This window comes from Theropithecus gelada, chromosome 13 (assembly GCF_003255815.1).
Source record: "Theropithecus gelada isolate Dixy chromosome 13, Tgel_1.0, whole genome shotgun sequence".
Lineage (NCBI taxonomy): Eukaryota > Metazoa > Chordata > Mammalia > Primates > Cercopithecidae > Theropithecus > Theropithecus gelada.
In genome coordinates, this window is record NC_037681.1 from 48817740 (window position 1) to 49093652 (window position 275913).

The 275913-nt window shown below is 47.2% G+C and overlaps 1 protein-coding gene and 1 pseudogene across 2 annotated transcripts; one reads left to right on the top strand and one right to left on the bottom strand.

Moving 5' to 3' along the window:
* Positions 1-22998: 22998 nt before the first annotated feature.
* LOC112605360 lies at positions 22999-23219 on the bottom strand (annotated as a pseudogene).
* Positions 23220-61758: 38539 nt separating this feature from the next.
* PLB1 (phospholipase B1) lies at positions 61759-212013 on the top strand. Of its 2 annotated transcripts, XM_025353882.1 has the most exons (58): positions 61759-61851; positions 83229-83290; positions 84822-84888; positions 86051-86109; positions 91555-91595; positions 92190-92233; positions 95603-95695; positions 96025-96074; positions 98672-98758; positions 105061-105123; positions 105841-105920; positions 107196-107271; positions 108471-108575; positions 110010-110066; positions 115594-115665; positions 116739-116813; positions 119655-119718; positions 130118-130176; positions 132500-132573; positions 134041-134084; positions 140156-140264; positions 145422-145473; positions 146946-147026; positions 149446-149511; positions 149776-149876; positions 153439-153520; positions 157751-157855; positions 157976-158071; positions 158307-158378; positions 159408-159446; positions 159972-160032; positions 160962-161020; positions 162307-162380; positions 166294-166337; positions 166950-167058; positions 169083-169134; positions 169526-169606; positions 170158-170223; positions 171063-171163; positions 172172-172253; positions 172847-172951; positions 174029-174124; positions 174673-174744; positions 182168-182233; positions 186182-186242; positions 186803-186861; positions 188730-188797; positions 189060-189103; positions 189329-189428; positions 193479-193530; positions 194844-194924; positions 196949-197014; positions 197475-197566; positions 198921-198999; positions 200349-200453; positions 201238-201333; positions 209172-209246; positions 211102-212013. In XM_025353882.1, exons 1-58 carry the CDS (start codon positions 61797-61799, stop codon positions 211303-211305), a joined length of 4380 nt encoding a protein of 1459 aa, XP_025209667.1. In that variant the 5' UTR covers positions 61759-61796; the 3' UTR covers positions 211306-212013. The 2 variants fall into 2 exon arrangements, with proteins under 2 accessions (XP_025209667.1, XP_025209668.1); XM_025353883.1 differs by lacking the exon at positions 149446-149511 and having other exon boundaries at positions 105028-105123.
* Positions 212014-275913: the final 63900 nt, after the last annotated feature.

Consider the following 275913-nt stretch of genomic DNA (forward strand, 5'->3'; position numbering starts at 1 on the left):
GTGGCCCGCCATCACTCCCTGCCCAGCCTTTAATTTAGACAGAGGTGAATTCTAATCCCCTAATTAGAATGGACTTTAATGAGAGGAGCAATGGAGGGATTGGGAGTCGGGGAACCCAGCCTAATGACAGTGGAGGAGTTCTGAAGTGAGAGGATCTCTTTTAACCCAACCCCCTCATTGAACAGATGAGGCCCCAGGAGTGGGCAGAGGCCAGGCTGGCTGGTTCCCCTGGAGTCTCCTGTCTGCCAGGGCTCTCCCCTGCGGCCTGCTGCTTCTCGTGGGTTCTCTGTGCAGACTCCCGGGCTTCAAGCCTGTGGTCGTGGCTCTAGCCTGGCTCTCTGGACGAGCCGTGTCCCGTGACCGGGTGGGGATGGCCGCGGCCCTCGCCCTCCTGGAATCATGGGAGCAGGAAGGGCAGGAGCCTCCACAAATAGCAGCGTGTCGCCACCTGCCCATCCCCAATCCGGTTCATCCTGACTTAGCAGAAGCACTCATGAGATGTCCTCCCAGGCGGGGATGGGCCAGGCAGCCTGTGCTTCCTCATGCCACACGGTGCCCCGAGGGTGGCAGTGCTGCAAACAAAGGGCATCCTGCCAAAGGGCCTTGGAGCAGGCAGGCAGTGCGGCAGCCCCTGAGGAGGAAGGAGAGCGAGGTCTGGGTTTTCTGGGGGTGGGTGGTGTGAGCTGAGGTGGGTGGCAGGCAGCTTGTCTCAGGCAGGGCACATGCCCACCCCGAGGGGGCAGCACGGATCCCGGGATGGGGGTGGGGGGAGGCGGGCAGCCGCGCAGGCCGGCAGGGGCCTCTGCCCAGGTGTGGGGAAGGTGCTGGGCTATGCCCGGCAGCCTCCTCTCTCTCCATCTCCATCTGCTCTGTCCTCTCTGCCTGGGCTCCCAGCTGTAAAGCAGGAGCAAGCCTCATCGCTTACCTGCCTGAGGGGACATTGAGCAGGCGTGAGATGATGCCTGCTGCAGCTCAGCCTTCCACTGAACGAGGCAGTCTCTGGGCCAAGTCTATTTTTACTGCCTAGAGCTCAGCCGGCTCCCTCTGGGGGCCCCTTGCTGCTCCCTGGCCCCTTCTGCAGGACCCACAGGCCCAACCTTGGCTTGGCTGAGGGAGGATCCTGAGGGCCAGCGCCCAGCTCTCGGGCCCGAGGCCTGGGCTTAGATTCATTCTTTCATGGCCCATTGTTCAGAGTTTAAGGAGCCGCCCGCCTGCCCTCCCCTGGCATTCTGGTTAAACCAGGAGTCTGGGCGGCCAGGCGTGGCCCGGGCCTAATGAGCAGGGTGTGCCCGGAGGAGTTGTTAGGAGAAGGGCGACAGCTGTGGGCAGGTCCCTACCCACCGGGTGGGCGGGTAGCTTGCACAACAGCCCCTTGTGCGCTGGCGTGCCGCACGGCATTCTTGCCATGTGTTTATTTTTTGAAAACAAATGCTCAACGTTGGTGGGAGTGGTGAAGATATTTCTAAATATTTCAAAGACATTGTGTTAACACGTTTTAAACCCCGAAGTCTATTGTCTTAGGAAAGCTGGTGCGAGTCTGTAGGATTTCCACCAGTTACAAAGAAGGCAGAATGCCAAAATCATAACAGGTAACCCCTTCTCCATGATTTTCAAAAGGAGGAACCTTCCAGAATCACTTGGGGATGACGGGCAGGTGGCCCCACCAGGGCCATCCTCCATGCCTGGTCTGTGGAGGAGGAGCTCCCTGTTCTCAGGGCAAACACAAGTGTATCCCAGCCGCTGGTTTCCTCTCCTGGGCTTTTTGACAGGAGGGTAGAACTCCAGGCCTGCTTGGTTTTTATGCATGGGGCTGTTAACTAGGACCTCTGGCAGCTCGAGGAGTTTTGGACCAAGTCAGTCCTCCAAGTAATGACCAGGTGAACTCAAGGCACTGTCTGTGTGTCACTATGTATCTGGGGCAGCCTTTGCTGTATTTGAGAGAAGCTGGTCTTCTGCCTTGTAGCAGAGCGTAGTTTGGTTGGTAGTTGGGGTGGGTGGTCCCGTTGTTGAAGTACCTCTTTGTGCCCCTGGAGCCTTGCATTCTGGGTCCTGCTGTTAGTTGGGAGGTTTCCAGCTTAGAAACATTGTGGTCCTCAGAGGCCTTAATGGGAAAGCTGTGGAGAGGACAAGGGCAGGTGGGCCTGAGAAGAAAAGAGATTGGAAGGATGTGTTCTCGCATTCCGAATGGATGCCGCATGGGTCTAACAGCACAGAGGGAGAATCTGGAAACACCAGACTTCAGAGTCGGGTGGGACCCAGCGTGGAAGATGTTCCTCTAGTATCTCTGTCCAGTATCATAATCACCCAGGCCGCAGTGAGAGCATGGGCTAAAATTCATGCAGTCATTTCCTTCATGAGACAGCTTTGCAGATCACTGTGGTTGACTCGCGGGATGCAGAAAGGTCAAGCCATTCTTGAAAGATCTCTTGTCAACACAACGTCCCTTCTAGCTCGAGTTCAGATCTCTCATCTGAGCCCCTGATGCTGTGGACCTGCCCCCTGCCATCACTCATCCAGCCTTCACAGGGCAGCAGGTGGCCACCATCTCCTCTGCTGAAAACGCCCGGGAATGAAATGTGCACCTCTTCAGTGCCCCCAACCCCTCCCTCCCTCGCTGCTCCCATCCACGCCACTTGCTGTGCTCCAGACAAAACGGCCTCCTGCAGGCCCTTGGGCATGCTATGCTAAGCCTGACTTAAGGGGCATGGTGCAAGAATGCTTTCCAGAAAAGGGAAGGTAGGGTTTTAAATTTTTCTGAAACAAACAGGAAAAATAGGGATAAGAATAGCAATGACAGTGTATTGCAGAGGCAGACAGAAGGGAAGACTCTGAAGTCTGGCAGCTGGAAGGAGCTGGAAGTTATATTGTTAGGGAGGGGACAGCCATGAGTTGGGAGGTCAGAATAGAAAATCTAAGAGTATTTTCAGTCTTGCAAGTAAGACAACTACCTATTGTGGTGAAAAGACTGATGTCACTTAGTGTGAGACCTTGGGCAAGTTCACCCCCCCTTTCTCAGCCACGACTTCCTCATCTACAAAATGGGAACCATGAATCCCACCTCTCAGGGCCTTGTGAGGACCCACTGATGTGACCCTCATGAAAGCTTTGAACCTGGACCTGACACGTGGGAGACGCATCATGAACATCAGCCCTCCCTCCCCATCCCACAGGCCAGGAGCATCTGTCAGTGCCCCAGTGCTGACTCTCCAGGGCACTCCTCGGACTGAGGAGGAGGCAGAGGCCTCATCAGCGGGGGCAGGGGGACCAGGAGGACTGGGTGTTAACAAATTGCCCAGCACCGGTGGCCGTCAATGTTTGTCTCTCAATTAGGCCGAGTTAATGAATGTCGTGGCTCGTGATTCACTGCTTTGGAGGATACATCCCTTTCTGTTTGCCTTCCTCCCACCTGGCCCCAACAGCTGCCACCCCCACGCCACCACCCTCCACACTCCTCTGCCACACAGCAGGCCTTGGAGTCAGCCCACCTGCCAGCGGGAGGGCGGCCATCCTCAGTCTTGGGCTCCCAGCCCTGCTCCATTGGGGTTCCTGGACTGACAGAGCCAGAGGGGACATTGGAGAGTCCCCGTCAGTGCTGAGGAACTCAGCGTAGAACGCCCTGAGACAGGCCCTCCCCTGAGCCCCACTTTACTTTCACAGGTGGCAGGGCTGGCAACGGCCACACGGGTGTTAGCAACAGAGTCCAGGCCAGCGGGCTGAGGCCACGGGCAGATGTCAGGAGCCAGACTCATGACGCTTCCCCCACCTGCCCCCTTCCCTCTGCCGCCTACAGACAACACACGCCTGAAGCAGGACTGAGCCCTGGGCACAGTGGGCAGGGCCTCTCCTTCTCGTCCGTCCGTACAAACCTCTAGGGGATTTGCTGCGCTTGTGTGGGGCCTGGTTCTCAGAAAATGGGCTCATGGGTGAGGTCTCCTGAAACTTCTAGCTTCTTCTGGGAGACCAGGGAGAGAAGAGACTTTAAAGTTTAAAAGGGTCCACATGTTCCTCAGTCTGAGAGCCAGGCAGTCCCACAGAGAGGCCACGGCTCAGCACTCATTCGCTTCTTCAATGCCACCTTCCATACCCACTGTTTAATAAGTCACCACCTCGGGCCTGAGCTGGGGATGCTGTAGAGTACAGCAGGGGCAAGCTGAGGGGGACAGAGGTCTAGCGGCAATTCTGGTCGACAGTAAGCTCAACCTCTGGACAATCCAAAGACATTTCCTCCATGTCCCTTCCTCCAATGCCACTTTTTATTTTCTGAATTGTCTGCAAGGAGAGTGAGATGTTGGGCACTGCAGCCAGAAAGACCTTGTCCTCTGCCTGGGACAGAGGGGAGGATGGACCAGACCCAACATCCTTGCCAGGGAGACTCAGGGCAAGCGGGACGGAACAGCTTCAGGGTTCAAAATGCCCACCGGCTGGCCCCTCCGCCGAGCAGGTTTGCAGGATGACAGCACGACGCAAGAGGAACACGGTCACCTTGAAAGGCCCCTGTTGACTCTCTAAGGTGCCTGGGCTCAGGGTGTGGGGTGGGGGAGGGCAAAAGTAAAAACGATCCAACGTGGAGACGCAAGAAACCAGGCTCCTCGGGAAGAAATTCATCAGGAAGTAGTTCTGGAACTTCTTTCTCCCAGTAAGCAGCACAAGCCATGCAGGCATTTGGAGGGAGAACTTCTGCCCTCCAGAACCCATGATGGTGCCATATGGAAAGTGACGATGCCGCTGGAAGATACCAGCTGCCACTGGACAGGACACCATGGTGTCCTGAGAGCAAGAGCACCAGCCTGTTTTTTATTTTATTTTATTTATTTTACTCTGGTTAACTATACATAGATTTATCTTGCCTGTTTTATTTTAATAAACTAGATAAATATTGTATTAAGAAATCAAGTTGTTGGCTGGGAGCAGTGGCTCACATCTGTAATCCCAACGCTTTGGGAGGCGGAGGCAGGCGGATCACCTGAGGTCAGGAGTTTGAGACCAGCCTGGCCAACGTGGTGAAACCCTGTCTCTACTAAAAGTACAAAAATCAGCTGGGTGTGGTGGTGTGCACTTGTAATCCCAGTTACTCGGTAGGCTGAGGTGAGGCGGAGGTTGCAGTGAGCCGAGATTGTGCCTCTGCACTCTAGCCTGGGCAACAGAGACAAACTCCATCTCAAGAAAGAAAGAAAAGAAAGAAAGAAAGAAAAGAAAGAAAGAAAGAAGGAAAGAAGGAAAGAGAGAGAGAGAGAGAGTTGTTTGTGTTTAAATACTCATGAGTAAGGTTTGTTAGGTTTTATGTAGTAGCATTTTAAAAATTTTTTTATTTTTAAAATGTAGTAAAATACACATAACATAAAGTGTACCATCTCTTCCATCTTAAGAGTACAGTTCAGTCATATTAAGTATATCCACATTGTGTGCAACCAATCGCTTTTTCATCTTAGGAAACTGAAACTCTGTACCCATTAAACAAAAACTCCCCATTTTTCCCTCTCTTCTGCCCCTGGCAACTGTTTTTGTGTTTGTTTGTTTGTTTGTTTGTTTGTTTTGAGGTGTACTCTAGATACAGTGAGATGCATCGATCTTAAGCGTAAAACTCACTGAGTTTTGACAGATGTGTACATCCATGCAATCACAATTCCAATCAAGATCGAGCATATTTGCTTCACTCCACTAGGTTGCCTTTTTATCCTCTTGCATAAATCTCCAACCCCACCCCAAGGCAACCAACCTTCTGATTTCTATCATCACAGATCATTTTTGGAATCATCTCATATGCACTCTTCTGTGTTGACTTCTTTCTTCCGCACAATGTTGAGATTTAGCCATGTTGCATTGATCAATTGTTTGTTAATTTTTATTGCTCAGTAGTGTTCCATTGTATGAAGAAACCACCATGTATTTATCTATTTATCTACCTGTTCATGGTCATTTGCGTAATTTCCAATTTTTGCTAATAAAGGAATAAAACTGCTATGGACATTTTGGACAAGTTGTTTTTTTGGTGAAAATCTGTTTTTATTTCTCTAGGGGCAATACTTGGTTGTGGAATTGGTGAATCATAGGGTTGGTGTATGTTTAACTTTCTAAGAATCTGCCACACCGTTTTCCAAAATGGTTGTACCATTTTGTGCCCTCACCAGTGTGTATTACAGCTGCCTCCCGTCCTCACCAGCATTTGGTATTGTTGGTCTTTTTCAGCTTAGCCATTCGAGTGGATGTGAAATGTTATGAAATGTTACTGCTGTGGTTTTAATTTGCATCTCCTGATTAAGCACAATGAGGTTGAGCAATTTTCATTTGTTTACTAGCCCTTTGTAATGTCCTTTTGTGACATGTCTGTTCATGTCCTTTGCTCCCTTTTATTTATTAGGCTTTAAAAAATAATTTTATTCTTGATTTGTGAGTATTTATATATTCTAGATACCATAACTTTGTCAGATATATGTTTTGTGTGAATATTTTTTTCACAGACTGACTTGCCTATTTTCTTAACAATGTCTTTCCAAGAAAAAGAAAACAAAAATGGCCAGGTGTGGTGGCTCACACCTGTAATCCCAACACTGGGATACTGAGGTGGGAAGATGGCTTGAGGCCAGGAGTTAGTTCCAGGCCAGCCTGAGAAACACAGGGAGACCCTATCTCTACAAAAAAATCAAATAAAAACCAACAAAAGAGTTTAAAACAACAAAAAATTGATGACGTCGAATCTACAAATTATTTTATTTTTTAATAATTTGTGATTGTTTTTCTTTGTGTGTGACCTGTTTAAGAAAGATTTGCCTTCCAAAAAGTCATGAAAATTCTCTCCTCTGTTCTCTTGTAGAAGCTTTATAATTTTAGATTTTTTGTTTAGGTCTATAATCCATCTCATTTTTTTTTTTTCAGACAGGGTCTGGCTCTGTTACCCAGGCTGGAGCGCAATGGTGCATTCTGGGCTCACTGCAATCTCTGCCTCACTGCAATCTCTACCTTCTGGGCTCAAGCCATCCTCCCACCTCAGCCTCCCAAGTAGCTGGGACTACAGGTGCATGCCACCACGCCCAGTTAATTTTTTGTATTTTCTGTGTAGACAGGGTCTCGCCATGTTGGCCAGGCTGGTCTGAAACTCCTGATCTCAAGCGGTCTGCCTTCCTTGGCCTCCCCAAATGCTGGGATTACAGGCATGAACCACTGTGCCTGGTGCAAAATAATTTTTGAGTATGATGTGAGGTAAGGGTCAATGCTCGTTTTTTAACATCCAGATGTTCTAGCATCATTTAAAATTAAAAAGACTTTCCTCTCCCCCATTGAATCACATTGGCGCCTTTGTTGGGAATCAGTTGAGCACATACACAGGGTCTTACTCCTAGCCTTTCCACTCTGTTTCCTTGATCTCCTTGTCTGTTTGACACCAGTACCTTACTGTCTTGATTACAATCACTTTACAGCAAGTTCTGACTCAGGTAGTGAAGATGCTCCATGGAGTAGTGCATATACTTACTTTGTTCTTGTTGTTTTGTTTTGTTTTGTTCTGTTTGGTTTTTGAGACAGGGTCCCACTCTGTTGCCCAGGCTGGAGTGCAGTGGGGTGATCATAGCTCACTACAGCCTTGACCTCCAAGGCTCCAACGATCCTTCTGCCTCAGCCCCCCAGATAGCTGGAACTACAGATGCACACCACCACAGATGGCTAATTTTTGTATTTTTTGTAGAGATGAGGTTTCGCCATGTCGCCAGGCTGGTCTTGAACTTCCGCGCTCTAGCAATGCACCCGCTTTGGCCTCCCAAAGTGCTGGGATTACAGGTATGAGCCACTGTGCCCAGCCTGTGCAGCATGTTTTTGAAATATCAGCCCATTCCTCCCAGTATTTATTCTTTGCCCTTTTCAGCACCAGTTCTGTGCTGATCACCAAGGAGGAAGTGGACATAATAGGATACAAGGCAGAAAAAAGGGGTGCCTTTCCGGCTTTGGTTTCAAAGTCCAAGTCCTAAGAGGAACAGAGTCACAAAGTTTGGAGAAAACAGATGACAGAGAGCACCTCCCACTCCTGCTTCCAGTCAACCACCCTTCTAAGACTAGAGAAAAATCCCCTAGGTGGGGAGGAGAGAGAATAGGAGGGAATTAGAGAGCAGCTATGCACCCCTATATCTTGGGTTAGGGTCTCAGGATTCAGCCAGATCTCACAGAGGGGACAGAGAAAGCTTGTAGAGCCTCCCCTGGCTCTGATCAGTGTGGGAGCAGCAGCACGAATTCTAGACCCTTAGCATGACCCAGAGAGAGGGGCACCCTGATGGATCCGTAAGATCAGAACGGCAGCCATCCCAGCAGAGGCCTGCATAAGGGAATGTCTCCCCAATTCCTTAGCTCTCGGTGAACCTCCTAGAAAATCACTCGCAACACTAAGAAGAGTGAGCAGGAAACCCTGCCGTGACTGGGTAATTTTCTGCCACTCCGGTGGTGAGATATCCCAGCTGAGTTATAGGAAGGGAAAGAAGGTAATATTTTTTGAACACCTAAGTTAGTTACTTAAGGTTTATTCCAGCTTTATGTGGAACTTCTAACGCCCTACATTTTAAGTTCTAAGCCTAATGTTAATACAGAGTGGTGATGAGGAGGGAACCACCCATTCCGCTGGGAGAGGAGCTGGTGGGGAGGAATTAGGAGAGCCTGGGCCAGTAGGCTTCCCTGCCTCACTTAATCTTAGCCCTGTGTTTGGGATATCACAGTGCCATCAAGCAATTCAGCCTCATAATGGGTTCCCCTGAGTTCTATTCCTCTGTCCTGCAATGCTTTAAGCAAGTCCTGCCTCTTAATGTGTCACTTTCATCTTGAGCAATTCAGTGGACATACAGTGGGTCCCAGGCAACAGTCCTCAAGATCTGCATGGAGCAGAGTTTGAGGGTGAGCCCCATCCCCCACATGGCAGTGACTATTTGGGAAGCTAAGGCTCCAAGTGAGGACACCGTCTTGTGCCAGGTGCAGAGGACATTGAGGTGGGGCTGCCTCATGCTTCACAGTCCTGGCGTTATTTTCCATGCCATCTGTGTTCTGACTACACCCACTTTAGGTACGGGGAAACTGATGCTCCAGCCCTATTTATTGCATGCCAGGAAAGTCTAGTTTGCATGTTGTTTTGCTTATGTTAGCATGTTCAGCTTGCACCATAACTCCAAGAATGTAAAAAAGACACTTGAAAATGCATTGAATAAATACATTCCTTTGCCGTGATCCCATGTCCACCAAATGTTCTGAAATGAGACACATGGAAAATGGAAAACAGACCGAAAATATTTGCTTGACTGACACTGTGGATTAGGGTGTCCATGAGAGTATAAACACACACACCCACTACACACACGCACCCTGCAGGGTGGGCCCCAGGATTAGGGCCCTTCCACAGCAACCAAGGCTGGCTGCCAATTTCAGAGCTGCCCCTGGGCCTGGCTCTGCTGGAGTGAGGCCAGGGGCGCCTGGGTCGGAGGAATGCACTCACCTGGAGCTCAGGAGGAGCCCCTGCACCCTCTACCTGAGCAGCCCAGAAAGGTGTTGGGGCTGTCACTCCACACTGAGAGGGCCATCACCACTCAGGGGCTTGGAAGAAGGGGGAATGGGTCAGGACTTTTAGTTCATTGCTAAATGAAGCCTAGCTCCCCTCTGGGGTCCTGTGGCCTGGACTCCTGGTGCGGGTCCGAGGTGGCCTTGCTCAAGGGAGCACTGAACTCCTTCACCCTCCCAGCAGTCAAACCATGACGCGCAAGAGCCTCTTACTCATCCCAAAGTCATCAGTCATGTTTCCAAGAGTGTGAGTCATTCAGAGATGGAGGGAGAGAGGGCTCCAGCTGCGGGTAGGATGATGCTGAAGAGGTGATGTGGCCCAGAAGGAGCCCTAATTCCTCTTACTCCAAAGCTGGAAATGCGATTCTTTTCGAGATGAGATGCCTCCTTCATCTGCTCCCAAATGGTGTGTGTGTGTCTGTGTGTATGTGTGATGTGTATAGAATGCTGGCAGCTTAAAGAAACTGGAAACCAAAGCAACAAGGACTTCTCCCTTCATTCCTAGGAGCTGAGAAGGTGTGCTGGCTCAGAGGACACAGGCCAAATGGGCACTTTTTAAACTTATTAATAAAATATGCATTCAGGCAGGGCACAGGAGCTCAAGCCTGTAATCCCAGCACTTAGGGAGGCTGAAGCAGAAGGATCATTTGAGCCCAGGAGTTTGAGACCAGCCTGGGCAACATAGTGAGACCCTGGCCCTAAAATATTTGAAAAATTAGCTGGGGGTGGGGGCGCACAACTGTGGTCCCAGCTACTCGGGAGGCCGAGGGAGGAAGATTGCTTGAGCCCAGTTGGTCACGGCTGCAGTGAGCCGTGATGATGCCACTGCACTCCAGCCTGGGTGACACAGTGAGACTGTCTCATACACAATGCAATACAATAAATTATGTACTCATATTTGTCCAGCACTTTATTCCATTTTGAGTCTTTGAGGGGAGCAGGTCAGGGATTGTTATCTCCATTTTACAGCCAAGGAACTGAAGCTCAGGGCAGTCACGTAAGCTGCTAGTGTCCTATCACAGGCAACTATTGGAGCTGGGATTTGGACCCAAGTCCCTTAATAACTAGTTCAGTCCCTGCTGCACCCCTGGACTGTGAAGGAGTCCTCTTAACAGAGGGCTCTATCAGCCTTTGGACTTGTTTTCTCTCCAAGATCATCTTTCGGCAATTGGGCTCAGCCTGGACCCAACAGTTGTCCCTGCCTTCCTAGACCATCCTCTCACAGAGGTCCTGGCTGTGGGTACTCCTGGGGGATGCTCAGTTCCAGGTCACTTTCCCCTCCTCCTAGCCTGGGACTTGACCCAGGAGAGCTGGCTGCCTTCAGAGGAGAACCTTTTCCAAGGCAGTCACAGGGGAGAGAGCCAGGGGAACCCCAGTAGGATGGAGAGTCAGTTGGTGGGTCTGCCCAGACAGTGGGAGTCGACCAAGCATCAACTCCCAAGAGGCCCAAGCCTAAGGAGTTAAGTATTAGTGTTCAGGCATTTTGGCTATGGATTGGCCGAGGGACCTGACCTCTAACCCTGTGTCTTCCTTTCTTGCGTTTCCCAGTCCACTTCTTCCCACAGAGCCATGAGAAGGCATCCTTGGTTCACTGGAGGAGGAAACCCTGCAGGAAACATACCTGGGAAAACAACTGCCATTTCGAGGCAGAAATGATTATTCTCAGTATACTGATGAGGAAACTGAGGCTTCGGAGGTTACATATCTCAGGCTATACCACCCAGCTAGGGAAGGGGGCGGAACGAGAATCCAGATCTGACAGCGTGGTGGGCGTTTCACCAAATCATCCTGCCTTAGAAAACCTGCAACAGCCCAGAACAGGCACCTCGACCACCTCACCGCAGACGCTAACCTCAGATGGTGACCAAAGAGAAAGACCTGGCATGGGAAAATGACTTCTTGAGATCAGAGGCTACAATGAGCTGTACTGTGCGCCTGACCCCTCCAAATGTATATGTTGAAGTCCTAACCCCCCAGAACCTCAGAAGGCAACTGTATTTAGAGATAGGGTCTTTAAAGAGGTAATTAAGTTAATGTGATATCATTGGGGGGGACTAAGTTAAATGTAACTGGTGTCCTTACAAGAAGTGATTAGAACCAAACAGACGCAGGGAGAGACCATGGGCAGACACAGCAAGAGGGCGGCCATCTCCAAGCCAAAGACAGAGGACTCAAAAGAAATCACCCCTGCTGGCACCTCTGTCTTCCAGCCTCCAGAATTGTGAAAGTAGAAATTTCTGTTGTTGAAGCCACCTGGTGTATGGTATTCTCTTCTGACAGCCTCAGCAAACTCATTCAGAGCCCCTTAAAAAATCATCTCTGTCCCCAGTTCCTGCACACAGTAGGCACCCAAGCCACATTTGTTAACTGGCTGAAGGAAGTGCCATGAACGCTGGGCTCTCCAATAGGCGGAGAAGATTCAAATTTTGATTTTTGCAACCAGCCTCCTTCCTCTTGTTGAAACTTCCTGTTTCTGAGGAATAGAGATTTTACAGATCCCAGAGGGCATCCAGTAAACCCAGCAGTTATTACCAAATAATTCTGGTTTTGATGATCTCAGTGGGTATGAATCAGAAGCAAGCAGACTTGCGTTTCTTTTGAAATATACCCAAGGTTAAACGTTAGAGGAAGAAGCAAAAATATATTGGAAAATGTATTGCTAGCAAGGAAGTATTCGTGTTGTTGGTGCCCAAGGCCTGAGGAGACGGGCTTTCCTTCCTTCTGCGTGGAGCAGAACCTGGTGAGGGCCTGAGTGACCAACGCTGCTGCTGCTCGGGGCAAAGCAAACTCTTCACGTCCAAGTGCCCGTTCTCACGGTTCTCACCTGAATCTCTTATTTGAAAAAGAGAATTCCAGGGTTGAGGGTGCCTCCTGGAGCCCTCATCATCCAGGTGACTGTTGTGGCCTGGAGGAGGTCCTGGTCCTTGTAGAAGGCCACCCTGGTGGGATAGGAAGGTTTGGGATAGGAAGAGAGTATGGGGTCCACACAACTAGAAGCCAGAGTCCTGCAATGGGATCACACAGGGCATGGGTGAAAGGATTGAGGCTGGGACGGTGTCAGGTCACCATGAAGCTGGGCTGTTTTTAGGGGCATCGCCTATAACAGGCAGCATTCGGGCAGGAGCTGTAAAACGCTTTGGAAAGTGGAGTTCGAGCGGGACGTCCTAGGGAGGCCTTGAGGTGCAAGGGAGGGCTTGGAAGTAAGGGGGAAGAGCTGACACAGCCCCGGCTTCTGATTCTGGCTCCGCCACCTGCTGGCCGAGAGGCCTGGCGAGCTCTGGCCTCTAGAGAACCTCAATCTCTCCATTGTCAGGGGACATCAGGTCACCTTCGAGGATCGATGGGGTTCTAGGGGAAAGGAGTGGCATGGGATGATATGTGACAAAACCTCCAACCCAGGCAGGACCCTGGTAAGGGCTGGAGCCAGGCCTGGGTCTGTCAGGGTGGGACTTGGCCATCGCACGCTTAGGGGATCCTCTCCTAAGAAAGGGGAATGTGGCCAGGAGCCCCAGGGTTGGTGCCTTCAGGATCCTCAGGACCTGAAAGGCAGCAGCTCAGATTCTTTAGGAAGTGGCTGCCCCTCCCTCTTCAAACCCATTTCTCTCCTTTCACCGCCTAAGGAACTTCTTGCACTTCCCCAAACCTCCCCGAGCCCCCACCTCCATGCCTTCCTGCACAATGCTTTTCCCCCGGCCTGAAACTCCCTTCCCCTCCCATGTCTGGCTTCTGCCTACTCCTCCCACACGATTATCTCAGATATCTCTCCCCACCCCGCGTCTTCTCCCAGGGAGTCTTTCCTGACCACTCCCTCTGCATGGAGCCTGGCTGTCTGTCCGTCCGTCTGTCCATCCATCTGTCAGCTATGCCCCTGGCCTCCTGCCACGCACCCCTCTTCCCATGCCCCCTCACACCCTGCAGTGGAACTCTATTTCCCCTCTGGACCATGAGCTCCCGGGCCCTGGCCCTGATCTTCCCTCTCAGGGGCCTAGTCCAGGGTCTGAAACATAATAACAGCTTAATAAATGAGTGTCAACAATTACTGGCTTACTCAATGAATGACTTCTGAATACAGGGCCCACTTCTACAAATGAGTCACACGTCTGAGCCACAGTGCCCTGCCCCCACCCACTGACCCCAGTGAAACCCTCCCCATGATGACATCATCATTACCTTGAATTCTCAGAATCACTGGTGCCTCCTATCTTCTCCTTTTACTCTATCTGCTTCTCACCCTCCTCCTCCTCCTTCTTTCCCCCTTCTCTGGGGGCAGCACATCTAAATAAGGTAGTGTTCCTTCCGGGCTGTGAATGATCGGGATTTTCATCTAGTGACTCGGGAAATTGTGAGACAGAATCAGGAAGTCGATCCCCCAGTGCTGGACAAGGAGATGCGATGTCCGTTGGCCCCTGGTGCTCTCGAGTTAACTGAGTGGGAGACTGGGAGGACCTAGGTAGGGAAGGAGAGGGCCTGAGCCGAGGAGAATGGGTATGGGGTGTGGGAGACTGGTGGGACTGGGCCCCTTTCAGACTGCACAGGCCAAGGCATCCCTGGTCTGGCATGAAGGGAGAGGCCACTGCCCTGTCCCATACACTTGGCTGCCTAAGGTCCTTTGTGGGGGGCAACCATCCTCCCCCTATCCAACTCAGATGATCAGGAAGGAGCCCACCTGGGGAACATCACTGCCTCTCGTCTCATCTTCTCTCCTGTGACTCCTCCTGTCTTTTCCCCTAAATGTCATGGAGGTGTTTCTGGCACAAGCAGTGAGGTGCTGGACATCCGGAGCATGCCCCGGGGTCACTGCCATTTTCATGTCATGCCCTTTTCCGTGAAGAAATAAATTAGGACCCTGCTTCTGGAAAATTGATGTTTGTGACATCATGAAGGCAACAGATGGGATATTTGAGATTCTTGAAAAAGGACCACAAATATCTCAATAAAAGGCAACTTCTGAGGCCAGAGGAAAACATAAGGAATAAAAGGACCGCTGCTTCCCGTATCAGGTGGGAAAAACATGACATGAGTTAACCCCAAAAAGGTGTTTCGTAAATAAGTAAAAATAAATAAACCTAAGAAGGGCAGGTAAGCCAAAGGTTGTTTCTTGACAGGTTTGTCGAGGGATACAGGGGTCCCGTGGCAGCATGTCCAGCTCTACCTTCTCACACTGCCTTGCAATTGCCTCCTTGTCTCTGGAGCCCTAGGGGGCAGGGCCATGTATGTTCTCTCTCTCTCAATCCTATCCTGCGACCTGACACATAGTAGGTGCTCAGTAGGCAGAGTAACCGTATAATTTATCATCCAAACCGGGACACTTCAAGGTGAAAGGAGGCTATTAATAATTACATCTGGACAACAGTTGTAATATGGGACTGTCTTGACAAAGAGGTGTCTGTTGAATAAGTGAATGAATGAATGAATGATTCTTTAACAGGCTGAGGCTGCTGGCACTGAGGCATTCATGGCTTCCTACATCTGTTGGTGCCACCGTCTAACAGAAAATTCACCCGTGTGTACCATGTATACCGTGCTGGGATTGAAAGTCCATCTCCATTCTTATCTTGCAGACTGGGACTCTACTGCAGAGAGAAAGTGGGCTGAGCCGGAAGGGCCCTGCAGGTGCTGCTCAGAGCATCTTCCTGCTGGCTTGGACACCAGGAATTCGGCTCTGTGTTTTCTGTTCTTTGTAGCATTTAATCCTCACACCAGCCTTGTGAAGTCGATGTTCTTATTAACTTTTACAGGTGAATCAACCCAGGCTTAGAGAAGTGAAGTATTGTGCCTGAGGTGCTAATATCAGAGCTACAATCTATACCCGAGTCTGTGGGACACCAAAGTACGTGCCTCTAAGACGTCACCACCTTGCCTTTTGTGTGGCCTTCTCTCAAGGAGAAGACTTAGAGGCTTGGGGCGTCCAGTTTCTGGAGGCAGGCAGGGCCTCCTGTGGCCTGATCCATTGGCTGGAGAGGAGTCAGCAGAGGCTGGGGTCATGGCATTGTCGCAGTAGTAATGGAAAGTTTGCCTCCTGGACGTGCCCCCAACCCCACATCTGATTGCAGGCAGAGTCTTGGACGGGGCAGTGGCACATTCAGAACCTCCAGCCAGGCTAGGACCGTGAGAAGTTAGCTTTTCATAGGTTACAAGGCCTATGGCCACGGGAGCAGGTGGGGCAGGGGCCCTGGTCAGCCTGCTTCACAGGCCCGGATGCTGCCACCTGAGCCTTGTAACTGAGCCCTCGTGACTCCTGAGGGTGAGTTAAGGAGGAGAAGGCATCCAGAACTGGAACTCCTAACCAAGGCCTCTATCAGTCCTTCCACCTCCTGCTTCCAGCCCTCCCCACCCCTACGGCCTGCTTCCTTGATGCACGGCCTGCTGTTTTTCCAGAACTTGGTTCATTTGCAGTCCCAGTCCATCGAGAGAGCAGCCTGGGAGTCTGAGGGCTCTAGCCCAGGAGAGAGGCTTGCCGGGGCCTGGCGGGGCTGAAGTGGTGGAGAGGGGAGAGGCCAGGCCCAGAACCTCTTTTTCCCTCTGGTGTTCCCAGGCCAGTCAGGCTCCTTCTGCTGGGCGACTTGGGGAGGTGAGAGGATGTGGGCTGGGTCTGGGCAAGGGCTCAGTGAGGGAGCAGGGTTAGGCACTCTCCCCAGCTCCTCCCCACCCACCTCCCACCTCCCACCTCCACTCTCTGCAGATAGCCCTTGCCCCAAGGCTGCAGCCCAGCTGACAACCCTGAGCCTGGGCCAAGCTGACATCCCTGAGCCTGGGCCTCCAAGCACAGCTCCCTGGCGCCCTCTAGTGTCTGCCCCTCTCAGGTACAGGGTGCCTTAACACACAGCTCCCTGAGCCTGGCGCAGGGCCAATCTCTGAACCTAGAATTGACCTTCCAAATCGGGCCATTTCTAAGCATGAGGGGGACTCTGTTGACAATGATGCTGGACAGCAGACGCAAAAAGAGACTGGTCCAGCTGTCTTTTCATCCCACTCAGGTCAGAAGTGCCCCCTCCCCACTCCACTGTGGCCCCCAGAACCATCTCTGGGAACCACCCCATTTGTAAATGAGATAATGCATGTGACATGCTTAGCAAGGGGCTGGGAGAGCAGAGAACCAGTGACTATGTGGTCCATAAACAGCTATTAGCTCTCCTTCTCCCCACCCGTCCCCTTTGCCACAGCTTTAGGGATGACCTCTGCCCTGCTGGGCGCCCTTGATGACTAACACAGCAAGTGTATGGACCGCCACCTGTGCTGGCCTCACCCCCCTTCACCCTCCATTTCCTCGTGACTGCCCCCGTGGCTTCTGGGTGGAAGGCCCCAGACAGGTTTGCTAAACGACTGACTCCCCAGGGCTCCCTGACAGGGCCTGATGCAGGGTGGCCAGAGGTTGTGACCCCTAGACCAGGTGGGGCCCAGCACAGGGACCTGAGCCTCACCCTCAGGGAGCTGGCGGCTACACAGGGAACAGTCACCTGTACAGATAAATCTAGTGGAAAGCCCCCGTGGGTAGAACCAGGGTGGAGGGCTGGGGGCAGGCGCTGGAGTGTAGAAGAGGGAAGGCGCCCTCGGACCAGACAGCAGAGAGAAGAGCCTGCAGGATGGGTGTGAAGGATTGCTTCCTTCACAGAGGCGGGCCAGGGCTCAGCTCAGAGGCTCCCAGGGGAAGGAGCCTGGGGTGGCCAGGGTACCGTGTGTGCGTGTGTGTGTGTGCACGCGTGTATGTGCGTGAGTATAGATATGATTCAGGGAGACATAAGGGACTTTGGCAAAGTCAGGGGGATGTGGGGGCTAAGCAAACACCTCTTTGAAGACTTCTCTTTGGCATGGGGTGACAAGCCAGGTCTGGTGCCTTGTTCAGGAAAGGGAGAAAACCCTGAGTTGGTTTTTGTGTTCTTCAAACCAGTTTGCCCACATCCTTGGCATCATCAGTGCCCTGTGAAGGGCCTGCTTGGAGCCATGCATGTCTGGGCCTGAGGGTGGTGGTGCCTACGTGAGGCCCTGCGGTCTCTCCAGGAGCTCCCCCAGAGGGGCACTTGGCCACTGTTGGAGCTGACAGGGGCCTGGCCCAGCTCGCCCGCTTCTCCTGCTCCTCACCCAGCCCCTGCTGCCGAGAGCTCTGGCAGCCTCCGTGTGCGCAGCAGGCCTGGGCTCAGTCACGGGCAGCTCTTCTGCCTGCTCCACAGTGGCTCTCCTCAGGGCCTTGGCTCTCATGCGAGGCTTCCAGCTGCTGCTCACACGCAGAGCTTTGCATGACCAGCAACACACAGACAGACATGAGCATTGGGTCTAGGGCGGGAAAATCGTGGGTTCAAGATCAGGCTCTGCCATTTACCAGCTATGTGGCCTCAGGCAGGTTGAACTCTTTGAGCCTCAGTTATCTCATCTGTAAATTGGGGATAATAACACTTAATGGTACTTATCTCATGGGGTTGTCATGAGGATCAAATGAGATGATGTGTGTGCAAACACCTTACATAGGGCTCCGCTAATGGAAGGCATTATTATTGCTGTTTTCATACCACGCGACATTTACCCAAGAACGGAAGCTCATGTTCTGAGTGCCAATGACGTGCCTGGCATTCCTCCTGTGCTCATTTCATAACTATTCGTTGAGCCTCCTTGGTGCCAGGCACTGTTCTAGACATTTGGGCCATAAAAATCAATAAAACACAAGATCCCTGCCTCCTTAGGGCTGACCTTCTAGGGGAGAGGCCTTCACATACCCCAATCTACTTAGCACACATTCCAGTCTCTCTCTGGCATCTGCAAACTCAACTCCGCAAGGTTAAGCAACATCCTAAGCTGCTAGCAACTCTCTTCATAAGTACTCTCCACTCATCCAGATTGCCTGGTGATATGGACAGGAGACAGGGAAACACTGTAGAAGAGGGTGGTTCCCTGGCAAAGGCCCCACCCTCAAGCCTGAAGACCCATGGCCCTAAATGAGGACAGGCATTCCTGTTCTCGAGCCGAAGAAGTTGCCTTTTGGCCTGCCACGTCCCCTATCCTGCACCCATATAAACCCTGAACCCCAGGCTTCTGAAACAGACGAGCAAGCTAGCAGACCAGCAGACGGACGGTGGGGACGTTGGAACGATGTAGTAGAGAAAGAGAGAGGAGGAGGAACATCTGACCGCAGAGAGGAGTTTGACTGGGGATGGTCGGAGAGGAGTCTGACTCCTGGGCACCTGACTCCAGGGGAAGATCAACTTCCCACTGCCTACCCCTCTTCTGGCTCCTCATCCATCCCACTGAAAGCTACCTCCACCATTCAATGAAACCTCGCATTCATCCTTCAAGCCCATGTGTGACCCATGTTTTCCGGGACGCTGGACAAGAGCTTTCGATACAGAAAGCTGTCACACTGGCTCTCTGCCCTTGCAAAAAGGCAGAGGGTCCATTGAGCTGGTTAACACACACTGTCTGCGGACAGCAAAGCTGAAAGAGCTTTGTAACACTGAGGTTGCAGGCACCCACCCCTACACACTACAGTAGGGCCGGAGCCCAAAGGCCTTGCCCTGGCCTCTGTACCTGCCCGTCTGCAGGCTCCCCATCCCAAGAGGGGTTTGAGCAGCAGAGGTGACCCGACAGGCAAGCAGCACATCCTGTGAGGGGGATCGGGGACCTTTCACTGTAGAAGTCCTTTCATGGGAAACAAGGTCATTTTGAGACAACACTCAGAGCATCGTCGTGAAAAGGGAGCACAATCATTAAGACTAGTTGCCCATTTTACAGATGAGGAAATTGGGGCCCAGAAAAGTTTAACCACCTTGCCCTAGGTTACGCTGCTGGTCAGTAACAAAATAACTTATTCAGTCAACAAATATTTGCTGAACTCCTATTTTGTGCCACCCACTGCTTTGGGCACTAAGGCACAGTCAGTGCGTTAGTGGAGCTTGCATTCTCTAAAGGGGTGACTTAAAAGAAATATGTAAACAGGTGAGCTCATTTCAGACATGATGAGTACTAGGCGGAAAATCATACAAGATAATGAGAGGGAGAGCGACTTAGGGATGGGGTAGCTGGGGAAGGCCTCCTGGGGAGGTGACACTGAGGCCGAGGAACCAAGCAGAGGACACTTCCGGTGGAAGTTATCCTAAATGGTGACCCAGATAAGAGACTCAAAGGATTCCTTACAGCTCACTTAAAAGGCAAAGGAGAAAATGGGGCTGTGGGTCCTCCCAGGGAGAGCAGGCTTTCTGAGCTGTGGCCTGAGGAGCCAGGTGGCCCTCCTTGTAAAACAGAGCTCAGGGCATCTGGGGATCTTTTTGTTTTGTTTTCACAGCAAATTTGTTTTATGTTCATAGCAAATTTGAGCACAAAGTATAGAGAGTCCCCACATACCCCTGCCCCCACATAAGTAGTACATTCATTAAATCGAGAACCCACATGGATGCATCATCACCCAAAGTCTATATTTACATTGGGGTTCACTCTTGGTGTTGTATGTCCCGTGAGTTCTAACCAAATTATGATGACTTTATCCACTGTCATAGCATCTTAGAGTAGTTTCACGGCCCTCAAAATCCTCTGTGCTCCACCTGTTCATCCCTCCCTCCCCCATCCCCTGGCGCCCACTGGTCTTTTTGCTATCTCCATAGTCTTGCCTTTCCCAGAGTGTCATATAGTTGGAATCATACAGTATGTACCCTTTTCACACCGGCTTTTCCACTTAGTAATGTACATTGAAGTTTTCTCCATGGCTTTTCATGGCTTGGCAGCACATTTGTTTTTAGCTTTTAATGAAATTTGCATTTTCTGGATGTAGGGGCTTGATATGGTTTGGCTCTGTGTCCCCACCCAAATCTCATCTTGAATGATACTCATGTAATTCCTGCGTGTTGCGTGAGGGATCAGGTGGGAGATCACTGAATCACGGGGGCGCTTTCTCTCATACTTTTCTCATGGTAGTGAGTAAGTCTCATGAGATCTGAGGTTTTTTTTTTAATAAGGAATTTCTACTTTCGCTTCTGCCTCATTTTTCTCTTGCTGCCGCCATGTAAGTAGTACCTTTCGCTTTCCGCCGTGATTGTGAGGCCTCCCCAGCCACGCGGAACTGTGAGTCCAATCAGCCTCTTTCTTCTGTAAATTGCCCGGTCTCGGGTATGTCTTTATCAGCAGCGTGAAAACGGACTAATACAGGCTGCTTTCTTGTTTTGTTTGTTTGATATTTCGCTTTTTCCTAGCTTTCCTGCAGTGGTTTCAGCCTGCAAGCCCTTTCATCTCCCAAAGATGGGGTGGGGCACGGCCATGCTGTTGCTGGGGTGCTGTACTCTCCAGGCTGGGAAAGGCAAGGCCATTCTGGGCCCTGAGGCTATGCCACCTCCGGTGCCCAACAGGCAGCCACACCACCCTGTTCTGCTTTAAACAGGTCATGACTGCGAAGGGGCATAGGGTTACTGGGGCATTGTGAGCAGTACCAAGATGGAAATGGGGGCAGCTCCCCCCAGGCCTCTTCTCCCTGGCGCTCCCTTGGGCCAGGTGGGCAGCTCACTTGCATTTCCTGGTTTTGTAAGGGGTAAGACCTGGGGCATTTTGCTATTTGCTCTCCTAACCCTCACTCAGTATTGTCTCCTGGAAGACTGGAAAGTTCCAGGAAATCTGGTCCTCATCATAGAATCTGATCTCAGGTAGGTGGCTCCCGGCGCAAAGGTTCCATCTGCCTGGAGAGAGCATCGTGGGGTGAGGAGAAAGGATGCTGGTATGTTTTGCCCTTGGGGCTGGCAGCCTAAAGGGAAAAGCATTTCTGGTGAAGGAGCCTGCTGCCGTTTGTCATCGGATTGAACCCTAGCAACAGAGGGATGGGTAAACAAAATGTGTTCTAGCCATACAATGGCGATGATTCAACCTGAAGAAGTAAGGAAATTCTGACACCTGCTATAGCATGGATGAGCCTTGAGGACATCTGTTAAGTAAAATCAGCCAGTCACAAAATGGCGAATTCTACTGATATGAGTAGTCAAATTCATAGAGACAGGAAGTAGAATGGTGATTGCCAGGAGCCTGAGGGAGGGAGAAATGGGGAATCAGTGTCCAACAGTGGCAGGTTTCAGTTTGGGATGATAAAACGAGTTCTGCCTTTGCAGCAACTTGGATAGAGGCGGAGATCATTGTCCTAAGCAAACTGAGGCAGGAACAGAAAACCAAATACCGTGTGTTCTCACTTATAAGGGGTAGCTAAATAATGAGAACACATGGACACAGAGAGGGGAACAACACACACTGGGACCTCTCAGAGGGTGGAGGGTGGGAGGAGGGAGAGGATCAGGAAAAATAACGAATGGGTACTAGGCTTAATACTTGGTTGATAACATAATCTGTACAACCCCCCATGACACATGTTGATCTAAGTAACAAACCTGCACATGTACTGTAATTAAAATTAAAGTTAAAAAAAAAAAGAGTTCTGGAAATGGATTATGGTGTTAGTTGCACAACATTGTGCTGTAGTTAACACCACTGAACTGTACACTTAAAAATGGTTAAAATGGTAAATTTTATGTTATGGCTATGTCAATTTAAAGAAAGAAATGGAGCCAAAATTAATATAAAGAGTTTATTTGGGCCAAGGTTAAGGACTATAGCTCAGGACCCATCTCCAAGTTGCCTTGGGAGTGCTCTGTTTGGCCTCTGTTACAAGCAGGTTATTTTGGGTTTTTTGTTTTTTGAGACAGAGTCTCACTCTGTCGCCCAGGCTGGAGTACAGTGGCACGATTTCAGTTCACTGCAACCCCTGCCTCCCGGGTTCAAGCGATTCTCCTGCCTCAGCCTCCCGAGTAGCTGGGACTACAGGTGTGTGCCACCACACCCAGCTAATTTTTGTGTTTTTAGTAGAGATGGGGTTTCATGGTGCTGACTAGGCTGGTCTTGAACTCCTGACTTCAGGTGATCCACCCGCCTTGGCTTTCTAAAGTGCTGGGATTACAGGGGTGAGCCACTGCGCCTGGCCACAAGCAGATTTTTAAAAGTTAAAGGGGGCGGGTGCTCAGGAGCCTGAGGCAGCTTGAGCCCAGGAGTTTGAGTCTAGCCTGGGTGACATAGCAAGACCTTGTCTCTTAAAAAACTTTTTTAATTACTTAAAATTTGTAGTTAAAAAGGCAAAAGGAGACAATGAGTGGGCTGATACAAAGTTGTTTGTCAGAAATTCTCATTGGTTTAAAGGAAATAACATTGATTAGTAATTGGCTATACATTGTTGAACTACAGGGTAAGAGTTATGGCGTCCAGAGTGTGTGGCATTTTATAGCTACTTGGTGTCAGTTAGTCTTAAAGCCCATATAGCAAGGGGCTGTAAGACGTAATTATTTAGCCCAAGATGGTGGAGAGGATGAGATGTGGCATGCTGTCACTTTTCTGATTTTTTTGACTATTACAAAAGTTTATTTAACAAAAAGTCTAATATGAAAATGTTCATGACCTAATTTTTACATCATAGTTAAATGGGCCCTTTGGAGAGGGGACGTGAACGTCTGTTGTTGAACAAGCCACTATTTATACTTGTTCCAAGGCTTCTAACATGATGATACTATTCCCTCATGTTACCACCATTCCAATATTGTTCTGTTGCTCGCTAGTTGCCATCTCCACACATTCATCTATCACAAGATTCATAAAGGGATAAATCCTCGCAGTATTCCTTGGACATGTCTGCCACTGTTTAATTTCAATGATAGCTTCTTGTCCATAATGTTTTTCAGCTCGTGAGGGTGAACTTTGCTACCTGTTCATCAGTCTCACAGATGCCTTGAAATGGAATGTGACGTTACTTTTCAAAGCCTCTCTGGGCCTGATAACTGAAAAGCTCGTAGATAAAAATGTTCTCTTCTTTCTCATATATTTTACTACAATAAAAAAAAATTTAGGCCAAGGCTTATGCCTGTAATCCTAGCACTTTGGGAGGCTAAGGCAGGTGGATCGCCTAAGGTCAGGAGTTCGAGACCAGCCTGGCCAACATGGTGAAACCCCGTCTCTACAAAAATACAAAAATTAGTTAGGTGTGGTGGCGCATGTCTGTAATTTCAGCTACTTGGGAGGCTGAGGCAGGAGAATTGTTGAACCCGGGGGGTGGAGGTTGCAGTGAGCAGAGATTGCTCCACTGCACTCCAGCCTGGGTAAAAGAGTGAGACTCCATCTCAAAAAAAAATAATAATAATAATAATAATAAAAATAAAAAAATAAAAAGAAATTAGCCAGGTGTGATGGAGTACGCCTGTGGTCCTAGCTACTTGGGGGTTGAGGTGTGAGGATTACTTGAACCTGGGAGGTCAAGGCTGCAGGGAGCTCCTCCTGCCTATATATTATGCCTTGTAAACAAGATCATGCCACTGTACTACAGCCTGGGTCACAAATTGAGACCCTGCCTCAAAAAAAACCAAAAAAAAAAAATTAAAAAGACTGAACCAGGATCATGAAGCGCAGCGAGCCTATGCCATCATTTTACCACTGCTCACATGACCTTCTCTACAACAGTCTGACTCCTTCACAGATGGAGATCTCGCTACCTGGAGAGCTTTGAATCTCAAGTGGGAAGACCTGTGTTGGCACCTGGATGCTGAGGCGTAGCTGCCTCACACCTCGAGTGGGGGAAGCAGCACTTGCCCCGTCCTGCCTCCCAGACCCGCCGTGAGGATCAATGAGGTAATATGCGGGAAAGGACTTTTAAACCCTGAAGTGTTCTGAACAGATAAGGGATTATTAGCATTGTTATAATTGCCCACCTAGGTCATTGGCTCCATTAGCGGATCGTTCTGATTGTTGGGAAGTTCTGGCAGCGTTGTGAAGTAGCAAAGGTTGTTCTTACTATTTCCTCACCTCTTACTGTGTATATCTTGGTATGTCTCTCTTCTTTTAGCAATTGCATGCTTCCATCCCAACCCTTGTTATCTGGAGCAGTGCCTATATCTTATCCTCCTGCTTAGATCTTATTGCCTTGGGAACTAAAATGCTACCTCCTCCATAAAGCCTTCCCAGATACTCCCTCCCTCTCCCCTCACCTGAGTCAGATGAAGTCTTGCGACCTGTGTGATGCAGTGAATATGTAATGAGATCATACAAACATAGGTTTGAATTGTGCTACCGTTGTTTACTGTTCATGTGACCTTGGTAAAACACAACCTTCTTGGGCCTCAACATCTCTCTGTAAAGTGATGGCAGTAAACTACCTAACAGAATGGTAATGAAGATTAAATAATGTAACATAATCAACGGGGCTAGAATGCGGAGGATGCTTAATACATAATAGTTTCTTTCCTTTGAACTCTCATAACCCGTTATCTGAACTTTCAATCTTACATTATAGATAATAGTATCATTCATTCATTCATTGATTCAACAATTGTTTAATTGAATATGAAGGCAGTAAGTGTTAAGAAGAAAAACAGAGCAAGATAGGGAATGTGGGCTCTATTGCTATTTTATTTTGAGTGGCTAGGAAACATTTCATTGATGAGGCACCATTTGAGCAGAGAACTGAGGGAGTGAGCCCTGTAGTTACCAGAGAAGACATCAGGACAAATGTAAAGTCCCTGAGGCAGGTACATGGTGTCTTTGAGGAACAGCCAGGAAGCCAGGGTGGCCAGATCACAGCAAGAGAGGGAGGTAGTGTATAAAGAGGGGAAGATCAGAGAAGTATCTGGGTCCACATCACCCGGGGCCTTTGTAGACTGTGGTAAGGACTCGCTTCCTTTCCTTGATGAGGTAGAAGGCCAATGGAGAGTGTTGAGCAAAGAGTGTAAAACTGGCACAGGTGTTAAAAGGTTTCCTTGACTGCCATGTGGAAAATCACCTGTACAATACCAGGAGTAGAAATAGGAGATCACGGTTGAGTGTGGCAGCTCATACCTGTAATCCCAGCACTTTGGGAGGGCGAGTCAGGAGGACTGCTTGAGATCAGGAGTTTGAGACCAGCCTGGACAACATACTGAGAGCCCCCCGCCTCTACAAAATAAAATAATAAAATAAACTAAATAAATAGGGGATCAATGAATAGGCTATTGCAGCAATCCAGGTATATTCAAAACTCTTCTAGAAATAAGAAAAAACAAAAACAAAAAAACCAGTGGCTTGGACCAAGAAGACAGAGAGGCAGAAACAATGTTCAGATTCTGAATACATTTTAATTTGAAGATAGAAAGAAGAATCCTTGCTGGGGTGTGAGAGAAAGAATGAATTGCCATGGTTTTTGCCTGGGGAACCATTAAGCCAGTGTTCCCATCACGAAGACAGGCAAATCTGTGGGAGAAAGCGGATTTAGGTGGGGCAGAGTGGGAATCAGGATTTTTGTATTGACCTAGCTTTTTACGGTTTCCCACACTGTTCCTTTGTTTCTAATGATCCACATTTCTCTTCTGTATTGTTTTCTTTCAGCCTGAGAACTTTCTTTAGCATTTCTTATAGTGAAGATGCTAATGATGAATTCTTTTAGTTTTCTTTTTTTAGGGGTGGGAGGAGGGAAATATCTTTGTTTTACCTTCATTTTTGAAGGATATTTCATAACTCGAGAATTTGGAGTTGAAAAACTGGTTTCTGCCCTCCATGGTTTCTGATGAGAAGTCACCAGTGATTTGATTTTTTTCCACCCCGTGTGTAGCATATCTTTTTTCTTGGGCTGTTTCAAGATTTCATCTTCATCTTTGATTTTTAGCAGTTGGACTATGATGTGCCTAAGGGAGATTTTCTTTGTATTTATCCTACTTCAGGTATACTGGGTTTCTTGAGTCTGTAAATGCATGTCTTTCACCAAATAAGGGGAAATTTTAGCCATTGTTTCTTCAAATATTTTTTGTTCTTTTATCCTGTAGTCGTTCTTTTTTCCTTCTGGGGTTTCATTTCACATGTTAAACATTTTGATATTGTTTTTACAGGCCTTTAAGGCTCTGTGTTTTTGTTGCTATTTGTTTTCAATCTTTGTTCTCTTTGTTGTGATTGGATACTTTTTGTACTGATCTAATTTCAAGGACATTGACTCCTTTATTATCTGAACACTGTTGTGAAGCTAAACTGGTGAATCTTTTATTTCAAACGTTATCTTTACCAGTTCTAGAATTTCCATTTAGTTTTCCTCTAAATCAAGTTTATTTCTCTGCTAAGGTTTCCAATCTTTTTATTTGTTGCACATGTATCATCCTCACCTTGCAAAGCATAGTTATAATAGCTACTTGAGAATTTTGATTTTGCTAATTCCAATATCTAGGTCATCTCAGGGTCAGTCTCTGTTGATTGTCTTGTCTCTTAAAAATGGATCACGTTTTCCGTGTTCTTCATATATGAAATAATTTGAATATTCTGAACATTATGATTGTTAAGTTGTGGAGACTCTGGATTCTGTTATTTCCCCTAAGTGCTGATTTTTTTTTTTTTCTTTTTTTTTGCAACAGTGTCTTACTTTGTCACTCAGGCTGGAGTGTGATGGCACAATCATAGCTCACTGCAGTCTCAAACTTCTGGGCTCAAGTGATCGTCCCACTTCAAGCCTCCCAAGTAGCCAGGACTACAGGCACATGCCACCATGCCTGGCTAATTTTTTTTTTAATTTTTATTTTTTGTAGAGAGGTGTCTGGCTATGTTGACTAGTCTGGTCTCACACTCCTGGCTTCAAGTGCTCCTCTGGCCCCAGCCTCCCAAAGCACTGGGATTAAGGGACTGAGCCACTACGTCTGGCCAAATGCTGATTTTTAAAATTTGTTTTGTTTTAAGCAAGCTATTAGCTTGGTTGGATCAAGCTGTAAACCATCTCTTGAGCACCAGTTTAAATCTCAGTTTAGTTTGTGCATTCTTATCTGGGCTGCTTGAGCCTGCCTCATGCATGCATGGACTAGGAATTGGCCAGAGATTTGGACAGTTTATACACAGAATTTGTGGTTCTTCTCTGCGTCTCTCTATTTATGGATTCTCCCTCTGACTTTCCAATGGCTGTGGTTGCCTCCAACTCTATCCTTTGATTCTTTAGGCCAGAAGGACTGCAGATTTTCTATCATTATTTTATCTGCCCTGTGTGTCTCTACCATGGCCTGCCTTTCGGATAAAAGCCATAAAAACCGTGAAACTCATCCCAGATGCATTTTCATTTTCCAATACCTCTCCAGAAACTGCCTGCTTTTGTTCACACTCCAGGGCCTTCAGGTCATTGTTTTTCCTATTTTGTTCAGACGTTATGGTAGTTACCTGTAGGGGTTTATACAGTAGGAGCTCACTATGCTACCCTGGAAATAGAACTGCCGGAGGTTTTGTTTTGGACACATTAAGTTTCAGATGGTCACAAGATATGCAAGTGAGGATGTGCACTAGCCAGTTGCATATATGTACCTGGAGCTCTGGAGAGAAATCATTTAACATTTGACAGGGCATAGAAGGTATGAAAAGTCACGCATGTGGGTAAAATCACCTAGGGTGTGAATGTAGATGCATAAGAGAAACAGGTCCAGAACCCAGGTCAGTGCACTCCAGTGTTTACACATCAGCATGACGAGGAAGAATTAAGAATGCAGATGAGAAAGAGTGGGCAGTGTCAAAAGAGGAAAACCACAAGAGTGTTGTCTTGAAGTCAAAATGAAGAAAGTATTTAAAAAAAAGACGGAGTGACCAACCGTATCAAATGCTGCTAATGGCGTAAGATAAAGATGAGAAGTTCACTACTGGGTTTAGCAACATGAAGGTCCTTGGTGGACTGACAGCTGTTTTGTTCCAGTGGAAGACTCAGAACTCACTGAAATGAAGAATTGAATCCATGAGTATGGAGAAAGCTTTCCAGAAATTTTAACAGCCAAGAGAACAGAAAAATAGGATTGAAGCTGGAGGGGGCTATGAGGTCAAGAGAAGTTTTCTTTTGAGTTTTGACATTGGGAAAAATTACATCCTGTTGGTATGCCAGAGGGTGTAATTGAGAGGGAATCATTGATGTGTCAGGAAAGTGAGAGTTGGGCTGGGTGTGGAGGCTCACACCTGTGATCCCAGCATTTTGGGAGGCCAAGGTGGGAGGATCACTTGAGCTCAGGAGTTCAAGACCAGCCTGGGCAACATAGAGAGACCCCCTTCTCTAATATAAAGGAAAAAAAAAGAAAGTGAGAGTACAGAATTCTGTGCTCCAGTGGAGAGCCAGCCTTAGATAAATGGTAGGCAGCTCATTCATAGCAACTGTCAAAAGCCACACCATCGTTTTTTGTCAGTTCCTTCAGTCCGCAGATGATACTAAAGAAACCTATTCAACAAGTTAAGCAGTTCAGGAATATGGAGAGAGGGAATACAGACTATGCCACTAATTCATTGCCATACCCTGGGCAATCTTATGGGAGAGGCACTAAGGGGTTGAGATGGAGGGATGGAGGGAACAGGTCTGGCCATGGGGTGGACTCCAAAGACGTGATGCATGCAGAAGCTCCTCCACACTCCTGGAGGTGTGTGGCCAATATGCAAATGTCAGGATGGTGGTGGTCGCGGTGGGGAGGTATGTCTGTGAATGGTGGGACACACAGACCTCATTTGAGAAGATGGATAGCAGCCTCCCAAGGAAAGTCTGGAATCTGCCTGTGCACTCTGCTGTGGCCTTCTCGACTCAGGAATGAAGCCCATCAGAGCCTGGTCCCAGGCCTGGTTGTCACCTTGCTCCGGTCAGATTGCATTTGGTTGCCATCTTGCTCCACCCCTAGCCAGATACATTTAATCTGAGACAGGATTTGGCTCACAGAGCAGGGTTGCCCCCACTCTGTCTCTGACCTAGTGGCTTTCAAACTCTTTTTCACCAATTTTACATCATAATTGGGTGCACACACATAAATGATATATAGACTTACATAGTATTGAAACAAAACTTTAATGAAACAATTGATCATTTAATCACTTGTGATGCACTCTGGTATTTTCCATTTTTTTAATGCTAGTTACAACCAATGAAACTGATTTCATAACTCATTAATGGGCTCTAACTTGTAGTTGGGAAAATACCACTGTAACCACATAGATGATTTTGCTCTGGTCTGTCTCGTTCTTTCAGGGTGATGAGCAGCATAAAGATTCCAAGAAGCCTCAAACCGAGTTGATTATCTTGGTGTATCTGTCTATTCCCATAGATTAACAAACACAAACTTTAGAACACATTTATGTAAATGTACCATTGGTTTCCCTTGACCTGACCTCAAACCTGACTTACTTTTCTGCACACTGAGAGCTACAGTGCTGAGCTCACCACTTCATTCCTTTGTTCTCTCCTTATCTCATCCACTGCACCTCACATTCCATCTTTCTCCACTCAGTCCCCCTGGGAGCCCTTGAAGTTAAACTGTTTGAATCATAGAATATCACAGGTGAAAGAGACCTTAAGAAGTGTTTGATACAGTCATCCCTTTGGTGTATTTCAGTCATCTCCAGTCTCTGCTTGCATTTCTCCAGAGACAGAGGGCTCACTACTTAGCAAGGTAGTTTCTTTCTTCTCTTTCTTTCTTTCTTTCTCTTTCTTTCTTCTTTTTCTTTCTTTTTTTCTTTTTTCTTCTTTCTCTCTCTCCTTCCTTCCTTCCTTTTCTTTTTTTTTTTTTACCAATTTCCCTAGGAGCTGGAATCTTTGAACAATAATGATTTGGCAAAATCTGTATTCCTGTGGCTTTCATTTATTAGGTTTTGTATCAAAATTCAAAATTAGTAAGTCATTGTATGTGCTTGGAACATTGCCAGGTATAGTAAGCACTAGATAAGTACTTGCTGCCAGCATTATTATGACTATATTAGTGCTATTAACAGTAGTAACTAATCCTTTTCTCACATGATTGCCCTTCATATGTTTAATGGGAGGAATCATGTTGCCTGGGTCTTCTCTTTTCCACACCAAACATCCCCCGTCTGCCAATCCTTCCTCAGGCAGTGTGGTTTCCTATGTCCTCACGTCCAGCTCTCTGTTCTGACATGGGTGGGTTTCTAACTGGTTGTTGTTTCTCTGAAAATGTTGGCCTTCACAATTGGACACCAGGCTTCCCATACAGGGGACCAGGGCAGATAACAGAGACTCTCTCCTCCCATGACCAAGCTCAGCGGCTAATAATACTCCCCAAGGTTATTAGTGGCCCACATCAGAGCAGAGAGAGACATGCAAGGACAAATGATGGAAACGTGGGAGGGCTTCCATCCCTCCCTGCAGAGTGCACTCCCTGCAGGTGTGTTCACAAACTGGGATTCTTGTGAATTGTCAAGCCGGAAGGGATCAGGCCTAAACAGCCAATGGCTGCTCCAGGGAGTCTCAGACTCAAATAGCTGCAGGGGCCTGGCAAGGTGATAATCTGGAAAGGGATCCTCAGCCTGTCTGTAAGGAAGACAAGAGGGAGTGGTGGGAACTGTAATGAGCTTGGGCAAGTACACGCCCCATCTCAATGAAGGAGCATTCACCCTGCTCAAGAGAGTTACTGCCAGCGTGGAAATGTGCGTTCCTTCCGATGTTTCTAGTCCATCCACATTTTCTTTTTAATATAGATGAGGTCTCACTATGTTGCCCAGGCTGGTCTTGAACTCCCGAGCTCAAGTGATCTTCCCACCTCAGGCTCCCAAACTGCACCTGACCCACATTGTTTTTTACTTTTTTGATTGATTTATTTATTTTTAGAGACAGGGTTTAACTCTGTTACTCAGACTGGAGTACAGTGGCACGATCAAGGCTCATTGCAGCCTCAACCTCCTGGGCTCAAATGATCTTCCTACTTCAGCCTCCCAAGTAGCTGTGACTACTGGCACGTGACACCATGCTGGGCTAATTCTTTTCTTTTTTTTTTCTCCTCTCCTCTCCTCTCCTCTCCCTTCCTCTCCTCTCCTCTCCTCCCCTCCCCTCCCCCCCCCCTCTCTCTCTTTCTCTCTCCTTCTCTCTTTCTCTCTTTCTTTCTGGAGGATCAGGGCCTTGCTTTGTTACCCAGGCTGATCTTGANCCCCCCCCCCCCTCCCCCTCCCCCCCCCCCCCCCCCCCCCCCCTCTCTCTCTTTCTCTCTCCTTCTCTCTTTCTCTCTTTCTTTCTGGAGGATCAGGGCCTTGCTTTGTTACCCAGGCTGATCTTGAACTCCTAGACTCCAGCAATCCTCCTGTCTCTGCCCACCAGAATGCTGGGGTGACAGGCGCGACCCCCGGCACCCAGCTTCATATTTTCAAAATACTCCAGAAAGCTGCATTTTAAAATATGAAATCATCCCATTAAAAAATGTCAACTAATTCAAAATCTTTCGAAAATTTTTCATGAGCTGACAGCCCAGGCTCACTGAAGACACTGTGACACTCACATCTCCCTTCAGAGCCCAGTTCTGCACCCGCGTTGCTGGGAGGCTGAGTCTGAGCAGAACCTGGTAACTTACCCACCCAGCTTTACCCAAGTCTCTCCAGACAGTTCTGAAGTCACTGCTGTAGCCAGGGCCAAATTCAGGAAAACAACCACATTATCTGAAGAGCCAGAGGAAGCTGACCAGAGTCTCGCACTAGTGGGTTTTGTTTGTTTGTTTGTTTGTTTGTTTGTTTTTGGCAAGTGGAGAAAGCAAATGAACCTGGAATACTGTGTCAAGGAAGGCTTTGGATGAAATCCAGTCCCCTACCCTGGCCAGGGCACTTACCTACTTGCTTCAGTCTTTCCTTAGCCTCTAGCTTCCTAAGTAACTTCCAACTTTCCCTTCTAATGACTCTGTTTGCTTATCTATTTGCAAAGTAGTGAACATAAAAATCTTTTTGTGTACTTTCAGATATAAAACATGCAATGACAGGGTAAAAATGTAGTTGCTTATCACAAAATTTTAAAAGTATCATGGGATCCACAGAATTATAGACTTTTGGTGCAAGAATGGGCCTTTCAGCCAACTAGCTGGCCAAATGAGGTAAACGAATGCAGGGAGTAATTCTCCTAAAGTCTTGATGCTGGGCCAGGTGTGGTGGCTCACACCTATAATCCCAGCACTTTGGGAGGCCAAGGCAGGTGGATCACTTGAGCCCAGGAGTTCGAGACCAGCCTGGGCAACATGGCGAAACCCTGCCTCTACAAAAAAAAAATGAACCAAGTGTGGTAGTGGTCCCAGCTGCACAGGAAGCTGAAGCAAGATGATAGATCACTTGAGCCCAGGAGGTCAAGGCTGTAGTGAGCCATGATCGTGCCACTGCACTCTAGTCTGAGTGACAGAGCAAGACCCTGTCTCAAAAAAAAAAAAAAAGAAAAAAAGAAAGAAAATACAGATACAGCAAGGTGAGGCATATGAAGGGCAAACCTCCCAGCAAGTCAGGACCAAAGCTGAGGTGACATCAGGCTCCTGCCCTCAGCCCCTGAGCTCTTTCTTCTACAGTAGGGCTGGGAAAGAAACATGTGAACCTGGGGTGGGAGCAGTGGACACTTGGAAGGTGTGGGGTCGTAGGGGACCCAGAGGGTCTTGTGCACACTGAGAGGAGAGTGTGAATACACCTACATGTGCCATGTGCCATAGCACACGTTCTCTGGAGAAGGCACAAGAGATTCACCAAGTCCCACAGGGATATAGGGAGCTATGTAATAATGTGAAACCCTCCTTGGAAATTAAGCCATTCATCAATTCACTCAGCCATTTTGCTAATCTATGAAATGCTGACTTTGGGCCATACCCTGCACCTCTCCTTTGGGAGAGGCAAAGGAGCAGAAGCCAGGCTGGCTGCCTTTTTGTCGCTTTCAGCCCTGGGTAGGGAGAAGAATCAGGCCCACATCTAATTAGGAACCAAAGCAGGACCAATCAAGTGGCAGGTGAAGAGCTCGGGCAGCAAGGGCTTGGGGGTTCAGACACCAGGGTGGTTAGAAAGAGCTTCATGGAGGCGAAGGACAAGGAGAGGATAGAGTCAGATGGTGGAGGCCTGGGGCCTGGCCAACAGGCAGAACAGACTCTCAGATGTAGTTTGGGATGTCAGGAGAAGGAGCCTTCATCTTACTCCTTCCTTGCACCAATGGGAGAAGTTTAAATTCTAGGTCTTCTTAGATTTTTTAAATTTTAAACTTTTTTTGAGACAAGGTCTTTCTCTGTCACCCAGGCTGGAGTGCAGTGGCAGGATCACGGCTCACTGCGGCCTCTACCTCCCAGGCTCAAGGGACCCTTCCACTTCACCTCCTAAGTAGATGGGACCACAGGCACACAGTCCGACTTTTTTTTTTTTTTTTTTTTTTTTTGTAGAGATGGGGTCTTGCCATAGTGCCCAGGCTGGTCTTGGACTCCTGGTCTCAAGCAATTCTGTTGCTTCAGCCTCCCAAAATATTGGGATTCTAACCATGAGCCACCTCTCCTGACCTCTAGGTCTTAATCTACATTCTAATTCATGACTTTATTCATTCCGACACATTTTTATTGAGCAGTTACTCAGTGTTGTGCTGGTATGTGCTGGCAACTGGGGCTATAGAAAGGCAAAGCTCTCAAGGACTCCTGTATCTATACAAAGACAGACCTACGATCCACAAAAGACTGAGGGGTCAGGGCTATTCCGGGGGCACAGGGTGCCAGTGGGTCTGGCCAGAGGAGGGACACCTAGGAGGTTAGGGGAAATGGCAGGGTGGTCTTCCAGGGACACAGTTTGAAGTAAGAGTTATCCAGGCAGGGGAGGAGGGAGGGAAGGGGGTGTTCTCTGCTGAGAAAATACTGTGTGCAAAGGCTCGGAAATGATGAGTGCTGGTTGCATTTGGTCTAACTGGAGTGTGAGGCATGGGGGCATGGTTGGGTAGAGGGCAGGAAAGGGGGCTGGGAGGTGAGCTCCAGAAATGCCCTTTCCATTTTTCTGGGGGCTCTGGGAGGCTGCTGGACTGCTGATTAACTCTTTCCCCAATAAGCCTTCAAGTGAGGCCCAATCCCCTTGGACAAGAGCTGCCCTTGTCTCTGTGTGTGGATGGCACCTCTGATTTGCCTAGTCATTTAGTTCTTCTCTTCGGGAGAAGGCTGGAAAGGAGAGACCCTGCTCACCACCCTGAGTAGGTTCTCTTTGCTTTGAGTTGTGTGGACTTCTTGAGTAGACACCTACTGTCCTGGGGGAAGGACAGGCATGATGGGACAGTTTGGGCCCCGTTCTCACACGTTCTTTTGCAGGTGGAGGTGGAAGGCTGCTGGGAAGGAGGTGTCAGCTGTGCAGTAGCCCTGAGCAGCCTCAGGAGTCTGCCTCCTGCTTTGCTGGGGACCATGATTTCTCACATCTCTAAGAGATGAAGGCAGATCCTCTGAGGTCAGCTGGTGGGAGAGAACCCTGGGACCTTAGGAAGGAAACTGTCTGAGCCTGGGAGATGCTGATCCAGTGCCCCTGGCCTAGCCAATCAGGGCCACTCTGAGTGTGCTGGAAAGAGAGGCTTCTCTTCTCTCCCCATCCTTGGAGGGATTTTGGCTGGATTCTGGCTGGCGGGCATTGCCTTAGTCATAGTGATGGCAGGGGACCGGGACAGCCCTGGCTGTGTGATTTCCACAGCTACCCCCACAGGGCCTCAATTCTTCAGTTTTCTATCCCAAGGGGACTAGCTGGAAGATCGCTGACCCCTTAAACTCAGTAAGTCCCTGGGGGAAGCTGGATTTATGGAAGAGCAAATTCCTGAAAAGAGAGAGCCTGGGCTAAAGCCATGTATTTATTTACTTACTTATTCATTCAACATTTTGTTTTTTCTTTACTTGTTTTCAAAAAGCACTTCACCTCTTTGAAAAAACAGAAATAATACAGAAATCAACAAAGCCAGAGAAATGTTCTCCCTTTCTGAGAAGGTGGGCTACACACCCTGCTCACAAATAGAATGGAAAATGTGATTTCCTGAAAAATGGAGCTAAAGCAGGAAAATCAAAGAAGAAGAAGAAAAAGAAGAAGAAGGAGGAGGAGGAGGAGGAAGGGGAAGGGGGATGGGGAGGAGGGGGAGAAACAGGAGGAGGAGGGGGAGGAGGGAGAGAGGAGGGAGAGGGGGAGGAGGGAGAGGGAGAGAAGGAGGGGGAGAAGAAAGAGGAAGAGAGGAGGAGGAGGAGGAAGTGAGAGGATATCCTTTCAAAGTTTTTGTTCTGTGCATACAAAAATACGAACGCCTTAGGCCTCTTCCCGTGCCAGTAGTGTAACTCCACCTGGCCGTCTTTGGGCACCATTCATTCTGTTTGCACAGCACGAGAAGAAGGTCTGTGAGGAGCAGCCTGGCTAGTGGGCGGGATCTGTCAGTTGCATGAGCATAGCTGCTTCTTTGGCCGTTACTGGGGGTCATCGCTGCTCAGCCAGGCCTTTCCCTGTCCAAGGTCACTGTACTGGAGGCACAGGAGGAATCGGAAAAAGGCCAAAGTGGTCGACCACACAGGGGTGAGGTGTGAGGTGAGGTGCTGGGCTGGCCTCGGGGTCGGAAGGCAGGTGCTGGCAGGGAGGTCTTTGTTGGCTTTGGGCACTTCCAGCCACAGGAAGTGTTTGTTCTTTTCAGGACAGGAGAATCCTTATTTCCATTCAACAAAAACATTTTGTATAAGACCAAAAGGGGTGCAAAGAAGAGTTCTAATTGAGAGGAGTTTGCCACCTCTAAAGAACGTCCAATTTGGGCGCTGTCAGAGAGACTCAGAATGTTCTGGAGCTCCACAATTGGTGAGAGGGGACCAGAAACATACCCCAGTGGCAAGCACTCCTCCTGAGGACAGACCAGGAGCCGGTGCCGCGCTGAGCACTCCATATGCCTGATTCATTCCATTCTCACCTCTGAGCTAGGAATCGTCCCCTTGTCTCATGAACTGGGAAAGTTTATTCTTCATTGAACAGACTCAAAAGGATGTGGAGTGACTTGCCTAGGGCCACACAGCTGGAAAGCGGCCAAGCAGGAATTAAGGGCCGAAGTCTCTAACTCCAAAGTGCACCCTCATGTGCATTTTGCTCTGAGACAGGTGGGGTTCGAGGTGAATCTGAAGGGTGGGAAGGGACTTGTCAGGTGAAGGCAGGAGGAAGGCCTTCTAGGCTGAAGGTATAGCTGGAACGAAGACACAGAGGCAGCGTGGCCCTCAAACTGTGTGGTGGGCTCTGAGGGAGTCTTTCAGGGTAAGGCCAGAGGGAGGGCCTGGGCTCAGGATGGAGGGCCCTGAGGGTCTGGGAGAGGGGCGTGCGGCCTTTCCAGAAGGCCACAGGCATCATGGATGCAGGGAAGAGGCCCAAGCTGACAGCACTGAGGAGAAGCCCGGTGATGAGGGGAGGAAGGGAAGAAGCCAGTGAAGACGCTGCAGGAAGAGGAGCATGCTGGGATGTGGGCGGGAGCCAGGGCAGGGGAGGATCCGCCTCCCTCATGTGCCACCACAGTGTTCTCAGGGATGAGCTGCCCAGAAAGGCTTGTCCTAGGCTGAAGGTCCAGCTGGCAGAGCCCAGGGAGAAGCCCAGCGGCACCCACCATGCTAGCGAGGAGAGTGAGAGGCCGGCTGTGAGGGTGATGGGAAGAGGGAGAAAGGAGTTGTGAATGGTTCAGGTAGGAGATGACCCTTTATCAATTTGGTTGCAGGGATGGAGAAGGGTGGGGTGTGATAAGAACTGCGGTGCAATGCTTGGATCCTTCCCATAGCCCTGGCCCTGGCCAGGATGTGCTGTGTGTCTGTGTATCCAGGCATCCTAGTCAGGGCTGCAGGGACCCTCCTCGGGGAGCATGTTCCTACAGAATGACATCTGTCCCCTGTGGCTTTGGACCTGTGGTGCTGGCTGGTCCTGGGCCTAGGTCTGTGGGCCTGGATGGAATGAAGCAGCCACAACTGTGTCACCCCACCTCTGGGAAGCCCCACCTCATCTGGTCAGACCTGCCAGGCCAACCCCATACCCATCTTGTCACACCTGAGCTCCATGCCGCTGCCCCAGGTCCTCCAGCAAGGGCACATCACCCCTTCAAGGCCTCCTCCAATTTCCCCTCCCCAGGCAGCTGCCCCCAGAGCCCCATTTGCATGTGACGCCTCTGTGTACATTGCATGCGCTTTCCTCTTATGTTTCTAGACTTCATTATTTTTCGAGTATGTTCATCTTATCTCCCCAGAGATGATGAGATCCTTGAGGGTAGGGACCACATCTTACCTCTTTTTTGTCTCCACATAACACCTAAAATGAGTTTGGCCCACCGAAGGCCCAACACTCACAGAATGTTGAATGAATAGGAATTTCCTTCCACCCACATGTTGGCCCTGTGGCTTTGGGGGTGTGACTCCAAAACATGCCCAGAGGATGTGGTGAGATATAAGTGAAGACGGGCCCAGGGAGGACCTGGGCAGGGAGGATATAAGTGAAGACAGGGGCAGGGATGTCTCCTCCATGATGGTTCTCTGGAATGATGCTCAGCAGGGGAGAGACCTTGGTGATGATTTTTTCCTCTTCACTGATGGACAAATAGAAGTTCCAGAGTGGTGACTGGGCACATGGGCTCATGCCTGTAATCTCAGCACTTTGGGAGGCCAAGGTGGGGGGGTCACTTGAGATGAGGAGTTCAAGACCAACTTGAGAAAAACATAGCAAGACCCCACCTCTAAAAAAAATTTTTTTTTTTTTAATTAGCCAGGCATGGTGGTGTGTGCCTGTAGTACCAGCTACTCTGGAGGCTGAGGCGGGAGGATCACTTGAGCCCAGGCTCAAGGCTGCAGTGCAGTGATGGTGCCACTGCACTCCAGCCTGGATGACAGAGTGAGACCCTGTCTCTTAAAAAAAAAAAAATTCCAGATTGGAAATAGGTGCCCAGGGACACTGAGCTAAGGCTCTGAGGGATCCCACTAAGGTCAGCAATTTTTTATTTTTATTTTTATTTACTGAGAAAACCCAATTTTCCAGGCCTCAGATCCTTGACTTCTCAGCAGTATTCTCTATTTAAAAAACATACTTCTCTTCCTGACACAAACCTTCTACTTCTCCAATCAGTTTTTCCTCTGTCTGCACTGCAGGATTTTTTCTTATCTGCCCAGCCATTAAATATCAAGAGTTCCCCAGTCTCTTCCCTTCCCCCTTGTTCTCTCTCCCTAGCAGGCTCTGCTAGGGCTTGAGTGGCTGCATCTGACCCTGAGCCGCTCTGGCCCAGAGTTCTCTTCTGAGTTTCTGATCCATGTGTCTACCTGCCCCTCCAGCATCACACGTATGCTGCTTGTGTCCATATCTGCATTGAGGATTTCCCTCTGCATTCTTCCAAAATTCTCATGCCCAGTGATCCCTATACAGGGAATGAAGTTCATCCATGCCAGTGCAAAGACCAGAGATCTTTCCTTACTCACACACATCATCCATCAGTTTCACTTCCTGAATATCTCCTTACCCACTGTGTCCGGAGTTGGTTCCTGCTGGTGGGTTCGTGGTCTCGCTGACTTGAAGAACGAAGCTGTGGACCTTCGCGGTGAGTGTTACAACTCTTAAACATGTCATGGACCCCAAGAGTGAGCGGTAGCAAGGTTTATTGTGAAGAGCGAAAGAACAAAGCGTCCACAGCATGGAAGGGGACCCGAGCAGGTTGCCGCTGCTGGCTGGAGTGGCCAGCTTTTATTCCCTTATTGTCCCTTCCTATGTTCCGTTTCTGTCCTATCAGAGTGCCCTTTTTTCAATCCTCCCCATGATTGGCTACTTTTAGAATCCTTTCCCTTATTGGCCCTGAACTGGTTCTTTAGCTGCGAAGTGCTGATTGGTGCGTTTTATAGAGTGCTGATTGGTGCATTTTACGGAGTGATGATTGGTGTGTTTTACAGTCCTCTTGTAAGACAGGAAAGTTCCCCAACTCCCCACTCAACCCAGGAAGTCCAGCTGGCCTCACCTCCCACCACCTTCCTCTGTCTCCACCACCATGAGCCTCCTCCAGCTCTGGCTTGAAGGGCAACAGCCTCCTGACTGGGCTCCCGGCTCTGTCCTTGTCTCCCTGCCTTCCCTTCTCCATGCAGCCATCCGTCAGCTTTTGAAAACATGAAACAGGTCCTGTCACTTTCCCATTTACAACCCTTTACCAGCCTTTTGTTCCTCTTAGAATAAAGGCCCAGATGTTACCAAGGCCTAGGGGGCTCCTGCCAACCTCTCTTGCTTCAACCTCCCTTCACTCTGCATTACAGCCACCTGGCCTTTCCTGGAATTCCACAAGATCCTACTCATCACAGAGCTGTGCAAAGAGCCTAGGAGAGGCCCCTGCTGGTACGTTTTCATATTATCGTTTTATGTTGATTTGTGAAATTCTTTGACGAATGCCTCTCTACCGTGCTTAGAATATAGAAACTTTCCCTTGCCCCATTTTAAGATTTGAGAATGCATGTGTCGTGAAAGCTTCTCATCAGAGGCCCAGATCCTTCAGGTACCAGACCCCATGTATCCAGGTGGATCGCACCTAGGAGACCAGGCAGCCCAAGGGCTTCCGAAATAGCAACACCTGGCCGGGCACTGTGGCTCACACCTGTAATCCCAGCACTTTGGGAGGCCGAGGTGGGTGGATCACCTGAGGTCAGGAGTTCAAGACCAGCCTGACCAACGTGGTGAAACCCCGTCTCTACTAAAAATACAAAAAAAAAAAAATTAGCCAGGCGTGGTGGCGGGCACCTATAATCCCAGCTACTTGGGAGGCTGAGGCAGGAGAATTGCTCCAACCCAGGAGGTAGAGGTTGCAGTGAGCCGAGATCACACCATTGCACTCCAGCCTGGGGGACAAGAGCGAGACTTCATCTCGAAACAACAACAAACAAACAAAACAAACAGAAATAGCAACAACTGATAGCATGTCCCTTGGAGGCTCAGAGACCCTGCCCCAGAGGTCAGTGGCCATGCCTGGCATATGGAATACAAGTTCCATGAGGTCAGTGGCCACACCTGGCATGTGGAAGTGGCACAGTAAACAGTGTTGGCCTCAGGCTTCTCTCAGGGAGGATGCCTCTGGGTTCAGGTCACCGAGTTTTGCAGGGGAGGTGCACATTGTCTTTGAGTGCTGGGTAAGGTATAGGCACCTGGGGCACCAGGTGTCTGTCAGTGAGAGGGAGGTGAGAGGGCCTGGAACACAAGGCTCCAGGGAGGTGATGGCCACAGGGGAAGGGAAGAAATGCTGACTGAGGACTGGGCCTTGACTTGGGGAAGGAATTGTTTTATTTGCCACCCTTATGAGAAAGGAGGAGGGTAGAGGCCTGCAGGAAAGGAGAGTCCCCCTTGAGCATTTATTGCAAGGTGAGTGGCCCTTATGTTCTCTGTAAATCACTACTACACACTTGGGACTGAGGCACATCGTTTTTAAGACACCTGCTGACTTGGACAATTATAGGGAGCCTTGAAGTCTTTTAGCAGGTGGGGTCTTACTGGTAGAAGCAGCTGAGAGAGGCTCAAGGAGAGAAGGCTTCTCCTCTGGGCTGTTCCTGGCATGACTGGGACAGGGTCCCTGAATCCCCAACAGACATGCTATCAGGTGTTGCTATTTCAGAAGCCCTTGGGCTGCCTGGGCTCCTAAGTGGGATCCTCCTGGATACATGGGGTCTGGTACCTGGAGGATCCAGGCCTATGATGAGAAGCTTTCATGACACATGCATTCTCAAATCTTAAAATGGGGCAAGGGAACGTTTCAGATCAGACAAGCTGGGCCAGACACAGTGGCTCATGCCTGTAATCCCAGCACTTTGGGAGGCTAGGGCAGGAGGATTGTTTGAGCCCAGGAATTTGAAACCAGCCTGGACTTGAATATAGTGAGACTCTGTCTCCATAAAAAATAAAAAAATAAGAATTAGCTTAGTATAGTGGTTGTCACACATGTCCGTGTGAGGAGACCACCAAACAGGCTTTGTGTGAGCAACAAGGCTGTTTATTTCACCTGGGTGCAGGAGGGCTGAGTCCAAAAAGAGAGTCAGCAAAGGGTGGTGGGACTATCATTAGTTCTTATAGGTTTTGGGATAGGCGGTGGAGTTAGGAGCAATGTTTTATGGGCAGGGGGTGGATCTCACAAAGTACATTCTCAAGGGTGGGGAGAATTATAAAGAACTTTCTTAAAGGTGGGGGAGATTACAAAGAACCTTCTTAAGGGTGGGGGAGATTACAAAGTACATTGATCAGTTAGGGTGGGGCAGAAACAAATCCCAATGGTGGAATGTCATCAGTTAAGGCTATTTTCACTTCTTTTGTGGATCTTCAGTTGCTTCAGGCCATCTGGATGTATACGTGCAGATCACTGGGGATATGATGGCTTAGTTTGGGCTCAGAGGCCTGACATTCCTGTCTTCTTATATTAATAAGAAAAACAAAACAAAATGGTGGTGAAGTGTTGAGGCAGCGAAAATTTTTGGGGGTGATATGGAGAGATAATGGGCGATGTTTCTCAGGGCTGCTTTGAGCAGGATTAGGGGCGGTGTGGGAACCTAAAGTGGGAGAGATTAAACTGAAGAAAGATTTTGGGGTAAGGGATGATATTGTGGGGTTGTTAGAAGGAGCGTTTGTTGTATAGAATGATTGGTGATGGCCTGGATACAGTTCTGTACGAATTGAGAAACTAAACAGAAGACACAAGGTCCGAATAAAAGAAGGAGAAAAATAGATATTAAAGGACTAAGAATTGGGAGTACCCAGGACATCCAATTAGAGAGTGTCCAAGGGGGTTCAGCATAATTATTTGCTTGGCTGGCGAGTTTTTGGGCTCTATTCTTGACAGAGTCCTTTTTGTTAAGTTGGAGGCTGAGCTTGGTGAGGTGTGTTTTTAAAAGACCATTAGTCTGTTCTACCTTTCCTGAAGATTGAGGATGGTAAGGGGTATGAAGGTTTCACTGAACACCAAGAGCCTGAGAAACTGCTTGGGTGATTTGACTAGTAAAGGCCAGTCCGTTATCAGACTGTATAGAGGTGGGAAGGCCAAACTGAGGAATTATGTCTGATCGAAGGGAAGAAATGACCATGGTGGACTTCTCAGACCCTGTGGGAAAGGCCTCTACCCATCCAGTGAAAGTGTCTACCTAGACCAAGAGGTATTTTAGTTTCCTAACTCGGGGCATGTGAGTAAAGTCAATTCGCCAGTCCTGGGCAAGGGCAAATCCCCAAGCTGGATGTGTAAGGAAGGGAGGGGGCCTGAACAATCCCTGAGGAGTAGTAGAATAGCAGATGGAACACTGAGAAGTGATTTCCTTAAGGATAGATTTTCACGATGGAAAGGAAATGAGAGGTTCTAAAAGGCAGGTTAGCGGCTTGTAACCTACATGGAAGAGGCTATGAAATGACGATAGAATAGAATGGGCCTGTGAGGCTGGAAGGAGATACTTTCCTTGGTCCAAGAACCATTTGCCTGGTGTGGGAAAAGATTGATAGGTGGAAGTTTCAGTGGGAAAGTAGGTGGGAGTGACCGATGAGAAGGGGAAAAACTGGCCATGAGGGACAGAAGTTGGAATGCTAGCTGCTTCTTTAGCTACCTTATTGGCATAAGCGTTGCCCTGAGTGATAGGATCTGATGCCTTTTGGTGGCCCTTGCAGTGTATGAGTCCAGCTTCCTTTGGAAGTAAGGCAGCCTTGAAAAGAGTTTTTATTAAAGAGGCATTAACGATGGAGGACCCTTGCGTAGTGAGGAAACTTCTTTCAGCCCATATAACAGCATGGTGGTGCAGGATATGGAAGGCATATTTAGAGTCAGTATAAATATTGACGTGTAATTCGTTTGCAAGAGTGAGGGCTTGAGTTAAGGCAATGGGTTCAGCTGGGGGAGGGGGGGGGGGGGGGGGGGGGGGGGGGGGGCAGAGTGGTAGCCTCAATGATAGATGTGGAAGATACTATAGCATAGCCCGCCTTTGCTGGTGTGTGGCGATTAAGCCTGGTGGAACTGCCATTAATAAACCAGGTGTGATCAGGGTGAGGAACAGGAAAGAAGGAAATATGGGGAAATGGAGTGGATGCCAGGTGTATCAGAGAGATACAGTCATGGGGGTCAGGTGTGGTAACAGGAATAATGTGGGAGGCCGGATTGAAGTCCAGGCCAGGAATAATGGTAATTGTGGGAGACTCAACAAAGAGTGAGTACAGCTGAAGGAGTTGGGGGGGTGCAGAAAGTATATGTGTCAGGTATGAGGAAGAAAATAGATTTTGGAAGTTGTGAGAACTGTAGAGAGTGAGCTGAGCATAGTTTATGATTTTGAGGGCCTCTAAAAGTATTATGGTGGCGGTGGCTGCTGCATGGAGACATGATGGCCAGCCTAATACAGTAAGGTCAAGTTGTTTGGACAGAAAGGCTACAGGGTGCAGTCCCGATCCTTGTGTAAGAATTCCGACTGCACAACCCTGCACTTTGGCTGTGTGTAATGAAAAGGGTTGGGATGAGTCAGGGAGAGCTAGTGTGGGGGCAGTCTCTAAAGCTGTCTTCAAGGAACATAAAGAGGAGTGGGGAAAGGATTTAGGATCTATGGGCTCAGCTAGGTTTCCTTTGGTGAGTTTATATAATGGTTTTGTTAGGATGGCAAAACCAGGTATCCAAAGGTGAAAGTATCCAACCATGCCCAGGAAGGAAAGGAGTTGTTGTTTTGTAGAAGGAGTTGGGGTTTGAGAGATCAGTCAGACATGATTGGCAGGGAGAGCACATGTGTTTTTATGTGTTTTTATGAGAATTATGCTGAGGTAGGTAACGGATGGAGAAGAAATTTGAGTTTTAGAGGGGGATACCTGATATCCCTTGGAGAATAAATGTTGAAGGAGCAGGAGGGTGTCTTGTTGAGAAGATTCAAAGGAGGGGCTACAAAGTAGAAGGTCATCAATATATTGAATAAGGTGAGAAGCAGAGGGGTGGAAAGTAAATCATGAGAAAGAACTTGGCTGAAGTAATGAGGGCTGTCTCTGAAGCCTTGCAGCAGCACAGCCCAGGTAAGCTGCTGGGACTGATGGGTGTCAAGGTCAGTCCAAGTAAAAGCAAAGAGAGGCTGGGACGAGGGGTGCAGGGGAATAGTGAAAAAAGCCTCTTTAAGATCAAGAACGGAATAGTGAGTTGTGGAGGAAGGTATTAAGGACAAAAGAGTGTACGGGTTGGGCTCCACAGGGTGAATAGACAAAACAATTTGGTTGATAAGGCACAAATCCTGAACTAACCTGTAAGACTTGTCCAGTTTTTGAACAGGTAAAATGGTAGAATTGTAAGGAGAGTTTATAGGTTTTAGAAGCTCATGCTGTAGCAGGCGAGTGATAACAGGCTTTCATCCCCTTAAAGCCTGTTGTGGGATGAGATACTGGTGTTTAGGGTGATTAGGTTTTAATGGGATAGTAATGGGCGTGTGATCGGTTGCCAGGGAGAGAGTGGAGGTGTCCCATACTTGTGGGTTAAGGTGGGGGGAATACGAGAGGAAGACGTGAAGGAGGCTTTGGGTTGGGAAGAAGGGTGGCAATGAGATGTGGCTGTAGCCCAGGAATAATCAGGGAAGCAGATAATTTGGTTAAAATGTCTCAGCCTAATAAGGGAACTGGACAGGTGGGGATAACTAAAAAAGTGCATAAAAGAATGTTGTCCAAGTTGGCACCAGAGTGGGGGAGTTTTAAGGGGTTTTGAAGCTTGGCCATCGATACCCACAAGAGTTATGGGGGCAAGGGAAACAGGCCCTTGAAAAGAAGGTAATGTGGAGTGGGTAGCCCCCATATCGATTAAACAGGGGACGGACTTACCCTCCACTGTAAGAGTTACCTGAAGCTCGGCGTCCGTGATGGTCCAGGGGGTTTTCTGAGGTGATTGGGCAGCGTCAGTCTTCAGCTGCTAAGCCGAGGAGATCTGGGAAGGAGTCGGCCAAGGAACACTGGGCTTGGGCTCCACGGGCTTTAGGAGCAGCAGCGATGTGAGTCGGACAGTCCGACCTCCAGTGGGGGCCCGCACAGACAGGGCACAGCTTAGAAGGAATCCTGGGCTGTGGGCATCCTGAGGTCCAGAGGCCAGGCTTTTGGCATTTGAAGCAAGGTCCATGAGGATGTTTTGAAGGAGCGCCTGGGAGCCTTGGCTTGGATGTTCTGAGTTCTTGTATGCTGGAGACGTGGTTGTGGGTTGTCTTACTGCGGAGGCAAGTAGCTGTAACTCAGAAATGCGTTGCTGTCTGGCTGCCTCCTCTTTATTATTGTACACCTTGAAGGCGAGGTTGATTAATTCCTGTTGTGGGGTTTGAGGGCCAGATTCTAATTTTTGAAGCTTTTTTCTAATGTCAGGAGCTCACTGGGTGATAAAATGCATATTAAGAATAGGGCGGCCTTCTGGTCCCCCTGGGTCTAGGGTGGTAAAGCATCTAAGGGTTGCTGCTAAGCGAACCATGAACTGGGCTGGGTTTTTGTCTTTACCTTGGGTAGTTTCTTTAAGTTTATCGTAATTAACAGCTTTGTAAGCTGCCTTGTTAAGCCCTTCAACTAGGCAGGAAACCATGTAATCTCGCCTAGCTATACCTGGGGAATCTGCCTGATAGTTCCGTTGGGATCTTCTCGGGGAACTGCTCTCATGCCTTCCTGGACGTCTGGCTCGTGAAGCTGGCGGTTATCAGCGTGAGACTGGGCTAGAGAAGAAACTTTCCCGTTCATCTGGGGAGAGGGTAGAAGTTGGGATGACATTTAGGTCACTCCAGGTTAAATTGTAGGACAGAGTTAGATATGGGAATTCCTGTATATATTTAGCGGGTTCAGATGAGAAAGAGCCTAAACGCTGGCTGATTTGGGAAAGGTCTGGTAGAGAAAAAGGCACATGTACCCTGACTGTGCCTCCAGCTCCAGCCACCTCTCTAAGAGGAAATTGTTGGGCAGGTCGGGGAGAGCTAGAACGAAACTGTAAACCAGACTGGGTGTGGGGAGGGGAGGTAATAGAAAGATTACAGGGGTTGGGGAGCAGAGGCTGAGGAAGAATTGGGACCTGGCTCGGCCTGGCGAGGAGCAGCCTGGGGAGAAGGGGAGAGGTCAGATGAGTTCATAGAAAAGAAGGATTCAAAGGACTCAGAGTTTGGGGTGGAGACTGAAGGAACAGACAGGAGAGAAAGAAGAAAGATTTGGATGAGTCTCATTGGGAGCAGAGACTAGGGAGGGACCAATGTGTAAAAGAATGCCTGGATGTCAGGCACTTCAGACCATTTGCCCATTTTTCGACAAAAATTCTTGTAGGATAGACAAATCGAAAGTGCCATTCTCTGGCCACTTGGAACTACTGTCGAGTTTGCATTGGGGCCAAGCGGTATTGGCAGAAGAAAATAAGATATTTAAGTTTTAGGTCAGGTGTGAGTTGAAGAGGTTTTAAGTTCTTGAGAACACAGGCTAAGGGAGAAGAAGGGGGAATGGAGGGTGGAAGGTTGCCCGTAGTGAAGGAGGCAAGTTTAAAGAGAAGGGTAGAGACACGGAGAAGGGGCAGGGAGCAGCCCTGGGCTGCAATGTGGGTGAGCAGCCAAAGCAAGCATCCCCGCAGTTGACTTACCACCAAGGGAACGTGGGTGAATGACCAAGGCAGGCATCCCTGCGGTGATCAGACACCAGTGAAATGTGGGTGAATAATCAGGCAGGCATCCCTGCAGTAATTAAACACCAAGAGAAGACTGTCTTCCTGAGTCCGTGACCAGCGCCGGAGTTTTGGGTCCATGGATGAAATGTGTCTTCTTTATCTCTACTAGAGATGAAAAAGACTGGAGTTGGAAGGAAAGGGAGATTGAAGGGTAGTGAGAGAGGCTGGAGAAGAGTGAAAAGACTGCTTAACCGATTTGAAATTGGTGAAATGTTCCTTGGGCTGGTTAGTCTGAGGACCCGAGGTCATTAGGTGGATCTCCTCATGGAGTGAGTGCGAGGACAGGGGACTGGTCTCCCGAAAGAGTCCTCCTGTCCCAGGTCTGCGGCACCAAATGTCATGCGCGTCCGTGTGAGGAGACCACCAAACAGGCTTTGTGTGAGCAACAAGGCTGTTTATTTCACCTGGGTGCAGGAGGGCTGAGTCCAAAAAGAGAGTCAGCAAAGGGTGGTGGGATTATCATTAGTTCTTATAGGTTTTGGGATAGGCGGTGGAGTTAGGAGCAATGTTTTGTGGGCAGGGGGTGGATCTCACAAAGTACATTCTCAAGGGTGGGGAGAATTACAAAGAACCTTCTTAAGGGTAGGGGAGATTACAAAGTACATTGATCAGTTAGGGTGGGGCAGAAACAAATCCCAATGGTGGAATGTCATCAGTTAAGGCTATTTTCACTTCTTTCGTGGATCCTCAGTTGCTTCAGGCCATCTGGGTGTATAGTGCAGGTCACAAGGGATATGATGGCTTAGCTTGGGCTCAGAGGCCTGACAGTGGTGTGTGCTTGTATTCCCAGCTACTTGGATGGTTGAGGTAGGAGGATCGCTTGAGCCTGAGAAGTCAAGGCTGCAGTGAGCAGTGATTGTACCACTGCACTTCAGCCTAGGCAACACAGCAATACCCTGTTAAAAATAAAGATTAAAAAAAGATTCATTCATATTGTAGCATATGTCAGAATTTCCTTCCTTTTAAAGGCTGAATAATATTCAGTTGCATGTCTATACCACATTTTGCTTATCTAGTCATCGATCAGTGGACTCTTGGATTGCTTCCATGTTTTAGTTATCGTGAATAACACTGCTATGAATGTAGGTGTGCACACGTCTCTTTAACACCATGCTTTCAATTCCTTTGGATAAATACATAGAGCTAGAATTGCTGGTTGACATGATAATTCTATTTTTAACTTTTTGAGGAACCACCATACTATTTTCCACAGTAGCTGTGCCATTTTATGTGCCTATCAACAGTGTACAAAGGTTCCAAATTCTCCACACCTTCACCAACATCTATTTTCTGCTTTTTAAAAAATAGTAGCCATAAACTGGGTGTGAGATAGTATCTCATTGTAGTTTTGATGTGCATTTTTCTAATGGTAAGTGGTGTTAAGCATCTTTTCATGTGCTTATTGACCATTTGCATATCTTCTTTGGAGAAATGTTTATCCAAGTCCTTAGCCCATTATTGAGTTGCGTTGTTTTGTCATTGTTGAGTCTTAAGAATTCTGTGAATTGGAAAAAACTGCTTTAAAGTTCATATGGAACCAAAAAAGACCCCGCATTGCCAAGACAATCCTAAGCCAAAAGAACAAAGCTGGAGGCGTCACGCTACCTGACTTCAAACTATACTACAAGGCTACAGTAACCAAAACAGCATGGTACTGGTACCAAAACAGAGATATAGACCAATGGAACAGAACAGAGCCCTCAGAAATAATACCACACATCTACAGCCATCTGATCTTTGACAAATCTGACAAAAACAAGAAGTGGGGAAAGGATTCCCTATTTAATAAATGGTGCTGGGAAAATTGGCTAGCCATAAGTAGAAAGCTGAAACTGGATCCTTTCCTTACTCCTTATACGAGAATTAATTCAAGATGGATTAGCGACTTAAATGTTAAACCTAAAACCATGAAAACCCTAGAAGAAAACCTGGGTAATACCATTCAGGACATAGGCATGGGCAAGGACTTTATGTCTAAAACACCAAAAGCAACAGCAAAAAAAGGCAAAATTGACAAATGGGATCTAATTAAACCAAAGAGCTTCTGCACAGCAAAAGAAACTACCATCAGAGTGAACAGGCAACCTACAGAATGGGAGAAAATTTTTGCAATCTACTCATCTGACAAAGGGCTAATATCCAGAATCTACAAAGAACTCAAACAAATTTACAAGAAAAAAAACAAACAACCCCATCAAAAAGTGGGCAAAGGGTATGAACAGACACTTCTCAAAAGAACACATTCATACAGCCAACAGACACATGAAAAAACGCTCATCATCACTTGCCGTCAGAGAAATGCAAATCAAAACCACATTGAGATACCATCTCACACCAGTTAGAATGGCAATCATTAGGCTGGGCGCGGTGGCTCAAGCCTGTAATCCCAGCACTTTGGGAGGCCGAGATGGGCGGGTCACGAGGTCAGGAGATCGAGACCATCCTGGTTAACATGGTGAAACCCCATCTCTACTAAAAAATACAAAAAACTAGCCGGGCGAGGTGGCGGACGCCTGTAGTCCCAGCTGCTCAGGAGGCTGAGGCGGGAGAATGGCATGAACCCGGGAGGCGGAGCTTGCAGTGAGCTGAGATCCGGCCACTGCACTCCAGCCTGGGTGACAGAGTGAGACTCCGCCTCAAAAAAAAAAAAAAAAAAAAGAATGGCAATCATTAAAAAATCGGGAAACAACAGGTGCTGGAGAGGATGTGGAGAAATAGGAACACTTTTACACTGTTGGTGGGACTGTAAACTAGTTCAACCATTGTGGAAAACAGTGTGGCGATTCCTGAAGGATCTAGAACTAGAAATACCATTTGACCCAGCCATCCCACTACTGGGTATATACCCAAAGGATTATAAATCATTCTGCTATAAAGGCACATGTACACGTATGTTTATTGCGGCACTATTCACAATAGCAAAGACTTGGAATCAACCCAAATGTCCATCAGTGACAGACTGGATTAAGAAAATGTGGCACGTATACACCATGGAATACTATGCAGCCATAACAAAGGATGAGTTCATGTCCTTTGTAGGGACATGGATGCAGCTGGAAACCATCATTCTCAGCAAATTATCACAAGAACAGAAAACCAAACACTGCATGTTCTCACTCATAGGTGGGAATTGAACAATGAGATCACTCGGACATAGGAAGGGGAACATCACACACTGGGGCCTATTGTGGGGGGGGGGGGGGGAGGGATAGCATTAGGAGATATACCTAATGTAAATGACGAGTTAATGGGTGCAGCACACCAACTTGGCACATGTATACATATGTAACAAACCTGCATGTTGTGCACATGTACCCTAGAACTTAAAGTATAGTGATAATTAAAAAAAAAAAAGAAGAAGAAGAAGAAGAAAATTCTATGAATATTTTGGATATCAATCCCTTATCAGGTATATGATTTGCAAATATTTTCTCCCATTGTGTAGATTGCCTTTTCATTCTATTGATAGTGTCCTTTGATGCACAAAATTTTTAAATTTTCATGGAGTCCAATTTGTCTATTTTTTCTTTATTTCCTGTGCTGTGTCATATTCAAGAAATCACTGCCAAATCCAATTTAATAAAACTTTTGCCCTATGCTTTCTCCTAAAAGTTTTAGAGTTTTAGGTCTTACATTTAGGTCTTTGATCCATTTTGGGTTCATTTTTGTATATGGCATTCAGTAAGGACGTAGCTTCATTCTTTTGCATGAGATATTGAGTTTTCCCAGCATCATTTGTTGAAAAGACTGTCCTTTCCTCCACTGAATGGCCTTGTGCCCTTGCTGAAAACCATTTAACTATATATGAGAGGGTTTGTTTCTGGACTGTATATCCTATTCTATTGGTCTATATGTCTGTCTTTATTACCAGTACCACAGTGTTCTGATTACTATAGCTTTGTAGTAAGTTTTGAAATCAGTAAGTGTGAGTTCTCCAGCTTTGTTCTTCATTTCCAACATTGTTTTGGTTATTCGGGGTCATCAAATAAGATGTAATCTTTAGGCAAGACCAGCCTGGCCAACAAGGTGAAACCCTGCCTCTACCTAAAATACAAAATTAGCCAGGCATAGTGGTGTGCACCCGTTATCTCAGCTACTTGGGAGGCTGAGGCAGGAGAGTCACTTGAACCCAGGAAATGGAGGTTTCAGTGAGTGGAGACTGCACCACTGCACTGCAGCCTGGGTGACAGAATGAGTGAGACTCCGTCTCAATAAATAAATAAATAAATAAATAAATAAATAAAGCTGTGCTTCTTGGGCCAGGGGAATTCTATTCTTTTTGTTTTAAGGCACCTCTCAAACGAGCAGTTGGAATGAAATTAAATGTTCCCCCAAAGTGTGCATTGAATGCCAAAGCATCCTTGGTGAAATTCTGCCATTTAGAGAGATAGAAGTTATGGTGGTCATGTGGATACCTATAGGAAGTGGAATTTTTCACAGAGGGGGAGGTTAGAGTGAGAAGACTCCTGGTTACTGCAGTTGAAAGTTACAGCCAGCTGAAGGTGCTTAGACAGCTTAGTGTCTTGACCCCTGACCTAATGATCAGCCCCTCAGAATTTAGACCCAACAGTCTTGAGTCCCTAGCAGGTGAAATGTATCATAGAGAATCCAAACAAGGCTCTCAGAACAAATAGCCAAGATGGGAAAATACTCTCATCAGGTGTTATTGGTCACCCACAGCAAAGTTTGTTCTTAGAGGATGTTGGTCTGGAGAGAACTGCAAACTTTCCAGTCTGTAAGGCTATCTCAAACGGCCAAATTACAGGAACTATGCTTGCGTTTTACTCTAAATTCTTCCTTCTCATAATTAAATAACACTTAGGGGCCGGGCGCGGTGGCTCACACCTGTAATCCTAGCACTTCTGGAGGCCGAGGCGGGTGGATCACCTGAGGTCGGAAGTTCAAGACCAGTCTGGTCAACATTGTGAAATCCCATCTCTACTAAAAATGCAAAAACTTAGTCAGACATGGTAGCAGGAGGCTGTAATCCCAGCTACTCGGGAGGCAGGAGAATTGCTTGAACCCAGGAGGTGGAGGCTGCAGTGAGGTGAGATCACACCATTGCACTCCAGCTTAGGCAAGAGCGAGACTCTGTCTCAAAAACAATTTTTTAAAATAAATAAACAACACTTAAGGACACAGGAAAAGAAACAAGGGACAGGTGGAAGCAAATCACCAAGCATACAGTTCCAAAGGGAAACATTAACCAAACATAAATAACTGAATTTGACATGTAAATAAAACAGCCACGGAACTCAGCACAAAGAGAGTAGAGTTGGCCAGGCACAGTGGCTCATACCTGCAATCCCAGCACTTCGGGAGGCTGAGGCGGGCAGATAGCTTGAGCCTAGGAGTTCAAGACTAGCCTGGGCAACATGGTGGAAACCTGTCTCTACCAAAAAACAAAACAAAACAAAACAAAAAACCAGGTATGGTGGCATGTGCCTATAGTCCCAGCTACTAGGGAGGCTGAGGTGGGAGGATCACTTGAGCCTGGGAGGTGAAGGCTGCAGTGAGCCATGATTGTGCCACTGCACGCCAGCCTGGGTGACAGAGCAAGGCCCTGTCTCAAAAAAATAAATAAAAAATAAGAAACAGAGAGAGAGAGAGAATGGAGCTGAGGCCCAGGGCAAGTTTACTTGTCAGTGTGTGGTTCAAGGGGTCTTGGTGGGCTCCCACCTGGAAAAAGCCAAGGTACACAGCAATGAGCAGGTCAGGTGGGATCTGAGTCATGGCACCAAGATTATAGTCAAAAATAAAACTAAACCCAAGTTAAAATTAGCAAAGACTACTTATTTATAAACTTGCATCCACGAAGAAACATCTGTAGTCGTTTTGGTTTCAGCACGGGTTCAAAGGTATCTGAAAGAAGAGTAAGTTTCCTAGAGAAAAAAGAGGGAATATTGAGGCAGTCTCTGATTGGCAGGTGTTCTACTGGGGTAGAGTTTTGAAAGTGAGGGGACCCTAATTGACCTTTCAAAACATTTGGCAGTCTTTGATTGGTTCACTAGCCTTATTTACATGACTGGGAAAATTTCAGATTTTCTTGGTTTTTAGGAGGACTGTTTAAAGAGATTTATTTATTCTGTCGGATGGGAGGTAAGAATGAGGGGCAGAATTCTGGCCATGGAGAGGCCAAGTAGGTCTCCCTTTGTCCAGCAATACATTGTTCTTAGTCCCAAGAGTGCAGTTTTTGGGACACAGTTTTCTACCATGTGCAAAGCCACCATACTGGGGGCTGTGCAGGCAGTTAGAGATGAATAAAACATGGGCTATACCCATTCCAGCAGGGGATGCAGCCCCAGTTGGCTAATTTTTTGATCCCCAACAAGGTGAAGTAAGTTATGTAATGAAGCTATAAGCAAACTACCAGAGAGAGCAGGAGTTAAGCCACTGTGACGCAAAACTTCATTCAGTTCATCAGGGCCCTGGGGGAGTGACTGAAGCGGGTCTGGATTTTATTCATCTATGCAGCAATTATTGAGCACTTACAGATACCAGGCTCTGTGCTAAGTGCTGGGGACACAGCAGTGAACTGCATGGTCCTTGCCCTCCTGGAGTTTACCATCAGACAGACAGGATAGACTATTTATTTTTATTTCTTTATGCTTTTAAAAGATGGGGTCTTGCTCTGTCCCAGGCTGGAGTGAAGCGACACGATCATAGCTCACTGTAGCCCTGAACTCCTGGGCTCAAGCAATCCTCCTGCCTCAGCCTCCTGAGTAGCTGCGACCTCAGGCACACAACACCATGCCTGGCTAATTTTTGTATTTTTTGTAGAGATGGGGTCTTGCTATGTTGCCTGGGCTGATCTTGAACTCATGGGCTCAAGTGATCCTCCCACTGTGGCCTCCCAAAGTGCTGGGATTGCAGGTGTGAGCCACCACACCTGGCAGGATAGACTTTGTAAACAAGCAATTACAAGCTCACTGAGCTTATAATTTTTTGGATTATAAGACAGAGTCTTATCATCTTTTTTTTTGTGGATTATAAGACAGAGTCTGTTTCAGAAAGATTGCACTATGAAAATATGCAGGAATTAGAATGGAGAAGATGTGGAATTTGAAAATTCTGCCTCCTCAAGTTTTCTCTTCAGGTGCTGACCTTGCAGTTACGAACAAAGCCCTTACCGAATCCATGAAGGAAGAGAACAGGGCACGGCGGCTTATGCCTGTAATCCTAACACTTTGGGAGGCTAAGGTGGGTGGATGGTTTGAGCACAGAAGTTCGAGATCAGCCTGGGCAACAAGGTGAAACCCCATCTCTACAAAAAAATACAAAAATTAGCCTGGCATGGTAGCACACACCTGTGGTCCCAGCTACTTGGGAGGTTGAGGTGGGAGGATGGATTGAGGTGGGAGGAGGCAGAGGTTGCAGTGAGCCAAGTGAGCCAAGATCGAGCCATTGCACTCTAGCCTGGGTGACAGAGTGAGACCCTGTCTCAAAAAGAAAAAGAAGGAGAAGGGGGGGAGGGGGAAGGGGGAGGGGAGGAGAGGGGGAGGAGGGGAAGGAACAGGAGGCTGCAGTGTCAGCTAGTGGTGCCCAGAGGCAGAGGTGGTAGGCAGTCCCTCAGGATGGAGTCAGCTGAGATGGTAAACTCCTCAGGGCTGTGCCCAGTCCAGCTCGATGTCCCCATGGCTGGAGGTCAGCACAGATCTCTCTGCCTAGCCAGGCCTAGTGGCCAGTCTGCATCAGGGCCCTGGGGACAGAGGCCAGTCCCAGTCTCACCTCACCCTCTCCTGCCTACTCTCACCACCACCCTCTCCCCAGGGAGGACCATCAAGGTAAACAGTGGGACTGCGTAGCTAGGAGAGCAAGCAAGCTTGCACATTATTGCCAAAGCTATAAACACCCACGTGCCAGTGTCTAATGATGTTGACAGCTCAGCCCCAACAAGCTGATGACACCAAGCCATGCCATCCCATGCCACGCCACCTCAACCCCCTGCTACACAGCCAAAGGCTCAGAGGCCCATTCCAGAGTGACTGCAGAGAGGATAAAGAGATTTCCCCAGCTGGTAAGTTGCCATGGCTGGGGCTAGAAAGGCTCTCTTTCCTCCTTGGACCCCGTGTCCAGGGGAAGCTTTTCTGGGCAGATGATCTCCTCTGAACACAGGCCAGGGGGATATACGGGGTCAGTGTCCGATGCTTGGGGCTGTTGGAGGCAGGAGCCTCCCACTGTGGTCTGGAGCACATGAGATTCCCAAGGAAAGACTGGGAGCCTTTGGTTATTTCTTTTGGATTTGAAGGACAGATTATAGCTCCTATGGACAGAATGCAAAGGGAATTAAGTGAGGGAAAGATTAGCCCCATAGCAGGTGGTCCTACAGGATCTGCCTGGTGGGCAGAGCATCAAATTTCACACCACTTCTCTCCCCAGAGCCGTCTCCTGGCCCTGCCACATGGGACCAGGACACGGGATTTCAGCTCGAGAAGATCCAGGGAAGTCTCTCCCATGTGCCAGGGCCCAGCAGCCATACTAGCCTGTCTCCATGGGACCCCCCTCCCCACAGTGGAGATGGGGTGGACACGGGTTTTATGTGGTATCTGCTAGCACAGGGTCTGTATTGAGTCTGCTTGGCTTGAACTTGGCCACTCCTTGGCTGTGGTAGAGAGGAAAGGGCTCTGGCCTCTGCCTTAATTGCGGAGCAGCCTTAGGCAACTTACTAATCCTCTTGGGGTTGTCTTATCAGCAAAACTGGACTAGAAATACCACTGCTGCTCACGGCCATGGTGATCCAGTCTTATGTCATGAGTGGGAAAGAACAATGGGCTTGGATCAGGGAACCCAAAACCCAGTTCAGGCCCTTGCCTGCCTCTTTCTTTGCCTCAGTGTCCTCCTCTGTATGATGGGAAGAGGACGGGACTAGGTGGCTGTTAAGGTCCAGGTGCTCACTGACCAGTTCTGACCTAGTCCCTGTGGCTTTCCTGCCACTGGGTGGGATTCTCCCCAAGAAGGGGAGAAAGAAGGGGCACACTTGGGCGTCCACAAGCTCAGATGGGTGGGAGAATCCCATTTGGGTCTCTGGTCCTTCTGAGATGGTACTAAGGGGGACACTCTTCGGGTGCCTTCTGCCAGGACAAGTGGTGCTTCCTCCACAGGGTAGTGGGGGCCCTGGGGCTCAGGCTGTATGATGATCGGGGTGGATGCTCAGCTCAGACTAGGTCCAGGAGAGAAGGGCCTATTGCCAGACTCTCCTAAAAAGTGTGTGCATGAGCTGAGGGCTGCTCCCTGCTGGCTGAGAATCAAGAGCCTTCCCAGCTTCATGCTGGGGATGTTTAGGACATTTCACAGGCACAGCTCGCAGTCACACTGGGGACACGCTGATGGAGCACGTAGAAGACTTGAATCAGAGCCTCCTTTTAAACCTACTGGTTGGGTGATCTTAGTTTAGACTCCTGCCCTGAGGAATGTAGCTGGTATTAAATGAGACAACATTTATAAATTCGAATAACAAGGTGCCTGGCACCTACTAGGTGCTCAACAAATGCTATTTAAATCTGGACCTGGATTGTAGGAGCTCTCGTGGGTTACAGATGGGCAAAGATGTTGATCTTCCTAGCCCTTCAGGACTGCCAGGAGGGCCATGGGGCTGTTTAGGACCCCTAACTGATCATCTCAGGCCAAAGACTGCCTTCTCTGGTTTCCTTCTGTGCTGTACAAAGATCACCATCTTCCGTGTGCTGGGAGGAGTACAGGTTGGGAAGCAAAGCACTAATAAAGTTCCCAGTCATTGCTAAAAGGGCTCTGGGAGTCTAGGAGACCCTGAGTCTGACATGGCAAGAGGAAAAGGAGGGAGAGAGGGACCAAAAGGCAAAGTAGCCATGTGGCTTGGAGGATGCCTGGGCTTCCCATCACATTGCCACTGCCACCATGGGGAAGGGATGAGATGAGCTTACACCGCATGCAAAAGAATGGAATCCATGCTGCCGGTCTTACAGCTGAGGAAACAGAGGCACAAGGAAGAGGAAATGACTACGGGTGATCATAGGCATCACAGTGGATCTGGGACTCCAGCCCACGCATCCTGGTGCTCAGTGATGGGCCTTCCTCAGGCACCAGAAACCAGCCCTTTCCCGCCTACTCCCTGACCTCTGGGAGAGAAGTCCCAGCACCTTACCCAGTGTCTCTTTCCTGGGTTTCCCATCTGGAGAGGCTGCCAGGCCAGCCAGATTTTGTCAGCGCTGAGTAGCCTGTCCTGGCATCCTGCCATGTCTGGTGAACCTCTTCCTTGTCCGAGGCAGCAGAGATGGAGCCCTCTTGTCCCTCAGTGCTGGGCACTAGGCAGGTCCCCGAGAGCTCTGGCTCTGCTGGAGCAGCAGTTCTAGCCCTGGCTGCACATCAGAATCTATTGATGAACTTCAAAAAGGATCAATGACCATGTCCCACCCTGGACCAGTTAAATCAGAATCTCTGAGAGTGAAGCCTGGGCACGAGTATTCTTTTAAAAAGTTCCTCAGGTGGTTCCAGTGTGCAGACTGGATTGAGAACCACTATGTGGAAGAAGGATGCTGTGTGTGGCCTTGGGGAAGAGCTTGACCACTGAATCCCCATGTTACTTCTCCATTGTGCCCATCATGCTTCATGGTATTGGGCAATGTACCTCTCTTCTTCCTCAGCTTTCTATCCTAAAATATGCTTTTATTCCCTTTTACATCCTACTCTGCTGATCTGATCTTTTTATAGTGTCTTGATCTCTTTTCTTTTATTCTGAGTTTCATTTATTTATTTATTCATCCAACATCCAACAAATGCCTGCTAGGGCAGGCAGTATGCTAGGTGCTGGGAACATAGTAAAGAACGAGACAGGCCAGGTCCCTTCCCTCATGGAGTGTGCTTACTCTCTGCTTACAGTCATTAAAAAGCTTGACCTGAAGCTGGGTGTGGTGGCGTGTGCCTGTAATCCCAGCTACTCAGGAAGCTGAGGCAGGAGGATTGCTTGAGGCCAGGAGTTTAAGGCTATAGCGTGCAATGATAATGCATGTGAGTAACTACTGCAGTCCAGCCTGGACAACAGAACAAGACCCTGTCTCCAAAAAAAAAAAAAAAAAAACCTTGACTTGAATCTACCCGTCTTCCTAAGACTCAGGGCCATTCGTAGACATTGCTTCTAGCTCCTAACACAAGGGAATTGGGTCTAGCTACATCTTTAACCAGAAGGAAAAACAAACCTGTTTTATTTTTCTCAAAGTCTAGGGATTTCTTTGTGGATTTATTACTCTCTAAAGTTGTGGTGGTTTTCAATTTTTTTTTTTTTGACTGTGACCTACATTAAGAAAAATATATTGCATCACTACATGTAGCTGAAACAAAAGTTTTCCCGATACGTTACTTACCCTTGTTATATTGCAATGTCCTCAGATATTTTACATTCTGTTTCATTTTTTTAAATGGGCTGATCATTAACCAAATCAAATTGATGGGATAATAATGGGTTGTAAATCCCCAGTTTGGAGAAATACTTGTGGAAGGCCTGTACTGCTTTAATCCACATGGGCTCTGTGCCAGGAGCTTAGTCTAGCACCTCCCTGTGGATTCTTAGACAGCAGCGAATGCTCATTTTTTGAGATGGAGTCTCGCTCTGTTACCCAGGCTGGAGTGCAGTGGCATGATCTTGGCTCACTGCAAGCTCTGCCTCCTGGGTTCACGCCATTCTCATGCCTCAGCCTCTAGAGTAGCGGGGACTACAGGCACCCACCACCACACCTGGCTAATTTTTTGTATTTTTAGTAGAGACGGGGTTTCACTGTGTTGGCCAGGATGGTCTTGATGTCCTGACCTTGTGATCCACCCGCCTCGGCCTTCCAAAGTGCTGGGATTACAGGCGTGAGCCACCGCACCTGGCCTGAATGCTCAGCTTTTTCAGTGGCCAAGAAACCTCTGAGCAAGGTATGTGCTACCGTCCCTGAAAGATGCAAATTCAGGGGCTTGTGCCTTCCCAAAAGGAGCACCTGGTGATTATTGCTAAAATCTGAAATGGAGAATATTTCTTATCCCTCTTTATAGGACATGTCCTCTTAGGACATTTTCTAGCAAAAGTCAGAGAACAAAAGTTTCTGGACAAGTGGTGGAGCCTTTGACTTCAGACAATGACTTTCCCCTTGTTTTCATAGCTGCTACTAGACCACGTAGATAGCAGGTACCAGTTAAGCTGCCATACTTGTAAGGGTTCCAAGAGGCTGGGCAAGGTGGCTCATGCCTGTAAATGCAGCACTTTGGGAGGCCAAGGTGGGAGGACTGATTGAGCCCAGGAGATCAAGACCAGCCTGGGCAGTATAGTGAGACCTCATCTCTATTTTTCAAAAAAATTTTTAAAAAGAGTGCCCAAGAACTATTCACAATAGCAAAGACTTGGAACCAACCCAAATGTCCATCAATGATAGACTGGATGAAGAAAATGTGGCACAGATACACCATGGACTACTATGCAGCCATAAAAAAGGATGAATTCATGTCCTTTGTAGGGACACAGATGAGGCTGGAAACCATCATTCTCAGCAAACTATCACAAGGACAGAAAACCAAACACCGCATGTTCTCACTCATAGGTGGGAATTGAACAATGAGATCGCTTGGACACAGGGTGGGCAACATCACAGACCAGGGCCTGTCATGGGGTGGGGGGAGAGGGGAGGGATGGCATTAGGAGATATACCTAATGTAAATGACCCGTTAACAGGTGCAGCACACCAACATGGCACATGGACACGTATGTAACAAACCTGCACATTGTGCACATGTACCCAGAACTTAAAGTATTTAAAAAAAAAAAAAAAGGAGTGCCTGAGAAATGTTGCTTCCCCCACAGCTTCACAGTTGGTGAGGATTCCTTGATGCATGGATGGGACTCCGAGATTTATTCTACCTAAAAGGACATCCAGTCTCTCCTGTACCAAATGCCTTCCCAAAAATCTAAATGTTTTTAAGGCATTTCTCAATTTTTCTAAATGTGAAAGAGGTTAGAGGAAGGATGGTAACCCAGTTGGGCTGTGGTAGTCCTGGAGAGAAGCAGTTAGAGATGGAGCGAGTACCTGGAGCGTGGAACCAACTCACTTCTGCCCATGTGCCATGTCCTTCCCACCCCACCGCTAGCTGGCCTACACATGAGTGGGGACCTTGGCCTATTCAGCCCAGACAAGTTCAGTGATGCTCCTCAAAGCTGCGGGTGGTGTGGAGCTGGGTGAACTCCTGACATCCTTAGTAGTGGGACAGCAGCTCTGGCTTCTCATTGAACTTGGGGGCAGTTTAGTGAAGTTGACAAGTGTCTACATGTCCAGGGGCATCTGTGCTCACTTGGCCCCCACAGACCTTGGCCTCGGGTGTATTTTCTTCTTCCTTTTCTGTGTGTCTGCATGTGCTTCCCTCTTCCAGGCTCTGGAACTAGCTGATGGCCAGCTGGACTAAGTGTATCAGTGTCCACACACTTCTGGCATGTCCCAATACCTCCCTACAGTACTGAGGCTTAGGTTAAGCCTTTGGCATTGGCTAAATCAGTGGTGACCCACAAGTCACACATTTTCTGAGCAGTTGAGAAAGGGAGACAATATCCTAAAACCAGAGATTCAGGAACAAAGGGCCACCCACTTCGTCTTCACTTTCTACTCAAGACAATAGAGGTTATAACTGTAATTTTTTAATTTTTTATTTAATTGAGATGGAATCTTGCTCTTGTCCAGGCTGGAGTGCAGTGGTGCAATCATAGCTCGCTGCAACCTTGAACTCTCGGACTCTCGCCTCAGCCTCCCAAGTAGCTGGGACTACAGGTGCATGCCACCATGCCTAGCTAATTTATGTTTAGTTTTTATAGAGACATGGTTGCCCAGGCTGGTATTGAAACTGCTGGGTTCAAGTGATCCTCCTCCTTTAGCCTCCCAAAGTGCTGGGATCACAGGTGTGAGCCACTGTGCCTGGCTGTGACTTTTAAATATGAGAAAAGTGGGTCAGCCAGGAGATCAGGATCTGAGGTTAGGTCATGGGAACCAGCCCCAGAGTCTTAGCTAGACCTCCGAAGTCAGGATCCCAGCCTCACGCCCACAAGTGTGGCCAGAAAGTAAGGATAATTTAAATATATTTGTTCCTGTCAACCAAGGCAATTGTTTATTGATATTTGTGTAAAAAATTTAAATTCTACTCTCAAGGGTATTTGTCACTCAGGCTTTAAATGCCAGCCCTGTCTGCCCAGTTGGGACCCAGCCCAGCATTCCTGACTTAGTTTGCCCAAAGGAAACAGCTGATTTCATCAAACTTGGTTCCCTCTCTGGCTTGTACCTCTGAATTCAATAAGCAGACAACAAATCTACGGTGTGCACATCCGCCCAACACTACTGGCCACCCATGGGTTTGGAAATGGGGGGACCAGAAACAAACCTCTCTGTGTCATGCAAACCAGGGAACCTAGCAGAGCGGCTGAGACACGGGGGGAGCACGTTTCACGTTTGAAGGTAGCTTTATGGTTTACAGTTGTTACAAGGTGCTTTTGGTCTCCTGGCTTACAGCTGAGAAAGCTGAGGCCACGTTAAGGGATACACCCAAGTTCCCACAGCTGTGGCTGATTTGGAATTCCGACCAGCACCTGGGATTCCCAGGCCTGCGTTCTTCCCAGCAGACCCTAACACTGGCAATTTCCGGGCAGCCGCCATCATGGAAGGCTGTATGGAGGCAGCTATGCAGCCCTGGTCTGTCAGTGTCTACGACTAGAACATGTTACCCATCTTTGACTCATCTGCCTTAAGAACTCTTTCATCTAAATGTTAATATTTATCATTTACAGCCCGCCACTGCCCCCTTTCAAAGGTGAACACAGTAAAATTTATGACAGGTGCATTATCAGAACACAGAGGAGCATAAAAGCAGGAGGAGGTGTGATAGCCCATCCATCTGCTGGAGCAGCTCTTCCAGAGGCCTGAGTCACCTGGAGCATTCTGGCATGGGGCTGCGGCCAGGCGTTTTCCTCTTGGAGCTGCTGCTGCTTCTGGGACAAGGTAAGCATGCCTTTTGCTCAGAGGACAACCCATGGTTTAGCCCCGCTGGTGTCCCATGTTGCTTAGGCAAGGGACGTGCGAAAGGAGTGTGTGCTTTTGGTGAGATAAAGCACAAAGCGTACAGTTCAAGAATAAGAAGGCTGGTTTGCCTCCTGTGGAATGGGATGCAGAGGATGACTGCTCAGGGTTACACGTCCGAAAGGCTGCCGGGACAGAGGCAGATCTTGGGATAGGAGAGAAGTGCAGTCGGGCAGCAGCCCCATGGTACGAGAAAAAAAACCTGGATTCTATTTGTGCTGTGTGGCTTTGGGCAAGTTCTTCCACCTCTCTGGACCTTGATTTTTTTTCATCCTTAGAAAGGAAATATTACTGCTACTACTACTACTAGGCACATTTTGATACTATGTAATGCACATTTAATACTGTTACTATTTATGACCTTTTTTTTTTTTTTTTTTTTTTTTTTTTGCTGAAGGACAAAGGAAGACAGATTTCCGGAAGATAAATTCTAAAAGATTGCCTACATTCTTTAGTGCTACGAAACAGAGTGCTGAACTTTCCCTTTGCTCTCCCTTTGCATAGGAAGGCAGACTCCTTTAAACTGAAAAGGGCCTTAAAGATGATCTTTCATCTTCTCCAGATGAGAGGATGGGGTCTAGGAGTGAGAAGGCACTTGCCCTTAACTCCCCAGAGAGAGAGGAGGAGCACAGGACAGAGTCCTGGGCCTGCCTAGGGTCTGAATCCAGGCTTGAGGCTCCTCTGGGGCAAGTCAGTGACTGCTCTGAGCCATGGGGGAGAATGGCGATGCTTGCTATGCCTTCAGAACAGGATGATTGTATTTCCTTGATTACTAATGAGGCCAAGGAGGGTTTTCATATTGATTGTTTGAGTTTCTCTTTTGTGACATGCCTGTTCAAGTCTTTTGCTTATTGATTTTTTTAGGAGTTTCCATATGTGCCGTACACTAGCTCTTTGGTGGTTACATCTATGACAAATATCTTCTGCCACTCTGAAGCTTGTCCTACTCTATGGGGACTTTTGATAAGCAAAATTCTTAATTTTGTGTAAATAAATGAAGACCACCCAAATGAGGACAAACAGAGGCTGTTTATTCAGAGCTTGCTGTAGCAAGACATAACTTATGTTTGGCCAAGATTCAAAGGCAGGCAGGGGAGTGGGAAAGCTTCACAGTGGAAAAAAAGGGAAATCTTCAGATCTGATCTGGTTGGAGGTTGTTGGTTTCAGGGAGCTGGGGACCAGCTGAGTAGAGGCAGGGCATCTGAAGTTATCCAGTTGGGAGTTTATCTGGCTTTCTCTGAGTGGTCCTGAGTTGGAAGCAGAGCAAAAAATGGAGAAGATGGCAGTCATTAACCAAACCTGACCATTCTGGGCTGATTGCTGCAGAGGCTGCAGTTCGGTTGTCTGGGCTGGCCGATTGCCGACTGTGGCTCAGAGTTCTGTTATCATATGTAGTCCCACCATTTCCATTTGTATATTCTCTATTATTATTATTATTTTTTTTTGAGACAGAGTCTGGCTCTGTCACCCAGGCTGAAGTGCAGTGGCTTGGTTTTGGCTTACTGCAACCTCTGCCCCCCAGGTTCAAGCGATTCTCCTGCCTCAGCCTCCGGAGTAGCTGGGATTATAGGTGCCTGCCACAATGCCTGGCTAATTTTTGTATTTTTAGTAGAGACGGGGTTTCACCATGTTGGCCAGGCTGGTCTCAAACTCCTGATCTTAAGTGATCCGCCTGCCTCGGCCTCCCAAAGTGCTGGGATTCCAGGCATGAGCCACCGTGCCCAGGCTTTATTCTTAAGTATATGTATTTTAAATCTTCCTTTATGGTTTGTGCTCTTTGTATCTTAAAGAACTCCTTTCCTATCTCAAGGTCATGAAGATACCCTATAATTCCTTCTAGAAGCTTTATAAATTTACTTTTCTCATTTAAGTCAATCCCCCTACATTTGGGATTGACTTTTATGAATAGTATATGAGAGGAACCCAATGTTGTCATTATTATTTCTTTTTGAGATAGAGTCTCACTCTGTCGCCTAGGCTGGAAGGCAGTGGTGCAGTTATGGCTCATTGTAGCCTCAACCTCCCAGGCTCAAGTAATCCTCCCACCTCAGCCTCCCAAGTAGCTGGGACCACACACCCACTCAGGTTATATCATCAAAATATTGTGTTTAGGCACATGCCACCACGCCTGGCTGATTTTAGTATTTTTTGTAGAGAAGGAGTTTCACCATGTTGCCCAAGCTAGTCTCGAACTTCTGGGCTCAAGCAATCCTCCTGTCTTGGACTCCCAAAGCATTGGGATTACAGGTATGAGTCACCACGTCCAGCACCTCATTTTTTTTAAATGCAGATACCCAATTGTCTCAGTACCATTTATTGAAAAATCAGTTGTTTCCCTACCACTGTGAAGGGCTGCCTCTGTACATTAAAGATTCGTGCAGTCTGTCAGTACTCTTTTTTGCTCTATTAGTCCATTTATCTGTCTCAGGGCCAATAACACATTGTCTTAATTTTGTAGCTTTATATTAACTTCTGTTTTTGAGAAAAGAAGTCTTCCTATTTTTTCTTCTTCAGAAATGCCTTGGCTTTGAATTTCCATGTAGATGGTACTATCAGCTTGGCAATTTCCACTGGAGAAAACCTGTTGGGATTTTGATAGAGATTGCTTTGAATTCTATGAATCAAGTTGGGGAAAATACACATCTTTACAATATTGAGTCTTTCAAGCCATGACTATGTATTTAGATCTTTAACGCCTCTCAGGGTTTTCTCTGTTGCAGGCATGGACGTATTTTGTTAAATTTATTCACAGGTTTAGATATTTTTATTGTGTGGCAAGTGGGTTTTTAAATTTTAGTTTGAAAATGTTTGTTATTGTAAATTTTTATTTTGAAAATGTTTGTTATTGATATGTAGAAATAAAATGAATTTTTGTGTTGATTTTGAACTCAACTAAACTTATAAATTGTAATAATGTATCTGTATATTCTTCTGGGTTTTCTATTAGGTTGATGCAAAAGTGATTGCTGTTTTGCCATTACTTGTAATGCTACTTAATGCTCCCACCAGAAGAGCTAATGCACATAGCATTGTTCCAATTGACTTTTTAAAAAATAAAATAGAGAATCCAGGCCCAAGTCTGGATTAGCGCTCTATTACTTTGTAACAAAGCAACGGCAAAATAGCAGTCACTTTTGCACCAACCTAACACACATAATCCTGCCAATAATGACGGTGTTGTTACTTCTTCTTCAATCCGTATACCTTTTATTTCTTTTTCTTACCCTACTGTGCTGGCTGGTACCTGCACATTTATTTTTTTCAAAGAGGTGATGATTGGAGGTATTCTTATCTTATTCCCAAGTTCAAAAGGAAAATGTTAGGCTGGGCATGGTGGCTCACGCCTGTAATCCTAGCACTTTGGGAGGCTGAGGTGGGTGCATCACTTGAGGTCAGGAGTTCAAGACCAGCCTGGCCAACATGGTGAAACCCTATCTCTACAAAAATACAAAAATTAGCCAGATGTGATGGTGGTTGCCTGTAATCCCAGCTGTTCGGGAGGTTGAGGCAGGAGAATTGCTTGAATCTGGGAAGTGGAGGTAGCAGTAAGCCGAGATTGCACCACCGTACTCCAGCCTGTGTGACAAAGCCAGACTCTGTCTCAAAAAAAAAGAGGAAAATGTTTAACTTCTCATCAGTAATTGTGTTGTTTGCTGAAGGCTTTTTTTGTAGATATGCTCTGAGATTAAGAAACCTTTATTCCAAATTTGCTAAGAGATTTTTTAAAATTAGAAGTGGATATTGAAATTCATCTAATGCTTTTTCTGTACTTACTGGGATGATTGCGTGGCTTACTCCTTTCATCTGCTAATGTTGTGAATTAAATAAATTGACTTTTTATTATTTTGTTCATTTCTTCAGTCATTGCTTATTAGATTTATCAAAGACTACACGTTGCATTTATTTGTCCTGTCTCTTTAATCTCTTTTCATCAAGAATAGTTCTCTCTGCCGGGCGCAGTGGCTCAAGCCTGTAATCCCAGCACTTTGGGAGGCCGAGACGGGTGGATCACGAGGTCAGGAGATTGAGACCATCCTGGCTAACACGGTGAAACCCCGTCTCTACTAAAAAATACAAAAAACTAGCTGGACGAGGTGGCGGGTGCCTGTAGTCCCAGCTACTCGGGAGGCTGAGGCAGGAGAATGGCCTGAACCCGGGAGGCGGAGCTTGCTGTGAGCTGAGATCCGGCCACTGAACTCCAGCCTGGGCGACAGAGCGAGACTCCGTCTCAAACAAAAACAAACAAACAAACAAAAAAAAAAAAAAGAATAGTTCTCTCAGCTTTTTGTTTATTTTGTGTCGATGAACGTCTTCAGCTGGTTTTTGTGTGTGAACAACAAACAGTGATGTTCTTGAATCCCCCAGTTGGTGATGCCAAATTTGATACTTTGGTGAAGGTGGCGGCTGCCTGACCTTTTTCCCTTGTGAAGGTACCTTCCCCATGTGGTTTATAAATCATCCATAGGGAGATACTGGGAGACTGTGTGACTACCCTTTTTCCCAGGGATTTTTTAGCATCCATTGATATTTCTTGCCTAAATTTTTACCATGGTGATTGTAAGACAGTGATTTTTCTATCATTCCTTCTTCCTTCTGCTATTGTTAGTTGGGTTTCCTCCATAAAAAAGAGATTCCCTCTTTTCCCCCACTTAAAAAATATTTAACTGAACTCCCCACTCCTTTTTGTCTTGTCGTTTTCATATGAAATTCATCTATGGGAGGCTAAGCAGGGAGGATAGCTTGAACCCAGGAGTTGGAGACCAGCTTGGGCAATATAGTGAGACCCTGTCTCAAAAAGAAAAGAAAAGAAAAGAAATTCATTTATGGACTCTTATTAACCTGTGTATTGTAATCCAGGCCTGTAATTTTTCATTTTGATGTCCAAGTTATTACAGATTTGGCCAGTGAGAGCCTCTTCAAGGTGACTTCTGTGTCCCTATCAATTTTTAAGCACTTTTAAACTTCATGGTACAAGATTTTCCCAGCTAACCTCGTATTTCCTCTATCCCAAACCTGGAATCAGCTGTTTCCTCAAGGCTTCCATTGATAGGGGAGTGTTATTTGGAAACCAAGGTCCAGGTGCTGGGAATGTTTGCTGCTGCTGAAGTGTTATTGTCTAGGCCTGCTCAGTGACAAAACTAAGAAATATAGTTTTCTTTTTTAAAAACACGCAATAAATTTATAAAGATATCTTTCATTTAGGTAGAATTACACTTTTTCATCTCCCTCTTTCATTCCATGTTTGTATTGTCCTTCGCCCACAACACAAATCTGGGTTACAAACACATCAGTGAATTTACTCACTTGCTGAATCCTACAATACCTACAACACAGTACTGGAATTGCTGTGACAACACCACTAACAACAAATGAAGTTCAAAATTCCTTTGCCCTTCTTCCGTCCTTTAGAATATATCCCACTCAGGGTGTATCATCAAAATATTGTGTTCAAAATCGCTTGAATTATTTTTTTGTTCTCTCTGCGTAATTATACAACCTAGTTGGCATACAGTTAAGTGTGTCTGTTTGTATTTAATTTTGTTTCTTCCATTCTTGCTTTTTACTGTGTTTTTTCAATGTATAAAACATTAACATGGTTCGAAAGTCAAAACTGTATGAAAAGATGTACTCAGAGAGGTCCCATCCCCTTCCCCTACCCTTTCTATCCCATTTCTATCATTCCTGTAGGTAACCAATTTTATTAGTTTAATATCTTTTGTTTCTTTTTGAGAAAATACATTATTACTTTCCCTTATTCTTACACAAGATGACTTGCTATACGTGTTTTTTGCATTTTGATTTTTTCACTTAATTGTATGTCCTGAAAATAATATTATATCAGTTCAGAGATCTTTATTTTTTTCCAACTGCAGAATATTCCAATATGTATTGTATATTCTACCAGCCTCCCAACATGGCCATTAGGTTGTTTCCAATATTTTGCTATTACAAATAATACTGTCACGAACAGTCATATGCATGTATCTTTTTCAAGTTCAACTTATGCTAGGCTATACATCTGACTTAGGATAAATTCCTAGAACTGGGGTTTCTAGGTCAGAGGGTGAACACACATATAGATTTGTTAGATAGTAACAAATTTCCTTCTGTAATGATTGTACCAGTTCGCATTCCTACCAACAATATATACGAAATTGCTTATTTTTCCATAGCTTGACAATAAAGCTATATTGACAATAAAACATGCAGTCAAGACTTAGAATTTTTGCAAATGTTACAGGTAAGAAATATTTTAATTTATCTCATTACAATGTAATTTGATTATGTTTTCATATTTTTAAGGACCATGTGGTCTTAAGGTTACAAAAAGCAATGGGAAATGAATATTTTCCTATTCAGTTAGATGATGGCCTTTGGGCATCATACGTACATACATAACATATATATATGTGTGTGTTCATATTAAGGAAATAACCATAAATTTCTACCTCCTTGAGTTTTAATTAATCAGAAATTCATATTAAATTTTGTTAAAGGCCTTTTCAGCGTCTATAGAAATAATCATATAATTATTTACTCTTAGATCTATTATGTTGAGTTATATTAATAGACTTGCTAATACTGAATGATCCGTGCATTGCTGGCATAAAATCTAGTTGATCATGGTGTATTTTTTTCCTTATATTGCTAAGCTTAGTTTGCTAACAGTTGTTTCAGGTTATTTTTCTTATATGTTCATGAATGAGATTGAGTTGTAAGTTTCTTTTTTCTCTCTGCCCTTGCTGGATTTGGGTACCAATATTTTACAGTCTCATAAAATGAATTTGGGAGTGCTCCTATTTTTCTGTTTTCTGGAATAGTGTGTAATAATAATGGATTTTTTTCCTTTTAATGTTTGGTGGAACTTGCCAATGAAGCCATCTGGGCCTGGAATATTATTTTTCTGTAGATTTGTGACTACTGCTTCAATTTCTTTAGCAGTTATAGAATTAGTCATATTTTCTTTTTCTTAAATTCACTTCGGAAGGTTTTTTTTCTAGGAATGTGTCCATTTCGAGTAAATTTGCAAGTGGTTTGGCATAAAATTTGTGTATGGCTTTCTGTTATCCCTTCAATACCTGCAGCTTCTGTAGTCATGTCTTTCTTTTTGTTTCTGGTACTGATTATTTATGATTTATCTTACTAGAAGTTTGTCCACTTTATTATTTTTTCAAACCAATTTATGTATGTATGTATGTATGTATTTATTTTTTGAGAAAGGTCTCGCTCTGCTGTCCAGGCTGGAGTGCAGTGGCATGATCACAGCTTACTGCTGCCTCGACCTCTGGGCCTCAAGAGATCCTGTCTCTTCAGGCTCCCAAGTAGCTGGGACCACAGGTGCATACTACCACACCTGTTAATTTAAAAAAATTTTTTTTGTAGGGATGGGGTCTCACTATGTTGGCCAGGCTGGTCTTGAATGCCCGGGCTCAAGCTGTCTTCCAACCTCAGCCTCTCAAAGAGTTGGGATTACAGGAATGAGCCACCATGCCTGGCTTTTATTGATCTTCTGTGTCACCATTCTCTATTGAGGCATAGCAAAATACCCCAAATCTCAGTGACTTACAGTAGCAACCATTTTATTTACTCACAGTTCTGTGAACCTGCAGCTGGGGAAGACTTCAGCAGAAACATCTCATCCCTGTTCCACATAGTATCATCTGGGATTGACTTGGTGGGCCCCAAATGAGATGTCTGGGGACTTGGTACTGGGAACTGGGTGTCTTCGTGTTCCCCCACTTGGCCTTTGTTTCTGTATGCGCAGTCTGGACTTCTTTACATGGGGACCCAAAGTCCCAAAAGAGCACAAATAGAAGCCACAAAGCCTTCTAATGTCCGGGCACCAAAGTCACTTCTGCTGCTTCTATGGGTCAATGCAAGTTTCTGTAGTAGCCTAGATTCAAAGTGAAGGAAATAGACGCCACCTCTTGATGGGAAGAATGGCAAAAATCACATTGCAAAAGGGCATACAGGATGAGATAAAATGCTGTGGCCATCTTTGGAAAAATATACCATTGTCTATATTGTATGTTTGTTTTCTAGTTCATTGATTTATGTAAATTTATCTTGCTTGGCATTTTTAGCGTGTCCTGAATCTGTGGCTTGATTACTTTCATCAGTTTTGAAAATTCTCAACCAGTATCTCTTGAAGTGTTGCCTCTACTCGATCATTTCTGCCTTTTCCTTCTGGAATGCCAGCACGGCGTTTGGCCTGCTCACTCCATGTACCATGTCTCTTAACCTCTCTCCCAACTTTACCATCTTTTTGTCTTTCTATACTGCATTCTAAGTAATTTATTATGATACATCTTCAGTTTATTCAATCTCCTTCAATTGTGTCTAATTTTCTGTTAACTCTGATCATTGAAGATTTTGGAAACTGGTTTTTTTATTTTTCAAACCTAACCTACATTTAGTTTCTTTTTTTTTTTTTTTTTTTTTGAGACGGAGTCTTGCTCTTTCGCCCAGGCTGGAGTACAGTGGCCGGATCTCAGCTCACAGCAAGCTCCGCCTCCCGGGTTCACGCCATTCTCCTGCCTCAGCCTCCTGAGTAGCTGGGACGACAGGCACCCGCCACCTCGCCCGGCTAGTTATTTTTTGGTATTTTTTTAGTAGAGACGGGGTTTCACCGTGTTAGCCAGGATGGTCTCGATTACCTGACCTCGTGATCCGCCCGTCTCGGCCTCCCAAAGTGCTGGGATTACAGGCTTGAGCCACCACGCCTGGCCCTTACATTTAGTTTCTTACCAAATTGGTAATTAAATAACTTTGGATCCCCATAAAAACTTCAAGTTTGTCTTATTTTTAAAAAACATAGTCATTTTAAGGGCCAGGCACAGTGGCTTACGTCTGTAATCCCAGCACTTTGGGAGGCTGAGGCAGGCAGATCACTTGAGGTCAAGAGTTTTAGACCAGCCTGGCCAACATGGTGAAACCCCCTCTCTATTTAAAATACAAAAATTAGCTGGGTATGGTGGTGTGTGCCTCTAGTCCCAGTACTCAGGAGGCTGAGGCGGGAGAATTGCTTGAACCTGGGAGGCAGAGGTTGCAGTGAGCTGAGATTGCACCACTACATTCCAGTCTGGGCAACAGAGCGAGACTTGGTCTCAAAAAACGAACAAACAACAACAACAAAAATTCATTTTATAATTTTACAGTTTTGATGATTTTAGTATCCAAAGTCTTTGTGATCTGTTTCTTTTGTTTTCCTGCTGATTCTTACTCATATGTATCTAATTTCTTTATGTACTGTACCTGGTTATTTTTGATTGCATGCTGCTCAGACTCCTTGAAAATGTGCTTATGAGATTCTTTGAGGCCTAGGATGAAGGTGAGTGTCTTCAGAGAAGATATAAGTTCATTCTGTTGGGCATTGGGGATGTTATCATTTGAGGATCACTTAAAACTAAATTCATGGTGTGAGCCTCCCTAGTAAAACCAAGCTCTATGATAAGCACAGTTCATGTATAATAGCCTTCCTTTAAGATGGCCTGTGCTATTTTTCCCATTTTACAGATGAGAAAACTGAGAAGCTAGGTAACTTGTCCAAAATCATCGAGCTAATTAGTACAGCAAGCTGAGGTCAGTCCTGAGCTTGGATCCAGGGCCAGCACTTTTCGCTACCTTACAATGTAATAGAGCTCAAGGGAAGAACCAAAATTAGACTTTTATTTAAACTTTTAAATGGACTCAACAAGCAGTACATATGAAAACAGATTCCTGCTTTGAATGTCTTAGCTTATAAAACTGAAATATCATTAGCTTAAAACTGCAGTTGGCAAAAGCAGGTTGGCAAGAAATCATTGTATCTAATAAAATACCATTTTTGCTAGAATTTTATTTTCCTCGAATGGGTCAGAAGTTCCCAGAAGATTGCCATGCCCGTGGGAAAAACACTTGTTGCCTTGGTAACATACCCATGACAGGCCTGTCAATGCAAAACCAACGGTGGGAGCTGGGTGAACTCACTGAATGAGAAAAGGATACCTTTTCATTACTAAAACAAGCTAGGTAACATTGGTTTTGCAACAGCCCAGGGTTCTTCCTGAAGGTTGGTTTTCCTTGCCTTCCTGCAGGAAGTTTTCCCAAGCCTTCTAGAAATACTGACTTTCTAAATAAGAGTAGAAAGGGATATTTGAGAACCTTTGGTGGCCTGAGTCCTTCAAATTATTGATGCAACATCGGGGAGAACCTGCTTGGGTCACATACCTAGTTGGTGGCATAGCCATCCCCGAATCTCTGGAGTTAGACTCTACATCCCAATGCCTCCATCCCCATCCCCACCCCCTCACTTCAGCTCACACACTTGTCTCCAAATGTCTGCTTTGGACACTGAGCACAGGTATGGGGTTTTCTCTAGAGGCTCAAAAGTTCCTTTCCTGGGATGTCATCTGTACCTTGTAGATTTTTAGGACTTTATTGTCAATCACCATTTTCATCAAGTTGCACTTTTGCTACTGTCAATTAACTGTCTGAGCACCCTTCTAAAAACCCAAGTTGGGCTGTGCCTGGCTGGTAGTTACTAAATCAAATGTTAAGGAACCCTCTGGGGAGAGAAAACGGATCCGCATAAAATCACTGGAGAAGAATTAAGCACCAAAATAGGTGCAAGCAGCTGTAATAAAAGCAATAGGATTCAGAGAGCTGAGAGATGAATGTAGGCTGGAGGAATCTCATGTGGGAGGTGAAACTCAATTGCTCACGGAAGGGTGAGTGGGACTGAGAGAAACACCAAGGAGGAGAGAGGGCAGGCGAGTGGAGGGCATGGCATGATGGGTTTGAGGAGCAGGAGCAGGCTGGCTGAACTGGAGTGTGGGGTTGGTGTGGAGCAAAATGAGGAGTTAAGGTAGGACAATTAAACCCCAGTGCAAGGAGAGTGGAGGTTTTTCAGAGTGCCTTTTAGCTTAAAGAGACTTCTAAAATGATTGAAACCAAATCTTTTATTTTACATTTACAAAAACTAACCTGATGGAGTGACTGGCCTAAGATCATGCAGCAAGCCTGGAATTTTAATTTGCTGTAGTGGGAAATGGGGAGCTATAGAAGGTTCTCTAGCAGGGGAGTGGCATGATGCAAGTGGTATTTTGGGCAAGATGAGTCCTCCAGCTCCAGACATAAAAGGTCATGAGTCAAAAGAGGCACCACCTTGGTGAACAGAGCCCTGGATCATAGGAAGGGGCCCAGCAGGGATACTGCTGGGCTCTGGGAAAGGTGAGTGCTTTTCTTCATGCCTTAGGCCACCATATCCTCTTGCACTGTTGCATCTCTGAGAATGAGGGGTCCTAAGCCTCCCTTCCTTCACACCACTACTTCCCAGTTGTCTCTGGGTGGAGACCTTCCTGATGGTCTCCCTTCCTGAGACTCCCTTCCTCTTGGGGTTCACTGATTAACACACCTGCCGCCATCCAACTTTGAGGAATCCCTGGTCCTGTTTAAAGTTCTGGCCAATGGTGGCTGAGGCGAAGCTAGAGCTGCTGCTGATTGTGGAAGGCATCATTATAGGAGGAGTCAGGGCTCTGGAACCTGCCATCGTTAAGGTCTGCTTGTTCATCTTCACTATGGGACTATCTTCTACAGGTTGCTCCTTCCTGGCTCTGGGTTGGCCTCAGCTGTCCCTGTCTTAGTCTGTAGTGTGCTGCTATAATGCCACAGACTGGGCCATTTATAATGAACAGAAATTTATAGTCTCATGGTTCTGGAGGCTGAAAAGTCCAAGATTGAGGGGCTGGCATCTGGTGAGGGCCTTCTTGCTGTGCCATCCCATGGCAGAAGGCAAAAGGGCAAATGAGGGAAAGAGAGAGAGACAAAAGGGGCCAAACTCATCCTTTTATAACAAATCTACTCCCACAATAATGACATTAATCCATCTGTAAGGGCAGAACCTAGTCACATGTTATAGGTCACACCTCCTACCACCGCTACATTGGGGATCAAGTTTCCAACATGTGAACTTTGGAGTACACATCCAACCACAGCAATCCCATGAGGAAGTTGAAGAAAATGTGATCTAAAAGTAAGGCATCCCCTTGTGTGAGGCCAAGGGCAAAACTACAAGTAAACTTTGAATATGTTATTTCCTGTTGGGACTGCTTCCCTCTCTTGGGGCACAGGGTGTATAATATTGGATATCTGTGGGCATCAGGGGATGGAGACAGGAGGGTGCACTGGTCTCTGCCTGGAATGAGGTCTGTGATTGGTGGTGAGGTCTCTCTGGGGCCATCAGCACAGGACAGAGTATTTAATTGTGATTTGAGACTTTTGAAGCCATCTCGAATGTTTTTGTAATCAGACTAGGGGTTGTGTCTACCCAAAGGTTGTGACATTGTTGATCCTAAATCATTCTTTGGCCAGTATTCTGATGATAAATCTAGAATGACTAATGGTAATAAAGACAGCTGGAAATACTGATCTACAGACAGGGCAAAACAATAGATTTCTTCTGGAAATTCAGGATAGAAGACAACACATGTAATAAGTCTTTCTATACTTTCTAAAAGACTTTGGTCTCAGGGAAAGCGTACTTGACTAGATTAAGGAGAATCCAGTTCTACACATGACTCTGTTAGTACCTTGCTGAATAGCCTTTGGCAGGTTTTCTAGCCTCTCTGGATCTAGTAAACAAGATGATCTTGAAGGTCTGCTCACCTCATCTACTCTAGAATTCTGAGACATATATTCAGAGGTCAACCCAGCTACCTCAGAAGGGTTCTCTGTTCCTCATTCTCACCTTCCACTGGTGGCAGCATGTGACTAGCCAAGCACCACACTGACAGGACGCTGTGCTAACATCCTGTACGCCTCAGAGCACCTGGAATTTTAATGGAGCAGCCAGCGAGGCATGACTCATGGTTTTCTGACTCAGCATCCACAGCTAGTCACATGCAGCACCTGCTCACAGGTCCATGCAGCATCCTACAGTCCCTGTAGGTCACATAGGGTGATAGCTTACAGCTACCCTGTGCAGTGCAGCACATAGTCACCCACAGGATCTGCTTATCATTCAAAACCATGCAGGGGATGACACTGGCTGACTTGGGCCCTCCCCTTCCAAGCTCACCAGCACAGCTCAGTGCTTAGTGGAAAGCAGTGTTGTCCACACCCTTGCTAGTATAGTCTGCATGCACTTATGGCCCTCTGAGCCTGTAAAAATGCCAAAAAGGTCATAAACCCTGCCCCTAAGATCACAGTGAGAGTATTACAACTTTTCAAAGAGCCCAGGATTTTAATGTGCACTGAAGAGTGACCTCAGTGCCACATAAGTTGGCCTTGAAAGTCTTCCCTGATGCCTAGGAGATGCTTCTTCCTTTCATCCAGGAAGGCAAGTCACCTCTCCCTTGTGTATGGTCCTCTCTCACTTATACAGCCCTTTCTAGTTCTTTGATTCTCATGACAACCCCATGAAGAAGACAGGGAAGCTAGTCCTCTTCACATTTTATAGATGAGGAAGTCAGTGTTCAGATAGATTCGATGTTTAATCAAGGTCGTGAAATGGCTGTATTCCCTCAAGGAAGGGACAGGGGCTAGAAAATCGCACTCCAGACACATCGTAAGTATACAAACATCAAGGAAATCTGTAAATTAAGAGAGCATGCTCTGCTTTAATTTTGCTTTTGAAATCACCCCACCCATATGTGGTCAGCTGTTGGACTAACACAAGTTGGGTTTCCTTGTAGAGTCAGGCTGTTAACCTTGGAAGCACATGAACATTACTGGAGGGGCTTTAAAAAACTCTCATGCCCAGCATACCCATGCCCCACCAAGCCAGTCAAATCTGAGTCTCTGCATTTGGAGGCTAGGCAGCAGGTGATGGGCTGAGAGCCACTGCTTTAGAAGGTGCCCCGCTAAGGGAGAAGCACATGTGGTTTTACTTTGCTAAGACCTGATGTTTCCATGGCGCTTTGTTGGTTCCGGACCTCAGTGGTCACACCTCTGTCCAACTTGGATGACTGATCTCAGCCAAACCTGTTTCTCAGAGCATGCACAAGTGTTTTTCTCTTGCTTTCCCATCAGGATGGAAAAGTACTTGTTTTTTTCCCCTGACTGCCCTGACTCAGGTGGGAATTTTTCAAAGAGCTCAAAGCCCTTCATACATCCATGAGCTTGATGTTAAAACAACCTTTCAAAAAGGGAAAGGTTCCCTTGGGATTCCATGATTGGGGTTTGATGATGCCACAGAGATTCAATAATTTCTTCCACAGTGCCTTGGGGTATTGTGGGAACACGCACTGTAGCTGGTGAAAGCAGAGAACTAGAGTGAGGGCTCATGCCGCTCCAAGAGTTAGTGGGGCAGAACCAAGAGGCACCAGGTTTCCCTTTGGATCTTCAGGTCTGGATGCTTAACATTTAGATCCCAGGAACAGCTTTATTGTGACACCCCAGAGCAGCTGTCATGGATGACTCACATCATCAAGGTAAAAACATGAACTCCTGAGCATTTAGTTATGTGAAGAAATTCCAGAATATTGAGGCTGAAAGGATCTAAAAGATGGTGTATGCCAACCACCTCTCAGATGCTGAAATTATAAGTATAACTAGCAATTACTGAGTTCTTTCCGTGAGTCAGACACTGTGCTGGATGTTTACATGCATTTAATCCTCACGCAACTCCATGGGGCAGGCATTATCAACCTCACCTTACAGGTGAGGAAAGTAAGGCTTGGAGAAGTTGATCAGACCAAGGATTTCCAAGCTCTTAACCTCTGCCTGGTGTATGTGCCACATGTTCACGATCCCCACTTTCTACTTGGACCAGTGCCCTGGCAGCCCATTCTTGTTTGGGTAGCTCCAGCTATTCCACCAAGGGGCAACTTGCTTCCACTGGTCTAGTCCTGGTTTGAGGGCCACATGGAACAAGGCCAGCCCACTTGGCATCTGACCTATCAGATCCTGAAGGAAGTTCTCATACACCCTCCTCAGCTTCTGTTTCAATATAATATCTATGTTTCAATGCACCTGTTTTGTGTTCTTTACTGCTAATTTTTTTCTTTTTTCTTTTCCTTTTTTTTTTTTTCTTTTATTTTGAGATGGAGTCTCACTTTGTCACCCAGGCTGGAGTGCAGTGATGTGATCATGGCTCACTGAAACCTCAAACTCCTGGGCTCAAGTGATCCTCCTGAGTAGCTGGGACTACAGACATGTACCACCACACTCAGATAATTTTGTGTGTGTCTGTGTGTTTGTGTGTGTGTGTTTTGTAGAGACAGGGTTTCACCATGTTGCTTAGGCTGGTCTCGAATTCCTGGGCTGAAGTAATCCTTCCACCTCAATCTCCCAAAGCATTGAGATTACCAGCATGAGCCATTGTGCCTGGCCTTCCCCTGATATCTTGCCTCCTTTAGGATTAAGTATTTTTATTGTTTAGGTTTCACTACCCCATCCTGCCCAACACTAACTTGTGGATTATACAATTTTCATCATTATTTTGGTGTTTAAAGTGATAACATGCACCCTTGACTTATTAAAGTCTAATATAAATCAGTACTTTTACCACTTCCCAGATAACGGGAAAATCTTATAACAGTTTAACTCCATTTATTCCATCCAAATCTGCCCACAAAGCAATTTGTTTCATGTCTTTTAAACTCTAAAATATATTAAATTATTATTTATATTAGGGTTGGCAAACTTTTTCTGAGAAGGGCAAGGTTGTAAATATTTGAGATTTTGTGAGTCACATATATTTTATATCATATTCTTTGTGTTTTTTCTAATAACCCTTTAAAAATTTAAGAATGATTCTTATCTATAAGGTCATATAAAAATAGGCTGTGGGCAGATTTGACTATGGGCCATAGTTTGCTGGTCTACAGTTTGTACAGTAAATATTATTTTAGGTTTACCTACATATTTATTCTTCTGTACTTCATTCCTTTTTACATCACCAACGTCCCAACTGGGATCATTTTCCTTTTGGAATTTTGCCTGTCATTCTACTGCCTTTTGGCTTCCATTGTTTCTGATGAGAAGTCAGTCTGATCTTAAGATTGGTCTCCTGTACTTGAAGAATTTTACTCCAGCTGCTTTCAACATTTTTTCTTTGGTTTTAGAACTACACCTAGATACATAGACTATTATAGTTGATGTGTGTAAGTAAGAGTCTCTGTGCTTATCCTACTTAACGTTCTTTCAGCTTGTTTAATCTGTGGTTTAATATTTTTCATTAAATGTGGGAGGTTTGGGAAATTTTCAGCCATTTTATCTTTTTTTTTTTTTTTTTTTTGAGATGGAGTTTCACTCTGTTGCTCAGGCTGGAGTGCAATGGTGTGATCTTGGCTCACTGCAATCTCTGCCTCCTCGGTTCAAGTAATTCTCCTGCTTCAGCCTCCCAAGTAACTGACATTACAGGCACCTACCATCATGCCTGGCTAACTTTTTTAAAAAAATTTTTTTAGTGGAGATGAGGTTTCACCATGTTGGCCAGGCTGGTGTCGAACTCCTTACCTCAGGTGATCCATCCACCTCAGCCTAGCCATTTTATCTTTAAATCATTTCCTGCCTTCCCCCGCCCCACCCCATCTCTGTCTTTCTTTTTCTTCTGGGGCTCATATTACATGTATGTTTGTATGTTTGACGCTGTCCACAGATCTGAGGTTCTGTTTTTCTTCAATCATTTTTCCTCTGTATTTTTTAGAAATATACTTACTATCTTTAAGTTTACTGATCTTTTATTCTGTCTTCTCAAGCCTGCTGCTGAACCCACCTCGTGAATCTTTCTTTTCAGTTAGTGTACTTCTCAACTCCAGAATTTCCATTTTATATCACTTCTATTTGTTGTCATTGTCTTCGTGGCTTTATTTAATTCTTCAAATACATATAATAGCTGCTTTGAAGACTTTGCCTGTGAAATCTAACATCTGTGTCAACTCAGTTTCCATTGATTGCTTTTTTTCTTCTTCTGGGACTGTTGTTTCAATATCAAGGCATGCCTAGTAACTTTTGTTTGAAGACTAGACATGTTTGATCAAACATAGCGATTCTGGATTCTGTTTTATTTTTCTGAAGGTCATTAGTTTGTTTTTTAATAACTTGCCTGGACTTAAACTGTGAAATCTGTCTCTCTCATTGTGTGCAGCTAACCACTGATGTCTTTGCTCAGTTTTTTTTTTCTTTCTTTCTTTTTTTCTTTCTCTCTCTCTCTCTCTCCTATTTTTGTTTTGTTTTGTTTTGTTTCGTTGTTTGGCCTGGCATCCTAGGAGTCCCTGAGTCTGCATAGTTTAGTGATCAGTCAATGATTTGGACAGAGGTTATGTTCAAACACCTTGAGACCATAAGGTTCTGTTGCTTGCTGTGTGTGTAGGTTAGAGAATGAGCACAAAGTTATAGCCAATTCTTAAGTCTCTCTTGGTTTTAGATTTACATGTGGCTCTTTCAGTCTTTCTGGCACATACATCAATTTCCAGTTACTCAGAGATATGTGAGGAGCATATCTCAGTACTTCTTATTTCCTAGATTGCCCCATTGTCCAAATTTCTGATTTGACCACCTCTTGTTGTAACTGGGTACGAAACATTGAGCTGGAAAGATTGCGGATTTCCTTCATTTATTTCCATATTAGTCCACTGCTTTTCACTAATCTGTTGTCTGTTGTTTTTAGATTTTCTCTTGGCTTTGGTTTATTTAATGTTGTCTCCTGGAAATTTTTTAATGCAAAGCCAGGCATTGTATATAAAAAATTAGATAATTTTCATGCTCTGGCTGGTAGTATTTTCATCCATAAAGGTTTTCCTCTTGCTTTTGGCAGGCAGTTAGGGAGGAACAGATCACTTCTATCTAATCAGGAATCAAACTGATTCAAGTCTGGTCTTTAGGCTTTTTACAGATCAGCCCATTTCTAGTTTATCCCTACTCCAAAGGTCTGTTTTAGGTTCCACTTGAAAGCCTGCAATATTCATCAGGGTCCCTCCTCCTCGATGTGTGCTGAACTCAGTGTTTTCCCCCAGTTCCATTAAACTGCCTGAAGCTCTGCGCAGTATCTTAGCCTCTCAGCTGCTGATTTCTGTTACTCATGATTTGACAAATGCTTCAAGGATAAAACTGGTATCAAATGCTGAGCCCACTCTCTGTACTTACTTTTTCTTTGGGGTCCTGACTTCTCGAATTCTTGCTGCTTTTATAATTTTCAACAGACACACATAAGCACGCGCCTGCACACACACACACACACACACACACACACACACAAACACCACACAGAGTGTGGGAGTGCAGAACAGAATGCGGGAGTGCAGCAGAAAAAAATAAAAGACCTAGAAGATTCCATAACAGTTTCAGGAAAAAAATGTGGGGATACACCTGTTGTCTTCAGAAACATCCTCTTTTGAGCCTCATTAAAACCTTTGAATTCCGGAGTGAGCAGTAAACTCTGGACCCAGACCCAACCCTCTAAACAACATTTAAAACTTTTGCTGCTTTAAAATTATACTAATAATGCTGGATTGTTTTGATAATCAAATGAGAGCATCTTTCATCATAATTAACATATTTCGACATATACTTTGTACAGGCACTGGGTTAGATCTTCTGCTTATTTCATTTTTAAAAACTTTATAATAGAGTGCTGAGTATATTAGCTGTCATAAAATTTGTTTTAGAATACTACTATTTAAAGAAGGGGTCCAAAAGCTTTTGAGGAGTGATTTTCTTTTAATTAAAAAATTGTTGTTCCAGCACCATTTGTTGAAAAGACTGTCTCCTCTCTGTAATATTGCCTTTGCTCCTTAGTCAAAGCTCTGTTGACTCTATTTATGTGGGTTTATTTCTGGGCTCTGTATTCTGTCTTGTTGATCTAGTTGTTTATTCTTTTGCCAGTCACACTGTCTTGATCACAGTAGCTGTATCGTCAATCCTGGAGTCAGATAGTATCAGTCTTCCAACTTTGTTCTTCAATATCGTGTTGGCTCTTCTAGGTCATTTGCCTCTTCATATAAATTTTAGAATCAGTTTCTTGATATCCACAAAGGTTGCTACATTTTTTAATGGTTCCAAAAAATAAAAAGAATATTTCGTGACACATGAAAATTATATGGAATTCAAACTACAGTCACCATGAATAAATTTAATTTGTTTACATGTTGTTCGTGGCTGCTTTCACACTACAGCAGCAGACTTGAGTAGTTTCAGTAGAGACCATATGGTGAGTAAAATCTAAAATATTGACTATCTGGCCCTATACAGAAAAAGTCTGCTGGCCCTGGTCTAGACCTTGGGCATGTGGCTTACACTTAGCTTTTTGGTTACAAGCGTGGCTCATGGAGTCAGATGAGCCAGACTCCCTGTTTTCAAACCCCACCATCACCATTTGCTAGCAATGTCATATTTTTTAATTTTTATATATATATATATGTATTTTTTTTTTTAGAGATGGATTCTCATTATGTTGCCCAGGCTGGTCTCAAATTCCTGAGATCAAGTAATCATTCCATCTCCGCTTCCCAAAGTGCTGGGATTACAGGCATGAGCCACCATCTCTTGCCACCTTTAAAAGGCCATTTAACCTTTTGGGGCCTCAGTTTTCTGTCTGTAAACTGGAGATGATGGCATTTATCTCATAAAGTTGTCATGAGGATTAAACGAATTAGTTCACATAAGTGTTTAGAACAGTGCCTGGCACATAGAAACTGTATTTGTGTTGACTACCATTTACATTTTTATCCTGGCTTAGAAAGAAAATTACCAAAATAGTCTGAAATCTCTGCCCTGCTAACTCCTCCATCCCACTCCCCCTGGAGTGATGATTACCTTAAAATCATCTTTTCAGAGACTGGTCACAGCTTCCTGTTGCTCATGGACTAGCCTGGCATTTGTGGCTCCCCAGCCCAGCTACCATCTGTCTGTGCAGCCTCATCCCCCCTGCCCACCACTTCCCTGGCCTCCAGTTACCCCTATGCCAGCCTTTTCCAGCATTTTGTGCTTGTCCATACCTCTATGCCTTCCCGTCATATGGCCCTTTCTGCCCAGAAAGCTTGCTTCTGGGAATTTCAAAGGAATCGCTGAGATCTGGAGGCAGATTCCAGTCATCATTCCTTGTGCAAGCTCTAACGTGGAAATCAGTGCCTGATCTCACAGGGAGCATAGAATGGAAATATACTGTTGCTCCTCATGAAACTCTAGATAAATTATTTTCAGGGTCAAAAAAGTAAAGCTGCAGAAGAAGGCTGTGGTGGAAAAGAAATCAAGCCCTCTTGCCCAAGTCAGAATTCCTTTTGGCATTGCTAATGTTGTTTGGGGGTTTTTGTATCGCATGTCCTTATAAGGAGTATGTACCCTGGGCAGGCATTGGGTGGGGAGAAGTCAGAGGAAGTAAAGTACACTGACCTCTGATTAAATCTCATTATCATTGATGTATCACGTAGCTATTAAAATAAGCATCACAATTATATAACAACATTAAAAATGCTCATGATACGTCAAAGGAAGTTTGCAGGATACAAATTTGCATGCACACAAATTATAACTGAATACAACATGTGCCTGATTATGGTCATGAAAAAAATGAACAAACAAAATCACTTTTGATTGTAAGAGTAGTAGCATTGTGGGTGTTTTCTTCCCCTTTTTAAATTTAGGGTGCTGTTCATTTAAAACTACTATAGTTTGTGTAGTTAAAAAACATGGAAAAACTTATCTACGTGTACACTTAAAATGAATTTAATTTATTGTAAGTCAATTATACTTTTAAAAAGTAAAAAATAGTAAATGTTTTTAAAGACTGGCCAAAAGCAAGCTGGGAGAAGGTCAGTATCTTTGCCATCTCCCTACCTGCCTTTTCTTCCCCTCATTCCTCACGTTCAGCAAGACCCCTCAATACAGCCCCTATCCAGGTACTTAGTACAGTCATGGCTGCTAGGAGTCCTGTGATTAGCTCTTCTCCTAAGATCACATTACCCTTCAAACTCTTTTATAACATCCTTTACCTTCCCTGCTTTGTCTTGAATCTGCAACAACAATAACTATTTGTCTGACATTACTTTCTTTGCGGGTTCTACTCTTTGCTAAGGAGCCCAAAAAGCAATCTGTGATAATGTGCTTGGGCATGGTGTAATGTTATTGCCGACCCCTCCCAGGTAACACTTTTGCTTTTTAACCTGGGGATTCTGCCCTAAATGGTTGTGTTAATGGAAGCACGGTGTCCCACCCAATGGAGGGGATAGCTGGACAAATAGAATCTGGGTTTCCCTAACACAAGGGCCATTACTGAGCTGGGCACATAGATATGGCTGGGAGGAAAGGCATGAAAGCTACAAATTTGGGTGGGAGTTAATTCCAGCTAAATAACTTGAACTATTTCTACCTTCTTTCAGGGACCCCTCAGGTCCATACCTCTCTTGGAAGGAATACACTGGAAGGGCAGCTATGGCCAGAGGTAAGGGCTTTGCCTGGTGGGAGGTATGTGTATGTGGAGGGGAGAGGGGGGATTTTCCTTATAGTGGGTAAACCCAAGTTTTGGTGCAAGTTGGCAGGCCCCTTCCTGAGGCCTTGAGGGAATGGGCTGGATGAACCGCTTCCCCCATGGACAGCCGGGGTGTCCAGCAGAGTGTGTGTGTCCTGGAATTTGGAGCTTATCATCCCTGCAGACTGAATGGGCGGTTCCCAGAAGTGTCCAGAAGGAGTTATAAATGGGCTTGTTATCTCCGTGAACCTTGAAGCAGATGTTGGGAGTTATCTGAAGGAATCTGGGTGAGGTCTTCCCAGAACATCCATAAGATAAGGGCTGAGAGTAAATGCTGTGGTTTCTTACTGTAATCAGTACTTCAAGAGAAACTGTGTCTTCTTGTGATGTCAGATGTCCTCAGTCACCTCATTTACTGCATGTTTTCCCTGTTGGAGTATTTCCCCCCTTCCACTCTCAATTTTTTGGGGAAAAGACACAATCTCCCTTCCCAGAGCCTTCCATGGTATTCACAAAAGCAGAAGCTGCCCCAGACTCAGTACCAGCAGCTGAAGAGGTCCAGGTGGTCTTGAGGACCTGAGCCCTGGTCACCAAGTCCTTCCTCCAGGCTCAGGACACTGGTAGGGACGTGAGAGTCTCTCAGTTTCAAATGTACCCAGTTTTTGGCAACAAATAAACATAATGCCTCATATATTTACTTTTGTATAAGTTATCAAATTAAAAGATGAAAAGTAGATAAATGTAGCATGGAATATAAAATATAGCATGGGATTGATGTTTTTTCTTGTTTTAGTCAAGGTATCCTAAGTCTTTTCTTAATTACTTCTTTTCACTGGTAAAATATACACAAAAGTTATCATTTTAACCATGTTTGAGCGCACAATTCAGTAGCATTAAGTACTTTACATTACTGTGCCACCATCACCACCATCCGTTTCTAGAATGTTCTTTTTTTTTTTTTTTTTTTTGAGACAGAGACTTGCTCTGTTTGTTGCCCAGGCTAGAGGGCAGTGGCATGATCTCAGCTCATGGCAACCTTCGCCTCCCGGGGTCAAGCGATTCTTGTGCCTCAGCCTTCCAAGTAACTGGGATTATAGGCACACACCACCACTAATTTTTGTATTTTGTATTTTTAGTAGAGACAAGATTTCACCATGTTAGCCAGGCTGGTCTCAAACTCCTGATCTCAAGTGATCCTCCTGCCTCAGCCTCTGTGCCCAGCCCCATTTCCAGAACTTTCTCATTCTTCTTCATCATCTTTCTTCTACTCCAGTGTTCTGAGACATTCTTGCCACCTGTTAAAGTCATTGTCAATAGAGTTATGTCCCCTTTTACCAGATGAACTGGGTATGGGGTTAGGAGAAAATGACTATGGGCAATTGTTGTTTCTAGATTTTGAGCCTAGATAGAATGAGCACATGATCATTTCTATACCAAGTTTTCAGGATCTGCAATATTTCTATACAAGGCAGTTGATGTTTCTGATGTTTGTTTTCAGTTGCAGACCCTGAAGAATTCTCCATTCCCATGCAACCCAAATAAATTAGGAGTGAATATGCCTTCTGAATCAGGTATGTGACCCTTGGCCATAAGCAGGACAAGCCTGGCATCTTCTCTCTGAAGTGGCCAGCAGAGGCTCTAACCGTATTCCTCTTGTACCTGTTGGCCCTTCAAGTCCCCCTCTTCCTTATCCTCAATCCCTGTGTGACAGATGAGTTCCCAGTCATCTGTCATAATTCCACGGTGGCTTGCTTGGATGAGGGTAATCTCCAGGATCTTGCCTTCCCGTGGGTGGATGGTGTTGTGGGAACTCTGAGTTACAGCTTGGCCACTCATGTGGCTTCTCTATTCTTGTAATGTAGCCCAGTGGCAGCTCTGGACCTTTTTCCCCGCAATGGGCTGCTTTGTCTAATGACCCGGATGCTATGAATTCTCTTGAGTGGGCCTTCTTCCCTGGCTTTATCACATTGAGAGGCTGCATTACAGACCATATTTAATAGATTTATGTTTGTACTATTCTGCCTTTACTGGGGTTTCCATTTAAACATGCTATTCTTACTGTTATATAAGGACTTCAGGTTGAAAAAGAAATTGATGCACTTTTAAGGAAATGTCATCTTTAGGTGGCTTACATGTAAATGATCGATAACATGACCAGGGATTATGATCAGTGATTTCTGATCAGGAAGACTTAATTGCTAAAAATGCCAGTGACTCAAGTGGGTCCAGGAGACTTCCTTGTATGGCATTTGCATACAGCTTGCATCTGGTGTGGATATGTGTTCATAGGCTTTGAATGCTATTCTCTGGTAATCTTCAAGCTAAAGTGATCCTTTTGGTAACCAGGTGGTTTTAATCTTAATGTCTTGTCCTCTCATTCATGGTGACCCAGAAATGCAGGGCTATGGCACAGAAGGAAGTGAGAGATAGAATGCGGTCCAGGTGAGGGGAAAATGAGGACCATGAGTGACTTTCCATGGGTCACCTGTTTGGACAGCTCAAGTCCAGTTAACAGTGTGGTTCCCAGAGAGGAGCAAGTGTCTTTCTGGCAGGATTCCTAGGGTTCCCAGGCACTGCATGGTCTTTGGCATTCCACTTCCATGGCCAACAGACTGGACCTCCGCAGCTGTCCAGGGGCTGGGGGATGTGAGTCGCCTCTCCCATATGGTATCCTTGGCCGACATCATGGGGAACGTAGATCTGACCTTCCTATATGGGTTCTTGTCTCCACAGTTCACTCTCTGAAGCCTTCTGATATTAAATTTGTGGCAGCCATTGGCAATCTGGAGATTGTGAGTATTTGAAGTAGCTTGGGGCAGGAGACAGAGTTTGGTACTGATGATCCTCTGAATGGGCTCCTGGTAACTGGGCAGAATGTTTCATTTTGGAAGAGTACATGTGAACTGGATAAATCCGGGAGGTTGAATCTTTATTTTTAACTTTATTTTATTCTATTTTATTTTTTATTATTTTTTTTGAGACAGAGTCTCACTCTGTCGCCCAGGCTGGAGTGTAATGGCGCAACTTTGGCTGACCGCAACCTCTGTCTACCGGGTTCAAGTGATTCTCCTGCCTCAGCCTCCCAAGTAGCTGGGATTACAGGCATGCGCCACCACGCCCAGCTAATTTTGTATTTTTAGTAGAGATGGCATTTCTCCATGTTGGTCAGGCTGGTCTTGAACTCCCAACCTCAAGTAATCTGCCCACCTTCGCCTCCCAAAGTGCTGGGATTACAGGCGTGAGCCACCGCGCCCAGCAGAATCTTTTTATTTTTTTACAATCAAAGGAATGCCTCTCTTTACATCAAGGTGAGGAAACTTTTGGAGTTTCCCATTAATAAATTAAATCCATTAATACATTAAATCAAAGATCACACAGAATTTTAAAAGTAATCTTTTAAATTTTTAAAGAAATTTTCTTACCTGCTTTGTAAATTTTTAAAAATACACTGATCTTTGTAAATAACTTTTTAAATTTTGTTTGCAATTGTGGTAAATACATAGAACACAAAATTTACTATCTGTAAGTGTATAGTTCACTAGTGTTAAATATATTCACGTTATTGTACAACTGATCCCCAGAACTTTTTCATTTTGTGAAAGTGAAACACTCTACCCATGAAATAACATCTCATTCTCCTCTTCTCAGAGCCCCTGGCAACTACTATTCTACTTTCCTTCTCTGTTTTGGCAGCTCTAGGTACCTCATATAAGTGAAATTGGCCAGGTGTGGTGGCTCATACGTGTAATCCCAGAACTTTGGGAGGCTGAAGTGGGCAAATCACTTGAGGTCAGGAGTTTGGAACCAGCCTGGTCAACATGGTGAAACCCCATCTTTACTAAAAATACAAAAAAAGTAGCCAGGCATGGTGGTGGGCACCTGTAATCCCAGCTACTTGGGAGGCTGAGCCAGGAGAATTACTTAAATCCAGGAGGCAGAGGTTGCAGCGAGCTGAGATCACGCCATTGCACTCCAGCCTGGGCAACAAGAGCAAAACTCCATCTAAAAAAAAAAAAAAAAAAAATGAAATCATATACTTATGTTTCATAAAAGTGAAATCATACAGTATTTGTCTTTTTGTCACTGGCTTCACTTAGCATAATGTCCTCAGGGTTCATCCATATGCCAGATTTCCCTTCCTTTCTTAAGGATGAATGATGTTTCCGTGTACATCTGTATCGGATTTCGTTTATTCATTCATCTGTCAGTGGACCCTTGGGTTGCTTCCGCCTCTTGGCTATTGCAAACAGTGCTGCTGTGAACTTGCGTGTACAAATATCTGTGCGAGTCCCTGCTTTCACTTCTTTTGGATATATACATCCAGACGTGGGATTGCTGGACCATACAGTAATTCTATTTTTTAAACTTTTTGAGAAATCACCACACTATTTTCCATAGTGACTGCACTATTTTGCATTCCCAGCAACTGTGCACAAGGGTTCTCATTTCTCCACATCCTCACCAATGCCTATTTGCTGGGGTTAGTTGGTTGTGGTTGGTTGGTTTTTAATAGTAGGCATCCTAATGGGTATGAGGTGATGTCTCATGGTGGTTTGGATTTGCATTTCCCCTATGATTAGTATGTTGAACATCTTTTCATATGTTTGTTGTTAATAAATTCTAAGTGGTATATTTTATATGGTCAAATAAGGGAGAAAGAAAGAAAAAGAAATAGACAAAAAGAGAAAGGGACGAACAGAGAAAGAGGGATCTGGAGAGAAGAAGGTTGGAGAGCAGAGGAGAATGTCAACATTGCCCCACAGCCCCTCTCCTGGTCTTAGCAAAGCTCCACAGCCTTACTGCCCTCAATCTCGGCAGCCCCAGCTGGACAGAGCACTTCCTTATCAGTCTCCACCCTGCCCAGAGCCCTACTGCACCTCCCACGTCTGAACCAGGATACTCTCCTTGCTCCCCCAGAGTCCCCTTCCTCACTCCCCCTCCCATGATTCCTTCCCAGTGTACTCCACTATCCCTGCAGCAGCCTGCACTCCCTGCAACCTCAGCCCCTTCCCCTTGTAGCTGCAAACCCCAGCCCACCACTCCATGCACAATGCCGATCCACTCAATGTTCCCAGAGACCCTGGACCTGTCTTCCACCTTCCCTTCTTCTCAAATAACCAGTTGCTATCTCTCTGGAACTTGCCTTGGACTCCCCGCCTAGACAGTGCTGGCCTCACCACATTCATCGATGCCACCTCTGCTTGAGCACTGGATAAAGCTGGCCAGACCCAGAACCTTTCCCTGATCACAGTTGTAAATGGGGGGAATGGGCATAGCAGGAAGAAGGGTGAGGAGATGGTGGTGTGTAGAGGTATAGTCTGAACCTTAGGAAACCAACCATGGGCCCACAGGAAGCAGGCAGAGCTCCCCACCCGCATTCTTTTTTATCGATGCTGGTGGTTTTTAAATTGCACTTGTGACTGTGGTGTTGGTCAGGGTGAGGGTGTGGAGGGTTACCCTTGATAAGAGAGGTGAAATCAGCCATGGAAATAAGTGAGAAAAGAGGTTCCGTGTACTAGATAGCAGGCTGACTTTGCTACACCTGTGTGTCTGCACACACTGATATTTACATCCCAGAGCCCCGGATATGGAACACACTTGCCACAGGACTCTCGGGTCCTTGTGCCCGGGGCAGGGAAATCTCCACCCAGCCCCGGTCTCTAACTTTAAGCCCATCAGCCCTTGCACCCCTTGGTCTCATCTCAGAAAGAGCTCTTTGTCCATGAATTATTCAGGGCTGGCAGTTCCTGCTGTCACTCGGCTCCCACTTCTCGGGAGCACGGCTCCATCAGGATGATCTCCCAGCCCCAGGATCATTGTGCACTGACGGGTGCCTCCACCTTCAGGATAAAACCTGAAAGCACAGTTCCTTGCAAGCCTTCTTCCTCTGTCTGTCCTGAGGGAGAGATGGCCATTGCGAACTTACCTGGGATGTGTATTTTAAAAGCTAAACCAGGGCAAAATAATGGAAGACAGTGAATTTAAAAAGAAAAAAATCCATAGTGCTGACACCTCTGCTTTGAGTACCTGGAGCGTTCTGTAACCAAGGTATAAGCCCTTCTTTGGGACTATGACTAGCACTTGCTTAATTGCTATAGACCCCCTTTTCCTTGTAGAACTTCAAAAATCAGTTACGTAAATGTTTGTAGAAGTTCTGCAATAACACTTGTGACACATGTTCAATATAAGAAAAAACAAAACAGATGTACGCACAGTAGAAGACCCTGTTCACATCTTTAATTCCTCTGCCTCAAACACACACTTGTGCACACGCATATATACATTCTCGTTCATTCTCCAACGTACAGCAATACGTAGGGAAACAGGGTATATATAAAACCTAAATTGGATCATACTGCAATATCCTATCTTGCCAAGGAGGTTTACAATTCACTCTATCAAATTCCTTGAGGGTGGAACCTGTGTCTCACTTAGCTTTGCAGCCCGAGGGTCACAGTAACTGCCATAAGGCAGGCATTCAGCAAACAAACAGTGTGAAGGGGAGGTGCTGGGAGTGGGCACAATGGGGACGTGCAGTTTGCTGGGTTAGCCACAGCCTCACCTCTCTGGCTGCCCTCTGAGCCTTTCCCCCAACCCCCTCTCCTGGCCTCTTTCCTCTTATTCTCTCCTCTTTCCTCCCAACATCTCTCTTTACCACCCTCTCCTCCAATCAAGTTCATCTAGGGGGGAGGGGTGATCTATCAATTAATTACCAGAAACAAATTGATGGTCCTAAGTGATGCTTTGTCTTTAATTGAATCAGCTGCCAACATTGAAATCAGACTTCGAATAAATATTCACATTTCCAGCTCCTCTTGAAAAATGACTCTTGTTGGGGGGTGCCCCCTTTGCTTGGGCTCAGGCTGTCCAGTTTGCCACAGCCCCAGGAGGCCTGCTCCCCTCATTACCTAACCTGTCGGGTGTCTTTTTTAATAATGCCTGACTTCCATCTTAGTGTGATTTTTGTTTGTCTCCTTGGGAGATTTAGCTTCTCTGTCTTAATGAGGAGCAAAGGACGCTGTCTCCAATTGGTGAGATTTCCCTGTCAGCCTGCCCTGCCTGGAGAGCTGCAGAGACCTGACCCAGGTCTATAGGCGGGTGCTCGGTGTGGCTGGTGGTCAGGACAGATGGACCATTTAGAGGGAAGTGGTGCAGGCTGGAGTAGGTGATGTGGTGTAGCTGTCTGCCTGTCACCACCACACCCAGAGATACTGTCTTCTAGGAATTTTGAGAGAGAAAAGTCACATCAGAAACTGAAAGTAATACAACCAAGGAGAGCTAAGATTTGTGAGTGTTTTATGTGTCCTGGGCACGATTCCAAGCTTTCTGGGAGCTTGCGAAAGGCCTTGATTCCCAGGCGAGTTACCACGGTCTCAAATCTCCTCCTAGACTTAGGAACTTCAGCAGAGGGCTCAAGTCCTGTGTTGCCCAGCATTTTACCAAGGGGGAAATCAGAAACTTATCTTGTTCATTCCAAACATATGGATTCAACATATATTTGTTGAATACTTACAACATGCCCAGGCACTGTTCTAGGTCCAAGCATCATAGTCAAGTACAAAATGGACACATTCCTGCCTTCACGGCTCTTATGTCCAGTGGGGGGAGAGTTAAATAAACTCTAGATTTTGGAGGATCATAATAAAACAATCCTTTGTTTCTATGGAGACAGTTAATGACTTTAGGGGGCATTGAAATCTAAGCGGAGGAAAACCTTTCACACCTTCTACCGCTCCAAGGTCTGACAAACATGCTGCAGAGGGAGCCAAGCATTTTTCCTCCCTGCAGAAGGAGCTTCATCTTTCTCTGTAGGTTCTCTCTCTCGTTTTTTTTTTTTTTTTTTTTTTTTTTTTTTTGAGACAGGGTCTCATTCTATGGCCCAGGCTGGAGTGCAATGGCGCCATCTTGGTTCACTGCAAACTCTGCCTCCCGAGTTCAAGCGATTCAGCCTCCCGAGTAGCTGGGATTACAGGCGCATGCCACCACACCTGGCTAATTTTTGTATTTTTTAGTAGAGATGGGGTTTTGTCGTATTGGCCAGGCTGGTCTTGAACTCCTGACCTCAAGTGATCCACCTGCCCAAAGTGTTGGGATTACAGGCGTGAGCCATGGAGCCTGGGCTTGTAGGTTCCCTCTTATTGGTAGGAGGGGGAGTTCTGACCGGCAGCTTGGGGTCTAACTAGAAGAGGCTCTGCCACCTCCCTTGGCTGGGTGTTAACACTGGGTATCTTTTCCAGCCTCCAGACCCAGGGACGGGTGATCTGGAGAAGCAAGAATGGTAACTATCCTGAAAACACAGAACAGAAAGGAGCCCCAGAAAGGGAGATGCTCCCATCTAATCTTGCCTTATTGATGGGAAAGATTGAGGGCCAGGGAGGCTCAGTGCCTTGCTCAAGGCTGCCCTCTGAGAAGGTGGCAGAGAAGCTCCCAGAAGCCAGCATCCTGCCCCCTGGTCCAACCCTTCCTCTGCCTGAGAACCCCAGTGGCTCCTTGGGGTGAATGAGGAGAAGTGGGAAAGGCTAATAGAGGGAGTTCTTGTTTCTCCCCACCAGCGCTCTCTGCTCTGTGCTTGGGGAACCATGCAGGATTGGGGCCAGGCTCAGTCTCATTCTACCCTGGGGCCTACTTCCCCTTCCAGCTTCAGGCCAGATGAGAGCAGGTTGGAGGAGCAGAGGAGGGTCCAGAGAGCTATTTTCCCCATTTTGGCTACTCCATGGCCACTTGAGGTGTGCCTTTAACCCCCGGGAGGATAATCCCAAAACCAGAGCAAGACTAGGCCGAAGACTGCTATGAAATAGACCACACCAAGGGGAAGGGCTGTTGGCAGGTGACAAACACAGCCTGACACTCACATGTCTGCTTCGACCTGCAGGACTGAAGAAAGGCCACAGCAGGTGTGCATGGAAGTGATGACAGGTGAGTTCTGGTTTTCATGGCCAGATTTCAGAGTGCCTCTCTCCCTCCCAACAAGCAGCATCCTCTCTAATAAAGAGAATGGACTCCACCAGCCACTTTATCACTGGAGCCCAGGAGAAAGGAGAGGGTGTTCTGAGAGGACAGATAAGGTAGCCAGGATATGAAAAGTCACATACCCTGAATGGGGGGTGTGAGAAATGTATCCAGGGTCTCTGGGCAAACAGAAGCCAGTGGGTATTGGGTTAAGATTGGGGAACCTAGGAGAGGGATTAGGGGCCAGCTGGAATGGGTATGTGGGCCAGAATCCTGAGGTTCCTGCCCACCCAGACCCAGGGCTAGACTTCATCCAGGGAAAATGCCCGTGGTTCACTCCTCCCACCCAAGGAGAGGACCCAGCCGAATTTTCAGTCTATTTTATCCTGTAATATTTCCCTTGCTTGTAAAATACAAGACTTCAGTTGGGTTCAGGCAAGCGAAATGAAAAAATAAAAGTCAACTAGAATCCCCTATCTAGAGATAATTATCGTTAGCATTTTGGCCTTTTGATTGACATATGTGCTTGTGAATATACTATCATAATTTAGTTTTTAAAAAATGTAATATCAGAGATTCCTTATGATTCTATTAAGTCATCCTGAAGCTCAGTTCTTTAGTGGCAGCTGGGTCAGCCTAGTGGGATGTTAGTCTCCTATGCTTGGTGCTCATAAATCAAGAATAAGGGGAACCACTTTGCCGTCTATATTAGAGCGAGAAGACATAGATTACAATGCAAGCGCTCTGCTGAGCTGATGCTCCCGGAGAGTAATGAACAAGTGAGGCAGCTAGTGCCCTGTCAGTTCAGCCAGTGAATTGAAAGGAGGGGGCTATGAATTGTTAGGTTCCCTGGGAAGCACAGGGATGAACAGGATGCTGGCCCTACCTTCAGAACTCGTGGTCCAGCAGGGAAGGTTGGGCTTGGCGGTTCAGCCCTCCTGGATCTGATTGACAGGTGAGAGGATGTTGGTGGCCAAAGCAGTAGGCAGGAGGATCCCCTTGGAGAGAATCAAAGGGTTCTGAAAGAGGAGGCCCACTACCAACTCCATGACTATCACGGCTGTGCCTAGGCTTGGCCCTGTTTGTCTTGAAGTGGTAGGAAAAAAGAAGCAGCATGTTTTGGGGGGTGTCTGGGAAGATGGGATATAGTTTAGACCCTCAAGCCACAAATGCAGATGCTGCTTTGCCTACTTTCTCAATTCGTCTCAAGTTTTCCTCCCAATTTGCCCTGCAATAAGTCTGAGTGCTCCTCTCTAAGCAGAGCGGCCAGGAGTCCCAGCTGGTCAGAGGTCCTGCAGAAAGCAGGTGTGAGGGCAGATCTCGCTTCTGAAGCCCTCCAAGGCAGGCCTTACTCCAGCATACTCAATGGGGAAGGAGGAAGGAGTGGAGACCACAGCTGCAAGCTCAGCTGGGTGGCTGAGCCAACAGGAGGAGCAGGTCTTCCCAGAAGAAAGTGCTCTAGGGACATCCAGGCCTGTGCTGTGCAGCGTGGGTTGGGGCTGGCTCAGACTCAGCCCACCTGACCATCAATCTCAGAACTTTAGAGGCCTCCTGACCTTTGAGATCTCCAAACGTAGCTATGCCCTCGCCCACCATGGCCATTTTGCAGGTAGGAAAGCCAAGTGTCAGGGAGGTAAATGGACTTTCCTGAGGCTATGTGCTCAGTAAGTGGCACGGTCCCTGTGAACCCCAGTGGTCCAACCCCATGGGCTGTGCCCCTTGTTCTCACCCTAGTGCTGCCAGGGAACTCGGAGGCAGCAAGGACAGACCAAGTACAGCAGACTTAAAACAAAATGAGCAACAAATTTACAGATGCAAAGTCATGTTTGATCACAGAGCACTGACACAGGTACCTTTCTTTCAGAAAGCAATCTCTTTCAGACCTACCACCAAATATTTGTGTTTTGTCATTGATCCTTACAGACTATCTTCAGATGAGGGAGCAAGAGTACCCCTCACCCATGTACATGTTCATGCTGTCCCGATAAACCTGCACCCAGCTCAGAACTTTTCCCGCTTTCCCACCACAGGCGGAAATGGGTTTCTTTGAAAGCCAATCCGGGGTTAGAGAATGAAGTTCATTATTTTGGGTTAAGGATGGGGAAAACGGAATCACACACGAGTTAGGAGGCTGCCGAAGGTTGCAAAGCTGAGTGACCAGTCCCCTGACTTCCAGGCCAGTTCTCCCACCCCCACCCTGCCTGCTGCCTGCACAGTGTCAGCCTCCTTCACAGGGAGCCCCTTTAATGCCACCTTCTGGATCCTGCTCCCATGAAGCCCTGAGGCGCTTCTGGATGGGGCGAAAAGAAAGGGGAGTCGGGTGGAGGAGTGGAGGCCTCTCCCTCCCATGACACTCTCTCCCTGCTCTGCCCTCTTCCCTCTCAGGAGCAAGACACAACTTAACTGCTCCTGACAGCACTATTTTTAGCGGTCCTCTGGCTGTCAGCTCTGGGACGTGTTCTCTGCATGTTCCCTGGAGCTTTCCCACCCTGCTGTCACTCTCAGGAGGAGGGAGGGGGGCTGGAAGGCAGCCTGAGTCCCTGTCCCAGCATCACTTGCTCTAATGAGGCAGTGGCACATGACAGTGAAAAGCCTCGGTGTCCCAGAAGTCTGGTTCAAACCCCAGCAACCTCGGTTAGCTGTGAGACCCTGGCCAGCTCGCTTGATTTTTCTGTCTCAGTTTCCCTTTCTCTAACTTGGAGATCACATTGCCATGTGTTTGTTACGAGGATTAAGTGAGATAACGCATGTAAGGTGCTTAGCACTGGGCCTGGCCTAGCACTTCACAGATGTTCATTTTTAGCTCCTTCACTTCCAGAGGGCTGCTCCAGAGGTACAGATAGCCTCACAGAGGCTACAGGGGTGGCCTCACAGCCCCAGGCAGGGTGTGAGGAAGGACCATGCCTTGGAATAGGGGTGGCAACCCTGGCAGCTCACTCTAGAGGAAGGGGGTCAGTCTTTTTTTTTTTTTTAATTATTATTTTTGAAATGGGGTCTTGCTCTGTTGCCCAGGCTACAGTGCAGTGGCACAAACACAGCTCACTGCAGTCTTGACCTCCTGGACTCAAGCAATCCTCCTGTCTCAGCTACCCAAGTGGCTATGACCACAGGTGAACACCACCACACCCGGCTAATTTCTGTTTTCATAGAGACAGCGTTTTGCTATGTTGCCCTGACTGGTCTCAAACTACTGGGCTCAAGTGATCCTCCTGCCTCAGCCTCCCAAGGTACTGAGATTATAGGCATGAGCCACCACTCCCAACAGGAGGTAGGTCAGTCTTTAGAGGTGACCTTCAGCTGGTGAAGGCCAGGGCCTCAAACCAGTTCTCTCTTTAGTCCTTTCAGACATCATCAGACGTTTCAATCCTTCTGTTCCAATGCCCGTGTGCCACACTGGAAAGACAGTGGTACCCCACGATGGTGCCGATGGTGCTGAGTAAGTTCCCTTTCCGTCTCTCTCTGGGGTATGTATTCCTGCTGGTCTCAACATATAGGCGGGAAGATTTGGGGGCCTGGCAAAGTCAAAGAGGCTTAAAAATAGAAGTATTGAAGTCAAAGCCCAAATGCCCCCTCAAGCTGATTTCAGTCTGCCTGATGAACCTCATTTTGAAAAGCAGGTCAGTGCCCACTCTTCAGAAGCCAGGGGTGAGTTAAGCTCAGAGACTAGCACCTGAGCTATGGCAAGGGGCAAGCTTCCAGCCCTTGACAAAATAACATTTAGCTGATTTTCCTCTCTGTTTCCCTTCCTCTGCACAGAGACTTGTGGATTCAGGCTCAAGAACTGGTGAGAAACATGAAAGAGAACCTGGTAAGCATCCATCCAACTCTGGCATGGCTGGGCTGCCTGGGTTTGCTGCAAGACGGGCAGATCAAAGTGATAATGGCCCTGGTACCATTTTACCATGAACTCAGCAACTAGCGTGGCCTGGATTCTTTAAAAAATGTCTTTGCCGGCCGGGCGCGGTGGCTCAAGCCTGTAATCCCAGCACTTTGGGAGGCCAAGACGGGCGGATCACGAGGTCAGGAGATCGAGACCATCCTTGCTAACCCGGTGAAACCCCGTCTTTACTAAAAAATACAAAAAAAAACTAGCCGGGCGAGGTGGTGGGCGCCTGTAGTCCCAGCTGCTCAGGAGGCTGAGGCAGGAGAATGGCGTGAACCCAGGAGGCGGAGCTTGCAGTGAGCTGAGATCGGGCCACCGCACTCCAGCCTGGGCGACAGAGCAAGACTCCGTCTCAAAAAAAAAAAAGTCTTTGCCATTCTCTGGTGGTCATTAAAGGAAAGGACCAATTCTTTTTCGTTGTTAATTTTTATTCATCTATTTATTTATTTATTTTGAGACCAGTTATGAGACTGGCTAATTTTTATGGTTTTGGTAGAGACGGAGTTTTGCCATATTGCCGAGGCTGATCTCAAACTCCTGGGCTCAAGCAATCTGCCTACCTCGGCCTCCTAAAGTGCTGAGATTACAGGGTGAGTCATAATGCTCAGCCAAAAGGACCAATCCTGTTCAGAATGGTTTTCCGTGTGGTCCTGCTGAAAGTCAACAGATGGACTAAACGACTTCTCCCAAAGGGAGGTGGTGGCTAGCTTCAGTTCCAGGTGAGACTGGTTTGAGTTTGAGTCTTGAATTCTCTGCCTATTAACTGTATGATGTTGGGTAAGGCACTTACCTCCGTAAACCTCAGTTTTCCTGTTTATGAAATGGGATGATAAAAGAGCTGCAGTGTAGGGTTTTGGGAGCATTAAATGAGATATTGGATGTGCCTGGCACAGACTCAATACATAATATAAAAGCCTGTAGCTTGCATTGTTATTGTAGTGGTGATTGCTGTTATTAATAATTACCATATTAATTTTAGTTCTTAGGGTGGAGGCCTCTGTCACATACATACTGGGAGCCTTGGTACCACTCTCCTAACAGTTCTTAAACTATTTACTCAATAACCTATGTAAGTTTGTAATAAGCATCCTTTGATCTTTTGCACTGCCCTTATGGGCAAGTATCAAACCAAGGCAAGCCTTGCTAGCAAACTGTATCTAAGCACTGAGCCTGGACTGCTGGAACCAAGGGAAGCTGCTGTTTCAGCCAGTCATGCATACATTAAAGAGTTCAGGAAGTGAAGTGAAGGTCATTCCAAGGCATATGAAGACAGGGACTAGAGCAGGAGCTACACCATAAAGTTTGTTTTCCCAAACAGGAGAATTCCAGAATTTCTGAAATAATCATTATTCTGTAAAATAGAGAAGAGATCCTGCATCTAACCCTGTAATTTTCCAGATGTGGAAACTGAAGTTCCCAGAAGTAATATGACCTGTGCAAGTTCACACAGCTAGTTAGAGCCAAAACCTAAAGTGCCTGCTTCATAGTCCAGTGTTCCTCAACTACACCGTGCTGCCTCTTAAAAAACCAGTTTGTTTCCTGGTTACACAAGAAATGCATGTTCATTACTGAAAAAATCAGAAAACACAGATAAGCAAAAAGTAAAACCATCCTTAATCCTAATAACCCAAAGATAATTATGGTTAATAACTTGGTGTATATTACCTTCCATATTTTTTCCTAGCATATATATCTTTATGTATTTTATAAAACAGGGATGTTACTGGATAAAGATGCCTTTTTTTTTTTTTTTTTTTTTAAACAAGATGGAGTTTTGCTCTTGTTGTCCAGGCTGGAGTGCAATGGTGCGATCTCGGCTCACCGCAACTTCCACTTCCCAGGTTCAAGCGATTGTCCTGCCTCAGCCTCCCAAGTAGCTGGGATTACAGGCATGTGCTACCATGCCCGGCTAATTTTATATTTTTAGTAGAGACAGGGTTTCTCCATGTTGGTCAGGCTGGTCTCAAACTCCCAACCTCAGGTGATCCACCCACCTCGGCCTCCCAAAGTGCTGGGATTACAGGCGTGAACCACTGCACCCAGCCAAAGATACTTTTTATAACCTACTTTTCTCAATAGATTAGTTCCCATGATAATTACATTTTTCAGCAGCATTTTAAAAGCTACATAGTGTTTCATCTCATGAGTATTCCACAGTTTACACAGCAATCCCCTGTTTGGGACATTTGTGTTGTTTCCAGTTTTTCCTTCTTATGCATAAGGCTTCATCATTGTAGCTGAATCATTCACGTATCCTTGTTTCCTTAAACTATCTTTGGGGAAATGAAATAATTAGATCAAAAGGTGTGTCTTTTAATTTAAAAAAAGTTTTGGATATATTTTATCAACCTAGAGCAGTTATACCACTATAAACTCCTGCCATATACTACTATCGAAAAAAAATTCATAGATGGGTTTTTCAGGGATGGGTGTATGAAATGGAAAGACATGAAAACAAAGACATTATTTTGGTTCAAGGTCTTGCCACAATCTCCTTTTCATGCTGTTGCCCTTTTCTTTAGCAACTTGATTTTCAGCTTGACTGGAAGCTCATCAATGTGTTCTTCAGTAATGCAAGCCAGTGTTACCTGTGCCCCTCTGCTCAACAGGTAAATGGCAGCCTTGGGGACTGAGGGATTGCAGATGCTGGGGATGGAGAGGGAGTGAACCAAACCTGCCTGATTACCTGATCCCCAGCTATCAGGGTGGGGCTAATGCCACCTATTTTAGAACATGGATGGATGGATGGATGGGCAGACAGACAGTCAGATACTCAAAGAAACATGCTTGAACAGGCGTTTTGTGAGTTTTATTGCTTCAATTTTTTTATTGTGATAAAATACACATAAAGTTGACCATCTTAATCATTTTAAGTGTACAGTTTAGTGACATTAGATAATTCATAATGTACATATGACATGTGTTCATAACTGTCACAAGGAACAGGTGTTTTTTACTTACCATCTCTCATATGAGGAAAAGGAAGTAGAGACATAGATAAGTTGAATCAACAGTCATTCCGCAACTGAGAAAATTAGCGTTCTAGTTGGTTAAAAACTATCTTGCCTCTTAATTCTGATTTCATGTAAGTTCTGAATTTAAGAAATAAAGCAGGGTGCATACCATCCTCACTCCTTGGCCCATGAATTCTATTTGTAGTGGGAAGGCTGCTGTTTATTGAAGTAGACTGTATCTTCCGAGTGCCTTGGCTTTTCTGGAAACAGGGCATGAAACATGTGGTCTCATTTATTATTTATGTAGGTGAATATCTATGACTTAAGTCTTTACTGAAGATCATTCAGATTAGGATCGGTTGAAAGTGTAAGGGGTGGTTTAGAAATCTAAGCCATGGTAAAATAAATGGCACCTGGACTCTTCTTCAGGATCCTGAAGGCTGGCTGCTAGCATGCTGGCCCTGCCACTTATGGGATCAGCTTGTCCTCTTCGCCACCCTCCAGGCCAGGGCACAGGCATGGTGGAGCTTCTGGGGTGGTGTTTTCTTTTCTGTGCCTCTCTCCTACAATAGATACTCTTGCCTTCCTTCAAGTGCCCCACACTCCCACTGACTCCTGGCTCACCATCAGAACTCCCCTTCCTTTAGTAATGTCAAGCCTTGGGAGAATGTTGATGGAAATCCACCTTCCTGACTAGCTCTCATTGGCCAATATTCCTGCAGCCTTTCTGGGTTTCCAGCATATAGATAATGAAGATTTATTGTTCTAGTTTACCCTCTGTTTTCTACAGTGCCAAGTGAAATTTACATGCCTCGTTTGTTCTCTGCACAGCCCCCCTTTTTGATCATTATGCATTACTTCATGAATGTATGCATTCATGCATTGACATGTTCAAGCATTTAGACATTGGTGCATTCTTCTGTATACTCATTAATTCAGGACATTAACTCATGCATTTACGCAGTCATGCACTGAAATGTTCAAACACTTAGACATTGCTGCATTCTTCCATGTATTCACTAATGGAATCATTCATCCATAAGTTATATTCATGTATAAATTCATTTTCTCATCTTACACACAGACACATGCTATTGTATTTGTGATTAGTTTGTTCATGCTAGCATTTTTTTAATGTATGAACCCATTTATGAATACTTAGACTCATTGATGATTTTCCATATACTTTGTCTTGTATTTAAACATTCCTACATAAATTCTTGCATGCTTTCATGTATTTATACCTTCAAGCATTCTCAAATACATGTTGGATTCTTGTGCACATGTATTCATCTACACATTTATTTGTATTTTTAGTTATGCAAGCAGTACACAAATATTTTCCTTCTAGAAACTAAAACATCAGTTAAAGCTAAAATACATATCCTTTTGGCCACCTCCCTAATCCTCTCTCTCTTTTTCTTTGCAAACCTCTTACATATCTATAAATCTAAGCATTATTTTGCATGCATGTATGTATGAGAGAGATTTAATATAGTGTTATATTGTGTGTACTACTGAAAACAATTTTTTTCACTAACCAAGTATTGTTGAAATCTAGTCATGTTGATACATATGGAATGAGTTTCTCTCTCTTACATGAGTATTTTGTTGTGTAATGTTACTACATTTTATTTCACCGTTTTCCTATACTGATGGCAATGTAGGTATTTCTAGTTTTTCACTATTATGAACAATGCTGCAATAAACAGTCTTGCTCATTTACTTGACTATGTGGAAGAGTTTTCCTAGATACAGTGATTTTTGTGGACTGAAGTACATTAGTGAGTCAAAAAATCAGTTTAAAGGATTGCAACCAACATTGTAAAAAAAAAAAAAGAATAAAATATTTGAGTTCATTGCATGTAGTGAGGTAAGTATTGGTTCATGAGATTTTTGCATCATTTCTATATGGATACTTGTACTGGATTGGGATGTGAAACGCATCTCACACTGTGGGTCAAGATAAAAACAATCTCAAGAGCCAGGCGCGGTGGTTCATGCCCGTAATCCCAGCACTTTGGGAAGCCGAGGCGGGTGGATCACAAGGTTAGGAGTTTAAGACCAGCCTGGCCAATATGGTGGAACCCTGTCTCTACTAAAAATACAAAAATTAGCCAGCCATGGTGGTGGGCACCTGTAATCCCAGCTACTTGGGAGGCTGAGGCAGGAGAATTGCTTGAACCCGGGAGGCAGAGGTGGCAGTGAGCCAAGATTGTGCCACTTGTACTCGAACCTGCGTGACAGAGACTCCATCTCAAAAAAAAAAAAAAAAAAAAAACCACAAAAAAAAAACAAGAAAAAAACAGTCTCAAGAAAAGCACCTGGAATAGATTCCTATGCCAGTCTTTAGGTGCACACATTCTGGATTTTAATAGGCTCTGCCTAATTGCCCTCCAAAGTGGCTGAACTCTCATATTTCCACTAATGGCAGTGAGCGCCTATTCTCTACAACCTTCCCAATGCTTGTTCTCAGACTTCATGATTTTTGTCAACATGAGAAATTCCTGCAAGATCTAGTCATATTGATTACATATGAATTGAGTTTATTTACACTTAGAAGCTAGCACTTTTTTTCCTTTTTTTTTTTTTTTTGAGATGGAGTTTACTCTGTCACCAGACTGGAGTGCAGTGGTGCAATCTCTGCTCACTGCAATCTCCACCTGCCAGGTTCACGGCATTCTTCTGCCTCAGCCTCCCGAGTAGCTGGGACTACAGGTGCCCGCCACCATGCCCGGCTAGTTTTTTTGTATTTTTTGGTAGAGATGGGGTTTCACCGTGTTAGCCAGAATGGTCCCGATCTCCTGACCTTGTGATCCGCCCACCTCGGCTTCCCAAACTGTTGGGATTACAGGCGTGAGCCACTGCGCCCGGCCAGCTCACACTTTTAATTGGTTCAAAACATGTGACAAAAGTAATCATGCCTCCTCATTTTTAAACAGCTGTAAACCAATAATTTGATGTCCATAAATTTAGCTAATTATAGCAACACCTGCCAGCATCAACTCATATTCCCTCTTTATTCTATTTCTTTTTCCATCTTGATTTTTCCTGTCGCACAAAAACCACCAAGGCTTTGATGCCTGGAATAAATCTCACCTCCACTTCCACTTCCCCCAGAGGCCCTATGGCTCCTAGGCCTGGCTCCTTTGGCCTCCTGGCCAGGCCCACTGGTGCTGCCCTTCTCACAGCCCAGACCCACACTCACCTCCTAGTGGTACCTCTGGCCACACCTCCCTGTTTAAGCTAATCCTATGGTATAGCTCAGCATCTTTGTTTGAGAAGTTCTTACGTGGCATTTTTATTTTTCTCAAAGCACATCTTAGGTATAAGCTCTCCCTTGGTGATTGTGAAAATGTGCTCTGTAGATGGCCGGGCATGGTGGCTCATGCCTGTAATCTCAGAACTTTGGGAGGCCAAGGCAGGTGGATCACTTGAGGTTAGGAGTTCGAGACCAGCCTGGCCAACGTGGTGAAACCCTGTCTCTACCAAAAATACAAAAATTAGCTGGGTGTGGTGGCGCATGCCTGTAGTCCCAGCTACTAGGGAGGCTGAGACAGGAGAATCACTTGAACCCAGGAAGTGGAGGCTGCAGTGAGCTGAGATCATGCCACTGCACTCCAGCCTGAGCAACAGAGTGAGGCTCTGTCTTAAAAAAAAAAAAAAAGAATGCTCTGTAGAGACCCAGGGGCCACTGGAGATCCTTCCGTGGGCAAATGCTGAGAAAGTGGGCACTGGCTGCCACCTGACCTTACAGAGCAGGTGTCAAGGTTTTCCTAAAAGTTCCCACAAGAAAAACATGTTTTACCATTAAGAGGAAATGTTGAGCTACTGTCCTGCCCCAACTTAGGACCTGGAATTCTCTTCCCCTGTAGAGACCTTTGGGCTCCTTTAATGGGAAATAAATAAGGGCCTGTGTCCAGTTGTTCTTTAGGAGTTTCTTATGACCAAAGTCAGAGCGTCGAGTCAGGAATTATCCATTAGGTGTGACAATGGCTCTGAAGGCAGGTGCTTCGGAGGTGAATGATAACCTGGCTCACAGCAGTGACCTGAGGATGCTTTTTGTGTCTGGACACTTGCTTTCTGCTCTCTAGTTAAATTTAGCTTTATTCATGAGTAAGATTTTAAAAATCAGAGGAAAATGGAAAAAGAGCTGATGACAAGAAAGCAGACACATTTATCAGCCTTTCGGAGGGTACACTGCTGTGTGAGTCAAGAAACCTAAACGTGTTTCTAGTTTTTGACTGAATAATCCCATTCCTTGGTATAAACCCCGAGAAAATAATTTATTAGAGTTAAGTTGGGTCTCAGGCATATGTTTGATAATAGACGTTCTTCCAAACCAGGGGGCAAATGATACAAATGGAAATGTACCAGTTCATTTGAAGAAATCAGCTTTTTCCTGACTTCGGGTTCCAGGAATTTATTATGTGTGACCTTATAGAGAAGGGACATCTTATAGGAGCATAATATGTTCTACTGAGAAACGGGGACAGCTGGTGTCCCAAGCGACAACCATGCAGTGCCTGGAATGACTGGGTGGGCCCCAATTCCCTCTGCAGCTGCGAGCAAACACCTTGACCAGGGGTTTCTACAGCAAGAGTCACACTCTAGGGAGGGCCACGCAGGGTCCCCCGCCTCTCCAGGGACAGTGGATATGGTACAGATGGGCAGCGAGGGTGCCTCTAGACACAGTTCCCCCCGGGGTTTTCAGGAAAGCGAGGGTGATGTTTGATGTCACGGTCAGGGAGTGGCTCACTTAGGAGAAAACTAGACAGAAGGCATTATGGTAACAGACCTGCTGAACCGGCCTCCCGGAAGCCAGCCTCACACCGAAACAGAGACAGCTGGGGAAGGGGCAGAGAGACAGGGACACTGCACTTCCTCCTGTGCGGTGCTAGCCCGGGTGATTGACAGCTGTCTCCAGAGTCACTGCCTGTGTCCCCTCCGGGAAACAGAACAGCTCCTTGGCCTTCCTTGTCTTCCTGTCTGAGCCAAGTTGCCTTAAGGGACAGCCAGTCTGCAGGCAGCTAGGAGTTTGTCTTGTGATTTTTATTATTTTTCACATTGAAAAGGTAAAGCAGGTGTGAGCCACTGTACCCAGCCTGTAATCCCAGCGCTTTGGGAGGCTGAGGTAGATGAATCGTTTGAGATCAGAAGTTTGAGACCAGCCTGGCCAATGTGGTGAAACCCTGTCTCTACTAAAAATACAAAAATTAGCTGGGCATGGTGGTGGGCACCTGTAATCCCAGCTACTCAGGAGGTGGAGGTTGCACTGAGCCGAGATCACACCACTGCACTCCAACCTGGGCAAAAGAGCGAGACTCCATCTCAAAAAAAAAAAAAAAATGGTAAAGCAGGTCCATTTTTGAGGTCCTTCATTTGCTGATTTTCATTACCTGCAGGAAGGGGAGTGGTGTGTGTGTTGAGTGGGTGGGAGATGTCTTTAACTCTTTCTCTAGGAACCCTTATCTTAGAGCAAGCACGGCAAGAGAAAGGCTGATAAAATAGGATCACGTAAAGGTTCCGAGGCCCCTCTGGGGCCTTAAATACAGGGTTAATTGTATTTCCCTGTTGGACCTGATTTTCTTCGGGAAAAAGCGATTCCTCAAGTATTTGGGAGTAAGTCTCCCGTCCCTCAGTGTGAGCTTCAGAATCACACCAGGTATTTCTGATCTTGCTCTGACTTTGAGTCTGCCCTTTCCTGGTGGAACTTGTCAGCTAGGGGGAGTTCGGTTTTCCATGGTGGATGATGGGTTGGGGAGAAAACGGATGACAAAAGGAAGACAAAACTAGGAAGCTCTGGGAACTCTATCTTTGTTTGTGGAATGCCAGGTCTAGATGGGACCTTTGCCCGTGGTCTTGCCTGGCAGGGATGGGCCTGTCGTGAGTCTGGGTGGCCTCACCTCGTGGTCCTCCTGCAGGCACCCTCACTCAGCACGGTTCTCCTCTCACAGAATGGGCTTGCGGCGGGCGGCATGGACGAGCTGATGGGGGTGCTGGACTACCTGCAGCAGGAGGTGAGGCTGTGGGCCCAGGGCTCCCCTGAGGGCGGTGGGGCCCGTTTACCCTCATATGGCCTCCAACAGGGTGGGGAAAAGGACCCCTGTGAGGGAGACTGGGACCCTTGGAAAAGGGGAAACTTTAGAGGACCCCATCTTCTCATCCTTTCAAATGAGAACATAGGCCAGGAGAGTGCACTCCGCTCCTGCAAAGGAAACTTCTGAGAGAAACTCGACTCTTCCTTGAGTCCTTGGTGGCCCTGCTCTGCCCTAAGGCCACTCTCTAGCTGAGTCTGGGGCAAGGACGAGATGGAGGGGCCTGAGGACCTTCAAGACCTTTCTGCTCAGTGACTGTGACGCTGCTGCAGGGTCTGAGAATCGGCTGCGGGTTGCTGTGGCTCTGCCTTCTGCTTTGCTCCCCTGGAGGGCAGCTTTCCGCTGGAGGAGGCTGCAGGCCCATAGCCCCAGTGGTCTCGCTGCCCCGTGGACACTGGTGGGAGACTCCCCACCCACCGTGAGGGACAGAGAGTACTGTTTCTGGATGGCACAGATGCAGGGCTGGCAGCGCGGACTGACCCCGACCAAACATCTCCCAAAGGATCATGCCAAGTTAATCAAGGGGAGGCCCATCACACTCAGCCACACCCCAGACAGGGCCCAAGCAGGAGTTCCAGAAAGCCCAGCAGTCACGGCGACTTGGCAAATACTCACATTCCTCTCTCTGTGTCCTCCTAGGTCCCCAGAGCGTTTGTAAACCTGGTGGACCTCTCTGAGGTTGCAGAGGTCTCTCGTCGGTATCAGGGCACTTGGCTCAGGTAAAAGGGGAAGGGGAATGAGACGTGCATCTGTGACACGGCTGTCACGTGTGTGTCCTGTGGGGGCCCTTCATGTGCCTTAATCTATGAGGGACCCTAAAGAACAGAGGCCAAGGGAAGCTGAGAAACACATGCAAGCTGACACCCAAGCGAGTGGCAGAGTCGGGGTGGGGCGGGCCCCCTGCCAAGCATTGTTTTGGGGACTGAGTCAAAGAATAAAATACTCGGTCTGGTTGATGTCGTGCCAGAGGCTCTCCTCCGTGCCAGAGTGATTTGAGAGTTCGCCTTGGCAAAACATTCATAAGCTAAGAAGTGTTACTTCTGGAAATTGGATAGAAAAACGTAGCCTAAATGTAGTTTAACTTCACAGAACTTGATTCCTGTATATTTCTGAAAATGTTCATAGACTTTAAACTTTTTGGAGCCAAATCCTAAAAATTTTGGCTCTGGACCTAGAAAAGAAGTTCGTGTAGAAAAAGTCAGGGCAAGGGTGGTGGAGAAAATGGTGCTGGAAAGGAGAGAAGGGGGTACCGAGGGGAAGGAGGGCTCTGAAGAGGACGCAAGACAGAGAAGGTACAGGGGAGGGAAAGGAGAATGGGATGTGGGTGTCTGGTGTGAAGAGCAATGAAGGGGGAGGAGGGAGACTGAGAGATGAAGAGGGAGAAAAAGCTTCCCTCTATCCCATACTTATCCACTAGGAAGAGCTTTTCTCCATCCCATATCCACCCCCCAGGAAAAGCTTCCCTCTATCCCATAGCCACCTCCCAGGGAGAGCTTCCCTGTATCCCATACCCACCCCCAAATCCATACCCACCCCCCAGGGAGAGCTTCCCTCCATTCCATACCCACCCCCCAGAGAGAGCTTCCCTCTATCCCATACCCACCCAAAAATCCATACCCACCCCCCAGGGAGATTCCCTCCATCCCATACCCACCCCCTAACCCATACCCACCCCCCAGGGAGAGCTTCCCTCCATCCCATACCCACCCCCAACCCATACCCACCCCCCAGGGAGATTCCCTCCATCCCATAGCCACCCCCTAACCCATACCCACCCCCCAGGGAGAGCTTCCCTCCATCCCATACCCACCCCCCAGGAAGGGACCACCCACCCTCTGTTCTTCCCAACATTTGTGTCCTCTAAGACTTAAGCTTCTTCGTCCCTACTCCTTAAGCAACTCCTAGGCCCCTTCTTCCATAACAGGCAGCCTGGATGCACCCCCTTCCCCCACACTGCCTCCCCTCTCTCATTCCTGGTGTGTTTCAACCTGCAGCCCTGCGCCAGAGCCCTGCAACTGCTCAGAGGAGACCTCCAGGCTGGCCAAGGTGGTGATGCAGTGGTCTTATCAGGTGAGCCCACCCTGGGAGCCCGGGCTGCTGGCTCACAGGGGTGGGGTGGTCGCCAAGGAGAACGGGACAATTAGTTGAGTTTGCTCATGTTAGGACGTCTCCAGCTGAATTCAGGACTAAGGAGCAAAGAGCTGCTCGTGCTTCACGTTGTGGTGGTGATTTCGGGATTCCTGCATGTAAAACGGGGGCTACAGTACTGCTAGGGGTGCGAGTAGGGGGACAGTGGGGGCACTTTAGGCAAAAGGTAGTGAGGAACTTCAAAGATTCATTCTGGAATGCTTTTGGTCATCAGTGCCACTTGTAGTACCACATCTGGAGCGGGTGAACTGGTTCTGCCCAGTGTGCCTGTCCCCAGCCTACAGCCCAAAGGCAAACCAGGGCTCCTGAAGATGCACATTCCAGTTCACAGAAGAGACCTCAAGAGAGGGTGAAGGGGTTGGGCGTGGTGGCTCACACCTGTAATCCCAGCACTGTGGGAGGCTGAGGCGGGCAGATCACTTGAGGTCAGGAGTTCAAGACCAGCCTGGGCAACATGGTGAACCCTCATCTCTACTAAAAATACAAACATTAGCTAGGCATGGTAGCATGCGCCTATAGTCTCAGCTACTCGGGAGGCTGAGGCAAGAGAAGTCACTTGAGCTTGGGAGGTGGAGGTTGCGGTGAGCCGAGATCGCACCACTGCACTGCAGCCTGGGCAAGAGAGCGAGACTCTGTCAAATAAATAAATAAGGGTGAAGGGCTTAATGAAGGCCATCATCCCTCTTAGCAAACAGCACAAAGCATAGTTTCTGTTAGCATGTGTTAACATGATGAATTTTTATTTGAAGTTGCATGGCACCTCTCTCGCTCTGGAAATGACAACATGTTTTGAGTGGTTAAGGCCCCTGCCTCTACCAAACTTAGCTCTTGAAGAGAGCAGGGGGCCCCACCATACGCTGGGCTGTCTTGTCATTCCTAAGCTTCCAGAGAATATATTTTAGGTCTGTCTCTGGTATTACCTAATGCTGGCACTTCAGAGACAAATGAAAACTCAGCTTAGCTATCAAAGAGCCCTGAAGGGTGAGACAAGAGGGAGCTTCAGAATAGCACTTGAGAACAACGAGAGGGCAGATTCTGTCCCAGGTCTGCTGAGAATGATCTGGGGCTGGCTCTGCTTTGCTCATGTTCCTGGATGGTCACCTCTCTGTTCCCTTCTCCAGGAAGCCTGGAACAGCCTCCTGGCCTCCAGCAGGTACAGTGAGCAGGAGTCCTTCACGGTGGTTTTCCAGCCTTTCTTCTATGAAACCACCCTGTCTCTACCCTCGGTAAGTGGGGGCTGCATGGCGTATCAAGAGGGTGGTTGGGGCCAGGCGTGGTGGCTCACTCCTGTAATCCCAGCACTTTGGGAGGCCGAGGTGGGTGGATCACCTGAGGTCGGGAGTTCGAGAGCAACCTGGCCAAAGTGGTGAAACCCTGTCTCTACTAAAAATACAAAAATTAGCCAGGCATGATGGTGAGCGCCTGTAATCCCAGCTACTCGGGAGGCTGAGGCATGAGAATCGCTTGAACTCAGGAAGTGGAGGCTGCAGTGAGCTGAGATTCTGCCACTGCACTCCAGCCTGGGCAACAGAACGAGACTCAGTCTAAAAAAAAAAAAAAACTGTGAAGAGTGTGGTGGGGAGAAGGCCTGGGCCATACATCTGTTCCTGCCCCCTCTCCCACCCTTACCCAACAAGCCTCAGCCCAGTTCAGCTCTCCTGAACCCAGGATGCATAGTCTTAGGGGAAATACCCCCATATTCTCTTATACTTTCCTGTACAATTTCCTCACAGGGTTGAACAGCCCACATGAGACGGGCTGTTAGAGGCAGGGCAGCCCAGGGTAGCCCAGGGTGAATGGCCTAGCTTCCCCTCCTGGCTCTGGGGTGGCCGGCTGTGTGACCTTAGACAAGGTGTTGAACTCTGTTCTGTAAAATCAGGGCCGTTTAGTAACATGTCCTCCCTCTCAGTGGCCATCAGGGCCACATGAGTTAATACTTGGGGGGACGCAGAGTGGCGTCTGGTGCTGGGGAAGCACTCGTACCTCTTGGCCATCGTGGTTATTCCAAAGAGAATCTCCAAGGATGCCAGCTCTTGTCCCTCTTGCTGCACGCTCCTCTCCATCCATCTCTGGAAGGGAGGGGAATCTGAGTTGCCCTTACCCCCTCCCCCAGATCACTGGGCAAGGGGCCACCCAGACCATGTGGCACGTGGTCCACACTTGCTGACCGAGGTCTCTGCAGCCTCTGGGGCCTCAGTCCTGTGTCTGGGGATAGTCCCTTCCTCCAGGCTTCTGGCTCCTGCCTGTTGGAATCCTTGTGCCATCTCCATGCCATAAACAGTGTTTAAAGTGATAGTTTAAGAGGATGAGGAGAAATACTAGCTCACATTCCCTTTCTTCATCCTCCTACTCAGATCACACCTGAATCATTTGCCTGCCACCCCCTCCTTCCACTGTTTGGTTCAGTGACAGAGAACCCCATGATGACATGGAGCTGCCTGACGTGCCACCTGCTCCTGCAGGCCCTGACCTCAGAGCCCTGACCCCCGTCAGTGGTCCCATAAGTGCCCCTGTTATTGATGAGAGGAGGGGCTGAGAGAAAGGGCCTGGACAGATCAGGCCACCCCAACTCTACACCAGAGAGGGCTTCAAAGTGTGCAGCAGGTCCGCTGCATTCCTGGGGAGACACAAGGTCCCGCTGTCAATTGGTTCTCTTTCAGGAGGACTCCCCACTCCAGGATTCTACCACACTGGCCTGGCATCTCTGGAATAGGATGGTGAGTAGATGGGCCTGGGGTGGGACCCACAGAGGAGGGGCAGGGTCTCCACCACCACTGAGCCCACCGTGCTGAGGAGGGGCCCCAGGGCGCCCCAGGATCCCAGGACAATGGTTCTGGGCCACCAGGGATGCTTCTGTCTCCTGGTGACGCCCTCTCTGACTGACTGAGAGTTTGCCTCGCCACACACACTGGGCTGCAGCCAGGCCAGGGAGCAGCAGGGGTCTCACCGGAGCCTCAGCCCTGCTTTCCCAGAGGCGGGGCCGTTTCTCAGGGTCTGTGTGGAAGACCTGCTTGAGTCTAACACTGGGGAGTGTGCTCCCCTCACCATTGCTGTTCAGCCTGCCCTCGCACTTAGGCAGTGTTGTGCGGTTGTCAAGGCCCAGGGTGGTGCCTGAGACAAGCATGGACTTCAGTGTGATGAAGGCTGGGTTGGAATGCTAAGCCCACCACTCGCAAGCTCTGTGAACTCAGGTCTCAATGCTCGTTCTGCAAAATCCAGGTCAGTCCCTGGCCCAACATGTCTAGCGCGCAGCTCGCTCCTGGCCTGTAGTAAGCACTCCACATGGGTTGGTCTTTTTACTGTAACTGTAACAGGATTTCCCCAGATTCCAAAGGCCCCCTCCAGGGATATCTGGGATTAGTCAGGGGATGGAATGTGACGTCAAGGCTTTGAACCTTTTCAGGGCATCAGACGGAGGCCTGATTTTGCCATTTATTTTCTTCTCACCCAAGCTGCCTCATTTTTAGAATTCTAGTGACAGAAATTCATTGTTCTTTTTTTGTGGATCCATCTCTACAACTGACATAGTGTGTTGAGTACCAGGGACAGCTGCATTTCAGCACACGTGAGCCAGTGTGAAACAGAGTGCAGGGAGGGAAGGGGCACAGCCTCCAACAGTCCCAGACACTGGAAACATACTGTCCTTTGAAGAAGGCATTTGAGTTCTCTGAACAGGGACGTTTGTCAGTGTGCCTGGCACTTGCAGGGAATATGTCCCCAGAAATCCACTTTGCTGCTGATCTCCCATGATGGGCAGAGAAGAGGAATCTGGCCCCTCCAGCAGGGACTGCTCTCCCAAGCCCTCTCTCAGGGAGAGCAGGGCTGATGATTCCACCTCAGCCAAACCTCTCCCCTCCTGCCATCTTTCTCCCAACCAACAAAAGGACACCTGTGACATGGCCTGCCCTTGGAGGTGCCATACCACCTTGTACCCTGCCCTTGTACCCTCCATGGTTCCAAGAAGGACACAAGAGACCCACCAAATGTGGCTTCTGTCCTCACCAGGCTTCAGGTGTAGCTGGGAAGGGCCCGACAGCCCAGAGGAACAAGAGTCAACAGGGACTTAGCCAGCAGTGATGTGCTGGGCCATGCACCAGGAAGCAATGTGAAGGATGAGGCCAGGAGAGCCCATGAAGAGGCAATTTGAATGGGCTTTGTGAAATGTGTTGGAGGAGGTCAGGGAGGGCGTTCCCAGGCAAAGGGACCTTTGTGAGCAAAGGGCATGGAGAGAAGAATGCGTCAGATGCAGCAGCAAGGGCAGGAAGAGGCCTGTCTGATAAGAGAAGAGATACGGAGATAATAAGGCTCCGAGCATGAACGGAGCCCTTGAGCACCAGACAGAGAAGCTGGAGAGGGCAGGTCCAGGGAGGGGCTGGATTCCTATCGCTTTCTCCCTTCATCATGCTATTTGTCCTTGATGTTGGTGGCAATAGCAATCATAACCACCTTTACAGAGCTGCTGGGTGATGGTCCCGTGCATACAAATAAGGTACACCCCACGTACGGTCTCTTAAAACTACTTGAGGGTCAGGATGAGCACGTACACAGGAATGGAAGGTCTCACCCTCAAGGCCAAAGGCCTGTGACACAGAGAGTGTCACAAAGGCTTAGAAGAGGAGGAGGATGTGGCTTTCCTGGGTAAGCAGTGACCTCCCTCTCTCCACACCCATACGACAAGTCCAGTTTCCCAGTGCAAACCAGAGGTTCCTACGGCCTCAGCCAGCAGGGACATGGGGAGCGGGGAGAGACAGGATAAGAGGGGGTTCCCCCAAGCATCCCCAGTCCCTAGTTTCCTCACAAACAAAATGCCAGACCATCCCACAGTTCCCAGGTCCAGCACAGCTGCTGGAACACATTAGAAGCTCCTGCAGACCCAAATTCAGCCATGAGAAGCAACGAGTGTCACAGGTTAGGGCAAAGGGCACTGGACGGGAGCCAGAAAACCTGGGCTCTGGTTTCAGTCTCACTTTCGGTGGTTTCTTGAGGCAAGTCACATGGTCTTTCGGGGTGTCCATTTTCTCTACCTGCCAAAAAGATCTAAACACCCTTAGCCAGCATCTGAGGGCTTCTGAAGATACAGGAGGGCCCTGGGCTCCTCCTACCCTTGGTTTCACTAATTGCAACCTCCAGGTGCAGGGAGGGCAGGAGTCTCTGCCACCACATCTATGATTCTTTGCTGGGCTGGACTGGGACACCGAGGTGGAAAGCAGGTGTGCCTGTTCTGTGTCCACCCTCGCAGACACACACAGTCCAGGTGAGGGCTGCCCTCTGTGTGGGGAGCAGAAAGGGACCTGCAGAATCCCATGATCACAGGGAGTCCAGGTCCACCACTCTGTCCTCAACCACCCCTGGACACAACTGTGGGGAAGGAGAGGAGCTCTCAGCTCTGCAGCCTACAAAGCCACATCAGCACGTCAGCATCCTCCCTCCCTCCCTCATCCTCCAAGCCCTAGCATAGGTGAGCTTTGAGGACCAGCAAAGGAAAAGTTCCACACACCAGCATGGGAGGTGGCAGCAGCCCCATCTAAACGTGCCTGGAACGTCCTGGCTGAGTGAGGCCTCCAGGCTGAAGCTTGTACCGATGCCAAGCCGAGGAGGATTTTGTGTCTGGGACACGGTTCGTTCCCTAGGCCCTTTCTGCTGCTGCCTCAATAATTTCTGGTAATTCTTGTACATTGGTCGTTTTGAAGGGACCCACCTTTAGGGAACTGATGTCTCTGGCCCTTTCCACAGTCACTGACCCCACCTTATGCCAAGTCAACACCAGGGGCCCAAGCCATGGGCAGAATAAGGAACTTGGGGATCGCTCACAGCCCAGGGAGGATTCTGCTGCTCGGAGGGGATTTTCAAGGTCATTGCCCTCACCCCTCCCACACTGCAGTTCATTCCTCGGTGGCAGGGAAGCCATGCTGGCGAGGTGTGCAGAGTGGAGTGGAAGCCCAGACCGGCCCCGGTTGTCCCTGGAGTAGATAGCAGCGCACGTGCGTTTATGGGCCTCACAGCGTGGCAGGAGAAAGAGGCACATACAAGAAATTATTTGAAGTAACTGTCGTTTCCATCCTCTCTGGGGATGCAGGAGAAGAAAGGGTCAGAGTCAGTGTAAAGGGAATGAATGGAAGCAAGGAGGATGGAGGAGACTCCTAAAGAGAGATTTAGGACAAAGTTCTCAACAGAAATGGGCTTCTTGGGAAAACTTATAAATTTTCCTTCTTTGAGGCCCTTTAAAAAAAATAGTCTCTGCTGTATCCACTTTATCAGAATCATTTAGATACGGCTCTTTCAAGGTTTCTTTCCAGATTCCATTATGGATTAAATTCTTGGAAGATGGGGGAAAGGTGGGCGTGGTGGCTCATGCTTGTAGTCCCAGCACTTTGGGAGTCCGAGGCAGGAGGAATGTTTAAGCCCAGGAGTTTGAGACCAGCCTGTGCAATGTGACAAAACCCTGCCTCTACTACAATATGAGAAATTAGCTGGGCATGGTGGCACACGCCTATAGTCCCAGCTATTCAGGAAGCTGAGGTGGGAGAATCACCAGAACCCGGGAAGTCGAGGCTGCAGTGAACTGTGATCACACCACTGCACTCCAGTCTGAGCAATGAGAGTGAGACCCTGTCTCAAAAAAGAAAGAAAAAAAATGGGGAAGAGAAGGTGGCAAGACAGATCAACACCTGGCCCTCACCCAGGCCTGCTCAGTACTTCCTTTGACAGCCGCCTTGAATGTTCGAGGTGGGACTTTGTTTCTAGGAGCGACCACCATCAGAATGAAACAGAAAGGAGCATGGAGTCTATTTCCTCCCCTAGGCCGTGAGTTAGAGAGTTGCCACTCCTTTTCCAAATGTTCAGCTAATTATACCTTCTTATCTGATTCTCCTTCAGTCTGGCTGAAGAGCCAATTCCACTAAGGGTAAAATTATTTTCTTGTTTCTTGTTTACTGGGGCACAGATGCTGGGGTAAGATACCGCTGCGGAATCTGAAATCCTCAACCGAGCCAGACAGGCTGCCCCATCCAGTAGCTTCCCACGTCCCTTGGCAGAGTCATTGGAAGGGGAAGTGAGGGCCAGAGGTACCAGCAGAGCCCAGCAGCTGTGGGCAGCCAGAGGACAGGAAAACAGGTTCTCAAACAGTAGGAAATAGCACGTGCAGAAGAAAATCGGCAATCCCTCCAAGCCATTGCATTTTTCTTTTTAAGTGTTTATATATGTATAATGAACATTTTAAAATAACAAAAAAAAAACTTTAAAAAAAAAATCCCTCCCTCCTCTAATTCTTCAACGGCCTTCACTTCCCTATGTCTAATGCTTTTACTAAGTTGATAATCTGCTTGTTTCTCCTGCTGTTATACCATAAATATTTTATCTGTGTTATTAGATGTCATTGGATGGCCTTTGTGGTTGTCATTTAAGTAGCTGCCTATTTCAGAGCGGATACCACACCACCCGCTCCTGGCTCACTAGATACTCTAGCGGTTTGTGAGCGCTGGCTGTGCTGTGTTCCACGTCACTGTATTTGTGACCCCGTGAAAGACATGAGACTTGACCCAGGCCCCATAACTTGCTTCACTCAGAGCTGTGGAAGCAGTTCTCAGGGAACGGAGGGTTTCCATTCTCTACTGTGCACAGATTTACCTACGTTTGGGTTGTGGACACAGGCTGCGGGCAGGACTTGGGAAAGAAGACATGCTTTATGCAAAAGCGATGCATTTGCCCTTCCTTCCCATACCGGCTCTCCTCTCTAAGGGAACTTGAATCCGTGAGCCAGAAAGTAGCTGGGCAGCAAGGAGGGGACAAGAACCCAAGCTGGATAACCGGCCCCCACGTGATCAGAAAGCTGCGTGACCCATCGCGAGATGTTTGGATGGATTCAGGATACCAGTGTTGGAGTCCCAGCTCTGCCCTGGCTGGCTGGGACCCACCTCAACCTCTGTTGTGCAGCTTCTCCTTCTAGGAGAGGTAGACTAGGAAGTCCCTTCAATATATATATATATAAAACAAAAGCTTCCTCTCATTCTGTGGTTCTCAAACTCGGGTGTGCATCAGAATCACCTGGAGAGCTGCCCCAGGGACAGACTGCTGCCCCAGCCCCGGAGTCTCAGACTCAGTCGGTTGGGGCTGGGGGCTGGACACGTGCATTTCTAATGCGTTCCCTGGTGCTGCTGCTGGACTAATAAGTCTTTCTCACTGGTGGCTTGGCAGGCTGCTACCTGCACAAAACTTCCCTGTTCTAAAGCCCACGTTCCTTTCTAGATGGAGCCAGCAGGAGAGAAAGATGAGCCACTGAGTGCAAAACACAGGAGGCCAATGAAGTGTCCCTCTCAGGTAGGAGGGACTGGGCAGGGGAGGGACTCATTGAATTGAGGGTGCAGGGTGTGTGGCCAAGTGGGCTTTGCTGTGACGTGGGTCTTACCTGAGATAAGAGTCCTGGCTCTGCTCTTCTGGGGCCTGCAGACAGTTTTGCACACATAGCAGGCCTGATGTTTACAGCTGTGGGCCACGAGAGCTGTTTCAGCAAAACAGCAGCCCCCTCCATGCCTGTGGAAGGCATAGGAACAAGGCCACAGCTCACCTGGCCCCAAATGCTGCCCCCACGTATCTCCTCTGGGTCCTGGCCCTCTGCCTCAGATGCCGTTTCCAGACCTTCCTCTACCTCAGAGTGGCAAAGAAGGGAGGGATGGTGAGTATCTAGGTGCCTGAAAGGCAGATCATTTTGACTACATCTTAAATATGTGTCTAGTATGTAGTAGGCTTATAATTAATGTTTCCAAATAAGTGGATGACCAAATAACTGGACATAAATGAATGAGATTCTTTTTTTTTTTTTTGAGATGGAGTCTCGCCCTGTTGCCAGGCTGGAGTGCAGTGGCACAATCTCGGCTCACTGCAACCTCCGCCTCCCGGGTTCAAGCGATTCTCCTGCCTCAGCCTCCCAAATAGCTGGGACTACAGGCACATGCCACCACGCCCGGCTAATTTTTTTGTATTTTTAGTCTATCATTTAATGCTAGTCAGGTATTTGGCTTTCTTGATGAATTGGTAAGTTTTTTGTTACTATGCAATAAGAAGTATACCATTCACTTTGTTTCCCTTTTTGCTTTGGCTGCCAAGAAGCTTAAAATTAGATTCCCTTCTCATCAAAATATATGTACTTAGCCTGGTAGCATGAACCCCCAGGGTAAAGAGCAAGAGAGACTGGCTGTCACAAATGGGAAATGTCAGCGCATTCATGAGTCCTTCAGGGACCAGAGAGAAGAGCCAGAGAATGGTTTGGTCCTCATTGGAAACATGATGTCAATGTTCCCAGTTGGCCAAAAGCATCACTGGATGCTCAAGCCTGATAATTAAGGGATACAGACTTCTGGGTCGCAATTCCAATATGTCACCTTTCCCTGCAGGAGAGCCCCTATCTGTTCAGCTACAGGAATAGCAACTACCTGACCAGACTGCAGAAACCCCGAGACAAGCTTGAGGTAAGGAAACGGTTTTTGTAATTGACAAACATGCAAATGAATCAGGGGCTGCACTCCTTGCTGAATCTTTGGAACCTTCCACGTGGTTCTTTTTTTTCTCTCTCTTTTGAGATGGAGTCCTGCTCTGTTGCCCAGGCTGGGGTTCAGTGGCGCCATCTCGGCTCAATGCAACCTCCACCTCCTGGGTTCAAGCAGTTCTCTTGCCTCAGTCTCCTGAGTAGCTGGGGCTACAGGTGCGCACCACCACGCCTGGCTAATTTTTGTATTTTTTTAGTAGAGACGGGGTTTCGCCGTGTTAGCCAGGCTGATCTTGAAATCCTGACCTCAAGCAATCTGCCTGCCTCAGCCTCCCAAAGTGCTGAGATTACAGATGCGAGCACTGCACCCGGCCTGGATTTTTTTAAAGCAGGTCAACTGGCCAGATTTGCAACCTCAATACAATTTTTTTTTTTTTTTTTGGCGGGTAGGAGGGGACAGAGTCTCGCTGTGTCACCCAGGCTGGAGTGCAATGGTGTGATCTCAGCTCACTGCAACCTTAGCCTCCTGGGTTCAGTCGATTCTCCTGCCTCAGCCTCCTGAGTAGCTGGGATTATAGGCGCGTGCCACCACACCTGGCTAATTTTTTGTATTTTTAGCAGAGATGGGGTTTCACCATGTTGGCCAGGCTGGTCTCCAACTCCTGACCTCATGATCCACCCACCTCAGCCTCCCAAAGTGCTGAGATTACAGATGTGAGCCACTGTACCCAGCCATTCCATGTGGTTCTTAACGTCGGGAAACTCCCGCTGCCTCTAGGCATATGGAGGGCTGCCGTAGACCGCTGATGTTCAGTCAGGACAGGTTGGAGGAGGGAGAAGGATCCAGCATGTGGCCGTCCCCTGGGTGCCTAGAAGCAGGTCTCCCCCACAGTTTATCTTCAGAGCTGCCTCCGCAACCAGCATAGGGGTTTTACAGAGAGTGTGTACTGCCCAGCACCTCCTGTTCCCAATCTGTTGTGATGTAAGACAGATTCTTCTGACCCTTCCCAAATCGCTGAAAAATTCTTCTAAAATCATCTGAGAACTTCATCTGAAGAGAAAATTAAGAAAGAGCAGAGATACGTGGTGAGGTCTGAACCCAGACAGTGTGGAACTCCAAAGCCCTTGAGTGGGTCCACATTGGTAGGGGGCCCCTGACAGGCACTCATGCCTTGATCACTGCTTTTCTCAGGAGTCTCCCCGTGAGACTTCCCGTGGAGATTAGGCAGGGCACCCTGCACTCCTCTGGGAAAGCAAGGAACACTCAAGGGTTGATGTCTTCTTTCCCAGAGAAGGGGGGACTGAGGTGGGCTGAGACAAATTTGGTCCTAGTGACATCTTTCCCTCCCTATTTTATGGAAAAGGGTGAGATTTACTCCAAATAGTGGAGGCAGAGTTGATGGCCTGGGCTTCCACCCTGAGGGACACAGTGTGAGAGACTCGATTTACCAACTTGACTCACACTAACCAGTATAGCAATGAGGGTAAACCTGAGACGCAGCATGGCACAACGAGGTAAAGTAACCAGCTCTCGGTTCAAATCCAGACTCTTCCACTTATGGGCTCTGTGTCAATGAGCAAGATACTTAACCTCTCTGTGCCTTAGTTTTTTAACCTGGAAAATAATGACAGTAATAGCCCTACCTTGTGGAATTATTAATAAATTGTCATAAGTCAGTAAGTATAAAGCACTTATAATAGAATCTAACATACATGAGTTCTATGTAAGTATTGCTATCATTATCATTGGATAAAAGCAGTGATACAATTCTTCAGGACACATTTATTAACTATCTGCTATATACCACTAGAATGCAAGCTCAGTGAGGCAGGAACTCAGGGTAGGCACCAATAACTATTTGTTGAATGAAAAAATGGATGGATAGGTGGATGGATGGATACCAGGTATGAGAGATTAAAATGTAAATAAAAAATAGGACTTGTCCCAAGGAACTCAGTCTGGTACAGAAATGGACAAGTCAACAGGCAATTATAGCACAATGGTACTATAATAGGTATGGTAATGCGTGTTTTCATGGGGTATTCTGGGAACACAGAGGAAGAGAAACTAACCTAGACAGGAGAAAGTTGAAGAAGGCTTTCCAAAGGATGCCCATGACCTCAGTCTTGAAGGGTGACTAAGGCTGAGGCAGATCGATGGGAGGGTGAGCAAATAGAAGGAAGGAAAGAGAAAGGGGAGAGGGTAACTACTTGGGCAAAGGCATGGATGCAGGGAAATATGGAGACTTAGGTCAAGGGCTGGTGGTTTAGAATGTTTAGTGGCCTCTTAGGCCATGCTAGGGAGATTGGACTTTTTGCTGAAGTTAATACAGAGTAGTAGTGTATTTGTTCAACTAACAAATATTTGTTGAGCATCCACTATGCCAGGCACTGTTCTAGGCTCTGGGGACACAATAATCAACAACACAGATAAAAATCCCTGCCTTCACCGAGAACTTGGGCAGAGGAGTGACACATCATATCACATTGAGAACAACCACTCTGGATAGATTCAGAGGGTGAGGAGCAAGTCTGTGGGACAGATGGCCATGATACTGGTGAATCATTGCAATATCCTGGCAAGAAATAACAAAGGCCTGAACTTAGGTGGAGGCAGAGGCACTGGAGCAGAGGGAACAGATTTGGGAGCACTTGGAAAAGATGTGGACAATTGGATATGAGTGTTGAAGGAGAGGGAGAAATCTTAAAAGACATCAAAGTTTTACTTTATCTTAAATGATGTTTTCCAAAATAGAGGCCCCACTTACCCATTTCCAATTTAGCAAAATCCATTTTCCTTATTTCCCTGTGTGTCTCATTTCAGGTAAGAGAAGGAACAGAAATCAGATGTCCTGACAAGGACCCGTCCGATACGGTTCCCACCTCAGGTACACAGCTTGCACCCAGGGATTTTTAAATTCATTCGAGGCCTGAAATCATCCAAGTAAGGGCTTTCTACATAACCTGAAATACTCCCGAGTGGTTTCTCAGGGGCAATGGAAATAACTCTATGTGTATTTGTAAGGCCATGCCTGTGTCTGATTATTCTTTAACTAAAATGTGATATCATTATCAGAAAGCATTTACTGAGCAGTAACCCTGTACCAGGCCATGTTCTGCAAAGAACCCAATGTTAGTTGTGTGAGTTGTCATGGTCCCTGCCTTGAAGCCTTGATGGGTGAATTTGTTCTCCAAAAGAGCAAAACTACCTTTAAGCAGAAAGCAAAAGTAGCCAGTCCATAGTCCCTGTCTGAGTCGCCTGCAGATTCACTCACACACAGAATGCACTCAAACACCACGCAGAGCAGGAAAGCACATCATCTTATGAACGTGCCATCTTCACTGCCTCTCAGTAGTTCTAAAATGTCTGTTGCTGGGTCATAAAATGGGATGTTCTAGGCAGTCATCAGCAACCTTCCCAAAGACGGTCTGCCTGAGGGCTGTACCTTTGCCTCCAGGCAAGGCAGCCTGGGGGTGATAGCTATGGGCCTGTAACCTTGGGAAGTCACAGCCATCTGGTGACCTGAGTGACTCAAAACATCAGCCTAGGAGCATCTGTAGCAGTGTTATAGATTCCCATGCTTGGTCCTAAAGGGGGACTCACATGTCCATTTATTTGTTCGTTTATTTACTCATTTGTGTGTTAGAGGATTGTTGAGTGCCTCCTTCCCTTCAGGAGTTTACATTCTAATTGATCTATTGCCTCTCATGGCCTCAGAATTGTAAAAAGACAGAAAATGAAGTTTGGGGATGTCATAGTGCCTAGCAAGAATCTTCCGGGGATGCAAATCTTTGTAGTCAGATTGTCTCCTTGTGCTGAGCATCAGGAGAGCAAATAAATGCTTGGCTGCCCTTCACACATGCCGTAGCTCTCCACGCTCCAACTAAGCCACATGGCTGGCAGGGAAGTTAAAAATATTCTAACCAAAACCTTGGTATATAACTGACACTTGTTTTAAGTTGCAGAAGAATGGAATAGGGGATATAGATCTTACATATATACATTTAGTCTTTATTTCCCCCCATACATGGTGCCAACTCATTCCTATTAGTTTACTAGCAGGATTTTATTAGCAGAAATAAATTATCAGCTTCATATGTAGACCCTCCTATGGTAAACACCCTTACTCAAAAATAGATAGATTAGGTATAGATACAGATAGATGTGTGTTTATATAGATAGATGTGTGTATATATAGGTGTATGTCTATAGATATATATATAGAGAGAGAGAAGTTTTTTATTTTTTTTTTTGAGATAGAGTCTCACTCTGTTGCCCAGGCTGGAGTACAGTGGCATGACTGTGACTCACTGCAGCCTCGACCTCCTGGGCTCAAGTGATCCTCCTGCCTCAGCCTCCAAGTAGCTGGGACTATAGGCATGCATCACCATACCTGCCTTTTTATTTTTTTATTTTTTTATTTTTTTTTATTTTAAGAGATGGGGTCTTACTGTTGCCCAGGCTGGTCTTGAACTCCCAGGCTCAGGAGATCCTCCAGCGCTGGGATTACAGGCATAAACCAGCTCACCTGGTCTAGAGAGAACATCTGAATGTTTTAATAGCCACACACATTTACAGCAAAGTAATATCCATTCCCTTTTTAATCTTATTCTGAAAGAATGCTCTCTAAAGCATTTTGTAATCTGTCTAGATAATGTTTCTGTCATGACAGTGATAATCAGCCAATCTCATTAGAGCATATCTCAACACCTAAAAGCTGGGTAAAATGTAAACCTCTTCCTTATTCCCTGACCCTGAAGATTAGTGTGTTTATCAGCACTTGAAGATTGAAGATCAATAAATCTCAAGGCCTTAAAATCTGAGATCCTGTGGTGACAGGAGCTATTTTTTTTTTTTTTTTTTTGAGGTGGAGTCTCGCTCTGTCGCCCAGGCTGGAGTGCAGTGGCCGGATCTCAGCTCACGGCAAGCTCCACCTCCCGGGTTTACGCCATTCTCCTGCCTCAGCCTCCCGAGTAGCTGGGACTACAGGCGCCCGCCACCTCGCCCGGCTAGTTTTTTGTATTTTTTAGTAGAGACGGGGTTTCACCGTGTTAGCCAGGATGGTCTCGACCTCCTGACCTCGTGATCCGCTCGTCTCGGCCTCCCAAAGTGCTGGGATTTCAGGCTTGAGCCACCGCACCCGGCCAGGAGCCATTTATATAATAACAAGATGGGTAGATTTAGGCTCCCCAATCTGACCAAGGTGAGCATGGGACCCACTCACTCACTCTCCACCTGGAATTAGCACTCACAGATGAGTGTTGGGCCAGCACTTCTGAGTCGCACCTGCAAAGTGTCATTCAGAAAAACGGTCACAGTTAACTGGCCAATAATGAAAAATACGTTTCATTATTGTGCCAGTGATTTTCTTTCTTTTCTTTTTTTTTTTTTTTTTTGAGACAGAGTTTCGCTCGATCACCTAAGCTGGAGTGAAGTGGCGTGATTTCCGCTCACTGCAACCTCCACCCCCGGGGTTCAAGCAATTCTCCTGCCTCAGCCTCCCAAGTAGCTGGGATTATAGGTGCCTGTCACCACGCCTGGCTAATTTTTGTATTTTTAGTAGAGACGGGGTTTTGCCATGTTGGCCAGGCTGGTCTTGAACTCCTGACCTCAGGTAATAACACCCGCCTTGGCCTCCCAAAGCTGGGATGACAGACATGAGTTACTGCACCCAGCCATGTGCCAGTGATTTTGATTGCGCATTCTAACCATCCTTGTGACTGATGGGGTGGGTAAACAGACAGCACAGGCACATATTATTATTTTCCTTTGGTATTAATCATGTATTTCAGGTGAGGTCATGCACTCTTCTGGAGACCATGTTTGTAATTTCTAATCAAAATTACCTGAGATATGTCTTATACGAGGAGATCACCTTATCTTTATACCTCCAATGACTCAAGCCCATGGTAGGAGCCCAATAAATGTTTGCTGAACTAATCTGAATGAGCATTTCTAAATCATCAGATCAACAATCCCTAGGATTGAAAAAAGATATTCAAAAAAAATCAACTACACCAAAATGCCTTTCATTAAAACAATTTTTCACTAAGAATATCTTTTACAATAACTGTTTTGCTTTTTGCCTTCAAAGTTACTTTCCTTTTTTTTTTTTTTTTTTTTTTCTTTTTTGAGATGGTCTCAGTCTGTCGCCCAGGCTGGAGTGTAGTGGTGCAGTCTCACCTCACTGCAGCCTTAGACCTCCATGGCTCAAGAGATCCTCCCACTTTAGCCTCCCAAGTAGCTGGGACTATAGGCCCATGCCATCATGTCCAGCTAATTTTATTTTTTGTACAGACAAGGTCTCACTAAGTTGCCCAGGCTGGCCTCGAACTCCTGGGCTCAAATGATCCTCCTACCTCAGCCTCCCAAAGTGCTGGGATCATAGGCATAAGCTACCATGCTGGTCCAAAGTTATTTTCAAAAATCTTTATAGTCTCATTTTCTAGTGCTTCTCCAAACTGACCACAGATACATGCATCTAAACATCATTAAAAGTGATGTTTCAAAATGAGATGCTACCTGTCTTCAACAGGCTGTGGCCCTGGCAACTTGGATGCCTCATTCTGAGTACACTTCAGAGCTCATGAGTGATGTGCTTTATCCAATGACCTACAGGGCCCTGGGATGAGACACATAGAGTTAATGTAAGTGATTTTTTTTTTTTTTTAATAACCAATTGGTATTGAGTAACCAGTAAAAACTAAAAACTTGCAACTTTTTCCTCCTAGTCAGCACATAGATGCAATTTACTAAGTGCTCTCTCCTATGGACTTTACAACTTTGTAAACACTCACATCATGCTCCATTGCTAGATGGCCCTGTCCCTAACATAGTTAGCATAACCAAGAAAAACATATTGGGCCTACTAGTTGGCTTAGGATTTTCCCAGCGAGAAAAGGAGTCACTTTTTGCAAATAAAAGAGTGACAATGAGGAGTCACAGGGGACATGGCTTATTAACTTTCTGATGAAGGTGACTATCTTGATGGCTAATGCCACACAGTGGGAAAAATTCAGAGCTTTTGCAAATAAGGATCCACAAAGCTAATTACGTGCTGCTGTCACCAATAGTATAAACCAGAACAGTTCATTCATTTATTTTAAGCCATCAATTCCTTGCTAAGTCCCTGAGGTCATTGATTTGACCCATTTGGCTAAAATTAGCTCTTCAGAAGTCAATATGAAAAATGACCAGGTTACAGCACTGGATGGTCATTCACTAGGGGCATCATCTCTTGTGAGCCAGCAGTGCAATGTTCCGTGTAGCTCATGAGGCTGTTTCTGTGGTCACCACCTACTCAGGGGTCCTGTGACTTGACCTACCGTGTCATCAGGAAGGAATGATGCCCTGTGGGAAATAACAGCCTGCTTGTCCCTGGGCACAACCAGCCTACTGAGTGAGTTCAAACTCCCCCAACACGTAGAGGAGTAAGTGTTTCCCTGCCCTATGGTTTTCATCATCTAAAACTTTGAGATCTGTAAAGTCCCTGTCACAGAGTCACTTAGCCTTTAATTCCAGTTAACACGTTTCTTGAGCTCCCCTGTGGAAGGTACACATTGGTTCATGGAAACTCACACCGATGATTCCAAAGGCAAAACATGGTTCCAATCTTGAGGCAGCTGCTTACTGCCATTGTGGAAATCTTAACATAAGTCCCTAAAATCAGACAGCAAATGGGTTGGGCAATGCTTGGTGACAATTGAGAGAAAGCACGTTTTTCAGATTAGGGCCCCATGTGGTTTAAGTTGCTGGGTTACACAAGACAAAGCCCCAGCAAGCCAAGCCTTTCTCCTGGGTGTGACCTTCCGTGTACAGTGGGCAGTGTCCCCACTCTACAGTCTAGTGTGCAATTTCCTTGCTATTTGTGATACTTCATCATGACTTGGATGGCCTTCTGATAAGAGGCCCCCTCTGTAGAAATCATGATGAGTTAATGATGTGTTTATCAGCTTCTCTCAAGGTGGTGGACAGTTTGTACCAGATAATGTTTAGCTAATCAGCCCACACAAATTTAATCTTATCACTAAATAGTTCTTTTTCCAGGGAGAGCAACTGCTAAAGTGCTTTACTGTATTTCTAAGCTATGTTTGTCATTAATGATGACATTAACAAACCTCAAATCAAGGTCTACGGAAATTAGGCCAATGAAATGCGATGTGCTCTATCTTAACAATAAAATCCCAGATTAAGTCAACTCCTCCCACCCAGGTTTGCTTCATCTGGTTTATTACTGTATCTCTTCCTGAGACTCCTTCAGAATGGCCAACTGGAGAACCACCCCCACCACAATCAACCAATCTATCAGATGAGATCGGGCATGTTCAGGGTGGTATAGCTGTAGATCAATCAGTCTATCTATACATGTGTATGTACACATAGACATAAACATAGGTATGTGTGTGTGTCTCTGTGTGTGTGTGTGTGTGTGTGTGCTGCCTGCTACAAATTTAGGAGACAGGAATGGTAGGTTTCAGCTGCCTCTTTAGCAAACTGTAGTGATAATACTTTTGAATCAAATTTATCTATCTCTTCCATATTTTTCCAGCCCCAAAGATTTCCGCTAACCTTTGCACACTAGCTAGTATTCACAGGATTCAGTGTATGATGCATTATGGCAGTAAGAATATAGTGTTTGACTGTTATCACCAGGAGCTAAAATAAACCACTCTAGAGTTGAAGGGAGAAGGTCTTATTTTTTTTGTTTTGTTGCCTTTTTAACCCCATCACCTGATTTATTTGAGAAGAGGTCGTTTTAAAGTTCTCCTGCTCAGCCTAGTGGACATGCGCTAATGTGTGCAGCTGGCTTTGTGATTTGATATTGTTCTTCTAACCACATGGTATAGCTGTGGATGGCTGGGAAGAGCCAAGTAGGCTATAATCATATGGAAGGCTGAGTGTGTGCATGGGATGTGTGTGTGTGTGTGTGTGTGTGTGTGTGTGTGTGTGTGTGTGTGTGAGGGTGGATTCAAGGCATGGTGAGGGGGAGGAGAAAGAACACTGAAGAAAGATACTCAGTACCTCTTGAATCTAAGAGACAGAGCTGTCATCAGTCTGTGCAATGGCAGCTACAGTTGTGAGGGCCACAAGACAATGTACACATATACATGGGAGAAACAACTCTAGTCTTTTTTTCTTTTTTAGTGAAGGGGTCTCATTATATTGCCCAGGCTGGTCTCAAACTTCTGGGCTCAAGTGATCCTCCCAACTTGGCCTCCCTAAGTGCTGGGATTATAGGTGTGAGCCATTACACGCAGCCAAATCTTTACTTATGTATTTTTTTTTAGAGACGGGCTCACTTTGTTGCCCAGGCTAGAGTGCAGTGGTGCAATCATAGCTCACTGCAGCCTCTGCCTCCTGGGCTTGATTCCAGGCTTTTTAGGTCCAAGCGCAGTACTTGACTGCAGTCAATGGCTTTGATAGAGACCAAGTGTCTCTATCAGTGATTCTCAAAATGTGGTACCCACACTGGACTGGCAGCATCAACATTATCTGGAAACTTGTTGCAAATGCAAATCCTTGGGCCCAACCCCAGACCTATTGAGTCAAAAATTCTGAAGGCGGTGCCCAGCCATCTGTGTTTTCACAGGCTCTCCAGGTGATTCTGATGCAGGCTCCAGTTGGAGGACTGCTGCTCTATATATTTTGCACGCATATATTTACAACTAGGTATGTGTGAGTTTGTATCCTTTCATAGGAAGAGGCAAGAACTTTTACTTTTCCAGTGAGAGCAAATCCTCATTGGGAGCGGCTGTCCCCACCGGCAGACAGCATGAAAGAAAGTAGGCAAGATGTCTCCATGGAAGGAGATGAGACCTGGAAGTCCCTGAGTATGTTTTCCACTCAGTGTTAATCTGGCTTCCTGCACAGGTATCATTCCACAGCCACGATCTGGATGTTGACGGGTTCTGTGGGTTATATGTAGTCCAGCTGTGTCAAAATCATCTCATCCTGTGTTTCACTGTAGGCCTGCAACCTTTTTTTTTTTTTTTTTTTTTTTTTGAGACGGAGTCTCCCTCTGTCTCCCAGGCTGGCTTGCAGTGGCGCGATCTCGGCTCACTGCAACCTCCTCCTCCCAGGTTTACGCCATTCTCCTGCCTCAGCCTCCCAAGTAGCTGGGACTACAGGCGCCCGCCTCCACGCCTGGCTAATCTTTGTATTTTTAGTAGAGACGGGGTTTCGTCATTTCATCATTTTGGACAGGCTGGTCTCAGACTCCTGACCTCAGGTGATGTGCCCGTCTCGGCCTCCCAAAGTGCTGGGGTTGTAATCTGGTCACGCTACAGGCTTTATAAGCTGTCTTTTGCAAAGAAGGCTGTTGAGAAAGCCTCCTGCAGACAACTTTCAGTTTATCCCTCTTAAGCAATGGCCCACTGATATGTACCAGGGTGGGCCACTCCCTGGTACAAACTCTGTGCTAGGCTTCTTCCAAGCCACAAGAACTATTTCAGCAGTTTAGTGCAGCGTTGCACCACTAGACAACAGAAGCACATCAGCAAAGGTGGAGCTGTAGCCAAGTCAGGGTGACCTTGGGGGTGAGGTAATTGGGGGAGTGGGAGGTAAGCTTGTGACCTGAGAGACCAAGCTATATATAGCTTAAGGAATTCTAGGTGTGGTCCCGCAAATACACTAGGATTCACATTCTTATGTGTATGAGGTAAGGGGGTAGGTAGATATAATATCTGTGTGTGTATGTGAGTAATTACATATATAGCAATATCTATGTTAAACTCCTAACTTGCTTGCCAGGCATAAAAGCCTCTAATCCCAGTGACTCAGGAGGCTGAGATGGGAGGATCACTTGAGCCCAGGAGGTCGAGGCCACAGTGAGCCACGATCACACGCCACTGCACTCCAGCCTAGGTGACAGAGTGAGACCTTGCCTCAAAAAATAAAAATAAAATGAATATATTGATAGATGCTATAATATAATTGAATCTTGAAAACATTATGCAAAGTAGAAGAAGCCAGACAAAGTCATATATTATATTATTCTATTTATATGAAATATCCATAGAAGCAGAAAGCAGATTATTGATTACCAGATATTGGTTAGGCCCTGTGGCCCTAACCTACCTTTCCAAGGTGGTTTTCTCTTTGCTGTCTCATATATGCTTCATGGAAGCAAACTGTGTGACTAACTGGGCTTTCAAGACATCCAAGCTTGACCCTACCACATCCATCCATCAGGCTTTTCCCTCCATTACCCGATCTCGCGCTCCCTCATCCTCCTCTTATTCCTGAGGCTTAATTCAAATGCGACCTTCTCCATGAAGCCTGCTGTGACCTTCTCCTCAGGCCCCCCCAGAGGGAGATCATCCCTCCAGCTCTATAACCTTACATCACTTCACACCTCTGTTAGTGTTTATCAGTCTTACACCATAGTAACTATGGCTATTTCTCATTTTCTCCTTAGCTTGTGAGCTTTTTGAGGGCATTCTCTGTATCTGATCACTGTGTGGTCTCCAAAGCACCCAGCCACTGCTTGGTGTTCAATATGTTTGTCCTGTGAGTTAATAGCTGCCACATCACACAGAATGCTTAAACTCAAAAGATAAAAATTGTATATAGTCAAGCTGTGGAAAAGAGCTTGATGCTTCCTCAAAAAGATAAGCATAGGATTACCATATAACCCACCAATTCCACTCTCAGGTGTATACCAAAATAGTTGAAAACGGGCATTCAGACAAACACTTGTACACAGATATTTATAGCAATACTAGTCACAATAGCCCAAAAGTGGAAACAACCCAAATGCCTGTCAATGGATGAATGGATAAACAAAAGTATGGTACATCCATACAATGGAATATCATTCAACAATAAAAAAGAATGAAGTGGCTGGGCTCCGTAGCTCATGCCTGTAATCCCAGCACTTTGGGAGGCTGAGGTGGGAGGATCACTTGAGGCCAGGAGTTCGAGACCAGCCTGGGCAACATAGGGAGACTCTCTCTCTCTACAAAAAATAAAAAAATTGGCTGGGCATGGTGGTATACACTTATAATCCCAGCTACTCAGGAGGCTGAGGTGGGAGGATCACTTGAGCCCAAGAGGTCGAGGCTGCAGTAAGCCATGATCACAAGCGACTGCACTCCAACCTAGGTGACAGAGTAAGACTTTGTCTCAAAACATAAAAATAAAACGAATGTATTAATACATGTTATAACATAATTGAACCTTGAAGACATTATGCAAAATAGAAGAAGCCAAATATAAAAAGTCACATATTATATGATTCTATGTACATGAAATATCCAGAATAGATAAATCCATAGAGGTAGAAAGCAGGGTATTGGTTACCAGGGACTGGGAGGAGGGAGAAATGGAGGTGACCACTTAATGGGTATAGGGTCTCCTTTTGGGGTAATGAAAATGTTTCAAAGCTAGATAGAGGTGATAGTTGCACAACATTGTGGACGTACTAAATGCCACTGAACTGTTCACTTTTTAAATGGTTAATTTTAGTTTTGTGAATTTCATCTCAATTAAAAAACAGTCAGCTGGGTGCATTGGCTCTTGCCTGTAATCCCAGCACTTTGGGAGGCTGAGCCGAGTGGATCACAAGGTCAGGAGATTGAGACCATCCTGGTCAACACGGTGAAACCCCGTCTCTACTAAAAATACAAAAATTAGCCAGGTGTGGTGATGCATGCCTATAGTCCCAGCTACTCAGGAGGCTGAGGCAGGAGAACAGCTTGAACCTGGCAGGTGGAGGTTGCAGTAAGCCAAGATCGCACCACTGCACTCCAGCCTGGGCGACAAAGCGAGACTGCGTCTCAAAAAAAAAAAAAAAAAAAAAAAAGTCAGTGGCATAAAAGTATTTCCTTTTCACTTTAGAGAAACTGAACTGATTTTGATAGGATGATGTAATATTTTATCCCAAATATCATCAGATCCTAGAATAGATTAAGTATTGGTTGCATTTCCATGGCAATTCCTTCCCTTCTCCCAAATCACCTTGCCAAGGGCCTGCCACCACTCGCCTTGTAGCATCTGGTCTCACCAAATGTGAACACAGCTCCCCACTTAAAGCAGGATCCACCTTTAAGCTTGCTGTTCCGGTGTCCAGGTGCCCCAGAGAGGAAGCCAGCAGTCAGACTCCACGGCTGGCACTGCAGAGCCCATTGACAAGCATGGGTTTTTCCTGTCTTTTATCCGAGGTGTCTTGGTGGTAAAAACTGACTTTTTCTTCATTATCCTAGAAGTTATTCCTTTGTTTCAGAGTCGATGGGTCCAGTGCTTTCCTGGAAGCCCCATTTTCCACTCACTCCTGCTTATATTCTTAGTTCATAGGCTGAAGCCGGCTGACATCAACGTAATTGGAGCCCTGGGTGACTCTCTCACGGTAAGTGACCCTGATGCCAAAGGGGCAGGAGGGGAAAAGATTTTGACTAATATGAGAACCTGAAGAGGAAAATGGAGAGAGAAGGTCTCACTCCTGGCTTTTAGATGCTGCCATCTCGGGTCCTGATCTCCATCTCTCCATTGTCTGACCCACCCTGGTATTCAACAGCATTCCCTTCCCATCATGGTTTCCCACCTCCCTTCTGGTCTCATCTTCCTCCCCAATGCTGAGATGAAGGAAAGAGCAGGAAGTGGAAGGACCCCAGAGGGAGTGTGGGTGACAGGAGTGACCCACCCCAAGTCACACAGCTGGTCAGCAGTGGGGCAGGATGGATAAGATCTCCAGACCATGCTGTAGAACTAACTCCTCCAAGGATCCAGTGCTTGGTTTTGTCCATGTAGAAAAGCTAAGGGAAGGTACCAGGATGAGGGGTGAAGAGATGATGAGACAGGAGCAAGTGCTAATGGGGGCAGGGAGGTTGGGGAGGGTGGGAAGACGGGAGTCTGTGGAAGAGGCAGATAGGCCAGAGATGTTCCAAACCCACCTCTGCATCTGCCCCAGGGTGACATCTCAGATCCTGCAAAGCACTATCCATGAAAAGCAGAATCAGGCCTTTTGAGAGCCTGGGGGCTGGGGATCCCAGAGGTTCCTAGACACAGCTTCCATTCAACAGCCTCTCATCAGAGTCCAGCTGCTATTCCCTGGGCCAGTAGAATAGAGGGTCTCCAGCTGAATCCTCCCCAAGAACAAGCTGACACCTCTCATGTCTATGGTCTATCACAGTGATATCGTCCCACTCAGTGGGATGTATCTTCATGACAAAATCCTGTGAGGTATGACTTTCTTTAAATTCGACCAATAAAGTCTGGGCCCAGTGGCTCACATCTATAATCCCAGGACTTTAGGAGGCCAGGGTGGGAGGATCACTTGAGGCCAAGAGGTCAACACCAGCCTGGGCAACATAGCAAGACTCCATCTCTACAAAAATGAAAAAAAAAAAAATAGCTAGGCATAGTGGCTTACATCTGTAATCCCAGCACTTTAGGAGGCCAGGGCAAAAGGATCACTTGAGGCCAGGGGGTCAAGATGAGCCTAGGCAACATAGCAAGACCCAATTTCTACCAAAAAAGAAAAAAAATTAAGCCTAGTGATGCATGCCTATAGTCCCAGCTACTTGAATGGCTGGGGCTAGAAGATCACTTCAGCTCAGGATTTCGAGGCTGCAATGAGCCATGATGGTGCAAACTGCACTCCAGGCTGGACAACAGAGCAAGGCCGTGTCTCTAAATCAGTAAGAAGGTGAATGAAGCTGGGCAAGGTGAAGTGCCTCAGGCCACACAGCTTGTAAGTGCTTGAGTCAGGATCAGAACTCAGGGATCCTGACCCTAAGTCCAGGGCCCTATCCCTGTGCTGTGACAGCCTCCTCCATGGCCCCTCAGCCACTCTTCACCCCAAAGGCCTGACTGCTCATAACCTCCCAGGAAGGACGGGCAGACTGGGCCTTAGCGGCTTCATGTACTGCTTATCCCAACCTCTTCCTGCCTGGCAGGGCCTGGCATCACCTCCTCCCAATTCCCTGGTCTCCTCGAAGATACTCTCAGGACAGGGGGTCATCACATCTCAGCACAGCTGTTCAGGGGTTCCTAGGGAGGCAGCACTTTGGGTGTGAACCTGCCTGGCAAGTAGCAAAGGAACTGGGCACCAGAGAGCAGGGATCACACCTGGGGGCCTCTTGTGGAGACCAGACTTCACCCCCAACTGCCTAGGAGGCCTGTCTCGGCATGCTCTTCCAAATGCTCAGAAACAACGTGCTTTAGGCAAGGGACATGCACCTGAAGAGGGTCCACATTGTGCTTTCTTCAGCTGATGATGGCTACGTGGGATTTCATTTTATTACTACATTTTAAACTGTGCATAGGTGAGAGATATTGGTATAAAAGGATAATGATATATTTCCTTTTATGATATACTTCACAGCTTTTAAAAAATGAGAAAAACAACACCCTGAAATGTATCCTTTTGAAAAGATACAGTCTAATTTCAAGAGCACTTTTGCTAGACAAGTTTCACTTGGTCTTGCCCTAGGCAGGGTTTCTTAGAATGAAGCAGAGCTGTGAACAGCACCAGGCCTTCCCAGTGGGCGCTCTCACTCACCTCTGAAAAGGCAGGATGCATATGGAGATATGGTGCCATCTAGACCCTAGATCCCAGAGAGTGCCCAGGCGGTCCTGGCCAGCATAAGAACATAGACCTTTTGGCAGGCAGGCAGAGATGGGCCACTGGGGAAAGCAAAGAAACTCACCCCCTCGTCGTTCTCTCTTAGGCAGGCAATGGGGCTGGGTCCACACCTGGAAACATCTTGGACGTCTTGACTCAGTACCGAGGCCTGTCCTGGAGGTGAGTGAGGGAGTGGCAAGGCCCCAAGGACCCCTTCATTGCAGAGCAAGGGAAACCCCCTGAGCATTCTAGAAAACAACACCTTAAGCAGGGGGTGGGCTGCTTTGTTCTTTTCTATGACCAACTTCTAGGTTTAATTTGAAAAAGGTGTTCACCAGCCTTCTCAAACCACTACATTGCCCAGAACAGTAGCTGAGCCTTGAGCCAAGTCTAGGAGACAAACTACATAAATGTTTGGGTTGGAAATGCTTCTCTGGCTTCCATTTCTCCCTCTGCGATATAATCTCAGAAGGAGGCAGTGGCCTGAGTGATGCACAGATCATTGCCTTTGGAACCAGAGTTGTAACTGAGCCCTAGCTACCCAGCTGGATGTAACCTTGGGCAAGTTCCCTAACCTCTCTGAGCCTCTCTCCTCATCTCTGATGCAGAAACAATGCTACTACCTGAGCACTGTCTGAGGACTAGAAAGAATTTAAGTGTCCAGCACACTGCTTGACACAAAGTAAGTATCTGGTAGTTAGCATTGTTGTTATAGGGCGTTTATTTTACAGATGAGGAAACAAGGCTCAGAGAGGGCAAGTAACCTGACCAAGATCACAGAGCCAGAAGGTAAAAGATCACGAAGCAGAGCAGATACTTGCTGGCCCCTACCAGTGCATTCCCTTCTCATGTATCACTTTGGGCAGGCTTACTTCTGCTCTGCATGCGATCAAACCTCTGCTGCAAGCCCGGGAAGGCTTGGTGTTTCCTCACCTGGAATCTGGCATCTCCATCTGACACCTGCTTTAACCTCAGTGCCGACTCTCTGGCATCCTTCCTCACGTTGCTGCACAGTTAAAACCCAAACATTTGGAGAACCTTTTAGATGCTCCTAGACACGCGTGGCACAGAATGGGGTGGGGGGTGTGGAAAAGCAGGGAATCCAGTCCACTCTGGAATGCTGCATATTTGCATGCCTAGAAATGCTTCTCACTTTGATCACCTTGGAATTTTAGTATTGGCTTGGAAGATGGCTGAGTTTCTAGAAGACACCTTTTAGAAACAGCTTTTACAAGCCAAGCAGGAAGAGAAAAGAGAAAAAATAGGGCCAGCGTTTTTAAGACTACGTTTACACCAATAATATTAATGCACGGTGCAGTGGCTAGTTGGAAAGGGGCTGGCAGACGAGGGACTACTTCCCCTTTGAAAGCGGGGGTGCAAGGAACCCACCTGCCTCCCCTGCCCCAGCGCCAGCGGAAATCAGCCGCCGGTTTAAAGCTGGCTTGTTGTTTGATGTGCTGGCCTATGGGGAGGGGAGTCATATTCTGGTTTGCTTTTTCCATTTTTCTACTGAAGTGATGGGAAAGGGCAAGCTCCAAGCCCCACGGCTGTTTCTCGGGAGATGGGCGTTTCTGGCTAGTGTCTGAAGGGTCTCGGCGTGGCTGGCATTTTTAACCCTTCATTTTCTTTCTTGGACCCACAATACAGCGTCGGCGGAGATGAGAGCGTCAGCACCGTTACCACCCTGGCGAGTGAGTACTAGGCGGCGGCCGGGCTGTTTGGTTTGGGGCGGCCCCTGCATGCTTCCCGCTCCCCCGGCAGGTGGCGCCGGCCTCGGGAGGAACGCCGGCTGCAGGAGCCCACTAAATTCACCAGGGGGCGCTGCCTCCCGAGACTCCCAGCTCCGCTTCCGATAGTGACGGAAGCCTTGGAGTTGGGGGCGGAGCGGGGTTCGAGGCTTGGAGGCCGGGGGCGGGGAGGTGTCAAAAAGAAATTGTCTTTGACCAAGGAAGGAAGAAAGTAAAGCGGGGAAAAAAAGAGCTCAGATCACGTCTTAGTGCAAGTCATTAAAAAGTGATTCAATAATCTGGCATGAGGTTAGAGAGAATAAAGAAAAGTGATTCAAGAAAGAAGAAAAGGAAACCAGGGTGTGCGGCACCTGCCTTTCCGAGCAGATAAACCCCCTGCGAGAGCCATCGATCCAGGCACCTGGAGCGCAGGCACAGCTGCGCACAGACATTGAATTGCGGAGTTGCTGTAGGAACTGCTGCTGCTCTTGCCGCAGGAGGATATGAAGTTACCTTGTCCAGGATGTGCAGACACAGCCATCTTTGGGACTCAACACTTTTCTTAATTTACTTCCCACCAACCTGCTCGGAATGATTTTTTTCTTTATTTTTTTTTTTTTTTGAGACGGAGTCTTGCTCTATTGCCAGGCTAGAGTGCAGTGACGCCATCTCGGCTCACTGCAACCTCCACCTCCCTGGCTCACGCCATTCTCCTGCCTCAGCCTCCCGAGTAGCTGGGACTACAGGCGTCCGCCACCATGCCCGGCTAATTTTTGTATTTTTAGTAGAGACAGGGTTTCACTATGTTGGCCAGGATGGTCTCAATTTCCTGACTTAGTGATCCACCCGCCTTGGCCTCCCAAAGTGCTGGGATTACAGGCGGAATGACTGACTATATTCTCTGAAGGGTCTGGTCTTATCATCTTTTTAAAATTCTCCCCAGTGCATACACATCTCCGTGCTTGTTCTTAAGTATGCAAGCCATACATGTTTAAATTGAATTCTTTTCCTGGAATCTTCTGGCTGATAATTTTGTCTGGGAGGAATTTAATTGGTCCCATTCTCATTTACTTCCCTGGTACATATCCCTTTGTAATATATCTTTAGAAGCTAACAACTTGAACTTGAAGCCACCAAGACTTGGATGAGGGGGACATCATAGCTTAATCTCCACATAGGCAGAGCAGAGCTGAGCAGACTTCACATTACCTGTTTTGGTTATTTGTAAATCCTGTTGAATTTAGGTAGACAGGGTTCTGTGCCACAAGCACTCCTTGCCTTCTTTATATCTAGGTCTACATATGTGAGCTATAAATCAGTTCCTCTATTGCTAGGAGATGGTTCAGGGTGCTTTTGTGAGTGTGATGAACTTGGCTGTGGGATGGCCCACTGCATACAACAGCTTTCTGGGCTCTCTACTTCTATGCTCGTATAATGGACAAGATAATTGGATATTATTTGGCTTCACGTCTTTCCCCAAAGTAATTTACAAAGGATTGAGACAATGTCACCCCTCAGGTGGATGACTCCCCTGGCACACTTAGCCCAGAAATGGATTACCAGCTATTTAGACTCTTCTTGCTAGAGATGTGAAGACTATTTGATTGTAGGGGATAGATAATCCATGAGGAAATAACTATACGGAAATGTGTTAGAAAACTCATAAGAATGTAAGGGCAGAACAAAATCCCCATTCAACCCCCTGTTCAATTTAATCCAGCAAATATTCCAGTGCTGGAGTGCTTGGAAAATAGGAGAACAGTGCCCCAATGACATCACCAAAGTCTCTTTGGCAGCATGTCTTCCTAAAGACAGACACATGACTAATATTTATAGATGTGTACAAAGCTTAGGGGAAAATAAACATAGAGGCTATTAACCCTGTCTTCTGAAAAGGAGCTTCAAGAATGAGAATTCGTCAGGTAAGGAAAGGGGAGAGAATGTTCCTGGCAGAGATAACTGCCTGCACCAGCAACAAGGTGTGGTTCCTCCCTATGACATTCTTCCTAAGTAGCTGGGTAGGCTGTGCTGAGTTCCTTCTACCTCCTAGGGAACCTACCACTTCCTAGGACAAACCATTCCACTTTCAAATCGCTCAGGTGATTTCACAGTCCTTTCTTCTCTTGAGTAGAAATCGGAGCAATTTCCATTTATTAGTGTAATGTCCCCCAACCTCAAGGAATGAGTCCAATCCATCTGTGCTGAGTAAACCTGCAGCAGTACTGGGTTCTAGCAAGCACTCTACTGGAAGAGGCCCTAAAGTCCTGGCTGCTGCCCACCCAGTTTCTTTCTCACATCCTAGCAGATTGTGAGACAGCGGGGGCAAGTGCCCTTGTATTGGAGCTGAGAGACCAGCCATTCTCAGCAGCTACATGACTTTGAGCAAGTCTCCAAGCTTGTCTGAACTTTTCTTTATTTCTAATTCAGTCCATAAACGTGTTGAGCATTATATGAGGCCCTGGGGTATATAGACTCTGCTCTCAGGAGGGCTCGCCAAGTTGGAAAGATGAAAAAGTGAAAAGTGTGATCCATATTAGTAAAGGCAATTAGAATGCATGAGATTGCAAAGTTCAACAAAACTGACAAAACTTTAACTAGACTGGCAAAAGGGAGGGGGACTCAAAATCAAGAATGAAAGAGGAGATACTACCAACCTTACAGAAATAAAAAGGGTTATTAGAGAACACCATGAACAGTTGTATGCCAATAAATCAGATAACTTGGATGAAATGGACAAATTCCTAGAAAGGCACAAACTACTGAAATTGACTCCATAAAAAGTAGAAAATCTGAATAGATTTATAACAAGCAAAGAGATTGAATTAATAATTTTAAAACTTCCTACCCAAAAAAGCCCAGGCTGTCTCTGGCTTCGCTGGTGAATTCTATCGAACATTAGTATCAATCACCAGTTCTTCACAAACTCCTCCCAAAAACAGAAGAGGAAGGAATGCTTCACACCTCATTCTATGAGTTTTACCCTGATAGCAAAATAAGACAAAGACATCACAAGGGAAGCAAAGTATGACCAGTAAGTATTATGAATGTAGACCCAGAAATCCTACAGAAAATACTAGCAAACAAAATCCAGCAATAAAAAAAAAAATATATATATATATATACACCTCATGACTAAGTGGAATTAGCCCAGGAATATGAGGTTAGTTTTCAACCTCAAAATCAATTAATGTAATATTCTATGTCAATAGGATAAAAGACAAAAACCACACATCATGATCATCTCAATGGATCAGAAAAAGCATTTAACAAAAATCTAACACCACTTCACGATAGAAACACTCAACAAAGGCTGGGTGCAGTGGCTCATGCCTGTACTACCAGCACTTCAGGAGGCCTAGGCAGGTGGATCACTTGAGGTCAGGAGTTAGAGACTAGCCTGGCCAACACCGTGAAACCCTGTCTCCACTAAAAACACAAAAGTTAGTCGGGTGTGGTAGCAGGTGCCTGTAATCCCAGCTACTTGGGAGGCTGAGGCACAAGAATCGCTTGAGCCTGGGAGGCAGAGGTTGCAGTGAGTTGAGATTGCGCCACTTCACTCCAGCCTGGGTGACAGAGTAAAACTGTCTCAAAATAAATAAATAAAGTAAAAAAACAACAAATTAGAAATAGAAGGAAAATTCCTCACTCTGATAAAGGGTATCTTTTAAGAGCCCACAGCTGACATCACAGGCAATGGTGAAAGATGGAATGCTGCCCCCTCTCTCTGATATCAGGAGTGAGACAAGGATGCATGCTCTTGCCACTTTTATTCAACATCACACTGGCCATGGCAGTTAGGCAAGAAAATGGAAGAACAAGTAATAGGATTGGAAATAAAGAAATAAAACCACTTCTATTTAAAGATGACATGATACTATATAGAGACTATCCCAAGAAATCCACTAAAAATTATTAGAGCTAATAAGTGAGTTCAGTGATTGCAAGGTACAAATCAATATACAAAAATGTGATTCTTTATACTAGCAATTAATATGAAAATGAAATTCCATTTACAATAGCATCAAAAATAATAAAATACTTAGGAATAAATTTAACCAGAAAAGAGCATCGCTTTTACTCTTAAGATCACAAAACATTGCTGAAAGAAATTAAAGACCTAAGTAAGTAGAAAAACATCTGACATTCATGGATTAGAAGATTTAATATTCTTAAAATGATAATACTCCCCAAATCTATGGATTCAGTGTGATCCCTATCAAAATTCCAGGTAGCTCCTTGGCAGAGATTTGCAAGCTGACCCTAAAATTCATGTGGGAATTCAGGGGACTCAGAATATCCCAAGAAATCTAGAAAAGAACAAATTCAGAGGATTTATACTTACCAATTTCAAAACTTACTATAAAGCTATAGTAATCAAGACACGTGGTACTAGCATAAAGATAGACATATCAAACAATGGACTAAGATTGAGAGTCAGAAATTAAACTCTCATATTGATGGTTAACTCATTTTCAGCAAGGATGCCAAAACCAATGGGGGAAAGAATAGGCTTTTCAATAAATTGTGCTGAAACAACTAGATACACACCAAAAAAATGAAGTTGAACTCCTACCTCACACCTTATACAAAAATTTACTTAAAATGAATCATAGACCTAAACGTAAGAGCTACAACTAATTCTAGGAAGAAAATATAGAAGCAGATCTTTATGATCTTGAGCTAAACAAAGTCTTCTTCGAAATACCACTAAGAGCACAAGTGACAAAAGAAAAATCGATATTTTGCGCTTCAAAGGATAACATATCATAAAGAAAGTAAAGACAACCCAAAGAGTGGAAGTAAACACTTGCCAATCCTATATCTAATAAGAAACTCGTATCTAGAAATTATAAAGAACTGTTACAACTCAATAATAAGATGATAACCCAGTTAAAATTGAGCAAAGGATCTGAATAAACATTTCTACAAGTGGCTAGTAAGCACATGAAAATATGCTCAACATCAGTAGCCATCAGTGCAAATCAAAACCACCATGAGATATCAATTCACATCCACTAGCATGGTTGTAATAGAAAGATAATAAGTGTTGACGGGGATATGGAAATATTGAAGCCCTCAGAAACTGCTGGTGGGAATGTAAAAATGGTATAGCTCCTTTGAGGAAAGTCCTGGCAGTTCCTTAAAAGGTTAAACAGGGTTAGGGCTAGGGTTAAACAGATACATACATTAAAAGATACATACATTAAAAGATATGTATATCTTTTCTACTCTTAGATACATATCCAAGAGAAATCCACACAAAAACTTGTACACAAATGTTCATAGCAGCATTTTTCATAATACCCAATATGTGGAAATAACCCCAAAGCCCCATCAACTGAAGAATGGATAAATAAAATGTGGTATATCCATACTATGGAATATTATTCAACAATAAAAAGGAATGCAGTACAGATGTATGCTACAACATAGGTGAATGTTGAAAATAGTACGCTAAGTGAAAGAGGCCAGTCACAAAAGGTATGTTGGGCTATATGATTTCATTCACATGAAATGGCCTGAATAAGCAAGACTACAGAGACAGAGTAGATCCACAATTGCCACGAGGTTGCAGGGAATGGGCAGTGACTGCTAGTGGGTACTGGGTTTCTTTCTGGGGTGATGAAAATGTTCTAAAGTTGATTACATGGTGATGATTGTACAACTATGTGAATATGCTAAAAGTTATTGAACTGTATACTTTAAATTGGTAAATTTTGTGGTAAGTGAATTATGTTTCAATAAAGCTACTATATATGTAGTAAAAAAGAAAACTACATGAGAAAAGCATGTAACCCAGACTCACATTTCCTCAGCAATAATTGATGAAACATCTGTTGTGTGCTGCCCTGTTGTTAAGTGTTGTTAAGCTAGTGCCTGCTGAACGTTTTCTTCCCATGCTGAACGAAGGTTGGGGTAAGAGTAGGGGCTGTGGAGTGGGGACTCTGCTCCCTAACACCCACTGGTGCTTATCAAAGGAATTTGAAGATTGCTTTGCAGTAGTCACTAAGCATGTCTTTTCCTTGTATTTGCAGACATCCTCCGGGAATTCAACCCTTCCCTGAAGGGCTTCTCTGTTGGCACTGGGAAAGAAACCAGTTCTAATGCCTTCTTAAACCAGGCTGTGGCAGGAGGCCGAGCTAAGTGAGCTGGGGTGACGGGGGCGGTGAACAGCACGGGTCCTCTGGGGACCAGAGAGGGGCTTGGCCTAAACTGGGTTTATGGCTGAAGGTTGAAGGGCTTTGTCAGGGGAAGGGGTTTGAGGGCCAAAGGCTGAACGGGGCTGTCTTGGAGGTGTTACAGAAATCTGTGAGCCTACCCTAACACCCACCCCCAGAAACTAGTCACAGTGCACTCTGATGCCAGGCATATGCTCTGAGCAGATTACTTTGCCTGCCTGTAAATCTCACGTAAGACATAGGTTATAAGCGGGCTCACTCTGCATCCCAATTGTCACTGCTATGTCACTGCTGTTTCAGAGTCCTGCTCTCCCTCCCTTCCTCAGCTGTGCCTTTCGGGCTCTAAACTCTGCATCCTTCCAGTGTCCCGGGAAGAGCACCAGCCCTGGGAGGGGAGGCCCTGAGTGCAAGCTCAGTTTCCTCCCTGGCCTCTCTAAGCCTCAGACTCTAAGAGGTGGGGCTGGTTAGGAACCTCTCCCACAGGGCGGTCATGAAGCTCAGATGTCGTGTTGGATATGAAGGTTCTGGTGAGCTGTAAATAGTGGACACATGACACGCATTGGTCAAAATGGTGGTCCTGGCAGTAATGCAGCAAGTGGCAGGCCCACCTCGGGGGTAACATCAGTGAGCACAGCCGTGACTGTGTCGTGGCCCCTGGGCCCACCTCGGGGGAAACATCAGTGAGCACAGCCATGACTGTCATGGTCCCTGGGCATGGCCAGGCCGGTCCTCAAGAGTGGGCAGGTCAGCGTTCCTAGGTCCCATCCCTCCACTGCACTCCAAGATTCCAGGGCCTTGAGTGCTGCTTGGGTTTGCTGCCTGGTCAGAGAGCAAGTGAATGCCATACCTAATCAAGGAAACATAAATTGGAAGATCCTTTTTTATACTATTTATATTTATTTTTAATTTTTATTTCAACACTTTTTGGGGTACAGGTAGTTTTTGGTTACATGAGTAAGTTCTTTAGTGGTGATTTCTGAGATTTGGGTGTACCTGTCACCTGAGCAGTGTCCACTCTACCCAGTATGTAATCTTTAATCCCTCACCTCTCCCACCCTTCCTCTCTGAGTCCCCAAAGTCCATTATATCATTCTTTTTTTTTTTTTTTTTGAGACAGGGTCTTGCTCTGTTGCCCAGGCTGGAGTATAGTAGTGCAATCTCAGCTCACAGCAACCTCCACTCCCAGGTTCAAGTGATTCTCCCACCTCAGCCTCCCAAGTAGCTGGGATCACAGGCACACATCACCATTCTCGGCTAAATTTTGTTTGTATTTTTCAGTAGAGACGGGGTTTCACCATGTTGGCCAGGCTGGTCTTGAACTCCTGACCTCAAGTGATATGCCGGCTAGGCCTCCCAAAGTGCTGGGATTACAGGCGTGAGCCACCATGCCTGGCCCATTATATCAGTCTTATGCCTTTGCATCCTCATAGCTTTGCTCTCCCACTTGTAAGTGAGAACATACAATATTTAGTTTTCCATTCCTGAGTTACTTCACTTAGAATAATGGCTTCCAGCTCCATCCAAGTTGCTGCAAAGCACATTATTTTATTCCTTTTTATGGCTGAGTAGTATTCCATGGTGTATATAGACCACATTTTTTTTTATCCACTTGTTGGTTGATGAGCACTTAGGTTGGTTCTATATCTTTGCAATTGCAAATTGTGCTGCAATAAACATGCATGTGCATGTGTCTTTTTCATATAACGACTGATATTCCTTTGGGTAGATACCCAGAAGTGGGATGGCTGGATCGAATGGTGGTTCTGCTTTCAGTTCTTTAGGGAATCTCCACACTGTTTTTCATGGTTGTTGTAGTAGTTTACACTCCCACCAGCAGTGTAAAAGTGTTCCCTTTCACCATATCCAGGCCACCATCTATTATTTTTTGACCTTTTAATTATGACCGTTCTTGCAGGAGTAAAGTGGTATCTTATTGTTTTAATTTGCATTTCCCTGATATTTGGTTATGTTGAGCATTTTTTCATGTTTGTTGTATATCTTCTTTTGAGAATTGACCATTCATGACCTTTGCCCACTTTTTGATGGGATGATTTGGTTTTTTTAGATCCTATGTTTAATCACAATTATCACACTACATTGTGGTTCCTAGGAATCATGTGGTTTGGTTCCTAGATTTCCTGACATCCTTCCAGCTCTCAGCACCATCCTGAGACCATGAGCCACCTAAGTAGCTTTCTTATTCATCACCAGTAGGAAAGGTGACACAGTATCCAAAGTAATGAGTAACACAAACTCCAATAGGTTTAGTTTGTTTGTCTGAGACAGAGTCTCACTCTGTTGCCCAGGCTGGAGTGCAGTGGCACGATCTCGGCTCCCTGCAACCTCTGCCTCCCAGGTTCAAGTGATTCTCCTGCCTCACCCTCCTGAGTAGCTGGGACTATGAGCACATTTTTTGTATGTTTAGTAGAGACGGTTTCACCGTGTTAGCCAGGATGGTCTCGATTTCCTGACCTCATGATCTGCCCGCCTTGGCCTCCCAAAGTGCTGGGATTACAGGTGTGAGCCACAGCATCCAGAAGGCCCAATAGGTTTTATGATGAATTCTGGGGCTTTCTTTTCCTTTTGATGGTGATAGAGTTAAAAGGCTACAGGTTTACTGCTTTAATAGTACCATCATCTTGCTTTTTCCAAGCATATGTGGGCTGGTAGTATAAGAGGAAAGACAGTTGTAAGCATGATTAGGTCAGGGAGGCATCCAAGAATGAAACCTTAGAGTCAAGAGCGTAAAAGTAACCAGAATGAATGTGATTCATTTGGCCCTGGGTTTCTGTCCTTGCTTTGCCAGAGGACTTGGGGCTCTCCTGCAAGCAATCCAAGCACATCCTGGGTGGCAGGGAAAAGTTGGGGGTTATGATTCCTGTATTACAATAGAAGAAACTATAGCACAGAGAGGCCACATGGCCTGAACAAATGCATCGACTTGACCACATAGTCTGGCCTTGTGCCCTGCAGGCTTTATTCCAGGTCTGACAATAGCTATCATGCGGATACAGCAGTGCACCATTTACAAGGCACCCTCACATTTATCATCCCTGTAGTCTGCACAATAACCATGAGATGAACAGAGCAAAACCTCAGACTCCCATGTTTTACCAATGATAAACTTGAGCTTCGGCCAGGCACAGTGGCTCACGCATATAATCCCAGCATTTTGGGAGGCCGAGGTGGGCAGATTACTTGAGGTCAGGAGTTCGAGATCAGCCTGGCCAACATAGTGAAATCCCGTCTCTACGAAAAATACAAAAATTAGCCGAGTGTGGTGGCGGGTGCCTGTAATTCCAGTTACTTGGGAGGCTGAGGCATGAGAATCGCTTGAACCTGGGAGGTGGAGGTTGCAGTGAACTGAGATCACGCCATTGCACTACAACCTGGGTGATAGCGCAAGACTCAGTCTCAAAAAAAAAGAGTTTCAGAGTGGTTGAGTAATCATCCTCAAACTCTGTTCCATCAACAGAGCAGCTGCTCTGATAACTTCAGATTTACAGATGAGGAAATCAAGGCTCAAAAAGGTTAAGTGACTTACGTGAAGTCCCCATCCAGGTAACCAAATACCTAGTGTACTTTGACTCACATCAGGCCAGGAGGGCAAATAGATAAGAGGGGAAGAGGATGACCACTAATGTTTCCTGCTAAGTCCTGTGCCAGGGACTTTGTCAATGATGATGGTGGGAATGATGGCAGAAATAACTCAGTGGTTGCATACTATGTGTCAAGCACTGTCGTAAGTTCTTTATATGGTACCTCATTTAATTTCCCCAACAGCTCTGAGAGGAAGGTATGTTACCATCCCCGTTTCCCAAAGGGAAAAACTGAGGGTTTGCAGGATCAAGTAGTCGGCCAAGGTCTCAGAGCTGGTCATTTGTGGAACCAGGATTCAAACCCTGGCAGTCTGGCACCAGCAGTGGCTCCCATCTGCTGCTCCCAATGACCGTCCAAGATCAGTGAGCTTGTCTCCATTTTGCGGTCTTTTTGAACTGAGAATTAGAGTCACTTTCACACAGTTAGCAAGAGGCACTTAAGTGTCCAACCCAGGTGCATCTGACTAGACTACATCATCTTAAGGGTAGGAGGGCTTAGACCATGGCACCTGCCAAAATGGGGGGTGCCATGACATGTACATGATGTGAAATATTCACAGGCAAACCTTCTGTTTGCCCTGAACAAGCCTGGCTTGGAAGGAAAAGAAAAGTACACCATACCAAATATGCCAATCAGAAAATAGTCACACTGGTCGGGCGCGGCGGCTCACGCCTGGAATCGCAGCACTTTGGGAGGCCAAGGCGATGGATCGTGAGGTCAGGAGTTTGGGATCAGCCTGGCCAACATGGTGAAACCCCGTCTCCGGCCGGGCGCGGTGGCTCAAGCCTGTAATCCCAGCACTTTGGGAGGCCGAGACGGGCGGATCACAAGGTCAGGAGATCAAGACCATCCTGGCTAACACGGTGAAACCCCGTCTCTACTAAAAAAAAAAAAATACAAAAAACTAGCCGGGCGAGGTGGCGGGCGTCTGTAGTCCCAGCTACTCGGGAGGCTGAGGCAGGAGAATGGCGTGAACCCGGGAGGCGGAGCTTGCAGTGAGCTGAGATCCGGCCACAGAACTCCAGCCTGGGCTACAGAGCGAGACTCCGTCTCAAAAAAAAAAAAAAAAAGGAAACCCCGTCTCCACTAAAAATACAAAAATTAGCTGGGCATGGTGACACATGGCTGTAATCTCAGCTACTTGGGAGGCTGAATCAGGAGAATTGCTTGAACCCAGGAGGCAGATGTTGCTGTGAGCTGAGATTGTGCCACTGCACTCCAGCCTGGGCGACAGAGCGAGACTTCATTTCGGGGGGGGAGGGGAAGAAAAAGAAATAGTCACACTGAGAGTCACCCCCTCCTATGTGCAGTGCTCTGGCCTTCCCAAGCACAGTCACCACCCAACACCCCCACAGTGAAGCACGACTGGGGAAGGAGCTTTGTGACATGGCCTTCAGTCCATTTTCCCGCAGGAGGCCCACCCTGGGCCTTCCTCCACTGTGCATTTGATTGCTGTTCTCTCTGCTAAGAGCCCCTGCCAGTCCCCACTCCTCACAGCACTTCCTCTGGTATGTGTCCGCAGGGATTTACCTGTCCAGGCCAGGAGGCTGGTGGACCTGATGAAGAATGACACGGTGAGTCCCTGGGATGGGAAGTAGACAAGAGAAATCCGTGGACACAGAAAAGATCAGCTGTGGATTGAGGGGTGGTTGGGAGCCTGGCGTGGGTTTCTAGCAGACACATCTGAAGCCTAAAACGCTGCTCCTCTGGAAAGGTGATTCCTGTTTGTTCAGTCAGTCGGCTGTTGAAATTAAACATCTATTGTGAGTCAGGCATCAGCCTGGGGCTGAAGATACATGAAAGAATACAACACAGTCCCGTCCTCAAGGAGCTTGGAAGAGGAGACCAATGTGAAGAATCAAATTATAGAACAGTTGCCACGTGCTGCATCAAAAGGGTTTTGTGTAAGACAGGGTGGGGCGCAGAAGGGACCGGCCCCTCTGCTTAGGATGGTCAGGGAAGGCTTGAGAAGGAGATTTTGGCTGTTATTCTGGGCACATGGCCTATGGGAGAGCCCTGGTCTGCAAGGAGCAGTACCAGAAAATAAAAGTAGAGGAGATGTTTGACCAGGGTTCTGAGAGATGAATATGAGGCTCTCCCTCAAAGGAAAGCATGGGTCTCAATTCAGAGGCTGTTTGCAGGGGTTTCTAGGTGGGTAAAATAAAAAGGAAGATTAGGATGAATTATGTTATATATAATTTAATGTACAACAAAGTCTATTACTGGGATATTTTCAGGGTATTTCTACCCTTAATGTCAAACTTTTCTGGATCTTGTTCTCACCTTCCTCCTTCCACCCTCTTTTGGAAGTGCAGATCAGAGAAGTAAAGCTATGTAGGCCTGGGGCAATATAAGAGGCTTGAAGGGCCGTGGTTGCCCTGGGGCCATAGTTTATGGAATGTGTATGGCTGTACCCTCTCCACACAGCCCTGTGACTTCACGTACTTCTCCAGGTCCTCCTTGGAGGAGACAGATACCAGAGGTGGCAAAATCTTTTCAGAGCTTGTGCTTAGAGCTGCCACCTTACTCTACCCATCCTCTCTGGCTTGACTAGTTCATAGGCAGAGCTAGTCACCAGTGTGAGTACTCCAAATTTGGAGAGCTCCCTCTTAATGAAAGGTGGTCCTTTCTCTGTTAAGGCAAAATTAGAATTCAGGATTTCTAGAAGATTCTGGAACAAACGTTCCTGTCCCATGGCCAAGACCAGCTTCCTTATCCCCTCCCCACTTCCTTGCTATGCTGGAGATGGAGGAACAGAGCTCAGAGGACATCTGTATCCACTCCCACCAGGACACGTGGAAACTGTGACGTGTGTGCTTTTGTGTGTGGGCAGAGCCACATGGAAGTTCAGTGATTCCACCTAAAATAATGAACCATTAGCACCTATGATCTCAGGAGCCCAAAACCAAGGAACAGAACATTCGAAAGTCCATGAGACTCTAGTGTGTGAGGACCCATCTTTTCTAGTGTCAAGCACTAGAAAAGTGTTTTCCTTGGCTTGACTGTGGGACAAGGTGCTTGATTGTGTGTTTCTTCTTCATTTCAGAGGATACACTTTCAGGAAGACTGGAAGATAATAACCCTGTTTATAGGCGGCAATGACCTCTGTGATTTCTGCAGTGATCCGGTAGGTCTGCAGGCCCTTTACTCAGGACTCACCCCCAGAGAAGGATTTTCACAGCCCGGTCACTTGCTCTGCCCGGGAGCAGTACAGCTAAGTTGGGACTCAGGCTCGTGGTTTGTCTTGGATCCAGCCTGGGATGAACCCTGAGACTGAGAAGGCATTCACCTCCAGGGAGCCGTTCAGCTGGACAAGCAGGATTGGTTATAAGATTGATCCTGATTAAGTTTCCTATCAAGGGAGCTTGATCATATCATTCTAGAAACCAAGAAAACACCCATTGACTAGAAAAATCTTTCCTGTGTTCACAGAGAGTCACAGGTTAGCTCCTTTCCCCAGTCTCCAGCGGCCTTGCCCTCTCCACCTTTGTGCTGTTGCTTGTATGGAAAGGTCGAGTTCCTGCAGGCATTTGGGTGAGCTTCAGAGCCACGTCATTCTGGGTCGGTGGGAAACCCAAGATCAAGGCTGCTGCTCCATGGATGCTGCATGTCCTCCTGGAACCTCAGTCTCTGAGCTGATAGAAGCCTGACAGGGCATACCCACTAGTCTCCCACCCACGCCTATGCCAGGAGCAAAGCAGTGGCAAAGGAAACACAGGCCCTGTCCTCAGGAACTCGCACTGCCAGCGGAGAGAGACATGGGCAATTCATCCTGCACAAGGCAGACATCAGGATGTGGTTGTAGGGTTGCACACAGAAGGGAGGTCTAAAAGCAAAGTTGGCTGGCGTGGTGGCTCACACCTGTAATCCCAGCACTTTGGGAGGCCGAGGCAGACAGATTACCTGAGGTCAGGAGTTCGAGACCAGCCTGGCCAACATGGTGAAACCCCATCTCTACAAAAATACAAAAATTAGCCAGTCATAATGGCGAGTGCCTGTAGTCCCAGTTACTTGGGAGGGTGAGGCAGAAGAATCGCTTGAACCCAGGTGGCAGAGGTTGCAGTGAGCTGAGATCACGCCACTGCACTCCAGCCTGGGTGACAAAGTGAGACTCCATCTCAAAAAACAAAGCAAAGTTGCTGTGGGACCCTGGTGTGTGGAGAAGCGGGGGTTGTCGGAGACTGGTGTGTGGGGAAGCGGGGGTTGTCGGAGACTGGTGTGTGGGGAAGCGGGGGTTGTTGGAGAGATTTACACAGAGCAGGAGACTTTCCAGCTGGAGCTTGAAGATGAGGAGGTTTGTCAGGCAGATAGGGGACCAGCAGAGTCAGGTTTAGGAAGTAGTGGTCTTGCTGTGGCCCGTAAGCACCTACCTGGAGGGACGCCCCGGCCCCCAGGCCCCTCACAACCCACTTTCCTGGCATCAAAGTCACCAGGAGTCAGAGGAGTTTTCAAGCTGTGATCTTAAAGGCCCAGAGGGGAGCCTTGGGGCTGCTGGTGGCCCATGGGGAGGTGGGACGCTGGGCCCCTCCCCTGCTCACGTGAAGTGACACAGCTTTGGTATGTTCCATACAGCAGGGCTTTTGTTTAGATTTCAATCAGAGAAAGAGTTCCACTGTGAGAAAGCTTTAAAACTGCAAATATCGAGATCAGGAGAAACAGTTAAAATGTGTTGAGGCTTGGTGTGGTGGGTGTTTCACAGGACCCTCTTCCCCTCTTCCCCTCCCGTTATTGCTTTGATTTGTGTAGGGTGTGCTTTCATACATGTAGGGTGCGCTCAGTAGCCCCAGACACTGAGGATCCAAGCAAAAGAGATCGGGCCATAGGACAGAGGCTGCTCAGGTTGCAGGAGATCTTAGAGGTCATCTGCTCTGACATCCCTGTGTTAGAGGGGCCCAGAGATGTGATGCTCTGGCTCTACAGCTAGTGGATATGGAGTAGGTCCAGAGCTCCACGCAAAAAAACAAACAAAACAAAACAAAAAGAAAAATGACATTTCCCTGAGGGCCACAGCCATGGCAAACCTGAGGCTGGTGTCGAGGCTGGGGCCCCAAATCGTGGGGCTGGTGTCGAGGCTGGGGCCCCAAAGACAAACACTGCATTTCAATATTGCCCACTGTGACTGAATACAGAAAGAAGAGGACTCTGGCCAGGTGCAGTGGCTCACACCTGTAATCCCAGCACTTTGGGAGACCGAGATGGATGGATCACTTGAGCCCAGGACCAGCCTGGGCAACATGGTGAAACCCCATCTCTACCAAAAAACAAAAAAAACAAAAAAACAAAAATTAGCCAAGTGTGATGTCATGTATCCGTGGTCCCAGCTACTTGGGAGGCTGAGGTGGGAGGATTGCTTGAGCCCAGGAGGTGAAGATTGCAGTGAGCTGTGATCATGCCACTGCACTCCAGCCCAGAAGGCAGAGTGAGACCATGTCTCAAAAACAGAAAGAAAGAAAAAAAAAAAAGAAGGACCCAAGAGAGAAAGTAGCCCGGTTCTGTAGAGAGATTTGGTGACAAATGGTGTTCAATGGACAATTCTCTTCCTGCAGGTCCACTATTCTCCCCAGAACTTCACAGACAACATTGGGAAGGCCCTGGACATCCTCCACGCCGAGGTATGGAGGCTAGGCGGTGAGACCTAGCCTAGAGGAAGCTCTGGCGTCCTGCTGAGACCTCCCAGGCAGGTCACCTTTGTTGTGGATCCCAGCCCAGATGCATAGATGGGGAGCAGGGACAGTTGGAGGAAGTGGATGGGGGCAGATGGAAGTCCCTAGACCTGAAACTTCAGCAGGAAGGGCAGGTCCCAAACCCAGGTGAGAGCCTGGAGCTGCCCAGCCTCATCCTCTTCCTCTTGGTGACTGATTTTTGCCTTTTCTCAGGTTCCTCGGGCATTTGTGAACCTGGTGACGGTGCTTGAGATCGTCAACCTGAGAGAGCTGTACCAGGAGAAGAAAGTCTACTGCCCAAGGATGATCCTTAGGTCAGACACTTCTCCCCAATTCTGCTAAGAATCCTCACTGCTGAGGGCAGTGGCACCCTTAGCAAATTCCTTAGAAAACCCAAAGGCCAGGCCGGGCGCAGTGGCTCAAGCCTGTAATCCCAGCACTTTGGCTGAGACGGGTGGATCACGAGGTCAGGAGATCGAGACCATCCTGGCTAACACGGTGAAACCCCATCTCTACTAAAAAATACAAAAAACTAGCCGGGCGTGGTGGCGGCCGCCTGTAGTCCCAGCTACTCGGGAGGCTGAGGCAGGAGAATGGCGTGAACCAGGGAGGCGGTGAGCTGAGATCCAGCCACTGCACTCCAGCCCGGGTGACAGAGTCAGACTCCGTCTCAAAAAAAAAAAAAAGAAAACCCAAGGGCCGAAGTGTGAAAGGGCTATGACCACCCCATCTTCTAACCTGGAAAGGCCTAAGGGGAGGATATCCCAGGATTTTTCCACCCTGGTATAGGCCTCAGCCCACCTCAGGGTGTGCATGGGGAACTACCCCTGCACCCCGCCTCTGTTGCCATGGCAGCCACAAGGCACCCTTCAGGCCTCCAGAGGGAAGAGTAAACGCTAGGAATGGAGTCAAGCTGTGTGGGCGAGGCCTGGGGACCGCCCAGGCCACTGCTGGTACCTGCTTCCAAGTGTGTCCAGAGCTGACCTGTCCCCTCCTAGAGGCCCATCTCTAGGACAGGGGTGCCTCTGGTTGGTATGGGTGTTCCACGTAAAGCATTCACAGATACAGTGCCACTGTCACTAGCCAGAGAAGGAGGTCAAACCAGAATCAGCAGGGTCCAGAGGATAGAGTCCTCCCCAGAGAGTAGAAAGCACTGGTCCTGAGAAGCTGCCTGAGAGGACGTCTTCACCCCTCAGCCTCCAGAGCCAGACAGAGCTGGCTTCCCCATCTAATACAGGCTGAGCATCCCTCATCTGAAAATCTGAAATCTGAAATGCTGCAAAATCCAAAACTTTTTTTTTTTTTTTTGAAACAAGGTCTCACTCTGTCACCCAGGCTGGAGTACAGTGGTGCGATCTCAGCCCACTGCAGCCTCCACCTCCCAGGTTCAAGCAATTCTCCCACCTCAGCCTCCTGAGTAGCTGGGATTACAGGTGTACCACCACGCCCAGCTAATTTTTGTATTTTTAGTAGAGACGGGTTTTACCATGTTGGCCAAGCTGGTCCCAAACTCCTGATCTCAGGTGATCCACCCTCCTCGGCCTCCCAGAGTGCTGGGATTACAGGCATGAGCCACCACGCCCGACCCAAAATCTAAAACTTTTAAAATGCTAACATGACACCACAAGGGGAAAATTCCACACCTGACCTCGTGTGACAGGTTGTAGTCAAAACACAGGTGCACAGCACGCAGTTTACTCAGCAGCCCCGAAAAGCCCCCTTCAGCTGCGATGCACTATCTTTTCTGGGCATGCCCAGATCCTGTGGCTCAAGCATGCCCACAAAGGGTAGCAAAATGGCCCATGTGCAGGCTGGATACTCCAACAGCAGGTTCCCCACGAGGGCTCATGTGGGGCTAAGACCTGCATGCATTACGCACCTAGTTTTTGCTCATTCTCTGTGTTGTAAAGATGTCACTGAAAACGATAGCCATAGGGTAATGCAAATATTCCAAAATCCAAAAAAAAAAAAATTCTGAGATGCTTCTGGCTTAAAGCATTTCAGATAAGGGAGACCCAGCCTGTATCACACATCTCCAGGACGGTCAGGAATAAGACGTTTCTCTAAGTGAAGCATGAACGTTTCCCACAGCCTTCCTTCCTGCAAGTTCTCCTCTGGACTGTTAGCCGAGGTCACTAAGGCTGTGCTCCCCTACCCTGCCCCCCAGCTGTGTTACTCAGTACAGGTCCCCATCCCAGCCCTGAGCACATCACATGGTAATTCTTCATATGCCTCTCTCCCCCACAGCCTGTGAACTCAGTCTGAGTCACTGCTAGCACGGTGTAGGGGCTCAGCTGCTGTTTGCTGGATGACTGAATAATTCACATGGGCCAGACTTGGTCTTGGAAGTTAAGGGGTACCTTTCCTGCTCCTCTGCAGATCCACGCCATGCCTCACCTGGGGGACCCAAACTGCACAGGTCCCCTGGAGAAGGCCTCACGGTGCTGTGAGCAGAGACAGGATGGCTGCTGGGTGACACGTGCCTATGAACACAGCTGTGTCAGGCATGCTATTTCCAACTGCTGACTCATCCCCTGGCTCCCACTTTCTCCAGTCACTGGGCCAAACAGGGGATCGGTGTCTTCACTCCACTTCAGAGCAGCTTACCAGAAGGCCTCCTGCTACCCATCCCGGCAGGGTTTTTTAAACCTTTCAAACTAAAGGTTCAGAATAGGCATTTGCCAGGTCCATTCACAGATCTGAGATGGCCAAGTCACTGAATGTCAAGGTTGGATAGACTCAGGTCACCTTCTCCTGCCGCCTCTGCAGTGCCCTGCACTCCCCACCTCTCCACTGTTTCATCAGGTGGCTGTGCTTTCCTCTGCAGTGCTGAGTCTACAGGGAGCCATCCCTGCTGTTATCACCTCATCCCCCTGGACCAAAAGCCCAGATGTGCCAGATAGCTGGCCAGGTCAGAGATGCAGACTGGATGGAAGCAGTTTAATATAGAGATTTAATATAGAGATTAAGAGCTCAGGTTCAGAGCCAGGCAGACTTGAGTTCAAATCCTAGCTCCCACACTCAGCACCCATGCAACCTTGAGAAAGTTACTCAACCACTCTGAGCCTCGGTTTCCTCATCTCTAAAACAGGGATAATGAGAATACCACTTCTAGAATGGCTGGGAGGACTAAACAAGTTAATAACCATAAAGTTATTATTGCAGTGCTTGGTATACCTTTCAATGTTAATTATTCAATAATAATTACTAAAATACATTCAAATCAATGTATCTCAGCAATTATTATTGTTGTCACTGAAGCATGCCTCATCCACACAGCACTTTCCTCAGACAGCCCCAAGGTGAGTTGGCTCCATGAAAGTCACTTCTACAGATAGCAGAAGAAGTCTATTTCATTTTCAAGAGCAAATCCAGGTCTAGGAATTTTTCTTTTTTCTTTTTTTTCTTTCAAGAGAGAGTCTTGCTCTGTCGCCCAGGCTGGAGTGCAGTGGCACAATCTCGGCTCACTGTAACCTCCGCCTCCCAGGTTCAAGCGATTCTCATGCCTCAGCCTGCTGAGTAGCTGGGACCACAGGCATGCAGCACCATGCCCGGCTAATATTTTGTATTTTTAGTAGAGACGGGGTTTTGCCATGTCAGCCAGCCTGGTCTCGAACTCCTGACCTCAAGGGATCCGCCCACCTCGCCCACCAAAGTGCTGGGATTATAGGTGTGAGCCACCGCTCCTGGCCTGGAAATTTTCTTTAGCTTCGTTTGGTGTGGTCAGCAGGTCAGCCAGCCAGGCTCCTCATTAGCACAGATTTCTGAACTCCAAGTTAAAAGAAATATATTGAGTCTCAAGCCAACGTTTCTGCATCCCTTATTCAGGATGGTGATCTTGATGCAGTGAGGGTTTCTCTTTGGTTTGGTCTGCAGGTCTCTGTGTCCCTGTGTCCTGAAGTTTGATGATAACTCAACAGAACTTGCCACCCTCATCGAATTCAACAAGAAGTTTCAGGTAAGCCGGGAAGGGTTCTAAGACTTCCCAGAACTGCTGTGTGATTTGATTCCTCTGTCTAGAGAACAAGTCAATGCTTCAGTAATTTTGACCCTGTGTGGGCGATGACCACTGACTAGTTTGCTGATTTTAAAACACCCTGAGACACAGCAGGGGCTGCTATTTGGTTTGTTTGAATTGCACCACAGAACCAAGTCCCTGAACACGAGCCACTGAATCTCAGTTCCTGGTCATTACATGAAACGAACATTTCCACTTGTCCATGGCAAATATGGATCATGGAAAGAAGTTTCAGAGTGGATCTATCCAGATCCGAACCTCAACTCTGCTCACTGGTTGTGGAACGTTAGACACTTGGGCAATGAAACTTCTCTGAACTTCCAGCTCCTGGGTGGGAAACGGAGGCTGAAAGACTTCCCTGCCTTGAGGGTCTCCAGGGTTCAGTGAGATAAGGTGCATTCCCTCTGCCCTCCACTCCGATAGAATGGATGTTCTTGGGGAGCACAAGGAGAAAGAAAGTCAGGAGATGATCTCCATATGGTTTTTTTTTTTTTTTTTTTTTTGTGAGACGGAGTCTCGCTCTGTCGCCGAGGCTGGAGTGCAGTGGCCGGATCTCGGCTCACTGCAAGCTCCGCCTCCCGGGTTTACGCCATTCTCCTGCCTCAGCCTCCCGAGTAGCTGGGACTACAGGCGCCCGCCACCTCGCCCGGCTAGTTTTTTTTTTGTATTTTTAGTAGAGACGGGTTTCACCAGGTTAGCCAGGATGGTCTCGATCTCCTGACCTCGTGATCCGCCCGTCTCGGCCTCCCAAAGTGCTGGGATTACAGGCTTGAGCCACTGCGCCCGGCCAGGAGATGATCTCCATATTGTGAGTTGTTCGTTTTAGTCCTTTCTCTAGCACATCTTTGACCAGAACAGCTGACTCCCTTAACGATCGAGTTTCTCCCCAACAAAAAATTTATCCAGTCACTCAAAGAGGACAATAGTAGGCCTTTCTTCTAGACTAGGCTGCAAACAGCTGCCAGAGTGGATCCATCCTTCCAGGAGTCCATGGACTCCTTGGGGACAGCACCATTTCCCTGCAGACCATTTTGGGGGCAGCTATACCTGCCAGGTGTATCAGGGCTCAGGGAAATGAACCTGTATTTATTATCCTTTGTGCCTACTACCTAGCACTCGGGATGACTCCCCAGCTGGACTTCCTTTATTTTATTTTGTTTTATTATTTATTTATTTATTTATTTATTTATTTATAATGAGACAGGGTCTCACTTGGTCACCCAGCCCAGAGTGCAGTGGCACAATCTTGGCTCACTGCAGCCTTGACCTCCAAGCCTCAAGTGATCCTCCCGCCTCAGTCCTCCAAGTAGCTGGGACTACAGGTGTGTGCCACCACACCCAGCTACTTTTTGTATTTTTAGTAGAGATTGGGTTTCACTATGTTGCCCAGGCTGGTCTTGGACTCCTGCACACAAGCAATCCACCTGCCTCAGCCTCCCAAAGTGCTGGGATTGCAGGCATGAGCCACCCTGCCAAGCCATACTTTGTTCTACTGTGAGCAGGCACCTGGGACTCTGGGGAGGAAGTCCCTGGCCCACATCAGAAGAGGGAAAACAGCTGAGGTTATGGCCATGAGAGCAACCCTGTTTCAATTGGGGTTATTGGGTGCATGCAACTAAAGTTCATGCCGTTTCTGGCTAATTTAAGCAGATTCAATATTTACACAGAATCTCTGACAGAGCTAGAGAGCTAGGGTCAGGAGCTAAGCCATCAGGAATCATGGAATCCTGGAATTCTAGGGGCCAAGCCATAAGGATCAAAATCAGGGCTGGATGCGGTGATTCACGCCTATAATCCCAGCACTTTGGGAGACGGAGGCGGGTGGATCACCTGAGGTTAGGAGTTCAAGACCAGCCTGGCCAACATAGTGAAACCCTGCAAAAAACACCAAAATTAGCTGGACGTGGTGGCACATGCCTGTAGTCTCAGCTACTTGGGAGGCTGAGGTGGGAGGATCACTTGAGCCCAGGAGGCGGAGGTTGCAGTGAGCCGAGATTGCACCATTGCACTCCAACCTGGGTGACACAGACTGTTTTTTAAAAAAAAAAAAAAAAAAGAATCAAAATCAGGGCCGGGCGTGGTGGCTCACGCCTATAATCCCAGCACTTTGGGAGGCCGAGGCGGGCGGATCAGGAGGTCAGGAGATAGAGACCATCCTGGCTAACACAGTGAAACCCCATCTCTACTAAAATTACAAAAAATTAGCCGGGCGTGGTGGCAGGCGCCTGTAGTCCCAGCTACTTGGGAGGCTGAGGCAGGAGAATGGTGTGAACCCGGACAGAGCAAGACTCCGTCTCAAAAAAAAAAAAAAAAAAAAAAAGAATCAGGCCACAGACCTGGTCCAGGGAAGACATCACAGACTCCACTGTCACTGCTGCTTCTAGGAACTGGATGCAGCTGCCACCTTCAGCAGAATGGATGTTTTGCCATCCCTGACACAGGCAATGATTGGTGAAGTCTCAGTCACGTACCTACGCCCTGGCTGCACGAGGGGTTGGGAAAGCAGGCATTCTCATCTTTTTTAGCTTCCACAGTGGGAGGCAGGCTGCTCTTTATGCAGTGGGGTCTTCAAACTTGGAAGTGGGTTCAGATGCTGAGCAGCCGAAAAGCAGGAGAAAGATTCACCAACATCGCGCTGCCGGCCTCTGCAGACAGGCCAGCTGTTCCCAGGCTGATCCTGGTCGCCACTGAGGCCCTGGTCTAGTGTTTTGGAGATGCCCACGTGTCAGCCGTGTGTGGCCATCACGCCCTCTCTCAGAATCATCTCACACCCTACTTCCCACAATAGCTGCGGCTCTCATCACTCTCCCTGGAGATGATCATTCCTATTAATAACCACAGTCACTCACTTGCCACTTGCCATGTGCCAGGGACTCTCCACACTATTTCTTTCCACTGCCAAAAGGCGTGTGGTTCCACCGTGAGCCCATCTGGCTATCCCCAGAGTAACCAGTAGCATCGGAAAGGACTTCAGAGATGGCCCAGGACTCAGCCAGCATCCTCCATTTACAAGGGGAAGCAAAGAAAAGGGAAGCAGCGGGCTGGAAGTCACCCTGCTAGTTCACAGCACCTCACTTCCTTCCCCTGTTCTGAGAGATGACCTTCTCTCCTTCCCTCGTGCCTTACTCAAGGCAGACACTGGCTTGGGAGGTCAGACATGAGACATTCCTGGCCTAGGAATTGACCCTGGGAAAACACAGTGTGTGGTATTTTCTGAAGTGACACCATTCACATTCCCAGGTATGTAACCCTGACTTCCCTCTCCAGCCAGAGTAATCCCGAGGTGGCAGAAACCCTGGTTAGCAGTGGAACGGCTGAGTCAGGCTAGAGTGGGAGCCGGAACTGGGGTAACAGGTTTTCCTAGAAGTGACCCCAAGCAGAAGCTGTGAGAACTACACAGATCTGAGAGCCTCAAAGAAGTGCACACACACCATGCACGGGCAATATAAATATACATTAAATTTTGATTCACCTTTGATTTTTCTGAACAACTGTAGGACAGAAATAAATTCTTAGGATTATTCAGAATGTCATTTAACCAAAAACCACCCCTCAAGTCCTTAATCAGAATAGCTTTAAAAGGAGTCAAGCTGGCCAGGCACGGTGGCTCACACCTGTAATCCCAGCACTTTGGGAGGCCAAGGCAGGCGGATCACGAGGTCAGGAGTTTGAGTCCAGCCTGGCCAACATAGTGAAACCCCGTCTCTATTAAAAATACAAAAAGTTAGCCGGGCGTGGTAGCTGGCACTGTAATCCCAGCTACTCCGGAGGCTGAGGGGAATCACTTGAAGCCGGGAGGTGGAGGTTGCAGTGAGCCGAGATGGCGCCATTTCACTCCAGCCTGGGCGACAGAGTGAGACTCTGTCTCAAATAAATAAATAAATAAATAAATAAATAAAGTCCAGCTGATAGACTTTTCTTACCTTTCCCTTTTCACAGACTGGCTCAAATATATGCAGTCGCAGCAGAGTTTGGGGCCAGGGGCTGAGATAAAGGCTGATCTAAAATGTAAATGATCTAAAATGTAAAATCTCAGTTGAGATTTTGCGGCAGGCTGATTTCACTCAACAGTCAGATTCTGTTTAATTCTGTGTTGGAGAAAGAGATCGATCAAGGACCGAGCAGTTGCAGAGAGGACCGCCTGACCTCTGTCCCCTTTTCCTCCTGCAGGAGAAGACCCACCAACTGATTGAGAGTGGGCGATATGACACAAGGGAAGATTTTACGGTGGTCGTGCAGCCGTTCTTTGAAAACGTGGACTTGCCAAAGACCTCGGTAAAGAAAGCAAGCATCGTGCATAAAGAGAATCCACAGATAGTGTGTGGCTGTTTCTGAGTGTCATTTACATGATCCAGCGTGTCTATAGCTGCCTCTCTTTTTCTACCTGGTGACCAGGAAGGATTGCCTGACAACTCTTTCTTTGCGCCTGACTGTTTCCACTTCAGCAGCAAGTCTCACTCCCGTGCAGCCAGCGCCCTCTGGAACAATATGGTAAGGTGGCTGCAGTAGGAAAATGCATCCTCCCTCTGGTAAGAAAAAGACTCCACAAAGCCTTTGGAGGACCTTGGAGGCCCATCGTGCAGGCCGTGTGATTCTGTGCACAGCAATGATAAACAAACCCCATCTCCTTCGTCCCTCCCTACCTCCCGCGCCCCTGACCTGCGTCCTGAGCTTTCCATTCTGACCGCCTCTTCCTCACTCCCCATCTCCCTGCCTCTTTGTTTAGCTGGAGCCTGTTGGCCAGAAGACGACACGTCATAAGTTTGAAAACGAGATCAATATCACATGTCCGAACCAGGTAGAATGGAAAGCACGTCCTTCTAGGCTCCGGCTCCATTGGGCTTCTTGGTTCATTTCATCCTAGGCCCTCACCCTCACCCCAGCTCTGCCTGCCCACCCACCCCAAACGCCCCATCTGGTTGTGCTGAGAGGGATGACCACCCCCAGTGACCCAGAGGCCCGGGAGCGCTTGGTCTCTGCATGGCTGGGAGCCCTCACACATGTCTAGGCTGGAGACAACTCTTTGAGGCAGGCAAGATGGGCATGGCAGCCACATCTACCTGTCATTCTGAAAGCTGAGGGCAGCGGAGAACTTCAAGGGCAGATGGGGCGGAAGGATCCCTTGTCTTCATATAGCCCCTGCCTCCATGACAATATGGGTAGAGCGAGGAACCAAGATCTAGATCTCTAATTGGGTGGGGGTAGGGGAGTAAATTGGAAGCTGGAGCTAGGGAAGGAAAAGCAGGACAAGCCCCCCATTTTTACTCACAAGTTCTCAGAAAGATTCTTGGAGCTCTGCAGCAGCTGCCCTCACCCCCAAGAATCCCTCTGTATACCCAGAGGGCTCCTAGGCTGACACTGGGAACCAGTGCACAGGGCTTATGTGAGGCAGGACCAAAATCATCTGACTTTTCTTACCTGGGCAGGAAGGGGCCATAGTCACTGCAGGGTGGGGTAGGCATGGAGTGGCAAGGGAGCCTGGGGAGTGGAGACAAGGGCTTTTTCCAGCAGAAAGAGGTGCATGGTTGCAAGAGGGGAGGGTGGAGAAAGGGAGGCAGCACAGCCATCCTCAGCCAACCGCGCGGGAGGTGGAAGGAAGACAGGCGCGTTCCGGTGAAGCATGAATTGATGCTCATTCTTTGTGCTGGGTTCAGGTTGCAGAGATGGCCCCCTGCATCTTGGGAGGGAGTCAGCCTGGTAGAGGCCGGGCTTGGGACACAGGGCAGGGAGGCTGCAGCTGTTTGTGCCAGGCCGACACTTATTGAGTGCTGGCAAGCAGAGAAGCGAGCAGAATTTGCTGCCGTTGCTCATCCCCGTCTCCTCACAGGTCCAGCCGTTTCTGAGGACCTACAAGAACAGCGTGCAGGTACCTGCCTCTTGCCTCCCCTTAACTCACCAGGCAATGGGATGGGCAACCCCTGGGCTGGGTCAGGCCCAACAGGACAGGGTGGGAAAGTGGGCAAGAATTCTAGATGGGCATAAAGGCCACACCTGACCTTCAGATGGGGTAGTGGGCAGCGTAAATGCTGTGGATAACAGCTGGAAGGCCTCCAGCCAACCCAGTCCCAGCTTCAGTGAGACGTAAGTGAAGAGAAATCCCCTCCTTGTAGAGCTGGTGCAGGAGCAGTAGCTGCTGTGGGGTGGGGTCATTTGTGGCTGCCTTGATTCTTGCATTGGACGGGGGAAGGGTCTGAACTAGATGAGTGGACCTCGACCTGTGGCCAATACTCAAAATCACCTAGGGTGCCTTCTTCAAAAGCCCCTTTGAGGCCCCTCCCCGGGAGTAGGACCCAGGAATCTGTATTTTTCAAAGCTCTTGGGATATATCTGATAGCCAGTTTTTCTGGTCCCTTTCAACCCTGAGATTCTGGGATTTGTTCTGTGCCCTTAGGGTCATGGGACCTGGCTGCCATGCAGGGACAGAGCCCCTTCTGCCTCGCCCCCTAACTCAGGTAAGCCCCCTATGGCACAGCAGGACCCAGGGCCCCTCCACAGGGGCTTCTATGCCAGTGAGTCATCTGAACTGACTTTCACACTCACTAAACGGCAGAGCGATGGCCAGTGCTTGCTGTCTGCCTGGGCGATCACCTGGGATGAGTCCCTGTTTTGCACCACTCTGGCTGGTGGTGACAGTATGCCCAGCAGGCACCAAGGCACCTAGGACCAGGAGCTGTCTCCTGCCCACCTGCACCTCTTAGAGGGAGCACAAGCGGGGGAGCCCTGTGAGCACACCCTTGGTGCCTCAGCACAGAGGTGGGCCTGAGTCCCAAGAGGAAGGTGGCTCTGTGGCCCCAGGCTCTGCAATCACTGCTGCCTGCAGTAGGGCCTGGAAGATTCCCTGGGCTCTTCAGAAGAGATGTGGGGGCAGAAAAAGGCCCAACATGACTATTCTCAGACTCTCGGTGGAAATTCAGAACCCACCTCCAAACGGGCTGCACGTCAGGTCCTGCACCTCGTCATGTGTGGTTTGATGCCCGTCTAGTTGTGCACTCAGGCCATGACTGGCATCTCCCACGACCACTGGCACTAAAATGGGCTCCTACTCTGCCCTGACCTCCCTCCCACCTTTCTCTTCTTTCTTCCCTCCTTCCTTTTCCCTTTGCCTCTCCTCCCTTTCCCCAGTTTTCTTCTTCTCCCTCCTTCTCCCTCTCTGCACCTCTCTTTCCCTCTCTGCACCTTGCACACAAGGTCCAGGATCAGTTGTGTCTTATGGGAAAACTGTCCTCACATAACTTTGCCTCCATGGCACTCTGCACGTCCAGCCCAGCATGGCCCTGTGCTCGTGCAGATTGTGTTTCAGATCTTGCTTGAAGCCAGAGGCACTAGAGTTTGACTGCAGCTTCCCTCCTACAGCCCTAAGTGTGTCCGCTTGTCTTTCCAGTGCATGCTCTGAGACCTGCAGACATCCAAGTTGTGGCTGCTCTGGGGGATTCTCTGACCGTAAGGACTCTTGGGCCCTGGGTGGTTTGGGAATAACTAGGTCAGCTCCAGATCCCAGTCCCCTTAACTTAAGGGCCTGCATGCCTGTCCTCTGCCTTGTCTTGCCCCTCTACCTGGCTCTGTCAATCCAAGAGCGTGCCAATGATTCGATTTGCGGCCGCTTTCTCAAACAGATAAAAGATGCAGAGGACATCTTTTTCCAGAGTGAACTGAATTGTCTCAGAGGGCAGAGATTTTGAACACCCAATAACACTTTTTTTAATGTATGTAAAAATATGTCATTTTGACTCAAAATTCTCCTAAACCTCCCTGTGCGGGTGCTCTTTTTCCTTTGGATTATGCTTTATAATCAGCTGAGACCCTCACATCTGTTTCTTCTTTGCATCTGCACGGAAAGCAGCAAGGACTCCTTAGTTGTGGATAAAGCTCTGCTCCTAACTTCCAAGAAATGAGGCTATTTTACTATCCCAGATCATCACTTTCCAGCAGCATGTCCAAAGCCTTGAGGATACCTTACAGAATGCCCCAGAGGGAAAGAGAAGAAACATGAGACCTAGGAGAAATCTGTCCACTGCAGTCCCTTAAGCCAATGAGCTCTCTCTTCATGCTCATAAAGAACTTAGGGGCGGCCGGGCGTGGTGGCTCACGCCTGTAATCCCAGGACTTTGGGAGGCCGAGGTGGGTGGATCAAGAGGTCAGGAGATCGAGACCATCCTGGCTAACACAATGAAACCCCCATCTCTACTAAAAACACAAAAAATTAGCCGGGCGTGGTGGTGGGCGCCTGTAGTCCCAGCTACTCTGGAGGCTGAGGCAGGAGAATGGCGTGAACCCGGGAGGCGGAGCTTGCAGTGAGCCGAGATTGCGCCACTGCACTCCAGCCTGGGTGACAGGGCAAGACTCCGTCTCAAAAAACAAAAACCAACCAAAAAAAAAACGTACGGGCATAACGCTGGGAACGATGTTATTAACACTCTCACATTTGTAAAGCACTTGAGAGTTTTCAAAGCAGTTTTTACAACTGTAATCCAGTTTGATCCCCAAAACACTCCCTGTGAGATGAGCAGGGTATGTCCTCAGCTCAGCAAGGAGGCAGCTGAGAGTTGGAGAAGGCACACAGCTGGAGAGGGAGGATGGCAGACTTAGAGCCGGGGGCTCCTGGTCCCGTGTCTGCTCCTGCCACCACGAGTGCATTGGGAACCCTCTCTTTGGAAGCCCTGCACATTCATGGCCTCCCTGTTCTCTGACTTGCTAATTTTCCTGTGGACTCTGGTATATTTTCAAAGGCTGGCAATGGAATTGGCTCCAAACCAGACGACCTCCCCGATGTCACCACACAGTATCGGGGACTGTCATACAGGTAATGTTAACCTTTGGCCTCTCCTGGGGCTCCCCCCACAGCAGAGATTGGGTGTGGCTTTGTCTCCTGTAAATATGTAAATCCCAGAGGTCGAAGACTTGGTCTGGAAGGGGCTTTCAGAAAGAAAAAGCTATATATTTCTGCAAAATGTGAACATTTGGTGAGTGGAGAGGATATTTTACTGTTGATAATCTTTTTTTTTTTTTTTTTTTTTTTTTTTTTTTTGATTGTGCAGAGAAAGTAAACCAGGGTTCTTATCAGACTCCTGGGTCAGCAAATCCAACAGGAAATGCACCAGAAAAGCACTAAATCCCTGAATCTTCACCTCCCTGCTTGCATGTATACGTGTACACGTGGTGTTCCTGCGTCTTTGTTTACTGTCTTTGTGTGTTTATTCATGTTGTCTTGTAGTTACACGACTGCCTTTACATATATATACACATCTACACAGAAAACCTCTGAAACCCACTGCACACTTCGAGAGGGCATGAGCAAGACACAATCACTATCAGCCATATCTTGAAAGATTAGCAATTCGACAAGAAGAAAGGGTGAGAAAGGGCATCCCGAACACAGAAGTGGAGAACCTCAGGGTGTGTCAGGCGAGCGGTTGCGTGTAGATATTCTCAAGTTTCTTTCTTTCCTAATAAAGTTCTCGTTCCTGTAGGCTTCAAAGTGGCGAGTAGCTCAGAATTTACCTGGGAAAACAACTAGAACTTAGCTGGCCACAAGGGGGCAACGTGCTCTTGAGTGGCGGAGCCAGGAGAACACCTTTGCTGCCACCTCCCTTTTCTTCTGAGTCAATTTGCTTCCTGGGGAAGTGACAGGGAGCAGGGAGGGGGTGATCAGGACTGTGATGGTTCTCTGGCCAGACCTGACCAGAGTCCCAGAGAGGATGGGTTTCCAGGGCGGGAGGGAGGCGCCATCACTCAGCCTGTACCACCCGCAATGAGGACTTAGCTTGAGGATATCAACCCCTCAAGAACAGAGGTCAGTGCCTTCCTGCGCCAAGGTCTCTGTGTTTCCACAAGTCCTTGGTCAGGTACCTGGTCCTAACAGGCTGCCACGGAACAAATCAGAGCCTCACTGACTCACCACTCTGCTCCTAATGAGGCTACGAGAGAAAAAAAAAAATAGAGGAGAGAAAGCAGAGCTTATTACAATCAAGAAAGAGCATGAGGTTGTGGCAGGCTGCCCTTGGTCTCAGCTAAAGAAGGCAATGACCTCATACGATAGCATGGGGAAAAAGAAAAATCAAGTAGACAAATCACATTGCAGGTGATAGACATGCGACGTGCACCTGGTGGGGCAACCTGGGTAAGTGAGGTGATGTGTCCAACTTTACAAACAGATCGACCAGCCGGGCTCGTGCGATTCACATATGAACCAGCAATCCTCTACTAAAAGTTTCTCTCTGCAGCAATGGGAAAATTCAGCCATTGCTCTGTTTCTTCCTGCAAGTGAAGTCCATTACAGCCTAATGTCTCAGTCTTCTAGTTCTAGCTCTAAGGCCTCAGGTTCAATGGCGGCTGTCCCTTTAAACCTTCATTTGTCCTAAATATTTCAAATAGCTTCCCCCAAATGCATGTATGTTAAAGATGGAAACTCTAGGTCAGGGTCTAAGACACAACTTGACACTTGATAGAATACGTAGACTACTGTGTCTCAAAGTGTGTTGCATGGAACATTAACTCCAGACTTGTTCCTGGAGAAGAGAAAATCCTTCATATTTGAGGGGGAAACATTACTATAGCCTTCCTCTGGGGAATTCATGTGTGTATTAGCATATTAAAGGCTCTGATAAGGCCAGCAATGCAGAAATCTATTTAAGTTTTATCTGTTTAGCTCAATGTTTCTCTTAATTCTGGAACATTTTCTTTGTTCATAGCACCTGTTAACATCTCCTGAAAGTGTTCATGTAGTAGACTTACCTGAGAAAAGCAATTTTTGAGCCACTAAAGCTTCTAGATTGGAAAAACTAGGCAATTAATGATACTACATCAATTAAGAATGCAATTTGAGCCTCTTCCCCCTAGGAAACAAAGTGAAAAGACTGGATCTCATGGAGTTAGGGGAGAAGTAGACCCAGAATTCATGGGGGGTGGGTGGCTGTGAACAGGACCTGCAGAAGAGGCTTGGCTATGAATATTTCCAAGGCCCCTTGACCTGTGAGATTCTATAGTGCACGGTTCCAGCTTTGGCCAGCTTAACAGTGTGGCAGACCTAGAGGTCTTGAGAGCATTGCCTTTTCTTCCACTGAAATAAGTTTGCTTGTTTGGGATCATTCAAAGGACCAAAATAAAATTTACCCCAAAAAATGCCTTTGTTTTATTAACTAGGGGTTCAATCTCACATGACTGAAACTCCTTCAACAAATGTTATTGAGCATCTACTCTATTTTTCTGTACACGTTAGGTGACGACAGATGACCAGAGCCCAGCCGTTGAGCTCGTAGTGTAACATAAATGATATTCATCTGAAGGGTCTAAGGTGGACTAGCTGTTTGATATGGGTCTGTTTCCTTTCACGTTTCACACAGTTCTGATCAAAATGAGAGTTTGAATATTTTTGCGCTTTTGTGTTTATTTATCACAATCCTTTTCTTCTCCTGGAAGTTTTCACTTTAAAATGAAGTCAGGGAGAGATTTTCATAGACTGTTAGTCTTGATCAGCCACCATACTTGTTTTGAAACGAGGATACCTTTAAACAAGAAATTACAGTGGGAAGTACTTGATACGTTTGTGTTTGCATGTCTATATCTTTATTGGAGGAAAAAAGGAGGCAGAATTAGAACACAGTGATTGGCGGAGGTATATAGACTTATAATTTCTTTTCAAATGCAAAATATTCTGATTGGGTGCCTTTAATCCAGAGAAAGAAGGATCAGAAAGCAACAGCTTCATGCAGAGCTGGAAAAGAATCAGATGCGCAAACAAATGCCCATCCACTGAGCAAGTTAGGCTCAGACATCTAATGGAAAGGTGGGGAGCAAGAACTGAGTGAAGGAGAAGGGCAAGATTTATGGCATCTGCCTTCTCTCTACCACCTGAATTGCTCGCAGAGCCTCTGACTTAAGTCCTTGACCACTCTGGCATGCAACAGTCCACTTCATTCCAAGCATTCCATGAATGAAGAACAACTATGACTCATGGCCTGTCCCTTAGAAGTCTCTGCTGGTAGGCTGGAAGCTAAGGCCATGTTCTTAAAATCCATTGGCCTGGAATAACATGCTGGGATTCGAAAAAGAGACAAGAAAAAGAACAGTAAATACCATATATATGAACATCAGATTTTGTTAAAATAGAAGTACTACGTCTGTGTGTCATACTCAATTTATTCATAAATGCATAAAAGGAAATAGGGTGTACCTTGAAGTTAGATTAAATGAAAATTAGATGGGGCATTGAAAGGTAGTGAGCGGCCACTCTTCTGAACCTTCCATTGGAATTTACCTGACTACTGGGCAGAGAAGAGCTTTATCTATTTTGCAAAGGCTTCCAGCTCAAGTTGGGTTTCAGTGACCTTTAGCAAGTTAACCCGTGTGCACCTTATTTTCTTACTGTGTAAAATGGACATAGTCACATCTACATCATTGGCTTGTTGGGAGATGTGAAATAACAGAATCTAGTGCATGTCTGGGCACGTAGTATATACTCAGCTAAGCATTCTCCCCCTGGATTTGGTAAGGAAACAGCTCTCTCATCTTCAAATCCTGAGTTCGGTAGGGAACCAATATATTAGGGAATTCAAAATTTTCTTAGAATTCCTCAAACACAAAGAGATGGGTCTGGCCCGTCTCAAAGGTGCTGATGGGCACTAAGAAGGGTGGGGGCTGCGCTTTTGTCAAGTTTCTACATTGATTCAACCAATCTGTCTCTCCCTTTCATTCACTGGCTTGCTCACACCCTACAGTTCGGGAGGGGACGGCTTCCTGGAGAATGTGACCACCTTACCTAGTAAGTAGCCATTTGGGGCTTGAATCTGTCTACTGTTCCATCTGTCTGGCCCCTTGGTTTCCCGAGAGTGCCTCCCAGCTAAGGAACAAATGACATCGGCCTCATGGCCCACTATTTAAGTAGGAGACAGGAGGCTATGAAAAAGCAGCCGAGGTGGGTAGAATAAACACTGGATTTAGAGCCTGGAGATCTGGGTTCAATCCCTGGCTCTCCAATGTGCTTGTCAGGTGACCTAGGACAAGTTACCCACTATTCTTAGCCTCGGGTTTTTCCAAGAGGCCCAGGAGGTGCTGAGACAAATTAGGTAGTGACCCTTCAATGCACTGTGAATTGTATTAAAAATGTATTTTTAATGTAATTTAATTGTATTAATACAATTTAATACAAGAGTGAGAGGCTCTTGCCACCCAGGCCCACATAGTCATCAGGTCATTTCAACTTAGGGTGGCTCCAGCTTATGTCCAGGACACACACTGCCTCCCTGCCTCTCCCCAGGAAGCATGAGGATGATAACACGGCCCACTTTGGGGTCCTAGGTCCCACGGTACCAGAGAAGCTATCCTGCTTTCTGTTCTGAGCCGTCTGCGTTCTGTTCGCCCTCTCCTCTTCCAGATATCCTTCGGGAGTTTAACAGAAACCTCACAGGCTACGCCGTGGGCACGGGTGACGCCAGTGACATGAATGCATTCCTCAATCAAGCTGTTCCTGGAGCAAAGGCTGAGTACGGCATTTGGGGAGGGAGGGAGCCTGCAGGGTAGGGAGTGGAATGCGAATAGTACCCTTTAAGATCATAGTGCTGGCCTCTACGTGCAAAGGGGCACTGAGCCACTTGTGAGGCTCAGGCCGCCCTCTTCCCTGCTGCCCTGTGACGAAGGTTGTAACAGGCTAGAGAGGCTGTGGCCTTGGAGAGATGTGATGCCCCTACAGGTTCAACTCCTGACCTTGCCTTCATGTGCAGCATGTTCTCATAACTGGACGAATCGACTAACCTTATCCAAGGCATAACAGTGCTAGAGAGATCCACTCCCCCCAGAACCTCACAAGTGGCAGTTCCCCAAAAAGATCAGAGAGGGCCAACCAAATGGATGGGGCAAGCCTTCTGGCCCTAGAGGCGTCTGGAGTAATGAGTCATGTCCCCTCCTTAGCCCCATGATGGAGCTAACAAGAAATGCAATGGAGAAGCCCAGAGGCACCCAAAGAAGAGCAACCGCCAGCCTCCTAGGATGGTCTCCAAGGGGGCCCCTACCCTGCTCCTAGAGACCCCAGCAGCCCAGGTCTTCTTGCTCTGTGCAGCTCCTGGCTCAGCCATCTGAGCCTCTGTCACATGTCATCTTCTTGCTCAACCTTCTGGTTGAGGGGTGTGGCCCCCAGACTTACTCCCTCAGCCTGGGAGGACTCTTGGTAATAGAAACAGCTGGGGACAGATGGTCCCACCGCCATGTCCTGGGAGTTCACCTTGCTATGGATCCATCCCACCCAGGTCTATAACAGGGCCCTGAACAAGTGGAAGTGGGGAGCTCAGGTGCCTGAAATCTATTCCTTCCACAAACTGTAATTTTTTTTTTTTTGAGATAGAGTCTCATTCCGTCAGCCAGGCTGGAGTGCAGTGGCACAATCTCTGCTCACTGTAACCTCCACCTTCCGGGAGTGATTCTCCTGCCTCAGCCTCCTCAGTAGCTGGGATTACAGCCTTCTACCATCACGGCCAGCTAATTTTTGTATTTTTAGTAGAGACAGGGTTTCACCATGTTGGCCAGGCTGGTCTCAAACTCCTGACCTCAAGTGATCCGCACGCCTAGATTCCCAAAGTACTTGGATTACAGGCATGAGCCACTGTACCCGGCCTACATTTTTTTTTTCCAAAGATGGGATTTCACTCTGTCACCTAGGCTGAGTGCCCTGGCATGATCTCAGTTTACTGCAACCTTCACTTCCCAGGCTCAAGCAATCATTCCACCTCAGCCTCCCTAGTAGCTGGGACTACAGGCATGTACCACTATACCTGGCTAAGTTTTTTGTAATGTTTGTAGAGACAGGGTTTTACCCTGTTGCCCAGGGTGGTCTCAACCTCCTGGGCTCAAGCAATCCTCCCACCTCAGCCTCCCAAAGTGCTGGGATTACAGGCATGAGCCACCAGGCCTGCCACCTTCCATAAATTATAAACCCAGTCATGTGTAGAGCACATGTGATTCCCTACCTCTTTCTGAAAGAAGCATTTAGATAAGTTTACAAAATACATATATATATATGTACGAGAAAAATCACAGCCATTGGAGGAAATAAAGAAGTAACTGTGTCGATATGAACATTTTTATGGTTATTATGTTTGAGCATCAAACTTAGCTTCCTGGCAGCTAGAGTGAAAAGAGGAAGCATGCTAAAAGTTTCATAGGTCTAATTTTAGGATCTAAACTAGTCTTCCAAAAGAGATGAATGGTTTCTTCACATGGAATCCTAAAAACCCTTTTGCATGTGGAGTCCCAGAAAGGAGACCATGAGTAACCAATATAATTGGCAGTACCTTTGACTACGGCTGCAGGACAAACACATCATTGGCTTTTCAAATGATTATCTGTTGTAATAACTTTCCAGAAGAGGCAAGTCGCTCCTGGTCTCTGAGCCTCGGGATCTCTGCCAGCTCACGCAGTGGGGATGATACTGTAGAAGCCTCTGGTTCAGTCCCCCGAGGAGGAAAACTATGGGTACTATTCCTCCACAGAAGAATGGGTTTTCTCTCTTTCTTAGGGATCTTATGAGCCAAGTCCAAACTCTGATGCAGAAGATGAAAGATGACCATGTGAGTCAGATTTATGGTTATTTCTAAATATTAATTTTCTAACTCACTAAAGTTGTCTTCAAATGAAGTGGTCTGCCATGAAAAGCAGTGAGCCCCATATTATTAGAGACATTCAAGCAGTGGTCGGACAGCTCCCTGACAGAGGTCCTGTGGAGGAGATTATGTCAGTGGGGAGAGCTTTGTTGCTGGGCACAGTGACACTGAAAACCCATCCTGATGCTAAGATTCTGTGGTCTATAAATAAACCTCTAAAATTCCTTCAGTTCAGAGATGCCGATTCCATTATTTCAAGTGGGCAAGGATGTTATAGAGGGTTGACTGGATTTCCTAGGGCAGGGATATTTTTGTTTCCTTGTTGGAAATTACCAAGCATTTTCCTCCTTCCATATAGAGAGTAAATTTCCGTGAAGATTGGAAGGTCATCACAGTGCTGATTGGAGGCAGAGATTTATGTGACTACTGCACGGATTCGGTAATGGGGGCCAGGTCCAGGCCTACGTGTTGTTCCTAACTTTGCCCAGTAGGCATTGGAGATCTTCCCTGAGAACAGTTCCTAAAACCAATCCTAGGATTATCCAGCTACACCCATGTCTGCACATATACACATACAACACACACACACACACACTTCTTACCCCACCACCCTCCAGGTTCTTGGCACCATCTCCGTGTCCTAGGTGGTGAGGTAGCAGGTGGCAGATATATGGTATTTCTACTCCTCTCTCTTATAACTCCTGAGAATTCAGAAAGAGGAAACTGTAGCAAGCAATTGGTAGGAGAAGTCTCCACTTTCTACTCCTGAACCAAAGCTCTAGCTAAAGTTTCTAGTCTTCCCACTGGCCCATCTTTGACAACATCAAGTAGTCAACTGTTCATCTCAGATTTTAACGTGGTGAGCTGGCCACAGCTGGAGGCTAGAGGGGGAACAACTCCTTAGGGCTGGAGCCAGAAGGGAAGTTGAGAACTGCCTCCACTGCCCTCTCACCCTAATCAATTTCTCCTCTTCCTCCTTCCTGTCTCTAGAATCTGTATTCTGCAGCCAACTTCGTTGACCATCTCCGCGATGCCTTGGATGTCCTACATAGAGAGGTGGGTAGGGGGCTTCCACAAGCTGGTAACAGCTCAAGCATGGTGAGGGTGAAGGTGGATGGGGGGGAAAGAATGGGAGAAGAACCCCCTTCTCTCAAGGAGACAGCCAGGGGCATGGGTTCCTTCCGTTTTCAGAACCCCAAGGAAAGCTTATTCTATATGGAATCAGCCCAGAAGGGTCTCAGGTCTGAAGAAGGGAAGGCTGTTCCCCCACCACTACCTGGGACACTCGGTGGAATTGTCTAATGTCTCCCCACTACTATCTGGGACATTTTTTTGGTGGTAGCAGCCAGGTGGGCCCCAGGCTGGGCACTGCATTCTGAGCCACAGGGTGGGTCGAGAGCAGGCCCCTGTCTAGTCCTGCACCCAGCAGCACTTTCCCCCTCCACCACCACCATCCTCTGGCAAGGACAAGCTGCCCTGGCTGCCTGACACAGGGCACTCTGACCACCAGATGCTCCCCTGGCGGGCTGAGCCCGCGTGCCTACTCAGCAGAGTTAGGCCAGGTTGGGCTGGAGGGAACAGGTCGCCTATCTCACCGAAGGTCATTCTAATGTATCTGGGCTCACTACATGATGGCCAAACAGAGATGATCTCTTAGCCTTTATTGTCCCACTCCAGGAGGTGCCATTGCTGCTGCAGCCCCTTTGGGTGGCACCCATGGAGTTGTGTGATGTACGGCCTGTAAGACCCTAGGAGGTAGCCCTGTATAGACTCCTCAGAACTCAACTCCAGAAAGACCAAGCTGGATTGCTAAAGGAACCCATTCCTCAGGGCCCTGAGACAGCCCCAGGAAGAAGCCCCCGGAGCCCCCCTCTCATCCACAGCTTTTCCGTTAGGTGCCCAGAGCCCTGGTCAACCTCGTGGACTTCTTGAACCCCAGTGTCATGCGGCAGGTGTTCCTGGGAAACCCGGACAAGTGCCCAGTGCAGCAGGCCAGGTAGGCAGGTCCTGACTGTCCCCACACTGGAGATGCCCTCACCTCCTGGTCTGGCCCGCAGGCAGTGGTGATGCCTCAGGGTCTTTGTGACTTGGTCTATCCATGTGTCCAAGTCTGTAAAGGAGGATTCCTGGCAGAACGATCCCCTTCCGGAAGGCTGGAGCCATGACTCCCGTTACCTAACCTCAAGGTGCCTGGCAGGAACTTCTGTGATACCAGGCAGCCACACAGGGGAGGGATCAAAGTTGGGACAGAGGCTGGTGTCTGAGAGACAGGATAGCCCAGACTGTGAACGTGGGCAGTGGTTAGGGATGTAGACATGTGTGGTCAAACTGTAACAGAAAGCAAGGAAAAGGTATGAGCAACTCAGTTACCTTTAGGGGAAGAAGAGAATTAGGAGGGACACAGGGAGTTTCAAACTGGGAATGTTTTGTTTCTTAAACTGGACCATAAGTACATGGGTGTGTGTTTTATTGTTCTTTGTATCTTACACATCTATTTACTTAGCAAATCTTACAGAACTTCCTGTGTACTGGGCATTGTTTCAAGTGCTTTAGAAATCTCTCTTTTAAGTAGATGTGATGGGTGTGAAAAGGGCACTTATGTGAATGAAGGAGAGGTCTAGGGCATAGCATCAGAGGCCCAAAAATGCCAGCTCCAATACCAGAGGATGCATTTTCTTTTTAAACACTAAATTTTCACTGCCCAAATTCATTTGCTCAGCTGAGTAATCGGTTGCAGGCCCAGCACCTGCAGTCCAACTCTTGTGCTCTGTTGGTTTGAGAGGGTCCTCATTCCCACACCGGCTCCCTCCCTTGGGCTTTCTCCAATGCCCCTGTGAGGCCTGAAGCCTGCCCCTGAGCATGTGCACCAGAGCTCAAGACTTCAGTGCTCCTAAACCAGGGTGGGAGGGAGCCTCTCCACCCCTCCCCTGAACCTGGGCAATCAGAACCAGCACCTGATGGAAGCCTAGGCTCTGGGGCCTCCTGCCTCCCCATCTTTGTGCAGCATTTTGTGTAACTGCGTTCTGACCCTGCGGGAGAACTCCCAAGAGCTGGCCAGGCTGGAGTCCTTCAGCCGAGCCTACCAGGTAAGACCAAGAAGGGACCATCCTGTGTCCTCTCCCCTACGCTCACTCTAACACACAGCCCAGAGCCCCCAGGGAAGGAAGGGCTGGTCAGGGCTTGCGGGGAGACGGGGAGCACCCTGGTTCCCTTCCTCTGTCTCACGTCACTGTGCTGTCTCAGGCCCCCTGGTTGGAATCATCCCAGTAGGATCCAGGTGGGAAAGCCCCCATGGGCCAGCTGCCCTTGAAGGCTTAACCCCAACTCCTGGCCCGGAGCCCTGGATGCCTCATGAGACCCCCTTTCCCTCCCCCACACTCCCACTCCAAAGGCAGGAGCCGAGCCCCTGGCGGGTCTTCCCAGGTTTTTATCCCTTTTGGGACTTCCTGCCTAGCCCTTCAGAGAGAGTAGTCTACTTACAATCAATACTAAAAGGTGACCCAACCTGTTTCCAAATTCTCGAAAGGGACTTGCCATCAGGTGCGTTTGTGTTCTCAAGGGAAAGGCTGAGTCGGCCCCTTCACCCAGGGAGATGGGCTGCCCATCACCCCTGCTCTTGCCTCACTGGGCCCTGGGCCCACCAGGGCCTGTGCTGAAGACCCTGTGCGTGTGTCCCCAGAGCAGCATGCGTGAGCTGGTGGAGTCAGGCCGCTATGACACACGGGAGGACTTTTCGGTGGTGCTGCAGCCCTTCTTCCAGAACGTCCAGCTCCCTGTCCTGGCGGTATGTCCCCTGCCCTCACCCATGGTGCTCTTTTAGAGGAAGAAATTCAAGGCAGAAATGCCAGTTGCTTCCATGAGCATGTGCATAAAATGGGAAAGACACAGCTTTCCAGGGGCTGTGCTGGCAGGTGCGGGCTCCCTGAATACCTGAGCCGTATCCGTATGTGTGAGGCTCCCATGACCCCTGTAACAGCCTCCATTGTGTTGAGCACCTACTAGTGCCAGGCACTGTGCTTTCCGTAAATAAAATTGTCACATCTGTGTTTGGAAATGAATGTGATCAACCGCATGGAACACAGGTGTAGAGATCATTTAGGAAATAAGGGACAGGGAGGCCGACACGAACACAGCCAGCTCCGGATGACTAGCTTTCTGCCACACACGTGGTCTCTCTCGTGTGCAGCACTGTGGTTACAAGGGAGCATTCTGGGGGTTCTCTGTTTCCACCCGGGCCATGCCCTTTGCCTGGCACTTCCACTCTGAACGGAAGAGATCTGTGAGTGGACCCGGTGAGGACTGAGGTCTGTTCCCCTGGGTTGCCACCCCAAGAGGCTCACCTAACTGGAGGGAAGTGGGAAGGAGAGCAGCTCTATGCCCCCCCAGCACCTCCAGACGAAAAGGCTGGTGTCAGGGGACCCAGCTACGCAGGCCTTCCCCAAAGCTTTGTTCCATTCTCCCCACCAGTACCACCAGGACCAGCAGACCAAAAGCTGGGAAGTCGCTTTTCCCATCTGGCTGGCCAAGACTCTCTGCAGGACCAGGATCTCACTCCTTCATCCATGGCATGGCCTCAGGCATTACATGAATGTGCCCCAAAATAAATATGACACTTTTCTAATTAAACAAGGGGCACTTATAGGGTCAAAAAGGAAGGTTGGGGTTGGGGTCACCCGAAACTATTATTTGTGGGATCGCCCGCATCTCTCTCTTCAGGTGAGAGGGCCCTGTAGGGGCTGGTGACCTGGAGCACTCCCAGGGGAAGGAAGGTGTTGAGTGGTCAGTCCCAGGGGCCAGGCCCGCTGGTGGTGGCTCGCTCTGAAGCAATAGGATCTTGAGGGGGTATATTGGTCTCTTTCAGGATGGGCTCCCAGATACGTCCTTCTTCGCCCCAGACTGCATCCACCCAAGTCAGAAATTCCACTCCCAGCTCGCCAGAGCCCTTTGGGCCAATATGGTAAAATAAGTGGGGTGTCCCTTGTTCCCTGGGGTTCTAGTCTAGGGCAGAGCACCAGCCCCTACAGAATGGAGCCTTGCAAGTGAGGCTGAGGGGGCAGTGGCTGGCACATCTGTAGACGTCTATGCGGTTGGAAATGTGCAGTCCCTAAGAGCCTGCTCGGCCTGAGCTCGGCTGCACCCTCTCCTCAGAGCTTTGAACTCTGAGGAGGGACCTCTCTACAGAAACGAAAGCCAAAAACCCCACATTCATTCAACTTTGCCTGTGTGCCAGCCACCATGTCAGGCAGTTTAAGCCATGTTATCTCATTTACGGCTCTCCACATCCCTGCTAGAGAAGCATGACGAGTCCCCGAGGAAGCTACTCCCAGAGAAGCAAAGCAACTGGCCCAAAACCCCACGACTGGCAACTGGCAGAGCCAGAAGCGGGAGCCAAGCCCCCCTGAAATTGAGTTCTGAGCTTTCCCCACTGCAGGATGCTGCCAGGGAATGTTCACTTCCATGGAAACAAACTACTACACCCGTGTCTCCCTTTTCTTCCCTGATCAGCTTGAACCACTTGGAAGCAAAACAGAGACCCTGGACCTGAGAGCAGAGATCCCCATCACCTGCCCCACTCAGGTAAGAGGGGAGGACCTGCCTGGCTCCTCTCCACAAACCAGGACACACAGTTCGCCCTACCCACTTCATCTTCCACCCCAGCTTCCTCAGCACCCATCTCGCCCCCTTACTGAGGCCTGAGAGATTTGGAGGATGGAGGGGAGTCCATGAGAATGGACAGGGGAGGCGAGAGGGGAGACGAGAGTGCAGCCGCCATTGGGAATAGGAGACACAGCAGGGAGAGGAGGACCAGGCCCCAGCAGAAGGAGGGGATCCTGGTGAGAAAAGTGGGCTCTTGAGAGAGGCCATCGGGATGCCAGGAAAATGGCTGGAAGGCTTCTTTTAGCAGCGGTGTTTGGGGCAGATGAAAAAGTCTGACTACAGGCTAGAGGGCCCAGGCAGGACCCCGGCAGGCTCAGGAGCTGTGGCTGGAGACAGGAGAGCCTGGATTAGGGAGATTCCACAAGGAAAGGATCACAGAGGAGAGCAGCAAAGGGCAGAGCCCAGAGCTGTATGGAGGAGGGACGAGGATGGACCTACAAGGACACGGCAGCTACAGGCTCCTTTTAAGGAGGAATCTGTAAGTGGTTGTTCAGCTTGACTTCAGGCCTGGGGTGGGGCAGGTTCTCAGCCACATTGTCTTCAGCTCCTGTTTCTAGGCCCTGTCTTATGGCTTTTTAACCAAATAAGGCCAAGACCAGAGAGCCCTCAGCAGCAATAAAAGCAGAAAGCCTGACCCAATCTGGGAAGCTGGGTTTCCCTCCTAGGTCGGCCACACTACCCTCTCCCACCCTCCCTGCTGGGGAATGGACCTGCAGCTCCCCCGTGTGTCTGCTGGGAATCCTGAGAGAGTGGGCACCCCTGTTCACTGCCTGCTCCCTGTCTGCTGCCTGCCCTACCCTAGTCTTGGGCTCAGGCTCAGTCTCGTGTGCCATCAGGAGCGCAAGCATGGCAGGAAGAAGGGATGGGAAGTGAAGATAGTCGTAGCAGAGGGCTCAGTTGCTGGGTCTTGTACTTGGAGCTAAGGAGATTGTCAGATTGTGCAACAACTAGTGCAACACAGATGCCTCTAGTCCAGGTGGTCAGATGCTGGCCAAAGGCCTGGAGCAAAACCTTAGAGGCCCCTACTGTGCCAGGTGTAAACTCTTTAACTGTTTTCCTAAGAATGCCTGGGGGCTCTAGGGGAGAAGCCAGGGAACATGGGTAGTGGGGGCATTTGGGGACTCAGAAATAGCCACAATAAGCCATACTGTAGGTATTTCAATATTTTACCAACCCTGTAGCCATACTGAATATCAGCCATGGAGCGCCCTTTCCAAACTGTCCACTCCCCTTCCATTACATAACAAAAGCAGCCATCATTTGCTCTTTCTTTCAACAAATGTGTATTGAGCACTGAGTTGGAGCCTAAGCCCTGGGTCAGGGAGAGCCCTGTCACTGTGGGCTTCAAGGCAACCGCTTCCAGGCTCTGCCCCAGATCAGGCAGAGACCCCCAAAAGGAGGCTGCTCCACCCAGCAGCATCTTAAGCACAGTGGGCTCAGCGCCTCCCTTCTAGACAGAGCCTGATGGAGCCACTGCACTGATTTGCAGAGGTGAGCCTCGTGGAACCAGTAGAAGCCCAGCCCGGGTGAAGGTGTTGCTAAGCAACCTTGGAGCTCGTTCTGAAAGGGTCCATCTGTTGGCCAGCCCAACTTCACTGCATTCTGAGCATTCTGCATTCCTCGGGTCCCATCTGCTCCCTCCCATGTGCCTTGGAGTGATATAAAAGTCCACCAGCATCTCAGTGTGAGCTGACAGGGGCCAGGCAGCACATATTTTTGTCCTAGATGTGTCTAAACATAGAGGCAACAGGCGACAGGCAGGACGCAGTGGGGGGCGGGAGGCAGGAGGCCGAGATGGCTGTGAGCATGAGCTTTCTCAGCCTCCTCCCATCCTCAGTCTAACTGCTCATACATTCTGCGAGCCAGGTAGGGGGACTTAACAGCATACCGTGGATTTCTGTTGTACTTTCAAGTTGGACAGTCCTTTTACAGCCAACTTTTGACTAGCCATTCTGTGGACTGAGCCTATACTCTGCCTTAATGGGCTTTCTGCCCAGTCCTTTCCTAACCCCAGGGCAGCTGGCTGAATGCCTGGTCCTTTTTTTAGCTTTCATTCTTCTTGACCTCTCTGAAGCCCTTGTCAAAGGTCACCACCTCCCCCTTGAAATTCACTCCTTCCTGGGTTTGTGGACACTAAATCGACTTTATTTTTCTGGTCTTCTGGTTGCTGCCTTTAATGACCCTCCTCATCCCTTTCCCCAGTCTTGAAAATGTAGATATTCTCCAATTTTCATGTCTCCATTCTGTTTTCTTTCCTTTTTCACTCGCTTTTTGAAACAGGGTCTTGCTCAGTCTCCCAGGCTGGAAGTGAGTGGAGCAATCACAGCTCACTGCAGCCTTGAACTCCTGGGCTCAAGCCATCCTCCCACTTCAGTCTCCTGAGTAGCTGGTACTGCAGGCATGCACCACCATGCCCAGCTAATTTTGGTTTGTTTGTTTGTTTGTTTTGGTAGAGGTGGGGTCTTGCCGTGTTGCTCAGGCTGGTTTTGAACTCTGGACTCAAGTGATCCACCAGCCTCAGCCTTCCAAAGAGCTGGGATTACGGGTGTGAGCTGCTGCGCCTGGCCTCTGTTTTCTTTTCTCTGTCTCCACATCCTCTCACTCTGAGACTTATCCATTTCCAGGATTTCCTGTGAAATTTCTTTGTGCTGGATTCGTCAGTCTCTCAATCTGTGTCTTCATTTCTTCTTTCCCGAACTCCAATCCTCTATTTCCGACCTTTAAAATACATTTCTCCTTGGATGCTCTATATGGTATAAGGCTACCCAAAAGGCAGATTAATGTATGATCAAGCAGGAGGGGGGCTGAAATAAGTTCATGTATTACACCCTGTCTTTTCTCGTAAGAAAAAGCAGAAGTCTGTCAAATTCCCTTAGTTTTCTGTCTAGCAGTGTTTTTATATTGAATTACATAGGTGACATCGTTATCTTTTTGATGCTCAGAGCTTCTAAATCTAATCCTGCCATGACCCCACCACCATCTCAAGCTTCACATTCATTCAAAAAATAATTTTCTGAGCAAGGAGTGTCTAAATGGGAACTAATTCTTTGTCTTCCCAAACTCTCTGCTTCTTAGGAGTTCTCTATTTCTGTCAGTGTCATTGGAGTTTTCAAGTTCTGCCGGCATGAAATGTCAGGGACCCTATCTAATAGGATTCCTACCAGTCCTCCAGAATCTAATAGAATTCTTCCCACCTGTCCCTCTTCCCATTCCCACTGCCACTGCAGGGGCTCAGATCCTTATCACTTTGTACGTTAAAGGCTACCTAGTCCCACCTTCCCACCATGAAACCATAGACTTACGTAATCTTAGGTTCTCAGTGGGGAGGGCCTTAGACTTCTGTGGATGCAATCTCTCAGAGAATAATGGAATTCTTCTACCACATCCCTCCCAAGACACCCTATGGCCTCTGCTTAAATGTTCACAGTTTTTTAAAAATTTATTTTAAATTCCAGGATACATGTGCAGAAGGTGCAGGTTTGTTACAGAGGTATACATGTGCCATGGTGGTTTGCTGTACATATCAACCTGTCATCTAGATTTTAAGCTGTGCATGCATTAAGTATTTGTCCTAATGTTCTCCATCCCCAAATGTTCACACTTTCTTAAGGTGAGCTTTCAAACCACCTGAAATCAGTGTAGGTAGGAACCAGCACTTTTTTTTTTTTTTTTAATTAATAGTGATGGGGTCTCATTCTATTGCCCAGGCTGGTCTCAAACTCCTGAGCTCAAGCAATCTTCCCACATTGGCCTCCCAAAGTGCTGGGATTACAGGTGTGAACCACCACACCCGGTGCTAGCACTTTTTGAATGGAATGCGATAGAAAACCTCATAGGACATCCCATGAAATACCATTATGTCCTCCTACCTCTGACTGCCACCACCCAGCTGAGAGTCTTCTCAGTTCCAACCACTCATTGCACACATGGCTGCCAACCCCTGCCTCATATGGGTATTTCTCCTTGGGATGTGGCCCCCTGTAAGGTGGCGACTGTACGTCTGGTTTCATCCAACCAGCACAGAAGAGAAGAAAATCACGCCTCCTTCCCTGTGGAATGTTACACCTAGTAATGCAGCCAGGATGTTAATGGCCTTGTCCCGCAGCCACTGACTCACGTTGCTGACTCACATCAGGAGGCTGTCTGGGCTCTGCCTCCCCAGGCAGCCCACACCATCTTTGCATGGCTGGAACTACTAGACCGGTTCCTTGCGCTACCATTCAGTTGGCCCCCCTTTTACTCACGGGGGCTCCAAACCTAGCCTTCAAGAGCCAGTCAGGCTCCATCGAACCTGTCTTTCACGTCATCTGCTTGGCTCCAGGCCTTTAAACCACTCTGACTCATGCATGTACCAAGTGGTCAATGGTCAATAAACTCAACTAAAAACAAGCCCAATAAAACCCAATAAAAACCCATTAGACAGAGACATAGGAGTTGGGAAAAAAAGAAAAGAAGGGGAGTGGGAGAAAGCCCTGAGGCACCCGCCACAACCCTGGGCTGTTTCTGTCCTTGCCACGGCCTCAGTCTGTAACACATTCCAGTGTCTCCTTGACCTCTGGCCCTCTAGCTCTGCCTCCTTTTCCCCAACCTGTACATCTTGTGATCAAACAGATTCAGTGAAACACGTTCTGCAGTTGCACTCGCGGCACTTCCAAAAAGGTCAGCTTTGTCTTTCCCTCAGTGCCTCCCATGCTGGTTACGGTAGGACTGGCTCCAGCCGCTGGACTCTCTAAGCCCAGTCTGGGCTCCTTTGAAGTGCAGGGAGAATGCCACTGAGTCTTGTCTCCGAGGACCCTACATCTCCAGATCTTGCCCCAGTTCCTCAGCAGGTGCTGCCCTGACTGGCCACGCCGTTCTCTGATGCTTCACTGCCTCAGCTTCTCAAGTCTGTCTCCCCACCTGAGCCAGTTGTCTCTTTCTCTCCTCCCCTCGTCCTGGCACCTAGAAACGCTCTAACGCTTCGGCTGCTCAACCAGCGTGGGTCAGTTAGTTATAGAATGCTCCCAGATCACCCTCTCTGTTGGCGAATGCTGAGGGAATGCTTACTGTTAACCCGAGACAAGCCCAAGTAGCTACATGGACCTGCCACCATAAGCCCCCTTCTGTCTTATGCTGTTGTAGATGGTCCAGGGCTCACTTCTCCCACTTGGCCCTGAGTACCTCTCCTTGAAAGGATGTCAGGGGCCGGGCACGGTGGCTCATGTCTGTAATTCCAGCACTTTGGGAGGCTGAGGCAGGTGGATCACGAGGTCAGGAGATCGAGACCATCCTGGCTAACACGGTGAAACCCCTGTCTCTACTAAAAATACAAAAAATAAAAAAAAATAATAATAATAGCCGGGTGTGGTGGCAGGCGCCTATAGTCCCAGCTACTCGGGAGGCTGAGGCAGGAGAATGGTGTGAACCCAGGACGCAGAGATCGCGCCACTGCACTCCAGCCTGGGAGACAGAGCAAGACTCTGTCTCAAAAAAAAAAAAAGAAAAAAGAAAGAAAGGATATCCGTTACCAGCCCCTGTTTCAGACAGGAATGCTGAGACCAGAGGAAAGGGAAGACTTGTCGGGTGCCTCAGGGAACCAGGATCTGAGCTGGGGCCTGAGAGGTCTGTGTGGGTGGACTCTGTCCTCCCAGTCTCTTCCTTTCCTGCTGTCTGACCAACAGGGTTTTTGTTGACCTGACCTCCAGTGTGAGGAATGGAACCAGACAAGAGGCCGGTCCGGTCAGCTCTGGCCCCAGTTGGGCATTCATCACTTGTTCCCTAACCTGGAAGCAGTCCCGTCCTCACTCAGGCTCAGCTTCTGCTCATCTGTAAAGTGGGGCATTTGGGGGGTGCAAAGTCAGTCACCTACAATGCCAGGCAAGAACATGGTTGTGTACATGTGGTCAGGTATGAGACAAGATCACTTTTCCAACATTCTGGTTTTCCCTTTCCTTTTTTTTGAAACAGAGTCTTGCTCTGTCACCCAGGCTGGAGTGCACTGGTACGATATCAGCTTACTGCAACCCCTGCCTCCCAGGTTCAAATAATTCTCGTGCCTCAACCTCTCAAGTAGCTGGGATTACAGGTGTGTACCACCACACCTAGCTAATTTTTTTTTTTTTTTGTATTTTTAGTAGAGACAGGGTCCATGTTGTCTAGCCTGGTCTCGAACTCCTGGCCTCATGTGATCAACCCCCCTCCACTGGCCTCCCAAAGTGCTGGGGCTACAGGTGTGAGCCACTGCACCCAGTCTAAATTTTTTTTTTTTAAATTGAAACAGAATCTCACTCTGTTGCCCAGGCTGGAGTACACCGGCACAATTATAGCTCACTGTAACCACAAACTCCTGGGTTCAAGCAATCCTTCTGCCTCAGCCTCTTGAGTAGTTAGGACTACAGGCACATGCCACCATGTTGAGCTAATTTATTTTTGTAATTTGTTGTAGAGATGGGGTCTTGCTGTGTTTCCCAAGCTGGTATTAAACTCTTGGCCCTAAGCAATCCTCCTACCCTGGCCTCCCAAAACGCTGGGAATACAGGCATGAGCCACTGCGTCAGCCTGGTTTTTTCTGCTTGTTCCCATTTTATTCCCAAATTTTCAGACCATGGGCTTACTACTCCACTGAGCACATTTTGTGGGAGTACACAGCCTGGGCCCAGTTGGTGTTTCCTGATCTCAGTCTTATCAACTTGATCTTGCTTCCCTGTCATTTTTACGTTTTCTCATTAGCTTTCTCCCCATTTCTCCTTTGTCTGCTTCCTTCTTCCTTCTTTAATTAACCCCTTACCTGCAACTGGGTGGACTTGGGTTCTTGACTGGGCTTGTGTGAAAACTGATTGTGAAACAGATAGGTAAGTAGAGAATGAGGAGGATGTTTTACAAGAAAAAAAAATGACTAAGATACAGGAACCCAACCTAAAGAGGATAAGACATATAGTTCAAAGGAGGCAGAAAGAAAAAACATAACAGATATTCAAATATATTGATAATCATAATACTTTCTGGAAGAGAAAAAAAAATGCTGAAACATGAATCCCTTGCTAGAGAAATGACAACGCCAAGAAAATAGAGAGGTCTGAGGATTAGGGAGCTGTTCAGTTGCTAGGAGGGGCACAGAAGTGCAGACCCCAGACTGCAATGGGTATGAAACCCTCTGCGGGCCTTGTGTTGTCCATCCCTTGCCAGAGCTGTTATGTAAAACCCTCTGGAAAATGAATGAAATTATGTTTATATAGTTCTTTCTATATAAGTGCAGAAGAATCATGTTAAATAAATCTACAGGGCAGGATTGTTAGTTTTTCTCCTTCGCAAGCAAACTTCAGTGCTGTCAGATAACCTCTCCATGTGGTTTCTTTTCTCTTAGAATGAGCCCTTCCTGAGGACCCCTCGGAACAGTAACTACACATACCCCACCAAGCCAGCCACTGAGGTAACCCCTGACTCACCTCTGCGTCTCTCAGACAAACCATTTCCACCTGCCAGGGGCTCGGGTGTGGTGCAGGCTTCAGAGTGTTCACTGAAGCAGAAATGTGCTTCGTACGTACTGGGGATTGGAATGTACAGAAAAGGTTCCCGAACCACGAAGCCCCAGGATTGCCCTAACATGTTCTCAAGTTGCTTACCTGACGTCAGCCCCCAAGCAGAAGAAGTGCCTGTGGATTGATTTTCTTTGACCTTGGCAATCCTGGGCTCACAGACATGGTGACTGCTTAAGCAGCTCAGCCTCTCAAGAGGGAGAGGCTGCGGGTGTGATGTGGCGTTGACTTCTCAGAAGGTGGAAGCTGAGTGGGAGGGAACTGCAATTTCAGGGGTGGGGCCCAAAAGGAAGTGGAGGCATGTTCATGTTCATGTTCCTGTGGGCCCCTAGGCCTTGTTTGGTTCAAGTCAGTCATTCTAGTGCTAAGGATTCAGAGCCCATGGTTAATTCCATTGGATGGACCGTGTCTGTGAGCCTAGGACGGCCACCGCAAAGATGGCCTGGAGGACCCTGGACTACACCATGACTGGCAGTCAGGCCTGGTCCAGATCAGGTCTGTTGGTCATCAGGATGGGGTTCGACCAGCAGTTTCGGTTTCACACCTATATTATATCCAGTCTCATGCTGGGGGCTAGAAGGCATGCAGAGAAGTATCGAACATGGTCCAGACCAGGAGAAGTGAGAGCCCAGTAGAGTTTCACAATTATTGAGCACATACTATGTGCTAGACACTATTCCAGGAAGACAGAAGTGTCAACAAGACAGGTGGATCCCGGCCCTCACGTAACTTACAATCTACAGAGAAAGGCATCTTATATACATGGCTAGGCATGGTCATTTCAGATAGTGATGACAGCTCTGAGGAGGGTGATGGGGCTGGGGCAAGGGAGGCACATTCAGGTGCACCGTGCAGGCCTGGCCTCTCTGAGGGGAGATTTAAACTGAGACGTGCATAATGAAGAGATACTTGCTACACAGAGAGCCAGAAACACAGTCCCAGGCAGAAGGACCATGGACCACACAGGCTTAGAAGTGGGACTGTGTTGGGTGTATTTGGGGAAGAGAGAGGTGGTCAGAGTGACTGGGGGCATGAGAATGAGGTGGAGAGTGGGGAAAATGAGATCAGGAGTGCCAAGGAGCCAGATCACACAAAGCCTGAATTCCTGAGTAAAAACGTTGGATTTCAAGTGAAGAAAGGTGGGAAGCCATTGGCGGTCTCAGGAGAGAGTGGCATGATCTGGTTCATGTCTTTCAAAGATCTCCCTGACTGTATCTGTAGAATGGATTGGGCATCCGCAGGAGTGATTGGGGAAAGACATTTTATAAGCCAGCTGAAGAAACTAACCTATATGAAATGGTTAAGAACTGTTGGATGCTAAGCTCTGCGGTACAAGCAATACCAGATTGCTGGCTGCAGGTTATGCTGTGTCCAGCCTCTCTGAATTTTCTCAGGCTCACGTTAGCCTAGTGGAGGCTTGTCCTCATTGAACCAGTGACCAAATTCCATGAGAATTGAAATGTCAGCTGCATCTTGTGAATCAGGCATTTCTTCATTGATTCAACATTTACCTGTTGGATGCCTACGTGGAGTGGGCACTATGCTAAATGCTGGGTAGACAATGGTGAGCTGAATGGGTCTGGATCTGCCCTCTTGGTTCGTCAGTCTCATGTGTCTTTGCTTTTGCTGCTGGAAAAGCTAAAAATCCCAGAGCCAGAAGGGCGTGTGTTAACAGCTTTCTACTCAAAGCAGCCACAGAAACAAAATTCTGTCATCTGAGGTAATATGGGTGAGCCTAGAGGATATAACGTTCAGTGAAATAAGTCAGGCACAGAAAGACAAATACTACATGTTCTCACCATATGCAGAAGCTAAAGAAGTTGACTTCACAGAAGTAGAGTATAAATAGCGGTTATTAGAGGCTGGGAAGGGTGGATGGTGGTTGCAGAGTAGGGACAGCAGAAATTGATTAACAGAAAATTATAGCTAGATAGGAAGGATAATTTCTAGTGTTCTATGGCACAGTAGGGTGACTATAGTTAACAGTTTACCATATATTTTCTTTTTTTTTTTTTTTTTTTTTTTTTTTTTGAGATGGATTCTGGCTCTGCCGCCCAGTCTGGAGTGCAGAGGCCGGATCTCAGCTCACTGCAAGCTCCGCCTCCCAGGTTTACGCCATTCTCCTGCCTCAGCCTCCCGAGTAGCTGGAACTACAGGCACCCACCACCTCGCCCGGCTAGTTTTTTGTATTTTTTAGTAGAGACGGGGTTTCACCGTGTTAGCCAGGATGGTCTCGATTTCCTGACCTCATGATCCGCCCGTCTCGGCCTCCCAAAGTGCTGGGATTACAGGCTTGAGCCACCGCGCCCGGCCTACCATATATTTTCAAATAGCTAAAACAGCAGATTTTGAATGTTCCCAACACAAAGAAACGATAAATATTTGAAGTGAGGGATATGCTAATAACCCTGATTTGATCACTGCACATTGTAGAGATGTATCAAAATATCATACTATGCCTCATAAATATGTCCACTTATATGTCAATTAAAAATAATAAAAGCAAAACTGATAAAGTAGGCACAAAGAGGCTTTACCTGATAGCTTGTTAGAAATGCAGAGTCCTGCGTACCACCCCAGACCTGCTGAATCAGAATCTGCAGCTTAAGATCTTCAGGGGATTTGGATGCACTGATTTTGGATGTGGTTCATGGTTCTTCCCTTGTGACAGACGAGCACGTTTAAATTCCAGCCAGGGTCTGTTCATCTACACGGAATACGCTTATCTCTGGTTCACCAACTATCTGAGCTATATCTCATGTGCTGATGGCTGAATAACTGTTTACGTTGCATTTTCTCTGAGTATTTGTCATCTGCACACAAGCATGTTCTTGATTTCATTAAACCTTTCAACAGAAGAAATCCATCAGTATGATGAATTGAGCAGTCCCTTGGAAAAAACTAAATTCCATTGGACTAAGCAAATAATATTTAAAAGTTCCATTTTTGCTCCCTCATGATAGGAATATTTCAACAAGGCTTGTCTTCATCATCTGATTGAAGAGATGGATAAGCTTTCATAGTGTCTGACAGTCAGACTCCTGGACAATCAGTCAACCTGGTCAAGCCCTACTCCGCACTCAGCATGCATATATTTGGGACTTTGGGAAGATATTCAATTTGCCCCCAGATTTTTGGTACTAATCATTTCTGTGCCCTCTGCTTCCCTTCCCACTCCTTCCCCCAGCACCTGGAAAATATGCTCTGTGTTAGAGATAAAGAAAATTTACTAAAAGCATCCAGGGTTGCTTGCATTAATTAACAAACATAAAAGGAATAAGGCTGTTAAGTTAAATATGTAAAAAGACATACAGGTATCCAGAAAAGATAGGCAGAAACTAGGAGCCTTACAATTGTAAAATATTTTGTGTTACTATTCTAAAAATCTTTTAATTATTGTTTAGGTTCTAGCATTATAATTAGTGTCAATTAGCTTAATTTTATAAAACACACATACCTGTAATCTCATGTTAGGCATCCAAATGCTGTGTTCCTTTGGGAGACTCACCTGTATATGACTTCATGGTTTTCTTCCCTGCTTTGGGGCAGCCACTGGCTCCATTCAAAGCGTAGACATATTGGCATACGAAAGGTTGTGTGTGGGTGCACATGTGGGGACATGCACTATGGGTTGTGCATAGGGGTAGCTAGACACACCCATTTCTTCCCCTAATTTCCCTGCTAGCCCATCTATAGCTCACAGTTCTTTCCCTTACATGATCCTGTATGGTGACTCGTTTCTAGCCTGCATCAAAAATCCCTTAGCTGGTTCTTCTTGGGCTGAAGTTTATCTCCCTGCACAATGAGTGTCGGGCACTGAATCTTTTCTCCTGTTGATTTAGAACTGGGGCAGTGACTTCGTGTGTACAGAGTGGAAGGCTTCCAATAGTGTTCCAACCTCTGGTGAGTGAAAATATCATCATCCCCTTCAATTAAGGGCCTTGCCAAACACCAGGTTGGGGGAGACCTTACAAATATACCCTGGAGCTTTAAGCAGGACTTGCTAATTCCCATGCAGTGCAGACCTAGATCCCGCCCTGCAGCCTCTGCAGCCACAGCTGGGCTTCCAGTTGGAGGTGCACAGACCTCTCCACTGAATGCTACTTCTTGTCTCCTTATAGTCCCAGTGGCAGTCCCTTAGGCCTCCCTGCCCAGTGAGGCAGATAGAGTCAGGGATTGGGGTTCAACCTGCCTGTGCTACATGACCCCACAGCTGGAACTTTCCTGGACCACCCCAGTGTGAATCAGGCTCTTCTGAGGATGGACAATAGCCATGAAGCCCATTCCCTTCAGTGCCTTGGTTGCTCTGAATGAATGGAAGGGGCAAAACTGCTAAAGCCTTAAGCTGAAAATAAGTACAATGGGGAGCAGTGGGACAGAGTTATAGACTTCTGGTAAAATGTGCACTTTAAAAGGTAGACACCCCCAGCCCCCACAACCACCTCTCTGCTTGTCTCCCCTAGTCCACCAGCTCCAACCAGCAGACATCAAAGTGGTGGCCGCCCTGGGTGACTCTCTGACTGTGAGTAGTGAGCCGTGAACCAGGATGGGCAGCTCAGAGTCCAGCCAGGCCTCGTGCAAAATCTGTTCTTCCCCAGCATTGGCTCCACATTCAGTGCTGAGCCCCTGTTACTGAGGGCCTACCTGTGTCAGACACTGAAACACAGCCAGGCGATATAGAATGCCCTGTCTCGCCACCTTCCCAGTTCTGCTCAAAGCCCCCTCCTCCACGAGGCCTCCTCTCAATTCCCAGGGAGAAGCAATCCCAGCCTTCCCCGCTGTTCGCAGGCACAGGCGTTTTGTTGGTATGTGATGGCACTCATCCAAGTCGGCCTGCCTTTATCAAGGGACTCATCTCCATCTACCCAGACTCAGAGTGGCAGATCTTACACACACACACACTGCCCCATGCTCCCTACTCCATTTAAGGACATGTGCTTTGGGGCAGAGGGAGCCCAGTTCCTCGCACATAGCACAGTCTTGCTAAGTGAATTGTGTTCCCTGATTACTTAGCCATTGCTGTGTACAACAATACTCTATTAGCAATTCTAAGGGAAATAAGGTATGAAACAGTCATATCCCCCCAGCAACCTGTCTGGCTAGAAAAACAAGAACCATACACGGAAAGAAATGCATAATCACATAGATGACATATAGGACTTGGATGTTTTTATTTTTTAACTTTTAAGTTCAGGGGTCCATGTGCAGGTTTGTTACACAGGTAAACTTGTGGCATGGGGTTTGTTGCAAAGATTATTTCATCACCCAGGTATTAAGCCTAGTACCCCTGAGTTATTTTTCCTGATCCTCTCCCTCCTCCCATCCTCCACTGTCTGATAGGCCCCGGCATGCATTGTTCCCCTCCACAGGGGACTTTTAAAATAGGGTATTTATTTCGGTAGAAACAAACACCAGCCCCACATGTGTGGCGGTGTTTCCATTTTGGCGTGAACATGGAAAAAGATGTGGAAAGGCACATACGAGTCTGTTTACCACTAATGAGCTCTGGTGGTATTTGCATGTGGGTAAGGGGTGAGGAGGGAGTGTGGAATCTGTGGCAAGAGGCAGGATTCTTAAGGTAGGGGTAGATCATTCATTGGTTTAAATCTTTGTATCATTTAACATATGTTAATTTTGTAAATTTCAAGGGTTTTTTTTTTTTTTTTTTTTTTTTAAGGCAGAGCATTTAGAGAAAGCTTTATAGAGGAGATAGGAACTGATGAGGGTCTCAGAGAATGAATTTGGAAATGTAAGGTGCTGGAAAGGAGGGAGTTCAGCATTCCAGGAGGGGATGGGAGTGGGTGGTAATGGGGTAGACCAGCTCAGGGCCCTCAGGCTTCCAAAATAATGGCAGGTAATTAGTTTAGGCCTGAAGATTTGTGTGGACTGGGAAGGAGGGAGCAAACAAGGGGAAGGAAAGTAGAAACCAGATTATGGTGACCTCAGAAGATTGGTGAAGGGATTTGGCTTTGATCTTGAAGGTAAGGGAGACTCATTGAAGAGTCAGGACTGGGGTTGGGGAACATGAAGAAAGAGGCATGTTCAGGAGGAACAGAAACTGGAGTCAGTTTGCTCAGGCAGGAGGCCAGGGTGTTGCCCATGGCAAGGAGGTGAGAGTCTCAATTAGGAACATGGCAAAGGGAACAAAAAGAAAGGGGCAGGTGCTAGGGAGGGTGGGAAGGTGGAAACAACAGGACTCGGTTACTGGTTGTAGGTAGAGTACTGGGGAGAAGAATGTATCAAGACCACTCCAAGTTTAAGGTGGCCTGGAGAAAAGCCGGTACTATTTTTAGAAAAGGCAAATCCAGGTCCCAGCTGCTACTCCAGGGCCAGAGGAGGCTCTTCCAGTGCCCTCAGCCCAGCCCTGAAATTTCTTTTTGCTTTTTATAGACAGCAGTGGGAGCTCGACCAAACAACTCCAGTGACCTACCCACATCTTGGAGGGGTCTTTCTTGGAGGTGAGAATGTTCTTGACACATGCTCTATTGATGATGCTCGCTCAAAGAGGCGTGAGTAGTGTTTCCCCTGTCACCCCTCCAGGATGCAGTTGGGTCCCCAGGGCCCAGCTCAAGACAGGAGAGTCAGTGGTGCTTGCATTACCCCTGAGGGTGATGGGAGAGATGCCCCAGGGGCAGAATCTCTGGTTCTGACTTATGCATATGTTGACACACGGAGCAGCATGTTGGCGTGATTTTAATAAATATGCTTTCTCCTCCCCAGCATCGGAGGGGATGGGAACTTGGAGACTCACACCACACTGCCCAGTAAGTAGCAGCCTGGAGAGGCACCATCACTGTGGCCATCCTCCCTGGGGCCAGGGCCTTCCTGCTAGAGGAGGGGAAGAGGAGGTTATCTGCAATGAGGGAAGTCAGCCAGCCCTGAAAATCCCCAGAACTCCTGTGTCCCACCCGTGTGTCCCCACCCTGCATGCTCATCTCAGTTACTGTGAGGGTCCTGCAGGCTCTCACCTGTGCTCTCCTCCTCTAAAGACATTCTGAAGAAGTTCAACCCTTACCTTCTTGGCTTCTCTACCGGCACCTTGGAGGGGACAGCAGGACTAAATGTGGCAGCAGAAGGGGCCAGAGCTAGGTGAGTAGATGCCATACAGGAGGGCGAGTGGAAGGCAAGGCTGAGACATCAGGGTGGGAAACCGGAGGAGAGGAGAGGAGGGTGGTATCCAGGAGCCTGGTCCCAGGGGCAGTAGCAGCTGTGCCGGACTTTCCACGTGAATTATCTCGAGATCCTCACACCCTTGGACAGGGGCACTGAGGCTTATAAGCTTTCCAGAACCACCAAGATTATCCGGCAAGTTATCAGAGGAGGCAGGATCAGACCATGCCTGAATCAGGAGCCTTTGCTCTGACAGCTGTGCTATTACTGCCTCTCCAGGGCAGCAGGAGGTGCACGTCTACCCTACACTCCTGCACTGTCCCTGCTGGTTCCAGCTCCACCTCCTGCCCAGCAGGTCACACATGCAGGGTGGCTCTCAGCACCTGGAGAACTGAGTGCATGACCCCGGTGATAGCTGCCCTTTCTCTCTCCCCACCTCTCTTCAGTCTTTGGCTCTGAAAAAGCTATATTCTGACACTAGGGAGTTAGGCGTCAGGGCCCCCCAAACAGCATGGTGGCTGTTTGTTTTCACTGGGATTGTTGTTGACAACAACTCAGATAATTAAAGCTGAAATGCCTGACCAGGCTCACTGATTTTCTGCATGGAGCGTGCTGGGTGTATGCTTTGTAGAAGGATCACTATGCTCTGATCACCAGGGAAACGACACTGGCTTGACTCACTCTGTTTACCGGGAATGTTCCTTTCAGAAGTGGTAACGTGGGCCCCATGCTCTGTTTGAGTCTCTAAGCCACAGGAAGCGATGTCAGTTCCTCAACGTCACGAGCAGGAAGAACTTATTTTTCTGCAAAAACTGGGCTTTGTGGGGTCATTATAGCAACATCTAATTACTGTTGTTATGATTGCTATCATTGTTATCATCATTCTATTGTTCTTGTACAGTACAGGCTTCATTTTCCAGGGGTTGATTTCTCACTCTGTTGACAATTAAACCCCTTCTTCCTTCCTCACTTCACTTCTCTTACTGCCTTTTCTCTTTGACTGCTGCTCAGCACCTCTGCCAGATGAAGTCAGTGGCCAGGGAAGTAGTTGAGACATGTGGTTTCTTGTGGGTATCTCTGATGTCTGATGTTAGGGGAAAGGAAAGTAATCCTTTGACTTAAGAAAGGAAGGTTGGATAATTGCTCTATAACTTTCCTTTATCTCTATTCTGTTGTTTATTAGCATAGATACAGATGAGTTCACCTAAAGAGAAACAAACGTGCCACAGCAGAGTACCTAATATCATAGGGTGTGGGGTCAGGTAATTTGTGTCTACATTCCAGCTCCAAGACTTGCTAGCTGTGTGACTTTGGGCAAGTTGCCTAGCATCTCTGAGTCTTAGTTTCTTCAGCAATAAATAGGGATAATAATAGTATTTATCAGTGTTGTCATAAGCATTAAATAAGACATATAATCCATGAAAAGAATGTAGTACAGTATGTAATACCCACCAAAAAAGTAGCACAGTACAAATGTACCAAAAGTTTGCCATTTAATGACCTTTAGTTTCAAAGTTTTTTTAACCTAACTTTCCTTCCATCAATCAATAATAATTCATTCAACACCTGCAAAGGACTCAACCCCAAGGTGGTTACTCAAAGATACAAAGGGCCAGGCATGGTGGCTCACACCTGTAATCCCAGCACATTGGGAGGCTGAGGTGGGTGGATCACCTGAAGTCAGGAGTTCAAGACCAGCTTAGCCAACATAGTGAAAACCTGTCTCTACTAAAATCAAAAATTAGCTGGGTTTGATGGTACACACCTGTAATCCCAGCTACACAGGAGGCTAATGCAGGAGAATCACTTGAACCCAGGAAGTGGAGGCTGCAGTGAGCCAAGATCGTGCCATTGTACTCCAGCCTGGATGACAAGAATGAATCTCCATCTCCAAAAATAAATAAAAGATACAAAGGAAACAAAAGATGAACTCCCTGCCCATGAAGAGCTTGCACTCTAGGTAAGGAGACTAAACAAATGGGAAGTAACTTTCCGCAAAAGAAAATGCTGGGTATGGCAGCAATATAGTGCTTCGTCATGGAGTGCAGTTAAGAGGAGAGCACACAGTGTGAAATGCACTGTCTAAAGACAGATGCAGACCCAGAAGGGACCCCTGAAATCATCCAGTCCAACTTCTTCCTTTAAAAGATGGAAAAAGTCAATTCTAGCAAGATTCTGCCACTTGTACAAGCTCACCCAGCAAGTCAGTAGCAGAGCTGAAAGTAGAACCACTGGTCGCTGGGGTGAAAAAGGAAATGCAGGATGTGTGGATCAGTGAGCCCAGAGAGGAGGCTCAAGGGGAAGCAGGACTTGGTCTGGGCCTGAAGGATGGGAAGAAGATGGCTAGGAAGAGGGGAAGAAGCAGTGTTTGTAACTTCCCCTCCTACCCAGGAGGGCTTATTGCCCATGGATTGTCTTAGTCACATCTTCAACCTATTAAAAGGTTAATGGTACTTCTGTGGTCACTTTTGACCAGGAAAATCTGTCTTTATAGCTAGCTTTCTGATGTACTCATCAATAGCAATAATGTATGGGATACAATCCTAGATCTGTAAATTCTCCTTAATGAGAAACAAGGTAGGGATGGTGCCACATACCTAGCTTACTGGAGACACCCAAAGATTTTCAGTGGCCAACTCACACCAGTTACTGCTTTTATGGCTTCTTCCATGGAAGCTTTCATTGGCTGTATCCCCTTTGCTGACCTAACTTCTCATAGACATTTCTTTAAACACAGCTTTATTGAGGTATAAATGACATGCAATAAACATCACATGTTAAAAGGATACAATTTGGCTGGGTGCAGTGGTTCACGCCTCTAATCCCAGCACTTTGGGAGGCCGAGGTAGGCGGATTGCCCAGGAGTTGGAGACCAGTCTGAGCAACATCCTGAAACCCCGTCTCTACCAAAAATACAAAAAATTAGCCAGGCATGGTGGTATGGGCCTGTAGTCCCAGCTACTCAGGAGGCTGAGATGGGAGGATCACTTGAGCTCCAGGGGGTTGAGGCTGCAGTGAGCCATGATCACACCACTACACTCCAGCCTGGGCAACAGAGCAAGACCCTGTCTCAAAAAGGATACAATTTAACATTGTACCTGTGAAGTCATCACCACGATCAAGATGAAAAATGTGTCCATCACCTACGGGATGTTTTCTCAGGCCCCTTGGTAATCTCTCCCTCCTGCTCCTTCCTGTCCCTACCCCCACACCCCAGGCAACCACTAACCTTCTTTCCATCACTATAGATTAGTTTGCATTTTTAAAAATTTTATATAAATGGGATCAAAGAGGATATACTTTTTATCTGACTTATTTAGCAAAATGATTTTGCGATGCATTCATGTTACTGGTATACCAATAGTTCATCCCTTTTTATGGCTGAGTAGTGTTCCATTGGCACTCACATCACTCATCCAGAACACCAAATGGTGTTGATTTATTTATGGCAGACATCAGGGGATGGAGGGAGAACTAATCCTGTCCATCCTGTTTTATTGGAGAGGGAGGAAAAAAAAAAAAAAAGCAAGGAGATGGGGAATGGTGCAGAAATCTAAGTAACCACAGAGAAGAAAAACAAAAGGATTAAAGGAGCAGAGAGCAGGGCTTAGAAGTAAAGGTTAAAGGAGTCATTAAGCCTGGAAAGGAGAAAACTGAGGGATAATTGAGCGCTGTGACTTTTCTCAAATATACAAAAGGTTATTTTTAAAACAGGCAACTGAAGAAGAAATGAACAGGCTTGGCTTACAAAGAAGGAGCTTGAGGAAAACTCTCTGAGGGGAAGATTGACAGGATCCCAACCCGAGTGGCCGATGACACTATTGGGTGGCAGGGGCTAGATCAGTGTGGCTCCAGGGTCCATGGCATCTCTGTGATTGTTACGCAGCTGAGATTTCTTGAGAATGGAATGAATTGTGTACTGGTAACATCACCGTTCCTGAAACACCTCTCTTCCTAGGCCAAAATCCCACATCTTAAGTCCTCTCTCCTGAACCAGCACTAACGCCGCTCTCTCTTCCTCCTACCTAGGGACATGCCAGCCCAGGCCTGGGACCTGGTAGAGCGAATGAAAAACAGCCCCGTGAGTATAGGCCCCAGGCCACCCCTGAAAGGTGCCCATCTCCTGCTGACTGGGGAGGGGACAGCCCCATAAGGGTCCCTCTCACCACAGCACTTCCTGCTCTGGGCTGGCCTCTGTAGAGGGCCAAAAGATCCCCGGAGAAGCAGGCCTTACCAAGGAGGCGCCTGCTTTGGCCACACCCCTGGATGTAGGCTCTGGCACCCCCCACCCCAGGGCCAGCTGCAGGAGGGCGAGGTGGAACAGGGAGGTGGCTGAGGTGGTGGCCTTGGCCTCTGACAGCTTCCTACTTTAACCAAGAGGTGGCTTCCCAGAATCCTAAATGCAAGGCTCTAAAAATAGGCTTCTCATTTCAATCCCGTTCTCCCTCCTTCCCCTCACCCTGCCCCTCTGAAACTTCTCACTAGCACTTTTTTTTTTTTTTTTTTTTTAATAACTGTTCAGTGTTTATACCTAGGAATTCAGCTTCCAGTGGGATTCCTATTATGGAGGTGGCCAAGTGGAAAGCCAACTGCTTAGAGGGCCTCCCAACCCCAACCCCAGCCCCACTTCTCAGTCCACGCTGGGCTCTTCCTCCAGTCTCCTTTCCCGGACCCTAAGAACTCATCCCAGGGGCAGCTCAGGGCCTTTGCTTCTAGCTGCATCCTTTGCCCGCAGCTCCCTGGAAGGCCTTCATTTGGCGGTGGGGGTGGGGTGGGGGGGTGGTAATCTCCTCGGCATTTAATGGGCCACATCCACATTCTACTTCTCCAGGGACATAAGATTTCAAGGGAAAAATAGCCCTTCTCCCTTGTGTAAGCAGACTCCCCCACCCCACCCCCCAAAAAAAATCCTCACTGTGGAGCACCTTATCCCAGCACCAACTGAAGGCTAGGGAACCACACTTTGTTGTTGTTTTTTTTTTTAAGACGGTCTCGCTCTGTCACCCAGGCTGAGTGCAGTGACACGATCTCAGCTCACTGCAGCATCTGCCTCCCGGGTTCAAGCAATTCTCTTGCCTCAGCCTCCCAAGTAGCTGGGACTACAGGCACCTGCCACAAGGCCCAGCTAATTTTTGTAGTTTTAGTGGAGACGGGGTTTCACCATGTTGGCCAGGCTGGTCTCGAACTCCTGTCCTCTGGTGATCCACCTGCCTCAGCCTCCCAAAGTGCTGGGATTACAGGCGTGAGCCACCGCACCTGGCCCACTTTGCTGCTTTGCTCTGTTACAATACAAAGAAGACAAAAGGCAGTTGGAGGGCGGGCGGGCTGGCCCAGTAGCAACATTTGCATGTGCCTCCCACCAAGGTCTAAACTCAAGATCTTCTGTCCCCTCAGGACATCAACCTGGAGAAAGACTGGAAGCTGGTCACACTCTTCATTGGGGGCAACGACTTGTGTCATTACTGTGAGAATCCGGTAGGCCCCCGACCAACCCTGTGAGGACCCGAGAAGGAAGTTGCTGGCTTCTGGCAACATCCTTGCCCATCCACCCCTGGCCCTGCCCCAAGCTCCTTGCTCATGGGAGCCACATTTGCCTGCTGCCCCAGGCCCTCCCTGGTTTACACATGCCGGGTGAGGCCCAGCCTTTTCTACTGCCTGAGTGGCCCCTGGAAGAGCAGGTGCATTGGTTCCCCGATTCCGGAAGTAAGATCTAGGTGGATCTACTGCAGGCACTGCTGAGGCGGGGCCTCTGTTATCCACACACATATGACCTCTGATACCAGACAGGGGACTAGCCATCCTCACCCCATCCCTGCCCTGTTTCATTTTGAGGAAAGGCAAAACAGTGTTCTAGATGGGGTTGGATGGCCTATCATGAGTTAACCAAACCTCAGCGGTGGCCCTGGGAGCCCAAACCTGTTCTTGATGTTTCCATGAGGAAATATGTCCAGACTCACAAACTTCTGGAAGTTGTAACTTCCAAAAGTTTTTATTTTGGAATACATCTTGTTCTAAGTTGGGGACATTCTGTATTTTATTTGGCCAGGAAAAGGCAGCTGCCCAGCCTCAGAGGTTGTGGTCGAATGTTTGACAGTCACAGATGGTGGTGGGGGGAAAAGGCATTTATCACTCCTTGTGGCTCACACAGGCCGACTACCAGAGGCTTGAAGAGAAGTGTCCTCCCGCACACAGGAGTTGGTTTTCCAAACCTCTTCCCCTTAGTTCTCTCCCTGAGAGGCAGAAGCAACCCTACCTCGTGGGGATTTAAGTACTGCTGCGTCCTGGCCCCGGGGGAGACCTGGACCCCAGAGCTGCCCGTGGACACTGGCGTAGGGAAATGCCCTCTACTAGCCCCAGAATGTGTGTTCTTCATGGGAACAGTCAGGTTTATACTCCTGAGGGCGTAGTTCAGTTGAAAGGGTTAGGATGCCACCACCATTATTAACTTTAAAAAGAAGGAAAGGGGGAAGGGCAGAAACTCTGGGAAACATGAGGTCCCCTCTCCTTTATTTTAACTCTTCGGCGTGGACTGTCTATCTTCTTGTTCCTTTCCCCTCCTTCCCAACTCCCAGTACCCCTTCTGGTAGCTGTGGGCAGAAACTCAGCGAGCAGCACTTGTTCTGTGCCCATCAGTGTGCTGGAATTGAGTGCACGATATCTCACCCGGCCTCAGCTCTTTGTCTCCAGGAAAAATAATGGGCTGCCTGAGCTATCCCCTCCTGCCTGAGTGGTGCTGCTTCATGGGTGCCTCAACTCCCACTTCCTGCAGACATGCGTTCTTCCATGAGTATAAGAGCTTCAAGTCACCACCCACACCCCCACTGGTATCAGCCTGGGACACCTTCTAAGGAGCCCAGAGCCACATCTAAAAATATAGGACCATCTCCCTCTGCTATAAAGCAAAGCCCTAAGATTCAGCCTGCAAGGACTTACTGAGCACCTACTATGTACCTCGTATGCATCACCCAGGATGCTATGGGCACACCTCTAAATCAGCCTCCTATTGGGGAGATGGTTCACAGGAAGAGAACCTTACACTGAGTCACAGGGGATAGAAGTTAGGGGAACACAGGAGAGCAAAACATTCCAGGCAGTGGGACCAGCATGGACCAAAAAGCCCAAAGGAAAAAGAAAGTGTGGCTACCTAGGGCACGGCAAGTGGCTGGAGAAGGCTGAGGTCAGGTGACACATGGGACTGCCAAGAGTCAAGGCCGAAAACTGGCAGGACTCAGCACTGGCAGAGCCCACTGTTGGGTCTGAGATTATGTGGAACAGGGTGGGGGGTTGGGATTGTTCATGGCATCGAGTAGGGGACAAGGGATGATTTCTTACAGAGACTCAGTAGCAACAAGGACTGGGCTTCCCAGCCTGACCAGGACCACCAAAGCCCCTCTGTACCCACTCAGTCATTAGCCCAGGCCCCAGAGCCCTCTTATGCTCTTACCATTCTCTGAGAGCGGGCACCAGGGGCTAAAGAGAGTTCCCTTTTTTCCTTACAGGAGGCCCACTTGGCCACGGAGTATGTTCAGCACATCCAACAGGCCCTGGACATCCTCTCTCAGGAGGTAGGAGAGGGGTTGCGTGTTCCGGGGTCCTGCCAGCCACCTCCCTGGGCTGCATCCAGGCAGGTTGTGTTCACTGAGATGCTCACTGAGCAGAGACCCGCCATGAGTGGGCACCTGGATGGTAGGGAGGGAGGTGGCTGTCAAGCTCCTCTGCAGGGGAAATCTCACTTGGCCAGAGACAGGCTTGTGTGGCAGCAATGAGCTTGCCTCGGCACCAGTCAGCCCAGGTTTGCACCCAGCACTGTGGCTTCAGGCAAGTGACCGCTCTGGGTCTCAGCTTCTCGATCTATAAAGCGGAGCCACTCAAGAAGATTCAGTGAGATAGTACAAGTCACATCCACCCTCTGGGCCTGTTTCTTCATTGGTAAAATTGGGGGGTGGGAACTGGACTGCAGATGACCCCCAGGTTCCTCCCAGCAGTAGCCAGTGCCTTAACAAAGCCACCCTCCACTCCCTGCAGCTGCCAAGGACTTTCGTCAACGTGGTGGAGGTCATGGAGCTGGCCAGCCTGTACCAGGGCCAAGGCGGGAAATGTGCCATGCTGCCAGCTCAGTAAGTGGACAGGTCACCATCCCAAGGCAAGGGCACCTGGGGTGAGGAGGGCTTGCAGGCGCCAGAGGAGGAGACCAGTTGAGGCAGAGCCAGGCAGGCCTGCCAGAGGGCAGACGTGGCTCAGGGGCTTGGACAACATCAGGAAGTACCTCTACATTTGTGAATGCCTACTGTATGCAAGACGCTTCATTTCTCTGGAGCCCTGTTTGCTTTTCTGTAGAAGGAGACAGACCAAATGATCCTTAAGGCTCCCTGACATTGTCAGTGATTGCCAGGTCAAACCTCGGCATGTTGCTCCCTGTTGAGCAGCAGCATGGGGCCATGAGCTTTCAAGGCTGCTACCTCCGGCCTCAACTGCTCTGCCATTTAGGAGCCTTGGAACCTTGAACAAACCACATAACCTCTACGAGCCTCTGTGCTCCTCATCTGTAAAGTGGGGGAGATGGCACCTTCCCTGCAAGGTAGATGTGAGGGCAAGAGGAAACCATTAAGATACCCGGCCTACCAAGAGCACGGTCTTAGGAAATAGCTCTTATTCCATCCGTAATGGGACCTGTCCTTGACAGTTGGGCTTGGAGGCAAGGTGCTGATGGGCAGGACAGGAGCTCCTGTCGGGGGCTGGAAGTTGCCATGTTCTGAGGGCAGAGGGCCTCCCAAAGTTTGAGTGAGTATTGCTATGAGAGAGGAGGTTCTCCAGGGAGCTGAGGAATCCTATACCTGGGCTCAAATGGATTTGCTGCAAAGGTGACCAGCTGGTTCCCATTCTTGCAGGGAACAGCTCCTCCAGAGTCTGTCTGTATTGTGTTCCATGTTGTCAGGACTGCTTCTAGCCGGTGGCCCTCCCCAGCTTTCCGCAGACTTCCCACACTGGAGCCCTGAGGGAGGGTCCTAAGCAGTTGCAGGAAGAGCTGAGAGGCCCCAGGAACATGAGGAGTGATTCCAAACCCAGGCACAGAGAGAGCCATTGTGGCTGGTTTCCTGAACTCCAGTCTCCTGCCCACCCAGTCCTGCTCTGGAGAAATCCCAGGCTGGTTTCCTAGAGCAGTTAAGGAGGAAGGGGAATAGGCGTCTGTCCACAAGAAGGTCCAGGCGCCAGGGGCCAGCTCTCCCACTTTCTCTATGAACAAGCATCCTCTGGACCTCAGGGCTCCTGAGTTAGCGTTCTGAACCTGGGTCTGAGTCTGTCAAAGGTGTATTGTGGGAATACTTGTGTGTCACCCCCTGCCCCAGGTAAGGCAGCACAGGCTGCAGGCCCCTGGGGTGGCAGCCTGCGCTGTGTGTCAGAGCCAGCCTCCCAGGAGGGCAGAGCCACGGTGCCCCAGGGAGCCTCAATACAAGACTCCCTGTCTCACAGGAACAACTGCACTTGCCTCAGACACTCTCAAAGCTCCCTGGAGAAGCAAGAACTGAAGAAAGTGAACTGGAACCTCCAAGTAAGCCCTGCAGCCCTTCTCTTACTGACCCAGCGGGGGGCCCTGTACTCCCTGAGCAAGGACTCGGAAATCGAATGCTCAGCAGGATTTGGCCAAGAGCAAGCCACTCCCTAAAAGCAGATCACAGCCCCTGAAATACTTATCCCTGCAAACTGAACACCAAGGCCAGGGAAAGGAATGAGAGACCCTAAAGTGGAAGCTGAGAGAATCCTCTCCTCCTAGCAGGCAGGCAGCAAGAGACTCCCAGAGTAGACTCCTTGTGGTGGGGCCCATTTTCCCCATGCAGAACCATGTGTAATAATTACTACTCACTTCCTCCCCTCCCTTCATTCGAAACAAAAGGCTTAGGCCCAGCACAATGGCTCATGCTGGGTGTCCCAGCTACTCAGGAGGCTGAGGTGGGAGGACAGCTTGAGCCCAGGCGTTGGAAGCTGCCATTAGCTATGATCATGCCATTGTACTGCTGCCTAGGCAACAGAGTGAGACCCTATCTCGAAAAGAGAAAAAGGCTTAACCCTGCCCTACTTACCTCTACCTCAAATTCTCCTCGCCCTCTCTCTACCCCCTTCCATCTCCCCACCTCCACTCCTGCTTATGTCTCTGGCTCTATTGTTCCCTCTCAGGCTCAGGTAGCATTTCCATTCTGCAAACTGACCTGCCTTCATTCACAAGGCAAGTCTGCTTCCCTCCTCTGAGGAGCTTCCCCTGCCTGAACTTCACCCGCAGACATCTCCCCATATCACATTCAGTCTGTACTTGATGGGCCCTGTAAGCCCCAAATGGTCCTCATCTTGTACTCATGTTCCCAGGTGGATGAGAAACTCCTTGAAGATAAGTACTTCTAGTCTGTTCCTTTTATGTTCCATGCTTGGGTACTTAAATCCAGCCACCATGGACTGTCCTCCCCCAAAGTTCACGAACATTTTGGGAGCTATTGAGATGCTCCCCATCTGACCTGCAGCCCCGTTTTCTAATTGACCTCTTCATGCAGTGAGAGCAGGGGAGGCCTTTGGCCCAGGCAATCTGGTCAGTGGCTCAGACCCAGCCTTGCAGGCAGAGGCTTTGGAATGGGACTGGGTGGAGCTGTGCGGATAGGGAGCTTCTACCACCAGGAGCCGCTGGGTTCAACTCATCTCTGAGCCTGAGAACCAGGATAGGGCCTTGAAATGCAGGTGCCCACGAATGGGTGGAGAATAAAAGCATGCATGCATCCCACTAGAGTAGGGCCTTAAAGTCACTGTCGTTTAGGGTGAGTTGACTCCTGTCACAACCAATCCAAGACAGCAGGACTGAACCCTGTCTGTGCAGCCTTGCCAAGAGGGTTGAGTAGCTTCTCTCTCCATCCCCAGAATGGCATCTCCAGTTTCTCCTACTGGCACCAATACACACAGCGTGAGGACTTCACAGTTGTGGTCCAGCCTTTCTTCCAAAACACACTCATACCACTGAACGAGGTGAGCCACGGGCATTTCAGGGAGGCTCGTGTATGGAGGCCTTATCACAGACAATGGATGTACTTCTTTAAGTGGGCATTTTTTTTAACCATTTCTCTCCAAGAGGGCTCCTGAGGGTGGCTTTTTCCACATTACCTCCTTTTTGTGGGGGCTGGGCTGTGATTGGAACTCAGATGTAGTTGGAAAGGAAATCAATAGTGACTAAGCTCCCCAGGCCTGGCCCTGATATTTTCTGGATTGGGATAGAATGGAAAGCTTCCTAAAAATATTACTCTTTTCTTAGGATAGGGGTGCTGCAAGAAAAGGGAGAGACTATGGGTGGGTCCAATTCATGTCTGTTTAAAAAGAAAATTCTGGCCGGGTATAGTGGCTCATGCCTGTAATCTCAGCACTTTGGGAGGCCAAGGCAGGTGAATCACGACGTTAGGAGTTTGAGACCAGTCTGGCCAAAATGGTGAAACTCTGCCTCTACTAAAAATACAAAAAGTTAGCTGGGCGTGGTGGTGGGCGCCTGTAATCCCAGCTACTCAGGAGGCGGAGACGGAGGTTGCAGTGAGCTGAGATCATGCCACTGCACTCCAGCCCAGCTGACAGTGCGAAACTCCGTCTCAAAAAAAAAAAAATTCCAAATTCTGGTAGTTTTTCCATCAGTATCTGAGCCAGTTGGCAGGAGAGTTGGAAGGATGAAAGGAGACATGCCCAGGGCACCTGCTGGGCGCGGGATTGGGGCTCAGGTAGCAGAGCCCTTTCCCAGGATGGTAACCTCCTTGCCTTTTGGTTGCAGAGAGGGGACACTGACCTCACCTTCTTCTCCGAGGACTGTTTTCACTTCTCAGACCGGGGACATGCCGAGATGGCCATTGCGCTCTGGAACAACATGGTGAGCAGCCGAGGGCCTGGTGGGCCTTGTCAAGGGGGAATCCAAGGATATTGACTCTCTGTCTCACAATGGCAAACCTACTGGAGACATGGCTCCTTTCTCCCCGAAGCCCAAAATGGCAGCACACCTTATTGGTCGTGATAGATTAATTCCAGAGGGAAAATACCCTGTATTTATCCAACACCCTTTGAAAGTTACACAAACACACACACACAAAACTTTATTCTTTGCTCCTTCAGCAATGCCCAGATACTGTGAGGGGATCCCTTTGTAATCAAATAGGTTGGCTGGATGAAAACACTGACTTCCACCTCTGACTGTGTGACTTTGGGCAAACGATCTCTCTGGCCACCTGTATCAACATCTATAAAACTAAAAACAAGACAGGTCTCAGAAAACGCCCTGAGATCATGTGTACATGGCACCCAGCACAATAGCTGGCACTCAGCAAATGTCAGCACTATCAGCCTTCCAAGAACTCCGGGCTCAACTCATACCCAACTCATTTCTTTAAACATCGCAAAGTGGAGATCCACACAGCCTGTTTTCCCAGGCTGATACCTATTCCAGTCCTTTCTGATGGGGAGAAGGTACCTTATGAAATGAACATACAGACCAGGGGTCTCTCAGGGACACCTGGCTGGTGCTTCCACTCTTCCCTCTGTGGCTGGCCACCAACAACTGAATGGTGTCTGCACAGCACTTGGCCTGTCACTCCCAACAACTGAATCCTCTCACACAGAGCAAATGAAATGCCTTCCCAACCCAATGGTTTCTTTTAATCCAGGCTCAGTGGGTAACACAATCCCCACCCCAACCTGTATGTTCCTTCCTTTGTCCTATGACAACCAAGCAAGCTACATTCCAGCTCCTTTTATCACAGTTTCAGGCCCAGAGTGTCTCTGCCAACCACTGCTGTGCAAACATTCCCACCCCTGTCAGCTCATCCAGTGTGTCCAGCATCTCACTCGGCTGACTCACAATATTGACTTTCTCCTTAGCTACACCATCTCTTCCTCTCTAGCAACCTCTTTTAAGAACAGCATGTAAACTGGCCTCATCTTTGGCCTAGTTAATGACACACTCAGCTTATGTTGACTTCCATTGTCCTGGGGTTTTCCTCCCGTGGACATCACATATCTGCCTACTCCAAGAACCTCTGTTGTACTCTTCCAGCCCAAGACTCTGGACTGCAACCAAAATATCTTTGAGTTTGCCCCACAATTTTTGAATCAGTTGATATGGTATAATTCCTGTTTCTTTTGTAGACTTTGTTTTGAAGGCTAGTTGTCCTTCAGTGGCTGAATCATGTGACTTTATTCCTTTGTAAAAATCCTCCCAAAGAAAGGGTACCTATTCCCTGTTCCTTTTCCCCTGAGACCTCAAGGGAATCCACAGATTCCAAGAAGAGCCAAAGAGAGCTAAGCCCTTGGCCCTTCCTTCCCAGTTTTTTCATCAAGGTATGGCCTTCCTACCCGGGTGGAACTCCAAGTCTGCTTAAAGCTGGGACCCTTCAGGAATCTCCTGGGGCTGGACAGCCATAGTGATGGCTGGAACATGAAAAAGAGTCCATTGGTTTCTCTTCATGTGAATTAACAAAGTAGATCTGGCCAGGCACAGTGGCTCATGCCTGTAATCCCAGCAGTTTGGGAGGCTGAGGCAGGTGGATCACTTGAGCCCAGGAATTAGACACCAACCTGGGCAACACAGGGGAGATCCTATCTCTACCAAAAAAAAAAAAAAAAAAAATCAAAATATTAGCCAGGTGTGGTGGTACATGCCTGTAGTCCCAGCTGCTCAGAAGGCTGAGGTGAGAAGATCACTTGAGCATGGGCGGTCAAGGCTGCAGTGAGCCGAGATGGCACCACTGCACTCCAGCCTGGGTGACAGAGTGAGACCCTATCTCAGAAAACAAATAGAAAAGAAAAAAATATATATATGTAACTCTGGCCTTCTCTTCCAAAGCGGTTCAGTAGCTCTTCCCATTCACCCAGGTAAGAGGCCTTTGTTTCATAAAGATAAGTGGGAGGAGTTTAGATATGAACACAAAACGTAAACGCTGCACTGGAGCTATTGTGGAAACAAAACAAGACTGTCCATGGTTCCCCAGGCATTATTATCTCAGCCGTGGCCCGAACTTCAAAATAACAAAAACAAAACTAAAGCCATCCAGGGGTTTCTTATCCTAGGCTCTATAATTTGGGGAAATAATTATACAGTCTAATGTTTTCATCCAAAGCCAATCTCAGACATAAAGCTATAGCATCATGCCAACTTTTCAGATCGGCTTCTGGCTGGAATTTCACCCCTAGAGTAACAGAAAATAAATAACAGACCATTAGAGCTGTAACAGACTGAGAGGTCATCTAGCCAGAACATTCTGTAACTAAAGTATAGAGACATGAAGCAGTTTGCCCAACGTAACACAGACTGTTCATGGCACAAGGGGGATGAGAGTCCAGGTTTTTCTAGTCCTTTCCTGGCGACCTGGCCACACCACCACCCTCCCCGCTGCTCCCAACCTGCTAAGCACATATATACCCGGTGAATTCATGTCTCACAATTAGAGTCCTATGACATAGTGTCTGCAGGCTTTGGCTGATGTTCCCAGGATTCCCTACTGGGAAACAAAAAGCACTTTAAACTATTTCACCTCCCGCCTCTCCTTTCACGTCCTTCTCCAGACCTTTGCAAAGGCAAAGCCAGAAGCACCGGCAGCACCAGGGGCTGTTTTCCTCTTCGTCTGCCTTCTTTTGTCTTCTTATCAAGAGCTTCTCTTTCCCCAGGCCTAGTCCTCTACTGCTGCCTGCTCCCTCTTCTGTGGATTTGAATCTCCCCAGGTGCTGGGTGACAGCTCCAGCCTCCTGACATCCCTGTCTTCAGAGTCACAGCCCTTAGAATAGCAACTCTCAGCTCCAGCTGCATATTAGAATCAGTCAGGGACATGTATGTATGTATGTATGAATGAATGAATGAATGACAGAGTCTCACTCTGTTGCCCAGGTTGGAGAGCAATGGCGCGATCTCAGCTCACTGCAACCTCTGTCTCCTGGATTCAAGCGATTCTCCTGCCTCAGTCTCCCAAGTAGCTGGGATTACAGGTGCATGCCACTATGCCCAGCTAATTTTTGTATTTTTAATAGAGATAAGGTTTTGCCATGTTGGCCAGGCCAGGCTGGTCTTGAACTCCTGCCTTCAGGAGATCCGCCCGCCTCAGCCTTCCAAAGTGCTGGGATTACAGGTGTGTGTCACTGCGCCCGGTCATCCAGGGACTTTTAAAAACAATCAGTGCCTATAGCCACTTTGGAAAACTCTTTGGTCTATTTAATAACGCTGAACACATGTATTTCCTGTGATCCAACGGTTTCAATCCTAGGTATATCCCCAAAAGAAAGGTATATATGTGTCCACCAAAAGATACACACAAGAATATTCACAGCAGCACTATTTATAAACAGCTCCAAACTAGAAACTCCCCAAATGTCCACTGACAGTAGGATGGATGAATAAACTGTGGCACATTCATACTGAGGAATACCATACAGGTCTGACCGCATCTGTGACTTAAAAAAAAAAATCAAGCAGGGCGATGTGACACAGAGTGATGGCTGGGAAGAGGGAGGCCTCACTGAAGAAGTGACAGTTGAGCAAGCTTAAACACAAAATAATATCTATGAAGTTCGAAAGCAAGAAGCTTGGCATATGGGGTTAGAAGTCAGCATGATGGTGTAGAGACTCACTGGGGGATGAATGGTCCTGAAAGAAAGTGGAAAGGAGCTTCTGAGGACTCTAATAGTCTATTGCCTGAGTGGATGCTGGTATGTTCATTTTATCAAAACTTACCTGTTGCTCACTTACGATTTGTACTAGTTTCTATGTGTATGTTAGCTTCAATTAAAAGTTTATTTGAGGCCAGGTGCAGTAGCTCACACCTGTAATCCCAGCACTTTGGGAGGCCGAGGTGGGCTGATCACCTGAGGTCAGGAGTTTGAGACCAACCTAGCCAACACAGTGAAACCCCATCTCTACTAAAAATACAAAATTAGCCAAGCGTGGTGGCGCATGCCTATAATTCCAGCTACTTGGGAGGCTGAGACAGGAAAATCACTTGAACCTGGGAGGCGGGGGTTGCAGTGAGCCAAGATCACATCATTGCACTCCATCCTGAGTGACAAGAGTAAAACTCTTCCTCAAATTAAAAGGAAAAAAAAAAAAAAGTTTACTTGAAAAACAATATCAGTGCCTGACCGGGCTTATCCCCAGAGATTCTGACTTAATTGGTCTGGAGTGCGAGCTGGATTCAGTACTTTGTGAAAGCTCCTGAGATTATTTTAATGTGCAGGGTTTATGAACCACTGCCTTAGATCTGGTCCCCACAGAGAAATCAAGTAATCTGTATTAAAAAAAAAACCTGACCCAGTCACTTCCCTGCTTTCAAACTTCCAAAGCCTCCCACCTCTGAAGGAGGCAGTCCAGGCCCCATTCCACAGCACACTAGGCCTCTGGGACTTGGCCTGATTCACCTGATTAACCTCTCTGGCTACCATTTCCACCAGCATCTGCCTCACATGTTGCAGTCTAGTGACTCCAGCAGCATCCTGCACCACCCGTGGTGTTCCACACCTCTGCTCACTCTTGCTCTCCTCCTTCTCCTGGATTGCCCTTCCCCACTCCACCACTCAACTCAGGTGCCACCTCCTGCAGGAAGCCACCTCTGAATCTCCAGGACAGGCCAGTGGCCCACCTAGGTCCATTACACACTGCCCAGTCCTGTCATTTGCTACGTGGTTGGTAGCCACAGTGCCTGGCTTAGGAAAGGTTGGTTCTAAGAAAAACAATTTCATTCCCTGTGACCAGCTCCAAGCCTTCCCCTGCCAAGCTTCCCCACTCAGATCTCTGTGACTTCAATTAATTCATCTATCCATCCATCCAACAAGAATTTACTGAGCACTGCTGTGTGCTAGGTACTGCTCCAGGTACTGAGGACTCAGCAGTGAAAAAAGATGACTCCTGCTGTCATGGGACATACAGGATAGTAGGGAAAAGACAGATAATCAACAAGGTCATTTCTGACCACATCTGTGGCTTAAGAAAAACTCAAGCAGGGCGATGTGACACAGAGTAATGGTGGGGGAGAGGGAGGCCTCCCTGAAGAAGTGACGTTGGATTGAGAAGTGCACGTCAAGAGGTTGCCAGGCAGAGGAAATAGGACCCATGTGGGCCTAGAGTCAAGAATGAGCTTGAAGTGTCTGAGGAACTTAAAGGCCAGTGTGACCAGAGGGAAGTGAACAAGGTCAAAGAGTTGGGCAGGGGCCAGGTCCCTGGATGCTTCTAAGCAGGAGGGTGATATGCTCTGGCTTACCCCCGGATCTGTGTACCCCTGGACTGGAAGAAAGCAAGGGTGGATCTGGAAAGACCACTAGGAGGCCGCTGGTGATGGGTGACAGAGGAAGGGGGCTGAGACTAGGGTCAGGGCAGAGGAGGAGAGAAGCAGTGAGGTTTAGGATGTGTCATAGGCTGGCGGATGGATGATGGGGAAGAGGAACAAGGATGACTTTTTGGTTTGGGGTCTAAGAAACTGGGTGGATGGTTGAGCAGGTAGAGAAAAATCAGCTTGGGAGGAAACAAATCAAGACTTCTATTTTGGACATGGTGTGAACTGCTTTCCGGACATCCACATAGAGGTATCGGGATACAGAAGTCTAGAGCTCACAGAGGAAGTCAAGGCTGGAGATAGAAAAAAAAAAAAGTGGGGTTATTAGCATAGAGGGCCAACATGGTGAAACCCTGTCTCTACTGAAAGTACAAAAATTAGCCAGGCGTGGTCGCGTGCACCTGTAATCCCAGCTATTTAGGGAGGTTGAAGCCGGAGAATCGCTTGAACCCAGAGGCGGAGGTTGCAGTAAGCTGAGATTGTGCCATTGCACTCCAGCCTGGGTAAGACTCCATCTACCAAAAAAAAAAAAAAAAAAAAAAAAAAAAAAAAGCAACCACTACAGGATCAACTGAGAGCTCCTAGAGAAAGAATAGGTAGAAAAGAGTATAAGGCCAACTACCTAGCCCTGGGCATTCATTCCAGCTTTCAACTCCAGTGAGAGAGGAGGAGGAGAGTGTGGAGTAGAAAGGAAATGAGAAACAATGCTGTGTCCAGAGAGCCAAGAGAAGTCAGTGTTGAGAGAGAGAGAGCGAGCTGTCAACTTTGATGAATGCTCCTGAGAAGCCAAGCAAGATGAACACACACACAGAAAAAACACCTTTGGCTCTGCCTATATGGAGATCGTTGGTGGCCAGGGCCAGAGCTTCCATCCAGCGATGGAGACTGCAGACTGGCTGGAGTGAGCAGCAGAGAGAAGGAGAGATTAGGAAGTGCTGCCAGCACCTATAGACAGCTCTTTCAGGAAGTTATGAGAAATAACAGCCAAGGTCACTGGAGGGGATGTGGATCAAAGAGAGAGCAGGTGAAGGAGGGGAGATGTCAGAGCAGGTTGTATACTATTGAGAAGGAACCAGTAGAAAGGGAGAAACTGACACATTCATCAGACCCTTGTAATCATGATCATCTTCTGTGTGAATTAGTTCCTGGGTTCCTGGAACAGCATCGGGAATCAGACACCCTGATCTTTAGCATTTATTCTGTCACTGTTACGATAGGCTTGAGTTTACGATAGGCTTGCGTGTCCTCAGCTCTTAAGAAAGTAGAAATAATACTACCTTATATATGTAAGCCACCCTGATCACACGTGCTTTCATGCCATTTTCTCATTTGATGCTCACAACAAACCAAGGTGTCAGGACAGGATGTCATGCCTGTCCCTAACCTCAGAGAAGTAGCCTTCCCAGCACTGCACAGCCCGTTACCAGCAGAGCCTGGATCTCAGCCCATTGTGCTCAGTCTAGTCACCCTGGCATCTCTCCCAGGAACAGAACTGCCCTCCCTCCTCCAATTGTGTCACTAAGGAACGGTGTAAAAGACTTTCAGACAACAGAAAGTGAGATCATGGGCCAGGTGTGGTCATGAGCTCAGATCGTGAACTTTCACCTCCCTCCTTGGCAATACCCTGTGGTCAGGAGCAGGCAGAATACACAAAGAGTGGAGGCTAGATGTTCCAGACAGACTCTGAATAGGTGACAGTGCTAGGGGCTCATTCTTCTCAGTGCTGGCCACATGTTGGGCCTGGCTACTGGCTAAAAGATGCTGGGGAGGGGGATACAGTAGCTCCTAGCTCATCCTCAGAGGGTCCTGGGATCAAAAGTATTTACACCCAGGAATATTTCAAATAAATCTTTTCATCTATGTGGAAAACATACAAAGTGGCTCAAGTGAGAAACTCCAGTTTCCTAAGGTTGACAAGTCAAGTGCAGTAATGATGTCATTGTAACCAATATGTTTCCAAAGTTTCCTGAAATTGACTAGCCCCACGCACTTCGAGAAGTTGGTAAGTAGGATTGTCATTTTATAAAATTGAGAACACGGTGTCTTACAATCACAGCCACTCACAAAGGAAGCCAGAGATGGCCCCAACCCTTCCAAAGACTCCCTGTGGACTCAGGACCAGTGGCCTCTCCTGGACCTTGCTGTACCTGGCAAATCCAGGGGCACAGACTCAGGGTCCTGCCCTGCCGACAGAGGCTGCCTCGTCCCTCTGTGCTTCATACGTCAGCTCCCACTCAGCCCCAGGCTACTGGGTCCCTGCTGTGGGCCGAAAACCAGCCACTTTGCTGTTTTCTACCCCCCGACCCCCTTCCCGAGGGAGGGGCTCTGGTGTGAGACACCCCCTCAGAGAGGAAAGTGTCTCCCAGCTTTGGAGAGAATCAAGCTGTCCTTTCTCTCTCTCCAGCTGGAACCAGTGGGCCGCAAGACTACCTCCAACAACTTCACCCACAGCCGAGCCAAACTCAAGTGCCCCTCTCCTGTGAGTAAACATCCCGCCTGCCCCAGGTGGAACAGAGATGCCTGGGGTGGGGGTTGTCCTGTCCCCTAGAAGCACAAAGGAGTCCCCTGGGAGGCTCCCTCAAATGCAGCTTCACTCACTGCCATCTTCTCAAATCCCACCTGTCCCCACTGCCATGGAAACTTCTCAGGGTGTGGGCAGCCATGGAGTGAGGGGAGAGGACATTCAACAGCTCCAGCCGAAATGAGGACAGTCAGGGAGGCAGATGAGCACTGGCAGGTGTCTGGGGTCACCCATTCCTTCTGAAAGCTCCGATGCATCCTCAGTCTTAAAAGTGCATCAAGGCCAGGCATGGTGGCTCATGCCTGTGATCCCAGCACTTTGGGAGGCTGAGGTGGGCAGATCACCTGAGGTCTGGAGTATAAGACCAGCCTGGCCAATATAGTTAAACCCCATCTCTACTAAAAATACACAAGTTAGCCAGGCATGGTGGCGGGCACCTGTAGTCCCAGCTACTCAAGAGGCTGAGGCAGGAGAATCACTTGAACCCAGGAGGCCGAGTTTGCAGTGAGCTGAGATCATGCCACTGCACTCCAGACTAACTGATTCAAAAATAAAAGTGCAGCAAGCAGCTCTCCCGTGCCGGGCAGTATACTAGGATCTGGGGATCGGGAGGCAAAGATAAAAAAGACTCAGTGTCTGTTCCTGGAGCCCGCAATGGTCTTCCTCCCTCACCACACCCACCGCCCTCGCCTGGCCCACCTTCGAAGCCTGTGACTTGTCTCCCCAACTCTCCTCTCCCTCTTGTTCATCCACCCTACACTTGCTGCCAGACACAGATAGACCTTCCTGGAAATAACTTGCCCCATCAAGGCTGCTTGAAATCCTTGCCTGATCCCTACTGCCCATTGACCAGAGTCCAGAGGGAGGGTCACCTCCCTCCATTATACACATGCTACACTCCTGGCCAGTGGATCCATCTCCCAGGATGGGAGTGCCCACGTCCAGGACTTTCCTTCTGCCATCTGCTCCTGGAGGTTCATCCTCCATCTGCCTATGAGAACATCTGCCTCCCTCCAGGCCCAGATGTTGCCTTCACTAAGCTACAGCTTCTCTTACCTTCCATTTCTGTCTCCAGACACTCACCCGTATGGGTCTCCTTTTCTATTTGTACCTCTCATAAGACACTGACCCAGTCTCCTTTATAATGTGATTGTTTCTGCACATCTCACCTTCCTCCTGGGCCGCAAGAAAAGATAGCACGTCTTAACCCTCCGGTCTCATCACAGCTCCCAGCATGGGGGCTCCACACAGCAGGCACCCAATTCACATTCACTGAGAGAAAGGAGAGTGGAGAGGGGCGTAGGAAGGCAGGAATGTACACTGTCTGCCCACATGCCTCCCCTCCCGGCCCTTCTGATTTGGGAATCCTTCGTCTACTACAAAACCAGCTGTCCTTCCGTGCTGCCCTTCCCTGATTTCTGGGTACTGCTGGGATGGGAGAATGGGGACAGTTGTGACCAAGAAGTAGAGGCAGGGGTTCTACAGGCTCCCCAGGGCTCTCTGCCACTGGTCACCTATCAGGCTCTCTGCCATTGGTCGCCTATCAGTTCTCAATCTTTCAAAATCAGGTTTGACAGCAAAGAAAATGCTGGTGAGAAACCAAAAGAAGGTTCTAACTGTGTGTTGAGCTCTTTAGAGGCCCATCCCGCTAAAGAGGGTTTGGGCACAGTGTAAATGAGGGAGCTTTACAAAAGGGAAGGGCTGTGAAAACGTGCAGGGTTATCACAGCATCTCAGGGATGAGGACTAGGCAAGTCTTGGCTTGGTGATGGATGGTTCACCGAGGTCCTTTCTGCTCCCCCCCCCCCCCACAGGAGAGCCCTTACCTCTACACCCTGCGGAATAGCCAGCTGCTCCCAGACCAGGCTGAAGAAGCCCCCAATGTGCTCTACTGGGCCGTGCCAGTGGCGGCGGGAGTCGGCCTTGTGGTCGGCGTCATCGGGACAGTGGTCTGGAGGTGCAGAAGAGGTGGCCGGAGGGAAGATCCTCCAATGAGCCTGCGCACTGTGGCCCTCTAGGCCCAGGGGTGGGTCCTCCCCAGCCACTCTCCTCACTGCCCTCTGCCCCAGCCACCAGGACATGCTTCGACACCTGGTGCCATAGGAAGCCCTGGGGATAGTCACAACTTCTCGGGGCCTGGGCTTCTTCCAGGCCTATGCTCCTGGAAGGGGTATATTTAAATAAAGTTCAAAGCTGTTTTATTCCTGGGTTTGCCTGTGTGAAGCACTTGCCTTTCATCTCTTGTGCAGCCCAGGTGTGGGAACTGCCGCCTTTCGTGGCCTGCCTCCGGCAGGGCTGCCCAAACCACGGCCAGTCAGAGCCCAAACTGCCTGCCACCACGAGCATATATCCTCAAATCACCAAACTCACTATTTCAAAGGCAGAAAAAACACTGGTCACCAGGTGGTGGCTGGAATTTTGGAGCTGGCTGGCCGCCATTCAGTCCAATCCAACACATACTTATTAAGCAACTGTTTTGTGTCCAGGACAATGTGGAGCACTGAGGTGCCTCCTAGGCTGTGCATGTCACAGCCTGGCCGAGAAGTCAGACTCCTTCAGTAACCAAGAAGCCATGCAATGATGTGTAACTACTAGGGCATCAGTAGGTAAATATGTCTCTTTGTTTTAAAGAATAGAAAGGGTTCTTCGGGGACAGTTTCTTGGGAGAGCGCAACTTTCACATGTCATTTTGAGAAACAGGGAAAAAAAAATGATTGAGACACAAATACCTCCTATATCCTCAACCTGATTTTCTCAAGGTGCTAAATTTAGGGAAAAAAATCCTATTTCTATATGACCAGGTTTCTGAGAGAAAGCTAGAGAGAATCTGAAAATATAGGCTGCATTCACTGAGCCCCTGCTAGGGGCAAGGCCCCGCGCTGGAGGCCTTCCACAGATGGTGTCTTTTATTCTGCACAAAAGCCCAGGGAGCGGGTAAAGGGAAAAGCTTTGAAAATAGAAGTGATGGTTGCGCAACATTGTGAATGCACTAAAGGCCACGAATTGTTCCATTTAAAATGATTAATTGTGTATCATGTGAATTTCACCTCAACATAAAAGAATCCAGGGAGGTAGACATCATCTGCATTTTAAACCTCTCTCTGATCCTGAAGTCCGGGATGACAAAGAGCCTGAGTCAGAATCCCGGATGCAACACTGAAATGTTGTGCCCTGAAGCTGCCTTCGCCAGCCTGCGCCCAGTTTCTTGGACTCCGCATCTGTAAAAATTGGAATAAGAGTACACATTTTGCTTATCTCACAGCACTGCTGAAAAGTAAAGAGCTGTGTGTAAACCTCTAACTCTAAAATGCTGCACAAATGAAAATGGCCTTTTTCCTCTGAGAAGAGTTGGGATAAGGCCCAGACTGTTGGGGAAGATGTGAGACCCAGAGATGAGTTTGGGGAAATGGGGTAATAACATATGGGTGGAGACTGCCCGCCTTCCTCTCAGAGAGGTTCATCATCTTACCTCTTTCTGGCACAACAGAGAACCTGGAGGACCTACACCCAGTTCCATGTTCTTCTGGGCTTCAGTGTCTGTTTCTATACAATGGGAACAGCATGTGTTCCCCTACTTTTTCCTATAGACGAAAACGTGGTGACCGAGTCACACATCCCAGCTTATGCTCCTGGCTTAAGACAGTGTCCCAACAAAGGTAACCCTTAGGCTCCTGGTTTGAGACAGTGTAACGACAAAGGTAACCCTTCTGCTCCTAGTTTGAGACAATGTAACGACAAAGGTAACCCTTACACTCCTGGCTTGAGACAGTGTAACGACAAAGGTAACATACGAAGTCTAGGAGTTGGCTTCACGGCCCCTCCCCTCGCCCACCCCTTTTCTTTCCTGCAAGTTTCTATTCTTCCAGCAGCTCCTACTTCAAAGCAGCAAGGATCCATAACCACAGGCGCCCCTCATTTGGGTGTGGGGAGGGGAGGGTGTTGGAACTCACACTGCCAGAGTAATCCAGACTAAAACATCAACAAATGGTCCCAGCTGGTTCGCCAGAGAACACTTGGCAAAACAAAGAAATCCTTTCTGGAGCGACACAGACACAGCCACAAACCAGGCACCAGATTCCCAGCAAGTACGTGCTAAGAAGCCAAAAATTAAAAATACGTGAGAAGCACCCACTTGAAACTGGTGGTATTACGTACATACACTGGCTGTGCGCCCTGTTGTTTTTCTGTAGGAAAATGTCCAGTCTAGCTAGGAGGGCACCCACAGCCACGCCATGAGCAAAGCCACCAAATCCTGAGGAAGCCACAGTCCATGGCACTCCCCATAGAGGCTTCTGAATTCAGAAAAGAAAGATTCGTGTGGCTTAAACCTGGTCCACGCCTTCCTAAAGGACATGGAACTCTGAGCTCTGAAAAGAGGGAGAATGGTTACCAAAAGGACTGGGGTTGTCCAGACTGGGAAAACTCTGTGTAGGTGGAGAGATGAGCATCGTGAATATGGGGGACCTGGAGGCGGCCAGGAAAAATAAGAATGGATGAGCTGGATATGGGTTAGAGGATGTGATGGAAAGGATGAGGAGTTGATAGCGATTACGTTGTTGTGATGGTTGTGACATCAGGCTATACTTGACTAGGGAATATAAATGTTAGTGAGAAAAGATTTGTACAAAGAAAATGCTAATAAAAGTTGACATAAAGTGCTTATGCTGTGGTGGGCACCGTGGTGCACAATAATGAAACTTCACACATCCCTATTACCATTCCCTTTCTACAGAGAAGGAAACCAAGACTCAGGGAAGAAGTAACTGGCCCAGAGTTGTACTTTCATTACATAATGTGGCATTTGTCCAAATGAATACTGGAGCCCAGAGTAGGGTGGTAACCCAGAAAAGTAAAACCACCACCAGTTCCAGCAGTGAATTGGGCCAAATTGCAAATAAATGTGGTATAAAAGAAAGACCTAGGATGTCATGATGGCACCATTGTTCCTCTGCTTCCAACTGGTCTGAAAAACTCAGCTATCTCTAGTTAATCATCTATGTTTTTTTTTTTTTTTTTTTTTTTTTTTGAGATGGACTCTGGCTCTGTGGCCCAGGCTGGAGTGCAGTGGTACGATCTCAGCTCACTGCAACCTCTGCCTCCCAGGTTGAAGCGATTCTCCTGCCTCAGCCTCCTGAGTAGCTGGGATTACAGGCATGCGCCACCTTGCCCAGCTAATTTTTGTGTTTTTAGTAGATACAGCGTTTTGCCATGTTGGTCAGGCTAGTCTCAAACTCCTGACCTCAGGTGATCCACCCACCTTGGCCTCCCAAAGTGCTAGCATTACAGGGGTGAGCCACCGTGCCCAGCCAATAATCTATAATTTAAAACATTATGGGGACTAAGATTTCTTTTGCTAGCGTATGTATGACATTATAGCACAAGCTTGTCCAATCCACAGCCCACATGCGGCCCAGGATGGCTTTGAATGCCACCCAACACAAATTTGTGAACTTTCTTAAAACATGTCGAGATTTGTGTGTGTGTGTGTGTTTCTTTTTTAGCTCATCACCTATCTTTAGTGTTTTTGTATTTTATGTGTGGCCCAAGACAATTCTTCTTCCAATGTGGCCCAGAGAAGCCAAAAGATTGAATACCCTTGTTCTAGCAGCTAATAAATCATTTAGTTAGAAAAAAACAATCCCTGTGAGAATCAAATGTAACAACTAGCAAGATTAGACTTGCACATTTTACATAACAGCAACATTGAAAAAAAGACTATGTTTGGAAAGATAAAGACAAAAGGAATTGAAAACATGAGGCAAGAACACCATGTTATTTTTTAAAAATAAAGGCAGATTTGTGAAAGAACTAAGTCCAGATAAAACTTCCAGAAATGAAATACATTGTTATTAGAGAGAAATAAACTTGAGTAAATGTGTTCAAATAACAGGCTGGGCCCTTAGTGAACCAACATTTGTGTGTTTATTGTATACCAGGTACTGTTTTTAAGCAGTAAGTCTGTATTTTTCATTAATTCTCACAATAGCCCCTTGAAGTAGGTGCTATTATAATCCTTACAGAGAAAATGAAGCATGTTCTGTATCTTTTCAGTCTTTTTGTAAGAATTAAATGAGATAAAAACAATACTCAAAAAATAGGTATTCAATAATTAGCTCTCTTTTCTATATCAGTATTAATTCCAATACAATATGATTCAGGGGGCTTTGTAAAATAATCACAATAATTAAAATCTACCTGGCACCTTACAGTTAACAAAACATTTTAATATGTTCTTATTTGATCCATACCACAAACTTGTAAGGTAAGCAAAGTACAGTACAGCAGTGCCTCCCCTTATTAGTGGGTGATACATTCTTTTTTTTTTTTTTTTTTTTTTTTTTTGTGCCCTGAGAGAGTCTTGCTCTGTTGCCCAGGCTGGAGTGCAGTAGCACAATCTCAGCTCACTGTCGTCTCCACCTCCCAGGCTCAAGCGATCCGCCTGCCTCATCCTCCCAAGGAGCTGAGACTACAGGCGCACACCACCATGCCTAGCTAATTTTTCTATTTTTTGTAGAGACAGGGCTTCGACATGTTGCCCAAGCTGGTTTTGAACTCCTGAGTTCAGGTGAGCCACCAGCCTCGGCAGCCCAAAGTGCTGGGATTATAGGTGTAACAGGCCACCATGGCTGGCCTATTAGGGGATACATTCTAAGAACCCCGTGGCTCACTGGATGCCTGAAACCATGGATAGTGCTGAACTATATATATACAATGCTTTTTCCTATACATACACACCTATAAGGTTTAATTTGTAACTTGAGATGAACAACAATAAAAGAATTATGATATACCATAAAAATTATGTGAACGTGGTCTCTCTTGCCTCCTCACCCTTCTTGTGTTGATGTTGATGTGAGATGGTACCATGACTACAGGATGAGATGAAGTGAGGGGAATGAGGTTAGGCTACTATTGACTTTCTGACCTTGAGGAACTGAAACCACAGAAACTAAATCGGAGATAAGGAGGGGTGACTATATCTTTAAGAAAATGTATCTCAAACTTAGAAATAAGTGACCACATGTCCTGTCAATGTTATTTAACCATATTCTAAGAAATATTTAGTTATCTAGACTGTACCTGTGTTTGACTTTGCCATTTATGACTATTTAATTAGAGCCTGAACACTATGAAGTTATGTTGACTTGTGGATTTCTGACGGGCAAAAAAAGATAACCTCAGGGTTATGGTTTTATGCCTCTATAGCACATTAACCAGTTTTGTATCTATTAGCAAAAGCATTTTAGCTTGCCAGGGCTTAGCAAAAGCGTGACACTCTATTGCTGCACTACCACCACTCCCATCTTGGTGCAGTGCTCAGAAGACACCGAATAAGTCACTCTAAGCTCGATCCACTGTTCTGGCAACTGGCACTGTGACATAGCAAGAGCCTGTCTGCCATCTCAGAGAGACCTGGAGTCTACTACTATTGGACCCTGGCTACGTCGTCCAGCAAGAAGTATGCTGCTGTCAGAACTATTTCAAACCGTGCTCAGGGGAGTAGACACAGAAAAGAAAGTGAGGAGGATGAAAAGGAGAGGAAATTAAGGAATCCCCTAAATATTCCAGTGTTTTAGTCATTTGAATTTTATTTTTTATGGTCAATTAAGATCTGAAATACAATCAACCTCAATGACTGAAGAATCCGCACTCCTCAAGGAGTAGGGGATAAGATGGGAGTGAGAAAAATGATTCTAATCCTGAGTAATTAGGAATGACCCTATTTCTTCAACTGTAACAACATGGGATCATGCCTCCCCAAAAGGCTGTCTGTGGATTAAATGAGAAAGTGTGTGAAAGGGTCCGGCATAGAGCAGGTGCTTGATAAGTGAAGCTGTAGTTATTCTCATTCCCCGTGTGCAAGCCCGGGCTGGAAGTGTGTCCATTAGACCTGCCAACCCGCACCCCCTCCCCACCATGCTCCACCACACATCACCCACCCGGGTTCTCCAGACACTTTCATCCAAAGCCTGGAAGAAAAGTATTAGCCTTATGCTTCTGCCTACAGGGAGGTCCCTCTGTTAGGTGGAACAACTAAGGCTGCAACTCTGGGTCCCACACTCCATGATGGGCACAGCGCCCACACAGCCTGCCTCTGACTGCTCTTTTGAGCATTGTTAAAATTCTATTCTGGGTTGTCTGTCTTCACTAATGTCCCAAAAAGTCAACGAAAGCACCTGACAGTACAGCCTCCATGTGCTAGCATCTTGGGTGGGTCCTAAACTTCAGGAACATCTCAGCATCCAGGAATAAAGGAAGGGCAGGCTCCTAACCCCCCCAAACCCCAAATCACCGTGGAAGGCAAATGCCTTCTCTGCCACTTCTGCCAGGGGACTTTGTAACACAATTATTCAGTCTGGTCTGAGGTTAAATTCATTTCTAGACTTGATTTCAAATGTGGCAGTGGGCCTGAGGTCTGCTACCAGCTGGAGCAAATCCCCCAAGCCAGCCCCTGTCAGGAATACCCCATCCTGACCCAGACCTAGAACTGGTGGTGGAATTTGTGGGGTCTAGTGCAAAGTTAAAATATAGGGCCCCTTGTTGAAAAATGATGAATTTTAAGACAGCAACAGCAGAGCATTAAACCAAGCAGGAGGCCCTTCTGAACGTGGGTCCCTGTGTGACTCATGGGTCACACACCCACGACGCTGGCCCTGCCTGAACCATTTGATTCTCTGTGCTCTTCAAAAGCTGGAGTGACAGGCCATGCACCTCTGTCCTCTCTCTGTGGGCAGAAAAAGGGAGGAGGCCAAGAGATCTCAACCAGCTAGAGAGGAAGGTGGAATGGCCCCATGGCAATGCCTGCAGGGCAACTTGGTTTTTTCCACTTGCTGGGAAAACTGCTCAGAGCATGTCTCCTGTGACCAGAGGATGGACGATAACGTCATTGTATATGAAGGCTCAATTACGACCTTTCTTTTCCGGTTCTAGTTCTGCAACTCATTTTACACAGCAGGGCACAGGATCAGGATCGCTTTGGGTCTGAAATCCCCTAGGGAGACACACACAGTTTCCCAAATTGTCCCCAGGGCAGCCTTCCTTCCAGAAGGCATCACAAGGTGCCTGTGAAATCAACCCCACTGGCATCCTAAGGCTGACTTCTACCTCACGAGGCTGGTGTGAGAATTTGGGGTGGTCCTGGGTGTAGAGGCCAGGGCACTGCCTGGCTCATAATCAGCCCTCAGTAAGTTTAGATATTATTAGCGTTAGTCATAAATGCCTCTTCTGTTTTCATATTTTTTATTGCTTTTGTTGTTCTGCCAAATGATTTGTTCAGTATTTCCCCCACCCCAAATGGATATTTATGTTGTTCCTATGCCAGGAATACCTTTTCCCCTATACACCTCCATTCCTTCAGTCAGTCACTCAGCCAACACGGCTGAGCCTCCTGATGTGTCCTGTGCAGGCCATGAGGAAACCTGGACGACTGCCTGCAAGGTTTCACAGTCTGTGCAGGGATCACCACTTTGACAATGTACTTGTACCCACAAAAAATGTTAGCACATGCACATCAATATAGAGATTTATTTACAAGTTTTAGACACAGTTGTCCCTCCATATCCATGGGGATTCATTCTAGGATCCTCTGAGGGTAGCAAAATTCATAGCTGCTCAAGTCCCTGATATAAAATAGCACAGTATTTGCATATAACCTATGCACATCGTCCTGTATACTATTTTTTTCTTTTTTCTTTTTTGAGATGGAGTCTTCACTCTTATTACCTAGGCTAGAGTGCAGTGGCACAACCTCAGCTCCCGGGTTCAACCAATTCTCCTGCTTCAGCCTCCTGAGTAGCTGGGATTACTGGGATTACAGGCGCACACCACCACACCTGGCTAATTATTGTAGTTTTAGTAGAGACAGGGTTTAACCATGTTGGCCAGGCTGGTCTCGAACTGCTGACCTCAAGTGATCCACCTGCCTCAGCCTCCCAAAGTGCTTGGATTACAGGTGTGCCTGTATACCTTAAATCACCTCTAGATTACTTATAATACCTAATACAATGTGTTATATAAATGTTGTTATACTGTATTGTTTAGAAAATAATGGCAAGGAAAAAGTCTCTTCATGTTCAGTACAGACACAATTTCTTTTCCAAATATTTTCAATTCAAGACTGATTGAATCTACAGATGCAGAACCCATAGATATGGAGGGTCCACAATATGCAGGTATTACTACATACACATATAATTTACATACTATATAAATCACAAAAAATCACCAAATAAAAATTGTAAAGAACAAGATTAAGATGAAGTAAGCATTTTGCTTTTGCTAAAATAGTAATATGTTAAGGCCAAGTATTTTGAGTGAATGTTTCACTATTTTTAAAATCTTGATTTAAAACATCATTAGTTTTACTTGTAAGGTTCCTTACAAAGATGAGTAACTCGAAATGGAAGATCCCTCTTGTTGGTTGTATTACATAAATAATGATTCTCATTCAACTATAGAAAGATTTCTGTTAAAATGTCACCAATAGACTACCCTTCTCCCTGATGTCTTTTTTTTCCCCTCTCCAAGACAGAGTCTTGCTCTGTCACCCAGGCTGGAGTGCAATGGTGCAACCTCGGCTCACTGCAACCTCTGCCTCCTGGGTTTAAGCGATTCTTCTGCCTCAGCCTCCGAAGTACCTGGGATTACAGGCACACACCACCACACCTGGCTAATTTTTTGTATTTTTAGTAGTGACAAGGTGTCACCATATTGGCCAGGCTGGTCACAAACTCCTGACCTCGTGTTCCACCCGCCTCAGCCTCCCAAAGTGTTAGGATTACAGGCGTCAGCCACCCCACCTGGATTATGTTAATCATTTTTTAGGAGGATAGCAACCTAATTGAAAGGTGTTCTTTTTATTTATTTTAATACTTATGTTTTGAGGGTGTTTTTTTTTTAAGTTTGTATTCTTTCTCTGGAAGAGAAGCTGCTCCATTTTTTGCAAATGAGTTCAAACCCCACTGATACTCTTGATTTTGAAATTTTTAGAGAGAGTTTAAAAAGTCTACTTCCAGACTTTTTTAATGTACATAGATATGAGACATGATATACTTGGGGCTCATTTTTATCTACAGCATCACGTAACAGTGGCAACATTTCCAAACATTTATTTTCAAAAATCAACTTTCCCCCGACCTTTTTAAAAAATTGCCACGTCCCACACTGCATGTAACTTTCAAAAAACAATTATTTCCTCTCCTTTTACTATGAAGTCAGTTTATTTTTTCTAAAACATTTGTTAGGTAACATATTACTGACAACCAATTGTCATCACAGAACAGTTCAGCAAGTTTGAACAGCTGTCTATTGATTTAAAATGCAGAATTCACCTTCAAGCTTGACAGCTGTTAAGCACATTGCCAAAATACTTTTATGGTGACTCTCCATTTCATTACCAAACAAGAATTCTATACTTGTAAGTCTTGCTCTTGTAACAATTAGCACATTGATGGTATACTATCACAGATTGTGTACTTCTGGATTTGTTGCAAAAACTCACCAGGAAGTGATACAGTGAAGGAATTTCATTTATGGTACTATTGTATGTATTTTTACCCAGTAATCTTTTTATTCTAGTCAAAGAAGTAACTTATTAGTAAGGACATGTCCATCGTTCTTTCCAAAACATTATTTTTACTAAAGAAGTGATTTTCTGTTGAGAATATCCTCACTGATACATTTTTCTTTCTATGGTACATATACACACACAGCAACTATGTATATTTCATAACTGAAACGATCTAATAGTCTAAGATGTGTTTTTAAAAAAAATCTATAGTGTCCAGTTGCCCAAGGCTTCATAATTTGTTCTAACTCTTGGCAATGTTTTTTATCCAACTGTGTGTGCAGAGAATTACCTATTCTTTTCATTGTTATGTGATTTCACTTGTTTTATTTTAGTCATTTATGGCATGTGGCTCTTTGCTAGTAAGAAACCAAAAAAAAAAAAACGGGCAGAAGAAAATCTGTAAATATTTATCATTACATTTAGTGAAGTTTTAAGAGGTATTGAATTCAAAAAGGTATTTAAGAGGTATTGAATTATTTCAAACATTGCTTTTAAAGAGTGTAGTTAGGCCGGGCACAGTGGCCAGCCTGGGTGACAGCAGGACTCCGTTTGGGGAAAAAAAAAAAAAAGTGTTAAAGAGTGTAGTAGTTTGTTACTATGGACCGAATGCTTAGTTTTTTGTTGTTCTGTTTGTGTTTTAAGACAGAGTCTACTCTGTTGCCCAGGCTGGAGTGCAGTGGTGCAATCTCGGCTCACTGCAACCTCTGCCTCCTGGGTTCAAGTGATTCTCCTGCCTCAGCCTCCCGAGTAGCTGGGACTACAGGCACATGCCACCATGACCAACTAATTTTGGTATTTTTAGTAGAGATGAGGTTTCACCAAATTGGCCAGGCTGGTCTCAAACTCCTGACCTCATGATCCACCTGCCTCGGCCTCCCAAAGTGCTGGGACTACAGGCATGAGCCACCGTGCCTGACCTGAATGCCTAGTTTTTAAATGTCTTGCTAATCCATATGGCTTCATATCATTAGCTTCTATCCTAACGTGCCACCTGCACCTGGGGGTGCGGCTTATCATCACTAGAAGAGGTACATATATATCCATATTCGATAGAGACTTCTTGATCGTTTCAATGTTGTTTCTTGTCAGATCCAATTAGGTTGTCATTATTTTATCTCACAATGGGGCTATGAAGAGTCCGTACTGTCAAGAACTTTGCTTTAATTTATCTGACAACCTGTTGTCAGGCAGATTTCAAAATCTGGTTTTGTTACTTGCTAACTCCACGGCCTTAGAGGACAATCATGACAGCACATTAGAAGTGAACAAGTAAGCAAAGGGCATTTTCAACCCGTCTGTGCTGGGTCTACCCTGTCAACTCTCAAGAGACTGCCCATACAGTATATGACATGTGACACATTAGTGAGGGCACTAATTCCACTAGTGATGGAATTTTATTCCATCCACGAATACAGTATTAGGAAGGCTAACTTATTTTTAGATTTTAAGAATGCATGTAAGTAGAACATTTAATATTTTCTTCCTACATCCTAATGAATCATCCCACATACTCCAGATTGAAGATGCCTTCTCTACTAAAATGTATTATGTCCCAGGGAGCAATTTATCAAAGTAGCATAGTTATCGCTACAATCTATCATTTTAACCCTCTTGCGACCCAATGTGCTTTCCTAAATAAGAACAGATGGCCTGAAGTTAAAGCTGGCGCCTGGACTCCAGCTTAACTGGGCATGACCAGGGGAATGTCCCATGGGGGAGGGGAAAGCAGATGTCATCTGTCCTGGGCGGTGACCACAAATAGTTGAGAACGTCTGGGCTAGACAGAGAAACTAACACATAAACAAACGTAGTGAATGCTATCATAAGGATACATACAAGGGCCTGCATTAGGCAGAATAAGGGAAAACTCAAGAAGGCTTCAGAGCAGTGGTGATGGGACCTTTGAGCCGAGTTTTAAAAGAAGGTTGGAACTTTAATAAGAGGGAGAAAGCAGCCGGGGCACAGATTACAGCATCTGCCACGGCATAGAGCTATGGAGTGAACGGTGAAATGTTTGGGGAATGTCAAGATTTTCAGAATTGATCAAAAGGAACGGGAGTGAAACTGACTTCTATTAACCTAGCATATGCCTGCCTCCCATTAACACCGTGTAGTGTTTCCGTAAGACAGAATTGGGGATGCTTTATTTCTTTGGTGAGAAATGGTATCTGCTTCTGTTATCCTCCTTAGTACTTGGGTCTAGAAAATTGTGAAGAAACTTGAAAGCCATGTTAAAGAGTTGGACTTAGCCCAGGATGCATTTGACAGTATCTTGCAGGCAGAGGTGTGGCATGATTAGCTATCTCCCACAGCATTGCTGAGGGTATGCTGAAATACAGTCCAAGTTCCACTGACATCAAATCACCTGGAGAGCTTGTTAAAAAGCCTGATTACTAGGCCCCATGCCAGAACTTCAGAATCTGGATTTTGTGGGGGTAGATATAAACAACAATTTGTATTTCAATAAACTCTCCAGCTAAATTTTTTCCTGCAATAATCTATCTCCCAACTGCCTCCTTCCCACCCCAAAACGACTCAGGCACACATTAAAATATGAGAACATTAAAATTGAGTTCAGGGTCCTCTGGGCTGGAAGGACAGCCCCTCCAGGCGGTGCACTCACCTTGCTCCTCCCCAGCACCCTGCAAAGGAACCTTCCAGTGGGAGCCTAAGCCAGGAATAATGGCCAAGCTGTTGCCTGCCCCCACCTCCTCCTATACACCTCATGTACTAGGGACAGTCCTATGGAGGACCCAAGGAGGGCACATTCTCTGCTCCCTGGAACACACATGTTTTCAGCGATCCAGACCTGACTTCAAATGGCACCTTCTCAGCAGGGTGCAGTGGCTCACCCCTGTAATCCCAGCATTTAGAGAAGCCAAGGTAGGAGGATTGCTTGAGGCCAGGAGCTCAAGACAAGCCTGGGAAACAGAGTGAGACCCTATCTCTACCAAAAGTATAAATGTATATACACACAATAGCATCTTTTCCTTGATTCCTTCTCCAGCTTCTCCCAGCCAGGACCACTGCTTCCTTTCCAGCACTGCATATAAGAAATAATACTGCATATGAGAGTTTCTTTTTTTTGTTTTTGTTCTTTTGTTTAGAGTCTTGCTCTGTCGCCCAGGCTGGAGTACAGTGGCACAATCTGAGCTCACTGCAACCTCCACCTCCTAGGTTCAAGTGATTCTCCTGCCTCAGCCTCCTGAGTAGCTGGGATTACAAGCATGCACTGCCACACCTGGCTAATTTTTATATTTTTATTTTTTTAATTTATTTTTTATTTTTTTGAGATGGAGTCTCACTCTTATCACCCAGGCTGGAGTGCAGTGACATGATCTTGGCTCACTGCAACCTCTGCCTCCTGGGTTCAAGCGATTCTCCTGCCTCAGCCTCCTGAGTAGCTGGGATTACAGGCACCCACCACCACATCTAGCTAATTTTTGTACTTTTTAGTGGCAACAGGGTTTCACCATGTTGGCCAGGCTGGTGTCAAACTCCTGACCTCAAGTGATCCACCCACCTCAGCCTCCCAAAATGTTAGGATTACAGGTGTGAGCCATCGCACCCGGCCTAATTTTTTATTTATTTATTTATTGAGATGGAGTCTTGCTCTTGTCACCCAGGTAGGAATGCAATGGCAAGATCTCAGCTCACTGCAACCTCTGCCTCCCAGGTTCAAGCGATTCTCCTACCTCAGCCTCCCACAGGCGTCCATACCACACCCAGCTAATTTGTGTATTTTTATTAGAGATGGGTTTTCGCCATGTTGGCCAGGCTGGTCTCAAACTCCTGACCTCGTGATCTGCCTGCCTTGGCCTCCCGAAGTGCTGGGATTACAGATATGAGCCACCATGCCTGGCCTAAATTTTGTATTTTTAATAGAGAAGGGGTTTCACCATGTTGGCCAGGCTAGTCTCAAACTCCTGACCTCAAGTGATCTGCCCACCTTGGCCTCCCAAAGTGCTGGGATTATAGGCGTGAGCCACTGAGCCCAGCCTCATACGAGATTTTCTTGTTTTGTGTGTCTTCCCTAAAACTGGGGGAATAGGTTTTTTTTACTGCTGCTCTTACAGGGAAATGGTGCTATGTTTATGGACTGATTGATTGATCCCACCTTTACTTCTGGACCAATGTCCAAAAAAAATACTTTGTTCCCTCTAAAATATTACGGCTATAAACTAGCCAACCGTGCCCACAAACAACTTTTCACTTAGCTTTCCAAAGGCCAAGTGATTTATGTGTTTTGTGCCTACAAAATCTTAAAGGAAATAGAATTGCAAAATCTCTCACCAGGTAGCTTAATAGAAGATTTCCTTTGTTCCTTGCCTGGAACAATCACCAGAATCTTACTGACATAAACTAAACATAGGCCCTTTTTGCCCTTTGCCAACTAAAGATATATTTCTAAGTCCTTTTTTCCAGTAACCAGTTGGAAACAACCTAGTAGATCAGAAACCTGTCTAGCTTCCACCCTGGCAATGAATGTGGGTCTATTCATGTGACTCACACACAGTAGGTAGAAACTGAGAGAAGAGTGAAGGCTCTGAATGAGTGGAATGCACTGATGTCCTGAATGGACTAGGGTTTTGATCTCGGCATGGTGAGTCCCAGGGCCTTCCCAGATCGGGTGGGGCAGGGTATATACCTACAGCAAAAGCAAGTTGGAGTTGAGAAGGTATAATATGTACAAGGCTAGAGAAAGTGGATCAAGCCACGTGCCAATGAGCAACGTGAGGGGGTAGGAGACAAGGAGAGGTGGCAGGAGTTAAGGAGATGAAGGACAGGGCAGAGAGCCAGGGAGGCCAAGAGGAAACACCTAGGGATCAAGGCTGAAACCAGATCAGCACCATGAGAGGCGTGTGAGTGAAGAAACCCTGAAGGGCCAGTCTACTTTCCTTCCCGGGGAGATTATCTTCTTGGAGTTTCTGTCAAAACCCTCTCCTTTCTTACCAAAATGATGGCATGTCAGGAGGGCCTAGAGTTTTCATAGAAAACAAGACATTTAGTTAAACTTGAATTTCAGATAAGCAACCGTTTTTTAGTATAAGTGTGTCCTATGCAATATTTGGGACTTATTTATACTAAAAAATGGTGGTTTATTTGAAATTGACATTTAACTGGTCATCCTGTCACCCTAAATCTGCCAACCTTAGGAGGGGCAGAGTTTCCTTATCAAAGAGTATGTTTGTCATGTTTGTCTGAGAATCTTAGCCTAACAGGAAGTTCGCACCCAATGGCTGGGCACAGTGCCTCATGCTTGTAATCCCGGCACTTTGGGAGGCCAAGGGAGGAGGATCACTTGAGGCCAGGAGTTCAAGACCAGTCTGGCCAACATGGTGAAATCCCATCTCTACCAAAATACAAAAATTAGCCATGTTTGGTGGCTCACGCCTATAGTCCCAGCTACTTGTGAGGCTGAGACACGAGAATTACTTAAACCTGGGAGGCAGAGGTTGCAGTGAGCTGAGATCGCACCGCTACGCTCCAGCCTGGATGACAAAGTCAGACTCCATCTCAAAAAATAAATAAATAAATAATAAAAAAAAAGATTCCCACTCAAATAGCAAGGTACAGATATAGACAGAGTGAGACCAGGAGGAAGCAAAAGAGAAGATTTGAGGAGAGCAAGCAGGAGCATTGGGAGATTGGTGAGAGGACAGCAAATGTGGGAAAATGGAATATCAAGTGAAATTAAAGATACAGAGCAAGAGCAGAAAACTCCAAATGACATCAGCCTTACAGGGTATCAAGTTACTTGCAGAGGGAAATAGTAAGCCCAGGCTTAGACTTCAGGCAAAGTAAGTGGACTCCTTCTCAAAGAGAAGAGGGAGCCAGAAAAATGACCAAAGTCAAACAGGACAGCCCAAGATCAAGAAGAGAAGGGTAGGTCCAGATTCAGCACAGCTTGGAGATTAGGTAGACAAGCTCCAGAATAAGCTTGCCTGTCCCCAGTACACTGTTTTCAGGCTGTGTAATCCTGGACAAGCTATTTGATCTTTCAGTTTCTCAGCTGTCAAATAGATATTTAAAAACAGAGCCTGTTTTATACCCTGATTCTTGCACGTGTATCCCTATAGATTTGTTTTACCTTTTCTAAAATTTTCAGTAAATGGAATCAGAATAAGCACTTTGATGTTTGGCTTCTTTAACATTTTTGAGATTTATCCACATTATGAGTCTTTTTCATGGTGTTTTTTTGTTGCTGAGTAGTATTCTGTTGTACAGATATACCTCAGTTTATTTCGTTCACCTATTGTTAGACATTTTGGTAGTCTCCAGTGTTGGACTATTGTGAACAAAAATGCTATCAACATTGTATACAGTCTTTGTGTTAGATATGTGTTTCATTTCTATTAGGTATACATCTAGGAATAACATTGCTAAGTCATATGACAAAAATACATTTAACTCTAAGAGAAACTGCCACACTGTTTTACAAGGTAGTTGTGACATTTTTGCATACCCATCAACAGGGTATGAGGGTTCCAGTTCTCCCACATCCTCACCAACACTTGTTATTGTTAGTCTTTTTAATTTCAAGAACACAGGATTAACAGTCAGACAGGCTTTAGATTCTAGTTCAGTCACTTGCTAACTCCATGACCATAAATAAGTCATCTGATCTTATTGAGTCTCCTCATTTTTAAAATGAGATTAACAATTTTTCAAGCAAGGGAATTTTATGCAACAAGTGAAAATGAAAACTGTTCAATTCAATTAACATATCTGATTACATCCACATTATATGTATTCGGTACATATTATATATATTCCACATATATTCAGTTCATCTCCATTCCTTTGTCTGAAGTTCTAATATAAAAGCCTCATCAAGATGTTTTTGTATAAACATTACCTGAAATAAAATGCAGGCTGATGCTCCAGGGCTCACTGCAGTGTTGCCTAGCCTCAGGTGGAGCCATTAGTTCTTCCTGCACACCTGTCCCCAGGTAGAAAGGAGAGGCACTTAACCTCCAGATCAAGGTTTTTACATTCACCTGGAACCTAGCCTCCAAGCACTGGAGAATAGGAAACTCATGGAACTTAGAGTCATAAGTAAATGTCTTAAACCTTCTGAGCCACAGTATTTTCACATATAAAATAGGGCTAATGATATCCATAGAATTATTGTTGAAAAAAATCAACATTTGACAAAGTACAAGTGATTGTTTTTACTTCCACCATAGAGAAGAAACAATATACCCAGGTAGGGACCATCTTAAAACTAATCAAAGGGTAAATGTATGTTCTTCTGAACTTTCGCAGCCCAGTTGCAGTGATGAGTTTTCATGAACACAGGCAGTTCAGGGGCCTTCATCCCAGCATCTCTGTTGAGCACAGGCTAGAGGAAACAGGCCAGCAGAGGCAAGGCCTGGGAGAGGCAGGAAGGATGTTGACCCCTGGCAATTTTGATTCATTTGGTCTGAAATGAGCCCCAGGAATCTATTTTGGTTAAACTAGGTCAGGTGTGGTGGCTCATGCCTGTAATCCCAGCACTTTAGGAGGTCGAGGTGGGCAGATTGCTGGAGCCGAGACATTCAAGACCAGCCTGAGTAATGTGGTGAAACCCTATATCTGTTATAAAAAAAAATAAAAATTAAAAAAGTGCTTTTTTAATAAAGTGTTTTAAACAATAAGGAAATTTAAAACAAAAAATAAAACCAAGCTTCCCAACCAATTCAGGTTTGGAAACTATAGACCCGTAGTTCTCAACACGTGTTCCTTAAGCCAGCAGTGTTAGTGTCTGGTGGGAATTTATGCAAACCCTAAGGTTTCATCCTAGACCTATTCAATCAGAAGAGAAATTCTGGGGCTGAGACCCAGCAATCTGGTTTGTTTTCCGGTTTTTTTTTTTTTTTTAAGGCAGAGTCTTGCTGTGTCACCCAGGCTAGCATGATCTCAGCTCACTTGCAACCTCTGCCTCGCAAGTTAAGTGATTCTCCTGCCTCAGCCTCCTGAGTAGCTGGAATTACAGGCTCAAGTCAACATGCCCAGCAAATTTTTTATATTTTTAGTAGAGAAGGGATCTCACCATGTTGCCCAGGCTGGTCACGAACTCCTGAGCTCAGACAATCCACCCACCTCCGCCTACTCAAAGTGCTAGGATTGCAGGCAGGAGCCACCACGCCCAGCCCCAGCAATCTGGATTTTTAAAAGCCTCGAGGCAGCCGGGCACATTGGCTCATACCTGTAATCCCAGCACTTTGGGAGGCAGAGGCAGAGGTGGGCAGATCACTTGAGGTCAGGAGTTTGAGACCAGCCTGGCCAACATGGTGGAACCTGGTCTCTAATAAAAATACAAAAATTAGCTGGGCATGGTGCTGAGCACCTGTAATCCCAGCTACTTGGGAAGCTGAGGTAGGAGAATCACTTTAACCCGGGAGGTGGAGGTTGCAGTGAGCCGAGATCATGCCACTGCACTCCAGCCTGGGTGACAGAGTGAGACTCTGTCAAAAAAAAAAAAAAAAAAAAAAGGGAAACACACCAAATCAGAGGTGAAAGGGTGGACTAATTCTTAAAATCACAGTACTCTTTTATTCAAGTGTCTACCCCAACCCCTTCCTCCAGGATAGTTGTAATAAGGGAAAAGGCCAGGGGTCAGGTATAGAAAGCAAATAGTGTTGCAATTGTGACCATTGGCCCCAGTAAGGAAGGGTTGGACTGACTTTCCCAAACTGTGTTCCAGATGTTAACATGTGGGCCAAGGTCAAAAAAGCTTGGAAAACTCTGCTTTCAATAGCTTTCCCTTGGAAACACACATTGCATTTCTTTAAGATGCAGAGAAATGTTGTAATAAAGGAACCTGTTGAACTTCATTGGGTCCAGTATTTCCCATCTTTATTGAGTACAGACCCTTCGTGACCGTCCTACAGAGATGCTCTGTTCTGCATTCTGCATTCTACGGGGACATTCTGTTCTGCAGAATGTCAGCTTGGGAAACACAGCCTACAAAAATCATCTGTCTGGACCTTCCCTGGCCTCTCACTGCCGTCCACTGACCGCCCTGCCTTCCTCCATGGACTCGGGCCAACTTAAACACTGAAATCTAGTTCTGTTTTAGACAGGAAGCCTAGAAACAGCCTGTGCTCTATGCAAGGCTCAGTATCAGGCTCCACTCTTGGTATTCTTGGTCTCTTGCCTGGACTCCTTCTGGTTTTTCTTGCCCAGTCTCTGTTTGTTGCCAGATATGAGTCCCTGACTTATTTTTCCTGGAGAATTCTGAACCTGGCTTCTTGAAACCCAGACCCTGCTTCTTCCAGGCCTGCCAGTTGGCACACTTCTAGCTGCTGCTCCCTCCATCTCTGGGTGTGACCTCTGATTTGCTTGTTTCCAGTACCTGTGCCCCTCCCATCTAGAAATATCCCTGCCTCTCCCCTGGGCATAACATCTCATCACTCCAATGCCAGCTCAGCTCTCTGCACACTTTGTTGGTTAATCTTCAGATGTTTTTCTAAAGAGTTGCATTTTTTGGTAATAAAATAAGCAATGACAAATTGCTGGTAATAAATCTGTCAGGGCTTGGGTGGAGTCTCTGCTGGATGGCAACACTGTGTCCAAGGCAGGTGACAACTCCAGTGTGTACAGTGTAGTCAAAAGAATTGGAGGCAGACTATTTACATGCCGGTCCTAGACCTGTGACCTTCAACCTCTCTGAGCCTCCGTTTTCCCATCTATAAAGTGAGGATACCACCTGTCCCTGGCTACCTTAAAAGGAGGCATTCTGAGGATTAAGATGAAATAAAGTATTATGGGCTCTTTGAAAGTGCACATCGCCAAAACAATGCAAGGTGCTTATTATCAGCGCTTTATGACTTTGTATCTTTCTGTCCACATCACAAGGTCAGGATGGGGCCAGAGTGAGGCAGTTGATTTATTTTGAGACACAAATAAATGTTTTTCAAAGGCTGACTCTATAAGTTTAAGCTATGAAGTGATGGTGACATCACTGGCCACACCCCCATCCATTCCAGTGAATTGAGAGTTTGTATGAATGAAGTGGCCCATTCAGTGGCCGCTTCGGCACAGAAGCATGGCTATAAACAAGCCAGGGTTGACTGCTGTGCCCAGGGAGGTTTGAGTTCCCTCTCTGGCTGAGGTCAGCACTGTGCCAAGGGTAGGAGGAGTCTGCCTCCAGCCCCCCACCAGAGTACAAGCCAAAGACCTGGTGACAAGACTGCCAAGGGAGAGGGATGTGGCACCCCTCAGAGTCAACACTGGGGGGAGCAAGTAACAGCATTTGCTCTGGAGTCAGAAGACTGATTCCAGCTGCAGCCCTGCCACTCACTAGCTGTGAGATCTCAGACACAGGACTTAGTTTCTCGGGCCTTTATACTTCTTTCAAATGGTGATAATGGTGCCTACTTTATAGGCTGAAGTGACAGCAGTATTAAAACTGCCAAAGCACTGTATGAATGCAAGCTGGAGGTGGTGGAGGTGGTGCCGGCGAAGCTGCAGAAGTGGTAGAGGCAGCAGTAGTAAAATGTAGGTGGAGATGGAGGTGTTGTTGGTAGCTATGTATAGCTAGAATTCCAGAAGAGAATAAGTGAGTCTGTCCCAAATCACCAGAATATCCAAGCTAGACAAGAACCTTGAACCTCAAAGAGCCCAGAAGTTGGCAAAGACCCATAGCAAAATGATCATTGGCCTCCTGTGCCCATGGGACTCTATTGCCCACCTCCCGGGAGTTCAGGAAGGCTTTAATCACAGCGGGTGCACAGTACAGGCTGCAGGAAAACCTCTTTGCTGTAGGGATGTCCCAGGGCACCAGCAGAGGGAGGAGAGGAAATGCTGGCTTTCTCTTTTTGTCTGGTGCTGGGTCACAGGACCACAGAGCTCAGGAGGCTACAGACAAGGCTGGGGTCTAAACTTGAGTTCCAACCTACAATCTTCCACTTTCTGGTGAAGCCACCTTCAGCGTTTCTAGCAGCCTCTCAAGTGAGGCGCATGAGGGACTTTTACAAGATCCTCAGGAGATTAATATGCACATTAAAATTTAAGAGGCACTGATATCAAGTGCTGTGTCTGCACTGAAGTCCCTCGCTGGTCTCTGGTGTTTTTTCCACAGTATTCAATTGAGTATTTGTTCCTGTTCATTCAACAGATAACTACTATGTACCTGCCTTGTGCTAGACACTGGAGATATGGCAGTAAATAACACTGACAGTCTAGGTCCTTACAGAGCTTATGGCAATGTTGTCAAAAGAAGTGAAAACCAAAATCATGGTCATAGCCCACCTGCTGTGGCAGATGCTTACCTGGCTGAACTTGGAGATGCCCAGAGCACTGGACATTCATCCTGACACCGTCCCCTGAAGACACCTCACCTTGTTGAATAGCAGGGCACAGAAAGCTGTTTAGGCTACAGGTGCTGGATTACAGTGAGGGCACAGTATGTGGAGCTGAATTGCTGTAAGGAACATGACTGTGCTTTGGTCAAGGACAGGTCAAGGTATACATCCAGTGTGACTCAGCGAGTTTAGAGTGCAGGCGTGTAACTCCACCTGTTATCACAGCCATGTAGCCATAACACAGGAAGGCTTATCATTTGGCTCTAAGCCACTACTGTCTGTAAAGGCATAATTGCCCTGCTGACACTGTGCAGGCATGCTTGCACCCAGAGAAAGAGAGAGCGAGCTGTCTGTCTTTGCAGATGAACAGAGGGAAGCCAGGACACAGCTCAGCCCACTTGTACCCAAAGAAAGAGTTAAGCTGCTGACCCTGAAGGCAAGGGAGAGCCGGCTGTGCAGCTCTGTGTGGGAGTGGCCGGAGTAAGCAGCCTAGACAGAGCAGACAGTGTAAGAGAACTGCTGATGAGACAGCTGCTGAATAAAGCCATGTCTCATTTACCTACTGTCTCTCGAGTGTTCTTTCAGCCACCTCCCTGCCCTGTCCACCCACTCCCCTTGGATCTCAGCTGGGGTTGGAACCTGACAATTGCTGAGTGGGGCCTCTCCTCCTGGCCACCCTTCTCCTCTTGGTCCTCTCCTCTACTTTTCCTCTCCCTTCCTCTTCTTTCTCCTCTTCCAGAATTGTCCGACCCCAAAGAGGTCTCCTATATTCTTTCCTACCATTTTTTTCCTCCTGTTTCTTCCAGATATCTCCACATGTATTTTACTAGTCTGTGCAGCAAAAACAACTAGACATGCTACAGCTCTCAAAAGTTTCTGTTTAAAGCCAGGATGACACACACACATCACACACAGCACTTAGGAACAGCTATAGCTTTGCAACATTGACTCTTCCTCTGGAACACTCTGGCTCAAACGCATAGTTGGGGCAAGCCAATCATCCGCCCGCAGGCGCCAGGACGCTGGGAGGCCTCCAGCTGCTCCGCTCCAGGAAGATTAAGTACAGCTGTGATGCTCTGCTGTGCCAGGCAACCCTGCAGTTGAATTACATTTTGAAGGTCCAAAGGCCCTCCCCTTCCTCTGGCAGATTCTGCCAACAGCAGCAAATGCAGCTCAAACTCCCGTGGGGACAGGGGGAGACCATGGAGCAAGCAGGGCTGTTTGAAGCAGCAGAATCCAAATTCATGTCTTGTCTATGAGGCAGAAATTTCAGAAATGTATCCCTACAGAGGAGAATAAATCACTGAGTTGTCTTGAACTTGTGGTACAGAGTGGATGGGCTGCCCGAGTGCCTGAGCCCACACTCCACCTCGGCTCCTCCCAACATGAAACCAGAGCTAGACTGTTTGTCCACGATCAATGTTGTGGATGAAGCCCAGATCCCAACCTCTCCTGTAATTGCGATGGATATTGTGTGGCCAGACTGTGCCCAGAGGACCGAACTTGATCTCCAAGATAGAATATCTGACATAGATTCTCTCTTACTAAAAGGAAAGAAAGAAAATTGCCTCTAGCTTTCCAAGTGAAAGAAACTTAGCTGGATTCCCTCTTTCCAAGCCCCTATTTACAACAAAGCTAACATGGACAGACTAATATGTGTGAACCTCAAGGCATTTGGGTTTTTAAGTTCTGGGGTACAAGTGTGGGTTTGTTACACAGGAAAATGCGTGCCATGGTGGTTTGCTGCACAGATCAACCCATCACCTAAGCAGTAAGTCCAGCAGGCATTAAATATTTTTCCTGATGTTCTGCCTCCCTGAGTCCCCACACAGGCCCCAGTGCGTGTTGTTCCCCTCCCTGTGTCTACGTGTTCTCACTGTTCAGCTTCCACTTATAAATGAAAACATGCGGTGTTTGGTTTTCTGTTCCTGCATTAGTTGGCTGAGGATAATGGCTTTCAGCTCCATCCATGTCCCTGCAAAGGACATGATCTCATTCCTTTTTATGGCCACATAGTATTCCATGGTGTCTGTGTACCACATTTTCTTTATCCAGTCTATCATGGATGGGCGTTTGGGTTGATTCCATGTCTCTGCTATCGTGAATAGTGCTGCAGTGAACGTACATGTGCATGTGTCTTTATAATCTGCTCCCTCTTCCCAGTCCACATGCATTATAGAGGGCTGGAGTCCCCTCTTACTTTGAAAACCCAAATGCCAGAGGCTCTGTATTGCGTGATTCCAGCCCTATAATGCACGTGGACTGGAAGAGGGAGCAGAGAGAACGAGAGAGGACTGACATTGACTCCCAGTCTTCTCCATGACGCTGTAGGTGTCTGATCTCCTTCATCCTCATTATTGAAATAGTATTTGTAAGACATGATGATCCCATTTTATAGATGAGGAAACTGAAGCTGAGCAAGATGAAGGGACATTCCCTTGAAAGAGCTGAATTTACAAAGCAAAGTCAGGATTCAGAGCCTAGTTGGCCTGATTCCAAAGTGCTTTCCACTATAACTCACCGTGTTCGAGAAGCCAACAAAGTTTCAGAAATCTCCTCCAGGGAGAGCATGGGCAGGGCCATGGACAGGGGAGGTAGAATTGTAATTAACACTTGGAAAATCCATGACATCTTTGGAAACTGACTGATAATTTACCCCACGTTGTTTTCCAGCAATGGAATTGCGGCCCAGGTGTTGGCAGTCTTGCCTCCTGCAGGCCCGACACCTTTCACCATCCTGAGCCAATTCTGGGTAAGAGTGTGGCCAGTCGTGGATGATGGAGTTACCGTTCCAGAAACACATCTATTGCAACAGATGCCACATGTCCACCAACTGTCTTTACACTATCCCAGTCATCATCCTAGCTCCTGGGTAGCTCCTTTTTCGAGGCCTGGAGCCACTGCATATTTGGCAGGTCTCTCCCAGCTCATCTCCCCCAGCTCCAAGTCTGATGGCCTTTCAGGTGGTTACCTACCTACCCTTGTTTCTCACCAATGTAAGAGACTCTTTCCTGTGTCCCACAGCTGGACCCTGAAAAGCCCACATCATTTTTCAAACTGATGTAGACATAGTGATTTTTTGGCCACCTCCCTCAGAGTCCAGCTCCACTGACGGGTCGCCCTTCCTCCCCCAGTGCCTTCTTCCTTTTGCTCTCCTATTTCCAACCTCATCCCTGCCTCCACTGCCATGATGCCTTCCAGCCCAGCCTATCTGAGCCATTCCTGGTCACAGGTACAGACACAGTGACTATGACGTGCTAAGAGAGGACTGATGCATTATTTAGCATAAATGTGCAAAATAGACATGTAGAACAGAACATTCCCTGCCCGACAGTAGGAATGCAGTTACAGGATTTAGTCACAGAACTGGAACAATTTATGATTTCTCATCAACAACTTTTCATAAAAATGACTTATTGACTTTAACGAGACACATCTAACTCAGGCATTCCTGACCACACGTCATCTCAATATCTCATTCATCTTCCCATCGCTGGAATGACATAGCTCTAGGAGGCAAACATGTGAAATGAAAGCCTGAATCAAGTGGACAGTGCCTGTATCCATAACATCCAACTGCACCGCCTTGGAAGGATGTGCTGTCCCACATGACCATGGCGAGCCACTGGTGGAAGATGAGTTATAAGAGATGTGAGAGGCCGGGCACAGTGGTTCATGCCTGTAGTCCCAGCACTTTGGGAGGCCAAGGCGGGTGGGTTACGAGGTCAGGAGTTCAAGACCAGCCTGGCCAACATGGTGAAATCCCATCTCTATTAAAAATACAAAAATTAGCCAGGCGTGGTGTCACATACCTGTAATCCCAGCTACTCAGGAGGCTGAGGCAGGAGAATTGCTTGAACCCAGGAGGCGGAGGTTGCAGTGAGCCAAGATTGCACCACTGCACTCCAGCCCGGGCGACAGAGCAAGACTTCATCTCAAAAAAAAAAAAAAAAAAAGGTGTGAGAGGTGCCCAGTACACTGTGAAATATGGAGAAGCTGAATTGCTCATTGAACATGTTTGCTCATGTAAGGCAGCTGTGAATGGAATTACCCAACAACCAGGCAGGAATCAGTAACTCCCTGTCAGCAGGGTGGCCTGGAATCTTTGACATGTACCCAAGAGCATAAAAGAAAGCTGGCCAAGAGACCAGTATCTATGCTGGCCCAGCCTGCACTTTAGACATTGATGTGCCTGACCAGGCCTGCCTGTCCCAGCTGCTTCTCAATGTCCCATCCCCTCAGTTTCCCTACCTGTCGTCTGTCCTTTGCTGTCCATGGCTCCTCCTTCTGAATGAGCTTTTTCTTCCCAGGAATCAGGGTGCTGTGGAAGGAGGCCTTCATGCTCCCAAAGCCAGCACCCCAGATAGGCCAGGACACACCTCATCAGCCTCCCCACGGCCCTCACGCAGCCCAGAGCGTCTGCCAACTATTGCTTACTGACCTTTTCAACTTTCACCTGGGCACCTACAAGAGCAGCGTTTCTACGAATCACCTGGAAAGCTTGTTAAAACACAGACGGCAGGGCTCCCTCTAATTTAGCAGGACTGGAGGGAGTCTATGAATTTGCATTTCTAACAAGTTCCCAGGTGATGCTGATGCCTCTGGTGCTGGGACCACACTAGGAGAACCACGTGTGCAAGACAATGACTGAGAGCGCATTGACTCGGTGGAGGGGACTCCTTCACCATCCTCCAAAACTTGACTGTCATGAGCCCAAGAAGGAGCCAGACAGAAAAATGCATCAACAACCCTGCTGTCTCATCTAATACAAGGCATCATTCACCCTGAGCAGAGGCCTGGCCATAATATTGTCCTTGCGTTCCTGTGTTGGGGCAATCAACAATTAAATGAGACCTTTATGGCACTTTAATAATACACCATGTAGGATGGGCCCAAGACAAACTTCCTATGAAATCCACGTAGCAGCAGATTCCAGGCTCTTGGCCTCCTGTGGATTACAAGGCTAGTAATTGCTGGGGGCCTGCTAGGGGCAGCCCCACCTGGGGAAGGCATGCCCTGAATTTCCTTTTGGGGCCTCTCCCGGGAGTTGCTGTTTCCTCCCGAAGCAGGCCTCCAGGCCTCCGTTTGTTTACAAAGCAAAAGGATTAAGGAGTATCTGGAACTGGAGGTAGAGCGATTCAGCAGCCTGCTCTGGCCTCCAACTTTCTAGGGAAGAGAGGACTGGGCTTGGAGTGAAAGAACACAGGTTCCAGGCCTGCCCACCACTAACTAGATATGTGACCCCAAGGAGTCTCTCAACAGCCCTCAATCTGTTTTTTCTTCTGTCGAAGCAAAAAATAAATCTGCCCTGTCGCATTTAGTAAGTTATCACAAATGACATAATGATGATGTGTGACAGTATTTATTTTTGTTAGTATTGTTGTTTTCTAAGACAGGATTATTTATCCAAAAGCAGCCTCTCCTGTATTCTGGAACACTTTCTTGAGTCCCCTCCATCCTCAACATTTTTTTAGTGGTATTTGTTTATTCATCAATCACTTGTTAAGCCCCTTCTCCTTGTCAGGCCTAGTCCAAAATGAAACACACAAGATTCTTGGCTCTAAAGAGCCTAGTGGGGATGATAGCAAGTGTCAAATAATTCCATTTCAGCAGAATGTGTTGACGGGACATGCAAAGAGAAGGCCTGTGGCAGAGAAGGCTAGTTCCTACCCAGTATCTATTCTCCCTTCTTCCTTAGTAACCAAACTCCCAATTTTTAGTTTGATATGAATTCAGATTAGAGATTATATGTCCTTTCCTCCCTAGGAGCTAGATGTGACCATGTGACTAAGTTCTGGCCAATGGGACACTTCTAAGAAACCTCCTTAAATGACAATTGGCATGTGCCCTTTCTTACCCTTTCCTCCATCCTGTTGCCTGGAATTCAGATGTGATGGCTGGAGCTCCAGCTGCATTATACACCATGAGGATAGTGATGTCTTTGAGATGATAGAACAGTGAACTGGAAGGGAACTAGATCCCTAACAGCTTTGTGGAACTTCTGTACCAGTTCCGGGCTATCTCCAAAATTTATTAACATGAGAAAAAGTGAATTTTTTTTCTTTTCTTTTTTTTTTTTTTTTTTATGGAGTCTCACTCTGTCACCCAGGCTGGAGTGCAATGTGCAGTGGCATGGTCTCAGCTCACTGCAGCCTCCCCCTCTGGGGTTCAAGCGATTCTCTTGCCCCAGCCTGCCAAGTGTCTGGGACTACAGGTGCACACTGCCATGCCCAGCTAATTTTTGTATTTTTAGTAGAGACGAGGTTTCACCATGTTGATCAGGCTGATCTTAAACTGACCTCAAGTGATCTGCCTGCCTTGGCTTCCCAAAGTACTGGGATTACAAGCATGAGCCACTGTGCCTGGCTGAAAAAGTGGACTTTTATGTTTTTTTTAAAACCACTATTATTTTGGGTTTTCTCACACATATACAACTGAGACTAATTCCAATTCAAGGCCAAACTAAGTGGCCTAAGGACTTTGAACTTCATTCTATAGGCAATAAGGAGCCTATAGAATAGACAGTTTATAAGCTGCAGAGTAACTTGATGTGGAAGAGCAAAAGGAAAAAGGAATAGAAATAACCCGAAATTGAAGGAGACTGTGAAAGCATATTTCCGTTGATAGAAATGAGCAACTCTGATTTGGGGAGAAGGGTGATGAGCCTGGTTTTAGATGAGCCTGGTGTCGCATGCCTATAATCCCAGCTACTTAGGAGGCTGAGGCACGAGAATCCCTTGAGCCCAGGAGGCGGAGCTTGCAGTGAGCCAAGATCATGCCACTGCACTACAGCCTGGGTGACAGAGCAAGCCCCGTCTCAAAAAAATAAAATAAAAAGCCACTTTTTCTCAGTATCTTTGAAGCAACTGCAATGCATCTGTGTCAAAGGCTCCAAAGGGAGGTGGAGATGCAGGAACAAATCTTAAGAGAAGGGTAAGAACTGGAGCTGCACAGCTGGAATCACTCATGTGAAAATAATAGTTAATATGCTAGGACATTAGGACATTATGCTAAGTGAAATAACCAGTCACAAAAGAACAAATACTGTAAGATTCCACTTATATAAGGTACCTAGTGCAGTCAGACTCATAGAGACAACAGTAGAATGGTGGTTGCAGGGGCTGAGAGAAGAGGAGATGGATGGTGGTGGTGGCTGCAAAATCAGCTGAATGTACTTAATACCACTGAACCATACATTTTTAAATGATTAAGATGGATCAGACATGGTGGCTTACACCTGTAATCCCAGCATCTTAGGAGGCCGAGGCAGGCAGATCACTTGAGGTCAGGGGTTCAAGACCAGCCTGGCCAACATGGCAAAACCCCGTCTCTACTGAAATTACAAGAAAAATTGGCCAGGCATGGTGGCATATGCTTGTAATCCCAGCTACTTGGGAGGCTGAGGCACAAGAATTGCTTGAACCTGGGAGGCAGAGGTTGCAGTGAGCTGAGGTCGAGCCACTGCACTCCAGCCTGGGAGACAGAATGAGAGACTCTGTCCCCTCCCCGCCAAAATTGATTAAGATGATACAAAATACATACATAAATGAAGGAAATATTTAGTAGCTTAACAAATAGCAATAGCAAAATCCCCAAAAGTAGATGAAGCATCCTGGGAAAGAGGGAAGAGTGAGCTGGAAGGACTCACATTTGAGTGACAGCAGAAGGAAGCAATTCCAGAGAGAGACGGGTGGTCTGAGAGGTGGAAAGAGAGGGAGGAAAGATCTCATGTCACAAAAGCCAGGGAGGGAAAGAATTTGTGACACCATTAGCAAAGTTTTGAAAAGTAGCAATGCCAGAGGGTGGAGGAAGGGGTGTATTCAACAAATTCTAGCCAAATTGTTTTGATAACAAAGGAACCTCTGAGTTAGCGCTGAGTGCAAGGCTGAAACTGCAGGTGGTGACCATCTAAATTGGATTTTTTTCAAAGCTGGTCAAAGAAAATGTCATGTACAAGACTGGGCCTGCATGAAGAGCAACCCAGGCATCTATTTCATTGTCATCATTTTCAAAGTAAAAGGCTGCCTGCATGAAGCACAATGGAAAATCCATCAAATTAGAAGTGAGTTTCTGGGCTGTGGTAGAAACTCAGCAATGTGGAATAAAAAGTACTTGCAGCATGCTGGGGGAAATGCCAACAAAGAGGGAGGTAAAAGATGGTCCCAGAGAGAAAGGACTCTGGAAAAGAAGCCTCATTGTCTGCAAACAGCTTCTTCCACTTAGAATTTGCGTGGGGAGGTGACATTTAACACATGATGAATGTATGGTCACTTTAAGGACTAACTGAGGCATGCAGGGAAAAAAAAAAAAACTCAGCTTAACATCTGCAAACAGAATTCCTCTCAGAGAGGAAACTGTTTTGCCATAGCATAGTACCTTTAGAAGCCTTGAGATAGAAGGTAAGCCTGGGAGCTTAGGCTCTCAGTAGGCAAGCTAGCAAAAGAGAAAGCGCAAAGGAGCTGCATCAGTGCAGGAGTAGGAGGGCAGAGAGGCAGCAAGCGGCTCTGCAGAGGCACCAAAGAACTTCTCAGAACAGAAGCTTCTCATAGGCCGTTGTCTGTGACGTGAATGAAAATGTATACCCTTTGTCTCCTCAAACTGTAGCAAAGTAGGGGGGTTTGGGGGAAAAGGAAGGAACAAATATGACTTCCGTGTTGGCACAACATCAGGGTAGCAATAAAGGCAGAAGCCCAAGGCAAGTGCAGGGGACAGGAGCTCATTGGAGAAAGGAAGCTGGAACCAGAAGTGACTGTGAAAATGACACCGAGAAGATCCCAAGCAGCATCTGGGGTATATTACCCTAAAGGACCGGCTTAGCTGTGTTGGGGTTTGGGATTGATGTAATCACCCATCTCTTCAGCAAGATGTCAGTCCTTTCTCCTGCAATCCCACGTAACAAACTGTGAGGGTGAAGGGGTGGTCCACAGTGTCAAGTAAAGCTGAGAGATCAAAGGAAAGGGGAACTAAGGAAAGATCATCAGGCTTGCAAAACAGCAAGTCATCAACAACAGTGGAGGCGAAATTTTCAGCAGGAGTGGGGCCAGGGTTGCTATATGCAGTGGTGTGGATTATGCGCTGCACAAAGTCAGCAATCTACAGGGCACGTGATATGGTTTGGTTGTGTCCCCACCCAAATCTCACCTTGAATTGTAATAATCCCCACATGTCAAGGGTGGGGCCGGGTGGAGATAATTGAATCATGGGGGCGGTTTCCCCTTACTGTTCTCATTGGCAGTGAGTGAGTCTCACAAGATCTGATGGTTTTATAAATGGGAGTTCCCCATGGATGAAGCTGGAAGCCATCATCCTCAGCAAACTAACACAGGAACAGAAAACCAAACATCGCATGTTCTCACCCATAAGTGGGAGCTGAACAATGAGAACACATGGACACAGGGACGGAAACAACACACACCAGGGCCTGTCAGTGGGGTGAGGGGAGGGAGAGCATCAGGACAAATAGCTAATGCATGCCAGGCTTAATACCTGGGTGATGGGTTGATAAGTACAGCAAACCACCAGAGGACACGTTTATCTATGTAACAAACCTGCACATTCTGCACATGTATCCTGGAACTTAAAGTAAAATAAAATTTAAAAAATAAAATAAATGGGAGTTCCCCTGCACACATTCTCTTGCCTGCCACCATGTAAGATGTCCCTTTGCTCTTCTTTTGTATTCCACCATGACTGTGAGGCCTCCCAGCCATGTGGAACTGTGAGTCCATTAAACCTCTTTCCTTTATAAATTACCCAGTCTTGGATATGTCTTTATTATCAGCATGAGAATGGACTAATACAGCATGGCTCCCTTCACAGATTGGAGATTTATGACAATTTTCCAGCCAAACGGAGAAGAGCATCTTGAGGAATGAGTCCGTTTTTATAACTGGCACAAAGATGCCTTACGGGCTAGCAGCAGCCTTGATGGGGAGAGAAGGCATATGACAAGAAGGTTATAAATGAGTGGCTAGAGGAGAAATGAAAGCTGTGTATTTGCAGTTCCTATATGGGGATAAGTATTATTTATCGATTGCTGCATAACAAACTACTTCAAAATTTAGCAGCTTCAAACAACAGCACTTCTCACCTCACAGTTCTGGGGGGTCAGGAAGCTACGAGTGGTTAAACTGAGTGATCCTGGCTCAGGGTTTCTGATAACATGGCAGTAAAGCTGTTGGCTGGGGCTTCCGTCATCTCAAGACTCAACTGGGGCTGAAAAATCCATTTCCGAGCTTACTCTTTGGGAAGTTGGCAGGCGTCAGTCCTCACAGGCTATTGTGCTGAGGATCTCGGTTTCTCACCATGCTATGTGGGCCTCTCCGTAAAGTTGCTCACAACACCACAGCTTGCTTGCCCCAGTGTGAATGATCCGAGAAAGAGAAAGAAGAGGAGGGCAGGGGAGGGGAGGGAAGGGGAAGGAAGGGGAGGAAGGGGAGGGAAGGGAAAAGGAAAGGAGTGGATACCTGATACGGAAGCCACAGTCTTTTTATAACCTAATCTCAGAAATGGTGTCCATCCCTTTTGCTGTATTCTATTTGTTAGAATACATGAATAGCTCAAGTGGAGGGCCTTACACAAGGCCATGAACACCAGGAAGTCGGGGGCATTGGGGGCCATCCTACAGGCCAGGTCATCAGGATATACAGGCTCAACCACTCTTTCACAAGGCAAAATCTTTCTCTCATCCTGGGGGTGAAATCATCAAGATGCAAACAGAATTCAGGAAAACTGGGGGGTTACCATGGATCCAAATGTCAAAGTCAAGGGTAGAGACTGACTTGAGATCAAAGCAAAAACATGCAAAAGACTTAGCATCTGAATTAGAGAGCCATAGCTAATGCTTACTGTAAGCCAGGACCAGGGTGTGCTCCAGTTAGTGACATGGTGGTTGAATTGAGCCAGATGACAGGAAAAATGGCCATTGACTACCCCTCAGGAAAGGCCTCATCATTGACTGCACAAGGCTTTAGCTTTGGTGCCCCAAGTGAGTTGCCTGCACCTACTTTACGTGGGTATGAAGAAAGTTCATGAAGGCTGAGAGGTTTCTAACCCACAGTGAACAGCCTATGCAAAAACATAAAGAGGCATTCAACGGAAATAAAGAACCTCACAGCTGGGCACTACTTCTGCTTTCTGTGTGGACAGAGCCCGTCACGCAGAGGTGTGGAGCCAAGAATACACCAGATCAGCCAGTATTAGGTAGGATCTGTTCCCAGCACTTCCAACAACCAGGGCTGTCCAGGCCTCCCAAAGGGCTGGGCTTGAGGCTGCAAACTATTCCTAGACATGCAAGTCCTGTGTGGAGAGCTGCCCCCTTGGCCCTCCCTGACTCACCCACCATGAGATTCTGCTTTCTTTTAAATTTCTGGAGCACAGAGAAGCACAGAAATGAAAAGAGTTCTTTTCAACTTGGAACATACCATGATATGACAGCCAAATCTTTTGTATTCTTTTAGAGGCTCCTGGAATTTCTGAACTGCTCCTGAGTTGATTCAACTTCATAAATATTTATTGAAGGCCTGTTGTGGTGACGGGTCAGCTCTAGGCCATGGTTACTTCAGATGAAGTGAGCCAGGAAAAAGGAGAACTAGGAGGTAGACCAAGCTGGTGAGCATAGTGGCAGGAAGTTGCCATGCCCGAGATTGTAGCTGGGGGCCAGTTCATCAGGGAGGTTACCATGAATCCAAATGTCAAAGTCAAGGGTAGAGACTGACATGAGATCAAAGCAAAAACATGCAAAAGACTTAGCATGCGAATTAGAGAGCCGTGGCTAATGCTCATCAGTTCCAAGAGAACAGGGAAAACACTGCCTAGCCCTGGCTGGAGGGTAGCAGCCTGGAGCCAGCATCCAGTCCTGAGAGTGGGGGTGATGTGTCATTTGTTCAGCATCCTGTCCCCAATACCCAGCACACTGATAAATTAAGGTGCTCAAGCCAGGCAGGAGAACACGGGTGTGGTCATTCACGTAGGCTCCCATAAATCAGGATTTGGAATCCAATTTGGGATGAGCATCAGGAAACAAACAGGGAATGGTTTTCAGACACAAAGACTGGGAAAGGCAACTCAGGGTCCAGAACAGATGAGTAGGAACACCTAACAGCCCGAGTTATGAAGGCTGATGCCAGGGCATTCTTTGGATTAATAATAGAAGTGTGGTGGCTCACGCCTGTAATCCTCAACTTTGGAAGGCTGAGGTAGGAGGATCACTTGAGCCCAGGAGTTTGAGACCAGCCTGGGCAATATAGCAAGACCCCTTCTCTACAAAAAATTTTTAAAAATTCGCTAGGCATGTTGGCATGTACCTGTAGTCCCAGCCACTCAAGAGACTCAAGAGGTGGGAGGATCACTTGAGCCCAGGAGTTTGAGGCTGCAGTGAGCTATGATTGTACCATTGTGCTCTAGCATAGGCAACACAGCAAGACCCTGTCTCTAAAAAGGTTTTAAAATAGGAAATAAATAATAAATTGCAGGATGAATCCTTTTAAGCAGCCTTTCTGCGTCTGCTAGACTGAGGACCAAAGCCATGTCTGCCTTGCTCATTGGGTGTCCCCTGGCCTAGCACAGGGCCTGGTATGAAATGAGTGCTTAGTAAATGTATGTGGAGAGAGCAACTGCTTCCAGAGAAGAGTGGGAATCTGCAGGTGATCAAGCACAGGCTTAGGACTCAGAGAGTCTTCAAGGTCAATGCTGAGGTAAAGATTGTTTTTTTCTTCCAGGTTATAGGAAATCAAGGTGGGAGGGGGCCAGATTTCAGATTTCAAAGAGTGACCAATATGATGCCAATCTATTCCATGTTCCTCACTCTGTCACCCTCCTGGTCCTCCTTCAGAGTAAAGTATAGGATTCCAATGACAACGGTCATTCACCTTTCTCAGGACCTAATCCTCGGATTGTGAATATACGTAGGCAGAAACCAAACTAACAACTTCAACGTGGGACTGTAGAATATTCTCTCTACCCATAACTAGGTGGGTGGCCTTGAGCAGATCATTTCACCTGTCTCTAGCATAGCCCCAAATGATGTCTTCGTCTGTAAAATGAGGGCATTAGACTAGAAAGAAGGCTCTGGGGTTCTCTTTCTTTTCTGACATTCTGTGATTCAATTATTCTGGTTTGTCTTGAAGAGAACATGGAGTAGGATTGACCCACCATGAAAATATGCTGTGGCTCATCAGCTTCTAATGAGAACTGGAGTGGCCCTAAGAGAAATGCCATATACACACTCTCTCCCTCTGTTTCCATGGAGCTTGGTTCTTCTGGAAGCATGTGTCTGTGGAGGAAGGTGAAGCATATTTCCTGTAGGCAGTTGCTCCTGTTTCCTAAGCCCTCTGGGGAAGAGGCAGCATGATATGGCTGAAAGCTCATTGGACTTGAAAATGAGGAGACCTGGATGCTCGTCCCAAATCAGGCATGTGAGCTTGGCAGTCCACCTGTCCTCTCTGGGTCTCCATTTGTTCATATGTAATGGACAGAACACCTGCCCTGGCACCCTCCTAGACTGCTGTAAGCAAAAGGCTTCTGTAGAACATTAAGTGCTAAACCTATGTGTAATATTGTTAGGGGAATCCGTCAGAATAGCTGATTGGACATGAGAGAATGTGTGGGGCAAATGGTCCATACTTCAGAGGCACAAAAGACTTTTTTGTTGTTGTTGTTTGAGATGGAGTTTCACTTTTGTTGCCCAGGCTGGAGTACAATGGTGCGATCTCGGCTCACTGCAACCTCCACCTCCCGGGTTCAAGTGATTCTCCTGCCTCAGCCTCCCAAGTAGCTGGGATTACAGGTGTACACCACCACGCCTGGCCAATTTTGTAGTTTACTGGAGACAGGGTTTCTCCATGTTGGTCAGGCTGGTCTCAACTCCTGACCTCAAGTGATCCACCCAAAGTGCTGAGATTACAGGCATGAGCCACTGCGCCCGACCAGGACTTCTTAAATATTTATACTTTCTAGAAAACTAAGCTTTAATCTGGCATTCGTGAGTCTGTCTGGTAGGAAGCAACGTGACATAGCCGCCTAATTGACAGAACAAAAGGATCATGGTTCCAGCCCTGCTGCTCACCAGCTGGGTGACCGTGTGCACAGCACTTTACCTCTCTGAGTCTTCATTTTTTCATCTTTAAAATGGTTTTAATATTCTTACCCTGACTACTTCCCAGAGTTGTCACAGGTCAACCTTGACTGATCAAACATGATCAAGTGATCAACTAAGGTCATGTTTCTAAAAATATGGCCCACTTTAAAGGGGCCATATGAACTGGGCACATAAAATGGGCACTGATGCTCCTTGGAGTGTTAGGCACTTTGTAGGGGCACCTAGCAATCAATCCTGCCGAGTCAGTGAGCCATAGCCCAGCCTGCGATGCCAGCTCTCTGAGTACACCGAATAGACAGACACCTATATGGGATGATTTGTGGGCAACTACAAGGCTTCATTTACCCGCAAAACTTTCCCCTCCTTCCCCAGCCTAGAGTTCTTCCCATTAGAATCACTCTTCCAAAATATCTGTAAGATAGCTCAGAGCACAAAGGTCTCCAGGGGAGAGGCAAGTAGGGACTAGAATCCAACCCAAACTCTGCCCACCAAGGCCCCTGACTGCCCAGAGGGAGGGCGCTTTTCTCTAATTCTTATGGCTGGTTTGCCACATGGGCCAGCATATACTTTGCTTGGAGGTTAGAAAACACATTATCAGGGTTTAAATGAGCAAATGCTATCTGAAATGGAAGGATCACTCTTCTCTTGCCTCCCGTTGATAAATACATGGAACTGAGCTCTGGGAAAATGAAACTCCAACCAGTGAATCTCACGTGCATGTGTGTGAGAGGGAATGAGAGTGTGTGTGTGCATGTGCATGCATACACATGCTCAATACATGTGTATACACACTCATATGCACACGTGTGTGTGTGTAAACCTTAGTCCTCAAGGGTGTGGCGAGGGAGGGTAGGATGGTGGGAGCCCCAGGAAACCCAGTGTTAGCCCTGAGAAGCTGGAAGCCATGAACAAATGCTGGATAAGAGGTCAGGACAGCAAGGTTCTCATCTGGGTTTTAGGGGGAGAGGCACAGAAGGAGGTTTGACCAATACAACCTTGTCTGACCTCATAACCCTGTTGAAGCTCAGCCTTCCAGCTTAGGCTATAGGGGAATAACTACAGCCTGCAATACTACATGACGAGCCACAAGACTCCACCCTCTGACCTTTGAGATGAGCCCTCAGCCATCCCTCCAAGCACCTGCTGGAGCACTTCCTGCCCCTCTTCTTTTTGGCAACACGGTCAGAATCCTGACCACTGCCAGCTGGCTTCGGTCAACATGAAGGAGCAGCCACAGCCATTTCAAGGTCACTTGTGGAATTACGTTCACGTGGACTCCGGTGACTCCTGTGCTCTTACTTTTGCTCCGAATGAGACACTTCATTGTTGGAGGTTTGAGAACTCCCTCCAGGGAGTTCTGGGAACTGGATGCTGGGCAAGACAATAAATAGAGATGGCGGAACATGCCATTCGTGAGAAGGGAAAGAGATTTGCCTTCAGGGAGGACAGGCAACACAATAGCCCAGGGGTGTAGCTTCCTATAAACCTTGGCAGCGTGGCCCACAGCACCAAGGACACAGTCACCTACAGCAAGAGGGTGGGGTCTGTGGCAAAGCAGCTCCCCTTGGGAAGGAGGAAAAGGAAGGAGTCATATGTAAGGCAAACTGCACACCCTCCCTGAACCTCCTATTTTGGGAAATGAGGAATAAAATACTACTTGTTATAGGCCTTGCTGGTCTGGATGAAAGCCTTCAAAAGCCTCATATGTAAATTCTTGAAAGCATTTTCAAATGGTTACTTCAATTTTAATGTAAAATTGATCAGAAGGCCAAAGAGTCACCTGTTTCCAAGAATGTCTATCATGTTATCACAATAGTGCAGGTGATTCTCTGACCCTCACTGACAGCCCATTCACATTCCCCATATGATTGGCTATGCTTTTTGATGTGTCTGAACATTCATCGGCAGTGGGAAAAAGAAGAGAGAGAAACAGTCACACTCTTGCAGTCATTTCAGTGGGTGATTCTCTTATTCATCAGGCTTCCCCTTGGTGCTCTCATAACAGATCACAGTGACACAAACTCCCCTGATATCTGTGGCACCCAGTGCAAGAGTACAAATGGAGGCCCTCAGACGTAGGTCTAATATTTTAAAATTACACATCAAGCTAACAAACTTAAACATGTTCTACTAGCCTATCTTGAAAATATATATGCACAATGACTTAGAAGGCTACTTTCAAATTTAGAATTCTCAGTCTCCTAGAGAATGCCAGCTCCCAGATGCTTAGTCCTGGACTCATGGACTTATCCTCCCATCTCCCACTCTACTTGCCCCCAGCCCAACCCCCAGGCCCAAGCTCCATCCACATGCCCCACTCACAGCCACCCCTTTGCTATTCCTTGAGCCTAGGGGTGCACAGACTAGCCATACTGGCTGTGACCTCAGTCTTTGGGAGGATAGACCTGGGAAAGAAGCCTGGAAAAGGTTGGAACAGGCTAGGAGCCATTCAAGTGGGGAATTCCAGGAATTACTATATTTACTCTTAAAGGGAGAGGCCTGGGTCAGGGAAAATGAGCAAAAGTTGGAAGAGGAAAGTTCAAACTGAAGGAAGGGCTGGGGGGCGTGGTGGTGCACACCTGTATCCTAGCTACTCCAGAGGCTGAGGCGGGAAGATCACTTGAGCCCAGGAGTTCAAGACTACAGAGAATATGCAGAGAATGTTTTAGAAGGGAGGCATGGGCTTCACAGAGTCACATCTCCTTGACCCTGTAGGCTCCTTACCCACAGCGAGAGGCATGGCTAGAAAAGGGTCAGGATGGGGTCCTCTGAAGGAGCAGCCACAGTCATTTCAAGGTCACTTGAAGATCCTGTGAGCTCAAGAATTCAAGACTGCAGTGAGCTATGATCACACCACTGCACTCCAGCCTGGGTGCCAGAATAAGACCCTGTCTCTAACAACAACCAACCCCACCCCCCGAAAAAAATGAAGGGATGAAGGTCAATCCCACAATTCGTGAGTATTAAGATTGAGGCAGGGCCAGGCATGGTGGCTTGCACCTATAATCCCAGCACTTTGGGAATCTGAGACATGCCGATTGCTTGAGCCCAGGAATTCAAGACCAGCCTGGGCAACGTGACAAAACCCCATCTCTACCTTAAATATATATAGAGACACAAAAGTTAGCCAGGTGTGCTGGCATGTGCCTGTAGTCCTAGCTACTCAGGAGGCTGAGATGGAAAAATCACTTAAGCCTGGTAGGTCAAGGCTGCAGGGAGCAGCAATCATGCCATTGTGCTCCAGCCTGGGCAACAGAGTGAGACCCTGTCTCAAAAAAAAAAAAAAGCAGGGTAGCAGGTGTTTGGGAACAAGGTTTCTCACCCCTTTTTCTGTGTCCTTCCGATTCTCCAGAGCTTCACAGCCCAGTTTATGAAAACGGTGCTTCTGAAGACCTCGTTGTTCAGGTCAAGTTGACTCATGTCCTAAACATGGTTAGCTGGTCCTCCTAGGACCATGGCTTACTATTTGACCTTGGGCAAGTTTCTTAATTCTCCAGGCCTCAGTTTTCTCAGCATTTTCCTTAAATGAGCCTTCTGAAGACTAAAAGAGATAACATCTGTTAAGTGCCTGGCCCAGAAGCAGCAGACGGTAATTGGTAGGTATTAGTATGATTTTCCTCTCCAGTGGGAGAGCAGGAAATAGAGAATGGCCAAGCTGGAGCCAGATCAGCCCTGGTGTCTTCCCTAGAAGACAACATGCTGCTCCCCAGCCCTGAACACATCAGTCTTCATGTGCCATGCCAGGTACAGGACAGCTTGTAGTCCCGCACAGCAGTTGGTCGGCCAACCGCACCCCACAAGCCTCATCCAATATTGATACAGTGTCTAATGTCTCCTGAACACAATACACTGCTTATCAAACAAGCTCCTGCCCTTCTATGACCCAGAGGAGGCGGAGGACTCTTGGCATCCCTTAAACAGCTGCACACCTGGTAAATTTTGCCCCTAATCGCAGGCAAATATTATGCGAACCATTTCCTTCCAGGCGGGATGAAAGTTCCCACTGCCTGCTTTCAGGGTTTTCCTCACTACTCCGGTTCTCCCAAGAAAAGAAAGAAAGGAGATGAAAACCACAGTTGGAAGCACCTCCTCTGTGCCAGGCACAGGACAAAAGGCTGTGCATGCATAATCTAATCCCAACAGGAATCCTTCCAAGTGGGTGCTATGGGCTACCATTGATAGATGGGACTGAGATGTAAGGGGGTTGATTAGGTCACTCAGGCAAGATCACACCTCTTGGATGGGGCGAAGTTAAACTTTCGATTCCACATCTAAGACCGTTGTGCCCTGCTGACGCTACTCAGGAAATGAGACTGAAGCGTGTGGGAAATCCCCACGCCCCCAGCAAGCAGGCCTGTGGCCGGGACCACTGCATGGGGTCAGGCCCACTTAGCTGCCCTGCACCACTTTCCTGGAAGGTTTCATCATTGAAATTAAGGAGTAATTCCTTATAGTTTGCCACAGAGTTAACCCAAGTCAAAACTTTTAAGTTCTACCGGCCCCTGCCAAGCGATTGCTGATGAGATCTCCTCTCCTGCCCCCAAGGAGCCACCTTTGTTTCCTTCTTTGTCCTATCACAGCCCTCCCACAAAGCAATAGATTCAGAAATGCCTGGCCACTTGGGGCTGGAGGCAGCACAGGGGAATGAAATGCTTGGAGAGAAAAAGAAACAACAACAACCCTGATTAATACAAAAGAAATTTCCCAACCACATATGCACCATATAATTACCTACATATATACACATACATAATGAAGGAGATCTGAAAGCATGCATTTAGTAAGGCTTTACAGAACAAATGTATTTGAGGGCAGTCTTCCAGCAACTGAACATTAATCAACAGAGAACAAGAAAGATAAATATTCTACCCAGAAAGCCAAGGGATAATAATACCCCTCACAGGGCCAGAGAAATTGAAGGGAGAAGATAATGAGTTGTTTTCTTTATGCTCAAATTAAAGGTGGGACAACTAAATGTACGCCTTCTTCGGCACCTACTATGTGCCTGATCCTAGGGATTCAGCCAAAAACAAAGCAGACACTGCGGGTACACAGCAGGTCTAGGACCAGAGGAGGGAAGTGGACGGAAGACGGACGGGGATGTTGGGGGGCCTCCCCGGTGTCCATTCCTGGTAAACCCAGATTCCTGTGCAGCTCAGGCCTTGGGAGAAGCCAGCCCTGTGCCCCCCACCTACTCTGGGGCAGGGTCTCACCCACTGACTACAGGTTTCGTTCTGAGGGTCAAGACACATGAGCTGGTCAGAGATCGCTTGGCAAGAGCCAAGAGAGCTTAGAGACTTTTCACTTGTGACAACCCCTGAAGGAAAGCAGTGCAGCTAAGTGGGCCTGACCCCAGGCAGGGGCCCTGAGCACAGACCCATCGTGGGGACTTCCACATTCCTCAGTCCAAGGGCCACATCCTGACCCAGCTCAGGACCAGGGAACAGCAGGTGGCCAGGTGCCTCGGGGAAAGCTTCTCTTGCTCTTCCGGAACCATTCCCCGAAACCCTATCTATCTCTCCTGAGTCGGGCCAGGTGTATATGTGAGGCCAAGAGCAGCTGAAGCCATGTTACCACCCAGAGATGAAGCAGGGCCCACAGAAGGTGGAACAGAGAGACACAGAGATTTTGAAAAAGGAGTTGTCATCTATGCCAATCTTCCTGAGACACTGATGAGACAGAAATGAAACAAGGTCCCTGATTCCAGCGTTAGATGATGGAGGATGACTGAAACCCTGGGTAGTGTCAGGGTCCTTAAAGGATGCTGTTCCCAGATCAGGGGCCCCCAAAAGAAGGCAAACTGGGCTCCTTGTCAATGGGGTCCGAGGACCAGAGTGGCCTTGGTCACTGAGGAGGTCCCATTGGGAAACAGCTCAGAGTTTCGGCATCTGCAGCCGGGGCTTGAGTCCTGGCTCTGCCCCTAGCTCGTGTCATCTTAGCAAATGACTTAACTTCAGAAAGCCTCTGTTTCTTAAACTGAAAAATGGAGACAAATACACCTACCCCAAAATATGGCTGTACGGACTCAACGAGGTGAAGTGCATGCAAGGGCCTGGCGCATGGTGAGTGCCCCATGGGCGTTAGTCATGCTGCTCGAGGCCCAGTGTTCCAGGTGGACGCCATAACCAAGTGTCCTCAAGAGCCTTTGGCTCCCAGGGAGAGAGGTGGACATGAGGTCACACACGAAGAGCTCTTGGCAGGGTGCCTGCTCACAGCAAGCGCTCAGCAAACGGCAGCTGTTCGAATGATTACCATTTTAAGCCTTCTCTACTCAGGAGCTAGATCGCTGTTTGGACCCACATGGGCTCCTCCTCAGTAGGCACAGGACAGGCAGAGCAAACCAGGTACTCAGCATCATGCCCTTTGGCCCCCAGAGGCCTGGGTCTGCCTAGCTCTGCACAGCCCAAGACATTGGCCTCCAACCCCAGGCCCTGGAGCCTGGAGAGAAACCTGCTTCCCAACATGACTCCCACATTCCTGCTGTGGGAATGCCTTTATATGGCAAAGTCCTGTGGGCCGGGATTTAATTAACCCTTTACGTGCCTTTGCAAAATACCACACCGGAGAACAATTCCTCCTCTGTCCTTGGAAGGCCCTGATGCCAAAAGAATGTTTTCATTTGGTTATTATCTCCTGTCTCCTCTTGAGGACATGCTGTCGTGCTGGTTATCCAAGGCGAGGACCTGTTTGAGCACCTCAGAAGCAGAACTGAGTCATTCTGGAAGTAGAAGAGAGACTTGGTTTGGTTGGGTTTGAGGTCACCAAAAATGTTGCAGGCCTACTACTACGTACAAGCATGGTGTGGACGTACAAAGCTGGAAAACATGCAATTCTTGACTTCAAGGTAGTTCGTAACACAAGAGAGTAATGAGTCTACAGACATTCCGCCCTGAATGCGCCTTATCTAGGAAGCTAAGCAGGGTCAGGCCTAGTCAGTACCTGGAAAAGAGACAAGAGAGGAAATAAATCATGGTGAATAAAAAAGGAGAAATAATCTGAAAGGAAGGTAGAACCCTGGGCCATCAAGCGCTTGTGAAAAGTAATAATAATAATAATAACAATACCACCACCAGCAAAAAACAAAAACCCCTAGTTTTGCAGCAGAGGCCTGGTTGGAAAGAGAAGAGCCAGGTGCAGATATTTGATCCTCTCCCCTCTCCCACAAAGAGCTCCGCACAGGATAAGGTCAAACACAAGAGGATCACTGCTTATCAGTGACACGCCTGCTGAGCTGCAGTGAGCGCCTGCCTGCCCGCTAGCCTCTGTAACCCGGCCTGCCTTATCAGGAGCTCGGTCTATCTCCAGGAGTGAGGGGCAGCACAGCTAGGAGACCGGAAGAGTGGCTCTAGTACCCATCGGGAAGATGGGCCACTCAGCACCAGCCCTCTAGCTGGTCTCCGTGGTGCCAGGGGCTCTCTACTCAGTCTACTAGATAGGGCTTCCATGCTGAACTCTAAAAGCCAGTTTGAGTCATGTCAGTATCAGTCTGTCCCCAACCCTCAACCATCAGTGACTGCTTCCCTGTGCCAAACTCCTATTCAAACTCCTCAGCCCAGCATCTGGTGCCCTTCACCATCTGACTCCAGTTTGCTCTTCCAGCCTCACCCCCAGTACTCGTGCTGGTTCCTTCACCTAGAACACCTTGCCTGCCTCGCCCCGGCTCCACTGTTGGAGTCCTGCCCACGCTTTCAGATCTGCCTTAGATACCTTTCCCCTCAGAGAGACTTCCCAAAACCCCTTCTTCCTCCTCGCCCCACCCGTTTCCTGAAATGACCTCCATCTCCTCTGACTTCTGCATTTTAGACCTGGGTGGTGTCACTTGTCACACCCCACCTAGGATTGGGTCTCTCTTATTCCATTTACTTGGAAGCTCCCTGAGATGAGACTCTCTAGCTTACTGTTCTCCATCTCCCATCCCCGGAGGTTCACATGCCAAAGGTTCTCTCCCTTAAAGGATGGACTCGCTGCTGCTGTAGGTTCCACCATTTCTTCAAAATTGTGGACTCCAAAACTCAAGTTCCTATCTCCAGACAGCTCTCCAAGCATTGGTGCTTGTACATGCAGTTAGCATCTTGGAATCAGCATGCTATAGCCCCCATAATACCTGAACTTCCTTTACTAACATAAATCCAAAAGTGAAATCTTTTTCCTCTTCCTTGACTTCCCTATTTCTGCCACAGTGTAGGATGTACAAAACTGGGAGACATGCAATTCTTGACTTCAAGGTAGTCCCTTGAAGTGACTGCCCAGTGCACGCAGGGCTATTGAAACCCCTCCTGGCCCCCAAATGCTCACAGCCACTCATGGAATGGGCATTCTCAGAATTCATTCTTGAATGCCCTTTCACCCTACCCATGCCTGTCTCCCCCGTAGCCTTCCCCTGTAACCCATCCATCTTTTTCAGGCCACGCCCTCCTGCATCATGCATGGAAGGACCCTGATATAGTTTGAATTCATGTCTCCACCCAAATCTCATGTTGAATTATAATCCCCAATGCTGGAGGCGGGGCCTGGCAGGAGATGTTTGAATCATGGGGGCAGATCCCTCATAGCATGGTGCTGTCTTCGTGATAGTGAGTTCTTGAAAGAGCTGGTCATTTAAAAGTGTGTGGCATTTCCCTCTATTCTCTCTTTCTTGCTCCTGATTTTGCCATGTGACATGCCTGCTCCCCTTTTGCCTTCTGCCATGGCTGTAAGTTTCCTGAGGCCTCCCTAGAAGCCAAGCAGATGCCAGCATCATGCTTCCTGTAAAGCCTGCAGAACCATGAGCTAAATAAACCTCTTTTCTTTATAAATTACCCAGTCTCAGGTATTTCTTTATAGCAATGCAAGAATGACCCAATACAGTCCCTCTTCCTTAACTTTCAACTTTCTTGCTGTTTTCCAGCCTCAAACTTGAGTTTCCTCCTTTCCCAGGCATGGCTGTGCCTGAGAATGAAGTAACAGACATCAGTGGGGTCCTTGTTCTCATTTTGTTCCCTCCTCTTGGCGACCCTAACTAGCTCAGGCACGTCTCCAAAAGATGCCTTCAGTTGTCCAGGCTGAAAAGCCCAGAATCAGCTTTAATTCCTCTCTCTCCTTCAGTGCCCAGACCCATTTACTCCTCTGGTATAATGACTTTGGAATCTCTCTCTTGGGTCCTATCACCCTTCTTTGTCAAGACCCTGAAACATGCAACAGTACCAATTACTTCCTCCCTCCTTGGGCTCCCCTGAGTGAGGTCCTCCTTCCATTCTAGTCCTAATCACTTGGTTTATGAGTCTGTGTCTCCCTCCATACTGTGAGGATGAAGAAGGGGCTAATCAATCCTGTGTCCCCAGTGTCTACAAAGGCCTTTTTTTTTTTTTTTTTTTTTTTTTTTTTTAGATGGAGTATTTCTCTGTTGCCCGGGCTGGAGTGCAGTGGCACGATCTTGGCTCATTGCAACCTCTGCCTCCTGGGTTCAAGCAATCCTTCTGCCTCAGCCTCCAGAGTAGCTAGGATTACAAGTGCCAGCCACCACATCTAGCTAATTTTTGTATTTTTAGTAGAGATAGGATTTCACCATATTGGTCAGGCTGGTCTCGAACTCCTGACCTCAGGTGATCCTCCTGCCTCAGTCTCCCAAAGTGCTGGGATTACAGGCATGAGCCACCGCACCTGGCCTACAAAGGTCTTTTTATAGTAGGTGCTCAAAAAATGAAAACATATTAGATGAGTGCCCGCCTGCCATGTGCAAAATCCAGTGTTAAGTGCTAGCAGAACCCAGAGGCCCTGCTGCCTGGAAACCATTAGATATGGACTTACAGGATGGATAATGTAAGAACAAAGCACAGACTGGTGCTGCAGGCTTCTGAGAAAGAGAAGGTGACCCAACAGCACACAGTAAAACAAATACACAGGGAGGAGCAGGGAGTAGAGGGCAGAGCTCAAAAGGGAGAAATGGTGCATGGCTAATAAGAGACAATGAATAGACTGGTTTGGGGAGGCCAGGTTGGAGAAATGGGCAGAGTCCAATTGCAAGGGCTGATGAATACCAGGCTAATGGCAATGACTTTAGCTAACTTTCATTGAGTACCTGCTGGATACCAAACACTTATGTTTTGTTCATGGATTATCTCATGTATTCCTTATAGTCCTATGAGGCAATTACTATGATTACACAGTCTGCGTATAATTATACCCACTTTGAGGAAAGAGGATGAGGAAACTAAAGCATGGAAAAGTTCTCCCACTCGCCCAGGCCCACACAGTGGTTAAGTGGTAGAGAAGGGAAGGGTTCCAACCCTGAGAACTTGGTGCAAGAGCCTACGCTCTCAGCCACTACCCTCTCCAGTCACTCAGGCTAAGCCTTGGTCTTTATTCTGAAGGAAGCAAGGAGATATGGAAAATGGGGAGGAGGAAGAGATGAGTAAGAAGAGTCACACACACCACTGGAGGTTCTGGAGTCTTCATCTACCAACTCTCTGTAGGGTAAATTTGGAAAGGAAAAAGGAAAACTGAAGTGTAGGGGGTTAATTTAGAGGAAAGGGACAAAACAATGCTACAGAAAAGCCCTGGACTTCAAAGGGAAACCTAAGTTGAGCTCCATATCAGGACTTTCTTAGGGACTCCGTTTTCCCATCTGTAAATGGAGAGGAAGAACTGGGATCCCTGCCAACTCTGAGGTTCTGGGGTTTGATGGGGATTTTGTAACGTGAGAAGATGGCCGCCTCAATTAATCCATGGCATAGAATCAGCTAAACCCCAGCTCCAGCCTCACACCCCTTATGGAGCCTTCCTGATTACAGCCTCCAACTCCTGTCCCCGTGTCTGCACCACACATTGGTGACTTGGCATATACTGTCTCATGCCATTATGGGTCTTTGAAGATTATGTCCTCAGCTAAACCCACAGCCCCCGGAGGGCCAGGGGTGGTTTTGTCTTATGCTTCTCCATGGGTTTTTCTCTCAGCATTTAGAGAAATGTTGCATATTATACAACAGACCTTCACTAAAGTCATATTGGGTTTTAAATAACCAACAGGGTGTACAGGTCAGCAGTTACCCTGCCCAGGGCCAGGTGCAGTGACTCATGCCTGTTATCCCAGCATTTTGGGAGGCCAAGGAGGGTGGAACACCTGAGGTCAGGAGTTCACGACCAGCCTGGCCAACATGGTAAAATCCCATCTCTACTAAAAATACAAAAAAATTAGTCAGGCATGGTGGCACATGCCTGTAATCCCAGCTACTCAGGAGGCTGAGGTGGGAGAATCACTTGAACCCAGGAGGTGGAGGTTGCAGTGAGCTGAGATCATGCCACTGCACTCCAATCTGGTGACAGAGAAAGACCCTGTCTCAAAAGAAAAAAAAAAAAAAGCAGCAGCAGCAGCTCCCCTGCCTGTGTTTTTACATCATTTGCATCTGTGCCAGATAACCAGGACATATCCTGTGACAGAGTTGGAAATTACAGAGGCTTTGTACCCTTGTCACAGTCACAGGCATCTTCCCTGGATTCAAGGCCAGCAATGCTGCTTCTTGGATATAATGTTTAATCTCATCTATAAAATAAGACTAGCAATCCCTACCTCTGAGTGTGGTTGCCAGGACTGAATAATGTTATATGTGTTTATGTATTTTGCATCCTATAAAACACTACATCAATATAAGGTCATGTAAATTCTCCAAGGCACTGAGCTGTATTTGTCCCTTTTCATACTGCTATAAAGAACTGCCCAAGACTAGGTAATTTATAAAGAAAAGAGGCTTAATTGACTCACAGTTCCACATGACTGGGAAGGCCTCAGGAAACTTACGATCATGGAGGAAGGTCAAAGGAAAGCAAGACACGTCTTACATGGTGGCAGGAAAGAGAGAGAGCAAAGAGGGAAGTGCTGCTTTTAAACCATCAGAGCTCAAAAGAACTCACTCACTATCATGAGAACAGCATGGAGAAAACCGCCCCCCATGATCCAATCATTTCCCACCAGATCCCTCCCTCAACAAGTGGGGATTTCAATTCAAGATGAGATTTGGGTGGGGACACACAACCAAATCATATCATGAGCCAAGTTCAAGTTCTGACTCCAAATTGCACGGCTTTGGACTAGCCATTTAATCTCTAGTCTCTTCTACCGCATATGGATCATATCCCTTTAAAATTGTGCTCAAACTTTACATGCCCATTCCCACCCCTCCCCTACTTTCAGGCTCTGGGGATTAATTTCTTTCTCAGCCTTCACAGCCTGGCTTAAAGCCCTGATGCCCACTCAAGTCAGAATTGATTCTCTCTCCTTCTGGGCCATCATTTTAAATGATCTCTACCTCTCCTCCAAATAGCTTCATCCTGATTATATAGCCATCTTCCAGGGTCAGCAAACTTTCTCTATAAAGGTCCAGATAACAAATATTTTGGCTTTGTGGATCACATGGCCTCTGTTGCAACTACTCAATTCCACCGTCGTTGTGTGAAAGCAGCCGTAACAATATGTAAATGAATAGACATGACTGTGTTCTAGAAAAAACTTTTTATTTTCAAAAACAGGGGCAGACACGGTGGCTCACATCTGTCATTCCAGCATTTTGAGAAGCCAAGGTAGGAGGATCTCTTGAGGTTAGAAGTTCAAGACCAGCCTGGGCAACATAGTGAGACCTCATCTCTACACAAAAATTAAAAATTAGCTGGGTGCAGTGGCACACACCTGTAGTCCTAGCTACTCAAGAGGCTGAGGTGGGAGGATCACTTGAGCCCAGGAAGTCAAGGCTGCAGTGACCCATGATTGCACCATTCCAGCCAGAGCAACAGAGCAAGACTCTGTCTCAAAAATAAACAAATAAATAAAAATAATTAGCCAGGCGTGGTGGTGTGTGCCTGTAGAACCAGTTTCTCAGGAGGCTGAGGCAGGAGGATCGCTTGAGCCCAGGAGTTGAAAGTTGCAGTGAGCTATGATCACACCACTGCACTTTAGCTTAGGAAAAAGAACAAGACACAGTCTCAAAACAAAAAACAAAAAAATGAGTACTGACCCTCAGGCAGTAGTCTGCCCACCCCTGCTCTAGACCATCACTTCCCTAAAGTACTAACAGGACATTTATTTATTTTTTATTGGAGACATAGTCTCCCTCTGTTGCCCAGGCTGGAGTGCAGTGGCATTATCTCAGCTCACTGCAACCTCTGCCTCCTAAATTCAAGTGATTCTCCTGCCTCAGCCTTCTAGGTAGCTGGGACTACAGGTGCATGCCACCATGCCCAGCTAATTTTTTTTGTATTTTTAGTAGAGACAGGGTTTCACCATGTTGGCCAGGCTGGTCTCGAACTCCTGACCTCAAGTGATCTGCCTGCCTCGGCCTCCCAAAGTGCTGTGATTAAAGGCGTGAGTCACTGCATCCGGCCCTACCAGGATCTTTTTTTTTTTTTTTTTTTGAGACAGAGTGTTGCTCTGTCGCCCAGGCTGGAGTACAGTAGCACGATCTTGGCTCACTGCAACCTCCACCTCCCAGGTTCAAGCAATTCTCCTGCCTCAGCCTCCCGAGTAGCTGGGATTACAGGCATGTGTCACCATGCTTGGCTAATTTTTGTAGTTTTAGTAGAGACAGTGTTTCACCATGTTGACCAGGCTGGTCTTGAACTCCTGACCTCAGGTAGTCTGCCCGCCTCAGCCTCCCAAAGTGCTAGGATTACAGTCATGAGCCCCCGTGCCTGGCCTTTAACAGCATCTTATTCATCTCTGTATTCTCACTCATAGCTAGGCCAAGCACAGAGTTTAACCCCAAGAGGTCTCAAAAAATAAATAAATAGCAGTTCTAAAAATAGTGTCTTTTACTGAAGCCTTATAAGGTACAAAATACAGACAGTCCCCAACTTATGATGGTTAGACATACAATTTTTTGACTTAACATTAAGTTTATCAAAGAGCTTCTTATGACTTATAGTGGGATTACAGTTTGTACTGAATACTTATTGCTTTTGCATCAGGATGAAGTACAGTTGAACCACCGTAAGTCAGGGACCATCTGCTGTGTTATCAGCATCAGATGCATTTTCAACTTAGGATATCTTCCACTTCTGATGGATTTAGCAGGACACAGTCCTATCATAAGTCAAGGAGCATCTGTACTTGGAACTCTGTAAGTTTGGGCTTTTTGTTTTTTTTTTTTAGACAGAGTATCTCTCTGTCGCCCAGGCTGGAGTGCAGTGGTGCAATCTTGGCTCACTGCAACCTCCACCTCCCTGGTTCAAGCCATTCTCCTGCTTCAGCCTCCTGAGTAGCTAGGACTACAGACATGCGCCTCCACGCCCCGCTAATTTTTGTATTTTTAGTAGAGATGGGGTTTTGCCATATTGGCCAGGCTGGTCTTGAACTCCTGACCTCAGGTGATCCACCCGCCTCAGCCTCCCAAAGTGCTGGGATTACAGGCATGAGTCACTGTGCCCAGCCAAGGTTGGTATTTATTATTCCATTGTACATATGAGGAAAATGAGATTAGGTAATTTGTCCAAGTCTGCACAGCTGGTAAGTAGCAGAGCAGGAGATCACACCCAGGTCTATGCAAAGCATAGCTGCCATGTCACACTACATGCATTTGCAAAGGCTCATTGGATTAACCATGAGGGAGGAGGTTGAGCCAGGGATCTTCTAGTCTCCCAGCAATCAGCAAAAGAATCATCAAGTCGGAGCCTGGCTTCCAGTGCAGTCACAGGCTGTCCCACTGGGCTGAGGAAGCACAATTTGGCATGCTCTTCTGTCTTCTCGTCACTTGCCCAGAGCTAGTCCCCGCACCTGCTCTGACACACACAGCTCAGCAGCAGGCATGGTGACCTCTGAGTATAAGCACAGCCTGTCTGGGGGGCTGAGCCATTGTGTGCCCAACAGCCCATTCTTTCTCAGAAGCCCGGAGAGTGAGAACAGCTGTGAGCGACCTTCAGGCTGCTGGAGTGGAGCCAGCATTCCACACTCGGCAAGAGCCAAAAGGAATTTATGGGAAGAGGGAGAGCGGGAGGTGGGGTCAGGGGCCAGATCTGAGTTCAGTTACTCAACTTCCTGCTGCCCAGTGCTGTCTCAAATCATGGTAGGATCCCAAGCCTTAAAGGGACAAAGCTAGAAGCCAGGAAAGCAGTTTCAGGGAGCAAGACTGAGGGTATATACCATGCCTTCAAAGTAAATCATCTCCTCCCCTCAACCCTAGACACACACACACACACACACACACGCACACAAACACGCATTCCAGGCATGGGGAATAATGTGGACTCCAGTTTTAAAAGCGTGCAGTATAAGACGAGGCTTGGAAGTACAGAGTGGACTTTGATCACTACCTGCCTAGGGACCACCAGAACATTTTGGCTCAAGCAACTGAGATGGTGATTTGGGATAAGTTCCTGAAGTGGTAGCCAAAAAACCAGTTAGCAGGCTGTTGTCACAGATGAGCCATTCGGAAGACCTGAGGCATGGTGACAGTAGTGGAGACAAAGTTCCACTGATCTGTGTCAGTACTGCCCACAAATTCCATTCCACCTGTTCCTTCCACTGTCTCTATTCGCTCATTCATTCAACCAGTCTCAACTGAGCCAAACTGTATGCTAAACATGGGCACACCTGTTTCATTCTCTTCCCCTGTTTTTCCCTTTCCTTTCCTCCCTTCTTTATGCCACAGTCTCTCTTTTCACCAGCACCTTGCTTCCCCTGACATCCTCCTTTATGCTACTTTTCCAACATGAACTGAGGGACTGGGCCCGGAGCTCCCATCTTCTCCCCTGGGGGAAAGGGACAGGGGTCAGAGGTCAGGCAGAGTCTCTGAAACCCAGATGGCATGTCATTTATGAAGAACTTGCACAGTGGGCCCTTGGAGTTCAAAATGAGCAGAGGTATGCCCTGGCAGACCAAACAAGTGTACCCAACTCTCCCCATCTAGTTTAAAACAGACACACCACACCACCGTACCACTCAATATCCTAGAAAAAGACAAAAATATGCCATCTCCTCCAACGTAAGCATTAGTGACCCTATAAGGGAATTTCTAAACTAAACTGGTATAGTAGTTGAGGTCCAACCAGGAAAACAGAAACCACTCTAACTCTTTACAACAGGGAGGACGTAGTGCAGGGAACTGGTTACACAGGTCACGGAAGGCTGAGAAATCAACTAAGGGAAGAAGTGGCAGCCCAGAGTATCTGAAAGCAACAATCATCCCCAAGGGCTAGAGGGACAAAAGATGGCAGGCAGTGTTATCTGAGCCCAGGGACCAGATCACCTGCCAAATGCTGGAATAGTAGCAGGCCTCTCCAGCAATATCTGTAGACTCAGAGAAAGATAGTCACTGCCAGAAATGCCACCAAAGCTGAGAGGAACATGGAGATATACCCTGGCTTCTCCCCTCCTCCCACCCTCCAACTTCCCCCCAGCACTTCCCATTGGTCAAACCCAGCCAGAAACCACTGATGCAGCACTTACAGGGGTTAGCCTCCCTGATTCCAGGCAAGAGATGGGCAAGAAATGAATCTGGGAGCAAATGGGCTCAAATGGCCTGACTTTGCATTTTCTCTTACCAGGTACCCCTGCCAGGCCTCCAGAAGCCCACCTTTCTTTGCCTTTGATCCACAAGATTAGGGCCTGGAAGTCAAGAAGTCATTTTCATCCTGCTGGGCAGATGTCACTGTGGGTGCCATCCTCCTACCCCCTTGGATGTTGGCTTCTGGATGTTCAGACATGTTTCCATCACATCATTTGTTCCTCCTTCTTTCTTTCCTTCCTGTATTTCTCATCCACTCACATGATCACCTGATCACACAGATCATTCTCTATGTGTAGGCGCTGGACACAAAGTGTCCAGTTGGAGAATGAGAATTCTCTGTGTGTCGTGTTGGAGAATGAGAAATACTCCCTGCCCTCAAGGAGTTTGCAGTCTAGTGACAATTTCACATTTGCAGCACAGGTCCATATGTGCACCCCAAGAAGTAGGTCCTGGGTGGGCGGCAGCACAGGGGAAGGAATGGGCAGTTCTGCCTGGGTGGTGGGCAAGAAAGGCTGCACAGAGGAATCTATGTTTCAGCTGAATCTTGAAGAACAGTTTATAGGTAAGTGAGCAGAAGTAGGGTGTTCCTGTTAGAAGGAACAGTAAATGCAAAGACACGAAGCAAGAAAGAGAAGAATTATAATCGGGAGAGCAGAGTGTGAAGGTGTGGAGAGAGATGGGGTGACATCAGAGAGATAAGCAGAGCTGGTTGTTTGAGGGCCATACAAGAATATTTTTCCTGGGAGCTACCAAAGTGTTTTAAGCAAGAGGGGAAGTAGTTTAGACTGTTAAAGCTGCTCTAACAAAATGCCCCAAACCAGGTGGCTTATAAACAACATACATTTATTTCCTACAGCTCCAGAGGCTGGAAAGTCCAAGATCAAGGTATTGGCAAATGTGGTGTCCGGTGAGGGCCACTTCCTCGTAGACTGCAGCTTTTCACCATGTCCTCGCACGGCAGAAGGAGCAAACAAGCTCCCTTGGGCCTCTTCCATAAGGGTGCCAAGCCCATTCCTGAGGACGGAGCCCTCATGATCTAAGAATGTCCTAAAAGCCTCACCTTCTACCACCATCACCTTGGGAGTTAGGGTTTTAACATGTGAATTTTGGAGGGACACAAGCATTCAGACCATAGCAGGAAGCTGATCAGAAGTGAGTTTCAGAAAGATCACTCTGGGCAACACTTTGGGAGGCCGAGGCGGGTGGATCACCTGAGGTCGGGAGTTTGAGACCAGCCTGGGCAACATGGTGAAACACCGTCTCTACCAAAAATACAAAAAATAGCCAGGCGTGGTGGCGGGCGCCGGTAACCCCAGCTACTTGGAAGGCTGAGATAGGAGAATCGCTTGAACCTGGGAGGTGGAGGTTGCAGTGAGCCGAGATCGTGCCACCGCACTCTAGCCTATCTAGAGGGAGAGTCTGTCTCTAAATAAGTAAATAAACAAAAGAAAGATAACTCTGGCTACAGTATGGAGGAGGGACCGGAGGTGAGACCCGAGGTTGCAAGATGGGGGAGAAAGCTGGTGTCCAGGCAGGAGTCCACATTACAGAGGGTGCAATCAGCATCCCTCAGAGGAATTTGCAAGGACCTTATTACAGTCAAGGCTTGCTTATGTACCAAAAAGAAAAAGGAAAAAAAAAAAAAGAAGAAGAGGGAAGGGAGGGAGAAGGAAAGAGAGAGGGAAAGAGGGAGAGAGAAAAAGAAAGGAAACCTGCTTGGAGAAAGTTAAGCTTTTTTTTCCAATAAATCAGTTGTCAGGGGCTCAGGTTGCTAAGCTACAGGGAAAGTGGAACAGCCTGTGCTCGCTAAAAGGAGCTTTGGGGGAGGTGAGTGTAATCAGTCAAGTTGTTCCCTCCTCCAGGCCTAGAGCCCCAGGCCTCGCCCTGTGCAGGGTGGGGGCAGAGAGCTGTTCCACCTCCAGGCAGGGCCCACAGGGTTCAAACCATGCAGCACCACAGCAGGAAGAGAAGTTTTAGGGCCCTGACTGTGGCAAGCTGAGACAGAAATTAGAACTCAAGGCAGAAATCACAAGGCAGCCTCCGCATCCCTAGACTCACGGGTGAGCTGGGTGTGCGCCTGGTCTATTATTCACTGTGGCCACATGCCAGGCTGCCATGCATCCCTCTCCCAGAGCAATTAGCGCACCACTGTTCCGCCGCTATTGGGGGTCACAAGGTCCAGTCATTCTTTTAACGTGTGTTTAGGCCATGGATTTTTCTGGAGTTCTATTATTCTGGGTTTGCCCTGGGTAACCAAAGTGGCTTTTTGGCCTAGGCACAATGGCTCATGCCTGTAATCCAAACACTTTGGGAGACAGAGGTGGGAGGATTGTTTGAACCCAGGAGTTTGAGACCAGCCTGGGCAAATAAATGAGACCCTGTCTGTACAAAAATGAAAAAAACAACTATCTGGGCATTGCACTGTGGTGCGTGCCTGTGGTCCCAGCTACATGGTAGGCTGAGGTGGGAGGACTGCTTGAGCCCAGGAGGTCAAAGCTGCAGTGAGCCATGTTCACACCACTATACCCCAGCCTAGGTGACACAGCAAGACCCTGTTTCAAAAATAGAAAAATATATAAAATAAAAATAACAAAGTGGCTTTAAAAAATCACCAAATGGCTCGACTACCAGCACCTATAGCTTCTTAAATAAATTCAGATAATGGGGATGAGGAGAGTTGCATTGCATCAAGAAGCCCAGAAGTCAGGGTTTAATTCACTCTCCAAGGTCTGGAATGGACAGTTTGACCCTGGAATTCAAATATGAAGCCCCACAGCCTGATGCTTCCAATACACGTGGGAGCAGGGACCTGCGTGTGACCAGGAGCCTCCAGGTGCACATTCCTTCAACCCTGTTTCCCTACCCTAGGCCTAGCTCACACAAGCTCTGTGTATTTGCTTTATAATAGTTGCTTGGAGACAGGGTAATCTTAAAGGTAACCACACCCAACCTCCCACCTTCTATCTGACATGCAGATGTCCCTTCAATCTCTGTCAGGTCTCTTTAGGCCAAGTGCTCCTGGAGGTAAAAGTAGCAGGTAAAAGTTTGGGGAGCTGGGAGCCAGGCATGGTGGCTTATGTCTGTAATCCCAGCGATGGGAGGCTGAGGCAGGAGGATCGCTTGAGTCCTGGAGTTCGAGGCTACAGTGAGTTGTGATTGCCCCACCGCACTCCAGCCTGGGCAACAGAGCAAGACCCTGTCTAAAAATAAATAAATAAAGTTTGGGGAGCTGAAGACAGTACAAGTTGCCTCCCAGCATCAGACTCTGAGAAGTGAGGATAGTAAAATAATGGGGCACTGAGAAATAGAAACATCAGAGGAACAAAAGACAGGAAACTAGGATTCTATCCGTCAACACGTGGGATGGGGATTGTTGAGGGATGACGAAGTCAAGACCTGATAGAGATGGTGCAGCTGCTGTGGGAAACAGTATGGCGACTCCTCAAACAATTAAAGACAGAATTCACCTGTGATTCACAATTCCACTTTGGAGTACATACTCAAAAGAATTGAAAGCAGGATCCCAAAGAGATATTTGTACACCGACATTCATAGCAGCATTCTTCACAATAGCTAAAATGTGGAAACAACCCGAGCGTTCATCAATAGATGGATGAACAAACATGGTCTATACAGACAATGGAATATTCTTCACATTCTTCAGCCTTAAAAACGAAGGAAGCTCTGACACCCTCTACGACATGGATGAGCCTTGAGAACATTATGCTAAGTGAAATAAGCCAGTCACAAAAGGACAAATGCTATATGATTCGACTCACAGGAGGTACTTACAGCAGCCCAAATCATAGAAAGTAGAATAGTGGTGGCCAGGGGTTGGGGAGAGGGGGAAATGGGGAGTTATTGCTTAATGGGCACAAAGTTTCAGTTGTACAAGATGATAAGAGTTCTGGATGAATGGTGGTGATGGTTGCATGACATTATGAATGTATTTAATACGACTAAACTGTGCACTTTAAAATGGTTAAGATAGTAAATTTTATGTTATGTGTATCTTGCCACAATTTAAAAAATGGAAAAAAAAAAAAAAGGTCTGATTGAGGAAAGTTTGACAAGAGAGATAAACTGAGTCACAAGAGCTGCAGCTCAAAAACAGCAGTTAGTAAATCACAGCCAAATATAAAAAGAGAACCCTCCTGGGGAAAACGACCAATGCGGGGAGGATCTAGAAGAGGAAACTGATCACTGTCAACATTCCCTGCTGAGCTCCCACTCGGAGCAAAGACCACGCAAAGCACAGTGGTAGCACAAGGCCAGCTCTTCCTTAAACCTTGCGGGTCTCTCTACCCCCAGTCAAACTCCTGGTCTTAGGGGTTTATCTGTAACTCTCTTACTGAACATAACTTTCCCACTTAGTATCTATGGGATATAGTGCAACTTATTTAGCTGGGCAACATAGTGAGAACCCGGTTCTACAAAAATAAAATAAAGAAAAATTAACTGGGCATGCTGGTGCACACTTGTAGTCCCAGCTACTTGGAAGGCTGAGGTAGGAGGATCACTTGAGCCCAGCAGTTTGAGACTACAGTGAGCTATGACCACGCCACCGTACTCCAGGCTGGGCAACAAAGTAAGAACTTGTGTCAAAAAAAAAAAAAAAAAAAAAACTGGGCCGAGCGCGGTGGCTCACGCCTGTAATCCTAGCACTTTGGGAGCCCAAGGCAGGTGGATTGCCTGAGCTCAGGAGTTTGAGACCAGCCTGGGCAACACGATAAAACCCCATCTCTACTATAATACAAAAAATCAGCCAGGCGTGGTGGTGTGCACCTGTAATCCCAGCTACTGAGCTGAGAGATCACACCATTGCACTCCAGCCTGGGCGACAGAGCAAGACTCCATCTCAAAAAGAAAAAAGAAAAAAAAAAATCTATCAATCAATCAATCTCCTTCCCACTACATGTGGAGCCCTTTCTTCTGGCTTCATCTTTACTTCCTGCCCAGGGAAATCATTTCTACCTGAATTTCTGAAATACTATTTCACCCTTTGCTCATTCTATCTGCTCCTATTTTCTTTCCTTAAAAGTCTCCATCCATTTCTGTGGCTCCAGTCCCTGCTTACAGTTAATGCCTAGATCTACGTCTGTACCTGGGCCTCTAACTGAAGAATTAAAACATTGTCTCATTCCAGTGACCATCCCCAAGTAAAATGATGGTGTGAGTAGAGCTGGTCTACAGTCTTCAGCTTCTCCATGTTGTGCCCCCAGCCTGCTGCAGTCTTCCTCCTCCCAGCCCCTGGCGCCTGAGATCTTGGGGGTTTCTCCCCTTCTAACCAAATTGATCGTTGGACAGAATTTGAAATTCCTTCCCACTCAGGTAAAAGTAACAGACAACCACTAATACCTCCCAAGAGTAGTTATCTTTTAATGAAGGCCAGGACCTTGAGCTCAAGCACCGAAACCACACTGCAGAGTTTCACTTTGGTGCCTCTCCAAGGGGAGGATGCTTGTTTCAATGCCTAGGGTCTTCCCTGGAGAAGCCTTGCCATGCAGGCCACTGGAACCCTCCTCTGCTTCAGCCAGACCCCAGTGATGGATCTGGAATGCTACCTTGCTTTTGGGGGCAGTATTGTAGTCATACTTGTCACACCTATGACATCTCTTATCTTCATATCTCAAAGAGCTTTGAAAATGTTAATTTGAGACAGTCTAAAAAAGCAGACTTGCAGGTGGCAACCTCAAACTACAACTGTAGTTTCTTTTATTCTCACAAGCCTCCATTAAGAAAGAAATTCAAAATTTCCAAAGTCCATGTCACGTGAAATCCCAGCGCTTTGGGAGACTGAGGCGGGTGGATCACCTGCAGTCAGAAGTTCAAGACCAGCCTGGCCAACATGGTGAAATTTCGTCTCTACTAAAAATACAAAAATTAGCTGGGCGTGGTGGTGCACACCTGTAATCCCAGCTACTCGGGAGGCTGAGGCAGAAGAATCACTTGAACCCAGGAGGCAGAGGTTGCAGTGAGCCAAGATCACGCCATTGCACTCCAGCCTCAGTGACAGAGCAAGATTCCATCTCTTAATTAATTAATTAATTAATTAAAGCCCATGTCAGCCCTTGTTCTAGCAAAGAGGTATTATGCCCCAGTGATTTGACTACAGTTTTAGTTACGCTCCCAGGTGATTTCTAAAAACTATTTCATTATTGGCCGGGCGCGGTGGCTCAAGCCTGTAATCCCAGCACTTTGGGAGGCCGAGACGGGTGGATCACGAGGTCAGGAGATCGAGACCATCCTGGCTAACACGGTGAAACCCTGTCTCTACTAAAAAATACAAAAAACTAGCCAGGCGAAGTGGCGGGCGCCTGTGGTCCCAGCTACTCGGGAGGCTGAGGCAGGAGAATGGCGTAAACCCGGGAGGCGGAGCTTGCAGCGAGCTGAGATCCGGCCACTGCACTCCAGCCTGGGCGACAGAGCCAGACTCAGTCTCAAAAAAAAAAAAAAAAAAAACTATTTCATTGTTTCTATTCCATTTGTATTAGGCACCTACATCAGCATATGGGCTCAAACCCCAGCTCCCAATTCCAGCTGTGTGATTCTGAGTAGGACTTATGAACTTTCTGTTTCAATTTCCTCATCTATAAAATGAGATAATACTACCTAACTCTTGGAATTGTTGTGAGCCTTAAATGAGATATTATCTACGAAGTACCTACCTCTATGCCTGGTACTTAGAGACACTGGGTAAAAGTTAGTTCCCTTCTCTTTTCCTCCCTTACATTCCCACCCTTTGCTACATAGCACTGTAGAGAAATAAACAGAAAGATACATTCACTGCTCTTCAGTTCTGTGTGTTCCAAAAGGAGATACATTTGATCATTAAAAACCACAAACGCAAATTCCTTTTGTCTAAAAGCTTTTCAAGGGTTCAATTTCACCCTTTTCTACTCTTTACTAGGAGAGAGAAGAAAGCGAAAAGATGAACTGAAGAGAAGTTGTGAAGAGCTTTGTGTGATGTGATGATCATTGTGTTAGACACATTAAAAATAAGCAGAGTGCTTTGAATACAGAGTTTATTTACAATCTACAAAGTGGAATTATTAACCAGGCCTAAGCTGCAATGGATAAGAAACAACCAGGGCCAGGCACAGTGGCTCACACCTGCAATCCCAGCACTTTGGGAGGCTGAGGAAAGGCAAGTGGATCATCTGAGCTCAGGAGTTCGAGACCAGCTGGGCAACATGGCGAAACTCTGTCTCTACAAAAAAGACAAAAACTAGCCAGCCATGATGGTGTGCACCTGTAGTCCCAGCTACTTGAGAGGCTAAGGCAGGAGGATCGCCTGAGCCCAGGAGGTCGAGGTTGCAGTGAGCCGAGATCGCACCACTGCACTCCAGCCTGAGTGAAAGAGCGAGATCCTGTCTCAAAAAACAAACAAACAAAAAAAGAACCAGCAAAGTTTCCCTGTTTAAGGAGGCACTGTGACAATTAAGAATTCAGAGTACCACAGAAATCTCATTCAGCTCATCAGAGCCTTCTTCAACGTGTTCTGGACAACCCTATTCTCCTAGAGCCAGGTAGGTGAGATAGGTCAGTAACTATAAATCACCAGCAGCCTTTCGAGCTCACATCAGAACCAGGAGAGCCAGAGCAGTGGTTAACTCCATGAACAAATGTGCAGCTATAATCAGGAGGTAAAGCAGGATGTCAGGAGCCCAGGTCAGGAGACAAGAGTTGTAAATAGTGGATGAGGCCTGGGATGGGGTGCTGGCTGAATGGAGCAGTGTCAGCTGATCCAAAAGTGCCAGGCGGGGCCAGGCATGCAGCAGGAGCCAAGTGCCAACCCTGGAAAGGGAGGGGAACAGATGGGAGAGGAGCAGCAACCAGGAAAGAGCCAAAGCTGAGAACAGGTAGAACAAGAACAGGTCAAGGTCAGAACCTCCACTGTTAAATCCAAGCGTGAATGACAGCAAGAACAGAGTCCAGAAGCCAGGCTGAGTGCTGGAACAGCTCCTCCAGACCTGACATGCTGTGAGGGCAGGGGTCCCAGCCGCCTTGCTAAGTGCCGTGTGCTCAGAGCCCAGAGCAGTGTTTGGCAGGAGACAACAAGGCCTACATAAATACTAGTTGTCCGTGCCATTATCGAAATTGGCAGAAGCCAGTGAACGAACAACATGAGGGGAGCAGGGATGGACTAAATTGTGTGCACAACCTCTGAAAATGGGCCCTTCTCAGTGAGTGCCGTGACCTGTCTTAAAGTGTTGGGATCGATGCAACGGTCTTCATCTTATGCACCTCAGACCTTCCCTCTCTCCTTCCTGAGAGCCTGTATTAGTTTCCTGCGGTTGCTGTAACAAATGACCACAAACTTCTGTTGTCTCTAGCTTAAAACAACAGAAATGGGCTGGGCGCCATGGCTCATGCCTGTTTTCCCAGCATTTTGGGAGGCCGAGACAGATGGATCACTTGAGGTCAGGAGTTTGAGACCAGCCTGGCCAACATGGTGAAACCCTGTCTCTACTAAAAATACTAAAATTAGCCAAGTGTGGTGGCATATGCCAGTAATCTCAGCTACTTGGGTCACTGAGGCATGAGAATCGCTTGAACCCAGGAGGCAGAGGTGGCAGTGAGCTGAGATCACGCCACTGCACTCCAGCCTCAGAACAGAGAGAAACCCTGTGTTAAAAATAATAATAATAATAACTGTCTTGTGCTTCTTTACTTTAGGTTCCATGAGATGTTATATTTTCAGCAAAAATGTTAATGATGTAATGTGTTTCCTTTCTGTTTTATATCAGGTAATTCCTAGAGATGTAAGGCCTTGGTCAAGAAAACAGCTGTCTAGGGGCTAGGATTTCAGGCCCCACTTGGGCCTCTGAAGAGGCTAGCTTGGAGAAGAGGTTCTTTTTTTTCTCGGCATCAACCCTTCCATCAGCTCACAGTTTGCACAGGGTTCGCCCCTGTCATCTGGTCACTGGAAATCATGGGAGAGTTGGAAGTACTGTTGGAGCATTCCATCTCCTCCTGGCTTTCTAAATAACTTTTGCATCTTTTTAGTCCTAATCCTTCCCTTTAAAACTAGCTAATAGAAGCTCTGTACTGTGCTAAGTAATTTACAAGCATCTTATTTAATCACTGTAACATTCCCTATGAAGTGGTTACCATCATTTTTGTACTTTGTAGAGAAAGAAACTGAGGCTTAGATATGAAATGGCAGAGCCAGGAGTTGAACCCAGGTTCTCTCACTCCAAACCCCATCTCTCACTCCAAAAACCACTCTACTGATGTACCTACTATGGATCTTCGGATAGCATTTTTCTCGAAACTGGGCTGTCGGAAGCATGATGGGCGTGGCCAAGGGAGGATGACACAAGCTAGTGTGCTGCGATGGAGAGCCACTGGTTCTGCTCCCAGAAAGTCAAGGATTATGGAGTGTGATGGTTGCTGCCTGGGGTGGAGAGTGGGCATGTATATTGATTAGTACCTACCATACTAAGAAATTCCCTTCTCTTTAGAAGTGAACAGTCTCAAATTGGCAAAATATAGAAGGACAAAGGTGTAAAAGGACTGAGCAGAATCTGAAGTTTTCCTGTGAGCATGGAGGAGGGGCAGGGAGAATGAAGAAGAAAATACAACTGAGAAAACAAGTTTAGTTTTTGGTAAGGAGAGATGTCTTTGACATTCATGAAGGTGTTAGTTAACACAACTGTTCCTTCCTAGCAGGAAGAACATTTGCCTGGTGATGGTCTGTCAGACTAAACTGCCTTCCCTATAGAGAAGAAGGGAAACTAACATTTGAGCATGTAGATTTTCAGACTATTTCCCTTGGATTGTTTCACTTCATCCTCAGAAGAAGATGTTCCTCCCTTCATTTTGCAGATAGGGCAGTGGGGCTCAGAGGGCTGGAGTGGTTTGCCCAACATCACTCAACTAGTAATGGCAAAGCTGAGATTTGAGTTTGTCTTCTAACTCCAATCTCAGGGCTCTAATTTAGATTGCAGTTCATCATTTATTATAAAACCCTGGCAGTGCTCAATTGCCTGTTTCAGTGTGAGGAAGAGTGCGCCTGTTTCACAGCAAGGTGAAATCAGGAAACGCGCAAGGTCACTAGCCTCCTCAACCCTGCCTGCCTTCTTGTCTCTCAACTCCAGCTTTGTCCACCTCTGACTAGAAAACTCCTTCTCAAACTTTAAAATCCACCTCAAGTGCCTCCTGTCTTTGAAGCTTTAGATCCACTACCTTCTGGCTCCAGGTAGAATAGCTATTCTTTTACATGTTCTTTCAGACCCATATGCATATGTGCATTAGTAATAAAACACTTTTAATATGCCTGTCTCCCCAACTAGGATGTGAACTGCTCAAAGACAGGGACTATGTCCTATTCCTTGTGGTCCAGCCAGGCCCAGCTAGGGAGGTTAGGCAAGAGTTGTAGGGTCTAAGGCTGTCAGTGCAGTCTACCTTGGCTCTGAACTTCACCAGTGCAATCAGGTAAACCTTGGTCGCTTCCTTCTCCTAGCCAGATGTCCAACTGACTCACACCTTTTCCTAGAGGCCATAAACATGTCCCTGCTCAGATGCTAGTGCTGAGTTCCACTCTGCTACATGGCTTTGCTGGTGTCCCCTTGCCTATCTCCATGTGGTCTCCGTATGTCCCCTATATCCCTGGTCTACCCTGCTGTGTCCCTAACCATACAGACTGGACTTGGCTTGACTTTGCCACTGCTCTGGTGACATCTCTCCTCTCCTTCTCATCACACTCCTGTCCCTGCCACATCACTCCGGGGAAAAGCAAACTGGAATCCTCTCCCAACCACTGGTGCATTAGGCCCTAAGACAGGCATGATAATGACCCTTAAAGACATCATGCCCTAATCCCTGGAACCTATAAATGTACCTAACAAGAAAAAGAGGCCTTTGCAGATGTGATTCAATTAAGGCTACTAAGGCCAGGTATGGAGGCTGAGGCAGGTGGATCGCTTGAGCTCAAGAGTTTGAGACCAGCCTGGGCAACGTGGTAAAACCCTGTCTCTACAAAAAAAGAAAAATACAAAAATGTGTTGGGCATGGTGGTGTACACCTATAGTCCCAGCTACTCGGAGGTTGAGGTGAGATGGACTGCATGAGCTTGGGAAGTCAAGGCTGCAGTGAGCTGTGTTCTCGCCACTGCACTCCAGCCTGGGTGACACAGTGAGACCCTGTCTCCAAAAAATTAATTAATTGATTACGGATTCTGAGATGGAGAGATTATCCTGGATTATCCAGGTGGGCCCTAAATGAAATCACAAGTGTCTTATAAGTTAGAGAATGAAGAGCATTTTACACACACACACACACACAGAGAGAGAGAGAGAGAGAGAGAGAGAGAGAGAAGGGGGGAGAGAGAGAGAGAGAGAGAGACCCATGTGACGCCACAGGCAAAGACTGGATGCAGCCATGAGCCAAGGAACGCCAATAGCCACTGGAAACCACAAAAGGCAAGGAGGAGTTTCTCCCCCAGAGACTCTGTCGGGGGTGCGGCCCTGCTACCACCTTGCTTTTGACCCAATGATACTGATTTTGAACTTCTGGCCTGCAGAACTGTGGGTAAATAAATCTCTGTAGTTTTGAGCCACCCAGTTTGTGCTAATTTGTTACACCAGCCACAGGAAACTAATACAGGCCCCAAAGGGATTGACCTTGCTCTCCTAGTTTTTTTTTTTTTTTAACCCCGCTAGTTTTACAACTGGCTCAACTGCCTCACTCCTCTGGCTTCTTACAGCTCCTTTCTCTAAGGACCTGGACCAGTGACCACTTATTGAGCACCTACTACATGCCAGGTACTGAGGCTTCACATGGGCTACATCACTAATCCATGCACTAACCCTGTGAGATGGGTATTGAGGCCAAAAGAAGTCAGGTGACTTGCCCATGATCACACAGCTAGAAAATGCCAGAGCTGGGATCTAAAAGCAAGTCTAACTCCAAAGCCTATGGCTGTGATCCTGCTGCCTCACTACTCAAGTAGGGGCCATCTCTAGTTGACTGACTGCCAGTTCTCATGTGTTTTTCTCCGAAAGCCTATTGGCATCTCATACAAATAATAAGTGCTATTATATGGCAGGCATTGTGCTCAGGACTTTACATACATTATTTTATTTTTCTCATCAGTGCAACTCCATGAGGTAAGAGCTATTACCATCCCTTTTTACTGACAAGGAAATTACTGCTAAGTGGCAGACCGGGCACCAGGCCCTGGGTTTCTGGGGTCCTGGACCAGTATCATTTCCTCTGATCTGCTCAGCCTCTCATTTGCACCAGTGTCCTGGGCTGTAATTTGACTTGGACTTGGTTCAGACTTCTGAAAGGCCTCTGTGTTGTCCAAAGTTTGGAGGACTTCCATCAAGTTTATGTGTGGAGCTTGCTTGTTAGTTTCCAGAGGGTTCAAAACACCCACAGCACTGCATAAATATTCCACTGCCCAGACATTCACAAACACCCTACCCACATCTTTAAAAGTCTCTCTATCTAGTCCTATCTGTAGTCTCCTCCTCTCCTCATTAGAAGCCTTGAGATAGTTACATTGCAAAATTAACATATTAAAACAAATTTGCAAAATATAAATTATTGTAATGCATTATAACATTGACAATATAAAAATTGGGAAAGAAGAAAAATGTTAAGGATTTCATCAAAATATGTGTCCTAAGTAAAGTCTTTTATAAAAATGCATCTCAATGGAGGTGGATAGAGGGAAGAATGCCAGGGAAGACAGAAAGAATGAGGCAGAAAGCAAGATTCTCTATATTTATAAACCCTGAATACCTAAATGGGTTTATTTAGAATCGGTGGTCATTTGCATGCCTTCATATGAAATGTTGAAAAACTTAATTGAAACAGCAATTCATACAGCACAGCCAACAGACAACAAGCTGCCTTTGGAAGTGAATGAGGACTCCCTGAATTTCCTGGATCATCTTGGTTCTTTTTAGACTTTGCAAAGGAACAAGAACCCAACAAAAGGGAAAAAGAACTCTCCATGATTGTCGACAGCTGTATAACAATGAAAAGCGACCAGGACCTGGCCAGGTGCAATGGCTCACACCTGTATTCCCAACGTTTTGGGAGGCCAAGGTGGGTGGATTGTTTGAGCTCAGGAGTTCAAGAAAAGACTGGACCACATGGTGAAACCCTATCTCTACCAAAAATAAACATTAGCCAGGCATCTCAGCTACTAAGGAGGCTGAGGTGGGAGGGTCTCTTGAGCCTAA

What these genes read in the sequence shown, in the direction of transcription:
- PLB1 (XM_025353882.1), top strand. Translation starts at nt 61,797, where the DNA reads ATGGGGCTGCGGCCAGGCGTTTTCCTCTTGGAGCTGCTGCTGCTTCTG. An exon ending in TATCGGGGACTGTCATACAG is followed by an intron (nt 162,381 to 166,293) that starts GTAATGTTAACC and finishes CACACCCTACAG; the next exon opens with TTCGGGAGGGGACGGCTTCC. An exon ending in AACTCAAGTGCCCCTCTCCT is followed by an intron (nt 209,247 to 211,101) that starts GTGAGTAAACAT and finishes CCCCCCCCACAG; the next exon opens with GAGAGCCCTTACCTCTACAC.